Source organism: Delphinus delphis, chromosome 12 (assembly GCF_949987515.2).
Source record: "Delphinus delphis chromosome 12, mDelDel1.2, whole genome shotgun sequence".
NCBI classification, from domain to species: domain Eukaryota; kingdom Metazoa; phylum Chordata; class Mammalia; order Artiodactyla; family Delphinidae; genus Delphinus; species Delphinus delphis.
The window spans coordinates 6,122,303-6,410,660 of NC_082694.2; the positions used below are offsets into that span (position 1 = coordinate 6,122,303).

The 288,358-nt window shown below is 43.7% G+C and overlaps 2 protein-coding genes, 1 non-coding gene and 2 pseudogenes across 8 annotated transcripts; 2 read left to right on the forward strand and 3 right to left on the reverse strand.

Annotated features, from left to right (window-relative positions):
• The first annotated feature begins 65,290 nt into the window (after nt 1-65,290).
• LOC132435557 (elongation factor 1-alpha 1 pseudogene) lies at nt 65,291-66,475 on the forward strand (annotated as a pseudogene).
• A 13,080-nt stretch (nt 66,476-79,555) lies between these two features.
• On the reverse strand, nt 79,556-234,190 carry IL1R1 (interleukin 1 receptor type 1). Of its 6 annotated transcripts, XM_060027232.1 has the most exons (13): nt 166,287-167,381; nt 150,619-150,742; nt 112,980-113,130; nt 106,972-107,038; nt 99,685-99,919; nt 99,398-99,587; nt 98,499-98,667; nt 96,547-96,612; nt 92,449-92,566; nt 91,582-91,733; nt 83,152-83,295; nt 82,246-82,413; nt 79,556-81,733 (listed from the first exon to the last, which is right to left on the reverse strand). In XM_060027232.1, exons 4-13 carry the CDS (start codon nt 107,030-107,032, stop codon nt 81,315-81,317), a joined length of 1,722 nt encoding a protein of 573 aa, XP_059883215.1. In that variant the 5' UTR covers nt 107,033-107,038; nt 112,980-113,130; nt 150,619-150,742; nt 166,287-167,381; the 3' UTR covers nt 79,556-81,314. The 6 variants fall into 6 exon arrangements, with proteins under 6 accessions (XP_059883215.1, XP_059883211.1, XP_059883213.1 ...); XM_060027228.1 differs by lacking the exons at nt 106,972-107,038; nt 166,287-167,381 and adding an exon at nt 233,872-234,190 and having other exon boundaries at nt 150,526-150,742; XM_060027230.1 differs by lacking the exons at nt 106,972-107,038; nt 166,287-167,381 and adding an exon at nt 167,408-167,425 and having other exon boundaries at nt 150,526-150,742.
• On the reverse strand, nt 132,113-137,504 carry LOC132435178 (protein LSM14 homolog B pseudogene; annotated as a pseudogene).
• Nucleotides 162,473-162,558, forward strand: LOC132435656 (small nucleolar RNA SNORD86). The gene has a single exon (XR_009521599.1). It is a non-coding gene; the product is annotated as a small nucleolar RNA SNORD86 (small nucleolar RNA).
• Nucleotides 234,191-245,161: 10,971 nt separating the features above from the next.
• IL1R2 (interleukin 1 receptor type 2) lies at nt 245,162-280,806 on the reverse strand. Its single transcript, XM_060027663.1, has 9 exons — nt 280,666-280,806; nt 264,604-264,731; nt 263,837-264,095; nt 257,821-258,001; nt 254,283-254,454; nt 252,111-252,173; nt 249,785-249,920; nt 248,233-248,375; nt 245,162-245,405 (listed from the first exon to the last, which is right to left on the reverse strand). The coding sequence occupies exons 1-9, from the start codon at nt 280,677-280,679 to the stop codon at nt 245,236-245,238; spliced, it is 1,266 nt and encodes a 421-aa protein (XP_059883646.1). The 5' UTR covers nt 280,680-280,806; the 3' UTR covers nt 245,162-245,235.
• Nucleotides 280,807-288,358: the final 7,552 nt, after the last annotated feature.

Here is a 288,358-nt window from a genome sequence, read left to right on the forward strand (position 1 = left end):
AGGAAACCCTGATTTTCTCCACATTTGATATTTTTTGGAGGGTAAGTATGTCATTGCTTCATGTTCTTGCCAATATTTGGTATGTCAGACTTTTATATTTTGCCAGCTTTTGCCAGTCCAATGATGGGAAAGCTATTTTGTGCATTTATTTTACAATTCTCTAATTACTAAGAAGGTGGAACACCTTTGCCTATGTTCATCCTGTGTCCTCTGTGTGGAATAACTACTCATGTTCTTCCCATTTTACCCACCTGGTTGTTTGTCTTCCTCTCATCGATTTGTAGAGAACTCATTAACTTCTACCTCTGATGTTTCATGTGGTTACCTTCAAAGTGAAGCACAGGTGTACCTCACTGTTCTCCCCCTGACAGGGAGCTCAAACCCAGCAGCACCCTTTATCTATACAATAGCGATGATTAGACCCACTTTTCAGAGGTGACATTTGTAAATCCTCTTTTGCAGAGTGCCTGACAATGATAGAAACTTGATGAGCACAGAGTTTGTTACCATCATGTTATGACTAATTCTTCCTTGCCACAGTATTTAATATTGCAGATAGCTTTGCAGTGAGAATATCCTTAGATATTCATGCCATTAGTCACAAGCCATAGGTAATGGACTCTTTCAATTTTTTTTTTTTTCATGAGCTGAAACAATTCCTCTACCAATTCGTTACCTCATCCTGAGAGCAGGTGTGAAGCAATGCTCTGAGTGCAACGGATGCATTGCTGAGCTCGAACTAGTTGAATTTTACCCTCAATTGATTTGATCTTCAGACGAGGATGTGATATACATTCAGAAGAGTAGCAGGGCAATACATTTTATTAAAGATTTCATATACGAATGTATATATAATATAATGCATAGTAATATTATTTGTTCTAACTAACTAGCTGGTCATTTCCCATTGAACATAACCTGCAGTTAGTTTCCCAGTAAGAATGAGGTGATGTGGCAGGTGTAGGCCGATGTCAGTGGACATGCACGTATGGAGACCCATTTGGGATGCATTAGAGGGTCTCTCTGTTCCTTCTTCACATCAGTCTATCTTAAATCAAATTCGGAGAATCACGACATCACAGGGTTGGAATAGGACCTAAGGTCTGGCTATCACTTGAGCAGAGTAATGAGCACCCTCCTACACATGGGGCAATAATTAACACTTTTCAGGCCTCACAGCTTACGTGTGTGTGCACGCACACACACACACACACACACACACACACGCACACACACACACACACACAAAACGGCCATAATCGCAACCCCCAACCCAGCCAGCACCGGTCTACTTGGCTCTGGACAGCATCTCTCTAGAGACATCCCACCCACAAGTCACCCATCTTAATCTCACACCCAGTGTTCAGATATCTTCATATTCTTGCCAAGAGTTTATTCAGATCAGGCTTGACGGAACTCATTCCCTCCAAGGCAACCTATTCCAGATTGTAGGCCTGCCAGCCAATCCCTCCTTCCTAACAGGAAGAGGAAACCTCAGCCATGTAGGGATTCTTGTTCCATCCTTCGGATCCATAGAAAGGAGAACGCAGTCTTCCACATTGCCACACAGGCAATGTCGCCAGAACTCCTGCAACCACTGATCTCTCCAGACCTAGTGCCTGAAATCAGGGCCTCCAGCAGCCTGCAAGTCAACTAAGCTGCTGACCCCTCAAACATGGAGGATATGGGACCTTCATCCCTGACATTCTAAGTGTTAGGCCTGTGTTAGCAACACAAATTAGAAGGGATGGTGGTCTGGTTGGGCTTGTACATGTTTGTTTTGCTTTGGTTTTGCTCATTCATTCATTCTGGGGTTACTGCACACCAACATCCTAAATGTTTTTTTTTCACTTTTGTAGCCACTAAGCATATTTTTTCCACCAGGGTTTAGGCATGTTCCTTATTGCAAGTGAAGGGTCTTACATTTATCCTTAGTCAATGTCAGCTGGTAAAAGATGGTTGGTTAAAGAGGTCATTTATCTGGGAGGCAAAACATCTGGGCTCCCTTCTCAGCCCTCTTGCTAACTAGCTGAGAATTGTAACAAATTTGGGGGCAAGGGCTGCCCCCCACAGGTACAGTGAATGTTGACTGAACCTTTCAACCATATTTATTACAGTGATACCCTTTGTGTCTATCAAGTTCACAAAGATTTTTAAATGACTATTTTCAGTGTCACACGCTTCCTATGGGAAAGCAAAGCAAATGTCTCTACAGAACACAATTAGTGAAGAACTTAAAGGTCCATTGCCCTCTGGCCCATTGATCCTAAGAATCTATGCTAAGCTAATCATCAGGGAAGTGGACAGAGATATTTGGGTAAAGATGACTACTTCATTTTGACCCCTGATAGCTACAAACTGGAAATAATCTAGATGTACAACCAAAGCAGGAAAGCTAAAGTATAGAGCATCCACTCGATAAAACGAATGCTCCTTTATAGATCATATTTTAAATAATAATAATGTGGGCAAATATTTTTACTAAGTTTAAAAAGTTAAGGTGTTAAACTGCATATATTATATGATCTCAATTATATCCATAAAACTACAATAAAATGTCAATAATTATCTCTAGTTGTTAGTTTTTTCTTCCTTATACGTTTCAGAAATTTCTGTGTTCTCTCAAACCTACATTGCTTCTATCATACAAAAAAGTATTTTCAATTTATTTAAGAAAAATGTTCCTAATACAATCAACTCACAGAGGGATTTCTGTCCCAACGTTCTAAGACCTCTCTGACACTTGACTCCCTTCTAATTTGCCTTCATAAAAATACCCACCCCTCCATCAAGACTTTATACCTTAGTGTTCTCCCATTTAAAAATCTCCAAGAGCACGCATATACCAACTCCAGATAATAAAGTCCAAATGTTTCAGTCAGGGATTTAAGACCATCTATTGTATGAGTTCGTTTCCTGAGCTGCTTTCTCTCCACACTACACTCTATGACTAGATTGTTTTGAACTTGGAAATTTTCTCAGTGCCTATTATGTTAGGCACATAGATAGCACTTTTAAAACAATCCAAAAGTCAACTCGGGAGCAAAAATATTCCCCTATTTTAGAATTTGAGGAAAGGCTGAGATCCACTTGGGGGAAACATAAGACTTCAGAAGCAATTAAGTGTAGTGTGGAAGGAAGGATTATGGAATATCATGTAACAATAAAGTACTTAAACGGCTACTGTCCACAACTAGAAGGCACATGGGAAGCAGGAATCTGTCTCAGACTAAGAGGGATAAGCGATGTGAGATGGCTGAGGAGGGAAAAGTTGGGTAGCCAGGCACGATTCACCACGCGAGCAAAGGCAGAAATGGGTTCACACCATGGACGTTAAACATGCAATACACTCTCACTGAAGACATCCGAGAAATCTCATTCCAGTATGTGTTTAATGAAAGGAAAATCAGCGAACACTGCAGACTGGTATCGGTGCAGCGCATGCCAGACCCACAAACAGGAACACGTGGGATCACTTTCAGGTCAAAGGTTCTGAGAAAAACAAGCTTCCTTGATTTTCACTCTGCCTAAATTAATCTCCCCACTGGCTGAGCCCTGAGCAAGTCAACAGGATCCTGTGAGTCTTGATGACTCAGGTGGTCCAGACTCAACTGGTCTGACAGCTGAAATTTTTAGTGATTGCTGCCTTTGTGTTTGGGCAGCAGATTTAAGGTGAACGTACAGGATGTACGAACTTTAAACAGCCAATCCTTCCCTAGAAGGCATCTGAGCCATGCATGTTAAGAGGAGCATGTTTTCAGTTTAAAAGATTAATACTCACTTTAAATATTGTCATCTATTTCCTATAGCTCTCCTCCCTAAAACCAGCACACACACACACACACACACACACACACACGCGTACTTTAGTTGCAAAATAAATGTTAGTACACCAAAAATAGTCCCTCCCAGCTATCTCCCCATGTACATTTTTTCAGGGGTGGTCTATTTTTTCCCTCTTTTTTGAATTCTTACTACGGTCATGATTCACTTGGGCGTTTTATTTTAGTAAGAAAGGACTTCCCCCTTCTACCCCCAGATCATTCTCTTCCCCACCTGCTACCCTCTCTGGCCTCCACATTAAGCCAAAGTCACCACACTCACAGATTCTTGCCTCAAAGGGGAAAAGGTTTTCTTCTGACAAACTCGCTTATGGGAATCTCTGATTTTCTAACTGTATGCTATTTATACTTAGCCCTTCAATGAATGTTTGGGAAACCAGCTGTATCGTAAACACCAAGCCAGATCCTGACTTGCTAAACTTGGATTAAATGGAAGCTATTATCATTTTTAGAAGCTGACACCAGGACGATCTGCCCTCCTCTCCCTCCACTCCCCAATCCCCAGAATTTGAAAAACACTCATTTCTGGATTAAACGAATTTACTCTTACTTGTACTGATCAAGAGGTAAAATTAAGAAAATATCTTTTGAGATTCTATCTCAGATATTGGACATAGACTTTCTGTCATAGGGAAAAACCTTTGTATTCTATTACAGGTTAATTACTAAATAGGTGTTGCCTGTAAGCGTTAATTATACATCATGGCCCATCTCTGGGAACACTGCCTCCCAGGTAATGATCATTAAGCTAATGATCCCAGGTAATGATCATTAAGCTAAAAATATCTCTGTTCAGCTCTCAGGAGACATCCTGACCAGGACCACCTGTGAACGCCTGCAGGACAGGAGAGGTGAACGCCTCCCCCCTGGAGCTCACCTGACCCAGGAAGTGTTTGACTTTACTCCCGCCCTTTGAGTATAAAAGAAGCGTGAATTCTAACTCAGGCAAGGTGGGTCTTTGCGAGGTGGGAGTCTGTCGTCTTCTCGGTGTGCTGGCTTTCCGAATAAAGTCCCTAGTTCTTGCCCCAACAGCTCGACTTTCGATTTATTGGCCTGTCACGTGGTGAGTAGTAAGGTTTGGACTTGGCAACAGATTTTTCCTTTTTTTTTTTCTGCGGTACGCGGGCCTCTCACTGCTGTGGCCTCTCCCGTTGCAGAGCCCAGGCTGCGGACGCGCAGGCTCAGCGGCCATGGCTGACGGGCCCAGCCGCTCCGCGCGGCATGTGGGGTCTTACCGGACCGGAGTACGAACCCGTGTCCCCTGCATCGGCAGGCGGACTCTCAACCACCGCGCCACCAGGGAAGCCCCGGCAACTGATTTTGATGAGCCTCGCTGCTCCTGGCTAGCTGATCCCAGCCTGGGAATTTCGGGGTAAGGTCTTGGCCGCTGCCGGGACCGCTTGTCCGAGGATCTTCCCTTCAACATTCTGGCCGCCCCAGCGCTTGGCAATTGGAGCAAGGAATCAATATTTGGAAGCCGAAGGACTGCACGCAGTAGGGTAAGTTGCTCTGGTGTGTACAGCCAGAAACCTCTCCGTGTGGGGCTTTTATTCCGCGGAATTAGCCAGTTGTTTTTGCATTTGAGTGGGGCAGCCTGTTGGAGAGAGGAAAGAGTTGCTGGGCTTTTACCCAATTTGTGAACCAGTTCATTTGCTTCTTTGGTTTTTTTTAAATGTGTTTTATTGAAGTATCGTGGATTTACAATGTTGTGTTAATTTCTACTGTACAGCAAAGTGTTTCAGTTATACATATATGTGTGTGTACATATATATATGTTCTTTTTCATAATCCATTCCGTTATGGCTTATTACAGGATATTGAATTTAGTCCCCTGTGCTCTACAGTAGGACCTTGTCGTTTATCCAACCCATATATAATAGTTTCCACCTGCTACTCCCAAACTCCCAATCCATCCCTCCCCCACCTCCCTATCCCTTGGCAACCACACGTCTGTTCCCTACAGCTGTGAGTTCTCCTGTTTCATAGATAGGCTCATTTGAGTCATATTTTGGATTCTACAAATAAGTGATATCACACGTTGTCTTTCTCTATCTGACTTACTTCCCTTAATATGATCTCTAGTTCTATCCATGTTGCTGCAAATGGCATTTCATTCATTTTTATGGCTGAGTAATATTCCAGTATATATATGTACCACGTCTTCTTTATCCATTCATTTGTTGATGGACATTTAGATTGTGTCCATATCTTGGCTATTGTGAATACTGCTGCTGTGAACATTGGGGTGCGTGTATCTGTCCGAATTAGAGTGTTGTCCGGGTAATATGCCCAGGAGTGGGATTGCTGGATCATACGGCAACTCTATTTTTAGTATTTTGAGGAACCTCCATACTGTTCTCCATATTGGCTACACCAATTTATGTTCCCACCAACAGTGTAGGAGGGTTCCATTTTCTCTACAACCTCTCCAGCATTTGTTATTTGTAGATGTTTTAATGACGGCCATTCTGAACAGATTGAGGTGGTACATCATTGCAGTTTTGGTTTGTGTCTCTCTGAAAGTAAGCGATGTTGAGTACCTTTTCATGTGCCTATTGGCCATCTGTATGTATGTATTCTTTAAAGAAAGGTCTTTTAGGTCATCTGCCCATTTTATGATTGGGTTTTTCTTTTGATATTGAGTTGTATGAGCTGTTTGTGTATTTTGGAATTTAATCTCTTCTCGGTTACATCATTTGCAAATGTTTTTTCCCATTCCTTAAGTTCTTTCCATTATGTTTATGGTTTCCTTCGCTGTGCAAAAGTTTACAAGTTTAATTAGTTCCCATTTGTTTATTTTTGCTTTTATTTCTATTGCCTTGGGAGACTGACCTAAGAAAACACTGGTACAATTTATGTTCGACAGTGTTTACCTATGTTCTCTTGTAGGAGTTTTATGGTGTCATGTCTCATTTAGATAGTTAAGCCATTTTGAGTTGATTCTTGTGTATGGTGTGAGGGTGTGTTCTAACTTTTCATTTTGTCTGTACTGTTTCCACGTTTATTGCTGAATCGATTTTATGATATTTAAAACTTTTACAGATGTCAAATAGAGAAAAGGAATAGAAGTAAAAAAGACCTGGCTGTAGGACATTCCCAGGGAGAAGAGAAAGGTTCCACTTGGTTCCTAAAATCACCAAAAGCCCCAGTCCAGAAATCAGCCAGGTTGATTGATGCCCAGGCAAAAAGACATCCTTTTAATGGTCAGAGATGATCAATTGCTATTTATGGTTTTCTGGTGGCTATTCTGTGAAGAAGCGGGGAAGAATGATGAAATTCTTTACGTACAAGCATTTCTGCTATTACATCAGGGAAAATAAGAAAAGGAAGGTAATGAGTGATATATTGCTTCAAACCTTAACTCCTCCAGCTGAGCTAGCTGTCCCTGCCACTCCAGCCATCATTCCACTCTACCCACCCCCTCCACTGCCTTCCATGTCTCTCCGGCTCCTGACACGGGGGCTCACAACTGTCCGTCCTTATAGGGAACAATTAGAAAATCCTGTGTTAGTTCCTGGAGCACAGGGATTTGGTCTGGTATCGTTTTCTAAGACTCAACAGGGCACCCAGTTTGAGCCAAGAGTCACTCCCGGGGCAGGATAGTGTACTTTATGCTGTCATCTCATAGGGGGCCTAAATGTGAATGACCAGCTGGCTAGGTTTCTCAGGCTTGTTTAATTGGGAAGATCGAAACCCTCCTTACAGGGAGGATCCTCTACACCTGAAGCCCACTTAGCAGCGCCCACAGGTAAACCGAGTTGGGACCCCAATAAAGGACGAATGCCCTTATTAGAGTACTCCCAGAAGTGCATGGTGGCAGGTTTTTGGAAAGGGAAACCAAGGCAAAAGAATTTGAACAAAAGTCAAGAAATTAAAAAAACAGACGTTTTCGAATTTTTGGAAAATCTTTATCAGGCCTACAGACATTATACTAATGCAGATCTTGAGGCCCCTGAAAATATTAGAATGGTAAATTTGACCTTTTCTGTGGAAGGGGTGCAAAGTGCCTCAGATACTGGGAGAAAAGTTGCAAAATTTAGTGCATTTGGAATGAACCTAATGCACTTTCTCAATTGGTAAATGTTCCTTTTAAGTGTTCAACAGAGAAGAGACACAGAAGAAAAATAACAAAACAAAAACTTCCCTCTTTGGCAGTGACATTGGATTCCCGGAAGGCAAGTAACCTGAAGAGAGGTAAGCCACTGTTGGGGAAGAAACAATGCGCTCACGGTCGGGAGAAATAACATTGGAAATCAGGTTGCCCTAGGCTAAAACATAAGAGGAAACACAACAAAAGATGAGAGCTTCTCGCCTGGTAGAAAGAGACTAACCCTCTGCTGAATGAACAGGGAGTCCAGGGGCTCCCTTGGACGTGAGGTGCCTAATTCCCCAAAGGAGCCCTGGGAAAAAATGCCAGTGGGGAATGAGCTGATTAACTTTTCTCTTTATGTTTTAAGATTTTTTTTTTTAATGTGGGCCATTTTTAAAGACTTTATTGAATTTGTCACAATATTTCTTCTGTTCTATATTTTGGTTTTTTGGCCACGAGGCATGTGGGATCTTAGCTCCCCAACCAGGGATTGAACCTGCACCCCTTGCATTGGAAGGTGAGGTTTTAACCACTGGGCCGCCAGGGAAGTCCCTGATTAACTTTTTTTTTTTTTTTGCCGTACGCGGGCCTCTCACTATTGTGGCCTCTCCCGTCGTGGAGCACAGGCTCCGGACGCGCGGGCTCAGCGGCCATGGCTCACGGGCCCAGCCGCTCCACGGTATGTGGGATCCTCCCGGACCAGGGCACGAACCAGTGTCCCCTGCAACGGAAGGCAGACTCTCAACCACTGCGCCACCAGGGAAGCCCCCTGATTAACTTTTTGATAGACCTCACCTTAAAGTTGTGTGTTTTTTTAAAACCCCACATTTGTTTATTTATTTATTTTTGGCTGTGTTGGGTCTTCGTTTCTGTACAAGGGCTTTCTCTAGTTGCGGCGAGCAGGGGCCACTCTTCATCGCGGTGCACGGGCCTCTCACTGTCCCGGCCTCTCTTGCTCGGAGCACAGGCTCCAGGCGCGCAGGCTCAGTAGCTGTGGCTCATGGGCCCAGTTGCTCCGCGGCCTGTGGGATCCTCCCGGACCGGGGCTCGAACCCATGTCCCCTGCATTAGCAGGCAGATTCTCAACCACTGCGCCACCAGGGAAGCCCCCACCTTAAAGTTTTTCCACCAGAACAGCTTGACATTGGGGTCCCACCAGAACATGCTTTAAGCCCACAGATGGTGCTCATGAAAACCTTTGCAAAGGAGTCATAGCTCTATCCCCCTGAGGTCTACGAAAAGCACAGACTGTGTGTAGGGTTGCGTACAGTCTTGTCGACATCCGGTGATTTTTCTTTAGATACTTTCTTTTTCACAGTTTGTTCATGAGATTACTGAAGGGAGAGCTAGGGAAGAGATCTGGTCATCTGTTAATTACTTTTCTACGTTGATCTACAGAAAGAACCAATAGATTAGGCAAGATATTGTGTGATCAAATATTTGAAAGATGTGCTAGGGCTGGAGACTAGTAGAGCGTGGGGGCACTTGGTTTAAGGATAGTAACAAGGCAGTAGGGTGCCTCCTGCAGAGAGAGCTTTCCTGCCGAAAGCTGCTTGCAAATCCCCTTTGTCAGAACCTCATTCCATCTCTATGAGATTATGGATGAAGGTCCATCTTTAACTTCTTCCTGCTGACGTAGGGCGCCGTATTCTTAGACTGGAAGATGTCGATGTGGGTTTGTAGCATCTCTTTGCTGACAGTTGTAGTTGCCCACTTACATGTATGGGCAGAACAAGCTGCAATTACTCAGACGCCCACAAATATATATATTATGAGCAATAGCGTTAATCCCATTGTCTGAAGGCCGGTTCCTGGAATTGTGCTCAATAGACTCAGTGTTGCTCAAGGTGGAGCAGCTTGTGTCACGGCTGCAGTCTGGTCATCATGCAGTTGGCTTCTCCCTCTGGTGGCAGTTACAGTATCTATAAAACAACTCGGGAACATGTATCAGACACTGAGTCTGTGACCCCGTTTTCCTAATCATTAGTGGTTTCAGCCTGCTCTTTTGAGACTCAGCTTTTCTATAAACAAGAAGCAGGCGACATGGAGGGGCCTTTGTACTGCGGGGAGAGGGTGGCCTGCAGGGTTCCGATTGGTTCCATCCCCCCTTTTCTTGATACTCCTTAATCCTGAGTAGGGACAGATGCAGAACAACAACAACAGAAAGGAGTAATGTTTTGGATAGAGAGGTTAATCATAAACTTGACTGAGGAACCCACAGGGTCCTGTTCAGTTTCACCAGCAGACACTCTTTTCAGAATGGCTGGTGGTATCTGAGTCCGACACAACTCAGGGAATTCAAGTTCTTGGCAATACAGAATTGTATATGAAATGACATCCACAGTGGCCACCCGGTTTTACCTTGGATGTCTGAACCATTTTGACTGTACAATACATTTCTCTCCTTAATGGACAAAGCAGGTGTCACCATTAATGATTTTAGTGCTTTTCTAGATATGAAGAGATGCAAGAATTTGGGCTCATGAAAGCTTCTCCTGAGAATATCTCACTGTCTGAAGGCCTGTCCTGCCAGTTCTTCTCAGAACACGGAGTGCCTCATTGCTGATCTCCACCCTGAACTCCCTTCGGGATGTGTTGAAGGTCAGCAAGTGCAGTGGCTTGTGACTCAATCCTTGCAGAGGCAGATACCTAGTGCCAAGTTTTGGTCGCAGGGCCCCCTCATGGTCATAAGTTCGACCATGGTTTGGAAGGCATTTCATGACCATTTCGTCCCATGGTGCTAGGAATGTTCATTCCTAGGTCAGGCGAGGATTTTGTTAATAGGCCGCTCAATGTGCTATTACTGGACTAGGCCTTATTAACAGTAGCCAAAAGTCTCTGGACCACCTGTCATGCTAGTCTGTTATGGCCCAGGAAAGAATTCCCTCTTGTTGCTTCTTCTCATATCTAGAGTTACACTATTACAATCATTGACCTTACATAGAACTATATATCTGATCAACTGTTTCAAGTCACCTAGTTGTCATTATTTTTATCGAGGTCTCAGCCACACACTTGGTAATGCAAGAAACAACAATTTTGTATAACAAATTTTAAAAATCTACAAATAATATATCTGGTAAGTTCATAAGTAACAATTTAAGAACTTCCATCCGGTGCAGCTCAGTATATCCCCAGGTCATCTGACTTAGTCTGCTCTATACCAGTGCTTACCTTTAAGGGCAGTTCTATCTTGGCATTGTCCATAGGGCACCCAGCCCAATTTCCTAATGTTACTAGACTGTTCATCCTTAGTGTGGTTTAATTGTTCCCAACATAAGGGAGCCTTTAAACTTTAATGACCATAGCCTGATGTTAGCCACATAAATCCATCCCGTAATTGTGGGAGGTTATATATATATATTTTTTCACTTAACATTGAAAGCCATGTGCTAGGCACCAGGGACACAAAGCTAAGACATGTGCTCATCTTCAAGCTTACTCTATTAGAAGAACAAACGTGAAATTACTAGGTAAGGAATAATGTACAATGATAACAGCAATGGATTGAAGCATATTAAAAAATGTTTAAATATAGGCATTCATAATGACACCAAAAACAAAGCAAAACAAAAAACCCTAACCGGTCACCACTGACGAATGCTAGTGAACCAGTTCACTATTCTGAAAATGGATGACTCAGAAGAAAGAATCAAGCATTCATCCTGACTTTCTTATATGAACTATACCACTGGGTAATCACATAGTAGATAAGGGAGAGTTTCTCTTTATAGGAGAATTCCATCTAATAAATAAAGAAAAACAGATTAGAACATCACTATTTTGCAGCTCTTTATGATTTAATGGATCTAAGCAAAGATCATTAATAGCTACTGACATCACAAAAAGAGAGTCAGTACCTCCTGATAGAAGAAGTGTGAGCAAACTTCTAAACTTAAGTACCAATTTAAAGGAAATGCAGAAGGGAAAGGAACATGCTAAAAGGCACCACAGAGATGTGATCAGCAAAGTTCAGACTCAAGGAAACTCGACAGGACAAATGACTCAGTTTTTACAAGAAATTGCGAAAGAAAAAAAGAGAAAGAGATGGGCAGTCTTAAAAGATAAAGCAACCAACTGTACTGTACAAATTTATTTGCATCCCAATTCAAACACACTAGAAAATAATATATGTATGTATGACACAATTGGGGAAATGCAAACACTCACTGGGTTTTGATGCTATTAAAGCATTATTGTTAAATTTTTAAGTGTAAGAATGGAATTATGGTTATTCAAAGCCCTTATCTTTTAGAGATGTATATGGATGTGTTTGTAGATATAAAATGTCTAGAATTTGCATCCAATAATCTAGGGAGGAGGCTGGAGTAGGGGTAGTACTAGGTGGGTGATGGGGTACATGTTTGACATTGTCTACTATAAAAAACATTCAAAAGAAACAGTACAGATCAAAGTAACACGAGAAAGAGAGGCTGACTGTACGTAAAGCACTTAGGCTGTACATCACAAGTACTACTAATAATTACAAAGCGTAAGGATTGGATCAGATGACCTCTCAGGTACTTTTTAATTCTGAAAAGTCTAAAATGTTACGACTAGATTATTTTTAAAGGTCATTTTTATCTCTCAAATTCTTTGGTTCTTCCCCAGGGATACGGCTCAACTTTCTTCTCCCACTGCTTGACAATGGCACACAAAAACACTGAACAACTACTACTTTGAAAAAGCACATGAACTGGAACTGACTCCCAGTTCAGTGCTTGGAGGTTTTGGCCATCCCACCCACCTCAGTTCTGGAGTCTGACTGTTAACACTGCTTAAATACTAGGTTAAACAGCCAGTACTGGTTAAACACATGGAAAGTTTTGCTTTATCCAATGGTGATAACTCCTTTGCTTCTTTTATCCTACACGTAAACAGTTTGGGAAGAGTGGTCCAGAACCCCATGGAGATAGGCACCTTCAGGAGGTGCCTGAGATCAAAAGTATTGTGGTAATACTAAGACGATATTTTCCTTTTTTTACTCTCACCTCGTAAGTGTACAGCAGGGTTTTCCAGAGGATACATGATGTGTGGAAATACACCAGATCAAATGCAAAAGCAGATGTAAAATTCAAGCTGATTTTTGTTTGTTTTTTTATACAGCAGGTTCTTATTAGTCATCAATTTTATACACATCAGTGTACACATGTCAATCCCAATCGCCCAATTCAGCACACCACCATCCCCACCTCCCCGCAGTTTTCCCCCCCTTGGTGTCCATACGTTTGTTCTCTACATCTGTGTCTCAACTTCTGCCCTGCAAACTGGTTCATATGTACCATTTTTCTAGGTTCCACATACATGCGTTAATATACGATATTTGTTTTTCTCTTTCTGACTTACTTCACTCTGTATGACAGTCTCTAGATATGTCCATGGCTCCACAAATCACTCAATTTCGTTCCTTTTAATGGCTGAGTAATATTCCATGGTATATATGTACCACAACTTCTTTATCCATTCATCTGTTGATGGGCATTTAGGTTGCTTCCATGACCTGGCTATTGTAAATAGTGCTGCAGTGAACATTGGGGTGCATGTGTCTTTTGGAATTATGGTTTTCTCAGGGTATATGCCCAGTAGTGGGATTGCTGGATCATATGGTAGTTCTATTTTTAGTTTTTTAAGGAACCTCCATACTGTTCTCCATAGTGGCTGTATCAATTTACATTCCCACCAACAGTGCAAGAGGGTTCCCTTTTCTCTGCACCCTCTCCAGCATTTGTTGTTTGTAGATTATCTGATGATGCCCATTCTGACTGGTGTGAAGTGATACCTCACTGCAGTTTTGATTTGCATTTCTCTAATAATTAGTGATGTTGAGCAGCTTTTCATGTGCTTCTTGGCCATCTGTATGTCTTCTTTGGGGAACTGTCTATTTAGGTCTTCTGCCCATTTTCTGATTGGGTTGTTTCTTTTTTTTTTTTTTTTTTTTTGCGGTACGCGGGCCTCTCACTGTTGTGGCCTCTCCCGTTGTGGAGCACAGGCTCCGGACGTGCAGGCACGTCCACAATATTGTGTGCATATTGAAAAATCCTTAAACTCCTGGGATAAATCCCACTTGATCGTGGTGTATGATTCTCTTAATATATTGTTGAATTTGGTTTGCTAGGATTTTGTGAAGAATTTTTTGCATCTATGTTCATCAGGGATATTGGACTGTAGTTTCTTGTGGTATTTTTGTCTGGTTTTGGTATCATGGTGATGGTGGCCTCGTAGGACGAGTTTGGAAGTGTTCTTCCTCTGCAACTTTTTGGAATAGTTTCAGAAGGATAGGTGTTATCTTTTCACTAAAAGTTTGGTTGAATTCACCTGTAAAGGCATCTGATCCTGGACTTTTATTTGTTGAGATTGTTTTCAGCAGATTCAATCTCAGTACTCGTTATTGGCCTGTTTGTATTTTCTCTTTCATCCTGGTTCAGTATTGAGAGATTGTACCTTTCTGAGAATTTGTCCATTTCTTCTAGGTTTTCCATTTTATTGACATAATGGCTTGTAGTCTACTATGGTCCTTTGTATTTCTGTGGTGTCCATTGTAGCTTCTCCTTTTTCATTTCTGATTTTATTGATTTGAGTCTCTCCCTTTCTTGATGAGTCTGGTTAAAGGTTTATCAATTTTGCTTATCTTTTTAAAGAACCAGCTTTTAGTTTCATTGATCTTTTGTATTGTTTTCTTCATCTCTATTTCATTTAAAATTTCTGCTCTGAGCTTTCTGATTTCTTCTGCTAAGTTCAGGTTTTGTTTTTCCTTCTTTCTCTACTTGTTTTAGGTGTAAAGACAGGTTGTTGGAGATTTTTCTTGTTTCCTGAGGTAAGCTTGTACTGCTCTAAACTTACCTCTTAGAACTGCTTTTCCTGCATCCCGTAGATTTAGGTCATTCTGTTTTCATTTTCATTTGTCTCTGGGTATTTTTTTGATTTCCTCTTTGACTTCTTCAGTGATCCATTGGTTGTTTAGTAGCATATTGTTTAGCCTCCACGTGTTTGTGTTTTTTGCAGTTTTTTCTTGTGGTTGATATCTAATCTCATAGTGGTGTGGTCAGAAAAGATGCTTGATACCTTTAAATTTTCTTGAATTTACCAAGGCTTGCTTGTGGCCCATCATGTGATCTATCCTGGAGAATGTTCCATGTGCACTTGAAAAGAATGTGTATTCCGCTGCCTTTGAAGGAATGCTATATAAATATCAATGATTCCTTCTGGACTAATGTGTCATTTAAGGCTTGTGTTTCCTTATTGATTTTCTGTCTGGATGATCTCTCCACTCGTGTAAGTAAGATGTTAAAGTCCCCAACTATTATTGTGTTACTGTCAATTTATCTTTTATGGCTGTTAACATTTACCTTATATATTGAGGTGTTCATATGTTGGGTGCGTCTCTGTTTACAACTATTATATCTTCTTCTTGGATTGATCCCTTAATCATTATGAAGTGTCCTTCTTTGTCTCTTGTAACAGTCTTTATTTTAAAGTCTATTTTGTCTGATGTGAGTATTGCTACTCCAGGTTTCTTTTGATTTCCATTTGCTTAGGATTGCTTTATCCATCATCTCACTTTCAGTCTGTATGTGTCTCTAGATCTGAGGTGGATCTCCTGCAGACAGCATATATACGGGTCTCATTTTTGTATCCATTAACACAGTCTGTGTCTTTTGGTTGGAGTCTTTAATCTGTTTACATTCAAGGTAATTATCAATATGTATGCTCTTAATGCCATTTTGTTAACTGTTTTCAACCTGTTTTTGCAGGTCTTATTTCTTCCTTTCCTCTTTTGTTCTCTTGTGATTTGACTTTCTTTAGTTTTGTGTTTGGATACCTTTTCCTTTTGTGTGTGTATCTATTATAGATTTTCTGTTTGCAGTTATCATGAGGTTTTGATATAGCAGTCTCTCTCTCTATATATACATTACTGTATTAAGTTGCTGATCTCTTAATTTCAAACGCATTTCATATCCTGCATTTTCACTCTCCTATCATGAGCACTGGTTTATATGTCATATTTATTTGTAGATAATTTCTTACTTTTACTTTATGTGTGACTTTACTGATGAGCATTCCCATTTTTAAATTTTCTTGTCTCTAGTTTTGGCCTTTTCTGCCTAGTGAAGTTCCTTTAGCATTTGTTGCACAGCTGGTTTGGTGGTGCTGAGTTCTTTTAGCTTTTGTTTCTCTGTAAAGCTTTTTATTTCTCCATCAAATCTGAATCCTGAATCTTGCTGGTTAGAGTATTCTTGGATGTAGGTTTTTCCCTTTCATCACTTTAAATATATTGTACCACTCCCTTCTGGCCTGCACTTTTTGCCGAAAATATCAGCTCATAGTCTTATGTGGATTCTCTTCTTTGTTATTTGTTGCTTTTCCCTTGTTGCTTTTAGTCTTTTCTCTTAACTTTAATTTTTGTCAATTTGATTACTATGTGTCTTGGTGTATTCCTCCTTGGGTTTGTCCTGCTTGGGACTCTCTGTACTTCCTGGATTTGGGTGACTCTTTCCTTTCCCACATTAGGAAATTTTCAGCTATTATCTGTTGAAATATTTTATCTGAGCCTTTCCCTCTCTCTTTTCCTTCTGGGACCCCTATAATGCAAATGTTGGTGTGTTTGTTGTCCCAGAGATCTCTTAATCTGTCCTCATTTCCTTGTATTCTTTCTCCTTTATTTTGTTCCACATAAGTGATTTCCACCACTCTTGTCTTTCAGTTCACTTATCTGATCTTCTGCCTAATTTTTCTGCTGTTGATTCCTGCTAGTGTATTTTTCGTTTCAGTAACTGTAGTCTTCAACTCTCTTTGTTTGTATTTTATATTTTCTAAGTCTTTGTTAAAAACTTCTTATAACTTCTCTTGCTATACCTCCATTCTTTTCCAGAGTTCTTGGATCATCTTTACAATCATTACTCTGAACCCTTTCTCAGGTATATTGCTTTCTCCATTTCGCTTAGTTGTTCTTCTGAGGTTTTATTTTGTTCCACTTTCTGAAACATATTCCTTTGCTGTCTCATTTTGTCTAAATTTCTATTTGTATTTTTATGTATATGGAAGGTTAGTTATGTTTCTTGTCCTTGGAGAAGTGGCCCTCTTGTAGGGGATGTCCTATGTGTCCCAGCAGTTCACTCCCCTCTCGTCATCCAAGGGCCAGGTTCCAGCTGGTCCCAGGTAGGTTCTCACCTGTGTTTGCAGACTCATTTCTGCAGGCTGTGGGATCATAATTTTCTTGCTTCTGGTGTCTGCCCCCCTGGTGTGTGAGGCTGGTCTAGAGGCTTGTTCAGGCGTCCTGGTGTGAGGGTGCTGGTGCCTGCCCAGTGGTGGCTGGAGCTAGGTCTTGACCCTCTTGTGGACCGGGTCCTGTTAAGTGGTGCTTCTAGAGGTGGCTGTGGGCTCATAAGTCTTCAGGCAGCCTGTCTGCTGATGGGTGGGACTGTTCTCTCCCTGTTGATTGTTTGGCCTGAAGCATCTCAGCACTGGAGCCTTCAGGCTGTTGGGTGGGGTCAGGTCCTTGTGCAAAATGTAGGCCTCCGGGAGAGCTCATGCTGATAAATATTCCCTGATAACTCTGCAAGCAGTGTCCTTTCCCCATTGTGAGCCACAGCTACCCCCTGCCGCCTCAGGAGACCCTGCAAGACCAGCAGGTAGGTCTGGCCTATGTCCCTATGAAGTCACTGCTTTTTCCCTGGGGACTGGTACATGCTAGAACTTGTGTGTACCCTGCAAGAGTGGAGTGTCTGTTTCCCCCAGTCCCGTGGAGCACCTGCAACCAAGTCTTGCTGGCCTTCAAAGCCAGATGCTCTGAAGGCTTCTCCTCCCAATGCCAGAACCCCAAGTTGGGGATCCTGACGTGGGACTCAGAACTCAGTCCTGTGGGAGAACTTCTATGATATAATTATTCTCCAGTTTTGGGTCACTGACCCATGTGTTATGAGATTTGATTATATTGGCATTGTACCCCTCCTACCGTCTCATTGTGGTTTCTTCATCATCTTTGGGTATAGAGTATCTTGTTTGTTAGGTTCCTAGTCTTTTTTAACGATGGTTGTAGAGCAGTTGTGGTTTTGTTATGCTCATGAGGGGAGGTGAGCTCAAGGTTCTTCTACTCTGTCATCTTCTCGAGAATTCTAGTGTGGGTTTTTGAGAGCTTGTCTGATGAGTGAAAATGCAGGAACACTGGGTAGATGGACCTTTGACTGTATTAGGGGATCCCTAGCTTTCTCTACATTAGTATCCTTTAGAGGATAAGCGTTTCATTTTTTCATGTTCTTGCCAATATTTGGTAATGTCAGACTTTCACACTGTGCCAGCTTTTGCCAGTCCAATGATGGGAAAGCTATTGTGTGCGTTTATTTTACAATTCCCTGATTACTAGGAAGATGGAACACCTTTGCCTATGTTCACCTTTGTCCTCTGAAATTCCTTATGTTTTTCCCTTTCACCCACCTAGTTGTTTGTCTTCCTCTCATCAATTTGTAGAGAACTTGTTATATTCGACCTCTGATAGTTTATGTGGTTACCTTCAAAGGGAGGCACAGTTGTAGCTCACTGTTCTCTCCCTGAAAGGGAGTTCAAACCCAGCAGTACCACTTATCTATAACATAGCAATGATAGACCCACTTTTCAGGGGTGGTAATTGTAAAAACTCCTTAGAAGAGTGCTTGACAATAATAGATACTTGATGAGTACTGAGTTCTTTACCATCATCCTACAACCAACACTTCCATGCCACAGTATTTAATATTGCAGATATTTTTGCAATGAGAATATTCTTAGAACTTCATACCATTAGTCACAAGCCATAGATAATGGACTCTTTCAGTTTTTTTAATCACCTGAAACAATTCCTCTACTAATTCATTACCTCATCCTGAGAGCAGGTGTGAAGCAATGGTCTGTATGTGATGGAGGCATTGATGACTTTGGATTGGTTGAATTTTACATTCAATTCATTTGATATTCAGACAAGGATGTGATGCATATTCAGAAGAGTAGCAAGGCAACATATTTCAAAGCTTTCATATACAAATGTATATTTAATATAATGTATATTAACTTTTTTTCTAACTAAATTACTGATTTCCCATTAAACATAATGTTCAACTAGTTTCCCAGTGAGAATGAAGCAGAAATGTGTCCACAGGGCATAGCCAAATGTTCCAAAACTCAGTGTGGGGGAGTGGGGTCCTACCAAGATCTTTATACCTTCAAGCGTGTTACCTTTTTTTTTTTCCCTCTCTCTGGGAGGCTTGAGAATACACAGCAGCAATTCTGCAGTTGACTTTTGTTGCTGGAATAAAATGAACTTCTAGAGATGGAAGAAGCAACAGGGGTGACAGGAGGGTGATGCTAACACATTTAGTTTCCTGGGGTCCTCAGCTCCAGTCCTCAGTTCATTCACTCACTCGTCAAATATTTATCCAGTCTCCTCCTTTGTGTCAGATGACACTCCAAGTGTTGGAAACAGCTGGACAGAAGACAGACAATCTCAGAGCTTACAGTATAGTGGCTAGTGTGGGGGGGGGGGGAGGTGAGAGATGTGGGGAAAAAGCACTGAATAAGAGCACTTAGATGATTTCAGGTTGGTGAGAGCCATGAGGATATGAAATACGATGAAGAGGTAGAGAGGGTGATGGGGGAGGCTTCACTGCAGAAGTGATCGTGGCCTGAGTAATGACAAGGAGATCCCCAGGTAGACATCTGAGGGAGACTTCTCTTCATAGAAGGAGCACTGTGACAAGATATCTGAAGGAAGAAAGAGTGTGGAAATTTCTAAATAACAGAAATGAAGTCAGTGACCAGAATACAGTGAATATGTGCAAGCGTTGGGTAAATAAAGTCAGAGAGTAGCCAGGGCTGTACCGTACAGGGGCCTGTAGGCAATAGGAAGAAGGTTGGATTTTATTCTAGGCAAAATTGAAAGCTGTTAGAAGATTTAGATCAGAACAGAGAGATAATGTTATCTACAGTTTTAAAATGTCACTCTGACCGTTAAAAATCCACCAAAATGGCTATGATTACAGGCTGACAATACTAAGTGTTGATGGGGATATGGAAAAACTGCAGCTGTCATATGCTGCCAGTGGCGGTACAGATTGGCATGACCACTCAGGAACTCTGTTTGGTGATTTCTACTAAAGCTAAGTCAGCAAGTCCATTTTTGACAGATACACCAAATAGAAATGCATAGATACGTTCACCAAAAGAGACATTTGCTAGAATGTTCATAGGAATAGTACTCATAAGAGTCAAAAAGTAAAAATTACCCAAATGCCTATCAACAATACAATGGATGAAACAGGTGTGGTAGATTCTCACAGTGGAATACTACAGCACCATGAGAAACAACTACATACAAACACAAGCAACAGTATGATTGCATTTCATGGATGAATCTCACAGATAAAATGTCCAACAAAAGAAAACAGAAAAAAGATCATACTACTTGGTTGCATTTACATAAATTTCGAAAACAGGAAAAATTATGCTGTTGAAAGTCAGAACAGTGGTTTCCCTTGGGGCAGGGGTAATAAGTAACTTGTGGGAACATGACAGTGATGTTTCCGTGCTGATCATCTCCCTTTCTTGATTTCGATGCCGGTGGCATGGGAGTGTCTGTGAAGCTTCAAGGAGCTATTCACTTATGAGCTCTCTTCTAAAATGTAGGTTATAAAAATTCAAAGAAAGTTCACTCTGGATGCTGTATGAAGAGCTGGTCATGAGGGGTGAGATGGCAAGAGGAGAAACGTGGCCCCAGTTAGGAGGCTACTGAAGTAGACCAAGGAAGAGGTGATGTGGCAGGTGTAGCCTGATGACAGTGGACATGCACATATGGAGACACATTTGGGGTACATTAGAGGGATTACATTTGGGATACATTTGGGATACATTAGAGTTCTTCATATCAATCTATCTTAAATCAAATTCACAACATCAGAGTTCTGAATAGAACCGAAGGTTTGGCTATGACTTGTGTAGAGTAGTGAGCACCCTCCTACACACGGGGCAGTAACCAACATTTTTCAACCCTTACAACTTAACGACTTGTGTTTCACACAGCCATCACAGCAACCCCATCCACCTACCAGCACCAGTTGACTTGGCTCAGGACGGCTCCCCTCTAGAGACGTCCTGCCCACAAATCACCTAGTTAAATCTCACATCCAGTGTTCAGATCTCTTCAGAGTCCTGCAGGAGTTGACTCAGCTTAGGCTTGAGGGAACTCATTCCCTCCAAGGCAGCCCATTACAAGCTGAAGCAAGTCACTGCTTCCTAACAGGAAGGGGAGATCTCAGCCACGTAGGGATTCTTGTTCCACCCTTTGGGTCCATAGAAAGAAGAACCCAGTCTTCCACATTGCGACGCATCCAGTGTTGTCAAAGATCCTGCAACATTCCTTCTCTCCAGACCTAGTACCTGCAGCCAGAGGATTCAGCAGGCCTCACAGCCACTCCGTTGCTGGCCTCTCAGACATGGAGGACACGGGAACTTCATCCCTGACATTCTAAATGTTAGGCTTGTGTTAAAATCACCTGTGGTCTCATTGGGCTTGTGAGTGTTTTGATTTGCTTTTCCACATTCATTCATTCTGACATTACTGTGCACTAAGACACTAATCTTTTTTTTTTCCACATTTCTAGCCTCTAAGCCGTATTTTCTGCACTTGTGCTTAGGCATGTTCCTTATTGTAAGTGAAGGGTCTTACGTTTATCCTTAGTCAATGTCATCTCATAACAATGGTTGGTGAAAGAGGTCATTTATCTGGGAGGCAAAACATCTGGGCTCCCTTCTCTAGCCCTCTTGCTAATTAGCTGAGAGTTATGGCAAATTGGGGGCAAGGGCTGCCCCCCAGGAACTGTCAGTGTTGAGTGAAACTTTGAGCTGAATTATTTAATTTGAAAAAAGTATGTATCATAGCGATACCCTATCAAGTTGGCAAAGACTTCACAGTGACTATTTTCAGTGTCACGCTTCCTGTGGGAAGGCAAAGCAAATGTCTCCATGGACACAATTAGTGAAGAACTTAAAGGTCCATTGCCCTCTGGCCCATGGATCCTAAGAATCTATGCTAAGCTAATCATCAGGGAAGTGGACAGAGATATTTGGGTAAAGATGACTACTTCATTTTGACCCCTGATAGCTACAAACTGGAAATAATCTAGATGTACAACCAAAGCAGGAAAGCTAAAGTATAGAGCATCCACTCGATAAAGTGATCATTCATAGATCATATTTCAGATAATGTGGGCGAATATTGTTACTAAGTTAAAAAAAGTTAGGGATTAAAATGCATGTATTATATGGTCTCAATTATATCCATAGAAAGACAATGAAATGTTAATAATTATCTTTAACTTGTGAGGTTATGGGTGAATTTTTCTCCCTCACAATATTCAGGAATTTCTATGTTCTCTCAAGCCAGTATTGCTTCTACAATATAAAAAGGGTTTTTAAAATTTAAGAAAAATGTTTTTAATACAGTCAGCTCACAGAAGGATTACTATACCAGCTTCCTCAAGACCTCTCTTTCTGACCCTTTACTCCCTTCTAATTTGCCTGCATAATAATGCCTGCCCCTCTGTTAACACTTTCTTTATGCCTTAGTGTTTTTCCATTCAAAAATATCCAAGAGCTTCTATATACCAACTCCAAATAATAAAGTCTCAGTATTTCAGTCGGGGAGTTAAGACCCTCTATCATAATGAGTTGGTTTCCTGAACTACCTTCTGTCGACACTACTCTCTATGACTAGAGAGATTAAGGGTTTTGCAACTTTGTAATTTTCTCAGTGTCTAATATGTTAGGCACATACTTAGCACTTTTAAAACAATCAAAATTCAACTGGAAAGCAAATATATTCCCCTGTTTTGGAATTTGAGGGAGGAATTTGGGGTCCAGTTTTAGGCAACTAAGAATTCAGAAGCAATTAAGTGTAGTGTGGAAGGTAGGATTATGGGATAGCATGCACCAATAAAGTCTTTCAACAGATGGCCACTGTCCACAGCTACAGAGGCAAATGAGAAGGAGTGTGTCTCAGGCTAAGCGGGATAAGCGATGTGAGATGGCTGAGGAGGGAAAAATGTGGGTAGCCAGACAGGATTCACCACGCGAGCAAAGGCAGAAATGGGTTCACACGAGGGCCATTAAACATGTGATACACTCTCCCTGAAGACGTCCGAGGAATCTCATTCCAGGATGTGTTAAATGAAAGGAAAACCAGTGAACACCACAGACTGGTATCAGTGCAGCTCATCCCAGACCCAGAAGCAGGAACTAAGTGACACTTGGAATGACTTCTGGTCAAGGCCTCCGAGAAAAATGAGTTTCCTTGACGTTCACTCTGAGTAAATTCATCTCCCCACTGGTTGAGCCCAGAGCAAGTCAACAGGATCCTGTGAGTCTCCATGATTCAGGTGCTCCAAGCTCAACTGGTCTGACAGTTGCAGTTTTTAGTGACTGCTGCCATGTGTTCGGGCTGCAGATTTAAGGTGAACATTACAGGATCTATGAACTTTAAACAGCCAGACCTTCCTTAGAAGAAATCTGAGCCGTGCATGTTAAGATGAGCATGTTTTCAGTTTAAAAGATTAATACTCACTTTAAATATTGTCATCTATTTCCTGTAGCTCTCCTCCCTAAAACCAGCACACACACACACACACACACACACACACACTCTCTTTGGCTGTTAAAGTAAATGTTAGTACACCAAAAATAGTCCCTCCCAGCTATCTCCCCATGTACATTTTTTCAGGGGTGGTCTATTTTTTCCCTCTTTTTTGAATTCTTACTACGGTCATGATTCACTTGGGCGTTTTATTTTAGTAAGAAAGGACTTCCCCCTTCTACCCCCAGATCATTCTCTTCCCCACCTGCTACCCTCTCTGTGGCCTCCACATTAAGCCAAAGTCACCACACTCACAGATTCTTGCCTCAAAGGGGAAAAGGTTTTCTCTGACAAACTCGCTTATGGGAATCTCTGATTTTCTAACTGTATGCTATTTATACTTAGCCCTTCAATGAATGTTTGGGAAACCAGCTGTATCGTAAACACCAAGCCAGATCCTGACTTGCTAAACTTGGATTAAATGGAAGCTATTATCATTTTTAGAAGCTGACACCAGGACGATCTGCCCTCCTCTCCCTCCACTCCCCAATCCCCAGAATTTGAAAAAGATTCATTTCTGGATTAAACGAATTTACTCTTACTTGTACTGATCAAGAGGTAAAATTAAGAAAATATCTTTCGAGATTCTATCTCAGATATTGGACACAGACTTTCTGTCATAGGGAAAATCCTTTGTATTCTAAATTAATCACTAAATAGGTGTTGCCTGTAAGCGTTAATTATACATCATGGTCCATTTCTGGGAACCCTGCCTCCCAGGTAATGATCATTAAGCTAAAAATATCTTTGGTCAGCTCACAGGAGACATCCTGACCAGGCCCACCTGTGAATGCCTACAGGACAGGAGAAGTTAACACATCCCCTCTGGAGGCTGAACTGGAATTGTTTGACTTTACTCCCTCTCCTTTTTGTATAAAAGCAGCGTGAATTCTAACTCAGGCAAGGTGGTTCTTTGGGGTACCAGTCTGCACCATCTTCTCAGTCAGCTGGTTTCCAGATAAAGTCCCTGTTTCTTGCCCAAACAACACACAGCTTGATTTATTGGCCTGTCTACAGTACTACAAGTTTGGACTCGGTTAAAAAAAAAAAAATGTTTAAGGAACCTCCATTCCATTTTCCATAGTGGCTGTAATTTACGTTCTCACCAACAGTGTAAGAGGGTTCCTTTTTATCCACACCTTCTCCAGCATATATTATTTGTCTAAATTTTAATTATGGAAATTCTTAACGTTGTGAGGTGATACCTCATTGTAGTTTTGATTTGCATTTCTCATAATTATCAATGGTGAGCATCTTTTCATGTGCATTGTGGCCATGTGTATGTCTTCTTTGGAGAAATAACTATTAGATCTTCTCATTTTTTGATTCGGTTGTTTTTCCATTTCAGAAGAATGAGCTGGAGATTAGTGCCTCGTCTGTCGCATCGTTTGCAAATATTTTCTGCCATTCTGTGGATTCTCTTTTCATTTTAACTATGATTTCCTTTGCCATGCAAAAGTTCATGAGTTGACTAGGTCACATTTGTTTATTTTTGCTTTTATTTTTATTGCCTTGGGAGACTGACCTAAGAAAACAGTGCTAAGATTTCTGTCAGAATATTTTGTCTATGTTTTCCTCTGGGAGTTTTATGGTGTGATGTTTCCAATTTAAGTACTTAAACAATTGTGAGTTCCCTTTTTCGTATGGTGTGTGGAGGGGTGAGGAGGTTGTCCTAATTTCAGTGATTTACATGTAGCTGACCAACTTTCCCAACACCACTGGCTGAAGAGACCGGCTTTTCCCCATTGTATGCTCTTGCTTCCTTTGTTGGAAATTAATTGACCATAGGTGTGTGGGTTTATTGCTGGCCTCTCTGTTCTGTTCCATTGATCCATAGGTCTATTTTTTATGCCAGTGCAACGTTATTTTAATTACTGTAGCTTTGCAGTGTTGTCTGAAGTCTGAGCAGGTTATGCCTCCTGCTTTGTTCTTTGTCCTCAGGATTGCTTTGGCAATTCTAACTCATTTATGGTTCTGTATAAATTTTAGTCTTACTGGTTCTAGTTATGTGAAAAATGTCATGGGTAATTTGATAGAGAGTACATTAAATCTGTAGATTTCCTGGCCATTTTAACAATATTAATGCTTCCAATAAAAGAGCAGGTGATATTCTTCCATTTCTTTGAATCTTTTTCAGATTCCTTTATTAATGTTTCATAGTTCTCAGCATATAAGTCTTTCACTTCCTTGGTCACGTTGAATTCTAAGTACTTTATTTTGATATGATTTTTTAAAATTTCATTTCAATTTTTTTCAAAATTTATTGTGGTACAATATGCATAACATAACATTTATCATCTTAATCATTTTTTAAGATTTTTATTTTATATTAGAATAGTGTTTATTTACAATGTTGTGTTCCACATGTAGAGCCAAGTGATTTACATATATATATAAAAATATATATATATATTCTTTTTCAGATTTTTTTTCCATATAAGACACACAGAGTACTGAGAACAGTTCCCTGGTATACAGTAGCTCTTTGTTGATTATCTATTTTGTATATCGTAGTGTGTATATGTTATACCCAAACTCCTAATTCAACCCTACCCATCTCCTTTCCCTTTGGTAACCATAAGTCTCTTTACTCAGTCTGTGAGTCTGTTTCTGTTTTGTAAATAAGTTCATTTAATTTTTAAGGACCCTCCTTACTGTTCTCCTTGATGGGTATGCCAATTTACATTGCCACCAACCGTATAGGAGGGTTCCTTTTTCTCCACACCCTGTCCAACATTTCTTATTTGTAGATATTTTAATTATGGAAATTCTGATCATTGTGAGGTGATTCCTTATTGTAGGTTTGATTTGCATTTTTCTAATTATTGATTTTGAGAATCTTTTCATGTGCTTTTGGGCCATCTGTATGTCTTCTTTGGAAAAATGTCTATTAAGATCTTCTGCCCATTTTTTCATTGGGTAGTTAGTGTTTTTGCTATTGATGTGAATGAGGTATTTGTATATTTTGGGTTAGTGCCTTGTCAGTTGCATCATTAGCAAATATTTTCTGCCATTTGGTGGTTTGTCTTTCCATTTTGTTTGTGGTTTCCTTTGTTGTGCAAGGATGCAGAAGTTTGATTATGTCCTCTTTTTTTTTCTTTTGCTTTTCTATTTCCTCTGGAGAATGACCTAAGAAAACCACAGTATAATTTCTGTAAGGGAATGTTTTGCCTATGTTTTTCTCTAGGAGTTTTTTGGTGTGAGGTCTCCTATTTAAGACCTTATGCCAATTTGAGTTGCCTTTTGTGTATGGGGGAGAGGTGTGTCATAATTTCAATGATTTATATGCAGCTGTCAAACTTTCCCAACACCATTTGCTGAAGATACTTTTCCCCATTGTATATTCTTGCTTTCTTTGTCAAAGATTAATTGACCGTAGCTGTGTGGATTTGTTACTGGACTGTCTATTCTGTTCCATTCATCCATAGTTCTATTTTTGTGCCAGTACCTCATTGGTTTGAATACTGTTGCTTTGTAGTACTGTCTGAAGTCTGGGAGAGTTATGCCTCCCACTTTGTTCTTTGTCCTCAGGATTGCTTGGGCGATTCTGGGTCATTCATGGTTGCATATAAATTTTAGGCTTATTGGTTCTAGTTCTGTGAAAAATGTCATGGGTAATTCGACAGGGATTGCATTAAACCTGTAGATTGCTTTGGGTAGTATGACTATTTTGAAAATATGAATGCTTTTATTCCAGAAGCATGGGATATCTTTGCATCATCTTCAATTTCCTTTATTAATGTTTTATGGTTCTCAGCATATAAGTTTTTGACCTCCTTTGTGAGGTTGGTTCCTAAGTATTTTATTCATTTTGATGCAATATTTTTGTATTTTATTTTACTTTTTGCAGATTTCTTTATTGTGGTATTACAGTATGCATAATATAACATTTATGATCTTAATTTTTAAAATTTTTTATTGGAGTAGTTGATTTACAGTATTGTGTTGGATTCGGTTGTACAGCAAAGTGACTTACTTACAATTATGTCTCTTCGTTTTCAGATTCTTTTCCCATATAGGTTATACAGAGTATTACGTTGAGTTCCCTATGCCATATATTAGGTACTTGTTGAATATGCCTTATGTATACAGTAGCGTGTATATGTTAATTGCAAACTCCTAACTTACCCATCCCCACCACCTTTCCTCTTTGGTAACCATAAATTTGTTTTCTCAGTCTCTGAGTCTGTTTCTGTTTTGTAAATAAGTTCATTTAATTTTTAAGGACCCTCCTTACTGTTCTCCATAGTGGCTGTACCACTGTGCATTCCCATTAACATCATAGGAGGGTTCCTTTTTCTCCACACCCTGTCCAGCATTTCTTATTTGTAGACATTTGAATTATGGAAATTCTGATCCTTGTGGTGGTACCTCATTAGTTTGCGTTTTGTTAATTATTGATGTTGAGCATCTTTTCATGTGCTTTTTGGCCATCTGTCTTATTTGGAGAAACATATTATGTGGATCTTCTGCCCATTTTTTAATTGGGTTGTTAGTGTTTTCGATATTGATGTGAATGAGCTGTTTGTATATTTTGGAGATTAGTGCCTTGTCAATCATATCGTTTGCAAATATTTTCTGCCATTCTGTGGGTTGTCTTTTCATTTTGTTAATGGTTTCCTTTGCTGTTCCAAAGGTCCTAAGTTTGATTAGGTCCCATTTGTTTATTTTTGATTCTCTTTCTATTGCCTTGGGAGACTGAACTCAGAAAACAATGGTACCATTTCTGTCAGAATGTTTTGCCTACATTTTTCTCTAGGAGTTTTATTGTGTGATGTCTCCTATTTAAGTCCTTAAGCCATTTTGAGTTCCTTTTTCTGTATGGTGTGTGGGTGGTTTCTAATTTCAGTGATTTACATGCAGCTCTCCAACTTTCCCAACACCACTTGCTGAAGAGGCTATCTTTTCCCCGTTGTATGTTTGTGCTTTTTTGTTGGAAGATTAATTGACTATAGCTGTGTGCTTTTGTTACTGGGCTCTCTATTCTGCTCCGTTAATCCATAGGTCTGTTTTTGTGCCAGTACCTCACTGTTTTGAATACTGTTGCTTTATATAGTGTTATCTGAAGTCTGGGAGGGTTATGCCTCCTGCTTTGTTCTTTGTCCTCAGGATTGCTTGGGCGATTCTAGGTCATTCATGGTTGCATATAAATTTTAGGCTTAATGGTTCTAGTTCTGTGAAAAATGTCATGGGTAATTTGATATGGACTGCAATAAATCTTTAGATTGCTTTTAGTTGTATGGCCATTTTAACCGTATTAAAGCTTCCAGTCATAGAGCATGAAATATCTTTGCATTTCTTTGAATTATCTTCAATTTCCTTTATTAATGTTTCATAGTTCTCAGTATATAAGTCTTTCACCTATGTGTTCATGTTTATTTTGAAGTATTTATTTTTATGTGTTTTTATCAAATTTCTGGATTGTGGTAAAATATGCATAACATAACATTTTCCAATCATTTTTTAATTTTTATTTTTATTTTATATTGGAGTAGAGTTGATTTACAATGTTTTGTTTTCAGTTGTACAGCAGAGTGATTTACTCATACATAAGCATATGTCTATTCTTTTTCTGGGTCTTTATCCATATAGGTTAGTACAGTATATTAAGTTGAATCCCTGTTGTATACAGTAGGTCCTTGTTGATTTTCCATCTTGTATATAGTAGTGTGTGTATGTTAATCCTAAACTCCTTATTTATCCCTACCCACCACCTTTCTCCATTTTTTAACCATAAGTTTGTTTTCTTAGTTTTTGAGTTTGTGATTCTATTTGGTTTTCATAAATAAAGTTCTTGTAATTTTTAAGGAACATCCATACTCTTCTCCACATTAGCTGTACCAAGTACATTCCAAGTGACAGTGTTGAAGGGTTCCTTTTTCCCCACACCCTCTCCAGCATTTATTTGCAGACATTTTAATTATGGAAATTCTGATCATTGTGAGGTGATTCCGCATTGTAGTTGTGATTTGCATTTCTCTAATAACTGTCAATGTTGAGCATCTTTTCATGTGCTCCTTGGCCATTATTATATCTTCTTTGGTATAATGTCTTTAGATCTTCTGCCCATTTTTTGATTGCATTGTTAGTGTTTTGATATTGAAGTGAATGATCTGTTCGTATATTTTTCAAATTAATCCCTTTTCAGGCTCATCATTTGCAAATATTTTCTCTCAATCTGTAGCTTGTCTTTTCATTTTGTTTATGGTTTCCTTTGCTGTACAAAATTTGATAAGTTCCATTAGGTCTTATTTATTTTCGCTTTTATTTCTATTGCCTGGGAGACTGAACTAAGAAAACAATGGTATGATTTATGTTAGAGAATATTCTGCCTATGTTTTCCTCTAGGAGTTTTATAGTATCTCGTCTTACATAGGTTTTCAATACATTTTGAGGTGTTTTTTTTTAAGAACATTAGAGAATGTTCTAATTTCATATTTCTGCATGTAGCTGTCCAAGGTTCCCAGCACTACTTATTGAAGGAAGAGACTGTGTTTTCTCCATTGTATATTTTTGCCTCATTTGCATAGAGTATTGACCATAGATGTGTGTGTTAATTTCTGGGCTTCCTATCCTGTTCCAGTGATCTATAATTTTGTTTTTGTGCCAGTACCATACTCTTTCGATTACTTTGACTTCGTAGTATAGTCTGAAGTCATGGAGCCTGATTCCTCCAGCTCTGTTCTTCTTAAGATTCCTTTGGCTATTTGGGGTTTTTGGGGTCTCCATACAAATCTTAAAGTGTTTTGTCCTTGATCTGCAAAAAATGCCATGGAAATTTGGTAGGGACTGCACTGAGTCATTTGATTGTTTTGGCTAGTATAGACGTTTTGACAATATTTATTCTTCCAATCCAGAAACATTGTATACCTTTCCATCTATTTGTGTCATCTTTGATTTCTTTTATCTGCATCTTATGATATTTGGAGTACCTGTGTTTTGCCTCCTTAGGTACATTTATTCGTAGATATTTTATTCTTTTTGATGTGATGGTAAATGAGATTGGCTCCTTAATTTCTCTTTCTGATCTTTTGTTGTTAGTGTATAGAAATGCAACAGATTTCTGTGTATTAATTTTGTCTCCTGCAACTATAACAAATTCATTAATGAGCTCTAGTAGTTTTCTGATAGCATCGTTACAATTTTCTATGTATATATCATGTCATATGCAAACAGTGACGTTTTTATTCTTTTCCAATTTGGATTCCTTTTATTTCTTTTACTTTTCTGATTGCCATGGCTAGGGCTTCCAAATTATGTTGAATAAAAACGGCAAGAGTGGACATCCTTGTCTTTTTCCTGATCTTAGAGGAAATGCTCTCAGCTTTTCACCATTGAGTATGATGTTAGCTGTGGGTGTCATATATGGCCTTTATTATGTTGAGGTAAGTTCCCTCTATGCCCACTTTCTGGGGAGTTTTTATCATAAATGGGCATCAAATTTTGTCAAAAGCTTTTTCTACATCAATTGAGATGATCATATGGTTTTTATTCAATTTGTTAATGTGGTATATCAGACTGGTTGATTTGCAGATATTGAAAAATCCTTGCATCCCTGTGATAAATGCCACTTAATCATGATGTATGATCCTTTTAACGTATCGTTGGATTCATTTTGCTAGTATTTCATTGAGGATTTTTGCATCTGTGTTCATCAGTGATATTGGCCTGTAATTTTCTGTCTTTTCTTTCTTTCTCTCTTTCTCTCTCTTTCTCTCTCTTTCTCTCTCTTTCTCTCTCTCTTTCTCTTTCTCTTTCTCTCTCCCTCCCTCTCTCCCTCCCTCTCTCCCTCCCTCTCTCCCTCCCTCCCTCTCTCCCTCCCTCTCTCCTTCCCTCTCTCCCTCCCTCTCTCCCTCCCTCTCTCTCTCCCTCCCTCTCTCCCTCCCTCTCTCTCTCCCTCCCTCTCTCCCTCCCTCTCTCTCTCCCTCCCTCTCTCTCTCCCTCCCTCTCTCCCTCCCTCCCTCCCTCCCTCCCTCCCTCCCTCCCTCCCTCCCTCCCTCTCTCCCTCTCTCCCTCTCTCCCTCTCTCCCTCTCTCCCTCTCTCCCTCTCCCTCTCTCCCCCTCTCCCTCGCGCTCTCTCCCTCATTCTCTCTCGCTCACGCTCTCGCGCTCTCTCGCTCTCCCTCTCTCTCCCTCTCTCTCTCTCTCCCCCTCCCTCCCTCTCCTCACTCCCTCCCTCCCTTCCTTCCTCACTCCCTCCCTCCCTTCCTTCCTCACTCCCTTCCTCCCTTCCTCCCTCCCTCCCTTTCTCCCTTCCTTGTATCTTTGTCTGGTTTTGGTATCAGGCTGCTGGTGGCCACATAGAATGAGTTTGGAAGTATTCCTCTCTCTACAATTTTTGGAATAGTTTCAGAAGGACAGGTGTTAACTCTTCTCTAAATGTTTGGTAAAATTTACCTGTGAAGCCATCTGGTCCTGAACTTTTGTTTGTTGGGAGTATTAAATCACAGATTCAATTTCAGTACTTGTGATTGGTTGGTTCATATTTTCTATTTCTTCCCAGTTGAGTTTGGGAGATTGTACCTTTCTATGAATTTGTCCATTACTTCTAGTTTGTCCATTTTATTGGCATATAGTTGCTTGTAGTAGTCTTATGATCCTTCAAATTTCTGTGGTGTCAGTTGTAACTTCTCCTTTTTCATTTCTAATTTTACTGATTTGAGCCCTCTTGCTTTTGTTCTTAATGAGTCTGGCTAAAGGTTTATCAATTTTGTTTATATTTTCAAAGAACCAGCTTTTAGTTTCATTGATCTTTTCTGTTGTTTTCTTAGTCTCTATTTCATTTATTTCTGATCTGATCTTTATGATTTCTTTCCTTCTACTAATTTTGGGTTTTGTTTTCTTTGTCTAGTTGCTTTTGGTGTAAGGTTAGTTTTGAGAGTTTACTTGTTTCCAGAGGTAAGCTTGTATTGCTATGAACTTCCTTCTTAGAACTGCTTTTGCTGTGTCCCATAGATTTTGGATTGATGTGTTTTCATTTTCACTAGTCTCTAGGTATTTTTATTCCCTCTTTGATTTCTTCAGTGATCCATTGGTTGTTTAGTATCGTATTGTTTAGGCCCCGTGTGTTTGTGTTTTTTTGCAGTTTATTTCTTATATTTGATTTCTAACCTATAGTGTTGTGGTCAGAAATGATGCTTGATGATTTCAGTTTTTTAAAAATTTACATAGGCTTGCTTTGTGGCCCAGCATGTGATCTACTCTGGAGAATTGTCCACATGCATTTGAAAAGAATATGAATTCTGCTTTCAGATAGGATGCTCTATAAATAACAATTAAGTGCGTCTGGTCTAATGTGTCATTTAAGACCTGTTTCCTTATTGATCTGTCCTGTCTGGATGATCTGTCCTGTCTGGATGATCTGTCCTTTGATGTAAGTGGGGTGTTAAAGTCCCCCACTGTTATTGTGTTACTGTCAATTTTTTCTTTTGTGTCTGTTAGCATTTGTTTTATATATTGAGGTATTCCTATGTTGGGTGCATATATATTTACAACGGTTAAATCTTCTTGGATTGATCCCTTGATCATTATATAGTGTCCTTCTTTGTCTCTTGTAACAGTCTTTATTTTAAAGTCTATTCTGTCTGATAGGAGTATTGTTTCTCTACCTTTCTTTGATTTCCATTTGCATGGAACAGATTTTCCCATCCACAAACTTTCATTCTGTATGTGTCCCTAGATCGGAAGTGGGACTCTTGTAGACAGCATACATATGGGTCTTGTTTTTGTATCTATTCAGCCAGTCTGTATCTTTTGGTTGGAGCATTTAATCCATTTATATTTAAGGTAATTACCAGTATATACGTTCTTATTGCTATTTTGTTAGTTGTTTTGGATTTTTCTGTAGGACTTTTTTCTTCCCTTCCTCTTTAGTTATCTTCTCTTGTGATTTGATGACTGTCTTTTGTGTTGTTTGGACTCCTTTTTCTTTTTGGTGTATGTATCTATTGTAGATTCTTGGTTTGTGGTTAACATGTGGTTTGGAAATAGCAGTTGATATATATACAAGATTTTTAAAGTTGCTGTCCTCTTAATTTCAAATTCATTTCCAATATCCTGCATTTGTACTCTCCTCTCCTCAGGGTTGCTAGTTTTGAGATCATATTTGCATGTGGATCATTTTCTACCTTTACTGTATATTTGTCTTTACCTGTGAGCTTTCCCCTTTCATAATTGATGTTTCTAGTTGTGCCTTTTCTGTTCCTCCTAGAGAAGTTCCTTTATCATTTGTTGTAAAGCTGGTTTGGTGGTTCTGAATTCTTTTAGTTTTTGCTTGTCTGTAAAGCTTTTGATTTCTCCATCAAATCAGAAGGAGAGCCTCACTGGGTTGGGTATTCTTGGTTGTAGGCTTTTCTCTTTTATCACTTCATATATGTCGTGCCACTCCCTTCTTGCCTGCAGAATTTCTGCTGAAACATCAGTTGATGACCTTATGTGGATTCCGTTGTGTGTTATTTGTTGCTTTACCATTGTTGCTCTTAATATTTTCTCTTTGTCTTTAATTTCTGTCAATTTGATTACTATGTGTCTCAGCGTGTTCCTCCTTAGGTTCATCCTATATGAACTCTTTGTGCTTCTTGGACTTGGGTGTCTGTTTCCTTTCTCATGTTAGGGAAGTTTTCAGCTATCCTCTCCATATATTTTCTCAAGGCTTTCTATCTCTGCTCCTTTTGGGACCTATGTAATGCAAATGCTGGTGCATTTAATGTTGTCCTAGAAGTTTCTTAAATGGTTGTCATTTATTTTCATTCTTTTTACTTTATTCTGTTCTGTGGCAGTGATTTCCACCATTCTGTCTTCCCGCTGACTTACCTGTTCTTCTGCCTCATTTATTCTGCTACTGATTCCTTCTAGTGTATTTTTCCATTTCGGTTATTGTATTCTCCATCTGTTCTTTATATGCTATAGCTTTTCATTAAATATTTCTTGTATCTTCTTGGTCTGTGCCTTCATTCTTTTTCTGAGATCTTGGATTATCTTTACTATCATTACTCTGAATTCTTTTTCAGATAGATTGCCTATCTCCACTTTACTTAGTTGTTCTGGGGTTTTATCTTTTTTCTTCATCTGGAGTATATTCCTCTGCCATCTCATTTTGTCTAACTTCCTGTGTTTGTGGTCACACAGGCTGCAGGATTGTAGTTCCTCTTGCTTCTCATGTTGCACCCTGGTGGGTGAGGCCAGTCTAAGAGGCTTGTGCAGGCTTCCTGTTGGGAGGGACTGGTGCTGCCCACTGGTGGGTGGAGCTGGGTCTTGTCCTTCTGGTTGGCAAGACCATGTTAAGAGGTGTGTTTAGAGGTGGCTGGGGACTCAGGAAGACTTTAAACGTCCTGTTTGCTGATGGGTGGGGCTGTGTTCTTGCTCTGTTGGTTGTTTGGCCTCAGGTGTCCTGGCACTGGAGCCTATGGGCTCTTGGGTTGGGTCAAGTCTTGGCATCAAAATGGCAGCCTCCAGGACAGCTCACACCAATGAGTACTCCCCTGTACCTCTGCCACCACTGTCTTTGTGTACACAGTGAGCCCTATGCCTCCCCAGGAGACCCGCCAAGTCCAGAAGGTAGGTCTGGTCCAGTCTTCTATGAAGTCACTACTTTTTCCTCTGGGTTCTGATATGCACTGTACCTTGAGTGTGCCCCCCTGAAGTGGAGTCTCTGTTTCCCCAAGTCCTGTGGAGCTCCTGTGATGAAGCCCTGCGGGCCTTCAAAGACAGATGCTCTGTGTCTCCTCTTGATGCTAGACCCTTAGAATGGGGAGCTTGATGTGGGGCTCAGAATTCTCACTCCTATGGGAGAACCTCTGTGATATAATTATTTTCCAGTTTGTGGGTCACCAACCTGGCAGGTATGGGATTTGATTGTATTACAGATTCGGTCCTCCAACTGTCTCATTGTGGCTTCCTTTTCTTTGGAAGTAGAATAATTTTTTGGTAGGTTCCAGTCTTTTTGTCGATGGTTGTTCAGCAGTTAGTCGTGATTTTGGTGTTTTCAAGAGAGGTGAACTCAGGTCCTTCTACTCTGCCAATTTGTCCTTGGACATCCTTCTTAATGTGATTTTAAAAGGGATCCAATTTCGTCATGGTGTATGATCTTTTTTACATGCTGTTGGATTTGACTTGCTAATATTTTGCTGAAAATTTTTGCATCTATATTCATCAAAGATAGTGGCCTGTATTTTTCTTTTTTAGGTGTTTGTCTGGTTTTGGTATCAGGGTGATAGTGGTTTCATAGAATATCTTTGACAGCATTTCCTCTTCTTTGGGAAGAGTTTAAGAAGGATTGGTAAAAGTTCTTCTTTTTATGTTTGGTAGAATTGCCCAGTGAAGCCATCTGGTCATGGACTTTTGATTGCAGGGAGTTTTTTTTTTATTACACATTATGTTTCACTTCTAGTGATCAGTATGTTCAAATTGTCTATTTCTTCCTGATTCAGTTTTGGTGGGCTGTGTGTTTCTAAAAACTTGTCCATACATTTCTTCTAGACTGTCCAGTTTATTGGCATATAATTGATCATAGTATTATTTTTTTTTTAATTTTCTGTGGTTGGTATCATTTGTAATTTTGCCTCTTTCATTTCTTATTTTGCTTATTTGGGTCCTCTCTCTTTTCTTCTTGGTGAGCCTGGCCAGAGGTTTTTCAATTTTGTTTACCCTTTCAAAGAACCAGCTCTTGGTTTTATTGATTTTTTTTCTATTCTTTTAATCTCTATTTTATATCCTCTCTGATTTTATTATTGCCTTTCTTCTGCTGACTTAAGGTTTTGTTTGTTCTTTTTCTAATTCTTTTAGGTGGTAGGTTAGGTTGTCTTATTTGAGATTTCTCTTGTTTCCTGAGGAAGGCCTGTATCAAGATGAACTTCCCTCTAAGAACTCTTGCATCCCATTGACTTTATATGGTTGTGTTTCATTGTTATTTGTCTCAAGATATTTTTAAATTTCCTCTTTGATTTCATCATTGACCCATTGGTTTTTTAGTAACATGTTGTTTAGTCTCTATGTAATCATTTATTTTTCTTGATTCTTTTTCTGTGGTTGATTTCTAGTTTCATGCTGTTGTGGTCAGAAAAGATGCTTGAAATAACTTCCATTCTCTTACATTTGTTGAGGCTTTTTTGTGCCCTCATATGTGGTCAGTCCTAGAGAATGTTCCATGTGCACTTGAAAAGAATATGTATTCTGGGTTTTTTAAAAATGTAATGTCCTAAAAATTTCAATTAAGTCTTATTGTTGTATCATTTAGGCTCTCTGTTGCCTTATTTATTTTCTGTCTAGAAGATCTGTCCATTGATGTGAGTGGGGTGTTAATATCTCCTACAATTTTTGCATTCCTGTCAATTTCTCCCTTTATTTCTGTTAGTATTTGTTTTATGTATTTAGGTGCTCTTACATTGGGTGCATATATGTTGATGGGTATAATATCCTCTTGTATTGATCCTTTTATCATTATACAGTGTCCTTCTTGTCTTTCTTTATAGCCTTTGTATGAAAGTCTGTTTTCTGATATGAGTACTGTGACCCCTGCTTTCTTGTCATTTCCGTTTGCATGAAATATCTTTTTCCATCCCTTCAGCTTCCATCTATGTGTGTCCTTTGCCCTAAAATGAGTCTCCTGCAGCATATGTTAGGTTCTTGGGTTTTTTTAATCCAATCTGCCACTCTGTCTTTTGACTGGAGAACTTAGTCCATTAACATTTAAGGTAATTATTGATAGATATGTACTTGTTGCCATTTTAAACCTTGTCTTCCCATTGATTTTGAGTTTCTTCTACCTTTCTTTTTCCTTTTGTGGTTTGATGATTTTCTTTCGTACTATGCTTGTGTTCTCTTTTTGGGTTTTGTAAATCTGTTGTATGGTTTTGATTTGTGGTTACCCTGTTTTTCAAGTTTGTTAACCCCTTCTTATGTCTACTATTTTTTTTTTAAAGAAGATGTTGGGGGTAGGAATTTATTAATTAATTAATTTTTGCTGTGTTGGGTCTTCGTTTCTGTGCGAGGGCTTTCTCTGGTTGTGGCAAGCAGGGGCCACTCTTCATTGTGGTGTGCGGGCCTCTCACTATCGCGGCCTCTCTTGCTGCGGAGCACAGGCTCCAGACGCACAGGCTCAGTAGTTGTGGCTCACAGGCCCAGTTGCTCCACAGCATGTGGGATCCTCCCAGACCAGGGCTCGAGCCCGTGTCCCCTGCATTAGCAGGCAGATGCTCAACCACTGTGCCACCAGGGAAGCCCTGTCTACTTGTTTTGACTGATAGTCATATAGGCTCAAACATATTCCGGAAAAAAAAAAATCTACATTTTCTTACTCTCTTCCCCCACATTTTTTAATTTTGATGTCCTCTTTTACATCTTCATGTTTATCCTTTTGCTGTTATTGTGGTTATCATCACTTTCACAGAACTTAAAAAACATTTTTTTAAATCTGTTTACTGGCTCATTTAAGTGATTTACTTTCCAATTGTGATTTTTCTCTTTCCGATAGATTCTTGCCTCTTTTCTATTTAAAGAAGACCTTTCAATATTTCTCTTAGGGTATGTTTAGTATTGCTGTATTCTTTTAGTTTTTGTTTGTCTGAAAAATTCTTTATCTCTCCTATTTTAAATGATCTTGCTGGTACAGTATCCTAGGGTGCAGATTTTTCCCTTTCAGGACTTTGAATATATCTTGCCACTCCTGTCGTACAACGTTTCTGTAGAGAAATCAGCAGATTTCTGTAGAGAAACCCCCTTATGTGGGTTCCCTTGTAATGAGCTCTGTTTTTCTCTTGCTGCCTTTAGAATCCTCTCTTTATTCTTAACTTTTGCAATTTTAATTGTAATGTCTTGGTGTAGGTCTGTTTGGATTCATCTTGTTTGGGTCCATCTGTTCTTCCTGTACCTGAATATCTGTTTCCTTCTTTATGTTTGGGAAGTTTTCAGCCATAATTTCTTCAAATACATTTTGATCCCCTTTTTTCTTTCTTCTCCTTCTGAGATCCCTATTATGCATAGATTGGCATGCTTTATATTATCCCATAGGCCTCTTATATTGCTTTCATTTTTTTTTCATTTGGCTTTCTGTCTGATGTTCTGATTCGGTGATTTCCATTATTCTATGTTCTAGATCACTTATTCTTCTGCATTATTCAATCTGCTATTTATTGCCTTTAGCAGCACAGCTTTTGTCTCAGCAAAAGAGTTTTCTAATTTCTCTTGGTTACTCTTTATAGTTTCTATGCTCTTTTTTACAGTAATTTGTATTTCTGTCAAAAGCTCTTCCTAAATCCTTCAGTATTTTCATTATCTCCTTCTTGAACTCGATATCTATTATACTGAAGAGGTCTGTTTCATTGTTATTTCAGGAGAATTCTCCTGATTTTTTCATTGGGAGTGTTTCATCTGCTTCATTTTACTTATTTCTCTTACTCCGAGTTTAGAAGAAACAATTATCTACTCTGGTCTTGGAGGGCTATTTTTATGTGAGAGCATCCCTGTATAGCCTTTGTGGGTTTACTGTTTTGTCACAAGGGTTGTTTTTAGTACGGACACCTGCTGCATCTTCCCTGTGTGCTAGCCATTACCTCCATTACATCAGGTTGTGTGACTGGTGTTGTAGTGACCAGAGCTCTCACTGGATATTGAGTGGGACCTCCTCTTGGCTCTGCAGTTATCACTGCCCTGTCAGTTTCAGGGTGTGCTCCCTAGATATTGGAGTAGGAGCCCCCAGATCTGTTTCTAAGCTGCAATGTGAGGTAGGCAGGATTGTAGCACTCCTACTGGGTGAGGAGCCACTGAGTATTCCTCCACAGGAGCTGTCCACAGGGGAGTGTGCTCTGTGGTGTCACCTGTAGCCTGTTATGTGGGCTCGCAAAGTCCCTTGATGTTGGTACTGCCCTCAGCCCTGCCTCCACTGTGGGAATTCAGGAAATCAGCCCTGGTGTCCCTCAGGTGCTGTGTTCAGAAGCCACCAGCATAGATCTGTGGGCACCAATCAACTGAAGTCAGGTATCAGGACCGTAGTAGTCGCACATCTGGACCCACCTAGGGAGCTATGGAAGCAGCCCAGACTACAGCCTTGCCACCGTGAACATGCACCCAAAAAGCCCACGAATGCTAAGGCTGGACCCATCCCAGGCCCGGGAGCACACTTTGTCCACTCAGATGTCCCACAGGAGCGGAGTTTACAAAGCCTGTGGCAGTGGCATAAGTCCTCGGATCATACAGCTGAGAAATAGGACTCAGATTTCAGCCCTGCTTCCTAAGTCATGCAGCCCCTGGGGCTCAACTCTGATTTCAGGCCCACCTCTGTGCTTGGGCAAACCACTGGCACGTGTGCACTCCCAGAGCTCATAGAGGTGGCACCCAGACACAGGCTGCTAAAGCAAACCCCACCCCTCCCTTCATGCTCCCCTTAACAACGGCGCTTCACTTCTATGGCAGGCCCCGGCTTCTTCCACACACACACACCCAGTCAGGGCACACACCACACTCCAGCCCCTTCAGGCTAGCTCTGAGCAGGCAACCCTAGTCCTCTCCCCAGGTCTGTTCTCTGAAACCCAGGTTTTAGCACCTAGCCCTAGCACATACCGAAAGGTGCGCATCTAGGCCCGGAGACTGCAGTGAGCTAGCAAGTATCCTCTGGGCCAGTCTGTCTCTGTTCTGCCTGCCACACACTGGCTGCTGCACCCTCTTCCTAGTTCTGAAACTCCATTCCTGTCCCGGCTGATCTCCTTGCCAGTGAAAGGGCTTCCCAAGATATGGAAACCTTTCCTCTTTTGCAGCTCCCTCCCAGGGGCTCAGGTCCTATCCCACTTCCTCCTTTTTTGTTGTTGCTGTTTCTTTCATCCTTCCCAGTTACGGGGAGATCTTTCCTACACTTCTGGGTGCCTGAGATCTTCTTTCAGTGTTCAGTAGGTATCCTGTAAGAAGTGTTCCACGTGTAGATGTATTTTTGATGTATTTGTGGGAGGGGGTGAGCTCCATGTCCTTCTGTTCTGCCATCTTGATTGGAGCCTTTAGTTTGCTTCTTTGTATGCTAGCATTTGTGTTTCTCTTGAATTTCTGTCTTTAAAGGTAGGTGAAACATTCCCCATCTCTAAAGGAAGTACTCTGATGTGCATTTTGGATAAGTGATCTGATTATAACCATGAACCCATGAGTTAGAAGATGATATTTTATTGTAATAATGTGTGGCCACAGTTAGGATCTCCACAGGAGGCTTAGGGGGTTATCTTGGGACCCTGTGCACCATTTACTGCTACCCTTGCTGTGTTCATTACATTGTTATGGTCTCCTGTGTCATTGGTATCTGGAAAACCCCAAGACCAAACTTGAGGGTTTATTTAGTATTTTCTGTTTGTCTTTTTGTTTCTTCATTTCATTTTGTTTGGTACTGTTTCTCCATTTATAGCCAAATCAATTTTGTGATGTTTAAAACTTTTACTGATGTCAAATGGAGGAAAGGAATAGAAAAGGAAAAAAGACCTGGCTGTGGGACATTCCTGAGGAGAAGAGAAAGGTTCCACTTGGTTCCTAAAATCTCCAAAAGTCCCAGCCCAGAATTCAACCCAGTTGGTCGATGCCTAGGCAAAAAGGCATCCTTTTAATGGTTAGAAATTATCAATTGCTGTTTATGGTTTTATGGTTGCTATTCTGTAATGAAGTGGGAAAGAATGATGAAATTCCTTATGTACAAGCATTTCTGCTATCATATTACATCAGGGAAAATAAGAAAGGGAAGGTAGTGAGAGTGAGGGTATATTGCTTCAAACCTTAACTCCTCCAGCTGAGCTAGCTGTCCCTGCCACTCCAGATGTTATTCCAATATATCCAACCCTTCCACTACCTTCCATGTCTATCCAGCCCCAATTCCTGACCCTGGCAATCAGGACTATCCCTCCTTCTAGGGATCAGTTAGAAAATCCTGTGTTAGTTCCTGGAGCACAGGGATATGGTGTCTGGTATTACCATCTAAGATCCAACAGGGCGCCCAGTTTTGGCCAGGAGACACTCCTGGGGCAGAATAATGTCCCTTATGCCATCATCTCATAGGGACCTAAATGCAAATGACCAGCTGGCTGGGTTTCTCAGACTCGTTTAGTTGGAAAGATGGCAACCCTCCTTATAGGGAGGATCCTCTACACCTGAAGCCAACTTGACAGCTGAACCAAATTGAGACGCCAATGAAGGAAGAATGCCTTTGTTGGAGAACTACTTATTAGTGCAGGGCTTTGAAAAAGGGGAACCAAAGCAAAAGCCGTTGGAAAAATTCAAGAAACTCAGCCCAAAAAGGAGACCCCTCTGAATTTTTGGAAGAGCTTTATCAAGACTACAGACATTATACTAACTCAGATCCCGAAGCCCCTGGAAATATTAGAATGGTACATTTGACCTTCTTTGGCGGGGGGGGGGACGTAAAGTGCCTCAGATATCAGGAGAAAAGTTGCAAAAATTAGATGGTACATTTGGTGTGAACCCTTCTCAATTGGTAGACGTTGCTTTTAAAGTGTTCAATAGGGAATAACAACGGAAGAAAGAAGATGCAAAACAAAATGCACTTTTTTGGCAGCAACACCGGATTCCCAGAGGGTGAGTAACCCGAAGAGAGGTAGCCACTGTTGGGGAAGGAGCAATGCACTTCCTGTTCCCTTACTGCATGAACGCTGGAAATCAGATTACCCTAGGCTAAATCATAAGATGAAAAACAATAAAAGATGAGAGCCTCTCATAGGGTAGGAAGAGAGGAACACTCTGATGAATTCAGAGGTCCAGGGGCTCCCTTGGACTTGAGGCACCTGATTCCCTGTAGGAGTCCAGGGTAAAACTGCCCGTAGAGAACGAGGTGATTAGCTTTCTGATAGACCTCACCCTGAAGTTTTTCACCAGAGCAGCTTGACATCAGAGTCCCACCCAAACACGCTTTAAGCCTACAGATGGTGCTCATGAAAACCCCAGGAAAAGAGAGAGAACACTTTCCTCCGAGGTCTGTGAAAAGGTAAGAACAGATGTGTGTGCTAACAACGCCCAAGGGAAGGCCAAAAACACATGGCCAGTACGAAACCCATTAAATAAATAGGGACACTGGGACACCTAATCAAAAACAATATGCTCTGAGGCAAGGGGATCACTTCTCCCACAGATTGACTTGTCAAAATACCAGCCAGTGGAGTCAGAAAAGGACAAAGAGTGGGGTTTCCCTTGGCTCCCACCTCACCTGGCTGAAAATGTAGTGTACGATTGTTCTGATTCCTGAGGCACTCTTGGACACTGTGCTGTACCTATTTTGGGAGAGATGCCACCTTAATGGATTCAAAAATAGATAATGGGGCCTAACCTACAACAGGCCAGCCAGCCAGTCACTCAGAATTGTATGATTTGTGCTAAAAAGAACCCAAAGAGTGCTCTTAAGCTTCCTCAGAGGAACCTGCACCACCAAGGACTGGACTCGAATGCCTTGAGCTGCAGGAAATTTCAGATTCCTGCTGGTGTTCGTGACCATTTCTTCAGGATAGGTAGAGGTATATCCCACCTGGACAGAAAAGGTCTGAATAGTGCTGTTACCGAATCTGATCTGACTGCTTGCCATTCGAAAATCAATCAATGAGAGAGAGAGATTGATAGGAAAGTTGCTTTTCATCAGAACGCCAGCAATCTGGGTAGACGGTGAACTCAGTGTCCCCCCAAAACCACCTCTGAAAATTCTGCTCAGCCATGGAAGTTTTTAAAAGGAACAAGGGAAGTGATCTCAGTTAATCATGGAGATAGGGTGTCAGAGTTGTCGCCATCTCCCACGGTGTGCAGGCTTGTTGACCTCTTGTGATTTTTCTTATATACTATCTTGTTCACACAGTGTGTTCACACGATTACTAAAAGTGAAGCTAGGGAAGAGATCTGGTCATCTGTTAATTACTTATTCTTCATTTCTACTTTGATCTCTACAGAAAGAACCAACAGATTAGGTAAGATATTGTGTGATCAAAAGATTTGAAAGGTGTGCTAGGACTGGAGATGAGTAGAGCATGGGGGCGCCTGGTTTGAGGTTAGTGACAAGACGAAGGGACCTCCTGCAAAGAGAGCTTTCCTGCCAAAAGCTGCTCACAAATCCCCCTTGTCAGAACATTATTCCATTTCTATGGGATTGTGGGTGAAAGTCCATCTTCTGTAACTTCTTCCTGCCGATTTAGGGCGCGGTATTCTTAGCATGGAAGATGTCGACGTGGGTCTGTGGCATCTCTTTGCTCACAGTTGTAATTGCCCGTTTACATATACTGGAAGAACAAACTACGATTATTTTGATGCCCACAAAGGTATAGATTATTATGAGCAATAGTGTTAATCCCATTTTCTTAAGGCTGTTCTTGGAATTGTGCTAGCCCTAGACTCAGTACTGCTCAAGATAGAGCAGTTTATGTCATGGCTGCAGTCTGGTCATCATGCAGTTGGCTTTTTCCCTCTGTTGGCAGTTACAGTATCTGTAAAACAACTCAGGAATGTGCGTCAGATGCTGTGACTCAATCTTCCTAATCATTAGCTGCTTCAACCTGCTGTTTTGTGACTCAGTGAGGCCTGGGAGACTTCGGCTTTTCTATAAACAAGAGTCAGGAGACAAGGTGAGGTCTCCATACTGGATGGGGGGCCCGCAGGGTTCTATTCAGTTCTAATCCCCCCTTTTCTCTGATACTCCTCAATGCTGAGGAGGGACAGGCGCAGACCGAAAAAAAGGAGTAACGTTTTGGATAGAGAGGTTAATCATAAACTTGACCGAGGAACCCACAGGGTCCTGTTCAGTTTCACCAGCAGATACTGCTTTCAGAATGGCTGGTGGTATCTGAGTCCGACACAACTCAGGGAATTCAAGTTCTTGGCAATACAGAATTGTATATGAAATGACATCCACAATGGCCACCCAGTTTTACCTTGGATGTCTGAACCACAGCTACTCCATTTTGACTGTACAATACATTTCTCTCCTTAATGGACAAAGCAGGTGTCACCATTAATGATTTTAGTGCTTTTCTAGATATGAGGAGATGCAAGAATTTGGGCTCATGAAAGCTTCTCCTGAGAATATCTCACTGTCTGAAGGCCTGTCCTGCCAGTTCTTCTCAGAACACGGAGTGCCTCGTTGCTGATCTCCACCCTGAACTCCCTTCGGGGTGTGCTGAAGGGCAGCAAATGCAGTGGCTTGTGACTCAATCCTTGCAGAGGCAGATACCTAGTGCCAAGTTTTGGTCGCAGGGCCCCCTCATGGTCATAAGTTCGACCATGGTTTGGAAGGCATTTCATGACCATTTCGTCCCATGGTGCTAGGAATGTTCATTCCTAGGTCAGGCGAGGATTTTGTTAATAGGCCGCTCAATGTGCTATTACTGGACTAGGCCTTACTAACAGTAGCCAAAAGTCTCTGGACCACCTGTCATGCTAGTCTGTTATGGTCCGGGAAAGAATTCCCTCTTGTTGCTTCTTCCCATATCTAGAGTTACACTATTACAATCATTGATCTTACATAGAACTATATATCTGATCAACTGTTTCAAGTTGCCTAGTCATCATTATTTTTATCAATCTGTCATACATTTGGTAATACAAGAAGCAACAATTTTGTAAAATAGGAAATATAGAAAACAATATAGCTAGCAGTATTAGTAAGGTCATAAGTAAGAATTTAAGTTAAGAACTTCCATTAGGTGCAGCCCAATATATCCCCAGGTCATCTGACTTAGTCTATTCTGTACCAAACCTTATCTTTAAGGGAAATTATATCTTGGCATTGTCCATAGGGCACCCAGCCCAATTTCCTAATGTTACTAGGCTGGATATCCTTAGTGTGGTTTAATTGTTCCCAACATAAGGGAGCCTTTAAACTTCAATGACCATAGCCTGGTGTTAACCACATAAATCCATCCCATAATTGTGGGAGGTTCTATTCTTTGGCTGAAATTTTGCTTGTTGCTGTGATTGAGCTTGAGTAACTTTAGAAGAAAATTTACATTTATGACCAGGATCAAAGCAGGTATTATTTATTGGCCAATAATGTCAACAGTGGCCTGAACAGAACTATAATTTCTTTCTCCTAGAATAAATTCCCTAAGGGCTAGCCAGTAAGAGCCATGGAGTGGAAAAATCCACCAAGGTAACCAAGAAGTACTGGGTATAGTTAATTGACTATAAACCTCCCAATCGGGTCAAATTTAGCTCTGCATAAGATTGTGAAATACAGTTGGTTCATAAGCAAATGTGTGAGCAATTATCAAAGTAATTGATATATAAGCCTGGTCCAGTATCTTGGGTCAGCTCTCCACTTCAGAGGTCATCTTCTTCCTATCCTGGTCTGATAGTTTCTCCTCTCTCTGAGCATTGTTTTAAGGTGATATTAACGTCAACAATCCTCTCTATAGGCCAGTCCAGTGCAGAGGCCCTTTCTGAGTGGAAATATTAATCAAAGACTCAATTCCTTTCAGTTTTGCTGTGCATGAGCTAGTTAAGAGTATCTGATAAAAGTCCTTCCATCTAGGTTGGAGATAGTCCTTTAAATTATGCATAATCATCTGGTTGCAGGTCATGGGGCATCTCATCTCCATCCAAAGACAGATTACTGAGATAAGCTTCAGAAACAAACTTAGAGTGTCCTCTTACTAATTCCATTAAACTTTGCAACAATATAACCTAACAGCAAGGAACTATCTGGGATGTGAATCTTAGTAAATACAGACCACAATTAACAAAACTAGACTTTAATATCTACTGAAACATAATCTTCTCTCTAAAATTATCCTCATTTCTACCAAATACAGCCAAACTAAAATTGTTTGCAAAATGAGTGATTAATTGATCACATAGGCTCTTTTTAAACTGATTGTGCTGAAACTTTCCATAAGGAGTCTTCAGATTGAACCTTCGAAAAGGCCTTTAGGAAAACCACACCAAGGGCTAGTCACAGGTTTTATCTTACAAATTTGGGTGAATTCCTTCCTTTTTGAGGTCCCCCAAATACCTTGAGATTTCTGAACCTGTTAGGAGGTGGCCTTCCTAATTTATCTGATAAAGCTGCTGGAACTAAGAGTTTCCAATTTCTGGAGGGATCAGGTAGAGAGAAAACTGCTTCAGTTTTCCTTACAAAGGTATAATTTACCAAATTCCCGTAAGTCATAATTACCTTAAGGAGAAAGTTTTCTTTTTACCTGGAAAAACACAGATTAAAAGCCAGTAATATTTTAGACAAAACCAAAAATATAACCACATTCATCACTTTACTCCTATGTAATCTCTTTTTTTTTTTTGGTTTGTTTGTTCTTTGTTTTTCTGATAATAAAATTTTAATCATTACCCTTTCCTCAGACTGTTTTTTCTTTGTTTTCTGTGGTTCGCGGGCCTCGCACTGTTGTGGCCTCTCCCGTTGCCGGAGCACAGGCTCCGGACGCGCAGGCTCAGCGGCCATGGCTCACGGGCCCAGCCACTCCGCGGCATGGGGGATCTTCCCGGACCGGGGCACGAACCCGTGTCCCCTGCATTGGCAGGCGGACTCTCAACCACTGCGCCATCAGGGAAGCCCCTCAGACCTGTTTATCTCTTTTTTTTTTTCACACACACACTGTATTTTATTTTTACAAAAAATAAATAAACTGACACCAAGCATTGTAAATGTATGATCACAACAAAAGCAACAATGATTGCAGTTACCAAACATGAAACACACTCATACTATGTCATAATATTGACATTCAGCCCAGTAATCCTCCACTGTAACAGCTCCTTTACTTTGCAGTGAAAATTGATTTGTATATTTTTTGCCTCTGAGTCCTTGTGGGATTTTTTTTTTTCCAAACAGAAAGTCATAAAAATTATAATCATCCTCATCAGTTCACTCAGTCCCATGTAATTTTTTTTCATCTTGATCTTTTGTTAGCACTTTTATGAAGTCATCAGTTTTCCATTAGAGTTCTGAAAATGCCTATCCATTCAGTTCAGCAGTACAGTCAGTTACCAGAAACCTGTACTTGTCAGTCTTTTCCATGAATTCCTTGAAGATGAAACCCTTTTATAGGAACATACTTGCAACAGCATCAGAGTACACCCAGAACTCTCTGTAAATGACAAAAGACTTAAAAATGACCACGGTTAAAGATTTGATGAAAGGTCATAATAATGCAATTGACAAGGAAATTTAGTTATTTTTGAGATATACATTTTAAAGTAATAACTAGAATTATGACATAACATTATACCAGAACATATAAGATTTTTAGAAATTTCATGTAATGTCTGAAACATTTATATTAACATATTTCCATACAAATAACCCACAGAAAGTTTAGTATCAGTTGTTTTCTTTGTTTTTTATACTGCAGGTTCTTATTAGTCATCAATTTTATACACATCAGTGTATACGTGTCAATCCCACTTGCCCAATTCAGCACACCACCATCACGACCCCACCGCGGTTTCCCCACTTTGCTGTCCTTACGTTTGTTCTCTACATCTGTGTCAACTTCTGCCCTGCAAACTGGTTCATCTGTACCATTATTCTAGGTTCCACATACATGCGTTAATATATGAGATTTCTTTTAACATCTATATTGGAGTATAATTGCTTTACAATGGTGTGTTAGTTTCTGCTTTACAACAAATTGAATCAGTTATACATATACATATGTTCCCATATCTCTTCCCTCTTGCGTCTCCCTCCCTCCCCCACTCCCTATCCCACCCCTCTAGGTGGTCACAAACCACCTACCTAATCTCCCTGTGCCATGCGGCTGCTTCCCAGTAGCTATCCACCCTACGTTTGATAGTGTATATATGTCCATCCCACTCTCTCACTTTGTCACAGCTTATCCTTCACCCTCCCCATATCCTCAAGTCCATGCTTTAGTAGGTCTGTGTCTTTATTCCCATCCTACCCCTAGGCTCTTCATGACATTTACTTTTTCCTTAGATTCCATATGTATGTGTTAGCATACGGTATTTATATTTCTACTTCTGACTTACTTCACTCTGTATGACACACTCCAGGTCCATCCACCTCACTGCAAATAACTCCATTTCTTTTTATGGCTGAGTAATATTCCATTGTATATATGTGCCGCATTTTCTTTATCCATTTATCTGCTGATGGACACTTAGGTTGCTTCCATGTCCTGGCTATTGTAAATAGAGCTGCAGTGAACATTGTAGTACATGACTATTTTTGAATTATGATTTTCTCAGGGTATATGCCCAGTAGTGGGATTGCTGGGTCATATGGTAGTTCTATTTGTAGTTTTTTAAGGAACCTCCATACTCTTCTCCATACTGGCTGTACCAATTCACATTCCACCAGCACTGCAAGAGTGTTCTCTTTTCTCCACACCCTCTCCAGCATTTATTGTTTCTAGATTTTTTGATGATAACCATTCTGACTGGTGTGAGATGATATCTCATTGTAGTTTTGATTTGCATTTCTCTAATGATTAATGATGTTGAGCATCCTTTCATGTGTTTGTTGGCAATCTGTATATCTTCTTTGGACAAATGTCTATTTAGGTCTTCTGCCCATTTTTGGATTGGGTTGTTAGTTTTTTTCTTATTGAGCTGCATGAGCTGCTTGTAAATTTTGGAGATTAATCCTTTGTCAATTGCTTCATTTGCAAATATTTTCTCCCATTCTGAGGGTTGTCTTTTGGTCTTGTTTATGGGTTCCTTTGCTGTGCAAAAGCTTTGGAGTTTCATTAGGTCCCATTTGTTTATTTTTGTTTTTATTTCCATTTCTCTAGGAGGTGGGTCAAAAAGGATCTTGCTGTGATTTATGTCATAGAGCATTCTGCCTAAGTTTTCCTCTAAGAGTTTGATAGTGTCTGGCCTTACATTTAGGTCTTTAATCCATTTTGAGTTTATTTTTGTGTATGGTGTTAGGGAGTGTTCTAATTTCATAGTTTTACCTGTACCTGTCCAGTTTTCCCAGCACAACTTATTGAAGAGGCTGTCTTTTCTCCTCTGTATATTCTTGCCTCCTTTATCAAAGGTAAGGTGACCATATGTGCATAGGTTTATCTCTGGGCTTTCTATCCTGTTCCATTGATCTATATTTCTGTTTTTGTGCCAGTACCATACTGTCTTGATTACTGTAGTTTTGTAGTATAGTCTGAAGTCAGTGAGCCTGATTCCTCCAGCTCCGTTTTTCTTTCTCAAGATTGCTTTGGCTATTCAAAGTCTTTTGTGTTTCCATACAAATTGTGAAAATTTTTGTTCTAGTTCTGTGAAAAATGCCAATGGTAGTTTGATAGGGATTGCATTGAATCTGTAGATTGCTTTGGGTAGTAGAGTCGTTTTCACAATGTTGATGCTTCCAATCCAAGAACATGGTATATCTCTCCATCTAGTTGTATCATCTTTAATTTCTTTCATCAGTGTCTTATAATTTTCTGCATACAGGTCTTTTGTCTTCTCAGGTAGGTTTATTCCTAGATATTTTATTCTTTTTGTTGCAGTGGTAAATGGGTGTGTTTTCTTGATTTCACTTTCAGATTTTTTATCATTAGTGTATAAGAATGCTAGAGATTTCTGTGCATTAATTTTGTATCCTGCTACTTTACCAAATTCGTTGATTAGCTCTAGTAGTTTTCTGGTAGCATCTTTAGGGTTCTCTATGTATAGTATCATGTCATCTGCAAACAGTGACAGCTTTACTTCTTCTTTTCCGATTTGGATTCCTTTTATTTCCTTTTCTTCTCTGATTGCTGTGGCTAAAACTTCCAAAACTATGTTGAATAAGAGTGGTCACAGTGGGCAACCTTGTCTTGTTCCTGATCTTACTGGAAATGCTTTCAGTTTTTCACCATTGAGGACGATGTTGGCTGTGGGTTTGTCATATATGGCCTTTATTATGTTGAGGAAAGTTCCCTCTATGCCTACTTTCTGCAGGGTTTTTATCATAAATGGGTGTTGAATTTTGTCGAAAGCTTTCTCTGCATCTATTGAGATGATCATACGGTTTTTCTCCTTCAATTTGTTAATATGGTGTATCATGTTGATTGATTTGCATATATTGAAGAATCCTTGCATTCCTGGAATAAACCCCACTTGATCATGGTGTATGATCCTTTTAATGTGCTGTTGGATTCTGTTTGCTAGTATTTTGTTGAGGATTTTTGCATCTGTGTTCATCAGTGATATTGGCCTGTAGTTTTCTTTCTTTGTGACATCTTTGTCTGGTTTTGGTATCAGGGTGATGGTGGCCTCATAGAATGAACTTGGGAGTGTTCCTCCGTCTGCTATATTTTGGAAGAGTTTGAGAAGGATAGCTGTTAGCTCTTCTCTGAATGTTTGATAGAATTCCCCTGTGAAGCCATCTGGCCCTGGGCTTTTGTTTGTTGGAAGATTGTTAATCACAGTTTCAATTTCAGTGCTTGTGATCGGTCTGTTCATATTTTCTATTTCTTCCTGATTCAGTCTTGGCAGGTTGTGCCTTTCTAAGAATTTGTCTGTTTCTTCCAGATTGTCCATTTTATTGGCATAGAGTTGCTTGTAGTAATCTCTCATGATCTTTTGTATTTCTGCATTGTCAGTTGTTACTTCTCCTTTTTCATTTCTAATTCTATTGATTTGAGTCTTCTCCCTTTTTTTCTTGATGAGTCTGGCTAATGGTTGATCAATTTTGTTTATTTTCTCAAAGAACCAGCTTTTAGTTTTATTGATCTTTGCTATCATTTCCTTCATTTCTTATTCATTTATTTCTGCTCTGATCTTTATCATTTCTTTCCTTCTGCTAAATTTGCGGTTTTTCTGTTCTTCTCTAATTGCTTTAGGTGCAAGGTTAGGTTGTTTATTTGAAATGTTTCCTGTTTCTTGAGGTAGGATTGTAGTGCTATAAACTTCCCTTTTGGACTGCTTTTGCTGCATCCCATAGGTTTTCAGTCATCGTGTTTTCATTCTCATTTTTTTCTAGGTATTTTTTGATTTCCTCTTTGATTTCTTCAGTGATCTCTTAGTTATTTAGTAGTGTATTGTTTAGCCTCCATGTGTTTGTATTTTTTACAGATCTTTTCCTGTAATTGATATCTAGTCTCATAGCGTTGTGGTCAGAAAAGATACTTGATATGATTTCAGTTTTCTTAAATTTTAATTTTCTTAAATTTACCAAGGCTTGATTTCTGACCCAAGATATGATCTATCCTGGAGAATGTTCCATGAGCACTTGAGAAAAATGTGTATTCTGTTGTTTTTGGATGGAAGGTCCTATAAATATCAATTAAGTCCATCTTGTTTAATGTATCATTTAAAGCTTGTGTTTCCTTATTTATTTTCATTTTGGATCATCTGTCCGTTGGTGAAAGTGGGGTGTTAATGTCCCGTACTATGATTGTGTCATTGTCGATTTCCCCTTTTATGGCTGTTAGTATTTGCTTTATGTATTGAGGTGCTCCTATGTTGGGTGCATAAATATTTACAATTTTTATATCTTCTTCTTGGATTGATCCCTTGATCATTATGTAGTGTCCTTCTTTGTCTCTTCTAATAGTCTTTATTTTAATGTCTATTTTGTCTGATATGAGAATTGCTACTCCAGCTTTCTTTTGGTTTCCATTTGAATAAAATATCTTTTTCCATCCCCTCGCTTTCAGTCTGTATGTGTCTCTAGGTCTGAAGTGGGTCTCTTGTAGACAGCATATATATGGGTCTTGTTTTTGTATCCATTCAGCCATTCTGTGTCTTTTGGTGGGAGCATTTAGTCCATTTACATTTAAGGTAATTATCAATATGTATGTTCCTGTTCCCATTTTCTTAATTGTTTTGGATTTGTTATTGTAGGCCCTTTCCTTCTCTTGTGTTTCTTGCCTAGAGAAGTTCCTTTAGCATTTGTTGTAAAGCTGGTTTGGTGGTGCTGAACTCTCAGCTTTTGCTTGTCTGTAAAGGTTTTAATTTCTCCATCAAACCTGAATGAGATCCTTGCTGGGTAGAGTAATCTTGGTTGCAGGTGTTTCTCCTTCATCACTTTAAATATGTCCTGCCAGTCCCTTCTGGCTTGCAGAGTTTCTGCTGAAAGATCAGCTGTTAACCTTATGGGGATTCCCTTGTGTGTTATTTGTTGTTTTTCCCTTGCTGCTTTTAATATGTTTTCTTTGTATTTAATTTTTGACAGTTTGATTAATATGTGTCTTGGCGTATTTCTCCTTGGATTTATCCTGCATGGGACTCTCTGTGCTTCCTGGACTTGATTAACTATTTCCTTTCCTATATTAGGGAAGTTTTCAACTATAATCTCTTCAAATATTTTCTCAGTCCCTTAGTTTTTCTCTTCTTAGTCTGGGACCCCTGTAATTCGAATGGTGGTGCATTTAATGTTGTCCCAGAGGTCTCTGAGACTGTCCTCAGTTCTTTTCATTCTTTTTTCTTTATTCTGCTCTGCAGTAGTTATTTCCACTATTTTATCTTCCAGGTCACTTATGCGTTCTTCTGCCTCAGTTATTCTGCTATTGATCCCTTCTAGAGTATTTTTAATTTCATGTATTGTGTTGTTCATCATTGCTTGTTCCCTCTTTATTTCTTCTAGGTCCTTGTTAAATGTTTCTTGCATTTTCTCTATTCTGTTTCCAAGATTTTGGATCATCTTTACTATCATTATTCTGAATTATTTTTCAGGTGGACTGCCTATTTCCTCCTCATTTGTTAGCTCTGGTGGGTTTTTATCTTGCTCCTTCATCTGCTATGTGTTTTTCTGTCTTTTCATTTTGCATATCTTATTGTTTTGCTGTCTCCTTTTCGCAGGCTGCAGGTTTGTAGTTTCCTTTGTTTTTGGTGTCTGTCCCCAGTGGCTAAGGTTGGTTCAGTGGGTTGTGTAGGCTTCCTGGTGGAGGGGACTAGTGCCTGTGTTCTGGCAGATGAGGCTGGATCTTGTCTTTCTGGTGGGCATGTCCACGTCTGGTGGTGTGTTTTGGGGTGTCTGTGGACTTATTATGATTTTAGGCAGCCTCTCTGCTAATGGGTGGGGCTGTGTTCCTGTCTTGCTTGTTGTTTGGCATAGGGTGTCCAGCACTGTAGCTTGCTGGTCGTTGAGTGAAGCTGGGTGCTGGTGTTGAGATGGAGATCTCTGGGAGATTTTCACCGTTTGATATTACGTGGAGCTGGGAGGTCTCTTGTGGTCCAGTGTCCTGAAGTTGGCTCTTCCACCTCAGAGGCACAGCACTGACTCTTGGCTGGAGCACCAAAAGCCTTTCAACCACACACTCAGAATAAAAGGGAGAAAAAATAGAAAGAAAGAGGATAAAATAAAGTAGGATAAAATAAAATAGAGTTATTAAAATAATTATTAAGAAAAAAACATTTTTTAAGAAAAAAAACCGGACGGTCAGAACCTTAGGACAATTGGTGAAAACGAAGCTATACAGACAAAATCTCACACAGAAGCCTGCACATACACACTCACAAAAAGATGAAAAGGGGAAAAAATAATAAATCTTGCTCTCAAAGTCCACCTCCTCAATTTCGGATGATTCATTGTCTATTCAGGTATTCCACAGATGGAGGGTACATCAAGTTGATTGTGGAGCTTTAATCCGCTGCTCCTGAGGCTGCTGGGAGAAATTTCCCTTTTCTCTTCTTTGTTCGCACAGCTCCTGGGGTTCAGCTTTGGATTTCCCCCTGCCTCTGCGTGTAGGTCACCTGAGGACGTCTATTCTTCACTCAGACAGGATGGGGTTAAAGGATCAGTTGCGCCGGGGTCTCTGGCTCACTCAGGCCAGGGGGAGGGAGAGGTACAGTTATGGGGCGAGCCTGCGACAGCAGAGGCCGGCATGACATTGCACCAGCCTGAGGCGCACCGTGCATTCTCCCGGGGAAGTTGACCCTGGATCACGGAACCGTGGCAGTGGCGGGCTGCACAGGCTCCCAGGAGGGGAGGTGGGGATAGTGACCTGTGCTCGCACACAGACTTCTTGTTGGCTGCAGCAGCAGCCTTAGCATCTCATACCCGTCTCTGGGGTCCACGCTGTTAGCCGCGGCTCGCGCCCGTCTCTGGAGCTCCTTTAAGTGGCACTCTTAATCCCCTCTCCTCGCGCACCAGGAAACAAAGAGGAAAGAAAGGGGTTCCCTGGTGGTGTAGTGGTTGAGAGTCTGCCTGCCGATGCAGGGGACACGGGTTCGTGCCCCGGTCCGGGAAGATCCCACGTGCCGCGGAGCGGCTGGGCCCGTGAGCCATGACTGCTGAACCTGCGAGTCCGGAGCCTGCGAGTCCGGGAGAGGCCACAACAGTGAGAGGCCCACGTACCGCAAAAAAAAAAAAAAAGTAGGGAAGAAAAAGTCTCTTGCCTCTTTGGCAGCTCCAGACTTTTTCCCGGACTCCCTTCTGGCTATCCGTGGTGCACTAGCCCCTTCAGTCTGTGTTCATGCCGCCAACCCCAGTCTTCTCCCTGCGATCCGACCTCCAAATCCCGAGCCTCAGCTCCCAGCCCCCGCCCGCCCCAGTGGGTGAGCAGACAAGCCTCTCGGGCTGGTGAGTGCTGGTCGGCACCGATCCTCTGTGCGGGAATCTCTCCGCTTTGCCCTCCTCACCCCTGTTGTTGTGCTCTCCTCCATGGCTCCGAAGCTCCCCCTTCCACCGCCCCGCAGTCTCCGCCCGTGAAGGGGCTTCCTTGTGTGTGGAAACATTTCCTCCTTCACAGCTCCCTCCCACTGGTGCAGGTCCTGTCCCTATTCTTTTATCTGTGTTTTTTCATTTTTCTTTTGCCCTACCCAGGTACGTGGGGAGTTTCTTGCCTTTTGGGAGGTCTGAGGTCTTCTGCCAGCATTCAGTGGGTGTTCTATAGGAGCAGTTCCACGTGTAGATGTATTTCTGGTGTATCTGTGGGGAGGAAGGTGATCTCCGTGTCTTACTCTTCCGCCATCTTCTTCAGAATCCGATATTTGTTTTTCTCTTTCTGACTTACTTCACTCTGTATGACAGTCTCTAGATCCATCCATGGTTCTACAAGTGACTCAATTTCATTCCTTTTTATGGCTGAGTAATATTCCATTGTATATATGTACCAGATCTTCTTTACCCATTCATCTGTTGATGGGCACTTAGGTTGCTTCCATGACCTGGCTATTGTAAATAGTACTGCAATGAACATTGGGATGCATGTGTCTTTTTGAATTATGGTTTTCTCTGGGTATATACTCAGTAGTGGGATTGCTGGATCATATGGTAATTTTATTTTTAGTTTTTTAAGGAACCTCCATACTGTTCTCCATAGTGGCTGTATCAATTTACATTCCCACCAACAGTGCAAGAGGGTTCCCTTTTCTCCACACCCTCTCCAGCATTTGTAGTTTGTAGATTATCTGATGATGCCCATTCTAACTGGTGTGAGGTGATACCTCATTGTAGTTTTGATTTGCATTTCTCTAATAATTAGTGATGTTGAGCAGCTTTTCATGTGCTTCTTGGCCATCTGTATGTCTTCCTTGGAGAACTGTCTATTTAGGTCTTCTGCCCATTTTTGGATTGGAATTTTTGTTTCTTTAATATTGAGATGCATGAGCTGTTTATATATTTTGGAGATTAATCCTTTGTCTGTTGATTCGTTTGCAAATATTTTCTCCCATTCTGAATGTTGTCTTTCATCTTGTTTATGGTTTCCTTTTCTATGCAAAAGCTTTAAAGGTTTGAAGTTTCATTAGGTCCCATTTGTTTATTTTTGTTTTTATTTCCATTACTCTAGGAAGTGGATCAAAAAAGATCTTGCTGTGATTTATGTCAAAGAGTGTTCTTCCTATGTTTTCCTCTAAGAGGTTTATGCTGTCCGGTCTTACATTTAGGTCTCGAATCCATTTTGAGTTTATTTTTGTGTATGGTGCTGGGAATGTTCTAATTTCATTCTTCTACATGTAGCTGTCCAGTTTTCCCAGCACCACTTCCTGAAGGGACTGTCTTTTCTCCATTATATATCTTTGCCTCCTTTGTCATAGATTAGTTGACCATAGGTGCATGGATTTATATCTGGGCTTTCTATCTTGTTCCATTTATCTATGTTTCTGTTTCTGTGCCAGTACCATATTGTCTTGATTACTGTAGCTTTGTAGTATTGTCTGAAGTCGGGGAGTCTGATTCCTCCAGCTCCATTTTTTTCCCTCAAGACTGCTTTGGCTATTCAGGGTCTTTTGTGTCTCCATACAAATTTTTAGATATTTTGTTCTACTTCCGTAAAAAATGCCATTGGTAATTAGATAGGGATTGCATTGAATCTGTAGATTGCTTTGGGTTGTATACTCTTTTTTACAGTATTGATTCTTCCAATCCAAGAACATGGTATATCTCTCCATCTGTTGTTATCTCTAATTTCTTTCATCAGTGTCTTATAGTTTTCTGCATACAGGTCTTTTGTCTCCCTAGGTAGGTTTATTTCTAGGTATTTTATTCTTTTTGTTGCAATGGTAAATGGGAGTGTTTCCATGATTTCTCTTTCAGATTTTTCATCATTAGTGTATAGGAATGCAAGAGATTTCTGTGGATTAATTTTGTATCCTGCAACTTTACCAAATTCATTGATTAGCTCTAGTAGTTTTCTGGTGGCATTTTTAGGATTCTCTATGTATAGTATCATGTCATCTGCAAACAGTGACAGTTTTACTTCTTCTTTTCCGATTTGTATTCCTTTTATTTTTTTCTTGCCTGATTGCTGTGGCTAGGACTTCCAAAACTATGTTGAATAACAGTGGTGAGAGTGGACATCCTTGTCTCATTCCTGATCTTAGATGAAATACTTTCCATTTTTCACCATTGATAAAGATGTTTGCTGTGGGTTTGTCATATATGGCCTTTATTATGTTGAAGTAGGTTCCCTTTATGCCCACCTTCTGGAGAGTTTTTATCATAAATGGGTGTTGAATTTTGTCAAAAGCTTTTTCTGCATCTATTGAGGTGATCATCTGGTTTTTATTCTTCAATTTTTTAATATGGTGTATCACATTGATTTTGCATATATTGAAGAATCCTTGCATCCCTGGGATAAATCCCACTTGATCATGGTGTATGATCCTTTTAATTTGTTCTTGCATTCTGTTTGCTAGTATTTTGTTGAGGATTTCTGCATCTATATTCATCAATGATATTGGTCTGTAATTTTCTTTTTTGTAGTATCTTTGTCTGGTTTTGGTATCAGGGTGATGGTGGCCTCATAGAATGAGTTTGGGAGTGTTGCTTCCTCTGAAATTTTTTGGAAGAGGTTGAGAAGAATGGGTGTTAGCTCTTCTCTAAATGTTTGATAGAATTCACCTGTGAAGCCATCTGGTCCTGGACTTTTGTTTGTTGGAAGATTTTTAATCACAGTTTCAATTTCATTACTTGTGATTGGTTTGTTCATAATTTCTGTTTCTTCCTGGTTCAGTCTTGGAAGGTTATACCTTCCTAAGAATTTGTCCATTTCTTCCAGGTTGTCCATTTATTGGCATACAGTTGCTTGTAGTAGTCTCTTAGGATGCTTTGTAGTTCTGCAGTGTCTGTTGTAACTTCTCCTTTTTCACTTCTAATTTTATTGATTTGAGTCCTCTCCCTCTTTTTCTTGATGAGTCTGGCTAATGGTTTATCAATTTTGTTTATCTTCTCAAAGAACCAGCTTTTAGTTTTATTGATCTTTGCTATTGTTTTCTTTGTTTCTATTTCATTTATTTGCTCTGATCTTTATGATTTCTTTCCTTATGCTAACTTTGGGTTTTGTTTGTTCTTTTTCTAGTTCTTTTAGGTGTAAGGTTAGAATGTTTTGAGATTTTTCTTGTTTCTTGAGGTAGGCTTGTATAACTATAATCTTCTCTCTTAGAACTGCTTCTGCTGCATCCCATAGGTTTTGTATCATCATGTTTTCATTGTCATTTGTCTCTAGGTATTTTTTGATTTCCTCTTTGATTTCTTCAGTGATGTCTTGGTTATTTAGTAACGTATTGTTTAGCCTCCATGTGTTTGTGTTTTGTACGTTTTTTTCCCTGTAATTCATTTCTAACCTCATAGTGCTGTGGTCAGAAAAGATGCTTGATATGATGTCAGTTTTCTTAAATTTACCAAGGCTTGATTTGTGACCCAAGGTGTGATCTATCCTGGAGAATGTTGCATGCGCACTTGAGAAGAACATGTAATCTGCTGTTTTTAGATGGAATGTCCTATAAATATCAATTAAATCTATCTGGCCTATCATGTCATTTAAAGCTTCTGTTTCCTTATTTATTTTCATTTTGGATGATCTGCCCATTGGTATAAGTGAGGTGTTAAAATCCCCCACTATTATTGTGTTACTGTCGATTTGCTATTTTATAGCTGTTAGCAGTTACCTTATGTATTGAGGTGCTCCTATGTTGGGTGCATAAATATTTATAATTGTTATATCTTCTTCTTGGGTTGATCCCTTGATCATTATGTAGTGTCCTTCTTTGTCTCTTGTAACAGTCTTTATTTTAAAGTCTCTTTTATCTGATATGAGTATAGCTACTCCAGGTTTCTTTTGATTTCCATTTGCATGGAATATCTTTTTCCATCCCCTCACTTTCAGTCTGTATGTGTCCCTAGGTCTGAAGTGAGTCTCTTGTAGAGACTTGTCTTGTTTTTGGGTCTTGTTTCTGTATCCATTCAGCAAGCCTATTTTTTTTGGTTGGAGCATTTAATCCATTCACGTTTATGGTAATTATCGATATGTATGTTCCAATGACCATTTTCTTAATTGTTTTGGGTTTGTTTTTGTAGGTCCTTTTCTTCTCTTGTGTTTCCCACTTAGAGAAGTTCCTTTAGCATTTGTTGTAGAGCTGGTTTGGTGGTGCTGAATTCTCTTAGCTTTTGCTTGTCTGTAAAGCTTTTGATTTCTCCATCGAATCTGAATGAGATCCTTGCCGGGTAGAGTAATCTTGGTTGTAGGTTCTCCCCTTTCATACCTTTAAATATATCATGCCACTCCCTTCTGACTTGTGAAGTTTCTGCTGAGAAATCAGCTGTTAACCTTATGGGCATTCCCTTGTATGTTATTTGTCATTTTTCCCTTGCTGCTTTCAATAATTTTTCTTTGTCTTTAATTTTTGCCAGTTTGATTACTATGTGTCTTGGTGTGTTTCTCCTTGAGTTTATCCTATATGGGACTTGCTGTGCTTCTGGACTTGGGTGGCTATTTCCTTTCCCATGTTAGGGAAGTTTTCAACTATAATCTCTTCAAATATTTTCTCTCATCCTTTCTCTCTCTCTTTTCCTTCTGGGACCCCTATAATGCGAATGTTGTGTCATTTAATGTTGTCCCAGAGGTCTCTTAAGCTGTCTTCATTTCTTTTCATTCTTTTTTCGTTAGTCTGTTCAGCAGCAGTGAATTCCACCATTCTGTCTTCCAGATCACTTATCCATTCTTCTGCCTCAGTTATTCTGCTATTGATTCCTTCTAGTGTAGTCTTCATTTCAGTTATTGTATTGTTCATCTGTTTGTTCTTTAGTTCTTCTACGTTTTGTTAAACATATCTTGCATCTTCTCGATCTTTGCCTCTATTCTTTTTCCGAGGTCCTGGATCATCTTCACTATCATTATTCTGAATTCTTTTTCTTGAAGTTTGCCTATCTCCACTTCATTTAGTTGTTTTTCTGGGGTTTTATCTTGTTCCTTCATCTGAGACATAGCTCTGTGCCTTTTCATCTTGTCTGTCTTTCTGTGAATGTGGTTTTTGTTCCACAGGCTGCAGGATTGTAGTTCTTCTTGCTTCTGCTGTCTACCCTCTGGTGGATGAGGCTATCTAAGAGGCTTGATGGGAGGGACTGGTGGTGGGTAGAGCTGACTGTTGCTCTTGTGGGAAGAGCTCAGTAAAACTTTAATCCACTTGACTGTTGATGGATGGGGCTGGGTTCCCTCCCTGTTGGTTGTTTGGTGTGAGGCAACCCAACACTGCAGCATACCTGGTGTCTTTGGTGGGGCTAATGACAGACTCTGGGAGGGCTCACGCCAAGCAGTACTTCCCAGAACTTCTGCTGCCAGTGTCCTTGTCCCCACGGTGAAACAGAGCCACCCCCCGCCTCTGCAGGAGACCCTCCAACACTAGCAGGTAGGTCTGGTTCAGTCTCCGCCGGGGTTACTGCTCCTTCCCCTGGGTCCCGATGCGCACATTACTTTGTGTGTGCCCTCCAAGAGTGGAGTCTCCCCCAGTCTTGTCAAAGTCCTGCAGTCAATTCCCACTAGGCTTCAAAGTCTGATTCTCTAGGAATTCCTCTTCCTGTTGCCAGACCCCCAGGTTGGGATGCCTGACATGGGGCTCAGAACCTTCACTCCAGTGGGTGGACTTCTGTGGTATAAATGTTCACCAGTATGTGAGTCACCCACCCACCAGTTACGGGATTTTATCTTACTGTGATTGCGCCCCTCCTACCATCTCATCGTGGCTTCTCCTTTGCCTTTGGATGTGGGGTATCTTTTTTGGTGAGTTCCAGTGTCTTCCTGTCGATGATTGTCCAGCAGCTAGTTGTGATTCTGGTGTTTTCGCAAGAGGAAATGAGAGCACATCCTTCTACTCCGCCATCATGGTTCCTCTCTATGTAATCTTTTTTGCTTAGTTTTGTGAAATCAGTTTCCCTTAGACTCTTTAAAATTTCTTACCCATTTTAGCTGTATGCTTTAAAGTTTTCAGTTACCTGTACTTGTCAAAGTCATTTTCCATGAATCTTCCTGAAGATGAAGAAGCTGATGCTTTGCAAAACATAACTGTCTATGAATGGCAACTGGCTTAAAAACGCAAGGTTAGAGATATAATTACAAAGTTTTTTACAAAGGAGCTTAACCAAGATGTTGTGACATGCAACATTTTAAGATAACACCTAGAATTATGACAACATATCAGGGCATAGCAGATTTTAGGAATTTCATATAAATTTTGGAATATCTATATTAATGACATTTACTTATATAACCTAAAGTTCATCTCCAATCAGTTGAGAATGTTTCTCAAGTAATTTTAACATACCAAATAAGCCTAATTAGTTTTACATTCCTCTCTGATATGTCTCAGGGTTCCTTTGAAGCAAGCACATCTCAGAGTTAGCTGGAGGTTAAAAGAAGTTTAGTTAGAATTTGATATTTGGGAAGTTTGTTAAATATATCAGAAAGGTTTTAAAACACATGAGGTCACTCTGAAATATTACTTATTCACTTAACTAAAGGCTTTAAGAAAGTTTTCAAAAAAATTACTTAAAGGCACAGAAACTCACACAATCTGTTATCAAGAGCAACACTCCAAGAAAACCTTCTTCCCTTAACAGAGAGAAAATTAAACTCCAGTCTTGTACCAGCTTACTTTTTTTTTTTTTTTTTTTGCGGTATGCAGGCCCCTCTCACTGTTGTGGCCTCTCCCGTTGCGGAGCACATGCTCCGTTCGCACAGGCTCAGCGGCCATGGCTCACAGGCCCAGCCGCTCCGCGGCATGTGGGATCCTCCCAGACCAGGGCACGAACCCGTGTCCCCTGCATTAGCAGGTGGACTCTCAACCACTGCGCCACCAGGGAAGCCCCCAGCTTACTTTTAACAACAAAATCTGCTTACTAAATTGAATTAAATCTAAATTTGGTCAATTCTATCCATGCACAAACCGTTTTTCTTAGGATTCCTTTTCCACAAAACTTCCATCACTTTCTGTATCCAAATAGTTTGTCCCTTATTTTTCCCATCTAGAGACAACCAGCTCTAAGACAAAATTACTTTTTCCTTAATGAAATGTAATTCCATCCTTTATACCTCCTTTTTTAAAACACACATCTTACTTTCCTACTGTATACTGAAATGTATTTCTTTATTATTTCCAGTAGCCTTAGCTACATGATTAAGATAGAATCCTCAACTCTTAAAATCTTAGTTTCCAGTGAAAACTAAGAAATAAGCAATTATGAACTGTGTTCTACATTAGCATTCAATAGATTGGCAAACATAAATACCAATAATAATTTCTAAATATAGGTGCTTTCTTATAGAGAATATCTAAGGGTGGGACCAAACATATTCATCGATAGTTCTGAACACTTTTAGTTTTTCCAAAAAGGGAAGCCAATGTCAGGTAATATTTCAATATTTCTTTTTTGGGAGGGAATGACCTAGTTATTAAACTTCCATCATTTAACTCAATTTGGCATAACTCTAAGATTTCAATTTACCAAATATCTGGAGTTATTATGTTTAAGTACACATGTCTAAAACATCATTTCTAAACAATTCACCCAAAAACTCTTGCCTCATTTGCATTCAATTTACTTATAAGAATTTTATCACAATAATTTAATTTTCTTGCTGACAAATTTGCAACAGATATAACAAGGTCTTGTTTGTTATTTCTATTAAATCCAAGTATAATAAAAGTATTATACTTAATGTTCATGACTCTAAAGACATTTCTACATTAGATCAGCAAACTTAAACTAACCTTAATACCAGATATCAACTTAATATTGAATAATTCCCAGTTCACATGAACCTGAAAGCCATTTTGTCTAGCTACTTTTATATTTAATTTGTAAGTGCTTGCTTACTTTTAAGTCAGTTAAGTAGAGCTCTTTATAGATTCAATTTTGATAATATTTTCCAGAGGTAGATATATTTCATATGTATAATGTGTTCAGACATATAAACAGACAACACTAGAGCTCTCATGGTTCACTTGAAAAAACTCAGTTATGGGACTTCCCTTGTGGTGCACTGATTAAGAATCCACCTGCCTATGCAGGGGACATGGGTTCGAGCCCTGGTCCAGGAAGATCCCACATGCTTCAGGGCACCTAAGCCCATGCACCACAACTACTGAGCCTGTGCTCTAGAGCCCACGAGCCACAACTACTGAAGCCCGCACACCTAGAACCCGTGCTCTGCAACAAGAGAAGCCACCACAATGAGAAGCCCGCGCACCGCAATGAAGAGTAGTCCCCACTTGTTGCAACTAGAGAAAGCCAGCGTGCAGCAATGAAGACCCAACACAGCCAAAAATAAATACATTTAAAAAATAAAAATTTAAAAATAAATTTAAAAACTCAGTTATGAATCAGGTATTACAATATAAACTTACTAGTTTACAAAGGAATAAACGTTGCTTGCTCAGATGATAAAGGCTTTACTATTTGTTCTTGATAAACCCTTAGAAGGCTTATGAACTAAACTTTGGCTGATGAAGCCTTCAGTCCAAGGATCACACGTTGATTATATAAGCTCCTAAGAGCCCAGGTAGATCATCTACATCTCAAAGGCACAGGAAGGGTAAAAACAACTTCTCCCAGAAAGGCCCTTCTCTAAGGATCAGAATTTAAAGAGATATTTTTCCAAGCTAGATTTTTCTAATTGCATATATAAGGAAAGGAATCTGTTTTGGAGTTTCAAAAGAGTTTCATCTTGGGTTTCCCTGGTGACGCAGTGGTTGAGAGTCCGCCTGCTGATGCAGGGGACACGGGTTCGTGCCCTGGTCTGGGAAGATCCCACATGCCATGGAGCAGCTGGGCCCGTGAGCCATGGCTGCTTAGCCTGTGTGTCCGGAGCCTGTGCTCTGCAACGGGAGAGGCCACAGCAGTGAGAGGCCCGCGTACCGCAAAAAAAAAAAAAAAAAAAGAGTTTCATCTTAACCAGTTTTTCTCTAGCGTCTAAAGAGTATTGTGGCCACACAATGTTACAATAAAATACCATCTTTCTCTTAGTCATCGTTTCATAACAAAAATCTTTCCCATTTCAAAAGACAAAAGATAGACACGAAACACAAATTCACAAACCAGACTGGTCACAAACCCAAATCCTCCTCAAGACTGTGGAGAGACCAATTTGGAATCTCACCTTTTTTGCTCCCTTAAAGAATTGACACTCTAGGGCAGGGAAGACTGACACTCATCAAGGTCAAAGGGCAGCGAGCTGCCACAGAACAGGTAAGAGAGATTGGCTGGTGCTAGCCCCAGCAGATTTACCCAGATCTAGAGCCCATCAGCTCTTAAAGTTGCAAGTTTCATTTCTATCAACCTGAAGTAAAAAGGCAGCTGGTGTCAGGCAGGAAAGAGACCAGGAGAGTTTAAAAAATTGGCTTAGTCAGCGGCCGAGACCTCCCCAGAAATTTCCCCACGAAGGCCAGCTAGCCACAAGCAGCTGACTCATCACTACTGTCCTGGTGCATGGCTGTGGCTGGTGGCCTTACTCCAGGAAGCCCAGAGGACCCAAATATCATGAGAGTTCAGCTCCACATTGGGTGCCAAAACATCTGTTACCGAATCAGATCCAGCTGCTCGCCACTCGAAAATCAATACACGAGAGAGAGATGTTGGTAGAAAGGAAAGCCGCTTTTCATCAGAATGCCAGCTATCTGGGTAGATGGTGGACTCAGTGTCCCCCAAAACCCACCTCCAAAGATTCTGCTTGACCATGAAAGTTTTTAAAGGGTAAAAGGGTGTAATCTCAGTTAATCACTGAGATAGGGGATCAGAATGGTCACCATGCCCCTCTGTATGCAGGCTCTTCTGCAGGCTTATAGACTTCTTGTGATTTTTCTTTAGATGCTATCTTGTTCATGCAGCTTTTTCACAAGATTACTGAAGGGAAAGCCAGGGAAGAGATTTCATCATCTGTTAATTACTTATTCTTCATTTCTACTTCTTTGATCTATGGAAAGAGCTAACAGATTAGGAAGGTATTATGTGATCCAAAGATTTGAAAGGTGTGCTAGGGCTGGAGATGCGTAGAATCTGGAGGTGCTTTGTTTAAGGTTAGGGACAGGACAAGAGGTGTCTCCTGCAGAGAGCTCTTTCCTGCCTAAAGCTGCTTACGGTATGCCTGGGTCTTGGACAGACTGAAAGCTGAACATGAGCATGTTATCACCATTGACATCTCCCTGTGGGAATTCGAGAACAGCAAGTACTATGTGACCATCATTGATGCCCCAGGACACAGAGACTTTATCAAAAACATGATTACAGGCACATCCCAGGCCGACTGCGCTGTCCTGATTGTTGCTGAAGCAGGTATCTCCAAGAATATGCCCTTCTGGCTAACACTCTGGGCATGAAAGAACTAATTGCCGGAGTTAACAAAATGGATTCCACTGGTCACCTTACAGCCAGAAGAGATACAAGAAAATTATTAAGGAATTTAGCACCTACATTAAGAAAATTGGCTACAACTGTGACACAGTAGAATTTGTGCCAATTTCTGGCTGGAATGGTGGAACCATGCTGGAGCCAAGTGCTAGCGTGCCCATGGTTCAAGGGATGGAAAATCATCTGTAAAGTTGTCAATACCAGTGGAACCACACTGCTTGAAGCTCTGGATTGCATCTTGCCACCAACTTGTCCAACTGACAAGTCCTTGCATCTGCCCCTCCAGGATGTCTACAAAATTGGTGTTACTGGTACTGTCCCTTTGGGTCGAGTGGAGACTTGCGTTCTCAAACCTGGCATGGTGGTCACCTTTGCTCCAGTCATTGTTAGAACTGAAGTAAAGTCTGTTGAAATGCACCATTAAGTTTTGAGTAAAGCCCTTCCGGGGGACAATGTGGGCTTCAATGTCAAGAGCATGTCTGTCAACTATGTTTGTCATGGCAATGTGGCTTGTGACAGCAAAAATGACCCACTGGTGGAAACATCTGGCTTCACAGCTCAAGCGATTATCTTGAACCATCCAGGACAAATCAGCATTGGATATTCACCTGTGCTGGACTGTCACACAGCTCACATTGCTTACAGGTTTGCTGAGCTGAAAGAGAAGATTGATCATCAGTCTGGAAAAACAAGCTGGAAGATGTCCCCAAATTCTTGAAATCTGGTGATGTTGCCATTGTTGATATGCTTCTTGGCAAGCCCATGTGTGTTGTGAACCTCTATGACTATACTTCTTGTTCATTTGCTGTTCATGACATGAGATAAACAGTAACTGTGGATGTCGTCAAAGCAGCAGACGAGAAGGCAGCTGGAGTTGACAAGGCACCAGGTCTGCCCAGAAGGTTCAGAAAGCTAAATGAATATTATCCCCAATACCCTCTTTCTTTTAAATTAAAATATAGTTGAACTACAACTTTGCATTAGTTTCAGGTATACAGTCAGTTGATTCAGATAAATATATACGCCATACAGTAGTCCTTGTTGGTTATCTACTTTATATATAGTGCTGTGTATATCTTAATCCCCCAATCGTAATTTATACCTGTCCCCCCACATCCCCTTTAGTAACCCTAAATTTTTCTGTGTCTGTGGGTCTATTTTTGTTTTGTATCTTTTTTTTAAAGATTTTTAAAATATAAGTGATATTATATGATATTTGTCTCTGTCTGGCTTACTTCACTTAGTATGATAAGCACTAGATCCATCCGTGTTGCTGAAAATGGCATTATTTCATTCTTTTTTTTTGACCAAGTAATATTTCATTGTATGTATATACACCACATCTTCTTTGTTCATTTATCTATTGATGGACATTTAGGTTGATTCCATGTCTTGGCTATTGTAAATAGTGCTGCTATGAACATTGGGGTGCATGTATCTTTTTCAATTATGGTTTTCTCCAAATAGATGACCAGGACTGCAGGATCACGTAGTAGTTCTATTTATAGTTTTAAAGAATCTCCATATTGTTCTCCATAGTGGCTGCACCAATTTACACACCCACCAACAGTGTAGGAGGGTTCCTTTCTCTCCACCCCCTCTCTAGCATTTGTTATTTGCAGACATTTTAATAATGGAAATTCTGACTGGTGTGAGGTGATACCTCATTGTAGTTTTGATTTGCATTTCTCTAATAATCAGCCATGCTAAGAATCTTTTCATGTGCCTTTTGGAATCTGTATGTTTTCTTTGGAGAGATACCTTCATAGATCTTTTGCCCATTTTTGATGAGGCTGTTTGCCTTTTGATACTGAGTTGTATGAGCTGTTTGTATATTTTGGAGATGAATCCCTTGTCAGTCACATCAACTGTAAATATTTTCTGCCATTCTGTATGTTGTCTTTTCATTTGTTTACAGTTTCTGTTGCTGTGTAAAAGCTTTTAAGTTTAATTAGTCCCCATTTCTTTATTTTTGTTTTCTTTCATTACTCTAGGAGAAAGATCCAAGAAGATACTCCAGCAATTTTTGTCAAAGGGTGTTCTGCCTTTGTTTTCCTCTAGGAGTTTTACAGTAACTGGTTAACTGGTTTTATATTTAGGTCTTTAATCCATTTTGAGTCTATTTTTATATATGGTGTTAGAGGATGTTCTAATTTCATTCTTTTACATCTAGCAGTTCTGTTTTCCTAGTACCACTTATTGAAGAGAATATCTTTTCTCCATTGTATATGCTTCCCTTTTTTGTTGTATATTAATTGACCATAGGTGCATGGGTTTATTTCTGGGCCTTCCTCTTCCATGGATCTATATGTCTGTTTTTGTGCCAGTACCATACTGTTTTGATTACTGTAGCTTTGTAGTATAGTCTGAAATCAGGGCACCTGATTCCTCCAGCTCGTTTTTTCTTTCTCAAGATTGCTTTGGCTATTTGGAGTCTTTTGTGTCTCCATACAAATTTTTTCTTCTAGTTCTGTGTAAAATGCCATTGGTAGTTTGATAGGGATTGCAATGAATATGTAGATTGCTTTGGGTAGTATAGTCATTTTGACAATATTGATTCCTCCAGTTCAATAGCATGCTATATTTCCATCTGTTTGTGTTGTATTCAATTTTTTATCAGCATCTTACAGTTTTTGGAGTACAGGTCTTTTGCCTCCTTAGGTGTGATTATTCCTAGGTATTTTATTGGTTTTGATGAGACGGTAAATGGGATCGTTTCCTTAATTTCTCTTTCTGATCTTTCATTGTTACTGTATAGAAATGCAACAGATTTCTGTGTATTAATTTTTCTATCCTGAAACTTTACCAAATTCATTGATGAGCTTTGGTAGTTTTCTGGTAGCATCTTTAGGATTTTCTATGTATAGTATCATGTCATCTGCATACAGTGACAGTTTTACTTCTTCCTTTCCAATTTGGGTTCCTTTTATTTTTCTTCTCTGATTGCTGTGGCTAGACATTACAAAACTGTTGAATAAAGGTGGCAACAGCTGGCATCCTTGTCTTGTTACTGATCTTAGACGAAATGCTTTCAGCTTTTCACCACTGAGTATGATGTTAACTGTGGGTTTGTCATATATGGCCTTTATTATGTTAAGGAAGCTTCCCTCTATGCCCGCTTTCTGGAGAGTTTTTATCATAAATATGTGTTAACTTTTGTCAAAAGCTTTTTCTGCATCTACTGAGATGATTAAATGGTTTTTATTATTCAATTTGTTAATGTGGTATATTACACTGATTGATTTGCAGATACTGAAAAATCCTTGCATCACTGGGATAAATCCCTCTCAATCATGGTGTATGATTCTTTTAATGTATTGCTGGATTTGTTTTGCTAGTATTGTTTGAGGATGTTTGCATTTATATTCATCAGGGATATTGGCCTGTAGTTTTCTTTTTTTGTAGTATCTTTGTCCAGTTTTAGTATCAGGGTGATGGTGGCCTTGTAGAATGAGTTTGGAAGTGTTCCTTCCTCTGCAATTCTTTGGAATAGTTTCAGAAGGATAGGCATAACCTTTTCTCTAAATATTTGGTAGAATTTGCCTGTGAAGCCATCTGGTCCTGAACTTTTGTTTGTTGGGACTTTTAAAATCACAGATTCAATTTCAGTACTTGTAATTGGTCTGTTCATATTATCTATTTCATCCTGTTTCAGTCTTGGGAGACTGTACCTTTCTAAGAATGTATCCATTTCTTCTAGGTTGTCCATTTTATTGGCATATAGTTAGTTGTTGTAGTCTCTTATGATCCTTTGTATTTCTGTGTTGTCAGTTGTAATTTCTCCTTTTTCATTTCTAATTTTATTCATTTGAATCCTCTCCCTTTTCTTGTTGATGAGTCTGGCTAAAGATTAATCCATTTTGTTTCTCTTTTCAAAGAACCAGCTTTTCGTTTCATTGATTTTTGCTTTTCTTTTTGTTTCTATTTCATTTATTTCTGCTTGATCTTTATGATTTCCTCCTACTAACTTTGGGTTTTGTTTGTTCCTCTTCGTTTTATTTATTTATTTACATCTTTATTGGAGTATAATTGCTTTACAATGGTGTGTTAGTTTCTGCTTTATAACAAAGTGAATCAGTTATACATATGTTCCCATATCTCTTCCCTCTTGCGTCTCCCTCCCTCCCACCCTCCCTATCCCACCCTCCAGGCAGTCACAAAGCACCGAGCTGATCTCCCTGTGCTATGCGGCTGCTTCCCACTAGCTATCTACCTTACGTTTGGTAGTGTATATATGTCCATGACTCTCTCTCACTTTGTCACAGCTTAACCTTTCCCCCTCCCCATATCCTCAAGTCCATTCTCTAGTAGGTCTGTGTCTTTATTCCTGTCTTACCCCTAGGTGCTTCATGACATTTTTTTCCTTAAATTCCATATATATGTGTTAGGATACAGTATTTGTCTTTCTCTTTCTGACCTACTTCACTCTGTATGACAGACTCTAGGTCTATCCACCTCATTACAAATAGCTCAATGTCGTTTCTTTTTATGGCTGAGTAATATTCCATTGTATATATGTGCCACATCTTCTTTATCCATTCATCCAATGATGGACACTTAGGTTGTTTCCATCTCTGGGCTATTGTAAATAGAGCTGCAGTGAACATTGTGGTACATGACTATTTTTGAATTATGGTTTTCTCAGGGTATATGCCCAGTAGTGGGATTGCTGGGTCATATGGTAGTTCTATTTATAGTTTTTTAAGGAACCTCCATACTGTTCTCCACAGTGGCTGTATCAATTTACATTCCCACCTACAGTGCAAGAGGGTTCCCTTTTCTCCACACCCTCTCTAGCATTTATTGTTTCTAGATTTTTTGATGATGGCCATTCTGACTAGTGAGAGATGATATCTCATCGTAGTTTTTATATGGATTTCTCTAATGATTAATGATGTTGAGCATCCTTTCATGTATTTGTTGGCAGTCTGTATATCTTCTTTGGAGAAATGTTAAAAACAAAAATGTTTTTTTGTTATTGAACTGCATGTGCTGCTTATAAATTTTGGAGATTAATCCTTTGTCAATTGCTTCATTTGCAAATATTTTCTCCCATTCTGAGGGTTGTCTTTCGGTCTTGTTTATGGTTTCCTTTGCTGTGCAAAAGCTTTGAAATTTCATTAGGTCCCATTTGTTTATTTTTGGTTTTATTTCCATTTCTCTAGGAGGTGGGTCAAAAAGGATCTTGCTGTGATTTATGTCATAGAGTGTTCTGCCTATGTTTTCCTCTAAGAGTTTGATAGTTTCTGGCCTTACGTTTAGGTCTTTAATCCATTTTGAGCTTATTTTTGTGTATGGTGTTAGGGAGTGATCTAATCTCATACTTTTACATGTACCTGTCCAGTTTTCCCAGCACCACTTATTGAAGAGGCTGTCCTTTCTCCCCTGTACATTCCTGCCTCCTTTATCAAAGATAAGGTGACCATATGTGTGTGGGTTTATCTCTGGGCTTTCTGTCCTGTTCCATTGATCTATATTTCTGTTTTTGTGCCAGTACCATACTGTCTTGATTACTGTAGTTTTGTAGTATAGTCTGAAGTCAGTGAGCCTGATTCCTCCAGCTCCGTTTTTCTTTCTCAAGATTGCTTTGGCTATTCAGAGTCTTTTGTGTTTCCATACAAATTGTGAAATTTTTTGTTCTAGTTCTGTGAAAAATGCCAGTGGTAGTTTGATAGGGATAGTTTGATCAGTGTCTTATAATTTTCTGCATACAGGTCTTTTGTCTCCTTAGGTAGGTTTATTCCTAGGTGTTTTATTCTTTTTGTTTCAATGGTAAATAGGAGTGTTTTCTTGATTTCACTTTCAGATTTTTCATCATTAGTGCATAGGAATGCCAGAGATTTCTGTGCATTAATTTTGTATCCTGCTACTTTACCAAATTCGTTGATTAGCTCTAGTAGTTTTCTGGTAGCATCTTTAGGATTCTCTATGTATAGTATCATGTCATCTGCAAACAGTGACAGCTTTACTTCTTCTTTTCTGATTTGGATTCCTTTTATTTCCTTTTCTTCTCTGATTGCTGTGGCTAAAACTTCCAAAACTATGTTGAATAAGAGTGGTGAGAGTGGGCAACCTTGTCTTGTTCCTGATCTTAGTGGAAATGCTTTCAGTTTTTCACCATTGAGGACGATGTTGGCTGTGGGTTTGTCATATATGGCCTTTATTATGTTAAGGAAAGTTCCCTCTATGCCTACTTTCTGCAGGGTTTTTAATCATAAATGGGCATTGAATTTTGTGAAAAGCTTTCTCTGCATCTATTGAGACGATCATACGGTTTTTCTCCTTCACTTTGTTAATGTGTATCACGTTGATTGATTTGTGTATATTGAAGAAACCTTGCATTCCTGGAATAAACCCTACTTGATCATGGTGTATGATCCTTTTAATGTGCTGTTGGATTCTGTTTGCTAGTATTTTGTTGAGGATTTTTGCATCTATGTTCATCAGTGATATTGACCTGTAGTTTTCTTTCTTTGTGACATCCTTGTCTGGTTTTGGTATCAGGGTGATGGTGGCCTCATAGAATGAACTTGGGAGTGTTCCTCCATCTGCTATATTTTGGAAGAGTTTGTGAAGGATAGGTGTTAGCTCTTCTCTAAATGTTTGATAGAATCCACCTGTGAAGCCGTCTGGCCCTGGGCTTTTGTTTGTTGGAAGATTTTTAATCACAGTTTCAGTTTCAGTGCTTGTGATTGGTCTGTTCATATATTCTATTTCTTCCTGATTCAGTCTTGCCAGGTTGTGCCTTTCTAAGAATTTGTCCATTTCTTCCAGGTTGTCCATTTTATTGGCATAGAGTTGCTTGTAGTAATCTGTCATGATCTTTTGTATTTCTGCATTGTCAGTTGTTACTTCTCCTTTTTCATTTCTAATTCTATTGATTTGAGTCTTCTCCCTTTTTTTCTTGATGAGTCTGGCTAATGGTTTATCAATTTTGTTTATCTTCTCAAAGAACCAGGTTTTAGTTTTATTGATCTTTGCTATCATTATTTCATTTATTTCTGATCTGATTTTTATGATTTCTTTCCTTCTGCTAACTTTGGCGTTTTTTTTGTTCTTTCTCTAATTGCTCCAGATGCAAGGTTAGGTTGTTTATTCGAGATGTTTCCTGTTTCTTAAGATGGATTGTATTGCTATAAACTTCCCTCTTAGAACTGCTTTTGCTGCATCCCATAGATTTTGGGTCGTCGTGTCTCCATTGTCATTTGTTTCTAGACAGTTTTTAATTTTGTCTTTGATTTCTTCAGTGATCACTTCATTATTAAGTAGTGTATTGTTTAGCCTCCATGTGTTTGTATTTTTTATGGATCTTTTCCTGTAATTGATATCTAGTCTCACAGTGTTGTTGTCGGAAAAGATACTGGATACAATTTCAATTTTCTTAAATTTACCGAGGCTTGATTTCTGACCCAAGATATGATCTATCCTGGAGAATGTTCCATGAGCACTTGAGAAAAATGTGTATTCTGTTGTTTTTGGATGGAAGGTCCTATAAATATCAATTAAGTCTGTCTTGTTTAATGTTTCATTAAAAGCTTGTGTTTCCTTATTTTCATTTTGGGTGATCTGTCCATTGGTGAAAGTGGGGTGTTAAAGTCCCCTACTATGAATATGTTACTGTCGATTTCCCCTTTTATGGCTGTTAGCACTTGCCTTATGTATTGAGGTGCTCCTATGTTGGGTGCATAAATATTTACAGTTGTTATATCTTCTTCTTGGATTGATCCCTTCATCATTATGTAGTGTCCTTCTTTGTCTCTTCTGTCTGATATGAGAATTGCTACTCCAGGTTTCTTTTGGTTTCCATTTGCATGAAATATCTTTTTCCATCCCCTCACTTTCAGTCTGTATGTGTCTCTAGGTCTGAAGTGGGTCTCTTTTAGACAGCATATATATGGGTCGTGTTTTTGTATCCATTCAGCCAGTCTGTGTCTTTTGGTGCGAGCATTTAGTCCATTTACATTTAAGGTAATTATCGATATGTATGTTCCTGTTCCCATTTTCTTAATTGTCTTGGGTTCGTTATTGTAGGTCTTTTCCTTCTCTTGTGTTTCTTGTCTAGAGAAGTTCCTTTAGCATTTGTTGTAAAGCTGGTTTGGTGGTGCTGAACTCTCTCAGCTTTTGCTTGTCTGTAAAGGATTTAATTTCTCCGTCAAATCTAAATGAGATCCTTGCTGGGTAGAGTAATCTTGGTTGCAGGTGTTTCTCCTTCATCACTTTAAATATGTCCTGCCAGTCCCTTCTGGCTTGCAGAGTTTCTGCTGAAAGATCAGCTGTTAACCTTATGGGGATTCCCTTGTGTGTTATTTGTTGTTTTTTCCTTGCTGCTTTTAATATGTTTTCTTTGTATTTAATTTTTGACAGTTTGATTAATGTGTGTCTTGGTGTATTTCTCCTTGGATTTATCCTGTATGGGACTCTCTGTGCTTCCTGGATTTGATTAACTATTTCCTTTCCCGTATTAGTGAAGTCTTCCACTATAATCTCTCCAAATATTTTCTCATTCCCTTTCTTTTTCTCTTCTTCTTCTGTAACCCCTATAATTTGAATGTTAGTGCATTTAATGTTGTCCCAGAGGTCTCTGAGACTGTCCTCAGTTCTTTTCATTCTTTTTTCTTTAGTTTGCTCTGCAGTAGTTATTTCCACTATTTTATCTTCCAGGTCACTTATCTGTTCTTCTGCCTCAGTTATTTGCTATTGATCCCATCTAGAGTATTTTTAATTTCATTTACTGTGCTGTTCATCATTGTTTGTTTCATCTTTAGTTCTTGTAGGTCCTTGTTAAATGTTTCTTGCATTTTGTCTATTCTATTTCCAAGACTTTGGATCATCTTTACTATCATTATTCTGAATTTTTTTCAGGTAGACTGCCTATTTCCTCTTCATTTGTTAGGTCTGGTGGGTTTTTATCTTGCTCCTTCATCTGCTGTGTGTTTTTCTGTCTTTTCATTTTGCTTATCTTACTGTGTTTGGGGTCTCCTTTTTGCAGGCTGCAGGTTTGTAGTTCCCATTGTTTTTGGTGTCTGTCCCCAGTGGCTAAGGTTGGTTCAGTGAGTTGTGTAGGCTTCCTGGTGGAGGTGGCTAGTGCCTGTGTTCTGGTGGATGAGGCTGGATCTTGTCTTTCTAGTGGGCAGGTCCATGTCTGGTGGTGTGTTTTGGGGTGTCTGTGGACTTATTATGATTTCAGGCAGCCTCTCTGCTAATGGGTGGGTTTGTGTTCCTGTCTTGCTAGTTGTTTGGCATAGGATGTCCAGCACTATAGCTTGCTGGTTGTTGAGTGAAGCTGGGTGCTGGTGTTGAGATGGAGATCTCTGGGAGATTTTCGCCATTTGATATGTGGAGCTGGGAGATCTCTTGTGGACCAGTGTCTTGAAGTTGGCTCTCCCACTTCAGAGGCACAACACTGACTCCTGGCTGCAGCACCAAGAGCCTTTCATCCACACGGCTCAGAATACAAGGGAGAAAAAGTAGAAAGAAAGAATTAGAAGAAAGAAAGAAAGAAGGGAGAGAGGGAGGGGGAGGGAGGGAAGGAAAAAAGAAAGAAAAAAGATAAAGTAAAATAAAATAAAGTAAGATAAAATATAAGAAAGTTATTAAAATAAAAAACAATTAAGAAAAGATAATTAAAAACCAAAGCAAAACAAAACAAAAATATGGACGGGTAGAACCCTAGGACAAATGGTGGAAGCAAAGCTATACAGACAAAATCTCACACAGAAGCATACACATACGCACTCACAAAAAGAGGAAAAGGGGAAAAAAATCATAAATCTTGCTCTCAAAGTCCACCTCCTTAATTTGGGATGATTCGTTGTCTGTTCATGTATTCCACAGATGCAGGGTACATCAAGTTGATTGTGGAGCTTTAATCTGCTGCTTTTGAGGCTGCTGGGAGTTATTTCCCTTTCTCTTCTTTGTTCTCACAGCTCCCAGGGGCTCAGCTTTTGATTTGGCCCCGCCTGTGCATGTAGGTTGCCAGAGGGCATCTATTCTTCGTTCAGACAGGATGGGGTTAAAAGAGCCGCTGATTCGGGGGCTCTGGCTCACTCAGGCCGGGGGGAGGGAGGGGCACGGAGTGCGGGGCGAGCCTGCTGTGGCAGAGGCTGGCGTGACATTGCACCAGCCTGAGGCATGACGTGCGTTCTCCTGGGGTAGTTGTCCCTGGATCCCGGGACCCTGGCAGTGGTGGGCTGCACAGGCTCCCCGGAAGTGGGGTGTGGATAGTGACCTGTGCTCGCACACAGGCTTCTTGGTGGCAGCAGCAGCAGCCTTAGCGTCTCATGCCCGTCTCTGGGGTCCGCGCTGTTAGCCGCGGCTCGCGCCCGTCTCTGGAGCTCCTTTAAGCAGCGCTCTTAACACCCTCTCCTCGCGCACCAGGAAACAAAGAGGGAAGAGAAAGTCTCTTGCCTCTTCGGTAGGTCCAGACTTTTCCCGGACTCCCTCCCGGCTAGCTGTGGCGCACTAACCCCCTGTAGGCTCTGTTCATCCTGCCAACCCCAGTCCTCTCCCGGCGCTCCGACCGAAGCCCAACCCTCAACTCCCAGCTGTGCCCGCCCCGGTGGGTGAGCAGACAGGCCTCTCCGGCTGGTGAGTGCTGGTCGGCCCTGATCCTCTGTGCGGGAATCTCTCCACTTTGCCCTCCTCACCCCTGTGGCTGCGCTCTCCTCTGCGGCTCCAAAGCTTCCCCCTCCGCCACCCACAGTCTCCGCCCACGAAGGGGCTTCCTAGTGTGTGGAAACCTTTCCTCCTTCACAGCTCCCTCCCACTGGTGCAGGTCCCATCCCTATCCTTTTGTCTCTGTTTATTCTTTTTTCTTTTGCCCTACCCTGGTACGTCTGGGCTTTCTTGCCTTTTGGGAGGTCTGAGGTCTTCTGCCAGCATTCAGTAGGTGTTCTGTAGGAGTTGTTCCACGTGTAGATGTATTTCTGGTGTATCTGTGGGGAGGAAGGTGATCTCCGCCTGTTCCTCTTTGTATAGTCACTTTATGTGTAAGGTTAGGTTGTTGGAGACTTTTCTTGTTTCCTGAGGTAAGATTGTATTGCTATAAACTTCCCTCTTAGAACCGCTTTTGCTGCCTCCCAAAGATTTTGGATCAACACGTTTTTGTTTTTATTTGTTTCTAGCTTTTTCTGAGTTTTCTCTTTGATTTCTTCAGTGGTCCACTGGTTCTTCAGTAGAATATTATTTAGCCTCCACATGTTTGTGATTTTTGCAGTTTTTTTTTTCTTGTAGTTGATTTCTAACCTCATAGTGTTGTGGTCAGAAATGATGCTTGATATGATTTCAGTTTTCTTAAATTTACCAAGGCTTGCTTTGTGGCCCAACGTGTGATCTATCCTGGACAAGTTCCATGTGCACTTGAAAAGAATGTTTATTCTGCTGCTTTCAGATGGAATGCTCAATAATTATCAGTTTAGTCCATCTGGTCTACTGTGTCATTTAAGGCCTGAGTTTCCTTATTGATATTGAGTCTGGATGTTCCATCCATTGATGTAAGTGGGATGTTAAAGTCCCCCACTATTAGTGCCCTACGGTCAATTTCTCCTTTTATGTCTGGTAACATTTCCCTTATATATTAAGGTGCTCCTATGTTGGGTGCATATATATTTACAATTGTTAAATCCTTTTCTTGGATTGATCCCTTGATCATTATGTAGTGTCCTTCTTTGTCTCTTGGAACAGTCTTTATTTTAAAGTCTATTTTGTCTGATATAAGTATTGCTACTCCAGCTTTCTTTTGATTCCCATTTGCTTGGAATATCTTTTTCTATCCCCTCACCTTCAGTCTGTATACATCTCTAGATCTTAAGTGGGTCTCTTGTAGGCAGTATAAATACAGGTCTTGTTTTTGTATCCAGTCAGCCAGTCTGTCTTTTGGTTGGAGCATTTAATCTGTTTACATTTAAGGTCATTATCAATATGTATTTTTTATTGCCATTTTTTTAACTGTTTTGGATTTGTTTTTGTAAGTCTTATTTTTCCTTTCCTCTTTTGCTCTCTTGTGATTTGTTGATAATCTTTAGTGTTGTGTTTGGATTCCTTTTTCTTTTTTTGTGTGTATATCTATTATAGATTTTGGGTTTGTGGTTACCATGAGATTTCGGTATAGCAATCTCTGTATATACATGATTGTTTTAAGTTACTCACTTCTTAATTTTAAATGCATTTTATTTTCTTTAATTTTTATTGGAGTATAGTTGATTTACAATGTTGTGTTAGTTTCTGCTATACAGCAAAGTGAATCAGTTATACATATACATATATCCACTCTTTTAGATTCTTTTCCCATATAGGTCATTACAGAGTACTGAGTAGAATTCCCTGTGCTATACAGTAGGTCCTCAATTGTTATCTATTTTATACATAGTAGTGTGTATCAAATGTATTTTAACTATCCAGCATTTGTACTCTCCTCTCACAATTACTGTTTTTCATATCATATTTGTGTGTGGATGACTCCCTACCTTTACTGTTTGTTTGCCTTTACCAGGCAACTTTCCCATTTCATTAATTGTCTCATTTCTAGTTGTGGCCTTTTCTGCTTACAAAAGTTCCTTTAGCATTTTGTTGTAAAGCTGCTTTGGTGATGCTAAACTCTTTTAGCTTTTGCTTGTTTGTAAATCTTTTGATTTCTCTGTCAAATCTGAATGAGAACCTTGCTGGGTAGAGTATTTTTGTTGTAGGTTTTTCCCTTCCATCACTTTCAGTATATCATGCTGTTCCTTTCTGGCATAGAATTTCTGCTGAAAAATTAGCTGAAGCCCTATGGGGATTCCTTTATATCCTACTTTGTTGCTGTTAATATTTTTCCTTTATCAATTTTTGTTCAATTGATTACTGTGTGTCTTGGAATGTTCCTCCTTTGGTTAAACCTGTATGGGACTCTCTGTGCTTCCTGGACTTGGGTGACTGTTTCCTTTCCCAGGTTCGGAAGGTTTTTAGCTATTATCTCTTCAAATATTTTCTCAGGCCCTTTCTCTCTCTCCTCTTCTGGGACCTCTATAATGCAAATGTTGGTGCATTTAACCTTGTTCCAGAAGTCTCTTAGACTGTCCTCATTTCTTTTCATTTTTCTGTTCTGTGGCAGTGATTTCCACCCCTCTGTCTTCCAGCTCACTTACTGTTTTTCTGCCTCATTTATTCTGCTATAGATTTCTTCTACTGCATTTTTCATTTCAGTTTTTGTATTCTTCAGCTCTGGTTGTCTCTATACATTCTAACTCTTTGTTAAAAACTTCATGTAGCTTCTCACTCTGTGCATCTGTTCTTCTCCCGTGTTCTTGGATCATCTTTATGATCAGTACTCTGAACTACTTCTCATATCTCCACTTCACTTAGTTGTTCTTCTGGGGTTTTATCTTGTTCCTTCATCTGGAATATATTTCTCTGCCTTCTCATTTCATCTAAATTTGTTTGCATTTTTATGTATGTGGAAGGTTAGTTATGTTTCTCAAACTTGGAGAAGTGGACCTCTGTAGGGAATGTCCTATGTGTCCCATCAGTGCACTCCCTTTCTTCACCCAACGGCCAGGGATCAGCTGGTCCCAGGGTAGGTTCTGACCTGTGCTTGGGGAACTCATATCCACAGGCTGCAGGACTGTAGTTTTCTTGCATCTGGTGTCTGCCCCCTGGTGGGTGAGGCTCGTCTAGAGGCTTGTTCATGCTTCTGGGTGGGAGGGGCCAGTGTCTGCCCACTGGTGGGCAGAGCTGGGTCTTGGCCTTCTGGTGAAAATGTAAAAGTCTATACAATGGTTGCCCTGACCAGTTTTTGGACTGGTAAAGGGTTAATAAGACTCACATTTTAATCCATTTTAGGAGCAAGCAAACAGATGGAGTACAGCTGGGGCTACAAAGGGGAATCAGCCCTCATTGGTTAGCTAATGGTCTCTGACCTCCCCAGGCAGAGTGTCCTCACCCTCTATGGGACCTGGGAGTGTGCAAGTAAACTCAGGAGAGGGCCGGCAAAGGAACAGATTTGAAGGAGAACGGTCAATACCAGGTTTTGACAATTTTATTGGAAAATAAATACAGTCCATTGATCAATGATATGTGCTGTCCATGAATCTGGCATCTTACTATATAAAAATATTTGGTATCTGCTACAGAATTATACAAACAAGTTTTTTAAAAACGCTTCATCATTAACCAGTACAAATATAATTTACAAAAAATATCATTGAAAAAATGGCTCAATACCCTTTCTTTCATTGCAAATAAAATAGAGGCAGAAGGGGGAAAATAAAAATTCTGCTAAGCCAGTTTTAACAACTGGAAATGAAACACTTCATTGCATTTGCAAACTTAAACAGTTAGGCTGACCAGAACAAACAAAAAATTTACCATCAGATAGTGCAGTAAAATCTAATTAATGGGGAAGGCCTGAAAGGAAAGAGGTTAGAGGAAACCTTAAAAGAGATTTTCAAAAATTAAATAAGATAATCTGCGGACATTTTTAAACAATAAAGCATTACACAAATCTGTTATATGTGCAAATTACTTCTGAAGGCACCTCTGACAAAGAGACACACCCACACCTCTCCTGCAGAGAGCAGGGCTCCTTAGCTGGAGACAGAACAAACTTCCCATAAAGTGACAGCCAACAATAAGTACAATCAGACTGAGAAAAAGAGAGCAAGTGCCTTAGGGCAGTTTCTTGGGGAAATCTCTTGGAGGAAGTGACTTGGAGTAAATTTTGAGTTTCAGTAAAATTCTGGTCAGCTGGAGAAAACGTGAGGAGACAGGAAGGAGAGGCAGAGATGGAGGGGCACTGGGGGCAGGTATGAAGGTGTACAACTTGGATTCGCAGAGCAGGACCAAGAGGGGTCCAGCTGTGTTGGGGTGGTGAGATGCTAAGTGGGAGAACATGGGCTTTAGCTCCTGAACCAGGAGGAGCCGGTGGAAGTATTCTAGTAAGGACAGGATGAGATCACAGCAGCATTGTGGGAAAGATGGTTCATCTGGGGCCGTGTGTGTATGACAGAGTATAAGGAGGAGGTGACTTGGAAGTTGTCCTTCCAAAGAAGGTACGAGTCAAGTAAAATGCAGAAGAATAAGGTGGAACCGAATGGTCATTCCAGGGGGAAGGCATTAAGAGGTGGATCAATTCTTTGCAACTCTTGCTCTTGAAATTCTCTCTCTCCTGCAGAAAGCTAAGGTTATTGCAAACCCTTCTAATACTGGAGAATTCCTTTGTTCATTGAAATGACAGTTTTAAAGGTCTGTGAAGTAAAATTCCATCTTTGGAAAGTGACTGCCAGCCGTCAAGGGGTATGGGAAGTGCAAGGCAAATGGAAAGTTCTCCAAGAATGCGTCTAATTTCCCTGGGAAGTACGGGTCTCACTGTGCCTGCAGCAATGTCCAAGAGAACCGCTCGAGGACCAGTGACCCTGCTGTCCCCAGACTGGGCCACAGCCCTGCCCTCAGACTGTGGGTGACTTCCTAAAGCTGTCTATAGAAGGGATTTCCTGCACGTTCATTCCTCTTGTTTGCCGCCTCAGTGCCTTTTCTCAGCAGTTCAAACATTCAGACAGGGCATCTGCTGCCTTGTTAAAGGACTTCCCAAGCCCTCTGCTCTGAGTTGCCCTGGCCACAGGGCAACTGTCACCACTTACTGCTCCCTTAACAATCCAATTCTAGGTGACCTCAGGGATAAGGGACTACACAGGTGTGTGGTATGACTGTACAAGTCAGTGAGGCCCAGCCCCGCCTGCAATGCCTGAAGACAGGAATCACCAAGGAACTCTTGACCAAGCTTCTCTGCTACCCGAGGGGCACGTGGACCTCCAGTGGCCGTTTCTCCTTAGAGTCCCGCTGAGTGGCCGGGGACAGCAGCTTGTGCTTGGCTGAAGGCGGCTGCCGCTGGACCGGCATGTGGTACCTGACCTTCTTCCAGAACCTCGAGTTCGTAGTCTGCGACCCTTCTCTAATGTCCCCTGACCAGCGTATGGCCCCCTGTTTCTGCTTAATGAATTTAATGGATTCTGGCATTTTCTCATAGTCTGGGATTTTCTCTAGCTCCAGCAGGACAACTTTAATTCCTTCCTGAATGAGAGCGTTGTACATGGCTATCTGCTCTTCAGATGAATTCCCCAGCCAGCAGAATCCTGATATTTCTCGGGCCAAAATGATAATCAGTCTTCTGCTTTTCTTTATGGTTTCATTAGCAACCTCCACAATGCCTGAAAAACACGGAGCACAGCAAGTAAACTTTCAACTTACAATCATTCCCTCCAGAACCAAAACCCCTCAAGGTTCTTCCCACCCCATGGCCTATGTCTCCTAATGCTCTTTTTTTCTTGCCTTACCTAAGATTGAAGGAGTTTCTCATTTTATAGAATAGATCAAAAACTGACCCACAAAAGGTGAGCAGGGGTCAGAGTACTTTAAGTAGAAATTTATAAACTTTCTTGTTAAACCACTGGATCTATATCACTCCTATTTTACCATCAGCTGTAAAGTAACTACTGGATCTAACTAGTTACGTTTTCCAAAATGAAATAAAACTTAGTTAATTGTTGCCCCAAAAGAATATGAGAAAAGTAAACACTTTGCATTTAATATGAAAGTCGTCATCATGCACCACTTAAGAGGCTCTTAAAATTGTCAGATATGTACACCCAGAAAGAGGGAACCCAAGTTTAGTAATTAAATTAGTTTTACAAGACTATTACTTTTTCCACTGCATACATACTTTCCCCAACATAGTCATCTCGGCCACTGATGAAGAGCTTATATCCACACTGTTTTTCCAAGACCTCAGGTAAGACTTTAAACACAAAAATATCTGAGTTAGAGGTGGACCCTTCCCCAGGGGTCTTTGGACATAGTATGTACGCATCATACGTCTTTCCATCTGAAGCTAAAGAGAAAATGCAATATATTTAGAACCAAAAGAAAAAAAAATGAGATTTGGTAAAGTCAGTATCGCAAACATGCATTTCATAGTGAATTATTAATTTTGTGTGCAATGGTATGAAGCAACAACACCAAAAGTATAATGCCTTTTTAAAGTGTTCATCTTCTTACAAGTTTACATTTATTCTGCTTTACTACAAAGTTCTTCTTATATTATTCGATGGTCCCCTCATATGCAAACATTCTTTACCCCTCAGTATGGAACTACCCTCTACCCTTATCTCACTGTTCTCATCTTCCCCAAACGTCTAAGCCCTGAATGCTATCCATTCTTCCTTCTATATATTAGTGTAGTATTAGTTTTCTGTGAGGTTTAAACAAAAGAGAGAGTGCTTCCCTGATGCCTGAAAATTACATCATTTCTTCCATTTGATGGCAAATCATGGGGTGATCTGTGTTCTACCCAGCACAGAGCAAGTCCTCAACCACAGCTTCTGAATAACTGGATTTATCAGCAGATGCTCTAAATGCCTGTTTATCCCACCATGATGAACACCAGAGCAGTAACTTAGAAAATAATACTATTCAGTCTATTTGGTTAAGAAACTATATTTATGTATAATTATGTTATTTTGTATATGCCACATTTCATTTTAAAATTTAAATAAAACCCCTCTTAGTTAGCTTTTACATCTCTTAACTATCCCAACAAGAAAATACTGCATAGAATACAAAATTGTACCTTTTTTGGGGAGAAAATCATAGAAAGAATCTCTGTACCAAAGCACAATGTCAACCTTGAAGACTTTATAGATGAAAACAGAGCATGTAATTACCAATGTTAACATGACAAATATACCAATTGTGGGCGTCTGGAAGTCAGGGACTACAGCAGAAAAGAGGGGAAAAAATATTAGAACCCAAAGAATTTAAAAATTGAGCATAGCAAATTAAACATTATCATCCCAGAGAAACCATATTTGGGATTGGCCTGTAATCCCAAATCCCAGACAGTATTAACCCATTCATTATCATCTTTTATTAATGAATACTAATGTACAAAGGCATTGAGAATGGATACTGTATAAAACTAAGGTGCGTTGTATTAAATCTTCACATAAGTCGTATGTAATAACATAGAAAAAATACCAAAGACCATAGGATAGAGCACTCCATAGGACTATGAGTAAAGTCAGAGTCACTCAAGAACCTACAAAAGTTCTACAAAAGTAGGAGAGTCAGGTGGAGCAAGCTGAAGACAGGAGGAAAGGAGAAAAGGGTTTAGGGATGCCAGACAGTGTTTCACACTTCCACATCCTCCCAGCTTCACAGGCTAGTTATTCATCTGATGACTGCAGAGGAGTTCATGCGGAGAGGTAAGGGGGAGGAGAGGAGAGAAGGAAGGAGCCTTCAAAATGTCAAGGGCCAAGGAGGCATCCAGAAAGCTCTGTTATTTTGCTTTTCCAATTTCAGTCATTGATCCTTCTGCAGTTGAACTGGCTATGAAGTGGAACTCAAGATAGATCAATATCCGATTGGCCCAACTGATAGTTCACATTTACAGTCTTAATTACTGTAGCTTTGTACAAGATCATGATATCTGAAGTGTAAATCTTCGCGATTTGTTGTTTTTATTCAAGACCACCTTGACTAGTCTTGGCCCTTTACATTTCCAATATGACCTTTAGGATAAACGTGCCCACAACAACATGCCACACAAATGCCCACCCACACCTGTACAAATATTGCTGAGATTTTGATTGGAACTGTTTTGGATCTGTAGATTAATTTGAAGGGAACTAACATATTTATAATACTGAGTATTTCAGTCTTTCAATCCGTGGATATCGTATATCCCTCCATCTATTAGGTCTTTAATTTATCTCGATAATGTATTTTTAGTTTGTATCACAGATTTTGAACAGCTGTTGCTGGATTTATTCCTATATACTGAATATTTGATAATTTTAGATGCTACTGTAAATGTTATTTTTTAAACTTAATTTCTATTTGTTGTTGGTATTTGCAGAAATACATAGAAATACTATATATAAACATATACACTAGTGATCGTGCTAAATTCATTTAGCTATTAATTCTAATAGTTTGTCCATAGGTTCTTTTAGATTTTCTTCCATGTACACGTTCATAAATACCGTATTTTAATTCAACTACAAATTACCTTAAAATATTTCACAAACACTTTAAGATTTTTTTATTGGAGTATAGCTGACTTATAATGTCATGTTAGTTTCAGGTGTACAGCAAAGTGATTCAGTTATATATACAAATAAAATATATAATTCAGTTAGATGTGTATATATATATATATATATATATATATATATATATATGTTCTTTTTCAGATTTTTTCCCCTTATAGGTTATTACAAAATATTGACTATAGTTCCTTGTGCTATACAGTATGTTCTTGTTGGTTATCTATTTTATATATATTAGTATATATATGTTAATCCCCAACTCCTAATTTATCCCCCCCTCCCCTTCCAACTTTGGGAACCATAAGTTTGTTTGCTATGTCTGTGTGTCTATTTCTGTTTTGTAAACAAGTTCATTTGTATCTTTTTTTTTTTTTAGATTCCACATATAAGCGATAACATATATTTGTCTTTCTCTGTTTGGTCTACTTCACTTAGTATGATAATCTCTAGGTCTATCCATGTTGATACAAATGGAATTATTCTATTTATGGCAGAGTAACATTTTATCGCAAATATATACCACATCTTCTTTATCCATTCATCTGTTGATAGACATTTAGGTTGCTTCCATTGTTAAATAGTGCTGTTAGGAACATTGGGGTGCATGTATCTTTTTGAATCATAGTTTTCTCTGGATATATGCCCAGAAGTGGGATTGCAGGATCATATGGTAACTCTATTTTTAGTTTTCTAAGGAACCACCATACTGTTCTCTATAGTGGCTGTACCAATTTTCAATCTTACCAACAGCATATGAGGGTTCCCTTTTCTCCATTCCCTCTCCAGCATTTATTATTTGTAGATGTTTTGATGATGGCCATTTTGACAAGAATGAGGTGACACCTCATTGTAGTTTTGATTTCTCTAATAATTAGTGATGTTGAGCATTTTTTCATGTGCCTGTTGGCTATCTGTACGTCTTCTTTGGGAAAATGTCTATTTAGGTCTTCTGCACATTTTTTGATTGGGTTTTTTTGTTATTATTGAGTTGTATGACTATTTGTGTATTTTGGAGATTAATCCCTTGTCAGAGGCATCATTTGCAAATAACTTCTCCAGTTCTATAGGTCATCTTCTCACTTTGTTTATGGTTTCATTTGCTGTGCAAAAGCTTTTAAAGTTTACTTAGGTCTCATTTGGTTTTGCTTTTATTGGCATCTAGAAGATGGATCGGGAAAAATATTGCTGTGATTTATGTCAAAGAATGTTCTGCCTATATTTTCCTCTAGGAGTTTTATAGTATCTGGCCTTACATTTAGGTTTTTAATCCATTTTGAGTTTATTTTTGTATAGGGTGTTAAAGAATGTTCTTTTACATGTAGCTGTCCAGTTTTCCCAGCACCACTTATTGATGAGATTGTCTTTTCTCCACTGTATATTATTGCTTCCTTTGTTTAATTGACCACAGGTGTGTGGGTTTATTTCTGGGCTTTCTATCCTGTTCCATTGATCTATATTTCTGTTTTTGTGACAGTACCATACTGTTTTGATGATTGTAGCTTTTCAGTATAGTCTGAAGCCAGAGAGCCTGATTCCTCCAGCTGTTTTTCTTTCTCAAGATTGCTCTGGCTATTCAGGGTCTTTTCTGTTTCCATAGAGATTTAAAAATTTTTTGTTCTAGTTCTGTGAAAAATGCCATTGGTAGTTTGATAGGGATTTCATTGAATCTGTAGATTACCTGGAGTAGTACAGTCAGTTTGAAAATATTGATTCTTCCAATCTAAGAACATGGTATATCTTTCCCTCTGTTTGTGTCATTTTCAAATTCTTTCATCAGTGTCTGATAGTTTTCGGGGTACAGTTCTTTTGCCTCCTTAGGTACGTTTATTCCTAGGTGTTTTATTCTTTTTGATGTGATGATAAATGGCATTGTTTCCTTAATTTGTTCCTGATCTATTGTTAGTGTATAGAAATGCAAGAGATTTCTGTGTATTTTCTATCCTGCAACTTTACCAAATTCACTGATGAGCTCTAGTAGTTTTCTGGTAGCATCTTTAGCATTTTCTATGTACAGTATCATGTCATCTGCAAACAGTGACAGTTTTACCTCTTTTCCAATTTGGTTTCCTTTTATTTCTTTTTCTTCTCTGATTGCTCTGGCTAGGAATCCTAAAATTAAGTTGAATAAAAGTGGCAAGAGCGGGCATCCTTGTACTGTTCCTGAGGAAATCTTAGAGGAAATGCTTTCAGCTTTTCAGTGTTGATTATAATGTTAGCTGTGGGTTTGTCATATATGACTTTTATTATGTTCCCTCTATGCCCACTTTCTGGAGAGTTTTTATCATAAATGGGTGTTGAATTTTGTCAAAAGCTTCTTCTGCATCTATTGAGATGATCATATGGTTTTTATTCTTCAATTTGTTAATGTGGTGTATCACACTGATTGATTTGTGGATACTGAAAAACCCTTGCATCCCTGGGATAAATCCCATTTGATCATGGTGTATGATCCTTTTAATGTATTGTTGGATTTGGTTTGCTAGTATTTTTTGAGGATGTTTGCATTTATATTCATTACTGATATTGGCCTGTAGTGTTCTTTTTTTGTGGCATCTTTGTCTGGTTTTGGTATCAGTGTGATGGGGGCCTCATAGAATGCATTTGGAAGTGTTCCTTCCTCTAGGTTGTCCATCTTATTGGCATATAGCTAGTTGTTGTAGTCTCTTATGATCCTCTTATGACACTGTATTTCTGCAGTGTCAGTTGTAACTTCTTTTTTGTTTCTAATTTTATTACTTTGGGCCATCTCCCTTTTTTCTTGATGAGTCTGGCTAAAGGTTTATCAATTTTCTTTACTTCTGTTCTGATCTTTATGATTTCTTTCCTTCTACTAACTTTGGGTTTTGTTTGTTCTTCTTCCTGTAGTTACTTTAGGTATTAGATTAGGTTATTTGAGATTTTTCTTGTTTCCTAAGATTGTATCACTATAAACTCCCCTTTTAGAACTGCCTTTGCTGCATCCCAGAGGTTTTGGATGGACATGTTTTTTTCATTTGTCTCTAGGGTTTTTTTTTCTTATTTCCTCTTTGATTTCTTCAGGTGATCCATTGGTTCTTTAGTAGCATATTACATAGCCTCCACATATTTGTGGTTTTTGCAGTTTTTTTCTTGTAGTTGATTTCTAATCTCAGTGTTGTGGTTGGAAATGATGCTTGATATGATTTCCATTTTCTTAAATTTACCAAGGCTTGCTTTGTGGCCCAACATGTGATCTATCCTGGAGAATGTTCCATATGCACTTGAAAAGAATGTGTATTCCCTGCTTTCAGACGGAATGCTCTTATAATTAAGTCCATCTGGTCTACTGTGCCATGTAAGGCCTGAGTTTCCTGATTGATGCTCAGTCTGGATGATCTGTCCATTGATGTAAGTAGGGTGTTAAAGTCCCCCACTATTATTGCCTTACTGTCAATTTCTCCTTTTATAGCTGATAACATTCTCCTTAGATATAGAGGTGCTCCTTCTATGCTAGGTGCATATATAGTTACAATTGTTAAATCTTCTTCTTGGATTGATCCCTTGATCATTATGTAGTGTCCTTCTTTGTCTCTTGTAACAGTCTTTAAAGTCTATTTTGTCTGATATGAGAATTGCTACACCAGCTTTCTTTTGATTTCCACTTGCATGGTATATCTTTTTCCATTCCCTCAGTTTCAGTCTGTATATATCTCTAGATCTGAAGTGGGTCTCTGGTAGATGATATATGTATAGATGGGTCTTGTTTTTGTATCCATTCAGCCAGTCTGTATGTTCTTATTGCCATTTTGTTCATTGTTCTGGATTTGTTTTGGTAGGACTTTTTTTTTTCTTTTCCTCTTTTGTTCATGACTACCTCTAGTGTTAGTTTCCTTTTTTATGTGTATATCTATTGTAGATTTTTGGTTTGTGGTTAACATGAGGTCTTGGTATAGCAGGCTATATATATACATTGTTGTATTAAGTTGCTGATCTCTTAATTTCAAATGCATTTTAAATATCCTGCATTTGTACTCTCCTCATGATTACTGGTTTTCATATCTTTGTGTGTCTATGATTTCCTGCCTTTACTGTATGTTTTCCTTTACTGGTAAGCTTTCCCGTTACATAATTTTCTTGTTTCTAGTTGTGGCCTTTCCTTTTCTGCTTATAGAAGTTCCTTTAGCATGTTTTGTAAAGCTGGCTTGGTGGTACTGAATTCTTTTAGCTTTTACTTATCTGTAAAGCTTTTGATTTCTCCATCAAATCTGAAGAATAAACTTGCTGTGTAGATTATTCTTGGTGGTAGGTTTTTCCATTACATCATTGTAAAAATACAGTGCCACTCCCTTCTGGCCTACAGAGTTTCTGATGAAAAACCAACTGATAAGCTTATGTGGTTTCCCTTGTATGTTATTTTCTGCTTTTCCCTTGTTGCTTTTAATATTTTATCATTAATTTTTGTCAGTTTGATTACCATGTGTCTCAGCATGTTCCTCCTTGATTTTAATCCTGTATGGGACTCTCTGTGCTTCCTGGAATTGGGTGACTGTTTACTTTCCCATGTTAGGGAAAATTTCAGCTATTATCTCTTCAATTATTTTCTCAGGTCCTTTCTCTCTCTCTTCTGGGACCCCTATAATTGGTGCATTTGACATTGTCCCCAAGGTCTTGTAAACTGTCCTCATATTTCTCATTCTTTTTTCTGTTCTTTAGCAGTGGCTTCCACCACTGGGTCTTCCTAATCTAACTTTGCAGCCCCATGTAGGTTGATAAGTCTGAACTTTTAAAAGCAACCTATATGATTCTGAAAATAAGTGGTCTCAAGACCAATTTTACAGACTATTAATGGGGCAAATAAGGAACTCTAATGGTGAAATTGTGAGGAAAATAATTTTAGTGCAATGAAAAAGAAAAGGAGACAGCAAAGGAAATAAGGGTACAATGAAGTAAGAGAAAGTACAAGAAGCAAAGAGCAGAATTTTAAGGAGAGTTGGCAAATGCTGCAGAGTATCAGTGAAATGAGGAGGGGGAGAAAGCTGAATAACACTTGAAGGAGTCTGTAAGAGGCTTGAAATATCCAGTAGGCCATGAGGAATCACTGAAGCCTTTGATGGCAGAGTAGAAGGACCTTGAGTTCCCCTCCTCTCACGAGCACACCAAAATCACAACTAACTGCTGAACCACCATCTATAAAAGAGTGGAACCTACCAAAAATGACATTCTACATCCAAGGAATTAAAGAAGAAATCATGATGAGATGGTATGAGGGGCACACTCGCAATATAATCAAATCCCATACCACCCGGGTGGGCAACCCACAAACTGGAGAATAATTATATTGCAGAAGTTCTCCCACAGGCATGAGAACTCTGAGCCCCACATCAGGCTCCCTGACCTAGGAGTCTGGCATCAGGAGGAAGAGCCCCCAGAGCATTTGGCTTTGAAGGCCCATGGGGCTTCACTGCAGGAGCTCCGCAGGACTGGGGGAAAGAGATTCCACTCTTGGAGGGCACACAAGGTCTTGTGCACACCAAAACCCAGGGCAAAAGCAGTGACTCCATAGGAGTCATTACCTGCTGGTTTGGAGGGTCTGCTGGGCAGGCGGCAGCTGTGGCTCTCTCTGGGATCATAAAAGCTGGTGGCAGACATATCTGGGAGTGTTCATCTGCGTGAACTCTTGATAGAGGCAGATATCTTGCTTGGGTCTTTGGCACCGAGACCTGGCCTCCTGCAACAGCCTGTAGGCTCCAGTGCTGGGCTGCATCAGGCCAAACGACCACCCAGGGCAGGAGCACAGCCCCACCCATCAGCAGACAGGCTGCCTAAAGACTTCCTGAGCCCACAGCCAGCTCTAGATGTTCCCCTTGACACGGCCCTGCCCCCCAGAGGGCCAAGCCCCAGCGGCACCCACCAGTGGTCAGGCACTGGCCCCTCCTACCAGGAAGCCTGCATAAGCCCCTAAACCAGCCTCACCCCCCAGAAGCAAGAAAACTATCATCCCACAGCCTGTGGAACTGAGTACACAAACAGGTCAGAAGCTACCCTGGGACCAGCTGGTCCCAGGCCACTGGGTAGCAAGAGGGGAGTGTACTGACACACAGGACATCCCCTACAGAGGGCCACTTCTCCAAGACCAAGAAACATAACTAATCTTCCATATACATAAAAATACAAATAGAAAGTTAACAAAATGAGACAGCAAAGGAATACATTCCAGACGAAGGAACAAGATAAAACCCCAGCAAAACAACTAAATGAAGTGGAGACAGGCAATCTACCCAAGAAAGAGTTCAATATAATGATCGTAAAGATGATCCAAGAACTTGGGGAAAGAATGGATGCACAGAGCAAAAAGCTATAAGACGTTCTGAACACAAAGTTAGAAAATATAGAGGCAACCAGAGTTGAATACCATAACTTTAAATGAAAAATACAGTAGAAGGGATCAATGGCAGAATAAGTGAGGCAGAAAAATGAATCAGTGAGCAGAAACACAAATACTGCCAATATTGTGTTTGATTACAGAATTCATGAAAACCAGTAACTTCTGACATCCTGTCTGGAAAGTGGATATTTAGGCTTCCCCTGTGCATTCATCATGTAGTGCTTTACCTAAAACTATTGATTAGGTACCGAGGATGACCAGACTTAAGTTGCTATTAGCTCTATTAGCTCTGGAAATAGAACGATTAGTAATTATCTGCAACATCACAGAATTTATATTCAAGTAAAGAAAACGAAGATAGATATGGACATGCATAGCAGAGGCTCTACGGGGCAGAGAGAGGGGTTAAGAGTAGGCAGCAGGACAGCACAACCTCCTAGAAGAAGATATAGTTCAGCTGGGAAGTGAAAAAGGAACGGCAGTCCCCAGGTTAAGAGGAATCTAAGAGCATTCTGGGCAGAGGAAATAGCATTGTAAACCTCAAGGTCATGAAATCTTACTGCAGGAAAACAAAATTGCATTTCAAATAAACAGCTGTGTTGTTTACCTGGATGTACTAATTGGATATATGCTGTACTCCTTCCTTCTGTATTCTTGGCTAAACAGATAAATGGATGTAGAAAAAATTTACTTTCCACTGCTGTAATATTAAGCCGTGCGATGACCGCACTCTTTCTTTTGTTTAAAGGATTCTGCACGCTGTTCAAAAGAGTAACAAAATTGTATAAATGGCATCAATTATAGATACGATAAGCATCCCTGGTTTATCATTACAGCAGAAATAATCACCAGCCCTAAGCACAGGTATAAGAATCAGGCTTTTAGCAAGACTGATCTGATGTTTCATAGCCCTAAGACCACTGTTAGTAAAAGACTCAGTAGCACAGAGAAATAAAATTAAAATTACCAGCTTCCAAGAAGGAAAATGGGGACCTAGGCATTCTGGTCTCCATGGGGCACGAAGAATATATGAAACAAGGGTAGATTGGGACAGATGGGAAAGGGTTTGCAGGTGATGCTAAGAAGTAATAGGACGCCATCAGAGACCTGAGCAGGGGAGTGCCTGATTCTTGGCCACAATTAATGGGTCTTTTCTAAACTACTTTAAAAATGGAATGACATGAAGGATAATTCAGGACAATTGCTTCATGGGAATGCTGCAACATTTTTAACTGAATTTAAGAGAAAGCCTTCCAAGGGGTCTGGAATTTGTACCGTAATGACATGTATCGTCACCTTCATTGGACAAGATCTTATGAATCCTGCTGAGCTTAGCAAAACTCAATATGGGCAGCAAAGGGTTAAGGACCAATCAATGACCAACTCGATCACGGCCACTAGATTCAATCATAACGGTTATATAACGTATGACATGGAATTTAATACCAAAATGTCTGGCTCTTGGCATACTTACTATGTAAACTCTTCCATCATCATAGGCTCATATTCCTTAATTCCTGACCCATTCCACCTCCAGTAGACAAAGTTACTTAACTGGCCGGTAACATTGCAGATGAGTTGGAGCCAGGATCCTGCAAAGGAATGGATTTTGAATCATAACATTAATGGACTTTCACCTGATCTATCTAGATTAATAAATGACTGTTGAACAAAAATTTTAAATTACAGGAAAGCAAAAAGAAGAAATTGCCCTTATATCCACCACCGAGAGATAAGCACTATTAGTAACTTTACGTAGCTCATTCCTTACCTTTCTGTGTACGTATGCAGTTTTTAAAATGGGGTGTCGTTGTCTACTATTTGTAATTATTGTACATTGAGAATTTCGGCTCACGTGATTAGCCTTCCAAAATAGGCTATTTCATGACAGTTTACTATTCCATCATACAGACATACTACGATGAATTCCTTTCCTATTGCTAAACATAATGTTTCTTATTTTCCATTATTATGATTAACATTCCAATGAATGTTCCTGTGCGTCAACATTGTACATATCCTGAAGTATTACTCTGAATAAAAATCTGGAAGAATTGAGTTAAAAGAGAGACACACTTTTAAAAGCCAAACGCCCTGTCCCAAGGGAGACTACACCAGTCTGCACTCTGTCCAGCAGTGTATGCAAGAGTCATTTATCCCCGAAAGCCCCAGATACCAAGTGTTTTTGGTTAGTCATTGCCAATTGAGAGAAGAAAAAAATTCCATTTAAATTTTCATCTGCATTTCTTGAGCTCATGGTGAATTAGTGTTCATTTGCCCTTCTTTTAAGAATTGCTTGTTATGGGCTTCCCTGGTGGCACAGTAGTTAAGAATCCACCTGCCAATGCAGGATCCGGGAAGATCCCACATGCCGCGGAGTAACTAAGCCTGTGCGCCACAACTACTGAGCCTGTGCTCTAGAGCCCATGTGCCACAACTACTGAAGCCCGTGTGCCTAGAGCTGGTGCTGCACAACAAGAGAAGCCACCGCAGTGAGAGGCCTGTGCACCGCAAGGAAGAGTAGCCCCTGCTCTCTGCAACTAGAGAAAAGCCCACGCAAAGCAACGAAGACCCAACGCAGCCAAAAATAAATAGAACAAATAAATTTTTAAGAGAAGAATTGCTTATTATTCCTAATGGCCATTACTAAGCTGCATTCTCATATTATTAACCTTATGATGCATGGAAGCTCTTTAATTATCAAGGATAGTAACTCTTTATCATACATGAAAACTACCGCAAATATCTTTCAGAGCTTGTTTTCATTTTGTTGCTGTTTATGGAAATTCTTTAGTGTATATATTTTTATTATTTGGCCAAATTTACAATTGTTTTATACTACGTCCTCAGTATTTTTTTTTGTTGTTGAAAAGCTCTCTACCATCAAATCAGGAAAATATTCCATGTACTTTTTTCTTTCAGGTATATATGATGTTTGCATTGCTGTAGTTTGAGTGTTTTAGTTCTTTAATCTGTCTAGAATATAACTTGGGTATGGTATGAGAGAAAGCTTTAACTTAATGTTTTTATCCAAATAGTTGACTGATAATTCCAGAATCTCTTACTGAATAATAAATCTCTTCCTCAGTTACGTAAGAATTATAAAATAATTATTTGGGACTTTCTAGGTTGATCTGAATGTGTATACTGGCGCCAGGGGTACCACACTCTTAATTATTGCAGTTTTAGGGTAAATATTCATATCATTTAGCTTTTCTTCCCAGTATTATCTTAGTAATCTCAGCATTTTATTCTCCCAGGTGAATTTCAATATCACTTGACAATTTTTAAGCCCATTCATATTTTTATTGGAATTCCATTAAAACTGTAACTTACTGTTGAGAGTCCATATCTTTACAATTTCCAGTTTTTCATATAGGAAAAACACACATCCTTACTACAGTTTTTCTTAAATTTGTGTTTCTTGAGAGATTGTTTTTATTGCTCCCTTTGGAGCTTTTTTGGATTTTTTTTATCCCAGTTGCCTAACTCTCCGTGAATTTTTAATACCACAGATATACACTATATCTATTGATTTAGATTTTTTTCACCTCCTAAGAACCAATTTTCTCCCCATTGCCGACAACATCTCCCCATCCCTTTAAGAATGTATGCTTTAAATCTCCCAGTTTTTTGAGATTTATAGGTCAGAATTTGTGGGGGTTTTGTTTGGTTGGTTTTTTCTTCCTTATAAATCCAATATAATTTTTAAAGGTTTTGCTAAGCTATCTTATAGACATGTCTATGGCATTTACTGTTGCAAATAGGATCTCTTTTCCCATTTTCTTGGTTTTTGCTAAATAAGTCTAATATTTTAGAATATTAATTTTATATCTGGTCAATACAATAATATTTGTAGATACATCATTATATGATCTGAAAATAATACAGTTCTTTTCTCCCCTACAGTCAGCATGCCTTGGTTCTTTTATCTTTGCATTAGTGGGCACTTCTGGAACACGTCAAGGCCTAGACCTGTAGAAGGTTTAACACTATATAGTGTTTCACCATTAAAAATGTTGGTGACGATTGGTTTGAATTGATGTTATTAAGTGCAGAAAGTATCCCTCAATTCCTATTTTTCTAAGTCATTTTATTGGTAATTAATATGAAATCTTATCAAATAAATGTCTGATTATAGGATACTCATATGCCACGGTGATCAGGCCTCTGATCAATGTGATATATGAAAATTATTATTTCCTAATGTGAACTTCTTAGACTTGTAGATCCAATCTAGGCTTTAGAGCTCTACGTGTACATTCCTCGAGCATGCTTTCTCAACAGGGCGAAATGTGTGTCTTGGCGAGGAGAGCAAGAGAAGCTTAGCTATTGCAGTGGTGTGTGGCCTTTCAAAGTGCCACAGTGCACATCTGGGTATTAAATACCTGAGCAACTAACGAGTATGAGGGAAAAAATGGCTTGTTAGGCGCTACAGGGGAGCAATGATGGGGAAAAAAGGGTTGAAACACTGCTCTGGATTCTACGGGACAATATTTAAAATTTTCACATCTTTGTTTACATCTACGAATGTCTTTATATTACTTTCCACCACGAAGAACAACTTGGCCAAGTACAGAATTCAGAGGTCACACATTTTACCTTCTAATCTCTGTACAATTGCTCTTTGTCTTCATGCAGTTACTATTACAGACTTCTATATGCCAGCCTCATTTTTGATCCTCTGATACAAAAATCTGTTTTTATGTTTGGACCGGTGGTTTCCAACAGAACTTTCAGCGTTGGCAAAAATGTTCTGTAGTTGTGCTGTCCCATACGTAGTCACTAATCACATGTCACTCTTCAGCCCTTGACTGAGGGACTAATTTTTAATTAAACTAAATAAATTTCCTTAAATTTACACGTATGTAGCCACACATGCCTAGTGGCTATCATATTGCATAGCTTAGATCTGAATGCTTATCGTGTTACATCTTCATTCTTAAAATGAACATTATCACTAACTTGGAAAAATAATTTTCTAGAATAACTGTCTTTTTGGCCTGTAGTCCTCTTCTTCTACCTAAAAGCTTAACTCTGATCATAAGAACTCCATCCTGCGCCAAGTAAGTTACATTTCCTATTCCTAGGCGTACTGAACTTGGTCTTTTTTTTTTTTTTTAAGATTTTTTTGATGTGGACTGCTTTTAAAGTCTTTATTGAAGTTGCTTCTGTTTTATGTTTTGGTCTCCTGGCCGCGAGGCATGTAGGATCTTAGTTCCCCAACCCGGGATCGAACCCGCACCCCCTACATTAGAAGGCGAAGTCTTAACCACTGGACGGCCAGGGAAGTCCCTGAACTTGGTCTTTGGCTGATGGCTTCACCAGTAATAAGCGTCCATAGGAAAGTAAGGGTGGGCCAATCAGACATGGCTAGATGTTTGCCGTAAGAGGCAAGAAATCCAAAGAAACATTTAAGACATAATCTGTGCCACTTTCCCTCTAACTTTAGATATATATCCACTAAACAGCTTAGGTTGTGTGCTTAGGTTGTGTGCAGTAAAGGTAGTTTATCTTAATCTCGAGTGCAACAACTACTGATTTCAGCATATCCTGATTGTAGCCCACTTACCCAAGACCACTTCTATCGTCTCATTAGCTGGACTCACAATCTCAGGTCTCTTGTTCCTGGATTTCACTGAAAGAAAAACATCCATAAGGTCTCTCATAGACCAGAATCTCAAGTGATGACCACACTTGGCAAAATCTACCAAAAATATACTACAAGGCATCTGCCCGATATTCCCTCTACTGGCCAAAGCATATATAGCAGGAAACAGAAGGCCAGAGGTGAAGGTAGGAGGCTGACACAGAGACCACAGCAGAACCCACAGAGTTGGCCCTTCTGAACCCAGAGTTTGGTGCTGCAAAAAACACCCCGCACGTCACCAGGCCCTGGGGCTCCAGACAAGTGCCCCTCTTCATGCAAATCAGGAAAAACGAGTCGTTGTGGAAAGGGACTTATTAACCAGAAGGCCATCTATTGGTAGACGTGCTTGTACTTAGTAATTTTCACAATGACCCAAGAGTGAAAGCCACCATTATTGAAGAATGCCAAACATTTTGGCATAATTTATTAAAATAAGCATAAAAATACTAAGGAGCTCCAGAAATTAATCTGACCTATCTGGGGCCAAGCCTGAGAAACTATGAATTTGAATGCCCAGTATTTATTCTGCCACAGTCAAAAGAAAAAAAAATGTTAGCTCCATCAGGGCAGGATACTGTCTCCTTTGTTCCCTAATGTATACCTAGAACAGTGCCTGAAACATAGTAGATGCCCAATAAATATTTCTAAATCCACCTTTAGAAGAAAACAAAATACAACCTCACATCTGATTAAGTATATTATTTCTATGGGATTCTAAGGGATCAGAAAGGATGGCAGAAAGTATTTAAAACCCATTTGGCCTATTTTTAAAACTCTGTAGTGCCTGTTTTCCCTAAAATTTGGTCTGCTGGTCTGGTTGCAGTACCCCAAGGAAAACAAATCAGAGCTCCACAATGACCAGAGAGGGGCTGCTCAGGAACTCAGGATGGTTGTGATTCAAGGACTCCTGAAATTTACGAGTCATTGATGCTTGTAGGATGTAGGGAAGGAATTGATTCTGAGACAATAAAGTTAACCTTTGAAGAAAAAATGAATTATTGTAGAATTGAGAAAACATAGCTCTCTGAAAAGTGATCATAATCTGGGTTTACCTGGGATAGGCCCTGTTTATCCCTGTTGCCCCAGAGTAATTACTGATAGAGACTGCTTTGACTTTCAAAGTCCTGGTTAAACGAACTCTGTTCTTATCTTACTGAAAGCTTAGAAAACCCTGGTATTTACAGAAAGGTTGAGCATTCTGCCCATCCCTGGGTAACTTGTAGGAGTGCCTTGGTTTTATTTTGTTGTAGTTTTTAATATGAAATATGGTTAATAGAAGCCTCAGGAAAACTAACAAGAATAATCGTCATGCACCTACTCATTTCTCATCTGTTTGGCCCCAGGCACAGGACCGCAAGCTGAGCACACTTGATCTCTCGCTTTTGCAGCAAGCTTGGAAGCTTGAATTTTCTTACAGAGGAGCAAACAGCCTCAGAGAAGTTAAGCGACTGGACTAACAGAGATCTAACAAGAGTGTAACTTGTGCCAAAGTTCATTAGCATCCATCCATCACGCCAGTGATGGCTAGACACTCAGACTGCCCAAGTGAGGGATCTCAGAACTGTCGTTCCTCCAGTGCCTCTCCAGAGAACCCTCTGGAGAAGCAGCTCTAGCCAGGCCAAAGAACGTGCTCCGAGTTCAGCTGGAACACATAGCTCATCCTTGTCTGTTTGATCAGCACTGCCTCTGAAGTAGAAATGAGAAACACATACATAGCACGTAACAACAAAAACTAAACTAAAGCCAGGTGACCTCTGGCAAGTCATCAAGCTTCTCTTGGATTTAGTCCCTCCATAGACAGTGAAGGTGATATTAGAGTTATGGTCTCTGGGCCTTCCTGGATTTAAAATCCTAGGATTGGAGCTCTGACCCACCTAGAGTAATGAGTTTTATCGCCCGGGTGACATGATACTGCTTTCCCAAGTGTGCGTAGGATGCATGACACGTATAGTGCCCATTATGCGCCGTAGTCACGTTCGTGATGATGAGTTTATTTGTTATTCCAACAAAGTTTATGTTGTCAAGAAGTAGAGGTTTGCAGTCCTAAACAGAGGGAGAGGAAGGAAGTATTGAAAACCACTAATTCATATTTATATTCGTACGTATACGAATAGAAAGGTTCCTTGCATACAAGTTTTAATACTGCATTTTTTTGCAAAGTCATAATTACATTCCCAGGATTTACATTTTTATGCCTATGAGGCTTGCACTTTGAAGACAAGTGAAGACAAACTTGAGGAAAGAATGCTAACACCATAGCTGCTTAGTAATGCTATACTTCCATTCTTCACTGATATTATTTTGTATTTTTTAACCTCTACAAGATGACTCTCCATGTAAGCTCCAACAAGCCAGGTAGATCAAAGATACCAGAATATGATGTATTCCATGGAGTGCTGGCCAGTTGCCTTTCAGACAGTTAGAGGAACCACTAGGTTATCCAAGGACCACTTAATGTTTGTAATAAAACACAAAATAGTATCTTTGTAACAAATAGTTATTTCTTAAAAACCCTAAATTTATAATCATCCTTATCTTTAAACATCTTTTACTATACTTTTCTCAGCTCTACCTTATTAAACAAAAATGACGTCTTTTTAGTTAAGCTGCAAATTAAATGTGAAACCTTTTAAAAACATCCTATTAAATTTCACCACTCAGGCAAAATAACATGCCAAAGGAAAAAGCGCTTTGCAGATTCATCCTATTGTCTGTGATAGAAAACTATTTTATTTGCTAGATGAGTAGAATGCCATATGTAATATAAAATTACCTTATACCACTGTATTTGGGGTAACTCATTGTTTTCATCTCTGAAAAAATCCAAATAAGGACATACAAGTTGTCCATCTCCTGGAATCAGTAGTCTCTGTGTAAAGACGGCTTGTGAATTGTAACACAAGTTAGGCTCATGCTGTACAAACTCTGCAGCTATTTTAGTTTTGAGGCAGTAAGTTGAATTGCTAAAATAAATCAAAATAGGTTTATTAGAAGATTTTTGTCCTTAACTATTGCAGGTACATACAACGCACGTTTGTAACATATTAATTCCTTTCTTACCTCACTGCACAGTAGTAATATCCTGAATCCTCTACTTCCGCAGGAACAAACCAAAGTTTATCTTTGTGCTGATGAATCCTGGAGTCTCTTTCGGTAGATACAGGTGTCTTGCTGTCATTTTTATACCAAATTATAGGGCCTTTGTGTTCACTTAGGATAAGAGGACATGAACGAGCATCAATTTCATGTGCAGACGAAACTAAAATAACTTCCTCTTCACGTTCCACACATTTATCTTTAAAAGGGAGAAAGGGAAAGTCATTTCTGTAAGAAATTAGTCAGTTTCTTAATGTAATATCTAAATATAAACACACCAACTATTAAATACATTAATTTGTGTTATACGTGAGAGTGTCAGTAGCCTTATGATTGAGAGAATCATCTTGGAAGTCTAAAAGATTTCTAGTCAAATCCAGGATGTCACTTACTACTTGTGTCCTTGAGCAAGTTATTTAACCTCTCTCCTCCCCTCTTTACTCAGCTAAAACTTGGGGATAAGGTAGCAGGACACTGGCTGCTGGCTGCTTCAGTAAAAAGATGGAATAACCGTTATTTACCCTCCCACCTGAACAACTAAAAAATGCACAAAGTGTATGAAATAACAATGTTCAAGACATCGAACGTCAGGGAATGAAGGACACAAAGGAGGCGAGCCCTAGGGTTTTCCCAAATTACTGTGTAGAGAGCAATTCTAGGCCCTGACATTGCTGGGAGGAAATGCAGGCAAAACCCAGTGTTCTCTCTTGAGTTGAGGAGATGGAGCAGGGAATCCAGGTCAACCAAGAGAGTGGAGGGCAGAGTACCAGCGAGATTACAGCTGCACACAGAGAGTAAGCAAGCTTTGGAGGTCTACAGGATCTCCCTCAAGTTTTCAGCTGAGTATCAATTAGCAGAAGCATGAAAGAAAGCTCCCCAAGGCCAGAGTGAAAATTGCCACAAGAATTAGAGTGGATGATGCCCGGAGCGCACACGTGCCGGGAATGGTGGCTGTTCTCAACAGCCAGAATGGACAATCTTATCAGTCATGGGGCACCAGGTAGAGAACCCAGAAGGGTTTTGTCTCAGTAGATGGAGCAAGTTAGGCCTAGAATAAACCTTGTTCTGCTCCTGACTTACAAAGCTTAAAAGCAAGACCTAAAAGGATCAACTATTTCCAAGTAACAACCCTGTAAAAGAACATAGCTCAAGAACGTTTTTAGTAATAAAAAAAATATCCAATGCCCAGCATGGTAAAATCTACAATATCTAGCATCCAATCAAAGATTACTAGGCATGCAAAGAGGCAGCATAATAAAGAGAAAAAAAATCAGTCATATCAAAACTGACCCATAAATGACACAGAGAATAGATGGAAAAAATTAAAATAGTTATTATCACTGTTTTCCCCTTGTTCAAGGGGCCAGATCAAGCATGTTGAGTAGAGAAATGAAAGAGATTATTTTAAAAATCCTAAATCAAACCCCTAGAGATGAAAACTACAATGCTGGCTTTAAAAAAAAAAAGGATGTGATTAATGGCAGGTTTGACACTGCAGGAAGAAAAGCTTAGTGAATTACAAGATATAGCATTAGAAACTCTTCAAAACTAAACAGAGAGAGAAAAATAACAGAATGAAATAAACAGGATTCTAGTTAGCTGCAGGACAACTTCAATACATGTAGTAAGAATCCCTGAAGAACAGGAGAGGTGGGTTGAACAGGAAAAATAGTTGAAGAAATACAAGTTGAAATTTTTCACGATTTTATGAAAATGATGTAGCCACAGACCCCCAAATCACAATAAAACCCAAGCATAAGAAGCATGAAGAAAAGCACACCAAACAAAGACAAAAATGATGCAGTCTTCTCACCAGAAACAATACAAGCCAGAAGAGGGCAGAATAAAGATAAGTACTAAAAGGAAAAACATCATCTACCTAGAATTCTATATCCAGAGAAAGTACCTTTCAGAAATAGAGGCAAAATAAAGACTTTTTCATATTTATAAAAGCTACAAAAATTATCACCCATACACCTGTACTGCCAAAACATGTAAGGAACTCCTATAGAAAGAAAGAAAATAGCATCGGATGAAAAATGAATCTACATAAACGAATAAATAGCACCAGAAATGTTTACTACCTGGGTGATCATAAAATAATTTTTCTTATTATTTAAATCTCTTTAAAAACAACGGAATATTTAAAGCAAACATAATGTCTTTTGAGATTTATAACATATAAAGAAGTAAAATGTATGGAAACAATAAGGCAAAGTTCAGGAAGGGAGAAGCAGATATATACTGTTTTAAGTTTTTTATACTATTTGTGAATTGGTATAGTATCACCTGAAGGTAAACAGTGATAAGTCATAGATGGATACCATAGGCACTAGAGTAGTTATTTTTTAAGTTAATATAAGCCAACCCAGAAGACAAAATAAATCATGAAAATTCTCAATCCAAAAGGCAGCAAAAAAGAGAAAACACATAACAAAGAATTAATGGTACAAGGTGAAAATAAAACAAGATCCTAAAATAAAACCCGAACATATTATCATATTTTTTTCATGGTCTAAACAACCCAGTTGAAAGGCAGAGATAGTCAGACTGGATAAAGAAAGAAGGATCCAACTATATGCTAACATACACACGAACTCACTCATAAACACACTTTAAGTGTAAAGACACAAATATGTTAAAAGTAAAAACGGGGAGGGGAGAGAAATATCATGTTAACACTAATCAAAAGAAAGTTTGAATGTTTATTATTATCAGTCAAAGTAGATTTTACAGTGAAAAATATTAACAGGGATTAAAAAGAGTCATGAAATTATGATAAAGGAGTAATTTGTCAGGAGGTACACAGTAATCCTAGACATTTACTCACCTACTGACAGTGCTTCAAAATACATGAAGCAAAAACTGATAGAATTGCAAAAAGAAATAGAGAAACCCACAATTATAGTCTGAGATTTCAACAGTCTCCTCGTAATAATTGGTAGAACAAGTACAACAATTAGACAGAAAATCAGTAATGATATAGAAGATTTGAACAACACTATCAACCAATTTGGCATAATCAATATTTACAAAAACTCCTACCCAACAACAGCAGAATACACATTCTTTTTAACTGCACACAAAAGAACTTACCAAGATGTACTATATTCCTGCTTATAACCCAACAGTCAACAAATTTAAAAGAATTCAAAGTATGTTCTCTCTTGACAATGAAATTAAATTAGAAATCAGTAACAGAAAAATATCTAGTAATTCACCCATGTATTTAAAAGCTGAAAAAAACCCAACCAACAAACAAAAAAATCACCCATGCATCAAAGAAGAAATAAAGGGGACTTCCCTGGTGGCACAGTGGTTAAGAATCCACCTGCCAATGCAGGGGACACGGGTTCGAGCCCTGGTCCGGGAAGATACCACATGCCTCGAGACAGCTAAGCCCATGCACCACAACTACTGAACCTGTGCTCTAGAGCCTGTGAGCCACAACTATGGAGCCCACGTGCCACAACTACTGAAGCCCGCATGCCTAAATCCTGTGCTCCGCACCAAGAGAAGCCGCCGCAATGAGAAGCCCGTGCACCACAGTGACGAGTAGTCCCTGCTCGCCACAACTAGAGAAAGCCCAAGCACAGCAACAAAGACCCAACGCAGCCAAAAATAAATAAATCAACTTTAAAAAAAAGAAGAAATAAAGGAGGAGATTAGGAGATGAGTCTTTTGACCTGAATGATAAAGAAAACACAACATATCAAAACATACGGCATGAAAAGGAAACAATACTTAGAGGAAAATTGATAGCACTAAATGTCTGTATAAGAAAAAAAAAGATCTCAAATTATGACTTCGGATTCCATTTAAGAAATTTTTAAAAAAATTACACCCTAAGTAAGCAGAGGATAGTAATAGATCCAGGAGAAAAACCAATGAAATGGAGAACAAAAACAATAGAGAAAAAAATCAAAGATACCAAAAGCTAGTTCTTTCAGAAAAATCAATAAAATGGATAAATCTCCTGCCATACTGATCAGGAAAAAAAAAGAGGTGACATCTCTCATTCAAATGATTTTAAAAGAGTAATGAGGAAATATTATGAACAGCCTAATGCCAATAAATTCAACAACTTAAATGAAAGGGGCAAATTCCTTTAAAGTACAGACTATAAAATCTGCCTGAAGAAGAAACAGATAACCTGAATAGCCCTACAGGTATTAAAGAAACGGAAAGTGTAGTTAAAAACCTCCCAACAACAAAAAAAATTTCAGGCCTAGATGGCTTCACTGGCATATTCATAGAAGGACCAACACCAGTTTTACACACACTCTTCTAGAAAACTGAAGAGTCAGTAACACTTCCCAGTTCACTCTAGAGGTCAGTATTATTCTAATTCCAAAACCAAACAAAGACATTCCAAGAAAAGAAAACCACAAAACAGTCTTCATCGTGAACATAGATGCAAAATTTCTTTAAAATATCTTAGCAAATTGAATGCTACAATATATCAAAAAAGGACAGTGCATTGATGTACACAACATCCCCCCCCCAAAAAACCACAATAAAACAAAACTAGGAATAGAAGGGAACTTCCTAAAACTAATAAAGGACAGCTATAAAAACCTTACAGCTATCATATACAAGATTAGAAACAAGGTAAGAATGTCCACTCTAACCACTTCTATTCAACATTGTATTGGCAGATCTAATTAGTGCATTAGGCAAGAAAAAGAAATGGCATACGGATTGAAGAGAAAAGTAAAATGTCTCTATTTGCAGACAACATGATTCTCTATACAGAATATGCTAGGAAATCTACCGAAGACCTACAGGGTTTGTAAGTTGTAGGATACAATATGAATATGCAAATTTGAATGTGTGTGTCTATATTACCTAAGAACAATTAGAAACTGGATTTTTTTAAATGCCTTTTACAATAGCATCAAGATATGAATAAATTAGGATAAATGTGACAAAGGATGCATCAGACTGATCCAATGAAAATTACAAAATAAGTTTATTTAAATAAATTTTAAGAGATCTAAAAAAATGAAGACGTCTATACTTTGTTCATGGATCAGAAGACTTGATATTGTTGAGCTGCCCCGTTCTCTCCAAACCAATTAATACTCAATTCAATATTATCTTGTGATGATGGTTTCAGGGGTGGATATGTATGTCAACACATCAAATTGTATACCTTAAACGTGTGGTTTATTGTATGTCTATTATAACCTCAATAAAGCTATTTAAAAACAGAAATGGAAATAAAAGTGGCTAGGCACTCAGCAAGGTACCTGCACTGATGGAGGACTGGTAAGTATTTAGCTCCGAGGAGTAACAGTAGCAATAATAACAGTGATAAAAGAGTAAACCTTAAGGTCTCAGCTCAACACACTCTCCTATTTATCTGGGGTTTGCTCCACCACTCCATCAAAACTGCTCTGATCAAAGTCACCTATGACTTTTAAGTTGCTAAATCAAATCGACAACTCTCGGGCGTCAGCTTACTTAGCACATCTGCACTGGACACGTGTTATTCTCATCCCTGAAACACGTTCTTCACTTGGCTTTCAGGACATTTGTCTGGTTCTCCTCCTACCTTTCAGGCCAGTCTTTCACTGGTTCTTGGATGAATGGAAGCCTGACCGCCCATCCCTGGAGGGCTGCAGGGTTCACTCCTTGAAGTTCTTTTCTAACCACACTCACTCCCCAGGTAGACCCATCTAGTCTCAGGGTTCTAATAGCAGCTGCTTGCCAAGGTCTCCAATTTTATACTTCCAACCCCTGGCTCCAGACTGCTTAGTCAACATCTCTACTTAGACATCTAATGGACAGCTAACTTTAACATGTTCAGTCTGAACACGTGACCTTCCCCCCTCCCATCAACGGCAACTCCACTTTACATGCGCTTGGGCTGAAACCCTTAGTCATCCTTGATTCTTCTCTGTTTCTCACACCCACATCCAATCTCTGCAAATCCTGCTGGCTCTGTCCTCAAAGTATATCCAGACTCTGACGACTCACTTCTCCTTGTCACCCTTGAATAAGTTACCATCATAGCTTGCCTGGATCACCGTAATGGCCTCCTAACTGGCCTCTCTGTTTCTCCCTTTGCCTCCCTAGGATCTGTTCACAGTAATAAGAACCAGAATGAGCCTTTAAAATATGGAAACTCCCTGGCGGTCCAGTGGTTAGGACTGCACACTTTCACTGCCGAGGGCCCGGGTTCGATCCTTGGTCGGGGAACTAAGATCCCACAAGCCGCACGGCATGGCCAAAAAAAACAGAAAGGAAAGTTAGATCACCTCTCTGGTTTTAAACAGGGAACCTACACAGTCTTCCCACCTCAGAGTACAAGCCAAGATCCTTAGAGAGGTCTACAAGGTTCTCTCTACACAGTCAAACCTCCACCGCCCCCCATTACCTGAATGACCTCACCCTGTATCACATCCCTCACCACTCCCTCTGCTCCAGCCACAGCAGATTTCAGCCCCTGGAACATGCCAGTACTCCCGGCCTCAGGGCCTTGGCACGTGCTGCCTAGAATGTTTCCCCACCCCCAACCTGATCTCTATATAGCTCCCTCCTCCCGCTCCATCAGGTTCAACTCAAAAGTCAACTTCTCAGTGAGGCCTTTTCTGGCCACACTATCAAAAAATCCCCAAAGTGAATACTTTACTTTTCTGCTTCTTTTCCTCTCCACACTTATCGCCATATGACACAATATATCTTTACTTATGTAATGTACTGTCTCTCTCCCCCACTGGAATGTAAACCCCAGGCAGATATTTCTGTCTGGATTATTCACCACTGTAGCCCCAGCAGCTAGTGCCTGGCGCACGGCAGGAGCTAAATACGTTCGCAGCGGGAGAGGGAGAGGGGAAGAGAAAGAATGAATGAATGGAGAAAACACAGAACTGCCAGCTGTGGTTCATAAAGACTGCTTTTAACACCTCTTCTGAATGAAAGCCAGGATCTCCCATATTACACTCTTCAAGCAGCAACCAAGTGGGAAGAGGCCTGGACTAGACACTGGTGACGTGGACTATAGCTTTTGCTCTGAAACTAGCTGCATGACCTTGGGCTCTTAACCTCACTGGGCTTCAGTTTCCCGATGTATAAATGAGAGAATGAAAAGTAAAGATCTTGAAAGGACATCCAGCAATACAGTTCTGTGACTTGGGCATCCACAGACACACGTAAGAAAAATGACTCTGTTCAGCAAGGTACTTCATGTATTCTAAATAACAGATTTTCTTAGCAGACAGGAACACAAGGAAATGCTTAACTCACCAGCCTCCAGAGAAGAAGTCAGTAGAGCTATGAAACAAACAAGCCTGAATAATACTTTCATATTCTCCTGGAGAAACAGAGGAATGAAAGAAAAATTTTAAATGTTACTATTCCCCCAAACATCTCTAAAACTACACACACGGACTCCCCCCCTGGTCCCACCCTTACCCGCAAGTCACACTGATGGGTTAGTCTCCCTACATCACTTAATGTGATCATGCTTCTGGACGCAAACTGGGGGAAAGGGGAATGAAGATTTTTAACAGAACTGGGGACGAACTCACACAACTTAAGATTAACAAAACTTCCATCAACTGTCCCAACGTTCATTTCCATTTAAATTTCCCCCAAATCTAATCTATGCTACACCCAAAATAGACTACCCACTAGACCCTAAACCATCTTGCCTCTACTTACATGGATGTGTTCCCCACCTGGAATGTACCCACTGCCAGGACCCACTTGCAAAGTCTCCCCATACTTCTAGATCCTGCGAAAGCTCACACCTTCGCTTTATAAGGTAAGACACTAAACCGTTTGTACGAAATGGTAGAGCTGCATGGAAATGCACCAGAAAGACTAAAAGAAATAATAACAGTATATCAAAATTGGGTTGCTTCTCGTGGTTGGTTGGTTTGCCCCTTCTCTGGGGCTTTTTATCTAAAATTTCTATAATAAGCATGTATTCATCTTATCACAAAGAAAACCAAAAATATAAACAAAACCTCCACAGCTCCTCCGAGTGGTTTAGAAGCCACACTAACATAGGAGCAGCTACAACAGGTATTGATCAGCCATAGGGCTACATAGTAAACTGAGGTCCTGGTAACCTAGCATTTCAATTCCCTAACACTCTGTCCATGTACTTGGCAGGGGGCGTAATCAGATGAGGCATTTGGCTGGTGCTGGAAGGAAAGCACGCCTGTGGCTTTATCCATAAAATATCCCTAAGATCATATCAATTGAAAAAGGAAAAAAGCACTCCATTTTGCCTACCTTTCTAAACTTCTCAGGCCCAAATTAAGTTAATGTTCAGTAAGGCCCCCTTTACCTTTTTGAACGTTCCTGTTCAGTGCTCCTGAAGGGGGACCTTACAACTACGTGCAATAAATTCCACTCTCGTGCTTCCAGTGAACTTATGCACAAGTCTATTCAACAACCTATGAATTCCTAGTATTCCACAGGCCTCAAACCAAACTCATTCTCTGCACCAGCCATGCTCCCCACCTTAGTGACGGGGACAGCACTGCCACACTCCCACCCACCCAACGAGCGACCCAGGCTCAGTGACCCTGACACCCGCCATCCCCAGAGCTGTTCTCACCAGCCCTGAACAGTCCGGCTCCGGAGATCACCAGACCAGCCCGGTTCACTCATACCCACTGCTGATGCCTCTTTAGCTCAACAATCACCGGCTCCTTCCTGGATTAATTATGCCAACTAGCTCCTTATCAGTCTCTCTGCCTATGGACTTACTGCTTCTATTCAATCCAGGGATCTTACAAACTCATAGTTACCAAGTGATCGGTTCAAAGCGCCTTCACCGGCTCCCCAGTGCACCCCAAACAGTCCGCACCCCTCAGCAAAGCACACGGGTCCTCTGTGCTGAGGCTCTGACTGCTCAACCCTCCACCTTCCTCTCCCCATGCCCAGTTCATACGTCAGCCTTCACCTTGCCCAGTTCTCCAACCTCAGAGCCCTTGCCTTTGCTATTCCCTCCACCCTTCACCTGGTGGTGAAGGTACCTCCCCACCCAGCAGGTCTCAGCCAGGGTCACCCTCCTCCCACCAGCTCCAGGGAGCCCCCAGAACCCTTGCCTGGCCAGACCGTCTCTCTCTGGGCCCCTGCAGCAACCTGTGTTAATGCCTTCGCACTTTTCACTGCAGTTACCCTAGGACAGGGAGCCTCATGTGGGCAGGAACCATGACCCGCCTATCACTGCACTCACAGCTTCCAGAACTGTGCTGGGAACTCAGAAGCCCTTGATAAGTGCTCACAGAATGAGTGAAAAAATGAACTAAAGAAACAGCTATCCCCTCGACCCGACCTCAGGGGCAATGTCCAGGGCAGACCGCATAATTTCATGCTTCAAAAAAACGCTGTCCTTTTCATTTTACAGAAGATGAAATTTGCCTATATTCTTTTCTGTAGCCGTAAGTTAATTGCAAACAAAATATTTTAACTAAGACATCACAAACCCAGATATTAGTAACATGCAATCATTTGAATATTAGCTGGAAAATGTTCTACTTAAGAAGTGGTATTAAAAGGTATAAAAAAAAAGGGACAGTGTGTTTTTTAAATACAGGCATACCTCGTTTTATTGCGCTTCGCTTCACTGCACTTTGCAAATACTGTGTTTTTTAACAAATGGAAGACTTGTGGCACCCCTGCATTGAGCAGGTCCATCAGCACCATTTTTCCAACAGCGCCCACTCGCTTCATGTCTCTGTGTCACATTTTGGTAATTCTCAAAATATTTCAAACTTTTTCGTTACTCTCATGTTTACGTTATTCTGTGATGAGGGATCTTTGATGTTACGGCTGTAATGTGTTTTGGGGGCACCACGAACCACATCCATATGAGACAGCAAACTTAACTGATAAATAGTGTGTGTGTTCTGACTGCTCCACCATCTGGCTGTACCCCCAGCTCTCTCCTTGGGCCTCCCTAGTCCCTGAGACACAACACTATTGAAATCAGGCCAACTAACAACCCTACAATGGTCTCTAAGTGTCCAGGCAAAAGGAAGAGTCAATCAGTGTGGCAAATTTCAGTGTCGTCTTACTTTGAGATTGCCGTGGCCACCTCAACCTTCAACAACCACCACCCTGAGCAGTCAGCAGCCACCGACATCCAGGCCAGACCCTCCACCAGCACAAAGATGATGACCCGCTGAAGGCTCAGGTGACCGTGAGCATTTTTTAGCAATGAAGTATTTTTTAGTGAAGGTATGTACATTGCTTTCTTGGACATAATGTTATTGCTCATTTAACACACCGCAGTATAGTGTAAACATAACTTTTATATGCACTGGGAAACAAAAATTACGTGTGACTCACTTTATTGCAATATAAGCTTTACTGTGGTGGTCTAGAACCAAACCCACAGTATCTCTGAGGTCTGCCTGCAAATGCAGGGAAAAAGAAGACAATCTAAGCGTGAGAGACACCCCCATCCGCATTCTCCTCAGTTTACCCCCAGCATGAGTGCAGTGATCCCTATACCTGATTCAAGCCTTGAAACCTACCTCAGAGCCATGAGACCACATTCCTTAAGTATCCTGTAATTCTGACGTTTTACTCACATAAATTAGCCTTCTCCCAAATTAGTCTAGATTAAGAGTATTATTATCATATTTACCTTGAACCTGTATTCAGATTATTAAATAAGATGGGAGGCTTTGACGTCTTGCAGTCTGGCTTATTAACTATTTCTGTAACCCTGAGGAGGTGTATTTTAAATTTCTATGATAGAAGGAAGTAAATAAAGGGTTAAAACATTTCCCAATTACCTGTTCCAGGCCAATCCATTACTCACATTAGTTTATTAAAGACACCACAAAATCAACTGAACTCTGCCAGGTGTTTGTTCATTTAGTCACAAGCTCTGGCTTGTTCGATGAGTGGGCGGGGGAGAAGACAAGGAAGGTGCCAGGCTGAATTCATACAGAGTGTGTCTGGAGATGTAATTCCAAATTAATTGTGGGCAAACAACGTTTAAGAATTGCAAGTCCAAGGACGGTGCGACCTTGGACACAATTCCTCCTGAGCTTCGGTTTCCTCGTCTGCACAGTTGGCAATGAGCTGGGTGACTATAGACCCCTTCCTATCTAATAGTCCATAGAATGCAGGAGCCCGGCCCCAGGGGTCCAGGTTTTACTTCGCCTGCCCTGGAACTGCTCTGGGAAAAAAGCAGGGGGGTGAGAGAAGCCCCTTCCCCTCAGCAGGGGACCTTCTGAATCCCTGTCAGTCTCCAGGATCCTAGGGCAAGGGGTTTGGCTCCAGGCCATGGGATGGGGGTTAAGAGTCCCATGAGTGCGGACAGTGTAGAGGAAGCAGGTAAAGACGTACCATCCAAGGCCAAACTAAACAAAAAAATGAACAAAACCCCCTGTAGGTCCCAAAATGATACAAAATTCCAAGGGTGAAGCCAAACCTGACTAGCCTTCACCCTGCTAGTCCTTGAAAGGCTGGGCAAATCAGAAAATCCCTCAGCGACATTTGTGTTCTGCTGTATACCAGGCTGTATATGCTAGTGCCAGGGACAAAAATAATTTTTAAAATTCAAAATAAATAAAGTGAAATATAAAACAAGAGCCCGCTCTTCAAGATGGTCACAATTCAGCCGTCAGCCACATGTGATCACGCAATACATCCCACATAGCCATCAGTGGCACACTGGATAAAAGTTCAGCCTCTGTGTCGCAGTTCCCCCTTTGGACAAAACGGGGATGATGATAACAGTATTTGTCCTTGAAGGCTGTGATTAAGTGAGTTGTCACACGTGAAGGGTTTAGAACATTGGCAAATGGTCACACTCTGAATTAGTTATCGTTAAGTCACCCTGTGCTCTGATGAGAGATGTAAGTTTTGGTAAAATGTTCTCAGGTATCCATTCATTTCTTTATTCATTTGCTGCCAAACCACAACTGTATGTTGAAGATCTACTACATGCCTGTGTGTACACTCGGTCCTGGGAACAAAACTAGGAATAATGACCCAGGGGCTCGAGGAGCTCCCCAGCCAGCAGGGAGAGTGGACATGTCTGCAGAGTTACACCACAATGCGGGACTGACTGTCCATGGGGAGAGAGACGCCCCGGGTAGGAGGGAAGACAGGGCCTAATGCGCCCTGCAGGAGGGCTTCTGGACCGGGTGAGCCTCACGGTGGGGAGAGCATGGGGGAGATTCATCATGTTCCGAAGCATAAGTCAAAGGTGAGGCGCCGGGAATTCCCTGGCGGTCCAGTGGTTGAGACTCTGCGCTTCCACTGCAGGGAGCGCAGGTTCGATCCCTGGTCGGGGAACCAAGATCTCACGTGCTGGGTGCGGCCAAAAAAAAAAGTGAGGTGCCAAGAGGCAAAGCTGGAGAGATGGAAAGTGCCCAGGACACGAAGAGCCTTGCTGAGCAGCTGGGACTGCCGTTTGTAGGTGGCAAGACAATCGCGTAATGGTTTTAAGCCACAGAGTGGTACGCGATCAGATTTTCATCTTTTAAGGAAATGTTGGCACTCGTGGAATATAAACGGGAGAGGTGTCTGGGGAAGGGCTGTAGACGAGCAGGGATGCAGGCATGAGTGGCCAGCAGTGACAGACAGACGGAAGGGGGCATATCTGAGTCCCACTCAGAGGCAAGCCAGAGAAGGGGTCTGGGACCCACCGGCCCTGATTCCCTCAGGTGGGACCAGCAAGGGCAGGGAAGGTGAGGAGGGAAGGTTCCGGCACCCACACAGCCGAGGAGATGCCTGGGGGTGTCGCTTACGGCACCACCGGCCTGGGTCTCCTGAGACCATGTAACAGAAATCAAGAATTCGATTGTGAGGTGGAAATTCAGTGACGTGGGCATGGAACCCGGGACGATCTGGAATTGAGGCAGCTCAGACCTGCACTGGGAGCCACCGTCACATGGTCACAGCTGAAGCTGAGGGGGAGGCAACCCTGAGAAACCGGGTGAGCAGTGCTTTTTTTTTTTTTTTTTTTTTGGTACGCGGGCCTCTCACTGTTACGGCCTCTCCCATTGCGAAGCACCGGCTCCGGACGCGCAGGCGCAGCGGCCCTGGCTCACGGGCCCAGCCGCTCCGCGGCATGTGGGATCTTCCCAGACTAGGGCACGAACCCGCGTCCCCTGCATCGGCAGGCGGACTCTCAACCACTGCGCCACCAGAGAAGCCCAGCAGTGCTTCTTAATGGCTTCACAGACCCCTTCAGAAGTCAGAGATGTCCCAAAGAAAAATGTACCGCCAAAACCAAAATATTTTGTATACAATGGGAAATAGTCCAGAACTACCTGAAACAGAGTGGAGGACTTCAGCTGTTGACGAGAAAAGGCCGGCGGGCCCCTGGGGTGAATCAGCCCAGTAACTGTGGAGGAGGCCTTGTCTCGTAGGAAGTGACCTGCTCCCTAGGAAGGAGTCACCATCTTCAGGGGGCGCATCTACCTGGGGAAGGAAATGCACACACAGGCATGAGCTGGAACAAGGAACGTCAAGTCCCCGACCACCACACGGATCTCACGGGGTCCAACGAAACAAAACAGGCTTACAAAGGTGAGTCACCTGTTTAAAGAGCACGTGTTCCACAGTCCTTTGAGAAAATCAAGTCAGGGGTGAAGAATACGGAGGCTGACAACCCCTAGTTTTGTTTTGTTTTAAATTTTTATTGGCGTAAAGTTGCTTTACAATGTTGTGTTAGTTTCTGCTGTACAGCAAAGTACATCAGCTCTACGTAAACATATATCGCCTCTTTTGCATTTCCTTTCCATGTAGGTCAGCATAGAGCACTGAGTAGAGCTCCCTGTGCTATCCAGTAGGCTCTCATTAGTTATCTATTTTATACGTAGTATCTATAGCATCTATATGACAACCTCTAGTTCGTTTTGATTAAACGCACACACCTGGCACTTTGCTGCACACAGGGATGAGTCAAACCACCTCTTAACGCACCTGGCCACTTAACGCACCTGGAGAATAATGCTCAGGGAAACACACCAGATGCCAGGAAAACCTTCCAGGCCCTGTTTAGTAACAGTCATCCCCTCAGAATCTTCACTCTTCCTTTGCACCAAGCATATTAACACACTGGCATTCCAAATTACGTAACTTAAGATAACTTCTAAAAAGCTGAGCTGGGAATGCCCTACTGTGACATCCTCTAGAAGTTTCACCATTCATTCCCTGGTTTTGCAGCTTCCTTTTAGTGTTTTGGAGTGTCATATTTTTTTCTCAGGTCTGAATCATTTCCTTAGGCCTCTGAGAAGCTTATAAGGCCTTTTAATGCCCAGTGGATAAAACAGCCTAATTCAACGCCAAACATTCTTCTTAGACTAAATGTGCTAATTGCCACCCTTGTTATTCACTTTGGACTTAAGAGAAAGTACAGGGCGTCCCATCAGGGTGTCAGAGCTCGCCATCATGAATCATAACAGGACACAAGATCAAAGACAAGCCTCCCAGATATTCCCGTCTGCAGGCCCAGCAAAGGGCCCTCCCCACCTCCAGCCGTGTGGCCCAGAATGACCGCAGCTGATGGCAGTCCCGTGGACGACGTCTGGGAGAAATTAACAGACTGGGGGAGGGGTGGATGGGCAAGCGGACCAGATTTGTTTGGAAGGTCCAGGAAACCTTCTGCAGGGAAGGACACCCCACAGCCCTCTAACCACTTTCCTGCCTCGATGCAGCGATGCCTATGCCACGTATGAAGTTTCCCAGACTTGCTAACATCCTCTCCACAGCAGCTTCCAGCTGATGCGCAGGGGTGCAGCAGTGCACTGAGGTACCCCGCTGCCCGACCCAGGGCCGTCGTGGGGGGCCTAGGTCAACAGGCCTCGGCTACTCACCCCACCTCCAGCAGCCTGGCCCGCTCACGACAGTGCACCGTGGAGTGGAAACACGAGGCGCGACTTTCTACGACGCTCGCTGCAAAAGTGAGCCCTTGTGAGCGCCCCAAGCCCAGCTCCCATTGCCTTTTGGTGATACCGTTTGGAAACTAGTACATCACAGCATGCCTATGTGGTACATGGAACATACATAGAAAGCTAGTGGCTTATTAAAGACAAAGCGAAAGTACAAATGTGAGGCACAGAGCCATTTCCTCCTAGACCCAGAATGAGAAACTTCAACGTGAGCTCATTTATAAGAACAGAGATTAAGCATCAGAATTTACAGTGAGTGTATTGGCCCCAACCAAAGCCCCCCTTCCGGGAAGGACTGACTTTATCCATAGCGCCTTCCTGTCACTGCAAGAAGTTCCACACCCAGTGCAGACAAAGGAAAAGAGACATGGGGGTGCGGTGCTGTCCTAAGAACCCGAGGGATTTCCACAAGTCCCAGAGCCCCCGTGAAGGGCGGGGCAGGGCATTTGCTCCTAGTTCGTGGCCACAGAGCATCTAGTAAGGCCTTCCTATTCTTGAGGAATTTCCTTCTTGTTTCTAAGGAATTTCCTTCGTGTTTCTGAGGAATTCCCCCTCTGTGACTCTTGCCTTCCAGGACAGAAGCCACGCAGAGGACTGAGGTGGCGCACAGCAGATGCACCCCACATGCATGAAGACACACTGCTGCGTGGGCCCAGGGTCCGGGCTGCACCGTCCCACACAGGGTCTACAGGGGGCAGTGCCCAGTGGGGCTTGAGCAGTTCTATCTACAGTAACCTCCAAGCCTGACTCCCCGGCCTGCCCCCAGCTCCATCCCGTACTGTGAGGGCCCTGAGTGTGCATACAGGCAGACATCCTCCCGGCTGGCCCTGGCCACTCTGCAGACCAGGGAGGCCCTCAGGCGGTGGAGTCCCCAGTGGACAACCCAGGAAAGAGGGTTGCACACGCCCTGGAATCCAAGTCCAGGTTATCTGGGCAGGGAATTCCAGGGCTCTTGGGCCCCTGGACCATCCTCTTGGCCCTACAGACTCCTAGCCATGCCGAGGCCAGCAGCCGGCTCTGAGAAACAGAACAGAACCCTCCAAAGTACAGGGCCTGGGTGGGACCTCTCCTGCCAGGTCTAAGGGAAGTTTCTGGAGAAACCCAAGGAGAGACATGACAACACTAGGGGCCCCATCCTCTTCCAGGGACCTTAAGTAGCAGAGCCCCGCCTCCTAAATACAAAAGGAAATCCTAACGGTACTTTCCACGTTTCCACCTCACGCCTACTCACTCTCCACACTGAGCGCCGCGTAAAGACACGGACGGCATTATTTCCTACAACTTCTCATCCCAAACATTAATCAACGTGGCCTCCATGTATATCGGACATCATGGGAAAATATTCAGAGAATGACGTTCCAACTGATTCACCTATAACTAAGAAGGCACAGTGGATGAGCCCATGGGGAAAGCAAGGGCTGTAAGGCAGGTTCTTCAGCTCGTGAAATGGCACCACCCACGTGTTCTATTGAAAATCAGTGGAGACGTGCACAGGGAATGGATGACGGTATTAAAATGAAGTTCATGATTATGATGTTCACCTGTTACAGCATTCAACCAGCTATAAAACAGTCGATATTATTCAGACCAAAAATGTCAGTTTTCGGAACTCATAAAGCCAGGGAACTACACGATGGTGGGAAATACTTTAGAATTCTGTGCTTACACAAGTCCTTGTGTTTTTAAACTAGAGCCATGAATACCTGCCCAGAGAAGCTGCAGACGGCCAGGGATCCCAGAGCCCGTCTTCCAGGGGTAAGGATTCTCCCTGAAGCTTTTCTAGGGGGAGCTATCATTTTTATATTAGAGGATGCAGGGCTATGTCATGAAGAGGAAAGAAAGGTCTCCAAGAGATAAAACATGAGGCAAAGAACTCTCTCTTAAGGTGATACTGTGGAGTGCTGGGTTGAGCGTCTACTCTTCGCTTCCCAAGAGGAGCATTTTGGAGGTAAACTCGGCGAGGCACTATCTTACGGAAGCACCACGGTCATCTCCATTCCGTCCCAACCACGAGAAACAGAAGCACTGGGGTCCCACAGACTCACACCCACCAGCCCAGACACACAGAGCAGCCCAGCCCCGAGGATGGACGGGGCCCCAGGACGGCTCCATACGGGGAAGGAGAACGTGACGTGACCACCTGGTGGTCGCCACGGTGTGCCCCCCGACATGACATGATGACTGTTCCCATTCTGCAGAGATGAAAAACACACAGACATCCTAAACCCTGACTATGTGGTCGGCATGGCTGTCACGGATCTTCCCCCGAGAAAAAGCTTTCCACGACTCTGAGCATACAAAACCACTCCCACCACAGAGGGAAAAGGAACACTTATCCTCTCAGAAAATCCAAAAAACCCTGAAATGTTGGTGATTTTCCTCTCGGGGGACAGATCCAAAAGCCTAGCTCACAGAACTATTTGACTTATTTACCCAAACGGGGCAAGGAAAGTTGCTTTTTTTTTTTTTTTCATCATAAGGGTATCACGTACAGGACATGAAGATAAAGTAAAAATAGCCACAGAGGTTTCTGGTGTTGCTAGGAAATCTAAGTTATTCAGCTCTTACACGGCTCAAAGCCACCAGATTGGTGGTGTCACGTGGGTTTTAAGGGCAAAGGGGAAAATGAGGCAGAGAGGGAGTGATTACCATCACAAGAGGGCTACAGACAGGAGTGGGCTTGACCCCTAGGCTGGAGTTTGACAAGGTCTCCACTTTGCCTTCCTTGGGCTCCTGGACAAGAGAAACCAGACCCGGTGATGGGAGTGACTCTGGTCTCCATCCCTGGTGACCTTTTAAGCGCACTGCCTTGCCCCTTCCAGAATCTCATCCTGAAGCACGGCCCCAGTGCAGACACTTGCCAAAGGCTCTGAACTGAGTCCGGCCACACAGGACTTGCAAAAAGTCAACTGTGAGCGACAGAATGCCCCGAGCACTGCCTTCTCGTCGGCTGAGAAGTCCCACTTCTCAGAGTGGCGACTACAGGTGAGTCTCAGAGGACCAGACAGTCTCTACAAGAATCTCCCAGTGTTTTCACTCTTGTGGGGTTTTCTTAATTGAAGTAAAGCATGCATATGATGAAACACACAAATCTTAAGTGTACAGTTCCAGAACCTGTGCCAACTGTATATACCAGGAGCACCTCCACTGGGATATAGACTGTTTCCATCCCTCCTAAAGTTCCCGGGTACCTCTGAGCACTCACCCCACCCCCCCACCCTGCTGCATGCGGCCCTCACCGGTCTGATTTCTGTCACCTCCTCCGCGACCCTCTGACGGTTCACGCGCATGCCCCCACTGGCCAGCTCACACCTGCTACTGCGAGTGCCCTGCTATCTCAGGGTGCACACCTGCATTGGCGTTTTCGTCGCTTACCACCTAGTGATGCAGTGAAAGCAGTGGTTCTCCATGGGGCCAGCATTTCCCCTGAGGGAGCACATTTTGCAAATGTGGGGAAGGGGACCCTTTGGGTAGCCATTTAGTGGCGGAGACAATGGACGCTACACATCGGGAACGGCCCTACCCAGCGAAGACCTGTCCCTCATCCTCCTTGGCTTCCAGGGTCCTGCAGACATTCATGGCGACAGGAGCAACGTTTACCGCTTTGGGAGCCTAGCACCCCACTCCACGCTCCACTTAGATAATATATATTTTGTTGGCACAGTCGCATCCCCCTGAATTTTCCGGGGGATGCAACCGCTGTGATAACAGAGGAAGGACTGGCCTTTGACCTCCACTGAGACCTTGATCAGGAGTCAGACCTCGTCATGGGCAGCGCCGCATGTCCTCACGCTCGGTCTGCATAAAGCACCACTGACCCCACAAGTCCTGGTGGGGCTCTGCCCAAGCATTCGCACACCAGAACACACCATTTTAACCCAAATTACTTTACTTATTCTTTACATCTACTGTTATATTGATTATTTGGAAAGTATGTTGTAGGTAAGTTTGACTGTATCATTTTGGAATTGTAAAAAGGGTGTTTACCATGTTCGCATTCAGAGGGGGTGCTGGGTTTCGAATGAGGTGACAAGCACTGGTCTAAAGTGACAGCATCCAGTATTTGTTTCTCTTTCTGACTTACTTCACTCTGTACAACAGACTCTAGGTCCATCCCCTACAAATAACTCAGTTTCGTTCCTTTTTATGGCTGAGTAATATTCCATCGTATATATGTGCCACATCTCCTTTATCCATTCGTCTGTCGATGGACACTTAGGTATGCTAGCACATATATATGGAATCTAAGAAAAAAAAAAGGTCATGAAGAACCTAGGGGTAAGACGGGAATAAAGACGCAGACATAGGGAATGGACTTGAAGATATGGGGAGGGAGAAGGGGAAGCTGAGATGAAGTGAGAGAGTGGCATGGACATATATACACTACCAAACATAAAATAGCTAGCTAGTGGGAAGCAGCCGCATAGCACAGGGAGATCAGCTTGGTGGTTTGTGACCACCTGGAGGGGTGGGAGGGAGGGAGATGCAAGAGGGAAGAGGTATGGGGACATATGTATAACTGATTCACTTTGTTATAAAGCAGAAACTAACACACCATTGTAAAGCAACTTACTCCAATAACGATGTTAAAAATATATATATAAAAAAATAAAGCGACAGCAGCTAACTCTGAATTTGACTCTTGGTCAGGAGCCATCGGCTGCATTTTCAGGGATCCATGCGTTCTCTGGTTCGGGAAGCCAGAGGCGCAGAGCCCGGCGTGCCAAGATGCTCCTCCACCCCCATAGACGGCACCCTGAGTCCCGCTGAAATGCACCAAACTGCACTTTCAGCGGGGGTCGCTCAAGAGATGCCCTGAAACTCGCTCTTTGTACCTCTTAAATGGGGACCTTCAGGAGAGAGTTCCCTCTTCTACCAGGAATGCTTTTGCATCCCCTGAGGACTTCCTTTTCATCTCGAAGACACGTGCAGCTGTTCTCTGCCAGGTGTCCCCACTCCCACTGCCTGCAGGAAAGTGTGTTGTTGCTGTTGGCCTTGGCTACTCGCTAGAATCACCCTGGGGGCTTTAGAAACACCAGGGCCCGGGCGCACCCCGAGATGCTCGTTAGTTTGCTCTGCCGTCGGTCCGGCAGCAGTGGGAGGGCCCTGGGGGGTGCAGAGGAGCCAGCAGGGACAGGCACTGTGCTTTCCTCTGCCCCTGCAGCCCCGCTTGGGTCACCTTACAAGATATACAACTACTACGTATAAAACAGTTAAACAACAAGGAGAGGGAACAATATTCAATATCTTGTAATAACCCATAATGGGAAATAATATGAAAAAGAATATCTATATATATGAATAACGGAATCACTTTGCTATACACCTGAATTATTGTAAGTCAACTCTACTTCAATAAAAACAAGCACATAGGTCATCCAGCTTTACCTTTTATACATTTCTAGACTCCTCTTTGTCTCCATTCTTGTTTTACTTTCTTCCCACTGTTAACTCATAGCATCTTACAAATCCTTTCCAGAACAGGTAGGAATGAAAAACTTGTCTCTGTTACTCTGCCGCATGCATAAAAGAGAGGCCAGCGCCGAATCCAAAGGTACACCGGCGACCCGCAGCCTCGAGGAACCCAGCCCCTTCCCACACTTAGGGAGATCACTCTGCAAGCTCCCGCGCGCCACGGCCAGGAGGCTGCAGCAGCGCTGCCTGGGGCCCCGGCAGGCAATGGGGCGGGTGGGTGCAGAGAGGGAGCAAAGCTGCTGACAGTGCAGATCCTGTCGGCCCACCTAACCTCCAAGGGAGGAAGACGCAAGCAAGTTTGACAGCAGCAAATGGGGAGCATCATGGGGCAGAGCCCCTGATGACTTCTGTCCTTCAAAGCGGCAAGTGCACACTGAGTCCATCACGTACCACAGTAATAATAACCTCTGCTTTCCCCTACCCGCTATGCTATGGTAGCTTCACTGCAATTGTCCAGCTTCGCCACTTGGATCAATGACATGTTCTCTCCACAACCTCTCTACCTACGTCCAGGTGGACACACCTCCCACCGATGCATCCCAGTCACAGGCTCTCCATCTGTCCTGGTCCAAGGCCATGGCTGAGCCAGAGTATATCAACCGACGTCCTGCCTGAGGGCAGTCCGTTTCCCCACACTTTGTCCAAGGGGGCAAAGTTCCAAGAACCTCATTATGCAGAGAGACCTCCAAGGTCCTGTGACTTCACCCAGAGGACTCCCATCCATTAGAGGACAGGAATTTGCATCTATCTGGTTCACTGCTCTATCCTCAGTACATGGAACGGTCCCCGGCACACAGTAGACCTCCGATAAACATTTGTTAAGTGAATCTAAAATTGAATAGTGTTTCACCAACAGTGAAGGAATTACTCAAGATGCTGCGTGTTTCAGAGCCATAAAAGAAAGCCCACAAAGGGCCCCTCAGAGCCTATTAGGGAGGGTTTTTCCGGCCTCTGCCAAGTTCACGTGAGAATTCAGGTCAATCCTTCCTGGAACCGCAGGGAGGCCCCCTGAGGACATTCAGGTGCGCGAGATGCTCCACACACAGCACAATGGCACCCAGCCAAACAAGACACAATAAATCAGGGCTCCCACACAACGGCCACACCCCTTCTCCATCAAATCCCATCCCAAAGGCCCCACGTTTCTGTCTAGCACAAAACTTAAGGTAGGATACGAATACAGAACATTAAATGAAATACTAACTAGGATATACTAGATAAGAAACTGAAAGGAGTCCAGAGAGAAAAAGATGCCTGTAGCTGCAGAGCAGACTGGGTGGGGAAATGGCAGCCGCCTTCCCCAGCACCACCCGTAGTGCTCCTCGTTTTCTTAACGGTCCCAGAGTCCCATTTTGCACATCCACCTTCCAGACGCCCTGGAAGGTAGGACCACTGGGAACGATCATGCCATAAAGTAGAAGCCATAGGGTGTGGAGTCCAGAGGCCTCTGTCTCCTTCCGGATGCCAGCCCTCCAACAAGTTAACCACCCTGTTTAAGCTTCTGCTTCCTCCGCCGGAGCATGAGGGTGATAACTGCATGTCTCTCACAAGACTGCTGGGAGGACAGAAGAGCAGAAAGTGTAAAGGGGCTTCGAGGAGGCTCCCAAACCCGGAGGCTCCTAGCAGAGAGCGGAACTGCAGGCCGCAGATGTGCTGGTTTCTGCTTCAGGCAGAGCAGCCAAGCCCCCTGGGGGCTGCAGCCGGGCGTCCCCCCAGTTCTATCCTCCGGGTCAGGCGAGGCCACACTGGATTCCCAGCCACTGGCTAGATGTGAGCTCAGAAATGGGATCTCCCTATTCACCAGTTAGACCCCAGTTCTATCTATTTCCACATCTGTCTTTTAAGTAAATCTAAAAGAACCGTACAGTGCGTGACCACACTGAGCGGATGTGACCCCCCAGGCGTGCAAGAAGAAAGCGGTGCGGTTTAGAAGCTTCTGGAGTCCCGCAGGTCTCGACTGGAATCGTCATTCTGTGGCGCTATATTCGCTCCAAGCCCCGGGTTCTTCCTATTTAAAAAGTGGAGCGTTGACACCTAGAATTCAGGTTTGTGTCAGGAACTTTATACACGTGTATATACATATAATAGTTCCAGACACATGCAGATGTGCAAATGTACCTAAACACATACAAAGACATCTAGTGTAACTACTTTTTCATTAAATAAATGTGAACTATTAAAACAAATAATTACTAACCTAATTTTAAACCTTCTATTTGGGGCACCTTATAAATAATATATATGGATAAAATGGACAACGTGCTAAACTAGGAAGTGTCAAATAACTACTCCATGCCATGCTACTTTCAGGATTGGTCCATATCTTTTTAAAGCTCCCTTCCTATGTAATAATGTACCTTTTCAAACTTGTCTTTACATTAGAAACTTACTTAGGGTGTTGGTAACACAAATCAAATACAAAATACTTTCAAATAAAAAGATCTGAAGTCAAAAAAAAGTGTAAAGAGCCTTATAAACTGTAAAGGGCCGGACGTGCCTGTTGTGAAGGAGTGTCTTCCTGGTGTCCGTAGCTACACCACCCAGCATCATCCTTCATCTGAAGGGGCCACAAGGTACCCTTCCCCACTGTGTTTAGGGAATTCATACCTTATCTTCTTGAGAAGACAACACTTTTGACCCTAAACCCCAAAGAGGGCCACTCCCAAATCAGTTGAATTTGGCCGGATTAAAACGCCTGGATGCAATTTACAGACACACCCTAGAACAACCCTCCAGAAAGATTGCCAAGTTCCCCAAAGACAGATTTGAACAACTTTTACTCCCGCTTCACACAGGAATAAAAACAAACCCCCCCCCAAAAATAAAAATAAACCCACAAATCAAACTACCATCACCTTCTTACACAACAAACTGACAACCAAGAGTAACAAAAAGGACGCTTTCTGCGCGCTGCACAGGGAAAGGGGACTCCGCGAAGGTGCCACGGCCACAGTCGCTCCCCCCGCCCCCCCGCAAACCCTACCCGCCTGAATTCCGGCCCCGCGCCCCAGCGTCCTCCTACCTGGGCGCCCCGCGGGCGGCGAGCGGGGAGGCCGGCCGGGCGGGGGCACCCTGGGAGCCGGGCGAGAATCACATCCCCGCGCTCCGGGCCGGGCTGTGCGCCCCAACCGGCTCCGCCCTCGCGCCCGGGAAGCGCGGGCGCGGCTCTGGCTCCGGCTCGGGCTCCGCGGGGGCGGACGGCTCCCACCCCGCCCCACTCGGGAGACGGGAAGACCGCCAGCCCCTTCCGGTGCCCCTGGCGTCCCCGCGAGGGGCCCCGGACGGCTGTTGCGCGCTCCCCCCGGACTGAGATGGAGCGACTCACCGAGACCTCGCCAGTCGGTTGCCCCCCTCCACGGCGGGGTCCCTGGGCACGACTTCTAACGGAGCTGCCGACCCGCCGGGCTCCCAGGCTCCAGCGACACTCACACTTCTGTCCCCGAGCCTGACCGGCGGCCAGCCTCCGGAGCTTTGTGAACTTGGTCGAGTCGGAACTTCTGCGAACCTCCGTTTCCTCTTCTGCGAAAGGGATTTTAACAGCACGCACCTCGTGCAGCGGTTGGGGCTATTAAAGGATTTAATGCTGTAAACCTGGGCCAGGCGCGGAGTTGATACTACACGAATCACCTGCTACTTTTATTGTTACAGTTAAGCGCCTGAATGGGCAAGCAGCAGTGCAAGTGGTACAGTCTTGATACCAGACTTATTGGCCAGACCTCGTGTGCTTTTAAGCTTAAAACCTACTTACCCCACCGGTTCGTTTTGAACTCAGAGGAATGCAGTGAATGGGTCACACCTAGACCTCGGGGGGGGGGGGGGGTGGAGGATGCTGGGGTCCTGGCAGCGCGCGCTTGGCTCCAAGCGGCCCTTCCCCTTCCAGTCCGTACCTCCAGCAAGTGACTGGACCCCAGCTTGTTTTGAGAACCACCTAGGCCATCCTTCCAGGAGACACTGAGTAAATGATGATTGTTTCCTTTCTAATAGAACACACCACCCCTTCCTGTATCCCTTCCAGGCTGGGCAGGCACTCCTTTCCCTAACCCATCCCTTGATATCCAAGAAACTCAAGAATTGAGATAACCTGGGCCTCAGCTGCCCCAGATAATTCTGCGATGGAAAAAAGCATAAACGATACAGCAGCAACAGCGCCTCTGCCCTAATGCTGCCTTGCGACCTCTCGAATGATGACATTTTCTCACTTTTTATTTTAGCTGGTCCTAGAACATGTATGGTTCCTTTTTCTCAGAGGAACTGGTTCACATCTGGGGCTGGTGACATAGTATTATGAGAACTCATCACATGTCCCATCTCTTAGTTTATTCCTGTTTAGGTGGCCGTTCTCTAAACCTGGCCCACATGTTAGAATCACCGAGGGCATCTGGACCTCCCAACGCTCAGATCAGTCCCTTCAGAAACTCTGCAGCCGAGGCCCAAACCTCAGGGTTTTTAAACCTCCCAGATGATTCCAACGCGCACGCAGGATTGTGAACAAGTGTGCGTCCAAGCTCCTACAGTGATGCCCTCCCTCTGTATCCTCCACCTGAAAATACTTCAGTGAGTGTGTCCGAGTGGCAATGAATGAAACTAACACAGTTCGACACCGCAGAACTATCTCACAAGCGATAAACTGTCTTACTCTTTACATAATGAAGATTTCTGAATAGTTCACAAGTAGAAAGAAAAATTGATTTGTGCAATAATGTAGAAGTAAAAAATTATACTTTCCTTTTATTTTTCTTTTATGTTCTCGATGCTTCCCACCTACCCCTACCCCAGCTGTTCCACTAGACACTGGGGCCCCTAAACCCAGGTGGGACCCTCAAACACCCCCCCGTTATAGGGATGGGATCTGAAGACCTGACCTTCCCACCTATAGCCACTGCTCTACTGGGACCATGAATTCATCTCCTCCCTCACAAAGCGATGATGACCACCTTCCCTGGATTCTCCTCCCTCTGTTTCCTCTCCTAGGTAACAGGTGTGTCCACCTGCCTCACTCCACCCTGGGTTGGAGGGTCTTCACGGGGTGGAGACTGTCACCCTACATCACTCTCTGCTCTGGTCTCAGCACCGCACAAGTGCTCTGGGTGCGGGCGTGTGCTTCAGTTCAGAGACCACTTCATGAACATGAGGACAGGTGTGTTCGACAAAACCGTACGAGGAACAGAAATAACACCCAGAGCCTCGGGACCCCTCCTGGAGTGTGTGTCCCTCACTACCCTCCCACCTCTGAAACTTATCCTTTGGGAGACCTGACCGTCTGCCACCCCGGGCCACCTTCCTTAAGAGAGACCATATCCCTGAGGATTTTCAGCCTCTCCCCGACCTGTCAAGCTGCTCAGATCACATGACCCTCCTTGGAGGAATAGCTAATATGCACACGAAATAGCACCCCACTGACCAGTACAGCATGCTCTGGTGATCTGAAACACAAGGCATTCCCCACGGCCTATGAGGCATGACGCTTTGAAGGACTGTCCATTATAAACATTCCCACTAGCTTTGGCAGCTTTAAAGAGGGAGCATTTGTGTGATTGTTTCCTTGAATCCCCAAAGCCAAAGTGCTGGAGAACTCTGAGCCTTGAGTTTATATCATAAACCATCGAGTTCAGAAGGATGTACGCTCATGTCAAGAATGAAAGGTATTTTTCCCACCCAAAGAAGCAGAGTTAACCAGCAGGTGAGAAGGAAAGCAGAGGGGAGACCCCTGGTGTTTACTGACCCTGGAAGGTCGCTGAGAGGGGGTCCAGCACCCCCATTCTCCACCACCGCCAAACAAGAGACACCCTAGCCTCCTCCCAAGAGAAGAGACTGAGGGGACCCTGGAAGAGAGAGGCATCCCTGGGCTCCCCTTGGCGTAGCCCTGGACACCGCCCATGTCATGGCAAAGTCCGGGGTCCAGCATGGCCTGTTCCGAGGGGCAGCCCGACAGCGGAACTGCCCGAACCTGGGGCCAGGCTGCCTCACTAAGTCCAGTGTATCCTCGAATGTTCAGAGTCCCAGACCCTCCAAGGGGGCTTCAGACGGACTGAGATGAGCCGTTGCAGTTGGGGACCAGTAGGGCAAGCAGGATCTCAGCTGAGGGCTGTAAGTCCAGAGGACTGGCCAGCAGGCAGAAGCCGTATCCAGATGCCAGGACAAGCCTCAAGCAGTCCATACCTCCATCTCCACCACCCCTGAAGAGCCCCAGTTACTGTCCAGAGAAAAAAAAGCCACTTGAAGAGGGAAAATTCTGAATAGATTGTGCTGTTTCCCCAAAGAGACGGAGCCTTGACCCAGCAGAGACTAAACAACTCTGCATTGGCAAGATTTTCTTCTGGCCTCAGATGCAAATGAGGATTCATGAGCTAAGTTGACTTCAGTTGTGGGAAATTTTTTTTTCAATTACATTTGCGCCCCTGTGACTCTGGCTACGCCTATCTTTTTGTTATTTATGGAACTGCCAGTAACTGCTCACAGAACCACAGCGTTCCCTGAGATAGATTTAAAAACCACTGTCCTAGATGGACTTCCTTCTATGGCCTAGTTTTTTGCTCTTTCACACATTTTCCATCCACTGAGCTCCAAATAATCACTTTTTAAACCTATGTCTCTTTCCATGTAATACTTCGCAGTTTTAATCGTTCTCTATGCAGTCTTGTGTGGGCTTCTGTGATCATCTTTCTGCCCAAGTTCCTCTGATTTTGTAAGACCTCTACCAATCAGACAGCCACGTGTGAACTAGAGAGGAGAGCTGGGGAGAAAGTATAAACTATCATAAGACTTCCACGGACAATAAACTATTTCTTAACCTCTTTTATGAAGAAGAAAAGATAGACATTGCCCTGCCAAGCCTTAGTTCCAACTACAGCTTTCATCTTGTTCAATGAAGGCAAATGACCACAGAGGCTCCTTGTACCCGGTTTTTCCTATGTTAACACAGAAAGTGCACAGCAAGTTCCAGAGGCCGGTAGACTTAGTAACTTCCAAGAACTGTTAGTAACCTAACAGAACCAGACTGGCAGGCCTTTTCTTTTCTACCAGCTGTCTTTGATTTGATGATTGCTTCAAAACAGAACACTGAAGGCACCAATGACCAAATCATCCATCCCCATCCAAAAGGCAGCCATTACCAGCTTCCCACGTCATCCAAGCAGGGCCAATTGAAACCTTTGTGCTTAGTCAGGTGCAAGCTATGTAACAAAAGTACTGCTTTCCTTAAACACAGTTTTAAATCTAACAGTCTTTCCTGGTAATTCTACGTGGTCCCACCACCATTGGTGCTCTGCAAATTTCTATAATTCATCCCTAAATTTTGTCACTTTCCCTCTTCCCCAAGCACCTTCCAAAATCCAGATTTTCATGTTGCAGCCTCTCAACTCTTTGATACTTCCTGAATATAACTGCCAATTTCATTTCTCTAAGTGGTTTCCTTTTAATAGGATCGCTATCGTACATTAAAGATGGCTGCAAATTCTTCACTCCTCTAATTAAGGGGTGAAGTCAGAGTCCCTCCCCTTGACTCTGGCCCCCCCGAACCAGTGACTTAACCAATGCCAACCAATAGGATAAGGTGGAATTGAAATTTCTGAGGCAAGATCATCAAACACCTTTCAGCTTCTCTCTGGGACTCTTGGAGCACTCACTCCTGGTGCCCAAAGCTACCTGGTAAGAAGTATGACTCTCCTGAGACGGCCACACTATTAGAAACACCAAGCCTCATAAAGGCCACATGGACGCACCCCAGTCCACAGCCCCGGCTGACAGCCAGAACCCACCCCAGCCATGGGAGCGCCATCTTGGATGTTAAGCCAGTAACCCTAGTCAGCTGCTCTCTGACTGCATCCACAGGAAAGGCCCCAAAGGAGAACCACCCAGCTGAGTCCCATCAACCCACAGAACCGTGAGAGATAATAACAAGCTGTTGTTTAAGTCACTGAGTTTGTAGCACAATAACAGACAGGCAAAGCAATGACCACACTCAGGAATGTGTTATGAGTCTCCATGGCCCATCCTGCACCATGTAGAGTCAGCCCAGCATGCAAAGTCTCCATGAATTAAAATGATGCCTATCTCCCTTCTCCAGCATCACCTCTGAACACTACCCAGTTACAGGGTTCCTTAAGATGATGACTGTCTCACCAGCAAATAAAGGAAAAATGAGAGTTACGAGATAGTCAAATAGGTTTAGCTTTATATACACCATCTTGGGTAAAAGAGGTAACCATGTACTTTGCAAATGCTAACTACAAGAATGATTTAGTTTCTAGTGTTGTCCTTTAATGGTTTTCCAAGAAATAGTGTGACCCGTGGGAAGTAAGCCTCTGCCAGCAAAGGTACTTGCAAGAGTGAGAGCAGGCCACGACTTCTGACAGTAGAAGCAGAAAGAAAATCTGGGCAGACTCAGGAGCGCCAGAGCTGTTGAACCATTTCTCTAATGTCCAAAGATTGTATTAACACTCACCTATTCATTGCTCTTGTCTTTCCTCAGAACAAACAATTTGGCAATAACCCGGCAGCTGGTGGGCTACTCCAATAATCACTGTTCCCCTGAGGCAGGAGGAGAGCTGTGTCCAAGGGGTGGGAGAAGAGGCCCTGGTACCACTGATTCCTTCTTTGCCTCTTGCATCCTTACTAGTAAGTCACTGAATTGAGAGCCTTGATGGTGGATGCTGAGCTATCCCAACTCTGGGATGGTTAGACCCGCTGATGAGCTCAGCCTATGGTCAAGAACATAGCTGGTACTGTCCTCGGAGGAGGCCAATGTCACTGAGCCTTGAGTCTTTCTGAGAGTGACAGTGGTAGAAGCCTACGATCCCAATCTCCCAATAACGGCATAAAAGATGCAGGATCCAGACTTGGTACCAGTCCTGGGCAGGAGACACAGAAGATCCCTTGAGTGTGACTTCTGCATGGGCTCTCAGGACTAAAGATTCCCTCTCGTATTCCTCTAGATCTGTGCTATCCAATACGTGTAGCCTCTAGAAACATGAAGCTGTTTTAATAGTTAAAAATTGAATAACATTAAAAATCCAGTTGCCCAGATGTACTAGCCACATTTCAGGAGCTCAGTAGCCTCACATCATTAGTGGCTGCCATATTGAACAGCACAGTCATAGAACGTTCCCATCTCTGCAAAATATTCCATTGGACATTGCTGCTCTAAAGCCTAGACAATTCAAGGCCTCTGGAATAGGGGCTCCTTCTCTGGCCCGCTGGTTTTCATCCAAAATAGACAATCTGCTCATTTTAAATCTATACCTGAGCAAGAAACCTCTTCATACGTCCGTCTTTCCTCTCAATCAGCCAGGTCATCATTTAGACTGCCTTTCATGGCTCAGCTCAACCCTACCTCTTCACACCTTCCCTCTATATTTCATGTTCTCAGTTTGTATACTGTTATAACTACATGACATTCACCAATATAATGCTTTGCCCATAATCATTTCCAATCTATATTTTTTTATTTCTCTAGTAAATATAAGTATTTTTTAATTTCTCTAGTAAATATAAGATTTTATATTTACTAGAGAAATAAAAAATACAAAACCATGTATTTTGTGGGGGAGGAAGGGAATCCCTCCACCCCCTGTCCCAAAACACTCACATCAACCATAGCAATACCCTGAATGTCAGAAGTAGTCAACAGACCAGCTAAGGAGGAGGGTGGAGAGTTTTTATAGCAAGTATCACTCCATACTTCTACTGCCCCGCAATGAATTCTAGCAGAGGCAACACTGTAGTCCCTACTCACAGGATCATAAAATCAGCAGAACATTTATTACCTTTCAATTTAAAATAAAAAGGCCAAAGATTTTAAATGCAAGTATGCTAGTAAACGAAATTGAAAAGTCTTACCACACTCTATATTTTTGTCATTCCTTTCTGTTATTCTCTAAGAAATAATAATCACTTACAGTGCTTTCCTGTTGCTTTGACATATTAACCATGTGTTTATCAAGTAACTTGGTGTTGCCCAACTCAACCTGGCCATGGGAATAATGACACAGAGAAACAGTCTGAGAGAAGGTGCCCACCTAGAACCCAGGCTTTCCTAAGAGCAGGAAGAAGGGGTCCCAGGGCATCCTGTTTTGAATGCAGAGGAAAGCCCTAAGTTTCCTGGGATGAGAGTTTTCTTTCCCCATGCTGTTTCATGAAAAGGAAAGCATCTCGGGAATGAACTGGTGATGGCTGGAAAAGGATCAAGTGCTTTTTCTGCTTTCCCTGCTCCATGTATAGAAGAAGTGAGCTACGTACCTGAAAGACCCGGGAAAAGCCAGTGATTTGGGAAAGATCTTGAAAAAGTCTCTGCAGAGAGAGCGGCATAAGCCAGGGAGGGCAGGGAGCAGGGACAGAAGACAAGAGCAGTGCCTCGCCCACCATGGGCTCAAGGGAAGGACAGCCTCCCACGGCTACCACCTCACATGCTGGTCTTGTAAGTCTTCTATTTTATCTCAAAGTTTTCATACTGTTGATCCTACTGTAGAGGGTATTGCTTTTAAATGCCAATCCTGGATCTTCAACGCTAGTGTATGGAAATACAACTGATATTTGTACATCGATCTTGTGGCCCACAGAACTCGCTTATTAGTTCTAGTAGATTTTAAAATAGATTCCATAGGCTTTTCTATATAGACCACCATGGTATCTGCAAATATAGTTTTACTTCTTCTTTTCCAGTCTGGATGCCTTTTGTTTCTTTTACTTGACCTTTTACATCCTTTAGTACAATGTTGAATAGAAATGAGGGAAGTGGATATTCTTGCTTTGTTCCTGATCTTAGGGGAAAGCTTTCAGTATTCTACCATCAGGTATGATGTTAACTACAGATCTTCCATAGATGCCCTTCATCAGGCTGAGGAAGTATACTTGTATTCCTCATTTTTGGATAATTTTTATCAGGAATAGACATTGGGTTTTGTTAAATGATTTCTATGCATCTGTTGAGATGATATATGGTTTTTCTATTTTAGTTTTATTAATATGGTGAATTACATTTCTTGATCTTCCAATACTAAGCCAACCTTGCATTCCTGGGATAAAGCCTGCTTGGCCATGGTGTATTAGCCTTTTTATACATTGTTGGATTAGATTTTATTTTGTTTAAAACTTTTATATCTGTGTTCATGAGGAATATTGATCTATAGCTCTCTTTTCTTGTGCTGGTATATTTTTTAAGGTGTTTTTATTTTTTAACATCTTTATTGGAGTATAATTGCTTTACAATGTTGTGTTAGTTTCTGCTGTATAACAAAGTGAATCAGATATACATATACATATATCTGCATATCCCCTCCCTCTTGCGTCTCCCTCCCACCCCTCTAGGTGGGCACAAAGCACCGAGCTGATCTCCCTGTGCGATGCGGCTGCTTCCCACTAGCTATCTATTTTACATTTGGTAGTGTATATATGTCCAAGTCACTCTCTCACTTCGGTTTTGATTCCAAAGTAATACTAGCTTCTTAGAGTTGGGACGAACTTGTGAGTTGGGAAATATTTACTCCCCTTCAATTTTTTGGAAGAGTTTATGCAGAACTGATATTATTTCTTCCTAACGTGTTTGGTAGAATTTACCAGGGAAATTATTTAAACCTCAAGTTTTCTACGTGGAAAGATTTCTAACTGCAAATTCAATTTCTTTAATAGATAGAGGGCTATTCAAGTTATCTCCTGCTTCTTGAGTGAGGTTGGTAGTTTGTGTCATTCAAAGAATTTGTCCATTTCATCTAAGTGTCAATATTTTTTGCATAATTTTGTTCCTAATATTTTATTATCATTTTAATATTTTTACTGTAGTGCAGTGATATCACCTAATTTCTGCTATTGATATTTCTGTCTTCTATCTTTTATTCTTAATCATTCTGGCTAGAGCTTTATCAGTTTTACTGATCTCAAAGTATTAGCTTTAGTATCATTGATTTTCTCTACTGTATTTCTGTTTTCTACTTAATTGCTTTCTGCTTTGTTCTTTATTATTTCTTATCTTCTGCTCGCTTTGGGTGTAATGTTTCTTCTTCTAGTTCCTGAAAGTGGAAGCTGAAGTTATGATTTGACACTTCTCTGTTTTTTTTTTTTTTTTTTTTTTTTTTTTTTGCTGTACACGGCCTCACTGCTGTGGCCTCTCCCGTTATGGAGCACAGGCTCCGGACATGCAGGCTGAGCGGCCACGGCTCATGGGCCCAGCCACTCCGCGGCATGTGGGATCTTCCCGGACCGGGGCACAAACCTGCGTCCCCTGCGTCGGCAGGCGGACTCCCAACCACTGCGTCACCAAGGAAGCCCCCTCTTCTTTTTTAAATAGACATTTTGTGATGAAAATTTCTCTCTACGATACTACATTTCCATTTCTCCCTGCCTGGCCTTTGTGCTATTTTTGTCACTCATTTTGCTTTTACATATGTTATAAACCTTGCACTGTACTATTATTATTTTGTTTAAACAGTCCATTTTCTTCTAAAGAAGTTTAAGTAATAATTCCATTGCCATTTCCCATGGTCTTTATTCCTCTGAATAGATCCATATCTCTATCTATCATCATTTTCTTTCTGCCTAAAGGATTTCCTTTAATGTTTCTGTAGTTCAGATCTTCTGGTGATGAATTCAGCCTTTTATGTTCGAAACAGTTTAACTTTGTTTTTGAAAGATAGTTTCAGTGTGTATAGAATTCTACGTTGACAGGGTTTTTGTTTTTTTTTTCCTTTCAGTACTTTATAAATAAGGCTCCAAAGTCTGCTAGTCTGCATGGTTTCTGTAAGAAATCTGCCATTTTGTCGTCCTCATTCCTCTGCAAGTGTGTTTATTCTCTGGCTTTTATTAAGATTTTAATAAAATTTAATTAATTTTAATTTAATCTTTAATCTTTTATTAAGATTTTATTCTTTATCACTGGCTTTAAGCAATTTGGTTACCATGAAACGCTATTTTTCTTTGTGTTTGTTGGGGTTCTTGGATCTATGGGTTTATCATTTTCATCTAATTTGGAAACATTCTGGTCACTAATTTCAAATATTTCGTCTGTTACTCCCTTCCTTTGGGGGACTTCAGTTACATGTGTATTTGGCTCCTTGAAACTGTTCCAAGTTCACTGATGCTCTGTTCTTTTGTTTGTTTGTTTCCCCTCTGTTTCACTTTGATAGTTTCTATTGCTGTGTCTTTAAATGTATTCATCTATTCTCTTCAGTGTCTAACCTGCAGTTAATCTCATCCAGTATATTTTCGTCTCAGACATGGTAGCTTTCATCTCTAGAAGTTAGAGGTGGGTCTTTCTTTCTCATATCTTCCAATCCACTACTTACTTCTTCAAACATATGGAATACAGTTATAAAAAGCGGCTTTAAGGTCCTCGTCTGCTAATTCTAACACCTGTGTTAGTTCTTAGCTGGTTTTGATTGACTGATCTCTCTCCTCATTATTTTCCTACTTCTTTGTATACCTGGTGAATTTTTTTTATTGGATGCCAAACATTCTGGATTTTGACTTGCTGGACGCTGGGTATTTTTGTGTTCTGGGATGCATTTGAGTTCTTGGAAATGTTTGATGATTTTGGGGTGCTGCTTTGTGCCTTGTTAGGCAGGGGCACAGCAGCATTGGGTCTAGGGTTCATTTTGCCCCACTGCTGAAGCATGATCCTTCTTAGTCCTCTACCAAATGCCTGCAAATTAGGTTTTCCAGCCTGGGTGGTAGGAATAGAAATTATTCCTGGCCTTCTGCACCATCTAATCCTTTCAGAGCGGTACTTTTTCTGGCCTCAGGTAATTTCCTCGCATACATGTGCAGATTGGTACTCTGCTGATTCTTTTTTTTTTTTTTTAACAGAGTCAACAAGATTATTTATTTTCAGAGCAGAGAAGAAGAGAGTTTTAAAGGTTTGCATGTTTGTTTATAATTACAAGTTTACATTGCTCCAACAGAGCAGCCGCGTTGCTATGTTCTAACTCTTAGCCATTAATTCCTACAAAAATAAACCTAAGCTTTTACAGTAACTTAATCGACACAGAACTAAAACCGTTCCGCCTACTTAAAGGGATTTAGTTACCAAGGCACTTATGCTCACCACAATGCCCTGTCAGAGGGACGCACGCTTCTACTGAAGGTCTGATCCCTTTGCTCATGCCACAAATTTATATTCCCCACCCACCAGTAAAACAAAAACACAGAACTATTTACAATGGAGAGGAAATATGTTCTCGGTCAACCGACCTTGCAAAAAAAAACAAAAACGACTGGCTCATTTCCAAGTGGATGAGACACCGAACAGTGTTCGGCCAGAGTCCAACGCTGACTGGCCTGGGTCAGGGACTGGCAGGGAGAGGGCAGGAGGGAGAGGGACGCCGCAGAGGAGCTCGTCCTGGGCGCTCACCCCCAGCCTGGATTCCTACGGAAGCCACACTCCAAGTGACAGCTCCCAGCTCCCTCCCGTTCAGGGCCCCATCCTACACCTCCAGCACCCCCGACCCCGCCCTCTACCTTGAGGTCAGGGTCGTCTGGTTTGCTTCTACAACATGATCGTGGGACACCCCACTTTCCATGCCCCCATGCCGGCCATGCCTGGCTCCTAGGCCCCGCCTGTGGCAGTGGGTACCAGGCCAGCAGCACCAGAGGCCGCTTGGATTACAGAGATGCGATTGGCTGCCACATTTGCCAAATGGGACTTGGTTCCACGTTAAAAAACCAAAGCTGTCCAAAAAAGGTCACAAAGTGAGGATCACGCTTTCGCTCTAGAAACCTTTCTGCAAAGTACCAAAACCTGAGAGTCGGGCTGTGCACAAATAAAAAGGAAAAATAGGCCAAGACACCTCAAAGAGGTTTCCCATATACGCGTCCCCCCAAAAAAGTGGTTGTAACTCAGACCACGTCCAAGTTCAGTTCAGTCCAAAACATAAGCAGTAGCATGGGAATTTTCCAAACTCAGTAAACAAAGTGACCCACGACTCCCGCAGTAAGTGCAGCGTTTTCCAGCATCCTCGTAGACACAGTCTGGCGTCTGTGCCGCTTCAGCAAGAGCCTTCAGCTGCCTCCTTACACCCGGCCAGTCCCAGCTCTTTGGAAGTCGGGTTACGACGGGTTGCACCGTTGCCCCTGCCCCCTCGAAATTCACCCCGGAAACTACGGCCACAAAGAAACCTTCCCGACACCCTGAAGGTCTCATTGTTGAGCCTCCTCTCTTCAGCCCACGTCGTCCGCCTGGAACTGGTCTTGAACTCGGAGGAAATGTTGTCAAAGAAGGACTTGGATTTGTCATCGTAGCAGTTGGGCCCCAGGTGGTCCTCCTCAGGCAGGCGCCTCGTCACTCTGGGTCACCACCGCCAGGTCCTTCTCCTCCCCTTTCTCAGCTTTGTCGTCTTTAAAATTCAGTTTCTTCTTAAATTCTTTGTCCAGCTCCTCTCGGTTGAACTGGGCATTTGCACTCTCAAAGTCAAAGTCGCCTTCAAACTTGATTGTGTTTTCCTTGACGGTAGTTGGACGGCTTTGCCCTCTGGACCCATTCCTTGTTCGTCTGTCCCCCGACCGCCTCCTCTGAGGTCTTCTGTTCTCATCATTCACCTGCCCTTGAGTCTGCCCAGCTGCCGGCTGAGCTACATCGCTGGCAGCCTTGCTGCTTGGGGGGGCTGGGCACCCGTTGAGCTGCATCCCCGCGGTGCCCTTGCCAGGTAACAGCTTTTCGGTGTTCAGGTTATCAAGAGAACCAGTCTGGACAGCCTCTGCTCCACCATGGGGCTCTTGCTGACTGAGACAGCCGGAAAGCCAGCTCCTAAACCCAAGGAAGCGGTAGGCTGCTGGCTGAGCAGGGAGCTGGCGGCCAGCTGGCTGTAGGGCGGCATCCCTCGGAAGGGGCTGGAAGGCACATGTGGCTGGAAGGAGGAGGCCGGGCCCAGGGAAGACTGAACAATAGCAGGGAGCGCGTGCTGAGCTTTCGGAGGTTCGCACACAGTAATGTCTTTTTTTTTTTTGGTACGCGGGCCTCTCACTGTTGTGGCCTCTCCCGTTGAGGAGCACAGGCTCAGCGGCCATGGCTCATGGGCCCAGCCGCTCCGCAGCATGTGGGATCTTCCCGGACCGGGGCACGAACCCACGTCCCCTGCATCGGCAGGCGGACTCTCAACCACTGCGCCACCAGGGAAGCCCCACAGTAATGTCTTTGATGTCACTTCCCCAGAAGATGATGTACTCATAAACTTCCTCTCTAGGGGGGTGCAGGCCTATCTGTGGGACGGTCTTCAGTACCAAAGGACCTCACTTGGGCGACGGCACGCAGCCCTCTGCTGATTCTTAAAGGGGGCCTTCCGCAGATCTGACGTTCTCTCTTGCTCCAGCTCCCTCTCCTCTGGCATCCTTTCTGTGAACTGTAGCCACCTTGGTCTCCCTTGGCTCTCAGCTCCATCACACCCATTCAGGAAGTTGGCGAACTCTCCCTGGATCCCCCTTCCCCAGGGAACTGGCTGGACACCCTCCCATGGCCTGAAAATTCTCTCAGTTGGTGACCAAGAGCATTCATAAGGTCCACCTCATTTGTTTTCCTCTCAGGGACCACTGTCCTTCACTGGCTGATGTCCAGTATTTTAAAACCTCTGGTTTCATGTATTTTATGGAGTGCTTTTCCTTGTTGTCTCTGGTGAGAAAGAAAATCCAGGCCCAGTGACTCAGTCTTGGCTGGCAGCAGAATTCTGCCGCATAGTTTCTGAAGTTCGCAGATATTACCCTCTGCCATGAACATGCCACAAATTCTTTACACATCTCAAAAAAATTTGGGGTTGGAAACATTTTTGAAATATTTATAAAACAAAAGCCAGAATTAATAAATGTCAGACAAGACCAAGAATTTTGAGGAAGGAAGTAGACTGTGAATGATGTCAAGCAAAACACAACCTGGCAACTGCCAGGTTCTAGACGCACAGAGACCAGTCGGGAGGCACCAGAAAAACTCCCCAGGTTGTGAAGCAAGGAAGGAGGATAGGAAGGGAAGAGAAGAGGAAAGGAGAGAGGGAAGGAGGGAGAGAAGGAGGGAGACCTCTGAATCCACTATCTCCAGTCTTGCCAAAGCCAAGAATGCTGAAGGAAGAATTATTATCCATCATGATCACTTGAATACAGGCATCAGGAGGGAGGCGTTGAGAAGAAATTGTAAGAATGTTGAAAAAAGATGTTTAAAGAGAAAAAGATATTCTACATTAGTGGTCCTCAAAGGTCCCTGAGACCCTTCCAAGGGGTCCATAAGGTCAAAACTACTTTGATACTAATTCAAAGATGATCTGTGCCTTTTCCACACAAATTCTCTCGCAAAAAGCTACATGATGTATAATACCTCAAAGACTGAATGCAGATGCAGACATGAGAATTCATCTGTCTCCTGTTGAGCCAGATATAAAGAGATTTCCAGAACAATGTAAACAATGTAAAATAATACCAGAAAAAAGTCTATTTTTTCTATTTGTTTTAAAAATCTAATCTTTTTTTTTTTTTTTTTTTTGCGGTACGCGGGCCTCTCACTGCTGTGGCCTCTCCCGTTGCGGAGCACAGGCTCCAGACGCGCAGGCTCAGTGGCCATGGCTCACGGGCCCAGCCGCTCAGCGGCATGTGGGATCTTCCCGGACCAGGGCACGAACCCATGTCCCCTGCGTCGGCAGGCGGACTCCCAACCACTGCGCCACCAGGGAAGCCCAAAAATCTAATTATTTTATAAAAGAGATGTTACTTATGTTAACAGGTAATAAGTTATTATTTTTGAATGATCAATAAAAATTCATTTTAAAATTTGTGTTCACTTCTAACACTGTCAATATCAATAGTTAACCCACGTAAATAAATCTCTGTAGAGTTCTCAATAATTTTGAAGAGTGAAAGGGGTCCTTAAATCAAAAGTTGAGAACTTCTGTTCTACCTAAAGCTTGGGCAGCCCTATGGAGACCACCATGTAGTTCAGGGAAGCATCTTCCCAGGAGCAAGGACCAAGGGCAGATCAAGAGGTCAGAAGGGAGAATCACCCCCGCACCAGCTGCTTCACCTGTTACCCAGACTTTGAAATGATATTTCACTGAAGAGCAGCCCCTCTAAGCCTCACCCATGAGGAACCGTGCCCTCGCTCACCACCGCGACCTGAGTTGCTCTCTTAGGTTACACAAGTCCCACCCTGAGTTTCTCAAAGGCTATGCAAAACAGCCAGCGCCATTTACAGTTTACTTCACTACCGTGTCCCTAACTGTTCCTCTGACCCAAGCCTAGTGACGATCCTTCATGTAGGAAGGAAATGTACAAGCAGTAAGCACCTATTACACGTCCGACAGTAAGTTAGATGCTTTAATAGGACACCCATCGAATGCTCACCATGCTGTGAGCGGCATCACTATCCCCTTATTTCATAGACAGAATCAGACATTCTAGGGAGCTTAAGGAACTCACCCAACTGCAAAATAACCAAATGAACTGGAGCTCAGGTCACTCTCCAAAACTGTTGGTCTTTCCCATCCACACTGCTGCCCTTTACTGCTCCAACATTTGTCACCGTTGTGGTGATGTTGTGTGTGAAGTTAAAAACTCCCTAAAATAGGTAGCAGCTGGGAGATCTGCTTTCCAGAACAAAAGGAGTATAGCCTGGTGGTTCGGAGTGTAGACATTGGTGGTTCTGAGCTCCACCATATCCAAGCTGTGTGTGGCTGAGCCAGTCATAGCTTCTCTGTGTCTGTTTCCTTGATGGTAAAATGATGTTATAAACAGTCTCCACTTTACTGAGCTGTGTGTGAGGACTGAATGAGTTAATATGTAAAAAGCATTTAAACACTGTCTGACACATACATAGTCAACAGTACAGAGGATCATTATTTGTCATACACACTTGGGTAACTCGCTCAGCCTCCTTGAATCTGTGGAAAGGGTATAACATTCCTGCCCTGATAACCACAGAGTTACTGAGAGACTTACAGGTAATGAATATGCCTGAGAGTGTTTTTAACCGAATATTATACAAATAAGCAAATATTACTGAAGCATTATTATCCATAAACTCCTAATGTGATATTTTGGGATAGGGATATTTCTGGTAAAGGGTGGGTCAATATTTCTGGCAAAAAGACTATATACACTAGTATATACACCACAGCTGATAAGGCCCTCATTCCAAAGACACCAATCAAAACCACATCTAAGAAGCAGGGTTTTTCTGCACAAATACTCCAGTCTAAAGTAATCAGGTGTGAGATGTACAAACAGCTTGGTCTCCGTGGGATAGGACAGTGAATTTAGTCCATATCACGAAGAACTCTAAGGAACTGAAATCTAAACAGTACTCCAAGACTGCGAAGGGCTTCAGGGAAACAAAACGTTGGTTTGCAACCAGAAGTTTCTCAACATCCCTTACGCAAACCCAGAAATGTAATTATTGCCATGCTAAAGTGGTTCTGTTTCTCTTCATTTCTCATTGTTAAAAAACTTTACCCAAACTTGAATCATTTCCTGTCTTAACAACTGCAATCTCTCTTTCCCGTTCTTCCTACACAACTAAACTCCCAATCACCACTGTCAAAGAAATTCCCCTCCTCATTGCCAAATAGATATCCCAAGCCATAAGATGTCACGTGCACACATGTGCGCACACACACACACACAGGCACACACATGCACGCACGTTCCTACCCTACTGAAGTCCCTACTGGTGCTCCACAGCATGTCACCATCTAACTTACTGTACATATTCCGTCATGATCTTGTTTATTAACCATCTACTTGTACTTCTACTTGTACTTCTACTAGTATGTGGTCTGTTTTATTCACTGTCATACTATCATTATCTAGAAGAAAGCCTGATATGTAGTAGATGCATTTTGCATTATGTAAGATGAATAAATGAACCAATCATTTAACTCTGCACTTTGAAAACTCTTGTGCTTGATTTCAGTATTTTTCATCCCTTCCGCTTAACAACACTTTGTCTTCCTTGTCCAGCTCTTTTCCACAGCCCTGATAGGACTCTTCAGCTGTCTTTGTTTTGTCTCACCAGGCACTGTCCATGAATGTACAGGTCTTGAGTTTTAGGACAACTTTTCTGTATTGGATCCTTCTAAAGGTAGCCGGGGAGCTGACTCAGCCAATGGGACTTCAAAGGATGGAGACCTGGAGCAAAGTGTTTCTCACCCTTGATTCAGTGGGGGAATGAGCAGAGCAGAGAAAGCTGAAGTCTGAATCACCATCTCCAGGGCTGCTGCAGGCAAAGGCCCAGAGGAGGAATGTGTGCATCAGACCAGCTGCTCCAATCCTGGCTTGCCTCCTGGGCTGACAAGTGGGCTGGGAAGAGAAGTGGCTCTCTTGATGCTATTTACTGAAGCATGGCACCTTCAAGCCCAGGTTGGGCAGCCACTGACCCCAGATATGGGAAGGGGACCCCGTGAATAAGAGCGAGGGATACCTGGGTCAGGAGGTGCCAAACCTGGCTGTGCACCAGAGTCTCCTGGACATTCTAGAGTCCTGCCTCCTGAGTGGAATCTCTACAGGTGGTGCCTGGATATCTGTATGTCTTAAGAGCTACCAACTGCTCCCCAGACCAACCCTTGGTAACCAACAAGCCGAGAAGACCACTAAGGACCCTTCCAAGCCATGACTACGAGACTCTGAGACCTCCAGAGAGGTAGGACATGGCCCAGGGGAGTTTTAAGTGGAGGTGGAGGTACTTCGGTTGGCCTGTGCTGGGGAGGGTGCCTTGTTTAGTGGACAGAAGCTGGGGCTTCTAGAGGTTCTGCAACACCCAGGACATCACTGCACAACAAACTGCCCCCCATCCTACCAACTTTTCAAACATCCCACACAACCTGAATGTAGGTAGAATCCGAGCCTGGAACCTAACTCTGTTTTTCATAGAAACAGGAAGTATTTTTGTGCAGTTTTACTACCTATTGAATTTTGCAGAAATGCAGTTGCCATGAAAATTGAGGGGAAGTAGAACTTTTCTTCCTGAAATTAAAAAAAATATTTTTCATCATGGGAAAAGTCACTGATGGCCCCGCCACGCATGAGATCTGAAGCTCCAGAGAGGGACAGACTATCTCCATCTGGCTTTGCGGCTACCACCTTACAGACTTGTCTGTGCGTATCTGCACACCTGACGGCTTCTGTCTCCCTGTTCAGTGGTGCCCACAAATGTCCATGTTGAACTGAACATGGAATAGCTTTCATTTCTCCTTCACATTATGCTTAGTGTAATATAGTTACGTGTTTAATGTCATGTATAGATAGAATACGTTATCAGTGAATTTCATTATAAGTTTGTAAAGAGAATGTTATAAAATACGCATTAAGGAAAGGAGCATTAAGTCTGTTGAAGCCAAGAACCACTGATCCAAACCTCTTAACTCATCCCTCAAAACAAACCACCAGTCAGCCATAAAAAACGAATGAAATAATGCCATGTTCAGCAATACGGACGGACCTAGAGATTACCGTACTAAGTAGGCCAAAGACAAAAATCACGTGATATCATTTATATGTGGAATCTAAAAAACTTGATACAAATAAACTTATTTACCAAACAGAAATAGACTCAGACATAGAAAACAAACTCATGGTTTCCAAAGGGGATAGTGGGAAGGGGTGGGGGGATAAATTAGGAGGTTGGGATTCACACATACACACTTCTATATACAAAATAAATAAACAACAAGGTCCTACTGTAAAGTCCAGGGAACTATATTCAGTACCTTCTAATAACACATAATGGAAAATAATCTGGCAAAGAAGAGATAATATATGTATAAATGAATCACTTTGCTGTATACCTGAAACTAACACAACACTGTAAATTAATGATACTTCAATTTTAAAAAATGGTTATAAACCTCTTAACTCATCCCTCGGAACAAAGCTACTAGTTGGAGGAGAAACACTATTTTCTTTGGCTCGTCCTTGTTGTTGGCCTCTTTACCATTGACTTGATCCCCTTCGTCATCCAGGTGTGTGACCTATCCAGTAATGTCTCCCAGTAGAACCAGTTCAAATTCCAACCAGTCTTCCAGTACAAACCAGGTGCTTGTAGTGTCTCAAGCATCACAAAAGAGGTCTATTTTCATGGACGGGTCCCCAAGGAGACCCTCTCAGCTTCGCTCAGCTTTCCTTCTGAAGCACAGATAGTGCGAGCTTTCTTTTTAGAACTTGGTTTTATTCATGGCAACTCTGCTTTGACAGTTTACAGTCAAGACCACAAGGAGGGCTTGACATAACCACACCGGCTGACCCTGCTGGGCAATAAGTGCCACAGTGGGGCTAGAAGCTCTTAGCGTTTAGCGCGTCTCCTTTCTAAGCATCTCCCTTCCTCCTACCCCTCACCTGTGTGCCACAGTGTACACTCTGGCTGCTAAATGTGACCGCTGTCCATGCACCCCAGAAACTCTTCCCTTCAATGCCTGGGGAAGCCCTCGGTCCAAGAAACAATAAGAAGGTTACCAGGACCTGTGACCAAGGGGGAAAGGAGATATTGTTTGTACCAGACTAGATCCCAGCTGAGAATTATTCTTCATGCAGAGGTAATGAGGGAAGTTGCAAGAGAAAATCCTCTAGTGTGGTTTTCCTACCAAGTTGTTCTGCAGAGGAAAGATGGCACCTGCTAAACGATCGGTGGGTTCTAGATGGCTGGGGAGTAGCCGAGGAGGAGCCTCCAGGATACCCTCCCAGTCATCATCCTCCAAAGCTATAAGGGTGGCCATTCCGCCATCCTCCTCTCCATCCTCAGCTAAACTTCTCCTGCCTCAGCCGTGGGCGTTGCCATCTGAGTGCTTTACTTAGATGGACTTTCCTCTCCCCCTTCCTCTTTCCATCCTTTGCCCCCTCTTCCTCTCCTTCTTATTCTTCATCTCCCTCTACAATCTCTTCCAAGTCTCATTCCTTGCTCTCCATGCACCAAGAAAGACCCATATGAGATACTACCTGTATTTTTATATTTTCTTGGAATTGTATCAACGTACCTTATTTTAAACTGTAACGTTTTATCATTGTGTATACGTAAAGTATTGATATACTTCATAAGAATTCCCCCCAGCCTTTTCATTTGCCATTAACATTTATGGTATCTTCTGCTCTGATTTACTCAAATTTGTTTTAAGCCTAGCATTCTGGGAATACGTCATTATGAAAAAGCTAAATGCATTTATGAGAAAACTCAGCTTGCTTCTCAAAGTGGGGCTGATGATGCTTTTCCCAATAAGATATAAATACAATTTTACATATAATAAGAATAGCACGGCATTGGAATGTCTGAGGTTAAATATCTTTGACTGATGAAATTTGGCGTTTTACTAGGTTATCTTCTGAATCAACACACCTTGGATTGGAATGCAGTGTCACCTTAAGGAAACAGACTGAATGTACTCGAATACTTAACTCAAGGCCGCATTCAGCCTTGCTCCATTTATATAATGTCTTTGGGTTGGTGTCTAGTCAGTGTACACCTATTTCTCAGGAAAGGGAACCAACTTCCCTGTTCCGCCACTTCCCGTCTATAGATGTGGCCCTAGGGATGAAGGGATGATACCCTGGGCCATGGCTGGCTGGGCCAAGAGCATTTGCTAGGCCCAAAGCTAGAGCATTCACTTTCTCTCTCCCCAGAACTTTGCATCCAACCTGAAACACACATCCTATGAGTCTCGGTTGGAGTCAACACAAAGAAGGTGCTATTCTGCTTAGAAATTCATCTGGGACACGCGGGGCAGCTATGTTTTCCTCTATATGAACCAGAGATGCAAAGAAAGGCAGTTTTCATAGAAAGAGAGAAGCAAGAAGTGGAGATAAGAAGAGAGAAAGACCCCTCAGGCTCTGCCGGGCAACCTCCCAGGCTGTTGCGGAAGCTAGGTGGCACCCCTGAAGGTTGGCTACAATTTCTCTTTTTTTTTTGCTTGAGCAAAGGCAGCTCATTTCAACAAGCTCATGGTTCTTGCCATTGCCAAGTCCTATCGCTTGTTATCACCAACATCTACCTGAGTGCATCTCACTCTTCACAGTGAATTTTTTCTCAGATTTGGTTGTTATTACACAGTTTGGTCCCTCTCTACTTCATGTCCACTCGTTCATTATTGTGTGTATGTGTGTGTCTGCGTGTGTGAGACAGAGACAGAGAGAGAACTGACATAGAAAGCTCTGACCTAAGTATAGAAGTTTGCCAAGAAAGGCACTGTTTGAGGTTAACCTGTTCCTAAAGAGGACGTCCAGCTAACCCCAAAGTGTCCTGAAAGACGGCCTTCACCTCTGGATCCACTGGGCCCTCGGGCCTGGCTCTCATTGTACAGACTCAGGAATTCAGGTTTTGTGGTGTTTCACACGCATACTGTTCTTGTGAGGCAGATGTGTCAGTCCAGAAAGGAACTCTGACTATTTAGCTTAAAATAAAACCTATAACTTCCAAAGGGACAAGCTATTATTATTTACTGACAGCACGTTTTCTTCTTCCAGGAAGGACACATTGGGAAACCACAATCGCATCAGAAGTGTTCTTAATGACCAAGGAATCAGACAGTAGGCTGGGTCCAGTGTTTAATGGCGTCCGTCTTGGGGACCTTCATCCCCACTCTGCATCAGCACTTCTCAGCGGCTGTGACTGGTGCACAGCACTGTCGCATTTATCCAGGGGTCCGTGCGTCTTACTCCACGGCAGCCCCAGGCTCTTTTTTCTCTTTAGCTGTATTCCAGGATACAGCATGGAAGCCAGCCTATCGCATGAAGGTGGTCTAATGCCATTTATACCGATTAAAAGGGTGATCTTTCGTACTGGGAATTATATTTCTTGAAAGTATTAAACAATGTATATTCTTCTGGGTCACCCTTTAATTGTTTCTGGTTGCCTGATAGCTTCCTACCTTTGCAGGAGAGGTATCCATTACCTTGGGGAGAAGAAGACGGAGGCTAGAACGAAGAAGGTACTGCTTGTCTTAAAACTCCAGAGTAGAGTTTAAGGCCATGGCCAGACAATTGCCTATGCCAAGTGTCCTTAATTGTCATAGGTGCAGTAGGAAAGGAAGAAAGAAAATGCTGACAAGTAACTATGACCTATCATCTATTGCAAGATGTATCTTAAAATGTGGTGGAAAATGTGCCAGGCTTTGCCGAGAGACAAGAGGGATTTAATTGGAGCTCCTCAAACTGGGCTTTACTTCTCAAGAGTCAGAGGGGAAGAGTGGACCCATACACCAGAGAGTGAGCTTGGCTGGACTAGAACAGGGAGGGCTTCCACCCAGCCCAGGAGGGCACGGCCTGTGGCCGATGGGAAGAGCCGCAGAAAGAGAAAACGGACGAAGCAAGAGCTGGGCTCTGACGGTCAAGACTGGAAGCGGGGGTAGAAACCTACGGTCACTGGGCTCGTGGCTTCCTCCCCCGGGGGAGCCCGGGAGGTGGCAACTGCCCCAGAAAGGTGGGCACAGAGTGAGACCCGGCTTCCAGCCAGGCACAGAAGGATCCCAGAGCCCGGGGGCACCAGCAGAGTGGGAGAAGTGACCAAGAGCTCCTGGGACCAGGAAGCTGGAGTCCAGGAGCCTCACATCTGGTGCAATGGCAAGGCCCACGGCTGTTGGCACCGAGCAGCTTCATGGCCCACACCCAGTGAGACCTGTCACACCACAGCTGACACAGGAGGCCACAGGGACCCAAGGACGGGGGCTACCACCTGACCCGGCAGGATGAGGCAACTCCCCTTGAGGGGGGCAGGCTGGGACCTCTCCACAACCCCTGCAGATGCCACACCAACATAAGGGAGAGGGCCAGTGGCAGCCGGAGGGGTTGCCCTGAAAGGCCAGGTCCTAAGAGTTACTGAGATTTAAAATAAACTCAGTGACGGACATAGTCATGCCTGCCCTGGGCTAAAAACCTTGACCTGGACCGAGTATGCTGGAACTCATTAATCCTGGCATGTATTCATTCAGTAAATATTTACGGAGCACACACTACCTGCCGGGCAATGTTCTAGCTACTTGGGACGGATACGAGAACGAATCACACAGAAGCCCTACCGTGGAGCCTACATTCCGCAGGGGGTAAACCAATAGTACACTGTGACCGTAATAAAGAAGGGACTTCCACGGGATGTGAGACGCGAACCTGGAAAATAAGTGTCTGCCTCAAGGAGTCTGGGCCTGCGAGCAAAACCATGTCCAGGTACACAATATCCATCCCCACCGGCGCCCCTACACTTGTGTATGCCAGCGTCGCCTCCCTCTGAAGGACCCTGAGGACAGAAGGAGGAACACGAGGTAGGCCGTGTCCTCGAGGACCTGACAGCCCAGCCTGTGAGTTTGCACCATGGGCTTCGCGGGGCAGGAACTGTGTCCTTTCCTTCATTTAATAAATGTTTACCGAGCACCCAGTGAAATGCATGCCTGGCGCTGGGCACTCACACAACACACAAGACATTCACAAAGCACACACGGCCTACACAGCACACACAGAAAATACACACATACAGCAGACAATACACCCTCACACAACACACACAGAAAAGTCACACAACATACCACATACGCAAAACCACGCACTCACACAACATACACACGGCAAACACAGTACCTGCCACGCACAACACACGTGCTGACCCAACACACGCATCCAAGTCTCCGTGCTGAAATGTTTTCACGTTTCACATTAAAGCCCCAGGACAGAGATGCAGGCTGATGGGGCCAAGCAACCAGGCAAAATACGCCCACATGGAGGTGGTGAACGGAACGAAAGCCTCAAGACCTGGGTGGGGTGGGGGTGGGGGGTCCCGGGTAAGACACTTCAGGACAACACTTGGGGGTCCCAAGTTCCCGCAGGCGCCCCCCGCAGGCTCTGAGGAGGGATTTATGACCATGAGAGCTGTTTACAATCAAGAGCTCGGGGTCTGCTCTCATGATGTAATTTCTTTAAGATGCTCTAGACTCTGTTCCTGCAGGGCCGAGAGGGCCACCTGGCACCAGGTGTACCTGCGTGTCTCTCAACACCTGGTGCTTCAGTAAAGGTTACAGTCACATTGTGCAACTGTGTCATCCGGGTTTCTGTCCAGAACTTAGTCTTATGCAGTGAAGTTTAAAACAATAACCTGCCGACAGCATGAAATTTATTTTCTAACTTTCAGCGGATCAAAGGAAGTGCAATTTGGCTTCCATAGTGAATATCCCCGTTTTGCGTGACAGCACAAAGTGTTTTGAGAGGAAAAACCCTCTGTGGTCAAAGGCGTATCTTTGAAGTGCAGTAAGGAGCTTATGTTTTAACTAGATATTCTTGAATGATTGAAAGAAAGTTCCAATCTCACTGTGGCACGAAGTTACAGCTTTTACCATTACCCTCTGATAAACGTTTCTTTGGTCGCAGCTGAGCTGTATACTTATTCTGAGCAATTTTAAAAGAATGTGTGTGTGTGTGTGTGTGTGTGTGTGTGTGTGTGTGTGTGTGTGTATACACATATATACAGTATATATTGTATAGCTTTAAAGGAATATATATATATATATATATGTTCTTTTTCTTGATACTTTCCAAACATATTTTTTACCACGATTGTAATGAAAAACTTCCAGGAGGTAGCAGTGTTAGCACTTTCTCAAGGTCGAATAAATGAGATTAACTCTTGAAGCTCAAGTGCTCAGAGTAAATGTTTTCTGCCCAGCAGTGTCCCCCGCACACAAGCGTTATTTCACACATCCCCAAGGGGCCATACAGACTTGGACAAACATTTAAACAAGCTGCCTCAAGTCCTTTTTGGAACAAGGTGAGATTCACCTAAACAAAGAAAGAAGCAGGGAACATGCCAGGTGAAAGTTAGGATGGAGAATCAAAGGTGGCTCTGTGAGTGCAGAAGTGACAAGTGAAACGTTGACAGCTGTTCAGAGATCTGAGAGTCGGAGGTAACTAACAGTAACATATGCAGGTACTTTACTTTGCTATGTCAACAGGAGAGCTAAGCCACAAATGTGTGTGCCGGGGATGCCGCGAGCAACAGTAACCCATAGACAGGAGAGGCTCAGGGTGCCTCCAGCTCTACCCATCCCAATGGTGCTTCGTCAGCCTCAGTTCCCCATCCGTCACATGGGGAAACCAGAGCCCGCCTGACCAGGACGGTGAACATACAGGTAAAGTGCTTATTGCTGTAGCTGGCACATAGTAGGTGCTTTCTGCTGCTAATTTTGGTCCCCCAAGATAGGTAGGGGACATGTTACAGTTTCAAGCCTGGAGTAAGGATGCCTTCCCAGTCCAAAACTGGACCTGCGGTTTGATGAGAAAAGGTGCAGCTATGAGACAACACTGCCCAACGTTGAAAACTAAGACCTTTCAGTATTTTACCTCCCGACTGTGTCACACATCTAAGATTCGCACATAAACAAGCCTTACCTTTAAGAAGTGACTTTTTCCTTCCTCCTTTATGACCAGATTCTTTCAAACTAGGTCAAACACTTATTGCAATGGGGTTATGAATTAATGTGAGAACAGTAAGAAGTAGAACCGAGAAACTACAGACATGCAAAGTTTATCTAGAAAAATGTTAGCCCTGTCATACAGAAAACACTAGGACCCAGCACAGAAAGTCTGCTAACGTGATTTCACCCTTTTCTGCCAATGGGAGAAAAAGTGAACCCGAGAGTTTTCAGGACCATAAACATCCTCCTTCTGTGTGTGTGTGTGTGTGCTGGAGGGGAGGGGAGGAATCCTCTAATGTGTCCAACACAATGCAAATAAATGCTTCTTAAACTGAACTATGATTGACGTGTTAGTTTCGGGTGTACAACATAATGATTGGATATTTGTATATACTTTGAAATGATCACAATAAGTTTAGTGAACCACCATCACCACCCACAGTTACTATGGTTATCGTGCTGTATATTACATCCTAGGACTTATTTATTTTATAACTGGAACTTTGCACATTTTGACCCCTTCACCCATTTCACCCCTCCCCGCCCCCTGCCTCTGGTAACCACCAATCTGTTCTACCTCTGAGATAATTCAAAATCAGACTTAGACAAAGTGATCTCAATTATAGGGAAATCGCTCCCCCTCCTCTCCCCTTTTAGACAGAACCACTAACAGCACTTTCTCATAAATAAAATTCTCAAAATGCATTGAAGAACATTTAGAAGCAATAAAATTAATCCAGAAACATCTCTGGCAGAAGCATGTTGGCCATCTGAGCCAAAACCTGGCTGACCTTTCAATGTTATTATTGTATTGTGAAAAGAATTTTTAAACAAGCAGTTACCATATTTACTTAAGAGTCAACGTGGCCAAGAATGAAGTAAATACCGTGCGAACCATCAGGCCTCTTAATGACCAGAGAATCTTTTTATACTCAGAGTTTCACTGTCACTACTAGAGGCAACAAGATTATATGTGTGGGAGGCTCTTCAATTTCCCCCTCAGAAGGAGGACTGGGGAAGAAGAAAGGAAGTAGTGCTCAAAGCTAGAGAAAAGGAGAGATGAATAAGGCAGCAATCAGGAAAAGTCTGAACTACCCTAATGCAATAACCCACCACCCTGTGGACACAAAACTGACGTGTGGAGCCTACGTGGGTGTTTTTCCCACTTTGTCAAATGAGATGGTTAGACCAACACAGACTTTTCTTCCAAAGCACCCACATTAGCTGGATAAATAGTGCTAGGCCAGCCCCTACTTGCCCTTTGCTTGGGCTCTGGCAGTCAGAACCCAGCCCCGCCGGGCTCCCACTCCCCTGGATGAAGCCCAGACCACTGGCTCTCATTCCAGACCCTCCTGGCCTCCCTGACTCCATCTTTCTGACAAGTTCCCCTCCTTGCCTCGATGCTTCTTGGCCGAGGTCAAATCGCAAAGCAGCCTCCTTGCCAGTTTCTCCATTGTTCCCTCATTCCCTCTGCCCAGACTGTTATCCTTCTTCCTCCTTCGTCCTCCAGGCCCAGCCTCAATACTGTATGCTCCTTTCAGAGGGCGTCCTAGGGTTTTCCCACCCCTCCAACCAGGGGAAACGGGTGACTATCTCCACCTCCTCTGAGCCCTTGGCTTCACCTCCCCGTCCCTGGTGGGACCAGCACCCCGGACTCCGTAGGGCTGAGTCCTTCTCTCCCTGATACTCGTCACATGCTGAAAGGTAAGCTCTTTCCCTTACTGGCCGTAGCTTGAGCAGAGCAGATGTTTAAATCTTAGCCGAATAAATGACAGCGGCTCCGTTTACACTACTCACACCCACTGTCCCTTAGAAAATTCAAACCACACGGACGGGACAGAGAACCTGTGACCATGTTCAGGAACAAAGTATTCTGGGAAATGGACCTAAATTCCCCCAGCAGAGGGATGTGGCAATCACTCAGGACAGCCTTGTTCTAGCCAGCTTCTCGTTGACTTGGGTAAATTATGGAAATTACGGCTGTCTATTTCCCGGGTCGGTGATTCTCAGGCCACATTATAACACCTGCCCCCGGAGAGCTTTTAAAAAATCCCTCTGCCCAGGTCTGCTGCATCTCAGACCTATGCCATCAGAACGTCTGGGGGCTGGGGCCCGGGTACCTGGTAGTTCTTAAGGCTCCCCAGGTGATTCCAACGTGCGGTCAAGATTGACAAGGGCTGGCCTAGATCACAGAGGCTGACCATAGTAGGTACCTGTACGTAGCTGAGTGGGTCCCCTAACGCAGCAACACCATTTTCTACACCGACTGGGCCGACAGGGGCCAGGCAGAGGAAGAGAGTCCAACTTCAGGGGTTTACTCACACACAGCAGGTTTCCCTGGAACAATAATTCATGATCCGGACATCAGTTCCAGACTAAAGGAAGTGTCTGTCTCCACCACCCCTCCTCCGCCACCCTCCCAGCATTTTTCACTTTCCTATGAACCTAGTTTTTATATATTATGTCACGTTACCTAAATTTCTTAAACATTTCAACTGGGAAAGAAAATCTAGAACTCTGATCTTGCAGTTAAATAAATCTCAGAATTCGAGGTTGATGAGAAATATTCAAGTGTGCTGAGTGATGTGGGGTGTAATTTCCCACATGATTACAATTGCAAAAATGTAACCTCTCCTTCTCCCTATGAGTCAGCTCAGCAAACCACTGCGATATTCTAGAGAAGTGCTTAAACCTTGAGGGAAATTTGTTCAAAAGAGGTTGTCATGGCAAGTATCACATGAGATTTTTTAAATCAACAAGTCAAAGAACCCATTCTATCACCCCTGGCTAGAATCATATATTTTCTCCCCAGGAAAGAAATGCTGTGACTTTTTGCATATTGTTTAACAGGTTATTATTTTGTTTGTTTGTTTCCCAGCCTAATTGAAATATAATTGACATATAACATTGTGTAAGTTTAAGGTGTACAACGTGTTGATTTGATATATTTTTATACTGTCAGATATGACCACCATAGTGTTAGCTAACACCTCCATCCCATCACATAATTACCACTTCTTTTTTTTGTGGTGAGAACATTTAAGATCTACTCTCTTAGTGACTTTCAAGTATGTAATACAATATATTAGCTACAGTCATCATTCGGAACATTAGATCCCCAAACTTGTTATTCTTATAACCGGAAGTTTGTACCTTGACCAACATCTCCCCATTTCCCTCACTCCCCAGCCCCTGCAAACGCCACTCTACTCTCTGTTTCTCTGAGTTCAGCTTTTTTTGATTCCACATATAAGTGATATCGTACAGTATTTGTCTTCCTCTGTCTGGCTTATCTCCCTTAGCTTAATACCCTGAAGTTTCTTCCATGTTCTTGTAAAAGGCAGGGTTTCCTTTCTCATGGCTGAATAGTATTCTATTGTATGTCCAGTATGTACCACATCTTTATCCATTCATCTGTTGACAAACACTTAGATTATTTCCATATCTTGGCTATTATGAATAATGCTGCAATGAACATGGAAGTGTAGGTATCTCTTTAAGATACTGATTTCATTTCCTTCGGATATATACCCAGAAGTGGCATTGCTGGATCATATGGTAGCTCTATTTTTTAATTTTTTGAGGAACCTCCACACTGTTTTCCAAAGTGGCTACACCAATTTACTTTCCCACCAACAGTGCAAAAAGGTTCCCTTTTCTCCACATACTCATTAACATGTGTTATCTGTTCTTTTATTGATGTACAGATCATTCATTAACAGATAGATGATACAATCTGTGAAACCAGGTTTCTCCCACCTATTTCAGGCAGGGTATGTTTAATCCTTCCAGAGAAATATCTGTTGAGTTCCTATTATAGTTGAATTTTTACTTTATAATATGTATTGTATTGGTTGTAGCTTAAATATTATCTACAGACCATTTCAGAGGCTGGAAAATAACCCTTGTACAGAACGCCTTCTTTAAAAACTAGCTTACAGGTACCAGGTGCCAGCTTGGATGATAAATTCCCATAAGAAATGGTAGAAGGGAGCCTTAATCATGTTCCTCCCGTGAACGAACTCTGAAAGCTTCGACACTCATAGAAATATGAGTTCAAATACATCTCAAAAAGAATTATTCATCGACTAGCACTTCCCTTCTTTGGGTCCCGTTATCATATCAGCACAGTGAAACGCGAAGAGGTTTGGGAGCCCAACTGACCCAGGTTCAAATCCTGACTCTGTCATTCATCTGCCACCATCTGGAGATGGTACCTGCCTAAATCTGCTAGCTCTGCCCCCCATCTTCCTTTGGGACAAATTGAAAACAGCAAAACCTCTGTACAGAGCACAGGTAATGTCTGTAAAGCACCTAGACGCCGCCAGGAGGAGCCAGATGACAGCTGACCCTGGTTCATTCAGGACAGCGGCAGATCTGCCCAGAGCGATGTGGTCAAAGAACCAGCAATTGAAATCCAGGTAATAAATGATCTGAGAAAAGTTGTCCCATGATTTCCAGTCAAGTTCTGCCCTCTCACTGAGTCCAGGAATTGAATGAGGGAAACCACATCAACCTCTGGGGTCATACTCATGGCTGTGGAATGTGTTGGGTTTGCAGCCATGTTGGAATATATCGTTGGCGTAAGTGGCTGAGTGGATACAGTCAAACAAACCAACACTGCTTACCTCAGCCAGGAAGTTCAGCATCTTCAGAAAAAAGAGGATAATGTATAAGTGTGTCCACTTCCAATAATTTCCCCTCAAGTGACAAAAAAGGCAAACCTCCACAAAAGACACAATCACGCTATCGCCTAGTTCTATAGCAACATCATCATTCATTTGTTCATTGATTCGGAGAATGTCTGAAGCCTTCAGACGTCAAACTTGCTAATATTCTCACTGAAATTTTAGTCATTGTCATGAACAGATTGAACACAGATATCGGAAAACCAAGAGCCTAAAAATCTATGAATCCTGAAATGTTTATTTTAATTACAATTAGCACAGATGCCGTTCAAGTTTTGTCTTTGTTTTGTTTTGCGGTACGCGGGCCTCTCACTGCTGTGGCCTCTCCCGCTGCGGAGCACGGGCTCAGGACGTGCAGGCTCAGTGGCCATGGCTCACGGGCCCAGCCGCTCCGTGGCATGTGGGAACTTCCCGGACCGGGGCACGAACCCGTGTCCCCCGCATCGGCAGGCGGACTCTCAACCACTGCGCCACCAGGGAAGCCCCGTTCAAGTTTTCTAAATATGTTTTCTGGGCTTTTCCTTTGTAAGTATCCCTTTGGCTGTGCCTCTTTTACCTCCTTATCATTACCACTAGACAAGTCCCAACCCCACCCCATGTTGTGTTGGATTGGGCCACTCTGTCTGAGTTGAGCATCTGGAACTCATCTGTGGAATCCCTTCTCCTCCAGAGCAAACCCTGCCTGCCCTCTTCTCCCTGGACCAGGAAGCAAAGCTAGCTGAGGTGTTAACTGATCTCACAGCTGTCCCACTTCCTGCCCAGGTGGTCCTATCTCCATGGAAACCTACAACCCTGAACACATCTTCTGGGCCAGCAGGTCCTGAAGCCTTCATTCAGACACACCACCTACGCACACACACGCACGCACACGCGCTAATCCCCACTCTAATCACCAGTTGTGCCCTAGATAGGGGCCTGAGAGCCCGACCAACAATACTTGACCTCGGTCCCCTATGTTCCTTCCCAAGATAGAAACAACTCTGGGCTTACAGCCTGAACCATCAGGCACGTGAGGGTGTGGCCCAGCCCTTCTGCAGGGCTCTGCCAGTGCTACAGGCTCGGAAGCCAAGCTGCCCCATGATACTGGAACCAGAGGGGCCAAAGTGAAAGAGGATGCGGGGCAGAGAGAGCGCCTCTCCTCCAGGCGTTCCCCAGCGATGAGGCTGAGGAATTTTGCTCCATTTGGGGATGCCTGGAGAGCATCCTCAGGGAGCTCAGAATCAGGGGCTAGTCCCAGCTCCACCCTTGGCCCACCCCGTGGCCTTGAGGAAAGCTCTTGATTCTTCACCTCTAAACATAGAAGGAACACCCTACCTGCACCTACAGAGAAGGACATGAGAAGCTCCAGCCCCATGGACTCCCCAGCACCAAACAGGCCCCCGCAGTGGTCTGCAAGGCTGGGGTTCTCATCTGGAACCAGAGGCGCCTGGGCCTCTCCGCTGCCCCCTCCGCCTGCCTTTTGATCATTAATGTTAATTCTGTCTCGAAACTGTAAGTAAGAAAGTAAGAAGCCGCTGCTCACTTTCTTCCTCTGTGTTTTCCCATCCTCCGACTCCTCTCGGCACCGGAAGCACCGAGCACGGGGCTCGGTCCGGACTGGACGCTCATGAATCATTTCTCAGAACCCTCAGTTAATTTAGCAAAGCGTGAGGGGATGAGCAAGAATGCCCTTTGTACACCTCGTTTCATTCCTGGGAGAGGCAGAGTGCGTGCCTGTGGAATGTCTCCACGGCCACGTTCAGGCAAAGCACCTGTCGCTTGTCACACACCCAGGAATCCAGGGCTGGGCGAGACAGCACAGTGTCCTGCGTGCCAGGACATGTCCGCCCTGCCACCATCTCTCATGGTAAATACAACGACGGCCCCCAGTGCTCGGGCACAGGGATTGGGCTTCCCTAATATCACACAGGTGAGCACTTGTGGTCTGGGAGGTAAGACTGTACACACTCTGGCACCATCTCCCCAGCCTGTGACTGGGAAGTTCAGAATGAAACCCAAGCTCCTTACCATGGCCCCATCTCTGTCTACACCACCGTGATCTGGCCCCATCTCTGTCTACGCCACTGTGATCTGGCCCCATCTCTGTCTACGCCACCGTGATCTGGCCCCATTCTCCTGCCCCCCCACCCCGGGCTCAAGTGCCGCTGTTCCCTCTGCCTCAGACCTCACGCCTCCTCACAAGGACCCCCCATCACCAGGTAACGTAGACCCAGCCCCTTAGCCACTGTCTCAGCAGCCATCTGTGTCTTTCACGACGCTCATCACACACTCGACTTGGGCTACTGCCCGGCCCCTCTGTGTGCCCTGCCCTACTGCAGCATCCCATGGCTGGACACCCACGAGACTCAGAAAGCAATCGTCATGATCACAGCCGGTTTTAAAACAATCTGCATGCCACTACACACCTATTAGAATGGCCAAAACCCACAACACTGACGGCAGATGCTGTCAAAGATGTGTAGCACCAGGGACCCTCATTCACTGCTGGAGGGGCTGCAAAACAGTGCAGCCGCTTTGGAAGACAGTCTGACAGTTTCTCACCAAACTAAACATACTCTTGCAGTACGATCCTGCAATCACTCTCCTTGGTATTTACCCAAAGGAGTCGAAAACTTATATCCACACAAAAACCTGCACATGGATGTTTATAGAAGCTTTATTAATAACTGTCCAAACTTGGAAGCAACCGAGATACCATTCAGCAGGGGAATGGATGAATCACCAGTGGTCCATCCAGACAATGGAATATTATTCAGTGCTAAAGAGAAATGAGCTATCAAGCCATGACGAGACATGATGAAACCTTCAATGAATAATACTAAGGGAAAGAAGCCAATCTGAAAAGGCTGCATAATGTATGATTCCAATTATATGACATTCTGAACAGGTGAAATTATAGAGACAATAAAAAGATCGGCAGTTGCCAGGGGGCGGGGGGGAGAAGGGATGAACAGGCAGAGCACAGAGGACCTTTAGGGCAGTGAAAATACTCTGTATGATACCATAATGATGCATACACGTCATTCTATATTTGTCTAAACACATAGAATGTACCACACCAAGAGTGAACTCTAAGGTAAGCTACGGACTTTGGGTGATAATGACGTGTCCGTGTAGGTTCAACAGTTGTACCGAATGTATCCCTCTGGGGAGTGGGGCATACTGCTAATGGAGCAGGTTATACACGTGTGGAGCAGGGGGTATATGGGAAATATCCGTACCTTCCTCTCAATTTTTCTGTAAACTTAAAACTGCTCTTAAAAGATAAAGTCTAAATAGAACTACCATATGACCCAGCAATCCCACTCCTGGGCATATACCAGGAGAAAACCATAATTCAAAAAGATACACGCACCTCAGTGTTCATTGCAACTCTATTTACAATAGCCAGGACATGGAAGCAACCTAAATGTCCATCAACAGAGGAATGGATAAAGAAGATGTGGTACATGTATACAATGGAATATTACTCAGCCATAAAAAAGAATGGAATATTGCCATTTGCAGCAACATGGATGGACCTAGAGATTGTCATACTGAGTGAAGTAAGTCAGACACAGAAAGACAAACATATGATATCGTTTATATGTGGAATCTTAAAGAAAGGGTAAAAATGAACTTATTTACAGGACAGAAGTAGTGTCATGGATGTAGAAAACAAACTTATGGTTACCAGGAGATAAGGGGGAGTGGATAAATTAGGAGATTGGGCTTGACATATACATATTACTATACATAAAATAGATAACTAATAAGGACCTACTCTATAGCACAGGGAACTCTTCTCAATACTCTGCAATGACCTATATGGGCAAAGAATCTAAAAAAGAGTGGATACATGTATGTGTATAACTGATTCACTTTGCTGTATGCCTGAAACTAATACAACATTGTAAATCAACTACATTCCAATAAAAATTTTAAAAAATAAAAAAATAGTCTAAAAAAACCCCTCAGCAATGATATGAGATATGAAAAATTCGAAAACACACAGAGTTAACCTCTTCCCCCTATAAGATCACCAAAGCTAAAAAATAAAAACAAAAAACAACAACAACAAAAAACAAAACACAGTTTGGTAGCACACTGTGTCGACATACGTGTAGAGAAACATTTTCTCAAACATTCCTGGCAGAGTTGTTAACTGTTATAACCTGATGGGAGGTGGGTGGGCAAATCACAAACGCACACAAGCCTCTGAGCCAGCAGTGCCACTTCTAGGAATTTAGCCAACAAATACGCTGGCTAGCACTTCTGCAAAACGACACAGGCATGGCTGTTTGTTATTCATTGCAACATTGGTTGTAATGGCAGAAGTCTGCAAACAACTTATTAGTCAGCAAAAGGTTAAAAAGCAGCTCGTTAGATGCAGATTTGGAACCAGGTACAGATGAGTGTACATCACTGGCATGTGTGATGATTAATTTTATGTGTCAACCGAACTGGACCATGGGATGCCCAGATAGCTGGTGTGTCTGTGAGGGTGTGTCTGGAAGAGATTAGCACGTGAATTGGTGAACTGAGTAAAGCAAATGGCCCTCCCCAGTGTGGATGGGCTCCATCCAATCCTTTGGGGGCCTAAATAGAGCAAAAAGGCAGAGGAAGGTTGAATGAACTCTGCCTGACAACTTGAGTGAGGATGTCGGTCTTCTCCTGCCCTTGGCACTCCTGGTTCTTAGGCCTTCAGACGAGACAGGTGTCTACACCACTGCTCTCTAACTCTCAACCTTCTAACTACACCATCTGCTTTCCTTGGTCTACAGCTTGTAGATGGCAGATCCTGGGACTTCTCAAGCCTCCATGATGGCATAAGCCAATCCACACCTTATAATAAGTCTATTCCTAGACAGATACATATAGACAGATAGACACACATATAACCAAGAGGAGATTGATATAGCTATATCGATACCTACATATCTACATATATATCAATCTCCTATTGGTTCTCCAGAGAGAGAACCCTGACTAACACAGTGTCGAAGAGGTGGAAGAAACTATTAACTATCAACCTATTGGTGAGAAAGAGGGAAAGACTTCGCTGAATAACCTTTTTAAAGCCTTTTAAACTGTGTGTCATCTATTCAAAAGCACGCAAGCTATGTGTTCTTATTCTCGCTAGAGACCGTGTCATGAAGCCCAGTCGTGCACTAAGTACTGATGTGACTTTAGGCAAATCATGTCCCTGCACTTACATTTCTTAGTCGCAAAGTAAGATAATAATAAAGACTACCTCGTACACAGGGCACTTAGAACCAGGTCTCACATGTAGAAAGTGCTCTGTTGGTTATTTGCCATCATCATTACTTATTCAATACCAGGTTCAAACGATTGCGAAATGTTCATTTGATCCCAATATTAACAACCGACCACTGAGCTGAGGGTCAGAGTGAAACTCTGTACCTCCTGCAAAGCTTCCCATACATGCCAAGTCCATGGGACTCGCACTAACAAAAGCTGCGATCTCCGTTTTCCTGAGTCTACCCTGGGTTTGTATTCATTTGCTTAACATCCATTAAGAGCTTTAAAGTCTTACTCAGTAGAAAGAGAAACCAACCCACACTAAACTAAACCAAGAAAACAATCAATATGTCCCAGATAAAGCTCCATTTTTAAATCCTCTGTAATTCCTTTTGGGGATGTTCATTTCCCTGCAGAGTTGGGTAAAAACGTTCCTAGCTCCCTTCCACTGACTCATGCGAGAAACGTTCGTCAAGCCCTCACAGGGTGTCAGACCCCAAACCAGGCCCAGGAGAGAGAGAAACACATCAAACCAGCCCCTACCTTTCAGAGGCTCTCACTGGGGATCAGAGTGAAGCAAGTGGATGGTGAAAATGCAATATGAGAAGAATGGCATATTATCCCATGTGCAGGTGAGATAAAGAAGCAACAAAATAAAACCTGCTTTTAATCTAAAGTATGTCCACGTGCTACTGAATCTAGGAACCAAGAAACATGTTGTAACACGCACAACCTTCCAAGTTTAGAATTAGAAGACATTGTCAAAATGTCAGCACGCAGCTCTCCCAAAACTAGATGCTCTATAAGGTAAGGCTATAATATAAGCAAACTTCATATTAACACTAGTAATAGTACCATTTGGTATTTTTACTTTGTTTCTATTTAAAGAACATTCCTCTAGCTTTTCTCTTTATCTTCCCAGTAGGATCATGTGGTGGAGTGGAAAGTCAGTCCTTTTACCTCTAAATTGTAGAGATAAAAGGAGATCAAATCATAAAGACCGAGGTTTGCGCTCAGTTGTTCAAACGGTAAATAAAAAGTCAGAGCAAAAGCATTTGACTCCCACACACTCTGGGCGGACTTGCTGAGAGACATCAAATGAGGTCAAAGGCCTCAGAAATTAGGTTGGCAAAAGTTACTGTGAGAGAGGATTGGTTTGATAATGTAACCAAAAAAAGACAAGAAGCTGAACCTAAAGGGGCAGAATGGGAAGCCAGAAGGTTTCACAAAAAGTGGCCTTGAAGCAAATTAAGACAACAAAATACTCTTGGCCAGTTACCAGATTAGTACACTTTAGAAAAAAAAAAGGTGAAAAACCCAATGCTGGTGAAAGTGTGAGAAAAGGGTGTCCATACAGTGCTGGAGGGAGTATACACGACTAGTGCTTTCCTAGAAAAATTTAGTAAGAGAAGCAAGACCTTCAAATATGCTCGTGCCCTTTGACCTCTGGGAATTTATTCCAAGGAAATAATCAGGAAGAGAGGCATAGGTTTCCCTATAGGAATGTTAGTTTGGGGAATGTTAAAAATAGAAAAGAAAAACATCAAATATACCAACATGATTTAACACATCATCTGTGTAATGTGATTAAAAAGCTTTTGTAGGAAGAAATACATTAGCATGGTAAAACGCTCACAGCATATTGCTGAAAGGGAAAAGCAGGTGATAAAACATCATGTACAGTGCAAGCATGTTTTGTCAAAAATGTAAACGTGTTCAGAGAAAACCATACCCACCAAAACACTAACAGTATTTATCTCACAATGTTAGGTTTTTATGTTTCACCTTTTTCATTTATCTCTATGTATTCTTTTTTTTTTTTGCGGTACGCGGGCCTCTCACTGTTGTGGCCTCCCCCGTTGCGGAGCACAGGCTCCGGACGCGCAGGCTCAGCGGCCATGGCTCACGGCCCCAGCCACTCCGCGGCATGTGGGATCTTCCCGGACCGGGGCACGAACCCGTGTCCCCTGCATCGGCAGGCGGACTCTCAACCACTGCGCCACCAGGGAGGCCCTCTATGTATTCTTTTTTAATTTTATTTTTGACCATGAGCATGTTCTGTCTGTGTATGTTTTTAAAGGCTATATTTCAGAAGTGGATCCTAGCCACTCCGTGACCTCGCCTGCGGAGTTTCTCTCCTCAGCAAGTTAACAGAGCCCCAAAGGGTTTGTAGGTTAAAGATTAAAAACTGAATGAGGGGACTTCCCTCGTGGTGCAGTGGTTGGGAGTCTGCCTGACAATGCAGGGGACACGGGTTCGAGCCCTGGTCCGGGAGGATCCCACAGGCCGCGGAGCAACTAAGCCCACGTGCCACAACTACTGCGCCTGCTCTCTAGAGCCCTTGAACCACAACTACTGAAGCCCACGCGCCACAACTACTGAAGTCCACATGCCTAGAGCCCATGCTCCACAACAAGAGAAGCCACCGCAATGAGAAACCCGCTCAGCACACCAAGGAGTAGCCCCCACTCGCTGCAACTAGAGAAAGCCCGTGCACAGCAACGAAGACCCAATGCAGCCAAAAATAATAAATAAATTAAATAAATTAAAAAAAACACAACTGAATGTTGAGTAGAGACAGGCCGTAAGCATCTTTCAGAATTCATCACTACTCATCGACAGATGAAAGGATAAAGAAGATGTGGTATATTTATACAATGGAACATTATGTAGCCATAAGAAAAGAATGAAATAATGCCATTTGCAGCAACATGGATGGACCTAGAGATTATCATACTGTGTAAAGTCAGACAGAGAAAGACAAATATTATATGGTATCACTTATATGTGGAATCTCAAAAAAAATGATACAAATGAACTTATTTACAAAACAGAAACAGACTTACATAGAAAAAAAACCTTATGGTTACCAAAGGGGAAAGGTGGTGGGGGAGGAGAGATAAACTGGGAATTTGGGATTAACAGATACACACTACTATATATAAAATAGATAATCAACAAGGCCCTACTGTACAGCACAGAGAACTATACTGGATATCTTGTAATAACCAATAATGGAAAAGAAACTTAAAAAGAATAGATATATGTGTATAACTGAACCACTCTGCTGTACACCTGAAACATTCTAAATCAACACTTCAATAAAAAATACATTTTTATCATATGATATCACTTATATGTGTAATCTAAAAAAAGGTAACAAATGAACTTATTTACAAAGCAGAAATAGAGCCACAGATGTAGAAAACAAACTTATGGTTACTGGGGGGAAGGAGGGGTGAGGGATAAGCTGGGAGATTGGGACTGACATATACACACTACTATATATAAAACAGATAATAAGAACCTACTGTATAGCACAGGGAACTCTACTCAACACTCTGTAATGACCTATATAGGAAAAGAATCTAAAAAAGAGTGGATATATGTATAACTGATTCACTCTGCTGTACACCTGAAACTAACACAACATGAAATCAACTATACTCCAATAAAAATTTTTTAAAAAATAAAATGCACTAATTTATAAGTTAACTTTTAAATTTAAATAACTGTGAAAAACTATTAGAAGTATAATAATATAAAGCAAATTGGAATAAATGTTGAAGAAACTCTAAAAAATACATTTTTAAATAAAAATAAAATAAAATTCATCACTATTAAGAAGATCAAATTCATCTTGAGAAGTGTCCCTACTCCTTCCAGATGGTATGTCTCCTCCCTTTCCCCAACTATCCACACGTTTTCAGTGAGCACAGAGTTCCCCCCGGCCCCCAGCACACACATGGTGGCCTCCAGTTGCCTGTGGGTGGACATGGTGATTCACCAAACCAGCTAGTCACTCACTGCACCTTTTGAAATGTCCTTCCCACCATCCAGCCCTTCACACCCTCACACGCACAGTGTAAAGTCACATTTGGCATAAGAAGAAGAGGAAGTTTTAAGTTGAATTGAATTGAATGCTTAACCTCATTTTTGTTCTCTTCCTTCCTTTCTTTAATATCTCAGATTCTGTCCCATTTTCTTATTCTTTCACACAACAACATTATTATAGGACACAGAGAGGTCAAGGGTGTCCAATAAGAAATACAAGGCAATGTTGACCAAACCCTGAGAACCTAGAATCTTCCTTGCAATTCCAGATGTAACATTTTCAAAACCTCTGAAGAAGCATGCTCAAAACAGTGAAGGCTAACCAGGGCTCCCTGAGCTATACAGTCCTCTGCTCTGGGGGTGATGGCCAGTCCTAGTGTCTGAGTGATTCCCTAGGCCCAGCAAAGGGAATAAGTTTCCAGAGCCTAATAAAAATAAAAACAAACAGCAACAACAGCAACCATGCTCAAGCATTTAAGAGTCCATTGCATCTACTGAGATGATCATATGGTTTTTCTCCTTCAGTTTGTTAATATGGTGTATGACATTGACTGATTTGCTTATATTGAAGAATCCTTGCATTCCTGGGATAAACCTCACTTGATCATGGTGTATGATCCTTTTATTGTGCTGTTGGATTCTGTTTGCTAGTATTCTGTTGAGGATTTTTACATCTATGTTCATCAGTGATATTGGCCTGTAGTTTTCTTTCTTTGTGACATCTTTGTCTGGTTTTGGTATCAGGGTGATGGTGGCCTCGTAGAATGAGTTTGGGAGTGTTCCTCCCTCTGCTATATTTTGGAAGAGTTTGAGAAGGATAGGTGTTAGCTCTTCTCCAAATGTTTGATAGAATTCACCTCTGAAGCTATCTGGTCGTGGGCTTTTGTTTGTTGGAAGATTTTTAATCACAGTCTCAATTTCAGTGCTTGTGATTGGTCTGTTTATATTTTCTATTTCTTCCTGGTTCAGTCTCAAAAGGTTGTGCTTTTCTAAGAATTTGTTCATTTCTTCCAGGTTGTCCATTTTACTGGCATAGAGTTGCTTGTAGTAATCTCTCATGATCCTTTGTATTTCTGCAGTGTCAGTTGTTACTTCCCCTTTTTCATTTCTAATTCTATTGATTTGAGTCTACTCCCTTTTTTTCTTGATGAGTCTGGCTAATGGTTTAAGCTTTCGAAAAAATTCAACACCCATTTATGATAAAAACCCTCCAGAAAGTAAGTGTACAGGGAACTTACCTCAACATAATAAAGGCCATATATGACAAACCCACAGCCAACATCGTTCTCAGTGGTGAAAAACTGAAACCATTCCCTCTAAGATCAGGAACAAGACAAGGTTGTCCACTCTCACCACAATTATTCAACATAATTTTGGAAGTTTTAGCCACAGCAATCAGAGAGGAAAAAGAAATAAAAGGAATCCAAATCGGAAAAGAAGAATTAAAGCTGTCACTGTTTGCAGATGACATGGTACTATACATAGAGAATCCTAAAGATGCTACCAGAAAACTACTAGAGCTAATCAATAAACTTGGCAAAGTAGCAGGATACAAAATTAATGCACAGAAATCTCTGGCATTCCTATGCACTAATGATGAAAAATCTGAAAGAGAAATTAGGAAACACTCCCATTTATCATTGCAACAAAAAGAATAAAATACCTGGGAATAAACCTACCCAAAGAGACAAAAGACCTGTATGCAGAAAACTATAAGACACTGATGAAAGAAATTAAAGATGATACAAACAGATGGAGAGATATAACATGTTCTTGGATTGGAAGAATCAACATTGTCAAAATGAATATACTACCCAAAGCAATCTACAGATTCAATGCAATCCCCATCAAACTACCAATGGCATTTTTCACAGAGCTGGAACAAAAAATTTACAATTTGTATGGAAATACAAAAGACCCCGAATAGCCAAAGCAATCTTGAGGAAGAAAAATGGAGCTGGAAGAATCAGGCTCCCTGACTTCAGACTATACTACAAAGCTACAGTAATCAAGACAGTATGGTACTGGCACAAAAACAGAAATATAGATCAATGGAACAGGATACAAAACCCAGAGATAAACTCATGTACATATAGTCACCTTATTTTCTATAAAGAAGGCAAGAATATACAATGGAGAAAAGACAGCCTCTTCAGTAAGTGGTGCTGGGAAAACTGGACCGCTACATGTAAAAGAATGAAATTAGAACACTCCCTAACACCATACACAAAAATAAACTCAAAATGGATTAAAGACCTAAATGTAAGGCCAGGTACTATAAAACTCTTAGAGGAAAACATAGGCAGAACACTCTATGACATAAATCACAGCAAGATCCTTTTTGACCCACCTCCTAGAGAAATGGAAATAAAAACAAAAATAAATGGGACCTAAAGAAACTTAAAAGCTTTTGCACAGCAAAGGAAAACACAAGCAAGACAAAAAGACAACCCTCAGAATGGGAGAAAATATTTGCAAATGAAGCAATTGACAAAGGATTAATCTCCAAAATATACAAGCAGCTAATGCGGCTTCAATATCAAAAAAACAAACAACCCAATCCAAAAATGGGCAGAAGACCTAAATAGACATTTCTCCAAAGAAGATATACAGATTGCCAACAAACACATGAAAGAATGCTCAACATCATTAATCGTTAGAGAAATGCAAATCAAAAATACAATGAGGTAACACCTCACACCAGTAAGAATGGCCATCATCAAAAAATCTAGAAACAATAAATGCTGGAGAGGGTGTGGAGAAAAGGGAACCCTCTTGCACTGTTGGTGGGAATGTAAATTGATACAGCCACTATGGAGAACAGTATGGAGGTTCCTTAGAAAACTACAAATAGAACTACCATATGACCTAGCAATCCCACTACTGGACATATACCCTGAGAAAACCATAATTCAGAAAGAGTCATGTACCACAATGTTCACTGCAGCTCTATTTACAATAGCCAGGACATGGAAGCAACCTAAGTGCCCATCAACAGATGAATGGATAAAGAAGATGTGGCACATATATACAATGGAATATTACTCAGCCATAAAAAGAAAGGAAATTGAGTTATTTGTAGTGAGGTGGATGGACCTAGAGTCTGTCATACAGAGTGAAGTAAGTCAGAAAGAGAAAAACAAATACCGTATGCTAACACATATATATGGAATCTAAAAAAAAAAAAATGTTCTGAAGAACCTAGGGCCAAGACAGGAATAAAGATACAGACATAGGGAACGGACTTGAGGACACGGGGAGAGGGAAGGGTAAGCTGGGATGAAGTGAGAGTGGCATGGACATATATACACTACCAAATGTAAAACAGATAGCTAGTGGGAAGCAGCCTCATAGCACAGGGAGATCAGCTCGGTGCTTTGTGACCAACTAGAGGGGTGGGATTAGGAGGGAGGGAGGGAGGGGATATGGGGGTATATGTTATATGTATAGCTAATTTACTTTGTTATAAAGCAGAAACTAACACATCACTGTAAAGCAATTATACTCCAATAAAGACGTTAAAAAAAAAGATTCCATTGTAAGCTCTTATGGGAGGAAGCATGCACAAATCTTGCTAAAACAATATATTATAATTTTAAATGCAATCGGTGATATCTGTTTATAGCAATGCAATGCCGTCAGCCAAACACAGGCCCAGGTTATGCCCCTCTAGAACTGTAGAAGCATGAAGGAAAGTCATAAAATGTCTTAATTCTAACATCTACTACAGCATTTTAAAAGAACTTTACAACATCCTTTGGTTAAACCTCGTGATTTACCAAAAGACACATAACTATTGATGCCTTATAGGTAGTATATAGTCATAAAATATATCTCCCACATATTTCATAGTTAATCTTCCATGGAATAAAACATATGTAATCATAGGTGATCTTTTAATAGGGCTCACAGACACACTTAGGGTTAAATATGGCCACAGGGCCACATAACTCCAAGAAATCCTTCACATCTTGTCTAAACAAACAGCATGACATTGTCAGTTTTATCAGATTCCATTGGCCCGTCTTAAATAATTCATCAGTGTATAAGTAAACAAAGGGAAAAGGAGGGGAAAAAAATACAGAAACGAAAACCAAAGTGCAAATCAATCATCTTACCGTCGTCCCCTTTCCTTATGGTTGGAGGCTTTGGGAACGGCTGGCCCCAAGGGAGGTGGTAAGTCAGGGTCAGCCCGCAGGGTTTCTGTCCCTGGTTGGAGCCCGCTGACTTGACGGTGGTTATTAAAAACAAAAGTGCATTTAGAAGTCAGTCCTGGATGGAGTTGCTAATTGCACTTTTCTTTCCCAAAGAGCTTTGGGTCTGGTCTGTACGTAGGAGAGGGACGCCTCACAGCTTGTGAGGAGACCCAGCTGTGCAGAGGCTGAGAGAAAGGAGAAAGTGGGCTCCGGTGATGCCTCTTAGGGCTTTAATCCTCAGCTGTGACACATGTGGGGAACTAGAAACAGGAAACTCTGAGCCCGGCAGGCAGCCAGAAACATTCAGAAAACGTGCCAAGCCCTTTCGAAATACCACGCTCTCCACTGAGCATTCACTCCTAACAGTTCACAGGCTGTGTCTCTCTTCTCAAATGACTGAGCCATAAACCTGGGCAAGGCTGGCCCACAGACAGCTCGTCTGTCACAGTTCCTGTTATCAGAATCTGGACCAGTCCAGGCCAGGCCTGGGGTCTCCTATGCCCTCGCTCTTCTGCCAACCTCCCAAGCCTCTTGTAATGACACCCACGGATGGGAGCTCCCGGCGATGCTGCAGGACCTTTCATTCAGGTCTTTGCATGTTTCAGACGCAGGGTCTCTTCCTACTGTGCCCACCGCCCCTGCCATGTGCCCTGGGGACACTGCAGGGATCTCTTCTCAGCATCCTGGAGGCGAGGAGACCCAAGAGTCACCCCTGGGCTCAAAATCCATCCGGGCAGGGAGGATTCGGGGAAATGTAGCCAGAGCTTCTGGCTTCCACTCGCGGCGGCCTGATCCATCCCCGAGGGACTGTGCTGCCGCATCCCTCTTCTGTTTCTCTCTCATGGCCCCTCCCGCGCCCAGCATCCAGATTCATGTTCTCAACAGAGCACGGGCACCGCCTATCAGAGCTGTACTCAAAGTCTGCAGCGCAAGGACCAAAATGGCCAAAGCTCCTCTCCTGGCACCCAAGGCCCTCCTGCAGCTACCTCTGCATGCCTTTCCACCTTGTCCCACTGCCCTTTAAAAGAACCCCCCGCGCCAACCTGGATGGGCCACCACTCTCTCCAGAAGACAACGTTCAAATCTGTAGCAGAGGCCGCTGGAGCCTAACCCACACCCAGCTCCAGGGGCAGCCTTGCTGATCTGAGCTGTTCGATCCTTAGAAACACACTAGCACCGCCCACGTTGCTGGCCAGGTGCTACTCACGCTGGAAGGTGAATGATATTTCACTGAAGAGATGTTTCTGGCTTCCACTGAAGGCAAGACCCTCTCAATGCTCTTTGGAAGAACAACAACAAAAGATCAGGAAGACCCAGCTTTTGTCCCCAAGAAACTTCCTACCCACTTGATAGGGAGGCCATGGACAAGACACCAGCAGGCTTAACCCACCCTAGGTATTTGCCCCAAAACAGGAGTTTGTTTTCCCAAGTTTTCCCTAATCAGTTTATCCTTACTGAACATTTAGTGGAGAGGAAAGATTTTGTTTCCAGGATTTTTCTGACCCTCTTTTCCACTCCAGATGTCTCCCTTCCTCTTTCCCACTTCTCAACAAGGAGACACACATGCACACACATGCACACACACACTCCTGCCTGGGTTTTGTCAGTTGCTTAGTCCCCCCCCCCCGACAGAGTTCAGGGAAAACAAATTGTCAGAGTTGGCAATAAAAATTCAGTACCAGAAGTTCATGGAAAATCTCCAAACTCCAAGGTCCTTTACAAAGTCTGGAGCACAGCACTCACTGAGCCAAGCCCACAGCTTCTACCATGGAAACTCTCAGAAGACGTCATTATGACGCGATTTTATCAGCGACATGGTCTTTGCAGAACTCCGAAACATCTGTATTTATATTTAATAGGTCAGAAATAGCTCACATATTTTCCCGTAAGATTTTTATGGAAAAGTTTACACATTCAGAATGGATCTGCATTTAAGAATATCTTTAATGTGACTGTAACCCATTTCTCCATGTGTTTCCTTAATCCATGTGTTTCCTACACATCATAATCAACGAGAAAGGAGAATGCAAAGCACATACAATGTGTGTGTGTGTGTGTGCATGCATGTGCATATGTGTGCGTGCGTGTGTGCCTTCAGGCAAGCATGTCCATGCCTGGAATCTGACCTTGCCTGTCCTGTCACATACTACGGGTCCTTAAGAAAGGCTGGTAAACCCTGCTTTACTAGGTCCAGCAATTTGGTAATTAATTTTGTAATTAGACACTGACCTGGGCCCCAGGAGACCTGGATGAAACAGGCTGCTCTAACTTCATGGATGTGGCTTTGGGGAAACCACTTCGCCTCTCTGCACTTCAGTTTCTACATCTGGAAAAACATACAGTATAATCTAAATCCTTGCTACGCAAAGTGTGGCCACAGTCCAGAGACATCATCAAGGAATGCACTAGAAATGCAGACTCTCAGGCCCCACCCCAGAACGACTGAATCAGAATCAGCATTTTTTTTTTTTTTTTGCGGTACGCGGGCCTCTCACTGCTGTGGCCTCCCCCGCCGCGGAGCACAGGCTCCGGACGCGCAGGCTCAGCGGCCATGGCTCACGGGCCCAGCCGCTCCACGGCATGTGGGATCCTCCCGGACCGGGGCACGAACCCGTGTCCCCTGCACCGGCAGGCGGACTCTCAACCACTGCGCCAGCAGGGAAGCCCCAGAATCAGCATTTTAATAAGATTCCCCACGTGACCCGTGTGAGCGGTAAAGCTTGAGGAGCACTGATCTAAATGTTCTCTGAAGTGCCTTGCAGGGGCACATTTTGTTAGTTTAACCCTTATCCCTTTCAGCTGAAGAGTTAACATGCTATACACAATGGCTGCCTGTGACCTTTGTGGTTATGCCCCGGGGGGATCTGGCTGATTCCACCCCTGTTCCAGGCAATGACACATAAACAGACCAGATCATCTCCATGACTCTCCCAGACCACTAAGTCACACTCTGTCTTCCAGCTTCCTTCCAAGCCTCTTAGGAGAATACTTAATACTTAACCCTTAATACTGCCTACCTCCAGACAGCTCCCACATCCATCACTGGGTCTGAGGGGTTGTGCAAGCACAGATTAGTGAACAGGAAAGATTCTAGATGAATTATTACAGTGATTGTCTTTAGCACTTAATGAAGCCATGATCACTAAGAGAAAGCGTGAAGTGACTAAGAATGAACCAAGTCTGGTGAAGCTCATTTCATCTTGTATTTGATGGGGTTAGAGAGGTGGAGATTAGGCAGAATACTGCGAATTTAATGAATCAGGATTTCACGAAAGCATTTCAAACCTCTTTCTTGTGAGCAAGATGACGAATACACTTAGTAGAGTTGGACACCTTCCTAAACGCCCATACTCCATGACAAATGGGTTAATGTGAAGAGTGGTCACCAGTGGACAACCTCGGGCGCCATACTTGTTCCCTCCCAGGAAAGTGGCAGCTAGGATGGATGTGGACAAGTTCACGGTCACCCTCCAGCTACAGCAAGTCAAGAGTAGAGGAGGTAAGGGTGGTTGGAAGGGATATATTCACCCCCCGCCAAAAAAAGCAAATTCAGGATTAAAAAGCAAAACAGAAATCTGAAGCCAAAAAAAATTACCAAGTGAGCATGGGCAAAAAATCCCCAGAGAGTGTGGAAGTGGTAATATTTCCAGGGGTCATGAGTGCAGGACAACAGAGGGCCACGAACCCAAGCCAGAGATTGGGAAGGGAATTGGGAGCTGCAGAGTGAGTTCTACAACATGCGGGCACAGCTCACCACATGATGGGAGACCAGCACTTAAAATGGACTTTGAATTCACGGAGTGAGCAAATCAGGATCCCAAAAGATTCCATGAGGATGGAGCCATGGCCAAATCTAACAATAGGAAATGTAACAGAGGCAAATCTAAAGTCCTGTTCTTACTTCCCAAACCTCATTTTGTAAGTACAGGACAAGGCACACAAAAAGCAAAAGCATGGGTGGAGGACACAACCAAACAAATGTTAGGGTCTCAATTGACTAAGATGTCCTCTGTGAACCCTAAGTGTGATGGGAGACTGCGAATTCAGCTGCCCTGGTAGAAGCATAACTTCTCATACAAGGAGGGCGGTCACTCTCGAGATTGTCCTCCAGAGAAATGTTTTCCAAATGTTCTCTCACCATGGCACTCAGAGAAAATGAGAACAAGGGCTGCTCTTGGCCAGAGAAGACCAACCAAGCCCTCCACCCTGCCCATAGGTCGAGGGGATTGATATCTGTACACCTGGAAGCCATCAGGCCAAGGGACCCTACCATAGACCCTACCGCAGAGATGTTGAAACAGGAAACCAGGGCCAGTAGGGACAAATCCAAAACTAGAATTCAGGTCTGCAAACTTCAACACCTTTCTTGGTTACTCTGTTCACAGTGCCTCACTGTATATATCTGTGAACTTTGGGTGAGGTTTTCAGCTCTTTCAGTGAATGAGGAAGTCATTGTTTTTTAATAAGGTAAGATGATATATTTACTATGTGTCAAGTTCTAAATATGAATAACAGTCCAATAAATGTGCCCAACTTACTGTGCCATTAAATTTTACATGAAAACACTGTCTTTGGTTGTTCTTTGACACAAGTTAACTAGTGTCACTAAGTTTGTAGGAAGGTTCGAAACATTCCAATTAGTACAGATTTTTAAAATATTTTGTCATGAAAAATATAACCATGATACAGAAGATAAGAAGGAAAAAAGAAAAGACAAACATTCTTCATGATCTTGCAGCCAAATTCCCATCACTGTTGGCATTTTGGAATATTTCCATCTACTCTCTTCTTTTTTGGCACGTATGTCTTTGTAATCTCTTCTGATTTAACATTACATCACAAGTGGTTTTTTATGCTATTACATGGCTTTTATCACTATCGTTTTTAGAGCCAGGTACTGCATATCACCTCCTATTCTGACACATTACCCCTTTTTCACAGTCTTGACTCTATTGCTTTCATTTTACATTTAAAAAGAAAAAAGACTGTATCCACACACTACATTTGAAAAGTCTGGATGAGAGGAAATGGGGGGAGGGATAAATTATGAGTTTGGGATTAACATATACACGCTACTATATATAAAATAGATAACCAAAAAGGACCTACTGTATAGCACAGGGAACTCTACTCAATGTTTTATAATAAACTATAATGGAAAAGAATCTGAAAAATAATATATATGTGTGTGTGTATATATATATATATATATATACACACACATATATATACACACACACATGTATAACTGAATCACTTGGCTGTACATTTGAAACTAACACATTGTAAATTAACTATACTTAAAGAAAAAATAAAGAAAAAATTTAAAAATAAAAGTCTGGATGGACAACACATCCATGGCACCCACAGCGGTTGTTTGGAAAGGAAGGAGCTGTTGATAATACAGGGTTGATTTCTTTGTTATATTTTTCTGCATGCTATAGATATTTTACCAAAGGTATGCATTCTTTCTAATAGAAACTCTAAAAATCTATAGGATACATTACAGACTCAGTAACTACTAATGGAACACGCAGATGCGCTTGCCCCTTCTGTAGCTGACGCTCAAATGGCCCACAAACACCGCTGCATCCAGTGCAAGGAAATCAACAGAGCATGCCGATTCACTTAAATTTAACAGCCTTTACCATCAAATGCGTTGGGAGGTGTGCGTGTGCGTGTGTGTGTGTGTGTGTGTGTAGCCAGAAAGCATCATTTCCCATGTTTATTAGACCTATATCCTCCTAGATGAAGATTTCATGAGCAAAAAACATTAACTTTCCAGCTTACTGCAAATATTGTTTCAATTATAGAAATCATAAAAATAAAAAGCTCTAAACATAGTTATGGGTTAACAAAGGGAAGATCCCACGTGCCGCGGAGCGGCTAAGCCCGTGCGCCACAACTACTGAGCCTGCGCGTCTGGAGCCTGTGCTCCGCAATGGGAGAGGCCATGGCAGTGAGAGGTTCGTGCACCGCGATGAAGAGGGACCCCCGCTCGCCGCAACTGGAGAAAGCCCTTGCACAGAAACGAAGACCCAACACTGCCCAAAATAAATAAATTTATAAAACAAAAAAAACCAATGTGCTGCATAAATACAACTAAAACAAAATTTGCTTTTGGGAACATTTGACTCAGTGAACAATCTCCTTCTACCCTGGTTTTATGTCTCCCTCTCTGAACATTTCTTCCGTGTTCTGAATCCTCATCTTCCTCCTAACTTCTAGCTACCACGACTCCTCAGGAATCACACCTGCCAAGTCAACTGAGGCTCTTCTCCCACCTCTTTGCCTCAACCCTCCCCCTCCGGGAAGATGGGTGCTATTGCATCTCCAGCCCGGGCTCCTGTCCCAGCTCAGGACAAGTTTACCTGTCCCCCGGGCACTCCACCCTCTGGTTGTTCAACATTCCTCTATTGCAAACTGTTGTCAAGTACTGCACTGGCCTGAGGATACAGCTCTGAAAACCCTGCTTTCTGGAACCCTGCAGTCAAAGACAGCAGGATGTGGGCCAGAATCCTGTCCTGAGGACGTGGGCGATGTATGTCCAATGTTAGCAGGGTACGGGGGACCAGCACAAAATCAACTCGGCTACCTGAGCACCCCTTCCAGCTCCCCCCACAGACTCACTCCACACTCACATGTCCCCCTAAGTCTCATCACCCGGCACAATTATTAACTTCCCCTCACCCTGTCCATACAGGCATCATAACTCTTTTACTTTCATTGTTTCTTCACATTTGGTTCTTTAAATAGCCAATGAATATTGGCTTGATTTTGCCTTAAAAATCTTTCTTCTAAAGAGGTGGAAAGAAAAGAAACTATTTGTTCAGTCATCATTAACATTTTATATGCTAGAAGGTTGAAATTATATATATAATCATATATAATATAAATTATATGCCTATATGCAAATACTGATGTATTTAGTGGCTTATATCAAAAGCTAGTGACCAGGGATTTCCACCAAATGGACTCAGGAACCTCTCTGCTAATAGACTGAGGAAAAAAATTTAAACCACATGGAATGAAGAGTAAGATTAAAAGCATCTCACACTTAAAGACAGAACACAGAAAGGATAAAAACATTCTAGAAGTATGAACTCATAAAAGACAACCCCAGAGACAAAGAGCAGAGAAAACTGGTTGTCTCAGTCTTGTCTCTAAGTGAAGGTTGACAAAGAATTATCATCTCCCATGAAAATACATGCCTCCTGCCACACCTTTGTGAGGGGTTAGAGCCTGACTGTACACACTTTTATATGTTCTGAAAAGCCATAAGGCAATTTAAAGTAGTCCTAAGTCTCCTGGCTGAGGGAAATGTAAATACTCCCTGGAGGAAGACACTAGAAATGGACCTCAAAAAATTTCCACTGATTGATGTCAAACAAACATGATTTCACAATCAAAAATTTTAAAACATACAAGTATATAAGCTATTAAGCATTCACAGAAAAAAAACCCAAAAAAACAAGAGAACCAGGCTGACAAAAGAAAACCTTCAAATACTGAATGATCAAATATAGACTATAAAGCAAATATATACATGTTTTAAACAATTGAAAGGAAATCAAAACATAGTAAGGGGTAAAAGAATGTTAAAAATATTCAGGCTGACTAAAAGAAAGACACATGCACTATTTATTAAAATTGACTCTGAAATTAGACCACAAGTTTAGAACAAATTTCAAATTATTGGTATCAGACACAGACCCTATTCTCTTACTACAGTGCAATTAAATTAGAGAGAATAACAAAGACACTCACATATTCGGAAAGGTAAACATACACTTCTAAATTAAATTATATTTATATAATTAAATTATATTATACTTTAAAATTAAATTATACTTTTTAAAAACCACATATCAAAACTAACAGTATACAAAAAAACTAACAGTATATAAGGGAGCACTTTTAGCTTTAAGATCATATATTAGAAAAAGGGTTAAAATTAATGAGCTCAGCACCCTACTTAAGAAATTAGGAAAAGAACACAGAAAAATTTAAAGAAATGAAAAGAAGAAAATATTAAATATGAGAACAGACATTAATGACATGGAAAGCAGAATAAAGTACAGCAGATCAGCAAGGCTCTCACACAGGCCAAAAAAAAAAAAAGACTAATAAAATTGACAGGCCTGTAGCAATCCTGATGAAAGAAAAGAAACTTCATAATCTATTAGGAATGAAGGAATGAACAGGGATACATATATGTGGCAAGAACTAAAAATAAGAGAATACCAAGAACCACTTCAAGCCAATAAACCTGAAAATTTAGATGAAAGGAATAAATTCCAAGAAAAATATGATTTATCAAAACCGACTAGAGAAAAAAATAGAAAATCTGAATAGTTCCATGCAATATTAATCCACGTAATAAACTGTTTCTACAAAGAAAACACTTTGCCTAAATGATATTCTGGGTGACTTCTCCAATTTTTCAAGCAATAAATAAGATTACTCTCTTGGTTATAAGACTACTATCCAAAAATGAGTTATATTTCTGTACATGTAAAATCTTTATTAGCAACAAAAATTATAAGGACCTAGGAATAAATCTGGCAAAAATACAAGCAATACCTTTGTAGAAAAATATCATATAACTTTAATGGAAAACCTTAAAGAAAACTGAAGTAAACTGATAGAGAAACAGTAATCGCAAAGATTTCAATCTTCTCCAAACTGATTAATAGAATTAATGATTTAATCCTACAGGAGTTTTAATGGAAATTTATAGGCTCATTTTAAATAAATTGAAGAGATAGGACCAAAACTAGCTTTTCTTAAATACTGGGAAAGGAAATCAGATCAGGGCACTTGCATAAAGCAACTATCAAAACTTATTATAAAGCTATAGCAATTAAAGAATTGGTGTGAGGATATACAAGCAGACCAGGAACAGAATAAAGGGCCCAGAAAGAGGCCCACACTGAGATGACAAGGCAGAGGCAATGCACGCTTATTAAATGTGTACATGCCCCCCAAATTTCACCACTTCCCTTGTGGTATGCTTGGGGCCAACTAGTTCTGGACAAGTGGCTGTGAGCAGAATTGACCTGTTAAGGGTGCAGATTTTTTAGCTTAACTCCTTTATATGTTACTTCTATTCCATTAAAAATTTCAAATATTTCCTAATTTAAAAATGAAAACATAATCATTGCTTCTCTCTTGTCTTCTTGATTTTAAAGAAAAAAGAAAACTCTGTTGTAGTGAAATGTCATCAGATAAAACAGAATTTATTGGGTTAGGGTTAGCAATACAAACAAGTGGAATTTTTCTCCCTAGTGGAGAAGTCAGCTTCCTTTCCTGCATTCTTTGTCATCACTGCAAACTCTTTCTACCGCAACAGAAGTCGGGTTGGGCGTTTTTCCCCCATTATTACTATAAAAAATGGCATCATCACTACTACTGTGCAAGAACTGTACATATGTGACTTTCAGAGGAAATACCTGGTTCATGAGGTAGCAATAAGAAAGGACGCTGTGGTGGAGGGAGAGGATAAAGTTCAAAGGTTAAACTCTTGGGAAACAGCTGTGAAGTGGAAAACTCGATAAGTTTTGACATATGTGTAAGCGTGTGAGATCATCACCACAATCAAAAGAATGAATATACCCATCACCACTAAAATTTTCTCACACCATTTTGCAACTCATCCCTTCTGCCCCTCCCGGACCACCACTGATCTGCCTTTCTGTTAGCATTGATTAGTCTGCATTTTCTAGAATTGTATATGAATGGACTCATACAATGTATGCTCATTTTGTCTGTCTTTTTTCACTCTGCATAATTATTTTAAGATTCATCTATACTGTAGTATGTATGGATACTTGGTTCCTTTTTAGTGCTGAGTGGTATTTCATTGTATGGATGTACCACTCACTGTTCACACATTCACTTGTTGCTGGACATTTGGAGAGTTTCCATTTTAGGTCTATTACAAGTAAAACTGTTCTGGACATTTGTATACAATCTTTGTGGGCTTCCATTTCTCTTGGGTAAACACTTTGGAGTAAAATGTCTGTATCAGATAATATTTTGAACTTTGGGGGAAACTACCAAATTGTTTCCCGAAGTGTTTGTACCATTTCACATGCCCACCAGCACTATTTGAGAGTTCCTTGTCCGCCACATTCTCACCAACACTTGGTATGGTTAGTCTTTTTCATTTTGGCCATTATAACAGATTTTTCCCTGAGCACTAATGATGTTAAGCATCTTGTCATGTGCTTATTTTCCGTTCATACATCTTCCTGGATGAAGCATCTGTTTAAATCATTTGCCCATTTTTAAATTAGATAGTTTGTTTTCTTACTGTATATCCTGAGGGTTCTCTGTATATTCCAGTCCTTTACCAGGTATAAGATTGGTAAATGTTTCCTGTGGCTTGTCTTTTCATTCTCTTGAGTGTCTTCAGAAGAGCAGGAGATTTTTTTTAATTTAATTTTTTATCAACGTTTTTTTTATGGATTGTGCTTTAGTCACATATATCTTTTCTTTTAACATCTTTATTGGAGTATAATTGCTTTACAATGGTGTGTTAGTTTCTGCTTTATAACAAAGTGAATCAGCTATACATATACATATATCTCCAGAAGTCTTCCCTCTTGCATCTCCCTCCCTCCCACCTGCCCTATCTCACCCCTCTAGGTGGTCACAAAGCACTGAGCTGATCTCCCTGTGCTATGCGGCTGCTTCCCACTAGCTATCTATTTTACGTTTGGTAGTGTATATATGTCCATGCCACTCTCTCACTTTGTCACAGCTTACCCTTCCCCCTCCCCATATCCTCAAGTCCATGCTCTAGTAGGTCTGTGTCTTTATTCCCGTCTTACCCCTAGGTACTTCATGACCTTTTTTTTTCTTAGATTCCATATATATGTGTTAGCATACGGTATTTGTTTTTCTCTTTCTGACTTACTTCACTCTGTATGACAGACTCTAGGTCCATCCACCTCACTACAAATAACTCAATTTCCTTTCTTTTTATGGCTGAGTAATATTCCATTGTATATATGTGCCACATCTTCTTTATCCATTCATCTGTTGATGGGCACTTAGGTTGCTTCCATGTCCTGGCTATTGTAAATAGAGCTGCAGTGAACACTGTGGTACATGACTCTTTTTGAATTATGGTTTTCTCAGGGTATATGCCCAGTAGTGGGATTGCTGGGTCGTATGGCAGTTCTATTTGTGGTTTTTTAAGGAACCTCCATACTGTTCTCCATAGTGGCTGTCTCAATTTACATTCCCACCAATAGTTCAAGAGTGTTCCCTTTTCTCCACACCCTCTCCAGCATTTATTGTTTCTAGATTTTTTGATGATGGCCATTCTGACCAGTGTTAGCTGATATCTCATTGTATTTTTGATTTGCATTTCTCTAATAATTAATGATGTTGAGCATTCTTTCATGTGTTTGTTGGCAATCTGTATATCTTCTTTGGAGAAATGTCTTTTTAGGTCTTCTGCCCATTTTTGGATTGGCTTGTTTGTTTTTTTGTTATTGAGCTGCATGAGCTGCTTGTAAATTTTGGAGATTAATCCTTTGTCGGTTGCTTCATTTGCAAATATTTTCTCCCATTCTGAGGGTTGTCTTTTGGTCTTGTTTACGGTTTCCTTTGCTGTGCAAAAGCTTTTAAGTTGCTACCAGAAAACTACTAGAGCTAATCAATGAATTTGGTAAAGTAGCAGGATACAAAATCAATGCACAGAAATCTCTGGCATTCTTATACACTAATGATGAAAAATCTGAAAGTGAAATCAAGAAAACACTCCCATTTACCATTGCAACAAAAAGAATAAAATATCTAGGAATAAACCTACCTAAGGAGACAAAGGACCTGTATGCAGAAAACTATAAGACACTGATGAAAGAAATTAAAGACGATACAAATAGTTGGAGAGATATACCATGTTCTTAGATTGGAAGAATCAACATTGTGAAAATGACTCTACTACCCAAAGTAATCTACAGATTCAATGCAATCCTTATCAAACTACCAATGGCATTTTTCACAGAACTAGAACAAAAACTTTCACAATTTGTATGGAAACACAAAAGACCCCAAATAGCCAAATCAATCTTGAGAACGAAAAATGGAGCTGGAGGAATCAGGCTCCCTGACCTCAGACTATGCTACAAAGCTACAGTAATCAAGACAGTATGGTACTGGCACAAAAACAGAAATATAGATCAATGGAACAGGATACAAAGTCCAGAGATAAACCCACACACATATGGTCACCTTATCTTTGATAAAGGAGGCAAAAATATACAGTGGAGAAAAGACAGCCTCTTCAGTAAGTGGTGCTGGGAAAACTGGACAGGTACATGTAAAAGTATGAAATTAGAACACTCCCTAACACCATACACAAAATAAACTCAAAATGGATTAAAGACCTAAATGTAAGGCCAGACATTATCAAACTCTTAGAGGAAAACATAGGCAGAACGCTCTATGACATAAATCACAGCAAGGTCCTTTTTGACCCACCTCCTAGAGAAATGGAAATAAAAACAAAAATAAACAAATGGGACCCAGTGAAACTCCAAAGTTTTTGCACATATATCTTTGCCTAACCCAAGATCATCAACGTTTTCTCTTACATTTTCTTCTAACAGTTTTATCATTTTAGGTTTTACATTTAGTTCTATTATCCATTTTGAGACATTTTTTGTGGATGGAGTGAAATATGGATCAAAAGATTTTTGGGGGGTGTGCTTTTATTTTGCATATGGATGTGGAATTGTTTCAGCATGATTTGTTGAAAAAACTATCCTGTCTCCATTGCCTTTTTAAACTTTGTCAGATATCAGTTTTCCATATGTGTGTACCTCTGTTTTTGACTCTCTATTCTATTCCATTGATCTATTTGTATCTCTGTGTTAGTGTGTGCGTATCAGAGAACTGTCTGCTATCACTTCGCGAAATAAAGTATTTATCCTAGGAAATATGCTTCTATATAGCTCCACTGCTGGGCTTGTAGATTGATTTCTTTGGAAATCAATCAAGTGTAAAAATTGTGTCACCTTAATCATTTTAGTATAAATGTAGCGTCTCCTCACACACAGACACAGTGATCCACATTTATGGGGCCAACTCATATATTCTTATCTCTGATGTAGTTATGCATACTGTCATTTCCTAAATTCAATATCCAGCAACACAGAACTTTCTTTCTTTTACTTTTACAAAAATTATTTTTTTGAAATATTGAAAAACGTCTTTTTGAAATCAACTAAAGGATAGTTGATTTACAATGTTGTGTTGGTTTCAAGTGTACAGCAAAGTTACTCACTTATATATATATAATATATATATTTTTTTCAGATTCTTTTCTATTATAGGTTATTACAAAATATTGAGAACAGTTTTCTGTGCCATACGGTAGATCCTTGTTGGTCATCAGAACTTTCTAAAATTTTGGAAGTGATCACTTAATACCTTTTTCTAGGTAACCGGGTGGCAAAACTGGAGTTGATCAACTGCCCTACGTAGAGCGTGCATTACCTTGCGCAAGGCTTTATGTGTGTTGTTTGTTCATTTTGTTGTGTTGCACGAGGGTTTTACAGGGTGTGCTCACTTCATCAATAAGATAAGTTAGACTGGTGCTGTTTTCTTTTCTGTCTTGTAAAATGATGGCTCTTTTTTCTTTTTCACTTGACCTTCCGCTCACTGCCCGCCACCACCACCTTTAACCACCACCCACGCTGGGCAGTTTGAACCACAGGACCCTACATCCAGACAAAGTTTCTACCTCAAGTTACTTGAATCACAAATAAGTCCATCACACCAAATATTATTTTCTCATCAATCTCTTAGTAAACAAAAGGTGGAAACCAATTAATACTCAGTCTCTCGTTTCAAAACTGCTCTCATTCCAAAATGCGCTCATTCTAGGCAACATCTCTATGGAGCTTTGCTTTAAGTATAAGGTTATCTCCCTTTCTGGGCTCAGTTTCCTTTTCTAAGTGCATCTTAGCAAAATTTCACTTGATCGTGAATAAATACGAGCCTATTGACAAGATACTCTTTGCCGGCAAAAAAATCATAGTCCTGGAACTGGGGATGATTGAGTGGAAAACCATCTTGCCTTGGACCCCAACTCTCTCCACCCTATACTCCCGCAGGCCTTCACTTGGACTTTAGCCTCCCATTCTTCCCTCTCAACCACCCTGATGTGCAGTTAAGCTCCACATCTAATGAACAAGAGCTCCACTTCTAGAGGAACTAGTAATGCAAACATGCTTCCTCATGCTCTGTTATCTGACTTCGTATGTGGTGTGCAACGTAGAATTTTCAGTGTTATTTTTAGCACAGGCCAGATTGTTATTTATCTCATTAATGAAGAAATGAATAAGGAAGACCAAAAAAAAAAAAAAAAACTTGGTTTAAGGAACCCTGAGAAACATGGGTTCATATAACCAGTTGGGAAATGAATATCAAGATTAGATTGTCAAGAACTTCTACTTCTGGGGAAGATATACTAGATAAAAGGTACACTAGATCTTGCTGTAATCACTGGATAAATATGAATAAATTTAAGAAGCTGTATTTTTAAAAGGATCAGAGAGCTGTGAAAGCAATAAGGAGTAGGAAAAAGACTTTCGGAGAACAGAGAACAATTACAATATAAACTCATAATTGCCAGCCATTTTTTCTCTGACATCTACCAATTCTGAATGCAAGCTGAGAACTGAGCTGGGCTCAGACAGAGGATGCTGCTGGGGAAAGAGAAACCAGCAAAGCTTTTCATTGTTACATATGACAACTGCCAGGTTAGAAATTTGAGGACTCTCACACACATGACAGTTTGCCAAATAAAACATCTCCTGAGGCCTGGGTAGGGTAGGTAGCTGGGAAAGAAGGCTGAAAACTTTTCAAATGCAGAGAGAAATCCCCTGAAGTCTTGAAGTAATTACAAGGCAAAACCTCCCAGACAGACAAGGCCTGTCTCATGCTCATAACCCATTTTCCCCTCAAGACATCTGTCAGAGTTTTCATCTCTGGGGACTGAACACTGGCAAGTAGGGCTGTGAGTCTCTGGGGAACATATGTGGATGTCTCACAATTTTTCAGGACTAGGGAAACAGAGACTCCTAAGGCTCTCTACAAAAAGCCCAGAAAAGCCTCAACCGTGACACAGGGTTAGACCAGGGTCCAACCTGTCTCTGAAGCTGCGAATCTGACTGGATTGAGCTTACACATTTCACCTGCCTAACAGAAAAAAAGAGGGAACACTCTTGATAAATAATAACATTATCTGAGCCTCTTATGCACAACTGTCTGGCAAAAATAAAAACTTACTAAAGAGGCAAGAGGACCAAGAGTCAAGAAAAAAAACAGACAGTAGAATCAACTCACGGATGGTCAAGAAGTTATGGTTAGCAGATGAGGACTATAAAACAACTATGATTAATATCAAAAGATGGAGAAAAATATGGGCTAAGTAGGTAAAAGGATAAAGTATAGCAACAAAGAACGGGAATCTATAAAAGGCAATCCAAAAGACAGTCTAAAACGAAAAACTATAATAGTTGAAATAAAAAATTTAATTGATGAGTTAACAACTGATTAAACACAGCAGAGCAGAGGGTTAGTGAAATGGCAGACAATTTTAACGGGAAATATCTAAACTAATGCATAAATTAAAAAAAGAGCATATGAAACCTGTGAGACATACTCAAAAATGTACACGAGGGCTTCCCTGGTGGCGCAGTGGTTGGGAGCCCGCCTGCCGATGCAGGGGACACAGGTTCGTGTCCTGGTCCGGGAAGATCCCACATGCCGCGGAGCGGCTGGGCCCATGAGCCATGGCCGCTGAGCCTGCGCGTCCGGAGCCTGTGCTCCGCAACGGGAGAGGCCACAGCAGTGAGAGGCCCGCGTACCGCAAAAATAAATAAATAAATCTACACATAATCGATCAACAGATAAGTAGTAAATGAAATTTTTTAATGACATCATGGATAATCTCATTAAAAATAGGAATCACCTAAAAGCAAATCTAATAAATATGTAAGTTCTCTACAGTGAAAAATATCACCAAAATTGCCAAGAGAAATTAAAGAATATATTCTTCATCTTCAAAACTTGATAAACTCAGGATAGGCATACCTCAGAGATATCGCTGGTTTGGTTCCAGACCATTGCAGTAAAACAAATATTACAAGAAAGCAAGTCACACGAATTTTTTTGTTTCCCAGTGTGTATTAAAGTTATGTTTACACTATACTTTAGTCTATTAAGTGTGATTATGCAATAGCATTATGTCTAAAAATCAATATATATACCTTAACTTTATTGCTAAAAAATGCTAACCGCCATCTGAGCCTTCAACGAGCGGTAATCTTTTTGCTGGTGGAGGGTCTGGCCTGGATGTCGGTGGCTACTGACTGCTCAGGGGGGTTGTTGCTGAAGGTTGAGGTGGCCACGGCAATCTCTCAAAATAAGACGACACTGAAGCTTGACTTCCTTTCACAAATGATTTCTCCGTAGCCTACAGTGCTGTGTGATAGCATTTTACCCACTGTAGAACTTCTTTTAAAATTAAAGTTAATCCTCTCAAACCCTGCCTACTTATTAACTAAGTTTATTCTCATCCTTTTTTGTCATGCCAACAATCTTCACCACATCTTCACCAGGAGTAAATTCCATCTCAAGAAGCCACCTCCTTTGTTCATCCGTAAAAAGCCACTCTTCATCCAATTCAAGTTTTATCCTGAGATGGCAGCAATTCAGTCCCATCTTCAGGCTCAGCTACTAATTCTAGCTCTCTTGCTATTCCCACCACATCTGCAGTTACTTCCGGCATGAAGTCTTGAACCCCTCAAAGTCATCTATGAGGGTTGGAATCAACTTCTTCCAAACTCCTGTGAATGTTGATATTTTGACCTCTTCCCATGAATCAGGAATGTTTTGAGTGGCATCTAGAATGGTGAATCCTTTCCAGAAAGTTTTCATTTGACTTTGCCCACATCCATCAGGGAAATCGCTATCTGTGGCAGCTATAGCCTTATGAAATGTATTTCTTCAATAGTAAGATTTAAAGTCAAAATTACTTCTTGATCCATGGGCTAGAGAATGGATTTTGCATTAACAGGCATGAAAATAACATTCATCTCTTTGTACATCTCCATCAGAGCTCTTAGGGGACCAGGTACATTATCAACGAGCAGTAATATTTTGAAAGAAATCTTTTCTCCTGAGCCGTAGGCTTCAACAGTGGGCTTAAAATATTCAGTAAGCCTTGTTGTAAACAGATGCGCTGTCATCCAGGTTTAGTCGTTTCATATACAGAGCACAGGCAGAATAAATTTAACATAATTCTTAAGGGTCCTAGGATTTTCAGAATGGCAAATGACCACTGGCCTCAATTTACATTTACCAGCTCTATTAGCCCCTAACAAGAGAGACAGCCTGTCCTCTGAAGCTTTGAAGTCAGCTTTCTCTCTAGCTAAGAAAGTTCTAGATGGCATCTTCTTCCAAAATAGAGCTGTTGTATCTACACTGAAAATCTGCTGTTTAATGCAGCCGCCTTCACTAATTATCTTACTGGATCTTCTCGATAACTTGCTGTTTCACTTCGCACTTTGATGTTGTGACTACAGCTTCTTTCCTTAAATCTCACAAATTCATACCTGCTAGCTTCAGACTTTTCTTCTGCAGCTTTCTCGTCTCTCTCAGCCTTCACAGAATCAAAGAGAGGTAGGACTTTGCTCTGGATTAGGCTTTGGCAAAAGGCAACGTTGTGGCTGGCTTCTATCCGGACCACTAAAACTTTCTCCGTATCAGCAATAAGGCTGTGTCACTTTCTTATCATTTGTGTGTTCACTGAAGTAGCACTTTTATTTTCCTTCAAGAACTTTTCCTTTGCGTTCACAGCTTGGCTGTCTGGCGCAAGAAGCCGAGATTTCAGACATGCCTTCCTTGTTAAGCTTAATCATGTTTAGCTTATGGTTTAAAGTGAGAAATGTGCGAGTCTTCCTTTCATTTGAACACTTAGAGGCCAGTACAGGGTTATTAATTGGTCTAATTTCAATACTGCTGTGTCTCAGGGAACAGGGAGGCCTGAGTAGAGGGAGAGAGATGGGGGAATAACCAATCGGTGAAGCAATCAGAACACACACATTTATCAATTAAGCTCACTGGCTTAACTGGTCACGGTTACTGGCACCCGAAAACAATTACAATAGTAACATCAAAGATCGCTGATCACAAGTCAGCAGGACAAATATAATAATAAGGAAAAATTTGGAAATGTGATAATTACCAAAATGTGACCCAGAGACGCAAAGTGAGCAAACGCTGTTAGAAAAATGGTGCCAATAGACTAGCTCATTGCAGAATTGCCACAAACCATCAATTTGTAAAAAACAAACAAACAAACAAAAAAAACCCACAGAATCTGTGAAGCATGATAAAGCAAAGTACAATAAAATGAGATATGCCAGTAATGTAAAATATGTCAGTTCTTCCCAAATGTATTTATAAAGTCAATGCAATCCTAGTCAAACTGTCTGTAGGGTTTTTGTAAGAATTGACAGGTTATTCTAAAATTCATATGAAAATATAAAGTACAAAGGGTAGCCATGACAATCTTAAAGAAGAATAAATCTGGAGGATTTACCCTACCAGGTATCATCTTATTTTAACGCTAGAGCAATTAGGACGGTATTGTATCAGTGCAAGGATAGATAAGCTGACCAATGCAACAGAACGAGCAGTCCAGAAAGAGACTCCTTCACACACAGTTACTAGATTATGCCAAACAGGACACTGAAGTCAAGTGGGAAAAAGGCGTTCTTTTCTACAAATGAATCGTTTCAACAAATCAAATGGAAAAATTAAAATCAGACCTCAAACCACCACCTAACACCGTAGCAAAGATCGTTTATAGACAGACTGCTGATCTAAATGTGAAAGGTAAAACAAGAAAGCCTTTTAAGGAAAACATAGAAGAAAATCTTCATGACTTGGGAGTAGACAAAGATTCATTAAACAAGACAGAAAATACTTGAACCAAGAAAGAAACAATATTGATAAATGATATTCATAAGTCAAGATCAGTTCATCCATTCCATTAGGAGAGTGAAAAGCCAGTCCACAGAGCTGGAGAACGGATTTGCAATCGACATATCTGACAAAGCATTCTTATCTGGAACGTATCAAAAACCTCTGCAAGTCAATAAGAAAAATACAAATGACAATAGAAATACAAACAAACGATTGAACAGGTACTCCACAAAAGAGAATATTTAAATGGCAATAAATACGTTTTTTAAATGTTCGACTTCATTAGCCATCAGGGAAATGCAGTTTAAGCCAGAATGAGATACAAGGACACACCTACCGGAATAGTGGAAAAGAGAGAAAATACCAAATATTATAAAGATCTCGAGCAAATGGAGCTCTCCAACATTCCTGCTGGGAGTACAGAGGAGTAAAACCACTTTGAGAAACAGTGAGGCAGTATCTACTACTAGCTACCACCCAGAAACATATGCACATCCTCCGACCCAGGAATTTCACTCCCGGGCTTATGACCGATGGAAGAGTGTAGTAATGTTCACTACAAGACAAGACATGCATAGCAGCTCTACACATAGTAGCCCCAAACCAGAAATTACCTGTGTCCATCAGCAGTACGCTGGACGAATAAATCTCAGCATACTCCCCAAACCTGATTTTGTGAAAACTCACTGAGTTGTCTGCAATAAGTTCACTTTTCTGTAACTGTCCCTTTTCTGTAACATCAATAGACTGTGTTTAATTTAATTGGGCTTCATTTAAATGGGCTTTTCAGCTCAGGTTTCTCATTTGAGCCTCACGTTACAGCTACTAAATCTTAGTTTTGCCAACAAGGAAACTGGGATTTAGGGTCTCAAGGAGACCTGGGCCAAGGCCACAGAGCTAAGTAGTAAGGTCAAAACAAAATATTCATATATATATACATATATATATATAATTTATACAATTATATATAACATTATATATATAATTATATGTAATTAACATTATATTAATTTAATATATTCATATTTGGCTAAAGTACATATTCATATTTCCATTTCTACAAAGCACTAGCCTATATTGCAGATTTTTTAGATAACTGGTAACTATAGTTTTAGGTGCTTGAGGAAAGGCCTTAAATGAATCATCAACCGTGCTCAGATCTTTTGAACTGTTCTGATACTTGCATCAGACACTGAACCAGAGCAGCCTGGGATGGAAGAGTCCATACCTACTGGTGTCAAGATTCACTCAGGGGTTACCCTTGACCACTCAGACCTTCTAGCTGTTTTATAAAAAAGGAACTAGTAGGATTATACACAAGGTGATGTCACTCCATCCAGGTATGCATACACCCAGTACTTTGGGGAACAAAGCATCCATTTGAGGAGAAGGTGACTCCCCAAAAGAAAAGAACAGATTCTATTCTAGGTACTGTCAGTCCAAGTCAGCAGCTGACGGCTAGGAAACTTACATCTATTTGCATTTTCTTTCCAAACACCCACTCAAAGAAAGTGTTCTCAAAAGTGTGGAAATGAGTCAGTGTATGAAGCTTACTCTCCTGATGCAGTAGCCAGAAATCGTGGAGTCCAGAGCAGGACGAGATGTCCTCAGACACAGTCAGCAATTGCTACCCTGAGCCGACATGTGCTGGCCCTTGCAGAAGCTCATGGTCCCAGGGGAGGAGCCCCCCAGGGCTCCTGCACCCTGACATCATTCCTGTGCTCTCACAAAACTGGCACAGGTCCAAACCCCAACCTCAACTGCAGTTCCTGGGAGGAAGTGGCTCTTCACGAGCAGAGCCCCACTTTCAACACGTGGTGAGTTGTTAGAAAACACTGACAAACTCTAACCATCTCTGAAGGTACCCAGTCGATCGTACAGCCCGGACTCTTAGCTCTCACTTGCACTGACCAGGCAGCTATAAGCAACATCTCCCAGCACTAAATCTTTCTCTGAAGTAGGCCCCATTGATGGTATGCTCACTTGAAGCATTTAAAGAGAAAGAAAGAGAAAAACCATGCCACAACTTTACAAGGAAGTCTAGGACTCTGTCCCCAGAGGCTCTATTTTTTTTTTTTTTAGAGAAACAGCAATATTTAATCTCTTTAGATGCTACTTGACTCCATTATCTGTATTATAACAAAGCACAAGTGTTTATAGATTTCAACAATTAATATTGTCAGATAATTATTTTTCTCCTAAACATCTCTATAGTGTACTAGAGATACACATGTAGAATCTAAAGTGTTGATTTCGTAAAAAGCTGAAGTTTTAAAAGTTCTTGAGATAAAAATTTCTAAGTTGGGTGGGAAAAGCCAAATTACTTTTGAATGTTTTTTAAGTGGATCTTAACATATATGTACGTTTACTAATTTAGTGTATGAAAAGTTTGTTTAAAAAAAGATATATCGGGGGTGATGATTGAATTTATCAAAAGATTTTTCTCAGGATTCGCATAGTACAGGTATTATTAGCAAGCTCTATTTCATTCAGGCCAAAGGGTTACTGCAATAGGGCCCTTAGCCCTCATGTTTCCTATCGTAATATACATCTTTTTAAAAAAAAACTTTTTATTTTATACTGGAGTATAGCCGACTAACAATGTTGTGATAGTTTCAGGTGCACAGCAAAGCGACTCAGCCGTGTATACGCGTGTATCCATTCTCCCCCAAACTCCCAGAGGTTCTTTTTGTCCTAGCAGTCTGAACAGGAAAAAGCAGGAAAACCAACACCCTTGTTATCACTTAACTTTAGCTGAGTGTGCGGAATAATCGTGGCATCATTTCCAAGAAACTGCTTTTACTTTACTCTGATTCCAAAGTTTTTATATCAGGTAAATAAACGATGTCTGGGAAAAGAACATCCTTTGGTCCCGAGCACCCCGAGATGCACTATGTGTCCTTGGCTTCAGGACAAAAAAGACGATCATTTTTGAGAAGATACGATTAATATTTTCCTCTCTTGTGCGCAAAATGGGCCACATAAAAAGACATTTTCCAGAAGTAACATTTAAATGAAAGGATTAGATATAAAAGGTCGCGAAGGCAACGTGCATGATGGGGAAACGGAGACAAAGATCAGTTATAAAGCCAAAAAGAAATGGAAGGAAATTTAAAGAAGAAAAAGGAGGAAGGGAAAGAAAAAGGTGTGTGCGTGGCTGGCAAAGTGGTAAGGTGTCTGTCCCACATCTACTAATTCAGAAACCCCGGAGGTGGGCCCTAGCATTCTGTGCCTGCCAGAGACTCTGAGGCAGGCTCGAGTGTGAGAATCACTGATTGGAGCAATCTGTGACCCACATCTCAGCTTCCTTAAAGATGGTGATCCAGTGGTTAAGACTCTGTGCGCTCCATGCAGGGGGCTTAGGTTCCATCCCTGGTCAGGGAAATAAGATCCCGCATGCTGCAAAGCATGGCCAAAAAAAAAAAAGAAAAGAAAGAAAGAAAAAAGACGGTACTACACTTTCTCTGTATTGAAGACTCCCAATGTCGCAGGCAAATGGGCCATTAATAATGATGAGTGACTGGCAGGGAAGTTGTGTTACAGCCACTGAGATAACCAAGAGAGGAACCCCTGGGCCACCCGGCCAGTGAGCCCAATTCCACGACCACCTGAGGCCATTGCAACATCGGGGTAGCAGTCCCCTGCATGTTCACCGTGATTTTCCCACAAGCACCAAGTTGCCACCCATGTCTAATTAGCCCTGAGCTTCTAATCAGGGGTGGCAGGATCTCTGGCTTCTTCCTTGGCAGGAAGCTGGGTTACACACTGGGAGCTGAGGTGCTTCCCAAACCCCTGACCCGAGAATGGGCAGGAGTTGTTATTTCCTGTCCTTGGGTACAATTAGTCTAACTCAATCCTCATCCTTATTCTATTATGAACACTTGATCATCTCTAGGGAAATGGCTGAAACCATTGTGGAGCCAGATGGATAGATGCTCTGGTGTGTTGCAGGGTTGAAGACTTCATCTTTGGTTCTTGGGAGATTGCCAGGTAGGCCACTGGGTGTGGTTCCAACTCCCCCAACCTCAACCAGTTTCAGCTAATTCAGCATATTTCTATAGGAGTTTTTTAAGCCTCTGCATTCAGAAACAGGTACTCTCATACAGTCCTATTTTTAAGAAAACTTTAGTGAGAGATAATTCATGCACCATGAAATTCTTCCTTTTAAAAGTGTACAATTCAGTGAGTTTTAGTATATGCATAGAGGTGGGCGTCCATCACTGCTGTCCAGTTTCAGATCATTTTCATCACCCCAAAAAGAAACCTCATGTGCATTAACCGTCACGCTCCATCCCCCTTTTCCCCAGCCCTTGGCAACCACTAAACTACTTTGTTTCTGTGGATTTTTTTTTGTAGACATTCCATATAAACTCCATGCAATACACAGCCTTTTGTGGCCAACTTCTTTTACTTAGCATAATGATTTCAAAGGTCATCCATGCTGTAATATGTGTTGATAGTACTTCATTTCTTTTAGTGGCCCAGTAGTATTCCACTGTGTGGATATACCATATTTTGTTTGTCCATTCATCAGTTCACGGACATTTGGGTTGTTTCCACTTCTTAGCTACCATGAATGACATTGCTATGAATACTGGTGTACAGGCTTTTGTGTTGTTAATTTTGTTCAGTATGTACCTGGGAGTAGAGCTGCTGAGTCATATGGTAACCGTATGTGGAACATTTTGGAGAGCTGCCAAACTATTTTGCAAAGTGGCCGCACCGTTTTATATTTCTGCCAACAATGAACGCATGTTCCAATTTCTCCATCTCCTCATTAACATTTGTTATTTTACCTGTCTTTTTTATTTTATTTATCCCAGAGGATGTGAGGTGGTATCTTATTATATTTTGGTTTACATTCCCTAATGACTAATAATGTTGAGCACCTTTTCCTGTGCTTATTGGCCATTCGTATATCTTTCTTTGGAGAAATGGCGGTTCAAATCCTGTGCCCATTGTTTAACTGGGTTATAATGCTAACTTATAAGAAGTTAAAAATATATTATGCTACAAGTTTCTTATCAGACATATAATTTGCAAATATTTTATCCCATTCCATGCGTTCTATTTTCACTTTATTAAGAGTGTGCATCGGGGAGTGGTGTGGTGGTGGTGGGATGAATTGGGAGATTGGGATTGACATAGATACACTAATATGTACAAAATAGATAACTAATAAGAACCTACTATATAAAAAATAAATTAAAATTTTTTTAGAAGTCCACAGGCACTGGAAAAAAAAAAAAGAGTGTGCCTCAGAACAACTGATGAAGTGCAATTTTCCTCTTTTTGCTTGTGCTTTAGGTGTCATATCTAAGAAACTATTGCCCAATCCAAGACCACAAATATTTACACCTATGCTTTGCTCCAGGAGTTTGATAGTCCTAGCCCATACATTTAGGTCTACGATCCCTTTTGAGTTGATTTTTGGATACGGTGTGAGGTAGATGTGCACATTTTTTCTTTGCTTGTGGATATCCATATGTCCCAGCACCATTTGTTGAGAAGACTATCCTTTTCCTGTTGGATTGTCTTGGCACTCTTGTAGAAATTGATTGACCATGAATTTAAGTGCTTATTTCTGGACTCAATTCTATTTCATTGATTTTTATGTTTAGACCTATGATACCACCACACTGTCTCAACTACTGTAGCTTTGTACTAGCTTTTGAAATTGGGAAGTGTAAGTCATTAAACTTTGTATTTTTGTTCCAAGATTGTTTCGGATACTCTGGATACCTTGCATTTCCATGTGGATTTTATGATCAACTTCTCAATTTCTGCACCAAAGGCAACTCGGATTTTCATAGGGACTGTGATAAATCTGTAGATCGCTTTGGTAAGTATTGCCTTCTTAAAAATATTAACTCTTCTGATCCATGAATATGAAATGTCTTTCAATTTATTGAGGTTTTCATACATTTCTTTTAGTCATGTTTTATATTTTAGTGTACAATCTTGCACTTCTTTTAAATGTTACTAAGTATTGTATTCTTTTTTGATACTATTGTAAATGGAATTGTTTCTTAATTTCATCTTCAGATTTTTCATGGCTAATGTATAAAAATACAATTAATTGTGTATAATGATCCTGTTTCTTACAACCTTGATGAACTTGCTTATTAGTTTTAATATTGTTGTGGATTCTCTAAAAATTTTTATATACAAAAACATGTTATCTGTTAATAGATAGTTTTACTTTTCCTTTCCAATACGAATGGCTTTTATTTCTTTGTCTGATCTTATTGCTCTGGCTAGCACCTCCAATACAATGTTGAACAGAAGTGGTAATAACAGATATCCTTCTCTTGTTCCTTATCTTAGGGGAAAACTATTCATTGTTTACCATCAAGTATAACATTAGCTGTGATTCTTTTCATGGATGCACATGTTCATGTTAAAGATATTCCCTTCTATTCCTAGTCTGTTGATTTTCATTTTATCACGAAAGGGTGTTGGATTTTGTCAAATGCTTTGTCTGCATCTATAGAGATGACCATGTGGTTTTGTCCTTTATTCCATTAATATGTTATGTTATATTGACTGATTTTTGGATGTTGACACAACCTTGCGTTCTTAGGATAAATCCCATTTGGTCATGGCATATAATCCTTTTATATGGTGCTCTATTGGTTTTCTGGTATTTTGCTGAGGATTTTTGTAACTATACATATAAGGGATATTGATTTTTATTTTACTTTTCTTATCATGCCTTTGTCTAGTTTTAGTATCAGGGTAATAGTGGCTTCATAGAATGAATTGTCAAGTGTTCCTTCCTTTTCTATTTTTTGGGAAAGTTTTTTTAAATATTGATATTAACTACTTTTTAACTGTTTGCTAGAAGTGAATATTTGCTGGAAGTCGAATGCCATCTGGGCCTGGGCTTTGCTTCATAGGAAGGTTCTTTTATTACTAATTCAATTTCTATATTTGTTGTAGGCCTATTCATTGTCTATTTCTTTTTGAGTCAGTTTTGGTAATGTCTTTCTAGGAATTTGCCCATTTCATCAAATGGCAATTGTATACCATTGTTGGCATAGAATTGTTCATAATATTATCTTGTAATACTTTTTACGTCTATGGGGTCACTAGTAAAGTTCCCTTTTTCATTCCTGATTTTAACAAAGTAAGTCTTCTCTCTTTCTTGGTCAACCTAACTAAAGTTTTACCTATTTTGTTTATCTTTTCAGGAAACTAAATTTTGGTTTTGTTGATTTTTTCCTATTTTCTATTTCATCTATTTCCATGCTAATCTTTATTATGTACTTCCTTCTGCTTGCCATAGGTCTAGTTTTCTCTTCTTTGCTAGTCTCTTATTCATTTGGGATATTTTAAAATATAGTCATTTACATCTCTAAATTTCCTTCCATGTACTGCTTTCATTGCATCCCTTAAGTTTGATATATTGTGTCTTCATTTTATCTTAAAGTATTTTCTAATTTATCCTTTAATTTCTTCTTTGATCCATTTGTTATTTAGGAGTGTGTTGTTTAATTCTACACATTTGTGAATTTCCTAAATTTCTTTCTCTTATTGATTTTTAATTTTAACATGCTTTGTATGTATTCAATCCTTTTAAATATATTGACCTAACATATGGTCTATCCTGGAGAATGTTCCATGTGCTGTTGAGAAGAATGTATATTTTGCTGTAGTTTGGTTGAGTATTCCATATATGTCTATTAGGTCTAACCACCAATGTAAAATTCACAATATCTATCATCCAATCAAAAACTACCAAGCATGTAAAGAAGCAGGAGAATATAACCCATAATAAGAAAAAACCCAATCAATCAAAACTGACCTAGAAATAACACAGATTATAGAATTAATAAACAGGACATTAAAAATTATTATGACTACATTGCATAAATATCAAACATCTTGAGACATAAAAAAAGATCTTTTTAAAGATCCAAATCACATTTAATGAGATTAAAAACTACTATATCTGAGATTTATTTTTTTTTAATGGATGGCATTAATGGCAGATTCAACACGGCAAAAAAAAAACAAAAAAGATTGGTAAACTTTAAGACATAACAATAGAAACTATCCAAAATGAAACAGGGAGAAAAAGATGGATTAAAATGAACAGAGCATTGATGAATTGTGGAACAACCTAAAGCATCCAGATACACATGTAATTGTAGTCCCCGAAGCGGGAGGGCAGGGGTGGAAGTGTGGGTAATAGAAAAAATATTTGAAGAAATAATGGCCCCAAATTTCCCAAATATAATGGAAACTGTAGACCCACAGATCCAAGAAATGCAACAAACCCCTAGCACAAGAAACATGAAGAAGACCACACCAACGCACATCATAATAAAATTATTTAAAATCCATGATAAAGAGGAAACTTTAAAAGCTATTCAGAGAACAGAGGAACAAAGATAAGCATGTCAGCAGATTTCTTATTAGAAATGATGCAGGGTAGAAGACCTTGGATCAGTATGTTTTAAGCACTAAAAGAAATAACTGTCAACCTAAAATTCTTTATTCAGCAAAAATATCTTTCCAAAAGGAAATGGAAATGAAGTTTTCAGACACATGGAAGCTAAAAGAATTCATCACCAGCTGACCTACAGAACATGAAGTGTTCAAGGAAGTGCTCCAGGCAAAAGGAAAATGATACCAAATAAAATCTTGAAACTACTCAAAGGAATGAAAAGCAGCAGAAATGGCTACTCCATGTACATAAATATTTTTATTATTTAAATCTCTTTAAAAGATAATTGTTTGAAGCCAAAATAATAGCAATGTATTGTGAGGCCTATAACATGTAGAAAAAAAAAAGTGTGATGCTAATAGTATAAAGGTCAGAATGGTAGAAATGAAAGTGGTATAAGGTTCCTATACTATACATAAAGTAGTATAACATCACTTGAAATTACATTTGGCCCTTGAATAGCATGGGTTTGAACTGGTCGGGTCCACATACACATGGATTTTTTTTTAATAAGCATAGTTGTCCCTCAGTATATGTGGGGGATTGGTTCCAGGACCCAGACATGGACCACAGATACTCAAGTCCCATAGTCGGCCCTCCATATCCAGGGCTCAGCATGAATGGATTCAACCAACTGCAGACCATGTAGTGTTGTATTTATTGGAAAAAATCCATGTGTTAAGTGGACTGGCGCAGTGCAAACTCATGTTGTTCGAGGGCCGACTGTACATACAGTACTACACAATCTGCGCCTGGCTGGATCCACAGGTGAGCAACTGCAGGGCCGACCAATGGACCTGGGCGTCCTCGAATTTTGGTATCCACGGCGGGTCCTGGAACCAATCCCCCATGGATATGAGAGACGACTGCAGATTACACTAAATTTCAGACGTGCTTGATAAATCCCTTCATGGCGCAGATCGTGGCTGACATGGTTGGGAACCTCTGTCATACACTGTCCATAGTGCCCGTAGATTGGTCTTCTGAAAGCCAGTGGTACCACCCTTTGCTGCTTGAAAGGTAGATGGCTCCTGTAGCCTTCCCCAATAAAATCTGAAGTCTTTAACCTGCCTTTCCATTCTTATCTGTCAAGATACCCTCTACATACCTTGTGAAAACATGAACCTCTGGCATCTGGACCTCTTTAAGACACTTCTGGGGACTGCAGTAAACAATCAGGGATGTTCAGGGTGGTTTTGCACCAGAAATGTGCAGCTGGTGAGTGGGTAGGCATGTAGTGAGTCTCCAACCATCATGTGAGAGGAGATCCAGGAGGGCGTAAACCTTTTTGTGAATGGCAAAGAGCTCCTCATGTCTGGCAGAATCCTCACATTACCCTGGAATTAATACGTACAGTTGAACATCTCCTCAGGTTAGCTGAGGACTTGGGAACTGTATTTGGAGTCATCTGTGTTAGTTCCTGCTTTATAGAATTTTCTCCTTTAACTTGCGTATCCTTTTCTATTAAAGGAACGTTACGGTCTCGGAGTCTGTTGGCATCTTTTCTATAGTTATGACAACCACACGTACTGAGTCCTAAGAGGGATTCAGTCAAAAGCCCCGGGCCCTACTGGCTACGTTCATTTGGGAAAGGCAGAGGAAAACTGCAGGTAAAGGGGGTTTATGCCCAAATGTCTGGATGACAGCTGAGCCCGCCTTGGTATAGAAACACAAAGGTTTGTAACAGGGAAAGAATTGCTTCACTAGAGAATGCAGTTGGGCACACTGCTTGGAAAAGAAGCTACAAACCCAAATAGCGAAATGACAGTTCCCTGGCTGTTCCTACAGGCTGTAGCCAAAGCAGAAGAAAGACCTAAGGCTTCCCACAACCTGAACAGAAGTCCAGCCAAAAAAGGGAAGCTGAGGATGAGACTGGAATCGAATGCCTGGAAGGAACACACTGAGGGTACAAGGTTGGTGACAGTGACCGGCCAAAGCACCGCCAGAGCCTCCCGTCACACTGGCCGTCAGCAGCGTCCAGGCAGGCGCCGGGGGACTACAAGGTTCGGGGTGCCTGTGAGTCCGGAGGCACAGTGGGGCAGCAGGTGCTCAACTCACGCGGAGCTACCGACCTCACAGAGCGAGTGGCGTCACAGCCTCAAGGCAAGGGGAAAAACAGAGGAGATATGAAAGTGGGAGAGGTGACAGAAGCAAGTTTAAAAACAATGACAACAAACTTCCTTCTCCTTCCTAGCGACCTCTTCAGGGAATACGCTGTCAGTGCGTTCCCTGAGAACGTTGCTAAGAAGGAAAGGGATCCAAGTTAAACTGTTCAACACTGAGTAGTCCTCTGCTAATGTACGTATTAAATCTTTCTTTCTATAGACAGCTCTGACCCTAGAGTTCTGTGATTTCCGCAAACCAGTTGCATGTAATATTTGAGTGTTTCTATTCGTGCTTTAGTGGTGTCCTGAAATCAAGGACTCGGAAATCATACGTATATAATACACACACACACATACACACACATAAATATATTAGATGGCAAGCTCCCTACAGGTAGAAATCTAGTCCCGTTGACAGACTTGTGGTTGTCAAGGGGGAGGGGAGGTGGGAGAGGGAGGGAGTGGGAATTTGGGACTAGCAGATGCAAACTATTATATATAGAATGGATAAACAACAAGGTCCTACTGTAGAGCACAGGGAACAATATTCAATATCCTGTGATAAACCATCATGGAAAAGAATATGAACAAGAATGTATATATATGTATAAATGAATCACTTTGCTGTGCAGCAGAAATTAACACATTGTAAATCAACTCTACATCAATAAAACACAATTTCTAAATTTTATTCAAGTAGAGTTGATTTACAATGTTGTGTTTCAATAAAATAAATTCAAAAACAAAGAAATCTAGTCTCCTTGGAATGAGGTAAAATGTGTCTTTTCTCTTCAAGCAGACGGTGCTCACCTCTGGTTTTTCTGCAGCATTTGAATCTGCATCTCCCTTTATTGGTGTGCTTTTCAAAATCTGTTACAATTTTGTTCGTCACTGCATCTCCCTTACCAACTCACAGGCTCCTAAGTGTAGGATCCCTGTACCAAGACCCTCTCAGCGCCAACCATGTCTAGGACAAAGCCAGTGTCATGACATGCTCATCATACCTCTTTCTTGAATGAACACATATTTGCTTGTGTAACTGATTAACAGAGAAGATTTAGTAAAGAAGTTTTTGCCTGGATTGGATGAGGTCAAAGAGTTGAAGCTATGTCAGCTGGAAGGGTCGTTAGAGGTCATCTAGTCCAACTCCCACTGTCACCGCCATGTTTTATTTGCAAGTCCTGGGGAGGCTGGGGGCTTGGGCAAGGTCACGTGACATGGTTAAGGACAGTGCAAGGTAATCCACGTTGACTACCGACTTTGCCAAGGTCCAAATCAGAAAAGGAGTAAAAGAAATGTAAGAAGGATATGCACATCGTGACATATATTCATAGATACATACATACAGTGGCAAATGGCATTTTTTTCTGATTATAAAAATGATGCATTGAAAAACTTCATGAGATGTAGAAATGTTTAGAAAGAAGAAAATAAAAAACATCAAAACTTCCACCATCTGGAGCAGGCCATGTCTTCCATGATAAATCCCTTCCTTTGTGGCTTTACTTGATCGAGAGCCATGGTGAAAACCAGTCCCACCTTTTCACTTGGCAGAATGGCTAGGAAAAAATGGTCCCTCCTTGTTAGATATTGCCATGGATTAAACAAGGCTGCAAATTCTCTGTCACTGTCCCCTTCGAGAAGGGTGGTCTGTTTTCCTTCCCCTTGCATCTGGATGAGTGCTTTACTCCTAGGAGGCAGGAAGTGATGCCGTGCCAGCTCTGGGCCGGTGCCTCACAAACACCTAGCAGCTTCCACGCCTGTACTTTGGAGAGTTCTACGTTACCGTGTAAGAAACAGGCCACCCTGCTGGAGAGAATGTGCGAGAACGACCCCATGGAGAGACTCTGAGATGACGGTGACAGAGGGAGACTCTGTCATCACAGCGTGCCACGTGAGCCCTCCCTCGCCGAGATGCCAGCCATGGGAGGGGACCGTATTGAACCCGGCCGGCCCAGTGAAGCCCTCACGTGACCACGGCTCCAGCTGATGTCACGTGGAGCAAAAGGAATGCCCACCTGATCCCAGCCAACCCACAAAATCACGACAGAAGAGAACACGGTTGTTGTTTTATGGATTTCAGGGCAAGGGGCGAGTGGGTAGGTGTGATGACAAAGCAGTAGATAACTAAGACAGCTAGCAAAAATCTTCAGATGTGAACTTCTTTGCGTCAAAACTAAATCCAAGAATGAAATCTGAAGTTAAGTCGCAAAGCTGCAGACCACATGCTGGTCATCACTGATGAAGCGAAAAGAATGTGGGTTTGAAGTGGTACAACCAGGTACAAGAACTGACTGAGCTACTTAGGAGCTGTTTAACCTCAAGAATAAGTCACTCGACCTATTTGTTCCTCCATCCTCTCATCGTAAAATAGGGGCATCGCTGATGTCAATTTCCGGGGCTTCTGAGAAAGGGTAGATGAAACCCTGTACGGGAAGATGCTTTTTACTGGTAAGTAGGGTTGCTTTTTGCCTCTTTTCTTTGAGCTTAGAGATTTGCTGATCACAAACAGTGGCTTTTAAAAGAGAACACTGTTGTCTCCTATCTTGGAAAGACAAGAGGATGCCAGACCTTGGTTATTGAAGAGGTAATATTTTATCCATCTGACATCCAAGAAAGGGCCCCAAAGGTTGTTCTCATGTGCACAGTATTTTAAGCCATTTCCCCAAGGTTCTGTGGAAGAGGATAGGGGGCTCTGTGAGGCCTCTTTCATATGAGCACTAATCCTATTCATGAAGTCTGCACCTCATGACCTAATTGTTTCCCTACGTCCCCACCTACTAGTACCAGCATCTCTGGGAGTTAGGATTTCAGCATGTGAATTGGTGGGATGGGGTGGCGGGTGGGTGCAGGGAACCACAGCACTGAATAAATGCAGAGTCTCTACACTTTGGCCGCAGACCCACTGCACCAGGAATGGGGCCTTGGGAATCTGCGTCTTACTAAGTTTTCCAAGTGCTTGATTTTCATGCACTCTTAAGATTGAGACCCATCAGAGCTTGCCTGGATCAAACACGAACATTTAGAAAAAACAACAAGAGGGAAAAGGTATCATGACATTCCAGACCCAAGGAGAAAGGGAGTTTTAGACCCACCGTCCCAGGAGCTGTTTCCAAACAGACCAATCAGCCCCTTTGGCTCAAGCTGAGGTCTGGCCAGGAAGGGAGCTGCCCAGTCCCTGGGCTGGGAAAACAGCCTCCCAGCAGCTCTTTGACACAAGCCCTGGTCTTGTCCTGACATGTGAAGCCCTGGGGTGAGAGGGGGAGAGAGGGAGAGGGAGAGGGAGAGGGAGAGGGAGAGGGAGAGGGAGAGGGAGAGGGAGAGGGAGAGGGAGAGGGAGAGGGAGAGGGAGAGGGAGAGGGAGAGGGAGAGGGAGAGGGAGAGGGAGAGGGAGAGGGAGACGGAGAGGGAGACGGAGAGGGAGACGGAGAGGGAGACGGAGAGGGAGACGGAGAGGGAGAGGGAGTGTGTGTGTGTGTGTGTGTCCGTGTCCCTGGCGTTATACTCCTGTGTGAAGGCCAGGTCTGCAAAGGCGGGAAACAGGGGAACCGTATGTCTGAGGAGCCAGGACAGGGAGGACAGTGTGGCTGGAGAGTCATGCAGGCCAGGATGCAAACCCAACTTCTAAGCTCACCCTTACCAACAAATGCATTTTAGATAAATCAGAGATTGAAATGAAAGAAAAAAAAAAAAAAGAGAAGATCTAGAAGGACATTTTCATAACCCTCAAAGGAAGAACTTCTCGGCGTGATATAAAACTCAGAGGCTGTAAAGGAAAACAACTTAAAACGTCAGCTACATGAAAGTGAAAACCTGGGGACGCAGGGAAAAAAATAAAGTTTAACAAACAGATGAAAACTTAGGGAAAAGGTTTGCAACATATACTACCAACAGAGGGTTAATGCTCATACTAAATTAACAAGTATCCACAAGTCCAAGCCCAAACTGGGCAAAGGATATGAATAAACAGTTCACAGAAGAAGAAGAAAGACGGCCAATGAACATGAAAAATATGTTCAAGATTACTAATAACCAAAGAAATATAACTCAGCATAATACAAAAAGAATGTGTTTTGGCAGAGACTAAAAGATTCCTAATATCCAAGTAAGTGAGGTAGAAGGAATCAGGCATAGCTCTTATAAGAGTAAATTGCTGACATCTTTTTTAGAGGACAAAGTGTCAGCAGCAAGCAAAATTTAAACCTTGCCCTCCATTTGCCCAGCAATTTTATAGCTCGGAGTTTATCCTAAACTGGTCATTGCACAAATAAACAGCTCTGTGTGTACAGTACAAGGCTGGTTTTTTAAACAGCATCTGCAATTTTGAAGGATTTGGACTGAGTCTAGGGGTCCATTGTGGAGGATGTATGGCCCAGACTCTTCCATGGAAGATGACACTTGACCGGTCATTGGTCAAGAAGGGGACATGGGAGGGCTTCCCTGGTGGCTCAGTGGTTGAGAGACCGCCTGCCGATGCATGGGACACGGGTTCGTGCCCCGGTCCGGGAGGATCCCACATGCCACGGAGCGGCCGGGGCCATGAGCCATGGCCGCTGAGCCTGCGCGTCCGGAGCCTCTGCTCCGCAACGGGAGAGGCCACAACAGTGAGAGGCCCGCGTACCGCAAAAAAAAAAAAAAAAAGAAGGGGACATGGGAGACTTCTCTGGTTGTGCAGTGGATAAGACTCCACGCTCCCAATGCAGGAGGCCCGGGTGTGATCCCTGGTCAGGGAACTAGATCCCACATGCATGCTGCAACTAAGATATCGCATGCCACAACTTGCCCACATGCCACAACAAAGGAGCTGGCGAGCCGCAACTAAGGAGCCTGCCTGCCGCAACTAAGGAGCCCACAAGCTGCAACTAAGGAGCGCCTGCCTGCCACAACTAAGACCCGGTGCAACCAAATAAATAAATAAATATTTAAAAAAATAAAAACTAAAAAAAAAAAAAGGACACGTGCACCAAGGGGTCCGACCAGGGTGAATTGCACAATTCTTGCTCACCACGTGAGGGGCAGCGTTTTCCTCTCCTCCTCTGTAACCCTGATATGAAACTGTAAAGCCTGGTGTTGCTGTAATAACTATTTTGCCACCAACAAGGGAAGAACCTTCTACAAAAAAAGCCAACATGCAGAGGAGGGCACATCAGAGGGAAAAGCCAACGATAAAATAGCAACCAATGGAGCTAGAACCACTGGATTAAGCTCACCCTGAAGCCGCCATTTCTATGACTTCAGTTACAAAGGCCAACACTTTATTTTTTACTCTTTCTTTTCTTTTCTTTTTTTTTTAAGTTTTTGTCTGCACCACGCAGCATGTGGGATCCAATTTCCCAGACCAGGGATCAAACCCATGTCCCCTGCATTGGAAGCACAGAGTCTTCACCACTGGACCACCAGGGAAGTCCCACAAAGGCCAATACTTTTCTTTACGAAGCCCAACTGAGTCACTTTCGGATACTTGCAGCCAAATGTCTCCTGATATAGCCATCAGTAGAGAACTGGTTCAATAAATTATGACACAGCCATATAGTAAAATACTGTGCACGTGATACAAAGTCAAAGTTGCTGCATACGCACTGTCAGGCACAGATCTCCATCAGGTATTATTAATCAGGAAAATGGCGGGGACTCATATACGCGGTATCAACCGTTCAGTGAAAAAAGTAAATTGAGCTCTAGATAGAGATAGAAATTAGAATCATAGAGGAACAGGAAGCTTTTCTTTCTACCTGTGTACACTTCTGAGTTTTTAAGGGTTTAGCAATAAGTATGTGTTACTTTTAATATATATATATATGCATAAATATATATTTCAGTTTGGGAACTCTGAAGTGCTCTAGGTAACATCATTTTTCAATTACAATACTAAAAACAGATCTTTAAACAGAGATTTTAAAAGCAGATTTTAATGCCATAGTCTCCAGATATCTCAGTTTTCTACGTAAGATCAATTTGCATAACCTGATGCTTACTTAGCCTTTGATCACTTCCTCCAGTTTCTTGTCTGTCTTGAAATAGAATGTGTGTCTTGATCGCTAAAAGTGATAAAAATAAAAACCATCTCACAGGGTCTGGCACGAAATGACCGATCAATGGTAGTTCTTACTGTTATTTAATTTTCTCGGAGGGAAGGGAGCCCTTCCTGAAATCTGTTTTTGCTTAGAGGTCAGTGAACCCTCTTCTGACATTACATTTCTTCAAACGCCCTGGAAGCAACAGCCGTTCCCTGAGTCCAGCTCAGGGGCCATGCTGGGCCTCCTATCCTGGAAATGACACGGCCGTGAACGCCCCAAGGAAACCAGGAAGGCCCTGTAAGGGCCTCATTACCCAGCCAGCTGATAAGAAGCTTTGGAAAAACAAGCTGGCTGCCCTACTCATTTTTCAGATGATTAATGAAGACAAATCTCTTGGAATTTTCCTTAAACTGGACGTCACCCCCCCATTTTCAACATGAAAAAATGCAAGTGAGGAGCTGCCAGCGAGTGAGGTCTTGGGCCACATTCCCCAGGAGGCTCTGGGCTAAGTTCCCTTCTTTGGAGGGGAGAGAGAAACAGGGCCAGCCGGGGCTGCAGTCCCCCCCATGCCTGCAGCTCAGAGCTCTGAGCCCTGCTTTGGGGCCTCCTGCCATCGCAGCCCACAGCTCTGAAATGAGGAATATTACACACACACACACACACACACACACACACCACACCACACACTATGATGTTTTTTAAGAGCCTTCAATAAAGTTTTAAATTGTTGTCAATTATTGTTGTCAGTTATCAGGCTAGCAATTCTTGTAACTAAAATGTTGAACAGGGCTGGGCTTTGAAGCTACCCCGCCCAGGTGTATGTGCATCTGTGTACGTACCTGTAATCTGAGAAAGATTCTTGTGCGTATTGTGTGTGCAACAGAGACTTAGGAAGGATATCAAAGTTCCTTGCAGATTTTCACCGAAGGAGGCCATGTCCTATGGTGTTATTTGAAAATGTCATGAAGTACAAGAGAGACAGGGATTCAAGGACCTCCCATGTGACCCACAGGGGGTGCTCAACAAGTATTTGTGGGATGGTCGAAGGCTTTGCTTTGGGACCTGACACTAGTGGCTTGCCTTTGTTGGGCCTGGCTTTCCTCTCTGCGAATGGAGATAATCACCCCTACTCCACGGCTGGGATGGAGGCGGTGCCTCCCTTGGCATCCATCTGGGCCTCTCAGAAACCAACGGGTGACCTGAGGCAAACGTTCCAGGGAACTGCACAAGCACCCTCTGCTCGCATCTCCCCGGGAACCCACATCCTCCCCTTCGATCAGGCTGCCTTATCAGCGTTTCCACGCCCCAGGCTCAGCCAGCTCTGCACTTGGGTTGACGCCAGACCCCTCTGGAACAAGTGTCCAGGCCCTCCACCCGTCACCCCCTCTGTAGAGCGGGTAGGCTCTAGGCTCATCTCTCCAAGAAGCCTTCAAACCACCCTCCAGAGCTGCCTCTCTTCTCCTGTCACCCCCCCCACCAAGTCCACCGTCCTCCCTCTAAGGCAGCAGGCAACTCCCACCAGATGTCCCCTAACAGAGAGGGCAGGTGAGGGATTGAATCAAGAAGCCAGCTGATTTTCAAAAGGCTCTTCTTAAAAGGCTTGATTTTTAAGTCTGGCCCTTGAGCCGGAAGAAGGTTTTGTTTTTATGTTTGCTTTCCTTTGGTGGAATTCAAGAAATACATCCTTATATACCAAGAGCCCAAAGCTTAGGAACCTGGGGCACAGAGTTTATGCCATAAACCAGAGAGCAACTGCTCAAGAAAAGTACCTATTCCAGCCAGCACATAATACAAGAAGTACTGAGGGAACATGACTGGGTTCGGGACTGAGGTGGAGGTGGAGGTGGGAGGCAGCCATGTCCAGGGGGCATCAGTGTCTCGATTTCCAGGCAAACCTTATATCGAAGCCCCACCTCCAACGTGGCACCTGTAAATGGGCAGCAAGGAAACTGGGGTGAACGGGAGGGAAGCCTCAGAGGTCCAGTAGCCCCAGCGCGCTACAGAATGGCCCTGGAAAGTTCCTGGGCTACCTCCGCCAAGAACATGAGACCAAGGGCAAGGCAGGCCACTCGCAAATCAGCAGCCCAGTGACCAGGTCAACAGGCATCCCCGGGCAGCTCCCAGCAGGGGCAGAGAAGAGGGGAGGAGGGGCAGATGGAGAATCTTGAACTAGTTCAAACCCTTGAGTAGACATACGTCATACTGAAAGGACCTGAGTTACCTTGAACTGGAAGGACCGATGTTTCCCACCATCGGCAGAAGTAAGGATTCATGAACGAAGTTGAGATCAGTTACACAGAGTCTGAAGAGCCCTGGTACCAAGGAGGGCAGCATGATAAAACGGGAACAGCGCCAGAGTCAGTACGTGTAGATTCTAACCCTGGTTTTGACAGTGATTAGCCGCGTGACCCAGGACAAGATACAGCCTTTGGGGGCCTAACCTTCTCCTTCCTTCCTGGTCACCCGAGCGTCCTGGTAACGAGAAGCGCACTGGGCAGCAGAGGGAGGTTGCTGCTCTTCCTGGCTTGGGTCCCAGTGTCCCAATGGAGCTACAGGAAAAGGGAAAACACGGAGAGCAAACATAGCTCTCCGCTAAATGTAAGAATAACTCCTAGTTTCTAATATCCTATGCTCTAGTTCTTAGCAAATGTTGCTGATAAAACAAACACTTTGCAGAAAAAAAGATCAGTTATACAGAGAGAAAGTTCCATTTGGGTGTAATTGTGACTAAATGTCACACCTGCCATCTGTCAGCTACCCACATCCCCTGGGTGACCAACCATCCCCGTTTGCCCAGGACTGTCCTAGGTGTAACTCCTAAAGTCCTTTGGCCCAAGAACTTCCTCAGTCCTGGGCAAACTGGGACAGTTGGTGGCCCTACCTGGTACTAAGCAGCATCTTCCCAGGATGTGCCAGTTTGACTTAAAGTGAGTGAGGGCAGGAACTCTGATTCTATTCAGACTGTGTTCACTCAACCAGCAAAGGTGAATAGAGCTGTCTTTGCACTGAAGTCTGATGGGGGAGACCTACTCTTAAAGGAATAATTAAAATACTAAGTGAAGTAAGTCAGACAGAGAAAAAGACAAATATCATATGATATCACTCATATGTGAAATCTGATTTTTTTAATGATATAAATGAACTTATTTACAAAACAGAAAGACACAGATTTCAAAAACAGACTTAGGGTTACCAAAGGGGAAACGTTGGGGGAAGTGATAAATTAGGAGCTTGGGATCAACATACAAACACTACAATATATAAAACAGATAACCAACAGTGACCTACTGTATAGCACAGGGAACTCAACTCAACATTCTGCAATAAACTATATGGGAAAAGAATCTGAGAAAGAATGACTATATGTATTCATATATGTATAATTGAATCACTTTGCTGTATACCTGAAACTAACACAACATTGTAAATCAACTATACTCCAATAAAATTTTTTAAAAATACAGTGTGATATGGGGAAAGGTAAATTAATGCAACAGGACAGCAATGCACATCTACCAGAATGGCTAAAATCTAAAAGATTGAAAATAACAATGTTGACAATTGGAGCTACTGAAACTCTCAGACACAGCTGGGGGGAATGTGAAATGGTGCACTCACATTGGGGGAGATGCTGATACTTGCTGATGAAACTAAATAAAAACCTACCCTTTGACCCAGCAATTCCAATTCTAAATATTTTCTCAAGAGAAATAAAAACATATGTCCACTAAAGACCTGTACTTCATAGCAGCCTTAGTCATAACAGCCAAAAATTGGGAAAAGCCCAGATGCAGGAAAACTGGTAAATAAATCATGGCGTATGTATACAAGGGAACAGCGCTCACTGGAAAGAGGAACGACCTTGTGCGCACACGTGGATGAATCCCCGAAACCTTATGCTGCGTGAGAGAAGCTGGACACAAAAGCACATATTCTGTGCACCGTTTATATGCAACACCGGGAAAGACAAAGCTGATCTATTACGATAGAAATCAGATCAGGGGTTTCACAGGCCAGGGTGAGGGGGTGGCCAGGCAGGGGCACACGGGACCTTTTGGAGATGTAGGAAATATCCTGTGTCTTGCCTGTGGTGGTTGTTTGGTTGTTGCATGGTTTGATGTATTTGTCAAAACTCATCAAACTGCACACTTAAAATGGGTGTATTTTTTCATTTTTAAAATTACACCCAAAGAAGTTGATTTTTAAAAATCAGAACAAGAAAATATAAGCACCATAACAAATTTGCACACAAAGGGCCGAGGGGATAAGGGAGCCCTTACTGCTGGGTTAGGGCTGAAAAGTCAGAAGGAGCTGCACCCGATGGAAGAAAGGAGACCACCGTGTCAAGATGCGCAGGAAGCGACGGAGGGTGGGCTGCAACCAGGGCACGAGAAGAGGGGTGGGTGGAGGCCACCCTAAGAAAAGTGAGAATTGAAAGTTAGTTCTGAAGAATGAACTTATTTATGAAACAGAAACAGACTCACAGACATTGAAAACAAACGTATGGTTACCAAGGGGAAAGGGGGTGAGGGAGGGATAAATTAGTAGTTTGGGATTAGCAGATGCAAACTACCATATAAAAAATAGATTAACAACAAGGTCCTACTGTAGAGCACAGGGAACTATATTCAATGTCTTGTAATAAACCATAATGGAAAAGAATCTGAGAAAGAATGACTATATGTATTCATATATGTAGAACTGAATCACTTTGCTGTATACCTGAAACTAACACAACATTGTAAATCAACTAGACTTTAATTTAAAAAAAGAAGAAGAAGGAAAGAAAGCAGACACACACACACACACAAAAGAAAGGTAGGTCTGGAGAGTTCGGGAACGGCCTCCTGTTCCCTGCAAAGGACGCTGACCCCTACCTCTGGGCTCCATCTTACTGTGGGTACAGCTAGGCAGCGTGGCACAAGTAATATGTTACTAATTAGGACTCGATCAAGGTGACCTCTGCCATGACCCTGTCCCTCATGTGCAGGCTGTTGTGTTTTCTGAAGTGAGGGAGGAGAGAGAGGAGAAGGAGGGGTCCAGGGCCAAGGAGCACCCACGGGAGGGTGCTCCCCCTGACTGGGACCCTCCCCAGGCTGCAGAGTAACAGATGGTCAAGGACCACTGCTGGTGGTGACGGTTGGAAAGAGACGTGTGCTATACAAGGAGTCAGGGGAGGATTGGCTGGAATGGGGCTAAACTAGAAGCAGGGAGACCAGTTAGTAGGTGGGGCAATGGTCCCCCCAAAATGAGAGGGACCTGGGTTAAGGCAGGGGCGACACAGGGAAGAGTACAAGTTGAAGGTACATTTTAGGAGCAGATGCGCCAGCACTTTGTAAGACTGAGAGCACCAGGAAGCTGGATAAACCACAAAACCTGGACTTGGTGAGTGGCCAGAACATGACTCTGGACAAGACAGAGAAGAGGGGGGCTGGGGTCAGGGAGCCGGTGTTTTTGCATGTGGTGACACTAGCAACAGTAGCCCGTGTTCACGATCTTGTCTCTTCTCTGCCAGCATCACAACAAATCTTTCCTTGGGGCTCTGCAGGGCACATCTGCGATATTCCAGCCTTCCTGGACACATAACCTCTTCCCAAGGGCACCCCACTACCTACTCGAGACCAGAAATGATGCATCAGACCAGGTGACAGAGGTGCCCCCGGGCAAGACAGCCTCTCACCAGCCTCCAGTCGCATCACCTACGACACGGTCGGCCCTAAATTACTTGATCGACACACCCTGCTGCATAGACCCGGCCTACGCCTCTTAAGACATCCAATTAAAAGTCCCCGCTCAGTGACAGGCAACGGGTCCTAAGAGAAGGAAGCAATTCTGTAGGGTACTTAACCGTGTGGCTCTCGCTTCAGGGTTTGTATAAATGAAACCTGGCAGGCTGGGGATTTCTGTAACCAGATCCTCCCAGCGCAGAGTTTCCTGGAAGCCAGGTCAGAGTCCAGCAGTTGTATAGCTGTTTCTCCATCATTACACCCAGCCTTCCTCTTGGAGATGTTAAGAACTGATACGAAATTCTGGGACATGGATCCTGTATGATTTTAAGGGTACACGGACAATAAAATTAAGCTCTGAGATGAGCACATTGCTTTCATCTGGGGAATGGACAAGCAACCCCTGCACGTGGCAAATGATTCTCGAAGAAGGGCTGGGATTGGGGTTAAGGAGCTGCTCGTGGGGCTGTCACCCTGAGCCCCGGACACAGCCCTGGTGCAGTGTGTCAGCTGGGGTCAGCGTGGGCAGTGACTCAGAGTCTACCCTGGCTTCTCAGGAAACATGTAGATCTTTCCCTCCCGACTCAGGATTCCCCACTGCTGAGCAGCCCTCCCGTGTGCACCCAGCCCGCCACCGTCTTCAGACACCCTCCTCCCCGGCTGGCAGGGAGGCCCCTACCCGCCCCCCCCCCCACCCACCGGGAACCTGTCCACAGCTTGTTGGGGCCGCAGCCCGGCCAGATTCCCGCCGGGCGGGAGGGTGGCCACCCCTCTCTGGAGGCCTAACTCTGCCCCTGGGGTATTTCTGTTTCCTTCCATCTTACCCTGCGGCCAAATAAGAAGCAGCCGGAGACAGCGAGGATGGGCTCAGACCCCCAGGGAGTGACGTCTCCACTGCGGGGGGTCAGGACAGCGGCAGGACTGGGAATGGGGCTGAGAATTAAGAGGGGAAGCTTCAAACTTTCTGAGCCAGCAGTTTTATCTGTTGAAAAATAATCACTGGGCTTAGTCCGTCAGGAAGAGGAGAGGAAATAACATTTCTTAAGGGCTCGAGGCTTATTTACTCATCCCACAAATCTTTTTGAAAGAGTGATTAGTGGTTTCCGGGACCGAACAGCCCATGTGGAGCCAGAGATTCTCCAGGCAGTGGGCGTGATGGAGTCAGGAGGCTGCAAGTGACCAGCTCTCAGACCCAGGCTGGAGCAGCTGCTTCCTGGGGACCTTGGGCAAACGGTTTAGCCCGTCTGTGCCTCAGTTTCCTCATCTGTAAAGAGGAAGGTGAAGAATGATGGAACCTGAGGTTTGGGTTTCCTGTGGGGGCTGTTCGCTCATGCAGCCGTGAGCACCTCCTGGGAGGCATGAAACAGACGCAGATTCCAGGTCTTATGGAGAATGAAGGAAAAAATATAGAGAAGGTGCACCTCAGGCTGCCTTTCTGCCCCAGCACAGACGATAACCAATGTTTTTAATGGGTTTACTAAGTTATCAGGGTTAGGTGTGGGCAATGAGGTCTGCTTAAGAACACGAGGCACAGTGTAATTTATTTTAGAAAGATTCACATGCAAAATAGTTACACGTTTCCAAAGCCGGGTGTTCAGAGCCGTGAGCTCTGATTCCCGGAAAATCCACTGAACAGCACATTTCTGAATGAGGCCCAGTGAGATGTGTCTGCTCCATAAGGATGAGTCAGGGGCGAGCAAGAGGCAGGGGGCTTGGTGACTCTGACGCACCAGAAATTGAGCCGGGCAGCCTTAAAAACAGTGGTCTCCTCCCTGAATCACAAGTGAAGTTTAAGAGGAAACCAAGTTTCCGGAGGGGAATTAGCCAGTCACAAAGGAACCACTAAATCAGGGAGGCCACACAGGAACGAAAAGGCCGGAAAGATAGAAATTTCTAGCCACAGTGTCCTGACGCGGGACCACGGTCATTAAAAATAAGCACTGGCAGCCGCCCCAGGGCCGGTGCATGAGGAGGGATGGGACACCGTCCCTGCAGCAGCTCTGGAGCAAGCGTGGTCCCCAGAGAAGCTGAAGTGAGAGTCACACGCCATCAGCCTGTCAGGGTACCAAGTCCATTTTCCATTCCCTTCTCCTGCCAAACGGTCACTGCAAAATCCCACTCTGCCATTTGCAGCTGTGTGACCTTAGGCAAATTACTTAACCTTTCTTAGCCTCAATAAATGGTAGCTAATACTACTGTTTATTGTTATTCAAAGTGGCTGAGTATTTACAGGATTCTGTAATGTACTGCCTGTTATCATAGAGCCCCAGGGTGGGCAAACTTTTCCTGTAACATACCAGATAGTAAATATTTTAGACATCGTGGGCCAAGAAGCAGACACAAATTTGCCCTGTGTGGTGGGCACACCTTGGGCCCAGCTGCATTGGCTGGAGATCGTCTCAAGAAAAGCAGCCTGCTGGGGGATGGGGCCTGGAGGGCCAGATCAGCAGGGTCGGGGAGGTGACAGGGACTGCTTCAGGGTTTGTCAATGTCTCTTCGCCAACGACACCCAGACCTGCTCCTCCTGGAGAGGCCAGCTGGCTCCCCGTGGGCAACTGACTGGAAGTGAGGTTACGGCATCTCCAGCTCCCAGTCTGGGAGCCCGACGCGCAGGGTCAAGCAGGTGCTGGGAGCAGCGTGGGGAGCAGGGGTGGAGAGGACACCCCAGTTTGGGTCCACAGTGTTCACAGTGGCTCACTACCAGCATTTTTTTAAAAAAATGAAACAGAGAATGGAATAAATGCAGGTTTGCAGCTGTGTCCATATGCGTATGAACCTGTGCTCTGGGTACAATGTCAAAGGTCTCTCTGAGCACTGGGCTCCAGGCATGCTTTTTGGCTTCTGCAAACCTCAAAAGAAGTGTTCTCATCTAACCATCAAGTACTCACAGAGCAGTTACCGTGACGGTTTAGGGAGAAGTTCTTTGAGGAAAAGACTCAAGTCGTAACCCTCTGTTTACCCCGAAACCTACCATCTTCGGTAGGAAATGGAGGGAAAAGTGAATCCGCTGGCCTGTGGCCAATGGATGTTCCCTGGAGGACCCTGGGGAGGGGCGGGTCTTCGCTAGCACACCTCCTCACCCCCATGTTTCACACACTTGCACAACCAGAACATCTTATAGGGCCTCCAATCCAGTGGTTCTCAGACTGGGTGGGCTCTGAGGAACCCTAGGGTTCCTTGGCGTGCCCAGGGGGTGCCTGGGGGGAGAGGCTCTCGCCTTCCCCCCACCCTGACTTCAGCCACAATAGCTTTGCATTTTCTTTTCTATATTTTGAGATGACCAAAGGACTCCAATTCTAAAATAGCAAACAACAGAAAGGCATGAGGGCCATCTATTCTGTCCAACACATTTTATAGCTGGGGAAACCTGCAGTAGCCAGAGAAGAGGCAGCAGCGCAGAAGGAAGACTGGCCTTCAGGCTTCAGCTCCCACCCTGTTCAGTGGTCTTTCTACCCATCAGGATGCAGCCCAAGGAGAGTCCCAACCTTCTCTGGGGGCGACTCCCAGTGGCCACATCACAGCCCAAACAGACGATGTTGTAACACTGAGCTCAAGGTCAAGGTGAAGCCAAGAAGACGCGCATCATTTCAAGTACTCATTGAGGGGTGCCACTGTTTGTCCCCCGCTACTATTTATCACAGGTCAGGCACCCACTGGCTTTGGGGTCTTCGACAAGTCAATTCCCTTCTCTGGACTTTGGTTCTTAAGTCCTCTCACTGTTCTGAGTCCTCACTGGAGAGAAAGAGGTTCTCGGGCTAATCCCCCAGGTGACCATGATGGCCATCCCCCCTTATCTGCAAGGGATACATTCCAGGACCCCCAGGGGATGCCTGAAACTGGGGATACTACTGAACCCTATGCTTTTTCCTATACAGAAATACCTGTGATAAAGTTTAATGTATAAATCAGGCACTGTAAGAGGTTAACAACAACTAATAATAAAATAGAACAGCTGTAACAACATCTTGTGATGAAAGCTGTGTGAATGTGGTCTTTCTCAAAGTATCTCATTGCACAAATTTAATGCTTTTTCCTTCTTAACTAAGCACTTATCAGGCACCGTGGCTATAACTTCTGCAGTTTGCGGTGCAATAGTAAAACTCGCATGAATTTCTTTTTTCATACTTCATAATTTCACAGATAGAAGCCTCATTCGCATTCGATCTTAGCGCCCTCAGCGTACGATTTTTTTTTTTTCTGTCCTTACTGAGTCGCGAGCTTTCCTGCTTTCACTTAGAGGAAGCACTTTACGGCATTTCTTCGGCGCACGCGAATCGCATCACTCCTCCGCGCTTGGGGGTCGTTATTAAGTGAAATAAGGGTCACTGAACACAGGCACTGAGATAGCGTGACAGGTAATCTGATAACCCAGTGGCTACTAAGTGACCAAGGGACTGGACACACAGGACAAAGGGATGATTCCCGTCTGGGCGGCACGAGATTTCATCACACTATTCAGAACGGCGAATGATTTAAAACGGATGAATTGTTTATTTCTGGAATTTTCCATTTAATGTTTTCAGACCATGGTGGACCCAGGGTAACTGAAACCACGGAAAGTGGAGTCTTGGATAAGGGGCAGGACGGTATTAACGCCACTGCTATGACACATCCTGGGGGGGGGGTGACTGCCACCTACAGTCAGTCTGGCAGCAGGACAAAGCCTCTTTGAGAAGCCATGGAGATGGTGACCGTGACTCAGACCCTCTGCTCCTAACGCAGTTCAGCCATGCGGAGAACTCAGGGAAACCGCACTTTGGGGCTGAGAGCATCGATTTAGTCGTCCTGACTGCTAAAGCGACTCTACTATTTCTCGTGTACAGTTGAGGAGACCCAGCGATGCCAAATGATTGTCCAAGGGGTGTAGAATTGGGATGGGGGGGAGAGAGACGGAAAGACCGGGGGAGGGAAAGGGAAGACAGGGAGGAGCTTGGGGGTTGAGGCTGGGAAATGTCAGTTATCATCTGTTGACTGTCTTCTGTGAAAGGATTTGACATACTTAATCTCACTGAATCCTCACGAGAACCATGCAAAAGTAGATATAATAAACCCATTTTACAAAAGAGAAAGGTGAAACTCAAAGAGTGACAGCTCTGGTCCTCTAACTGGTTTGTCTGATTCCCAAATCTTTGCTCTCCCCACTCTCTCACGATGCCTCAGGGCCAAACTAAACACGCCCAGAGTATTCCCCACTCGGTGTTACACAAGGCCAGGCCAGCGGAGAAGGTGAAGGTCATCTTCACCACTTCAAGTGACACCTGCTACAAGAAGAACCAAGTTCTATCCCAGCTAGAACATCACTTCCTGGAGCACCTCTAGTCTGCTTCCCCAGCATCTTGTCTCAGATGCACCCAAATCTTGACAAGTCTGGTGTCCCCATCAGGAAACCAAGGAGACGAGGCTATCATTCTGTCCCTACCTCTTTGCCCCAATTGGCTTAAAGGTACGAATAGCCCTTTATGTCTTCACAAACTCTTTGACACTTTGAATAGTTTCCTGCAGAACTGGAACATTTCATGAAAAAGCCTACTTATTAACGGTGCCACCACAGTGGGAAAAGGGCAGGTTTGGAAATAAGTCCCTTTATCCCTCTCGACCTTTGATTCTTCCTTGGCAAAAATGGGATAACCACCGTAACGTCCACACGGGGTCACCGTGAGGAACAAACGAAGGGATGTATCTGGATCTTAGAAGTCCCCGTAAGACAGTGAGTTGGTTTTACGCCGGCAGGCAGCACGCCATCCAGCCTTGCCTCACGGAGGGGCTAGAGGTGAGGACGACGGTCCTCTAAAGTTCTATGGGCTTCTCTCATTCGATCCTCTCACCCTTTGGTAAGAACGACACACTATTCCCATTTTACGGATGGGAAGGTTAATGAAGTCCATTAAATGCAGGGCAGGCTCCAGATCCCAACGTTACAGATAGAACAGCACACTCTGTCACCACCTCAACAGGCCCTGGAAGAGGTCCCCGTTGTCCCACCCGGGTCAGTGAGGTGCCCTGGGTGTCCGGAGCCAACACTTGACCAGCATTACTCCGATATGAAATAAAAAATTTTTTTTAAAAGTACACTTACTCTTCAACAATAAAGACAAATAACCCAATTTAAAAATGGGCGGAAGATGTGCATAGACGTTTCTCCAAAGAAGGTATACAAATGGCCAATAAGCACGTGATAAGGTGCTCAACATCGTGAGTCACTAGGGGAATACACATCAAAACCACAGTGAGACCCTATTTCTCACTCACTAGCACGGTTATAATCAAAAAGACAGTAACAAGTGCTGGTGAAAACAGTGGAGAAATTAGAACTCTCGTACATTGCCAGCGGGGTGGGAAAATGGTACCATCAATTTGTAAAACACCCTGGAAGTTCCTCAAAGGATTAAGCATAAAGTTACCGTATGTCCCAGCAGTTCCACTCCTAGGTATATACCCAAAGAACTGAACACCCAGGTCCATACAAACCTTGTACAGAATGTTCATGGCAGCATTATTCACAAGGACCCAAAGGCGGGAACAACCCGGCTGTCAAGTGATGAAAGAATTACAAATCATGGAATCTCCACACGGATACATGTTCCTCATGCATGAACCTGGAAACACTATGCTAAGTGGAAGAAGCCATTTGCAAAACACACATTTCATGATTCCGTTTATATGAAATGAAGAGAACAGGCAAACATACAGAGATAGACAGTAGATTAGCGGTTGCCTAGAGCTGGGGATGATGGGAAAAGGGAATGACCGCTCACGAGCACAGGTTTGTTTTATTTTGTGGTGATAAAAGCTTTTTCAAATGGATTATAGTGATCGGTGCACAGCAGTGGCTGCACAGGAGAACCACTAAATTATATACTTTAAATGAGTGAATTGTACGATATGTGGCGTATATCTCAATAAAGCTGTTTAAAAAAATGAAAAGAAAAAAATCCAAGGAGAGAGAAACCCCTGGGGTGGAGGGAGGCAGTCAAGAAAGAAGGGGCTCGATTTTTTGTAGGAAAACATCCTAGACTCGGAATTTTGATGTGTGGCTGTGATTGTCTCCTGGGGAGCCTCATATGGGAAGCAATGAGGAAACTCCCTCCAGCGAAAAGCCAGGGAGCCTCACTCTGCAGGCCTTGGCCCACCTGCTCACAGGTACACATCCTTGTATGCACAGAGATGCCCAGAGAACCACCGCCCACCAACCTTCCCGGAATTGCTCTGTGGCCACAGGGGAGGGAAGGCCTTGCACTCACGTAAACAAACTTCAAAGGCCTGCTGGAAAGGGAAAACTGATCAGGTACATTTGAAAAGAGGTCAAAGGACATTTGATTACAGGGGGAAGGACTATTTGTTCAGAAGTACAGAGGTGAGTATGACATACAAGGTCCGTCCAGGGGTCATGAAGTCTATTCAAGGGAATAAAACTGAAGGTCTTTGGGCTTAGAGGAGTTTTTTTTTAATTTTAGGATATGTGGTATGAAGTTCTGTTGATTATGGAAGGCCTGTTTCCTAAGGAGAATGCGGAAATAAATTACCCCAATTCACCCCTGAAGCTGCGTGCAAATGTGTCTGAGGCTATGAGCAGCCAGAGGAGGAGTCAGGGTTCCAGGTGGGCCCCAACTAACGTGCGACATTGGCCTGGTGGCTCAGGTGACACCTCAGCTTCTCCACTACAGACAGAGCCCGTCTGCCTCTCCAAGTGAGAAGACACATATGGGATCATTTCCAGCCTTTCAGGAGTTATCGTGTTATTCATTTCTCCGCACCCTCCCCCCAGTCACTTGTTTCCACATCTTCAGGGAAAATCTCACGAAAAGGAGAATTTCGATTAACACCAAAGCACTGAGCTCCCAGCGTTGCCCCGAGAAAGTGATGACTCATCCCAGTTTTCGGGGGCTTTCCTATTGAGGGAGGCAACCCTGGACCCAACCCAGAAGCAGAAAGTCCTTCATAAATTGAGAAGAAGGGAAGAGAGACCACATCCCCCTCCCTCCGGGAATCCCGTGGAAGGATGACCCGCCTGAGTCTCTGACCAGCCAGCAGCCTGTTTACCCTGCAGGCGCCTGCACCCATATTTGATTGAAATGCAACACCGTTGTCCAAGAAAATCAAGCACATTATGGAAAGCAATCATCAAACAATTTACCTGCATGACAGCCTTAAGAAATAAGCCAGAAGAATATTCTTCTGTTTTTAGAAATGAGGAAACAGTAATACAGCCGCACACTATCCGAGCTGTACAATGGATGAGGACATGCCACCCAGGCCTGATCAATCAGATTATTACCATCCTTATGGCCACGGTGACTAGTGCAGGGGGGGGCACAAGACACAAGCTGGACGGGTCAGACTCTTCTCTGAGCTCTTTCAGCCAGAGATATAGGGAAGATGATCTTTTCTCATGTGGGTTGCTATTCAAATATAAGGTACCTCTCGACCTACCAGAGGCTAATATGCCCACCACATGAAGAGAACCTACTCAAGAGACACAAAGAAAAGGCACCTTATTGGCCCCCTGGATCCAGCCATACCTGAAGCTGTCATGTTCCTGGATTTTGCTTAACTTTACTGTATTAAGAGCCAATAGATTCCTTCTCTCTCTCTCTCTCACATGCTACTTTGAGAATGGCTGTCACTTGCAAATAAAAAAAAAAGTTTACTAATACAAGTTCTCAATTATAAGAAGTGGGATTATGTATAAAAAGTTTTATAGGGCTTCCCTGGTGGCGCAGTGGTTGAGAGTCCGCCTGCCGATGCGGGGGACACGGGTTCGAGCCCCGGTCCGGGAGGATCCCACATGCCGCGGAGCGGCTGGGCTCGTGAGCCGTGGCCGCTGGGCCTGCGCGTCCGGAGCCTGTGCTCCGCGGCGGGAGAGGCTGCGGCAGTGAGAGGCCCGCGTACCGCAAAAAAAAAAAAAAAAAGTTTTATATTTTTATTCATCTGTATATTTTGATCATGATTCAGGGGGTAAAAAAAGTGGCCTAAATGAAAAGTATATAAACTAGAAATCATGAAATATTACCTTTATAAGTATGTTGAGGACAGAAATTGCTTGCTCGTTCCACCTAAACTTGAAGTTAGTCCTTGGTCAAATGCAGTCAAAACAGGGGCTTTCCAAATGTTGATCTATAATAGGATTGTGTTGTTTTGAACGCTATCCAAAGGAAATACTTCCAAAAGAGAGAATGCTCAGTGGACCCACTCAGCCCTTTAATTCAAGATGAGGAAAATGTTTATTGCTGTGAAGCTATAAAAACACTTCCAAGAAACTGAAGTCACATGTTTTCTGGAAAATCTAATTGCTGCTTTGCACTCACCAAGATGTTTTATTAATAAGAGGTTGTTAAATCATGGCTGTTAAGTTATAGTCTGCTGTTACTTGTGGACCAGGATTCTCAAGGCATCCCCCGGTCACTATGCAGTATGTTAGACATTATCATGATCACAGGCTTCTGGTTACTGAACGACAGTCTGAGCAGATGCTGCCACAGACACAGCCTGAACTATGACCTTGTAAGGCACCTATTCTGATAGAGAAACCCCAGGAGGGTAAATGTGACAGACAGCTCTGTGTCCAAGATCACAGAGCTCTTCAATGGAGGAGCTGGAATTAGGGACCCAGTGGTGATTTCCCAGCCCAGTTTACTCTGGGTCTCATTTGGAAATGGTAAGAAAATCCAGGAGGCAAGTGTAGTAGCCCCAAATGCCTGCCATTCTCACCTCTGCACGTCAGAATAGAGTCAAGACCATGTGATCATCCTCCGTGGTGACGTGAGATTTGGGCCATCAGGATGACACTCGTCCTGTAACCACAGTTCTCAGATTCTAGCCCCGTGATTATAAGTCACGGAATACTGTCTCTGCGAGGAACTCGAGGGTCCCTCAGAGACACTTATTTTCCAGAAGGGAAAACTGAGGCCCAGCAGGGGAAGTGATGTGTCCAGGGTTACCCAGGCACTGCCCGGTGACAGAGCCCAGATCGTGTTCACCTGTGGAAGCAGTTTGCCTCATAAGCATCTCTATCCGCCCATAAGCTTGTCTTCAGCTTGGACCTGGACCAGCTGCACACGCTTACCCTGCAGGGCAACAGGTGGGCAGACGGGATGCGAGCCGACAGGCTGGGGCTTTGCCTGATCCTGACTCCCTGAGACTCTGGAGACATTCCTTGCACTTGTTTTTTGTTTTCTGGGGGGTTTTTGGCCACACCTTGCAGCTTGTGAGATCTTAGTTCCCCAACCAGGGATCGAACCCGGGTCCTTGGCAGTGAAAGTGCGGAGTCCTAACCACTGGACCTCCAGGGAAGTCCCTCCTTGCACTTGTAAAATAGGATTTCTTTCATTTTCCTTTTGTTTTAAAAGTTGGTTTTAATGTTTTGATAAGTCTAAAAACATCACTTTGAAAGCAGGGCTTGAATTACGTGGTTTTGATTCATTTGTGTATGTGTGTATAAATAGATAGATAGATAATAGCTAGATAGATAGATGATAGATAGATAATAGACAGGAACATACACACATACATATATATACATATACATACACATAAATACACATAGAAAGGAAAGGAAAAGTCACAGCAGATCACATCCCATAAAACAGTAGTTAAACTCTGGTCCTCTCCCCTCCCCAGCCTCTTAAGCTTTGCTCACATCCCCCTCTGTGTCTCACAATGAAGAAGTCGTGCCCTTTGCTCCTTGTGGCCGCCCTAAAATCACCTTCAGAGCAGGGAGCAGGGCTGCTCCCAGCTGGTAAGCCCAAGCCAGCCAAGCAGATAGAATTCCTTTCGGGTTTTCTGCCCATTAGCTGAACTCTTTCACACGACTACAAGCTTAGAACAATTGAGAGGGCAAATAAGAAGGGAAAGCAGGGCTCAGTTTGGGTGCAAAATTAGAGAGGTTGGGATTGCAGGAGCCAACTGGCAAAAGGGAAGGAATTCATTGCCATAAGAATAGGGGGAAAGTGCCCTGTAAAATGGCTCAGAATGAACAAAGATCTTCGCTTTCTGGAGGGTCAGGGGACTTGTTTCTATACAGTGAAGTAGGATGAGGGGGAAGGAAGGACCCTGAAGGGCTGTAGGGCTGTGTGTGAGTTTCGCGTGCTCACGGTACAGGAATCTCTCCAAGGCGCAGCAGAAGATGCCCATGGGCCTCTGAGTCAAGCTGGCTGCTTGTCCGTAAAAACAGGAGTATTGACACGACTGTGACAGCAGCTCAGAGGACTTGTCCCAGTGAAGGGGGTTTGCACGGTGCCTGGATCGAGGAATCCAGACAGAAATGCAAAGTTTCCTTGTCCGCGTCACCAAGTCCACACGAGTGCCTGGTAACCAAGTGCCTTTTAGGTTCACACAACGGTCTCTGATCTGAAAGCCAGGCAGCATGCTGTCAAAAAGTACACACTGCTGTATTTAATGTGGATAAGCAGCAAGGACCTACTGTAGAGCACAGGGAACTCTGCTCAATATTCTGTAACAACCTCAATGGGAAAAGAATTTGAAAAAGAATAGAGACATGTATATGTATAACTGAACCACTTTGCTGTACACCTGAAACCGTCACAACATTGTTCATCAACTATACTCCAATATAAAATAAAAACTTAAAAAAAAATTAAAAAACTAGCACATGGGAGCCTGCAGCTGTCCGTGAAACCTCATGGTTTGTACTCATAATGTTATTACTTCCCTTCGGGCCCATGGCAAACATGGAATTAAATATGTTAATTAAAGAGTGTATTTGTTTTCCCCTTAAAAGAGCTCTCTTCGGGTAATTAGAACTTCTAAAAAATTGTTCTGGTGCTTGACGTAAAAGTGGCCTTGTGCTCTGGGTGGGGAAAGCCTAGATAACTCTCCCTCCCTTGGCAGGGTAGGAAAGTTCTGCTTAGAGGTTCTTGTATCTTCGTAAGGTTCAAACTGGGTAGAAAGCTAATTATTCTGGGCATCCAGGTCACTGCCACCCTGACACACACAACCACCCTCACCAAAGCATCCCCGGCCAGGGGAAGATTACTCAAGTGACATGTCAGTTCCTTGGTGACTTCCTAGAACCCACATCAAAGCAGACCCTACTGGAGAGCACAGGGAACTCTATTCAATATCTCGTAATAACCTATAATGGAAAAGAATCTGAAAAAGGATAGATACATGTATAACTGAATCACTTTGCTCTACAACTGAAACTAACACGACATTGCAAATCAACTATACTTCAATTTTTAAAAAGGAGAAAAAAAGGAAAATAATTAAAAGAAAACTATACTAATACGATTTGAGGAAAAAATAAAAGAATATTTCCAAACATAAGACATTTATAAACATGTAAAAATTGTTTAAAAAAAGAAAATGTGTAACTAGTTACCAGTGGGAGGGAAGGGGCAATAGAGGGGTAGGGGATTGGGACGTACAAACTATTGAGTGTAAGACAGGCTCCAAGGATTTATTTTTATTGTACAGCACGGGGAATATAGCCAATATTTTGTAATAACTGTAAATGCAGTGTCACCTTTAAAAATTGTATAAGAATAATTTTTTAAAAAGCCAGTTGAGAGCTTCCCTGGTGGCGCAGTGGTTGAGAGTCCGCCTGCCGACGCAGGGGACATGGGTTCGTGCCCCGGTCCGGGAAGATCCCACATGCCGCGGAGCAGCTGGGCCTGTGAGCCATGGCCACTGAGCCTGCGCGTCTGGAGCCTGTGCTCCGCAACGGGAGAGGCCACAACAGTGAGAGGCCCGCGTACCGCAAAAAAAAAAAAGAAAAAACAGAAATAATAAATGTGTGAGCTAACGCTACTGCAGAAATCATACTGCAGGCTCTAAATTATCAAACCAACACATTGTATACCTTAAACTTACACAATGTTATATCTCAATAAAAAAAAAGAAAAAGAGCCGCATCTAATGAAGGAAATCCCAGCCTGAGCCCTGCGGCATTTGACACAGCGTCCAACAGCCAATGGAGAGCAAAGGGCTCCACCCACAGCCCCGGACACAGTCATACATGGTCACAGCTGAATGAATGAAAGAGGGAAGGAGGGAAGAGGAGAAGGGGGAGGGGACGGGGGAGGGGGAAGGGAGGGAACAAGTGAGAACACAGTCTCCAGAGCACTAGAAATACAGGTAATGGAGCAGATGGGATTCTGCAGAAGAGGCCAGCCCTTTAATGATGTCCTTTGAGCAACACAGAGAAAGGCAGAACCTTTTGACCACTGTGTCTGCTGGAGATGGACTGGATTGTGTGGGTGCGGAAGCAACCCAGGGCAACCAAAGGAGAGGATCGGGGCAGGACAGACACACGGCCACACTCCCAAGGGCAGCAGATGTCACCGGTTCTCCAGGCAGTTTCCATACACGTGTGTACACACATGTGCCTTACTCCTAATTGGACGCACACATTTCACAGGCTTTTGACCCTCTGCATTTGGTTTTTAGGCTCGTAAAGCCCCGAGTCCAAGGCCTTCCTGAGGTATTCATGAGGAGATGGGGCTGAACCAGATGGCAGCAACATGTCAGCCCAGGGCACACACAGGGCAGTGCAAGAAAGCAGTGTCATCAGAGATGGGAGCTGAACAGAGCCAATTCCGCTGTGCCGGTCCTGCACCTCATGCAGGGATGTGACAAAAGCCAGAACGGGCAGCTTCCAAAGTGACCCTCCTCTGCTAGAGATTCACGCCCCTTTGTCTCAACTGTTAAGTCAGGACAGGCCTGCAGGAATGATGGTAGGGGACTCCTAAGACCAGGTCAGAAAAGGCACCGCAACTTGCGCCATGGCCTTTGGGCTCACCAACACCTGCGGCCCACTGAATAGCTGAGAGAAGCAAATGAAGGGCCGTGCACCCACTACCCTAACTCTCCTCCTATGTAGAAAATACAGGAGACAATTCTGGCAAAAAAACCCAAACACCTAAACAATACCTATGTGTGTGTGCACCCGTGTACATGCATGCACATATATACATATACACAACACACACACACACACACACACACACACACCCAGACACTATAACATTAACGAACTTTGGGAATTTGGGATCCACTTGGCCCTATGGAAAATGGGTAAAATTTGAGGCATGAAAGGTCACTTTTAAGGGAAAGGACTGTACCCTGGCCGAGACAGCTCTGACTAAAGTCAAAGGGATGTTAATTACGCACCTAGAAGGGACGTGCTCAGAAGATGAAAGCAAGTGGTCCAGGAACACAAGTCAACCACGAGCTCAGCCAGCCTCACTCCTGGCGTTTCTGAAGCTGAAAACGAGGCTGCAAACGGGCCCTCATACCACGTGTCCAGATATTTCTGAGTTATTTAATATACACCCAGGAATGTGAGGTCCGAATTTCCACTTATGTGTGTCCGGGGCCTGCAGCCAGCAACCAGGGGATTCCCTGACCCTAAAACTAAAGATTCCCCTGCAATCCCACACCTCACTTTTCTGACTCAGATTTCTAGACAGTTCCCAAACCACAGCTTCCCAGAGAGGGGGCAGGAGGAAGTATAATTGTTCAGGGAGCCTGGCTCTGCCCAGACCCCCGCTCTGGGCGACTTGGAGCAGTCAACTTTGAACGAAAGGCAGCAACTTTGAATGCTGAGAGCAGGCCTGTGATGTCTCCTCTCCCCACGCAAACTCAGGGCTCTCCGCCCAGCATCCTCTGGCTCGGAGGGGTCCAGTTTGGTTCAAGCAACTTTCTCCGATTCCTTTTGGCTCAATTTTTGGCCAAACTTGCAAAAAACATTATGAGACTGAAAAGACATTTAGAAAGAAGTCTTTGGGTTTTGCTTATTCCTCTGGTCTAAGGACAGCTCTGATTCCAGCATCCCTGGAAGATGCTCTTGGTCAAGGCTGGCTATGAATTCACCACCTTTCTTGGATATGATGCAGTTGAGGGAAGAGAAGTCTCTGACAGTTGACCACTAATATGCCCTCTAATGAGATTCCACCCTCCACGATCCTTTAATATCCCTCCCTGGCAGCCAGGCCTTGGTTTGGAATTCTGTCCCTCCCTCCTAGGCAAACGAGCAGAGTGGATTCTTTCCACCCATGTGAACACTGGGCTGCCCAGGGTTGGGGAAAATGCACCAACATGAGGGCCAAGGGAATCAAATTTTGTCACCTTCGCAATACGGGAATGAGTGCTTCAGCCTATCTGCCCACACCCTCCTCCCAAAGGGTAGGGTGGTCCTTGTATTAAGGAGAAATATTAAACCTTCCTCTTCTTAGCCCCTCGGTCCTATTCAGTAATACCACCTGGCGTTCCACTACCACAGCGATCCTGTAGATGAAGGGTCAATAAACCACAGTTCAAGGATAGAGTCCCGCCCAGCACCTGTTTTTACAAATAAATTTTTCCTGGAACACAACCCTGTCCACTTGTTTAAATATTATCTACGGTTGCTTTTGTGCTGTAACAGCAGAATCGAGTAGTTGCGATACAGACGGTGTACGCAGCAAAGGCTGAAATTATCACTATCTGATTCTTTACAGAAAAAGCTTGCCGCCCTCTGCTCTGGAAGGCGATGATGGCAGATCATCGTAGTGGGTACCATGCACCTGACGTTGTTCATGCTTAACGTGGAGTCTCTCATTTAACCCTCACACCAAACCTGATGAAATTATATCAATTCCATAGATAAGGAAGAGAGACAGAGAAAGAAAGTTCTAAGGTTCCCTCTTAGAACAGCTTTTGCTGTGTCCCAAACCCTATGGGATGCAGCAAAAGCAGTTCTAAGAAGGAAATTTGTAGTGATACAAGCTTACCTCAGGAAACAAGAAAAATCTCAAATAAGCACCCTAACCTTACACCTAAAGCAACTAGAGAAAGAAGAACAAACAGAACCCAAAGTTAGCAGAAGAAAAGGAATCATAAGAGCAGAAATAAATAAAATAGAGACGAAGAAAACAATAGAAAAGATCAATGAAACTAAAAGCTTGTTCTTGGAAAAGATAAACAAAATTGATAAACCTTTAGCCAGACTCATCAAGAAAAAAAAAGGGAGAGGCCCCAAATCAATAAAATTAGAAATGAAAAAGAAGTTACAACTGACACCAGAGAAATGAAAAGGACCATAAGAGACAATTACAAGCAACTGTATGTCAATGTCACCGGCGTAACATGGTCTGGGACCCAGTCCCAGGAAGTCTGGGGCAGGGACCGTGCTCTTCATTGGCTACTTCTCTGCCTCAACATTCCATCAGGCCTCCAATTCCCACGGGAATTGGTTTCATGTTCCCCAAGCCGCCTTCAGGATCCCAAATTCAACCCCCCAGTCACCTCCATAAGTCACTGGGAAGGGACACGCCTACTCTAATTAACAAATGGATGTTCTGGAATTCATCAGCCTCTTGAATTTGGTTAGAAGGAGCCTACCCCTGGGAGCCTGAACATCTCTGGACACCAGCAAAAGGGAGTTTCTAGTCTCAGTGTGAGCCTCCCTGAAGACTCCCGTGGCCTCAACCACACAAGGGCAATGGCCCTACGTCTTTCCTGAGCCTCCAACCAGGCCCTCTAGCCTGCACTGATCGGTCAGGCTGGGGCTCTTGAAAGCCCAGTCCTGGGAAAACCAAGCTTTGCCTTCACGAACACGCCAGCAGCCCTTCCCATAATCGCCCCTGTTGTTTCAGTTTGCCTCAAATGAGTGTTAAAGATAACCTCCTGTTAACTTCCACTGAGGGAAGAAATGACTATTTAAGCTTCTTGGCTTCGGTAGAGCACAATTATTTTCATTTCACAAGTCTGTTTTGAACAATGAAAGCCAGCCACGGCTCAACAGTCGCCTTCAAAGCACTGTTTGGTATCAATGGCCCGCAGGAGGACAGCTTCTGAAAACAATGCCATTTGATGGGAGATCCCAGAAGACTTCATGCATCTTGATCAAAGAAGCTACTAGCTTCCTTCAGCTGTTGGCCTGAAGCCCAATTTTTGGCTTGACTTAAAAGGATTTAAACAGTCCCACCTATCCCCCCACACAGGAGGATCTGTAGCATTTATTGGATCTCCTGGAAGCGATACAGACCCTTGATCTGCCCCTGTAATTCATCACCCTACTCAGAAGTGAGTAAGCGGTCTTGTGATCTGAGGACCCGGGGAAATTCTCCCAAATCTCTCTCTCATGCCCATGCCATGTTGTCTAAAACTCTACCAGCACCATCACTAAAGACACCTGCTTAAAGGTAAATGCTCTCTCCAATGGCAATCCATAGCTTTATCAGCTAGTAAAACGTCAGCACACCTCAAGATGGAACTTACAGTAAAATGAGAAGAAATGGCCAGAGTTGAGGATCTGAGTCCCCTGAGCTACTTAAACCTCAGTTACACGGGAGCAGTTAAGGGTCACCTGCCATTCTCACAGGTTGTGGCAAGGATGAACTGAGCTCAGTATAAACTATATAAAAGTATGAGCTCACTGTTTTCTTGCCTACAGCCAGACTATAGGAAAGAAGAGAAGGGAAGACCAAGAACTGCGGGGGCTTACCAGCTGGACCAAGGTTCCAAAAGGAAGGAGATGCTCGGAGACAAGGTGAGATACCCAGGAACGGACTCGTCTGCGGCGGCTTCAGGACACAACTGTGAGACACCGTGCTGAATGTTCTCCCAGAGGGCAACCCGAAGGTTCAAGATGTTCCCAATAACTGCTAAGCACACGCTGCTGTGATGCTCTCTCCCTGACTTCTAGATCGTTAGCAAACTCCCCTCTTCCATTTGTACCATGTGTGGAGACAAGCTATTCTATGAGCTTGCTCCCTGCTCTGTGGGGACATACATCCTTTTAAAATCTTTCACGTGCCATAAGGTGGTGTGCTGCTTCTCCTGCTTCAGAAACAGGTGGGCAAAGTCCATCTGCACTTTAAAAATATCTTTTATAGTAGTTTTACAGATTTGTATTCTCCAGGCCATCGAGTTCTAACCACTGACCTGCTCTCATTACACCCTCTCTGATCTGCTCATCACATAAACCCACCACTGGTTTGCAACGAGTAACTGAGGTTATTGAAGCAGGGCTTGGGTCTGGGTAGCACACATCAACATCTGCTGAGGGTACCATGCCTGGAAGGGGGGCTTCAGGCTAGGCAGGATATTGGGGGAGACAAGAGAAATGATAATTCCCCAGAAGTCTGGGAAATCAACCAGTAAACCAAGAGATCATTGTAATCTGAAAATTCCCACAACCTAGGCTCATAGAGACACACAGTTGGAAATCGTCATCTAAGGAGCATTATTCTGGAGATACTCGCCACAGAGTACCTCATTTAATTTAATCTCCAAAGTAACCTTATGAAATAGGCATTATTCTGCCAGTTTACGGAAATTTTAAGGAACCACTGTCGCAAAGAGAGGTAACGGTTGAGCTGGGATTTGAACCCAGGCTAGCCTGGTACTTCAACAGCCACCACAGGATGCCACCATCTCCCTGGTCTGGTGCATTTGGGAGAAAGCCAGGAAGGAAGTGGGATGGCTGGAGGTGAAGGACACTTTTGAGGCTAAAATTGTTGCCAGATTTTTTTTAATATAAAATGAATTAAGGCAGCGGGAGGAGGCAGAGAGAACAGATCCCAGAGCAAAAGGTGTTGTGGAAAGTAAATAAAATCTCAGCCTTAGTTTCCCTAACACTCCTTCTCAGACATGCTCTGGTCAACCACTCTTGGTCAATGTTTCATATAGAAATTGCTACCAAGAAGAAATTAATATTTTAAATATATTAAATATAAATTACTATTTTACATTACCATTTTAATTCATTACTATTTTAATTAAAATCAATAATCTGCCCTCAAGTTCTTCCAGAATTTGAAGGAGATCCCTGTTCAGGTGCAAATGCATTGCTCTGCTGCCTCTTTGCTGCTGAGAACCTACAAAGTTGACTCAGGAGTGATCTGTCTTCCCAAACCCTGACTGCCCTGGGCAGGTAAGGTTCACAGGCCCCCGGAGCAGCGTTCCCTCGGAGCCTGTCCCAAGGTCCCCATCGGCCGAGTGGATCCTTCTAAACCCAGAGGCTGAGGGTTCCCTGAGGCCTGGCAACACCAAACGGCATCATAGCCACAGCCGCTCGATAGCTGGTTTCAAACACTGGACACATTCCATCTATGCCCATCTGTGTTTGCTGTGAGAAAGCGAACACCAGAAACTGGGAGGAAATAAGGATGTTATCCACTTCTCTGCTCAGGATGTGCATGTTGAAAAGCACTTATTGAGTGAATTCCACTTCCTGGGCTTTGTGGCTCGTTGACCTTGAATTTCCCTAGAAGAAGAGTGTCTTCTTAGCAACGTCAAGAGTAGGGAGAACCGGGCACCTGCATCTCTGCTGGCGGAAATGTAAACACGTAGGACCTTTCTGAAGGTATTTTATTTAAAGCCCTTGAAATGCACATCCGGGGGCTCAGCAGCTTCATTTCTGGGAATTTTCCATAAGGAAACAATTAGATAGGTGTCGGAAGGGGCAAGAATGTTTATCGTGGCATTGTTCATAATAATTAAAAATGAGAGACAACTTGACACCCTACGATAGGGATTGGTTAAATAGTTTTCAGTAGAGTGACACAAAGGGGTATCCTTCACACCATTAAAAATGATCTTGACAGACTATGGGAACCCAGGACTCGGGCTTACTCTGAAATGTTTTATCCCCACAGGAAAGTCTGGTTTATTTAAGACTGTAGTATGCCACGATTTTACAGTATACATACATCTCAAACTATTAAAAATTAATTTACCCCACTGAAAAATAGTACCTTGTAGATATGTACTTACTGATGTGGAAAGATTAACTCAGACCCGACTTGAAACTTTGGTATTTTAGTAGGTGCCACCTCTTCCTGAATGACTCCCAGACATTTCCTTAATGATATTTAAATACCCATTTCATTGTCTTTGTTCCTGTGAAACATCAGGTGACACCCCCAGTACGTTCTAAGTACGTTGAGTAAATCTGATTTAAATCACCTTCTCTATGCTTATCGTGCCCATTCTTAACTTGCCTGAGTGGAAATCCCAGCTTTTGATAAACTGCTTGGTCTGGGAGTCATCCTCCTCCCTGGATTCTGGTCCTACTTCAGACCTGCCCCAGATCTAACCTGATGATTTCAAAATACAGTCAGTAGAAGAGCCAACATTTAGCGAGTCTAGACAGGAAACCTGGGGGCCAAAACCAACTTTCAGGATAAATGAATATGTCTACGTGGTCTAAAATGAGGGAGTTCACGGAGGAATCCCCAGCCTAGCAGATGACTCTCAACTCTTCCAGGTCATCAAACGGCAAGTCGGTAAACTCCAAGAAGGTCCACCGAAGTAGTGAGCCGTAGGGCAAGAACTTACAGCTGTAGTTCTCTGGGAGCATTTTATGATGACACTTTTCCCTAAAATGACTTAGAAAAGTCACCTATACTATTTTTATAAGATAGACATGCCCAACTGATTCATTATAACCACAAGAAGAGATGTGACTGTGACCACTTCTTGGTGACACCCACGCACTGTCCCACCGAGGCAGCGGACAACAAAGCCACTGTGTCAAAAGGAGCTGTCATCCTGTGTTAGCACAAAACCGGATTTCAGCCGCATTTGGGAATTGTGTGAACCTCGGGTTAGCACATCTTGAAAAAGACGGGATGAGACTCAAGGAAGTTCTCAGAAGCACAAATGATTGACTGTGGACATGGGTATGTGGTACGGCAAATAAACGCTAGACCAGAGGGCAGAGGACTGGGGGGAAGCCCCAGCACGGACGCTGGCTGGGGGTGTGGCCTGGGCAGTCTTTCCCCTTCTCAGCCTCTGTTCCCTCCACGGTCGAGGGGATTTGATTAGGGAACGTACAGGAAAGGGCTGGAACTTCAAGCATTCAACAGTCAGGATGGCTGGAACTTACTAAGGGCTCAGGAAGACACTTATTCTCCTTCTAGTGGGAGGCAGGCTACGGGAAGGTGGTCCAGAGTGATGAGCAGAAAAGATCAAGGTGTTGGGGATATTAACATGATCAGAAAAACCGGTGGGGCGGGGGGAGATGTAGAATGAGACCACCCTCCCCAGGACCCTTGAGAAACCAACCAGCGCCCTCTGTCTCCCACTTCCAGATGGCTAGCACTTGGTGGAAAGCACCCGAAAGGACCCCAGGCCAGTTCAGGGCAAGATGGGAAAGCGGCGACAGCCAGTAGAAAAAGGACAGCAGCCTGGCCAGAGGCAGCCACCCTTGCACCCCTCGAGGGCTCTGCTGTCCCTCCTATCAGCCCCAACCAGCCCAGAGGGGTGAGTTCAAGGGAGACAAACCAGCCCGGTGTGAGATGACAGACTCAGCCCTATACGCAAGCACACGACACACACGCACACAACACATACACACACCACACACATACACAACACGCACTCATACACATACAAATACACACATATACGACACAAACTCTTCACAACACACACTCATACACATACATACCAATACTTACCCATACACACACAGACTCGCAAGAGTGGATAAAAGGTAGAAATATATCATGAGATTAAAATATTTACATGAACAAGACAAAGTCTTAGAAATCAGAACCTGACTCTCCCAGTAACCCAGCGTTATTGGAAAGTTATGGAATGGCTGCAGAGTCTTTAGGGAGATTCCCCACCCAGTGGGAAAGGAGCTGCTCAGGACATAGCTGGCTGTGGTCACTGAAAAAATAGATAAGACCATGTCATGCCTTGGCCCCCAAAGAGGTGGGACACCTCACTAAATTACTCGCACAGTTAGTGAAAGAAGATGTCTTTCTTCCAAAAATAGATACGTAGCTGAGGTCACGAGGAGCTGTGAGGATGGTGTCTGCACCCCAGTCTCCCAGATTTCCCTGTGGCACAGGACACCAGTGCTTTCTGCTGGCATCCTCCTCTGGCGTGACACGAACTCTGCAAACCAACTCTCAGCTAGGTCTCCTCTGACTCCTGGTGTCTTAAACATGGGCATCTCCCCAAGTTTTATTTTCTACTTTCTGCATTACAGTAAGTCCCCTACATACGAACCTTCGAGTTGCAAACTTTCAAAGAGGCAAACATGGCGTTCACACGTCCAATCACGTAAGTTAGTTCACGTGTCTGGTGTACATTGTCACGTGCGTGCCTCCTCTACAAGTGCTTGTGCTTTTGTGTGCTTTACTGTACAGTACTGTATAGAGTACAGTATCTTTATTTCAAGCCCAGGGTGTCCGGAAGCAAGAGGATAGATAGACTTGAATCCAGCAGGGAAGCAGAACCTGTGCCGTCAGCGTCAGGCGTGAGTGAAATGGCAGCTTGCCCTCCGTCTCCTATTGCTGAGGATCCTTCAGCTCTACCATCTCCCACCTCCTCTCCCTCCTCCAGTCAGTAGCTCTTCTTGCCTGTTCGCTCGATGCCAGCCCCTGGATGCCAGCTGCTGTACTGGACTGCTGTACTTTTCAAGATATTGTACTGTGAGATTCAACATGTTTGATTTTTTGTTTGTTTTCTATGTATTATTTGTGGAAAAGTATTAGAAATCTATCGCAGTACAGTACTATATAGCCGATTGTGTTGGTTGGGTACTGAAGCCAACTTTGCTGGACTTACGAACAAATTAGACTTACGAATGAGCTCTTGGAATGGAACTCATGCGTGTGTAGGGGACTTCCTCTACTTCCTCTCAGAAGGCACATCCGTCATCATTGCTTTACTTACATGTGTTCAGGGAGGGCTCCCCACGCTGTGTGGAGTTTCTACTGCTTTGCATGCTTGTGTTTACATATTGGCTCCCAAGGCTCATGTCTGCCACTTACCATTCAGAGCTGAGAATGGAAAGTGCTTTCACCCCCTTGGGGCATGTTCACAGATGCTTGATCCAAAATCCCACACATGAATCACAGAAAGAAAGAGAGAGAGAGACACAGAGATACCCAAATTCCCCATTGACTTCTACAGGTGTGTAGATTAGAGCTTAGTCCAAAGAGCTGAATTTCAACCTGCCATTTAAAGATGCTACATATCCTTCTAAGAAGAGTAAGACTGCAGTGACTACAGGAAATGGAAAGCAGAGGTCGTGTTCCAGTTATCTGGCTGAGCAACGAAACCTCAAAATACCAAGTATGTTATTTGATCTCAGTTTTGTGGGTCAGAGTATGGGCATCCCATGTGGCGTCAGTAGAGCTGACTTGGTGGTACCAGCGGAAGGTTGCCTGGTCTGGTGGGTCTCTACCGTGTCTGGCACCTTGGCAGAGACACTGGACAGCTGGACTTGGCTGAAACTCTCACCTGGAGCCTGTCCATCTCGCCAGAACCGCTCACCTGGGGCCTCTCCAGCCAAGCAGCCTCAGAGTAGTTAGACAGCTCCCATGGCAGCTCAGGGCTCCGAGAGCAAGCGTCCCATCCAAGCAGCCCACCTGCGAGTGGCAGGGACCCCCTTGCAAGCCTTGGGGCTCCCAGAAAGTTACTTCTGCCTCATTCTACTGGTCAAGCCAGTCACTAAGGCCAGACCAGGTGGAGGGGAGGAGAGTTCAATGCCTCCTCTCGTTGGGAGAAGCAGCAAAGAATTTGCGACCATCTTTAACCTCCCAGAGATCCTACTGCCACCCCTTTCACTATTTTATGCTTGGGTTAAATCCTCACTGGGCAGTTAGTTCGCTCTGTCGATTATGTGACGTCATCCCTCACTACCACCCAGGGTGGCGATACCTCTTCTGCTGGTACCGTAGCAGCACCACAGATTCAGCATCCCTGCTAGGCCTGGAGAGATTAACGGCGCTTAGAAAAATATCACAGCCACAGAGAACTATACTCACTATCCTATGATAAACCATAATGGAGAAGAATATTTTGAAAAAGAACGTGTACATATATATATTTGTATGCACGTATAATTGAATCACTTTGCTGGACAACAGAAATGAACACAACATTGTGAAGCAACTATACTTCAATTTAAAAAATAATGAAAAAGGAAAATAGCACATCAACACTGACCTTAACATCCATTTTAATTCACTGCATGCTTGATAATTATGTTTTAATGTACAGTGAAGAGGACAGTGGCAAAATCTAAGTTTTGCAGTCACAGCCCACCTTGTTCAAACCCCTGCCCTGTCGTTTATTTGCAGCGAACATTTGGGCTGCATATAACACCTGGAGCAGATGTCTCAGGGGCCCTCACTCCATCTGTGTCATTCTTTCAAGGAAAAAGTTGTGCGAGACCTTCTATGCACCTCTCAGGAGGCCCTGGTGGACACGAGCCACACTGTCCACAGCAGGTGAGCTCCATGAACTACCCTTTGCACGGCTGTTTCTTAACTCCTCTCTCGCTCTCTGGGATCCTCACACCTGCTCCCTGGAATCTCCTCCCCTGTAAACTACCAGCAACCAACACTCTGTCTCAGAATTTACTTTCAGGGGAACCAAAACTAAGGGAATTCTCACCTTGCAGGACTGTTCTAAGCAAAAACTCAAGTTCAGAACGTCTGGCAAAGAGCCTGGTGTCCACTGCCCCAATCCCCGCTCACTGGCCAGCCTGTTCCTCTGATGGGATGCCTCCCCCTCCCCCAGCCTTGCCAAAACCTCACTCACCCTTGAACAGCCTTCTCTGACCTCCCTGACTGGGTGACACCCTCGATTATAGCCCCTCATCTCGCTCCTTCCTTACACTTCCCACAAGGTCACGTCTTAGCCGACTCACCACGCGATCTTTGTTTGTCTTCATGAGGCTTAAACGCCTGCAGGGCAGGGGACATGTCTGGCTAAGGAAGGGAAAGCTAATACCTGTTGAATGAATGAATAAATAAACGAAGGAACTAAATAGTCTTTCTTCTGTGACGCACACCCTGTTCTCATCCTACTAGCCTCGCACCAAGCAACACACACCACCGCTCTGGAGGTCATTCCTCCCCTCTGTGTTCCCAAAGCCTGCTGTCCTAATGTGTGGCTACTATGCTCTCCTCTGTAGTACAATTTAGTTGTTTTTGCTTCGATTCCCTTTCTTTCTTTTTTTTCTTTCTTTCTTTCTTTCTCTCTCTCTCTTTCTTTCTTCCTTCTTTCCTTCCTTCCTTCCTTTCTCTTTCTTTCCTTCCTTCCTTCCTTCCATCCTTCCAGCCTTCCTTCCTTTCTTCTCCCTCCCTCCCTCCCTCCCTTCCTTCCTGAGAGTCGCAGCATCAAGGCCTAAACTGTGCACTCACTGCTCACCAGAATGTCAGGCATGTCTACATTAGTCCAGCCCGGGAGCTGCCTGCATGAGCTCCCTGGATTACCACACCGCAAGGAGAGGCTAACGTCCACCCCAGATCCACACCTTCCCAAGTCAGGGATGACTAGCTGCCCCTCCAAAATAATGTTGCCACTGGGGAAAGGAGTTTCCCTGAAGAAAGGAAGGTTGGACACAGGATCCAGGTCTGGGGATACCTGCGGAGGGCTGAGAGTAGAGGGATACCACCCCCTCTTTGGTTTTGCCACGCCAGCATTCTGCTTCCAGCCCACAGAAACACTGTACCAGCTTCTTACGAAACTGGGCTGTAATCAGTGTTGGCACTATGTCTGGCACTCCAGCAGTCATTTTGTGACCATGGGGAAAGGTCAAAACTTCAAGAGTCACTGACCCTGACATCATTGAGCTGCCAAACCTCTATGCTTCCAGCAATGTGGGGGGAAAATAAACACCATTTTTGTTTAAATCACTCTCTATTGAGTTTTCTGTTACTTGCAAAGCAAAGGCATCCCTAACGGACACAGATCTAGAGCTACAGAAGACTTTTAGCTGCCATTCATCTGTCCCCGTGTGCCAGTGGCACTGGGGCTTGTGTGGCCTGCAGGAGCAGGTATAAACTACGAAAGTGTCACGCCCACACTTGTTCCACAAGCTCCCAGTGGGCGAGGAAATGCTGTTTCACCACTGATGTACCTCCCCCCAAACCCTCGCCTGGGACAGCATCTCACTCATGGTGGGCGTTTAATAGACTTTTAAAAAATAAATTCCTTCTAAGCAGGAAGAAATAGAGAGTCTGCTTTGGGCTACTGGAGAAACACTGTAGCTTAGGGAACACTGGAGTCAGTGTTGACAGTGAGCACGGGCAGGTCGAGGGGCTCATGGCCCACTGTCACCCGACGCCGTGTGTGCAGGGGAGGGTGGGAAAAAGAAAAGGAAGTTGAGGGCAACATCTCGATAAGTGTTCTCCCCGAAAGATTGTCATTTCAAGTGTGTTACGGGAAATTTGTATTTAAAGAGAGGAGAAAGAACGTACAGAAACCAAAAGCACTCACCCTGAGATATCTCGTCAGGATCCCTTCTCTCCAGGAGGCTTCTGAAATCAACCCCAGCTTTTGACTCTGAAGATAAGTCTCCTGAAATTCCTCAGGATGTGCCCCGCTGAGCGAAAGCTACTCAGAAAGACCTGGCAGTTCCGAGTGTTTACCAAGAACTGTGTGCTCAGCACTCGACATAGTTCCCAAAGGACTTCATTCTAAAAATATTTTTATTCGACTCTGAAATAATTTAATCATAGGCTTCTATTAGTCAGAGTCCAGCAAGTACCCTGTGTCCGACAACGATATTCTCTTGAACTTTAAAACAGGAACCTCTAAGTCCACAGAACAGAAAACATTCAGAACCCTGCCAGGGACTCAGAAAGTAGTCACCCTCCCCACTCACACAGAAGATATGTTAAACCTAAAACAAAAGGGGGAATTTGACGGTTCTTTTCACAGTGGGCTCGGGCTGAAGGGACAGAGCCTGGCAGTGTTAGCTCTTCCAGAAAGAGCATCTCTGACCTCCGAGTTCAGGAGGGAGTGATTCCTGGAATCAGATTCCAATCTTCTCTTTGGATCAGAGAAAAACCTCCTTGTTAGCACTCAGAATAAACCATCTCCCGTGAATAGCAATCAGCCAGCATAGTCCGTTCATTCATTCATTTGATGCCTTTGACATGAGGAAATCTGCAGACCTCTGCTTTCTAAGTAACATTTATGACGATGGATTCATTTGAAGCATGCAGGTACACTCAGGGACAGCTAGATAAATGGGCCCGTGGGGAAGAGCTGATTTCTGGACACTCCAGGAATCGGTGGTGAGCTTCCAGGATGGACATGACGGGGGGTGGCAATGGGGGCTTTGCTTTCCTCGTCTTCATGTGCCCGGACCCCTCACACTGTCCTTTGCTCATTCACACACTCATTCATTCACCAAGTATCTAGTGGATGCTTAACGTGTGCTAAGCATAAGTCGTCGGGACAAAGCCAAGGTGTACAAGGTAAAGACCCTAACTCCGGGGACTTCCCTAGTGGTCCAGAGGTTAGGACTTCGTCTTCCAATGCAGGGGGTGCAGGTTCAATCCCTGGTGGGGGAGCTAAGATCCACATGCCTCACGGCCAAAAAAACAAAACATAAAACAGAAGCAATACTGTAACAAATTCCACAAAGACTTGAAAAATGGTCCACATCCAAAAAAAGAAAAAATCTTTGAAAAAGAAAAAATAAGGACCCCACCCTCAAGGAGCTTAGGACCAGGATCCATGAGAAAACACAGACAAGGACACAGACAACTTCAGTGCCCTGAGAAGAGCGAGTCCGGGGCTCGGGATGCAGCATCTGAGCTAGACGACAGGGCTGGAATCCGCCTCTGCCCTCTCCTGCCTCTGTAACCCAAGTGACCCGGCAAGGGACCCGAGCTGACCAAGCGTCAGTGTCCCCGTGTGTAAATGAGGGGCGTCAGTAATACCTGGCGCGTACGTTCAGGAGAAGGAATGAGATCACATCTGAAAACTTACTTAGGAAGAGGCTGGCCTGTCATCGATAAATGACAACCACGACGGCTGCTGGTGCCCATCGGGGCACATGGGGGAGGTGTCCTTGCCAGGTTCCGGGCTGTCAAGAGGAGTCAGCCAACTGAACAGGATGGGAAGGGGTTTTCCAGACCCAGGAAGCAGCTCATGCCAAGGCCCTGACCCAAGAAAGAACAGTGGCCTGAATGGAAATGTGGGCATTTTAGTTTGGCCGGCGTGGGGCCTGGCCGGCGGGGGTGGGTGGGTGGGTGGAGAGGATGGCGGCAGATGAAGCAGAGGACTCAGCACCCGTCCGTCCACTCCAGAGACACTTGCCGGGCACCTGCTGTGTGCCCAGCTCTCTTCTAGAAGCAGCAAACAAAACAGATGCAAAGCCCTGCCCTTACAGAGCCTACCTTACGGTGAAAGACAGAAGTAGACAAAACCAACGAGATCAAGAAGCAGGCTGGGAAGGGCCTCTTAGTTTGGGCTCTAGCCAGTGGGCAACAGCTGCCATTCGAATGTGTAAAGCAGGGCGGTGCCGTGGCTCTGTTAAGGATGGGCTGGAAGGGGGCCAGCCTGGAGGCAGCGACGCCGTGAAGGACCGCATCCCGGGCTAGGAGACTGTCAAGGTGGACATGAACTTGGGAGGTAACTGAGGCCTAAGAAAGCAGTCAGACTGTGGCACATGTGACAGTAGTAAAGGAAGGAACCGCATACACGTGGCACAGAAAATGGGGCCATGAGGACAGCGTACTGAGTCTGGCCTTTGGTAGGTGTCAGACAGAGAGCATGCGGTGGGGTGTTCCAGTCAGAGAGAGAAGGCGGGCAGGGGGCGTCCTACAAGCCCAAACTGACCGATGTTATAGCTCTCTCTGCAGAAGACCCAAATGAGTCCAGGATCTAGAGGAGTTTGCTCGGATGATGAATGAATGAGTGAGTGAATAAATGAATGAAAGCCAGGCCTGGAAAGCAAAAGAAAGCTAAATGAAGGAAGGCTTTCAGGGCCTTTCCATTTTCTATGTTTGGTTGGTCTAGAAAAAGCACTTTGTCTAGAAAAAAAAAAGTCACTAGAAAACAAAAGAACTTAAACCAGGGCTCCAGCTGGGCCCCCGTTAGAATCACCGGCAGAGCCTCGGAGGTCCCGGAAGCCCTGACCGCTGGCAATGGGACCTGCGCGGTGAGGTCAAAGGGCAGCAGCATTGCCTCCATCTCTCCAGATGGTCGCTGTGAGCCACCAAGCCTGGTCCACAGGCTCGAAGCAGATCCCTCCACGTCAGAACCACATGTACGAGGGAGAAATGCTGCACGGGGTCCTGACCATTCAAACACCGAGGAAACACCCAGCACGTGGTCAGAGGGCCATCCTCACAGGGCCCAGGGGCCCAGCAAGGTCCACGGTCTGCTGAGGGTGATCCTGCAGCTGAAGTGGGGCTGGGAGAGAGCCCTTCCCTTGGGCAAGGTACAGAAGCCTAGAAAGTTCTGCACAGGAGGCCATGGTCCTCGGCACTCTGGCCCAGGACTGTCTGTCCCTGCTGACCACACACCAGGGACAGCTTGTCACCAGACAGGGCTCACAACACACAACTCGCGAAAAGACCCGGTAAGAAGTTACGAACATGCTGGCTGGGAAAGAAAGTCACCAAAAACGGCCCGGAGCCTGGGAGGCTGGGGGCTACCCCTGGAGATGACTGCGTTACTCAGGAAAGCATCAGGACCCAGATGCTGAGCTAAGATGCCCAGGTGGGATTTCCCAGGTATGGTCACCGTGGTGCTGTCACTCACGCCCGTTGGAATAATTGGCCCAACCGGATTTACATTCCCGGGCTGTGGAGTCTACACAGACCACAGTGGGGCTCAGATCTCGAGCAAATACCAGAACCACCTGGAAGGCTTGTGAACCAGGGGCCCTGGACCCAGCCTGTCTCCCATCAGCAGCTCTGTCATTCCTGGTGAATTCCCAGGGGTGCTGATGCTGGGGTCCAAGCTCTGTGCCGGCACCCCTCTTCCCTTTCTCCCCCAGGCAACCCTGAGGCTCTGCTGACACTCAGTACCTGGTTCTGGGAGCAGCATTTGCCTGGGAAACCTGCCCCAGAGGCCAGGGAATTCCATACAGGTGGGGTCAGGGCTGTGATAATCTTGTACTAACAAGATTTAAGGGGCGTGTGAGAAGCCAATTGGTGTTCAAGGCCCAAGGAGCCACACCCTTCCCTGCAGAAGACAAGACAGCCTGGACTACAGTCCCCCCGCCCTGGACAGAGCAGTCTCCTTGCTGGGACTGAGCAGGAAGGAATTGATGAGGAGGAAACTCACACTTTAATTTCAACTTTTTTTTTTTTTTTTTTTTTGCGGTACGCGGGCCTCTCACTGCTGTGGCCTCTCCCATTGCGGAGCACACGCTCCGGACGCGCAGGCTCAGTGGCCATGGCTCACGGGCCCAGCCGCTCCACGGCCTGTGGGATCTTCCCGGACCGGGGCACGAACACGCGCCCCCTGCATCGGCAGGCGGACTCTCAACCACTGCGCCACCAGGGAAACAATTTCAACATTTTTGAAGTTTGGTTTCTTTGTACTTGAACTTACAAGGGCAAAATAATTTAATCTTTGAACTTTAATGTCTCCTTAGGAGCTTGACAATGGGAAAGGGCTGAAAATCAAATTTGGGAATAATATTTTACTTTTTGGGGGGAGGGGGGGTACTGCCAAGACCACAGACACAAGCCTCCATTTCTCTGCAGCACTAACTTTCCCACTAATGTTCGCCGGGTTTATGGCGAGTGCTTTACTGCCTTGACTGTTCTTAATAAAGGATATTTGAACCATCTGATCCAGCAATCCCACTCCTGGGCATATATCCAGACAAAACCATAATTCAAAAAGATACACGCACCCCTATGTTCATAGCAGCACTATTCACAACAGCCACAGCATGGAAACCACCTAAATGTCCATCAACAGAGGAGTGGATAAAGAAGACGTTGTGTATATACAAAATGGAATACTACTCAGACATAAGAAAACGAAATAATGCCATGTGCAGCAACATGGGATGCAACTAGAGATTATCATATTAAGTGAAGTGAGAGAGACAAATACCATATGATATCACCTATATGTAGAATCTCAAATACGAGGCAAATGAACTTATTCAGGTTCACAGACATAGAGAACAGGCTTGCAGTTGCCAAGGGGGAGGGGTGTGGGGAAGGCATGGAGCGGGAGGTCGGGGTTAGCAGGTGTAGGATTTTATATATGGGATGGATAAGCAGCAAGGCCCTACTGTATGGCACAGATGATATTCATTTTTTTGTTTGTTTGTTTTTTTGCGGTACGCGGGCCTCCCACTGCTGTGGCCTCTCCCGCCGCGGAGCACAGGCTCCAGACGCACAGGCCCAGCAGCCATGGCTCACGGGCCCAGCCGCTCCGCGGCATGTGGGATCCTCCCAGACCGGGGCACGAATCCGCGCCCCCTGCATCGGCAGGCGGACCCTCAACCACTGCACCACCAGGGAAGCCCACACAGACTATATTCAATATCCTATGATAAACCATAATGGAAAAGAATATTTTAAAAAGAGAATGTATATATATGTATAAGAGCATCACTCTGTTGTACAGCAGAAATTAACACAACATTGTAAATCAACTCTACGTAAATTAAAAAAATTAAAACTGAAAAAATAAATAAAGGATATTTGATGATCTCCTTGAAAAAAATATAAAACTGGGAGCCTATGTTGTTGGCTCTTTACTTCTGGCCATTTGATTTCGTGCCCGATCGTATGATGAGCTACGCCAGATAAGCTGGGCATAACTGTAGGAACCACTTGTCTCTGAGGCTTTGACAGGCCTTGCTGGCCCTGTAGGAAATTTCCCTCCCCAGGCTAGCCAATTCCCAGAACACGCTTTTCAAATGCAAACAAATCTGTCCACACCCCAACCACTTCCTCTATCAGCTCCCACATGCTGGGCCACTGTCCACCTGCCCTGAGCCAAGTCACCAGACAACCAGGGACAGGCCCCGCGCCCCCCGAGCCCACTGAAATGATTCAGACGAGCCAATGCTAAGCCCACTTCCCCTGCCTCTCCCATTCCTTCCACAGAAACCACGATAAAGGCTGTGCTTTCCCCTCACTCCTGACCCGCCCCGGTGCTTGCCTGTGTGGCCCTACATGACATAGCACGCCCCTCCTCTTGGGATCTGTAACACACCATCTTTCCAGTAACAGTCATCTCCTGATCTGTTGGCCTCACCACACCTGAATAATAATAAAACCTACATTTTAAAATGGTGCTTTGGGACAGGACATATACCAGGTGAACTTCCAGCCTTGAGTAGAGCATAGTTTTGCAGCTAATTTAATTCACATACTGTTCTTAATCATTTCTGAGCCTTCTGGAGGCTAAATCTATCTTGCCCGACAGCAGGCTCAGAAAGTTCCAGAAAGTGCACCTGTATTTCCTGGGTGAGCATCCCCAGAAAGGTTGAGTGGGACTGTACTGGTGGAATGCTCACTCCCATCCTAGTGGGACCAGCAGTGTCCTGGCTGGAGTCTCACAGGCCAAGACTGGAAGCTGTAGGCTGTGTCATTTCTAAAGAACCAGTGGGCAGCGCCTCTGGGAGTTTCTCCGTAGGAGGGTTTGTTTTGCTTTGCTCGGTCTGCAGAGGAATGAGGAAGTGGTTTCCACAAGCGTGCCAGGGAGGAGGAGGGCAGCTCCGTGGCTGGGCCCGAGGGAGAGAGGCCTCTGGTCCACCACCATCACCACCGTGATGCCTGGCTGACCACGTGAGCCACAGAAGGGGCGTTCCTGTGAGCGTACAAGGCAGCTCCTGCCCAGGGTGGCAGCTGGGCTGCTTGTCCCCCAGACACCCTGGGACACGGTGTAGGGTGACAGCAGCTGTATCGAGGAGCCCTGAGGAGATGGCATGGGTGGCAGATGCCAATGGGGATGGTGGGATGACAAGAACAGGAAAGCAACCACAAAAGCACGAGGCCCGTGTCATGTCCGAGTGAGCTCCTGGCTGGAGTCATGGAAATGACCAGTGAAGAGTCTGGGAGGAGGGGCAGGAAAGGGAAACTTGAAAGGTCCCACTAACGGCGTCCCGTTTGTTCACACAGGCTGGCGAGTCCCCCCACACCCAGGTAACACACAATTTACCCATCACCTCAGCAGGCGCTTCCTAGGTACCTATAGGCGCTGGGGACGCGTCATGAGCAAGAATGCTCCTGCCCTGAAAGGTCTCACGGTAGATGGACAAGCCCACCTTCTCCGAGAAGCACCCATCTGTTCCTATCGCGTATGAAATACTTGAGACATCAAATTTAGTTTTTCATGCATAAATTATTGTTGGTACCTGTTCCTGGTGTCCACTGTCATCCTCAGTCAGTTCTTGGGCAGGTGGTATATGATGACATCGGGATTGTTTTCCCTATGGGCAACAAAGATGCTATTTACTGCCCATCCCCACCCCTCAATTTTGTAGGAGGAGGTGAAAAAATTCACCTTCAGAGAATTAAACCAACAGAATCAACATAAAATGCCTGAGATCAGCCACATTAAGGAAAGGAACCCAACATGAGATCCAGAGCCTGAGGAAACTTACATCTTCCTCAATCTTCTCAACCCTGGTCCCACCTGTCACCTGATGAATTCACTGAAACTTCGGTTTCTCATTCTCCTGCTTCCTTAAAATAGAAGTGCTTTTAAACCCTTAACATCACATGTGTCCTCTAATTACAGATACATGCATCCACATTCAGTTAAAATATGGTTTTATCACGTATGTGTTCTTAAATATGCACATGTTAATGCATGTACATGTGTGTGTTTAGAGAGTTTTAGTTCTTTTAGTTTTAGTTGTCTTTCACTTTATATAAAAGAGCATCATACGATAAATCACTGTTTCTGGGACTTGTTACTTACTCAATAATATATTTCTAGGATTCATCCACATTCCTTTATGTAGCTGTAGTTTATTCATTTTCACTGTTGCAGAAGCTTCCACTGTGCTAGGACATTTATGTACCCATTGTCTTGTCTAGTGGGTATTTGGGCTGTTTGTGTGTGTTGGTTTTTACCTTATATCATGGAAGTTTTTAAGCGTACTCAAAAATAGAGAGACTGGTGTAAGGAAAGCCCCACACGCCATGACCGGTGTTAGCAACAATGATCTACACGGCCGACCTTATTTCACCCACATTCCCCCCAGCACTGGATTATTGTGAAGCAAATCTCAACTCTGTCCATCAGTATCTCTATATGTCTCTTAGAAAGATAAAGACTCTTCCTTCAAAATGTAACCATCCCAGTATCACACTTATTCTGCGACAGTATCACAAATCAGTGCCCCAGATTCCCCGATTGTCTCCTACCTTTTCTGACGGTGGGACCCATGCTCCAAATCTCTGGGAGGAAATCCGTAAGCCAGCAGCCAGGTGGGGTCTGGAGGCAGGGGCTGCTCTTCTGGCCGCAGTCAACTTCTTTTCTGGGTCACGGATGAAGCCGCCCAAATCTGAAGGAGGGACGAAGAGCCCTGGAGGGGGGGGTCCCGGGAAAGAAGCGCGGTGAACACGCCGCGCGGTGAACACGCCGCGCGGTGAACACGCCGCGCGGTGAACACGCCGCGCGGTGAACACGCCGCGCGGTGAACACGCCGCGCGGTGAACACGCCGCGTGACACCCAAGCCTGAAGCCCCAGCAAGGGAGAAGCACCTGGAGCGGCTCTTTACAAAGCCCCCAGCTGTCCTCCATCTCCAACATTGCTTTCCATTCCTTCCCATTAAAGTTCCTGATTGATGCTAAAAGGCCTCTGTCTGCCCCTTCTTACTGCCTTCTCTCCTCGTCTGCTTGGAAAACAGGCAAAAAGAGGAGAGAAGATAATAACAGGGAATACAGACATTAAGGGTCAAAACTGCCCATAATTTCCTTGTCTAGACCAGCTGTCAGCACCTTTTCTGTAAAGGGCCAGGTTAATACTCCAGCCATGGCCCCACTACTCAGCTCTGCCTGCCGAGAGCCAGAGCAGCCGTGGACGGTGTGTGAACAGACAGGCCTGGCTGTGTCCTGATAAAACTCAATTTATAGAAACAGAGGCCAGGCTGGATTTTGCCAGAAAACTAGTTTGTTGACCTTTGGTCTAAACAATACCACTATATTTATTTCTGTCTATTCCTCCTATTTTTTTCTTGGGTGGGGCGCCGTGCAGCTTGTAAGATCTTAGTTCCCCAACCAGGGATTGAACACGGGCCCACGGCAGGGAGAGCACGGAGTCCTAACCACCGGACCGCCAGGGAATTCCCACTCCTATGGTTTTTGATTATTAAAGAGCTGGCACTCCAGGATCAGTCCTGTTATTACCCCCATTTTTCAGATGAGAAGACTGACCTTCTACAAGATGAAAGGACATGTCCAGGATCACAGAGGCACCACCCGGCACTGCCTCCACCGCTGCTCACGTAGCCCCTGCCTCACCTACACCCGACTGACACCAACAAGCTTGCCCTCTGCTCCAGCTAGCGATGGTTCTAATCCTTAGGCCAGAATGGTTCCACCTGCTAGTTTATTAAAGGGAAACAACTTTAACCTGAGGGGCTGGAGGGCCATGCCCCCGCGGCTGGTTTCCCTGGTAACCGATGAGCCTCCCTAACGTCAATTCTCTCTATAACTCGTAGCCTCCTTTCTCCCCGGAGCAAGGAAGACGGTTGCTGTGTCCTGTGTGCCATCTGCCATCTGTGGTGGGTGTCGCTCCAGGACCCTTTGCTTCTGAGGTGTAAGATCCCCCGTCCAACAAACCACTGACGTCTCTGTCGCTGTCTCCGGGCTTTCTTGGGTCTCGAGGCTGGGCAATTACAGGGCTTGTAGGCCTGTGGGGTGCAGCCCAACAATTGTATAAAACAATTGTTGTTTTGTATATAAAAAGCTTTCCTTAACATTACATATATCCTGGTCTCACAGCCTTGATCATTATCATTTACAGCTGATCATAATTTCTCATCACCAGGGGGATGAGTTTCACTGAACTCTTTCACGTGTCTAATCATCATCTTTTATTGAATCAGGTCCTAAATCCCCAGGAGTAGCAGTGCTGGGCGTCGCTATGACCCTTGTAGTGGGGTACCGCAAAGGGGAGACTTGGGCATTTGCCGATTTCGGTGGTGTAAATACTCCCACAACAGCTGACTTTAAGCTGCAGCGTGACATCACTCAACAGAGTCGGGAAGAGATGCCACACTCGGCTCTTTAAGAAGGTGCCCGCTGGTCCCAGCACCCCACCAGCTTCACATATATGCCTGTCACCTCCCAGTGTGTGTACACGTGGGATCATAGGGAGTGAGGGTGACTGTTTTGTAATGACCTTGGTATCACCTTTTAACACTGGATAGTACGTGTGTGCTTAGGTATCTCAATGTTGTTTAATTGATATCTCTGATTATTACTGAAACCACGGTCCCTTGGTGTTTCTTCTCCCAATTCCCTACCCATGTTCTTTCATCTGTTTGGTTCTGATGCCTTTCTTAAAACCTTGAATAGGGCTTCCCTGGTGGCGCAGTGGTGGAGAGTCCGCCTGCCCATGGAGGGGACGCGGGTTCATGCCGCGGTCCGGGAAGATCGGCCCGTGAGCCATGGCCGCTGAGCCTGCGCGTCCGGAGCCTGTGCTCCGTAACAGGAGAGGCCACAACAGTGAGAGGCCCGCGTACCGCAAAAAAAAAAAAAACCTTGAATAACTTTGTTATAGTTATTAATGCCTTGACCTTGCTTGACACAATTTCTTTGATGTGTTGCTTTTATTATTTTATTTTTCTATGCAGAAATTGTAACATAATGAACCCTGTCCATCTTTACTCTGGTGATACTTTTATTGCTAGTGAACACAAGAGAATTCATCCTGTTTTCGTCTATTCTACAAATAATTATTAAGTGCCCAGTGGATGACAGGCTTGACTTGAGGTACTGGGGATATGGCCGTGACCAAAATAACATCTCTGCCCTCAAGGAGCTCCCATTCTGGTGGGGAAAACAGAAAATGAACAAGCAAATATATAATGGAAGGTCTGGTGGTGATAAGAGCTATAATGACACAAAGCAGAGTTGGGGGGAACAGAGAGGGTTGGAAAGGGACTCATAAGGGCCTCTGGGAAGGTCACATGTGAACAAAGACTTGAATAGGTGAAGGAGTGAGTCATGCCAATTTTCCTGCCATTTGATTTTTTTAATTTAACTCATTAATTTAGCTGGAATTTCGTTTTGGCATATTACATAAAAGAGGCTCTGATTACTTTTTTCTCAATGTGTATGCAGTTATCTCAATACTCTTCCATTCTCTTTATTTTCAGAAGTTTCGTTATGAAGGCGAATCCGTTTCTCAGTCTGCTAGTATGTTCTGACGTATTTTTCTGACCACCTATTTGAACTACTATTTTTTGGATCGTCCTTTTAAAAAGCATTTACCAATTCTTGCTGACTCTTCTTTAGTATTTCTAAACCATCCTTTCCAGTTTCAACATGAAATTCCACCTTCCCGAAAGGAAAACCATGTCTTTATCTTTGTATCTATAACACCTGCCATAGAGCATAGCTAAAGGAGACTTTTAACACGTTTTTGTGAAATGGATGAATGAATTCCAAAACTCCTTTAGGTGTTTTCACCTCTTATTCAAAGAGCACCTCAAGCCCACCCATGTGCACATTGGCCCCTGTGATTCAGTTTCAGAATAAACTTTACATGTCCACTTCAGTCTTTTACTACAAACCCACTATAAATACAGCAGCTCTGTTAAACAACGGAGGAAAAGAACAGCGTCCCTCAAAAACCAGGGCTGCTAGCGGAAGAAAGGACATCGTTTGACTTGAAGTATTTTATTTCCTTTATTTTACTCGGATAGGATTGAGAATCTGATGGCTGGTCTTTAACTCCATCATCAAATCATAGGCTTTTCCAGTTCTGCGTTTACACCGTCTGTGCATCCATATTCCCCCCAAAACCAAGAAGATGAGGGAAAGGGGGGCCAGTGTAATCTCCCAGGAGAACGTGGCAGCTGTAGGAAGAACAGACATGTGAGGGGTGAACACGCTCCTACCACCAAATAGGACATTGCCGCGCACTTTACAGAGAAGGAAGTGGTGTTTGTCACTTCTAATAAACAGGTACTGATTTTCAGAAAGTATGTCTTACACTGAGATCAAGGATACTTGAGGGTGACATCTGTGGCGTTAGGCAAACGAGCAAGGTAGAACAAATATCCATTGGAGAGAAGCAACGCAGAGCTGGGGGGGTGGGCAGGTGTCGATGGTCTAATTTTGTTCTACCCGTTGGGCTGTGTGCAATGAGATGCCGGTCTAGGTCTCTGCTAGCTGACTGTGACGTAGCCAGCACATAATCTGCCCTTTTCCGTGAGCATGGGTGTCATGAGGAGTCAGTAAAGTAACAAAGGAAAAGAAAAACTTTGAAGAAAGGGGCTTTAGGTGTCAAGATTATCGCTTGGATCCAGTTATTTTATATTCTACTCCTTGGTATCTCTGTGTTATGAAAATATAAGAAGCAATCCCTGGTGGCGCAGTGGTTAAGAATCCGCCTGCCAGTGCAGGGGACATGGGTTCGATCCCTGGTCCGGGAAGATCCCACATGCTGTGGAGCAACTAAACCCATGCACCACAACTACTGAGCCTGAGCACTAGAGCCCGTGAGCCACAACTACTGAGCCCGCACGCCACAACTACAGAAGCCCATGTGCCTAGAGCCCGTGCTCCGCAACAAGAGAAGCCACTGCAATGAGAAGCCCGTGCACCGCAAAGGAGACTAGCCCCCGCTCACTGCAACTAGAGAAAGCCTGCACGCAGCAACGAAGAGCCCTAACCCAGCCAAAAGTAAGATAAATTAAAAAATTAATTTATTTTAGAAAATATAGGAAGTATGGATAAAAAGTTAACAAGTGTTGAGGAGGAGGGATAAGTTAGGAGTTTGGGACTGACATATACACACTACTATATATAAAACAGGTAACCAACAAGGACCTACTGTATAGCACGGGGAAGTCTGCTCAATATTCTGTAATAACCTATATGGGAAAAGAATCTGAAAAAGAACGTATCTATGTATATGTATAACTGATTCACTTTGCTGTACACCTGAAACTAACAGAACATTGTAAATAAACTATAATATACAATAAAAACTAAATTAAAAAAGTTAACAAGCGCACGGATGATGAGGCTAGAAGTCTACATTTTTAAGCTACTGTTTATCTTAGTCTGTGCAGGCGTTCGGGAATCGACACAGTCTCAGACAATTTCTCCAGATGATTCTTCCACCTTAAAATCCCTCAAGGTTTAGAAACGAGTGAAGTTTTAATTTTCGGAGCAGCCATTTGGGGGCGCCTCTCAGCCCTGGTGAAAGGCTTTGACCTGTGCCCTCTGTGATCAGTCATGGCCGACCCAGCGAAGGACAGGCAGGGTCAGGGCTCACGTCTTAGAAATGTTTGCAGGTTCCCAGCATCAGGAGCAGACAAACCATGGTTTCCTTTGGGTCACGATTCTGAAGCCCAGCAGCGGATCCCACTTTCTGTGGAATCCTCCACTTCCAAGTTTGTACCACCACCAACCCGCTCATGGAAATGATCTGGGACGTCAGCCTTCACGTGTGTCCTAGGGCAACGGTTCTCAAACTTTAACATGAAAGGAGCTTGCTAAATTGCAGTCTTTGGCCTCACCCCAGAGAATCTGACCGGGTAGATCTGGGGGTGAGCCTAGGAATCTGCATTTTCAACTAGTGGCTCAAGTCAGGGATGCTGGTATACATGGACCACAGTTGGAGAGAAGTTATACTGTGCTGTCGTTCCTGCCCTGAGGCTTACACACATTCTCAGCTTTCCAATTAGAAGCTCGTCTGCAGCTGCCTCCCCTGCAAACATGGAATACGTGGGGCAGTTTGTGTTTATTGATTGTGCAGACTGCCCAGGAGGCAGGGTAAGGCTCCCGGTAGGGATCGCTTTGTCTCTTCCCTTCTTATCCTTCGGGCTGTCGACAGACCACATCACCCACGTCTCCCTTTCCTGCTCAGCGCTCAAACACTGAGAAGAAATCGATTTGTCAAAATGGTAAGTCAGGTTTTTCTTTTTTTTGTAAATGTCCTTCCGTGAGCACTGCGCTGGTTTGGCTACAGCCTTATCCTTTATCTCCTGATGACCGATGGCTTTAACCCTGAAGCTGCCTGAGCCCTGCGTACCTTCCAGTTCCCAGCTCTTGGAGGATGAAATCTCTCAACCTCGGGATAAAAAGCATCCCACCCTCCTTGAGGGGTCATGAAAGCAGAGCTGGTCCTGCCGATCCAGGCAGAACCACTAGAGGACACAGGTTTTTTTTAAATCTATCGCAGAACCATTTTATCTTTTTTCCAAAAAAATCAGCTTCCTCTTTGTTTTTTTTGTGTTTTTTTGCGGTACGCGGGCCTCTCACTGTTGTGGCCTCTCCCGTTGCGGAGCGCGGGCTCCGGACGCGCAGGCTCAGCGCCCATGGCTCACGGGCCCAGCCGCTCCACGGCATGTGGGATCTTCCCAGACCGGGACACGAACCCACGTCTCCTGCATCGGCAGGCAGACTCTCACTGCGCCACTAGGGAAGCCCTCAGCTTCCTCTTTAAATTTTTCTTTGAGTACAATCTCCGAGCCTGCGCTCTGGAGCCCGTGAGGTGGCAGCCTCCACCCTACCAAAAAAGTCATAAAAAATGAGAGATCTGCTTTCTGTGCTCCGCTAACGGGAGACTCACGGGCCCTCCTAAGTTATCACCCAGAGCGTCAGGAGCTTTATTTAGCGTCCACAGAACATCCAACACATAGCTTTTCCCTTTAATGTCCCCCAAATCCATACCTTCTTTGACTGTGGTGCGAAGCATCTGGAAACTCATTGTATTACGGACAACACATTTAAAGTCCGTGTGCAAATCCTCTCTTACGACTGGATCGAAAATCAGGGGCACTTCAATGTAATTCTCGTTATTTTCCGAGTATTCCCTAGGTGAGAAGACACTTAGTTAAACATCAAGTCTTTTCAACATAGACACCTACACATTCTCAAGGCCCCACTGTGCTTGAGTGGATGTCTCGATTTACCAAGTTAGAGGCACTTGCCATTATATTTGTTACGTATTTGGGAGAATTTCTAAGCCTGTTCCTGAAGGTGAGAGGGACCCTGAAGATGCTGGTCACTGGGATAGGTTACTTGTAACAAGGAGCTTGCAGAAGCCAGTTGAGTTTGGATAATGGGGGAGAAATCACTTTTTAAGGCCCTTGATGAACAAAGAACCAGTCGTAGGAATAGAAATGTCTAGTTTTGGGAAATTGGACCGTATCACCAAGAAATCATTTGCATATTGGAGGGCAGGGAGTTTCCTAGAATCCCGTCCTCCACGGTGTCTACTCTCAGCCCCGCTCACTGCCAACCCTCACTCTAGAAACTCAAGTGCAGACCCAAGGGCTGCAGATGGGCCACAGCGGAGGGGTCTCTAATCAACAGCACTGCCATGTGCAATGTTGCAGGAATCTGAAGATGCTTCACTATGATCTGTTAGTATGAATAAAAATATCATGGGTGTGGAGCCACTAGGACTATTTTTTTTTTAATCTATGGGGGGAAAATAGGCTCCTTTAAGCAAACAGGTAGTACGAGTAAGCTGACATGCGGCATGTGGGTTCTGCCCAAGCTTTTCACAACGAGAATTTTCAAGCAAACAGTCGCACTAACTACACGTAATTTCTATCCACTAAATTGCATCCAGAAAGACCTTTTTGGATAGGCCTTTCCAAAAAGACAAAAATTGGGCCAGCAAAAGTTCAGGCAACTTCAGAGTGCCGAAACTGTGATTTTAAAAACACTTTATAATTTGGAACACTGAAGGGTCTGCCTCCTCACATGCAAATGGTTTCCATCTACAAGGCCTGATTGTTCTACTTTCAGACTGAGAAAATATTTCCCGGAGATGAAGGCTTATGAGGACAGAATCCTCGCTTTCTTTCAGAGTAACCTTCCTTAGAGACTGGAAGGAAGCAGAGGCGGCTCTCGGATCCCGTGGCTAAGTTTCAGAGTCGTTTTAAGGGCTGTGGATGTTTGACTCTGCAATGCTCAAGGAAGAAAGATCTAATTAAACAGCTAGAAGAGGCAACACCAATGTCAAGTAGTAGGCTGCAGCTCATAGATTTAGAGAGAAGGCTTGATTCTCAAGAACAGGTGGTGATACTTAGCAAAAGCCAATGTTTAAGATTCTAAAAATCCAACGGAGTAGAAGAAAAAATATACATTTGTAATGTGGTGTGTGTGTCATATTGATGGGTTGGCTAGGACATTGTCTCTACAAGGAAGTGGAGTCTGCAGGGGGTTCACAACAGCTCTGCCCAGGGGACGAGGAAGATCTTCCCCCACTTACTGGCGCTGCCCCTCGGTCACGCGGCCCCCCTTGTAGGCATCCTCTACGTGCGTGTTGTTGGCAGTCCACCACAGCAAGGTGGTCGCCTGTATGCCAGCTCCCAGAAACACCTTACACGGGATTGTCAGTCTCGACCCTGTGACGGCAAGACGCAGCACATCAAATGTCAGAACCAGCCAGGGGACGGGGTCACATCAGCAGATCTGAGCGGTGGATCCTCCCCCCTCTTTTCAGACACCCTCAGCAATTCTCTTCTTAGAAGGAAACTTAGTTCCCTCAAGCGATTCCATTCACCTAGAGCATCAGAATTTACCAAGGGTCTCCAGCTCTTTCCACTGGTCCTCAGGGCAGATGGAAACCCGGAGGCAAATGGCTCCCCCAAGGAGCCAGGAGCCAGAATCCAGAGGATTCTGTCTCTTTGCCCACTGCTGGCCTCTGCTCTCCTGCTTCCCCTAGGAGCTCTCCATCCCCGGTCATGTTCATTTAGGATTAATCCTTTCAAAAGCCACTGTGGTTTCCATGAATGGTGCCTTCTACAGTTGTGCGATATGATGGTCTGAGGTCCCCTGCCTCAATCGCTATGTTGGGTTTTTTTTAGTCACCAAAGGGGAGGAGGGGGAATAAATTCCTCGCGGGTAATGTGCCTCCCCGGGGTGTGTGCTTTAATGCACCTGGCCACGTCAGGCTCAGAAAGCCCACTTTTCTTCCTCCTTCACATCCCTTATGACCTTAAAGATTTCTCAGCCAAAAACAGCCCACTCGTTCTGGCCTCATATGACTCTGCCAGGCACATCAGTGCATATGCAAAGCAACGGGGCTGGAGACTCAGCTCCACTGGGCTGGGGAGCACAGAGGAGCAGGGGCGCTGGGGCGCTAGTCAGCGCTAACCCGGGTCCCCACTTCCCCAAGCTTCCGGGAGGCTCTTCTGAGAGCCAAGACAGCTGTTGGGAGCTGCAACTCAGGTGTCAGGCAGCAATCCCGGCGTCTGTGCAAAAGCCCTCCTTCTCCATGACCACCAATTAAAGTTAAAAATGTAAGCCCAAACACCAGACAAAAGAGGGAGGGAGGGAGGGAGGGAGATAACAGATAGATAATAGATAGATAGATGGATAGATGGGTCGTTAGATAGATAATAGATAGACGATAGATAGATAGATAGATGACAGATAGATAATAGATGATAGATGGATAGATGGGTGGTTAGATAGATAATAGATAGACGATGGATAGATAGATGACAGATAGATAATAGATGATAGATGGATAGATGGGTGGTTAGATAGATAATAGATAGATGATAGATAGATAGATAGATGATATGTAGATAGACAGGACTCTGCAGCCAGGGTTTAATAAATGAGCATAAGACCTACAAAACCACTATATAAAAACAGACACACAGAAAAGGTACAGGCCTCACAGACACACAGGCCTGCGTCTGAATCCCAGCCAGACCCGACTATGGCTTTTTGACAGATACTGAGCCAGTGACCCCCTGGACAGCTTTTCCTTCTGGAAATTCGGAGAAATAAGACCTCCCCACAGGGTTGATGTTGGCATTGAATGGCATCTTTTTTTTTTTTTTTTTTTTTGTGATACGCGGGCCTCTCACTGTTGTGCCCTCTCCCGTTGCGGAGCACAGGGTCCGGACGCGCAGGCTCAGGGGCCATGGCTCACGGGCCCAGCCACTCCGCGGCATGTGGGATCTTCCCGGACCGGGGCACGAACCTGTGTCCCCTGCATCGGCAGGCGGACTCTCAACCACTGCGCCACCAGGGAAGCCCTGAATGGCATCTTATCAGACTTAGCTGTGCTCAGTAAGAAAGTGCGTGCTGGCCAGGATGGTGAAAAATGGTGAAAACCTCTGTCATGCATTTTCCTTAACTCCCTTGACCTGCTGACCAGCTATGTTGGCGATAAGAAACTGTCTCTGGGGGAACCAGCAGGGGCAGAGTCGGAGTCTTGGGGAAACACTGAGCGTCGGCCAAGTATTGGTAAAGTGAATTATTTTAAATACACTACAGGTGCTGACTTTCTGGGGCATCATGCCTTAATCCTTTCATGCAGTTAACAACAGCTACTAGAACGTTCTGAGTTTTGCACTGAGATTTTTGTAGGCAGGGTTTTCAAGAAGCAAAGTGTACATGTTTTCAGATAATGCCATTACTGATGGTATTTGGTAAAGGGAAACGTTCCCTCTCATTTGCTATTTCCCTCTGGGGTAGCGGGACCTGCAAACCCCACAGCAGGCACAGTCGGTGACACAGGGGTCCTGGGGCCCCAGCTTTGGGACTGCAGCCATCCAGGTGGGTTACACGGTCCTTACCCAGCGAAGCTGAGATGGTCTGGTGGGGGGAGATGATCACGGGAATCGTCTCCTCTTCTCTTTCTGAGAAAGATATGAGGAAAAGAGATTCAGTTAGGAAAGCCTTCATTGCAAGCTGAGGGTCAGGGTCTATTGTTTACCTAATTAACTGAATTATCTTTTACAGCAGGGCCAGCCATTGTGAGACTTGGCTTTTTCTGGCAAAGGAAACCGGCTCTCCACGAAATTGAGCCTCTTTGGCCAATGCCTTTCCCAGAAGAGAGATGACTGGAAGAAGCCACAGTTAAACACACATTCCACGAACAGATGTTCTCTGCTCTGTGGTAACAATTAACCATTCCGCTCCCCAGCTTCCTGAATGAATCCTTAACAGGAGCATTCACCATGTCCACAGGATAGGTCTTACTCCAGAGGCTCTTCGCCCCAAAGTGTCTCTCCCCACTCCCTCGCTACCATCCCATGCGCCTGCCACAGAACCCTGGAGTCGCTTCCAAAGAAATAAAAAAGGCACAGGGGCCCCAGAACCACCTGTTCGTGATGCTAACCCCATACTGAGTGATAAACTCAGTAACCCAGCTTGGTCACCAGGGCTTTTTAGTTGAGGTGATTGACCCTTTGGGGGGGGGGGTGGGAATTGGAACCCAGCTCCCTGAGAGGCAGGTCCCCCAGCAGCTGGAAGAAACTGGGCATCTGAACTGGAGCAGAAAGGACAGTTGATGGGGGTGGACAGAGAGCTCTGCTCCATCCCCACCTCTTCCACTAAAGAGCATTTGAAACCCTAACAGGAATAAGCATTATGCAGCATCCCAGGAGAGCCCGGGGAGCAGCTGCTTCTCCACCAAGACCGGGAGCTTTTCCCTCCCCTCACGGTCACAGGGCTGCTGCACAGAGGCTGGGAGCAGAGAGGGGAGAAGAACGCCCCAAGGACGAGACGTTAATGCATCCGTGGGTCCCAATTCCAGGCTGCATCAGCATCACCGACACAAGGGTGGTGGGAGTGTTAAACACAGGCTGCTAATCGCTTCTGATTCAGTAGGTCTGGGTTGGGGCCTGAGATCTTCCAGGTCTGATGAGTACCCAGGTGATGCCACTGCCGCTGGCCGAGGACCACCCTTTGAGAACGGCTGAGACACAGTGTGGTCCGGACACAGGATTATATGTAGGTTGGCGCCCCCTAGTGTTCCTGTGCAGTATCACATGAACAGGATAATTCGGGCCCCCTTCAAAGTCACGGGATTCTCAGGGGTCCCCGCTGTGCGGGAGTAAGGGGTTGATGTGACTGAATCTTCACAAGACGTTAAAAGAACATAATCTAGAGATTTCCATTCATGGGAGACACGATTTTCCCTGTAGTAAAACTGAATCTCTGATTCTCTGGGAGAAAGAAGTCTTTCCTCTCACAGACCAATTATGTAACCTTAATACAGTTCCAATGCTCTCTGAAACGTCCTTAAAAGACTCCAGTTGTGTAGTTACTCAGTGTATAAAACAAAGAAAAGCACCATAGTTTCCAGGGCAGGGGCTGGAACTGCCTCACTTGTGTGCCCTTTGCACCAAGCTTGATGTCCCACATGTAGGAGGCATGGAGGAAACAGTGGATAAACTTGACATGCTAATTGGTACTGTTCACAACATTATTTTCAGGTAGAACTCATTTAAACCAATGAGATCCCTCACTATTTAAAATCCTGGTTTCAAGGGTAACTAGACCTGCTTGGGAAAGACCAGAAAAGGGCAATTTTCACCACATATGCCAACGCATAGCCTTCTCACTGAAAAATCCAATAAAATCCTAGTAACCTAGAATTATACACAAAGTTACGGCAACCGTGTCCTGATAGGTGGCCCTGGAGGTGCAGGCCTTCCAAGGGGACCTTGCAAAGAGACCTTCCAAGAGAACCACTGTTTGGCTCCCTCTAGTGGTACATGTTTTAGCCTCAGACTCGGAACCCCGTCAACTACCCAGGGATTCACCATTCCTCATAAAAACACCCTGCTTCCTCTCTTTCCAAGTGTCCTACACATCTTAGAAGCCTGATGCTTAGAGAGTTGCCATATCTGTTTTCCTTTCATACCAAAGACACTCAAAGAATTCTACAGGAACCCTAATTTTTTCCTTGCATGCTTGTTGCTGAACCAGGGTGCAGAGGTACCTTGATAGCAAGTACTCACTCTTAACACGGAGTTTGATATTCCTGGTGATGTTGTATTTCCTGCCTCTGTGGGCAAACGTCATGGCACACTGATAATAGCCCGCGTCCTCCAGAGACACATTGTTTACCAGTAAGCGAGTTCCCCTCACACTTAGAAATTTCTCGTTGTCTTGATCCAAAGGGACAGAATCCTTAAGAGAAAATGTTTTTCAAAGTTACGCTATATCTTAATTAACATCTCAAAAACTATGAACAGCATTGGTATTATCCGTCACTCTTGAATCTGCAATCCAAGAACCACTCTGATATTTACTTTGCAAATATTGTCCTTTGGGACATGCTTTTAACTGTATTTTTAGGAGGGGGAGTCTGTTAGCATATAACACGGGATGGCTGGGTTTGTTTAACCAGAATGTTTAAAGCACATTTGCTTTGGCACAATGGGAAAAAAAGAAACTATCTTCTTTGACAAAGTAGGCGATTAAAATAGAAATATATTTACGGCATAACAGCTGCCTATAGAAACATCCAGAAAGGAGTGCTTGGGAAGCATCCAGAAAGGAGTGCTATGGGAAACATCCAGAAAGGGGTGCTTGGGAAACATCCAGAAAAGAGTGCTTGGGAAACATCCAGAAAGGGGTGTTATGACGTAGTCATGGCAACTTGGAGAACAAGGCTCAGAAGAGTTGATATTGCAGTAATCACTTTAAACATCATCTCAATTTTAGGAGTCAGTAGAGACAGAGAAAAATTTGTAAGACAAAAATAAATGTGGGGCTTCCCTGGTGGCAGAGTGGTTAGGAATCCGCCTGCCAGTGCATGGGACACAGGTTTGAGTCCTGGTCTGGGAAGATCGCACATGCCGTGGAGCAACTAAGCCTGTGCGCCACAACTACTGAGCCTGTGCTCTAGAGCCCATGAGCCACAACTACTGAGCCCACGTGCCCCAACTACTGAAGCCCACGTGCCTAGAGCCCACGCTCCGCAACAAGAGAAGCCACCACAATGAGAAGCCCACACACCGCAACGAAGAGTAGCCCCTGCTCGCCGCAACTAGAGAAAGCCTGAGCACAGCAACAAAGAACCAATGTAGCCAAAAACAAATAAATTTATTTTTAAAAATAATAATAAAAAATAAATGTGAGACATGAGGCCATACTTCCTGTATGGACAAAAGGTACTGTGCGTTCTACAGAGCAGACCCTCAAGAGGGAAGTCTCCAGTAACAGAGAACACACCCTCATGAGCACAAAATGTTCTCAGGAACATCTCTTTCAAAACCATGATGATTGCGAGGCTTCCTTAATGGTGCAGTGATTGCGAGTCCGCCTGCCAATGCAGGGCACACAGGTTCAATCCCTGGTCCGGGAAGATCCCACATGCCACGGAGCAGCTGGGCCTGTGTGCCACAACTACTGAAGCCCACACACCTAGCTCCCATGCTCCGCAACAAGAGAAGCCACCACAATGAGAAGCCCGCGCACTGCAATGAAGAGTAGCCCCTGCTCGCCGCAACTAGAGAAAGCCCGTGCACAGCAATGAGGACCCAACACAGCCAAAAATGAATAAATAAATTAATTTTTTAAAAAAGAAATGCCTTTAAAAAAATGATGATTGCAATAGTCATATATAACCTTGAGTCATTGCAGAGACTTTTTCTGAATGAGAACCCAGGCATAACTGGAATAGTTTGTCAACCACATAGCTCATGAAGTCTAACTGTACAATGTATTTAATTAAAGAAAGAGATTTCATTGTTCCCAACATGAGTGATCAATATGAAAAAAGCCAAACAGGGCCCGGCAGCACAGTTATTCCAGGGCCTACGAGCCCCCAGGTCTCCCCCGTGTGGCAGGGATGTGTGGGTTCTGGCCTCTGGGGTCAGAGGTTTGGCTTCACCCTCTACCAGCTGCATGACCTTCAGCACATTCCTTACATTTCCGGTCTCTGTTTCCTAATCTGTAAAATGGAGATATTAACAGCCCCTATTGCACTGGGTTCATGTCAGGGAGTTTAGAACAGACTTGTACACAGAACGTGCTCAGTAATGATTAGCATTCTTAGGACGGGAACAAATATTATTATTAAGCGCCACCATGATACCCTTGTCCACCCGAATTTATCGAGGACCATTTACAAATCAAGCACTGCACGAGGTGCTTCCCACACTGTGCTCCATGTAATCTCAAAACAACCTCAGGCAGTGGGAATGACGAACTGCCGTCTTGCAGAGGGAACAGGTTTAAGAGGTAAAATAACTGACCAAGGCTATGCAAAAGGTCAGTGAAGAAGCAGGGTTTCCAATCCAGACTGCTCAACCCCAGAACCTGTGCTCTTTCCTCTACGGTAAAACCCCTCACTTGACCTTTTTATGCTCTTACAAAACCAAGAGCTCCATAATTGGGCAGGTGAACTCCTAGGAGCTGGCTGTTCACTTTCTCATTTAAAAGTTCCCAATATTAAATTGACATCCTAGAACTATCTTGTAGTTAGAATACCAGTCAACTGGTCAACCTATTTTTTGATTAAAAGGTTAGTTTCTATCCATTTTTAAACAAATAACTGTACTTTTCAGTATCAATCTATGGTGTATATCAGGAGTCGGCAACTTTTTCTGTAAAGGGCCAGAGAGTAAATATTTTAGGCCTACGGTCCACGTGGCCTCTGTTCAACTATTCAACTCTGCCGTTGCCCCACGAAAACACAGAAATAAATGAGCGTGTCCCAGCAAAACATTACTTATAGACACGGAGATTTGGGTTTTATATCATTTTCACGGGTCATGAAATATTATTTTTTTTTTAACCATTTAAACAAGTGAAAGCTAAGCTGGTGAACATACAAAAATGGGTGGCAGCTCAATTTTTGCCCACACCTGGTCTAAACAAGGGAGCCAATGATAGTAGATATTTATTCAACCAGTCAGGACACGAAATTGTGTTTATATTTTACTCCTTTAACTCAAAGGCTGATTTTTATGTGCTTTCAGAAAACTCTATCAGGGCTTCCCTGGTGGCGCAGTGGTTGAGAGACCGCCTGCCGATGCAGGGGACCCGGGTTCCTGTCCCGGTCCGGGAAGATCCCACGTGCCGCGGAGCGGCTGGGCCCGCGAGCCATGGCCGCTGAGCCTGCGCGTCCGGAGCCTGTGCTCCGCAACGGGAGAGGCCACGGCAGTGAGAGGCCCGCGTACCGCAAAAAAAACAAAACAAAACAAAAACAACAACAACAAAAAAAACTCTATCAATATGTGTATCAAGTTGTTAAATAGTTCTTTCTAAAAATTTCTATAGACAAGCAACAGAGTGAAAAGCTCTTGTCTTCAGCTGTTATTTATTCTGCATTCATTTCCACTCTGTCTTTCCTAATCACCCTCTGAGGACACTTACCTAAGCCCTATCAAGGCTAACAGAGCATATTAATCATGGCCCTTTTTAAAATCGCTGGTTTAAAAAAACAGAAATATAAAAGTGAATATGTTGTCTTCAAATGAATATTTTATATCTTTCCTATGGCTCATCAAACACCTTTTCATTAAACGGCAATTCTTAAAGATGTACCTTGTACCATCGAATCTTCACATCAGTTTTGTTCCCGATGAATTCACTCAGATCAGGACAAACTAATAACCCAGAGGCTGACAAGGTTATAATTTGCGGGTAGAAGATGAGAAGCAGGGAAGCTTCTGTCTTCTCAAAAACCCTGAGCTCAACGGACATTTCGTCACAGTAAGAGGCATTCCTGATTTAAAAGGGAAAAAAAGGAATAATAAATGGCAAGGCAAAATGAAAATAAAACTAAATGAAATTAAGAATAATTCCCCAATCTCTAAATTCTGCATTCTGTATTTTCTGTATTGCAATACTTTTGTCCCTTGTCCTTTTGAATCTTTGGAGCACAAAAAAAAAAAAAACATAATTGTCATATAGAAATGGTGATATATTCTGCATGTTTCCACAAAGGACCCTCCACAAGCCTGATTTCAAGACCATTGAGGGCCAGTAAAAAACCCTCAAGTCCTCTTCAAAGGGGCCTAAACCCTTCCAGGTTCCGGGGGAGGTTCTTGATCACAGCCCCAGTATGCTCCAAATTCCTGGTCCAGGCAACCTTATCTAGATGGAGATATTGTTTCCTAAGAGCCACTGTTTCCACAGAAAGAAAATCGTCTTCACTTCCCTTGGAAATCATTATCAACTGAAGTCAAATTTCAGAAAACTGCTGAGCACTTTGTATAAGATCTAGAAATGAGTTTTGCAATACTGCACAGGGGAAATTAACTTGGTAAATTTGTTTGTTTGGTTTTTATTTATTTTTTTGGTGGGTCTAACTATAATCGCAATAGCATCATTCTATCAAGACCCTAGAACTGGGGAAAGGACAGAGGCAAAACATTGACAGAAACACAGACAATGTGGAGGGAAGGACAGAGGATATTAATTCAAACAATTTTTTGAAGTAGAAAAACATAAAGATATAATTGGCTCAGCTAAGCTGCTGGTGACCTACCTAAGAAACACTGGACATCAACACAGACAATGAACATGTGTGTTTTATGGGGTTGGGAGGGAGGGGTACAGCAAAATGTAAAAAAATTCTATACCCAAAGAAGGAGCAAAATGTGAAAATTATATGTGAAGGTAGTAAGGGATAAATGCTTACTACCTGAAAGCAAAAAGAAATTAATTCAAATTTCTACTTCATATCTGGTTGAAGAAAGGAAAAAGACGAAAAACATTTTATGCATGAAGAAATGCAGACAGCTATCACCTTGAAGAATGCATAATCTCACTGCAAATCGAAGAAATGCTAATGAGGGCAAGTCTGAAGAACAGAGCACACCTGAAAATAGTCCTCCCAGCAGCTCCTGGGGAGGAGAGCATGCCAGGCTCTGTGCTCTGCAATACATCATTTCATTTACTCTCCAACCCTGTGACACTACTGTATCACTTTTAGATGAGGAAAATTAGGTGTGCAGAAAGTAAGTAAATTCCTAAGGCTATAGAGCCTCTAAGAGGTCAAACCAAGGTTAGAAGCCAGTAGGGCTGTGGGAAAACCTGTAAGTCAGGGCATTACATCCAGACACCAAGCTTACGAGACATATTGAGAGTTACAAACCTGTTCGCATTACTGATCTGGTCATCCCCCTTGGGCAACAGACCCCCCGTGGAAATAACTCAAAAGAAAGATGGGTGGGGAAATCATTTGATCGATCACCACTCATATTCCCCATGTAGTGTGGCAGCCCCACAGCAAAGAGGTGGTTGTCATTTGTGCCATCCACCAGATATGTCCTGTCCCCCATCCAGAGCAGACGGTGGGGTTACAGGTCCTGGCACTGAGACTTGGGGGCTGCGTAGCCCAGCAGCATCACCTTGTCTACCCTGATGGACAGAACAACTATGTGGGTTCCAGGTCACAAAATTATAAACAGCACAGGAGCAGGGCCATTTTATGCCCTGTGACTGTAAATGCCAAAGGGCATTATAGCAGCTGCTGGTCATTCTTGCTCTATTAGACCCCAATCCTGAAGCTGGAAGAGAGTTTTAGAGGTCAGCCAGGGGAACTCTCCCACGAGCTGCAAAAGATTAACCCACATCGGGTTTCCCTGGCCTCTCAATCTCTGACCTCTTTTTTCTACAAGAATACAAAACAAAATAAGGTATTAAGCACAAATTTTTTAATCATGTATAAAAACAAACTTTAAGGCAAATATGACTCAGCTCACATCTCCCTCATTTTTGCATGTTATCACTTCAGTAGTAAATAAGTCTTACATTTGGGGAAAGAAAGGCCATTTCCATGTGCATATTGACACCTACAATGGTGCTCCCCATACTCTATGCTTCATATGCTGTGATTTCACAGAACCCTCCCAACAAACCTCTTTACAAAGGAGAAAACTGAGGCCCATGAATATCAAATAATAAGACCAAGGTCCTACCAGGTAGCAAATGAGGGCTAAGATTCACATCCTTATCATTCTGACTCCAAATTCCATCCTATTTCTACCATGCTATTAAGTTTTCCTCATAGTGTTCCTTAGAAAAACGTTAGAATTTTTGACACTAAAAAGAAAGAAAAATGATGCATTTATAGCTATTGTAAAATCAGACATCCAGGGACTTCCCTGGTGACACAGTGGTTAAAAGTCCGCCTGCCAATGCAGGGGACACAGGTTCAAGCCCTGGTCTGGGAAGATCCCACGTGTGGTGGAGCAACTAAGCCTATGCGCCACAACTATGGAGCCTGCGCTCTAGAGCTCACGAGCCGCAACTACTGAGCCCACGTGCCACAACTACTGAAGCCCGTGTGCCTAGAGCTTGGGCTCTGCAACAAGAGAAGCCACTGCAATGAGAAGCCCGTGCACCACAACGAAGAGTAGCCCCTGCTCACTGCACAGCAACAAAGGCCCAACACAGCCAAAACTAAAAATAAATATATTGATTAATTGTTTTAATAATAAAAAATAATAAGTGAAAAATACAGATGAAATCAAATTTAATAAAATATATTTTTTTAAAAAATCAGATATCCACATTTCTCTGATATGAAAATATGAGATTGTCTGCCTGCTTCCATTGACAGGACTGAAAACACACACACACACACACACACACACACACACACACACATACACACACACACACACACACACACACACACACACACACCATCTAGGACTGGGGTTGATATTGTCTGAAATTCTCCCATTCACCAGTAATTTCTTTGTGCTGAGAATGTCCTTTCTTTGGCTGTCTTTCTAAATGTAAATACTCATGGGCACAGTTTCTCCTTAAGTCAAATGAATTTATGAAATCTGGGGAGACTCTGAAGCTGGCTGGTGAGGATAATTAGAGCCTTGGGGTAGAAGAGAGGCAGCAGCTGAAGAAACAAGGCCAAGAAGAGTATTTCCCAGTCACGCCAATGGTCTGCCCTAATCCTTTCAGAAGAACTAATTCGGGCTTCCCTGGTGGAGCAGTGGTTGAGAGTCCACCTGCCAAGGCAGGGGACACGGGTTCGTGCCCCGGTCCGGGAAGATCCCACATGCCGCGGAGCGGCTGGGCCCGTGAGCCACGGCCACTGAGCCTGCACGTCTGGAGCCTGTGCTCCTCAACGGGAGAGGCCACAGCAGTGAGAGGCCCGCATACCACAAAAAAAAAAAAAAAAAAGAACTAACTTAGGAAATGTTTAAGGCTGCCAACACTAGGCCTGCAACTTTCTCCTTCAAGAAGCAGCAAGGTATGCCTAGACCATTCAATGGGGAAAGGACAGTCTTTTCAATAAAAGATCTTAGGAAAACTGGTTAGCCACATGCAAAAGAATGAAGTTGGCCCATGAACTTACCCATATACAAAATTTAACTCAAAATGGATCAAAGACCAAAACATAAGAGCCAAAACTATAAAAATGTTTAGAAGAAAACACAGAGGGAAAGCTTCATGGCATTAGACATGATTTCTTGGCTATGACATGAAAAGCACAGGCAACCAAAGAAAAATTAGATAAATTGAACTTCATCAAAATTTAAATCTTTTGTCCATCAAAGGACATTATCAGCAGAGTGAAAAGGCAACCCATGGAATGCAAGAAAATATTTGCACGTCATATACCTGGTAAGGCATTGATATCCAGAATACATAAGGAATTCCTACAACTCAAAAACAAATAAACAAGCAACTTGATTTTAAAGTGGGCAAACGACTTGAATACACATTTCTCCAAAGAAGATACACAGATGGCCAGTAAAGCACATGGAAAGATGCTCAAGGTCACTAATCATTAGGGAAATGCAAATCAAAATCACAGGGATACTACCAAATATAAAATAGGGAAGCAGCTGCATAGCACAGGGAGATCAGCTCGGTGCTTTGCGACCACCTAGAGGGAGGGGATGTGGGGATATATGTATACATATAGCTGATTCACTTTGTTGGACAGCAGAAGCTAACACAACATTGTAAAGCAATTATACTCCAATAAAGATGTTAAAAAAAATCACGGTGATATACCACTTCACCCCCATCAGAATGGCTATCAAAGAACAGAAAATAATAAGTGTTGGTAAGGATGCTGAGAAATTGGAACCCTGTACCTTGCTGGAGGGAATGGAAAATGGTCTGGCCACTGTGGAAAACAATACAAGTTCCTCAAAATTAAATATAGAACTACCATACGATCCACCAATTCCATTTCTGGGTAGATACTCAAAAGAATTGAAATCGGGGACTCATTTTTGTACAGCCATGTACAAACAGCATTATTCACAACAACCGAAAGGCAGAAGCAGCCTAAGTGTCCCTTGATGGATAGATGGATAAACAAAATATGGTATGTACAGTTGACCCTTGAACAACACAGGTGTGAACTGTGTGGGTCCCCTTGCACACACATTTCTTTCAATAGCAAATACTACAGCATCACACAGTTCATGTTGGGTGGATCCACGGACACAAAACTGAGGGTCCTGAGGAGCTGTGGACACTGAAGGCTGTGACTGTAAGTTATACGCAGACTGTTGACTTTAGGGGTCGGGGCCCCTCACCCCCGTGTTGTTCAAGGGTCAACTGTACATATAACGGAATATTCTTCAGTCTTAAAAAGGAAGGACATTTTGACACCTGCTACAACATGGATGAACCTTGAAGACATTGTGCTGAGTGAAATAAGCCAGTTACAAAAGGACAAAGACTGTGGTGCTTGGAATATGAGGTACTTGGAATAGTCAAATTCATCGAGACAGAATAAAGGTAGAATGGGGGTTGCCAGGAGCTGATGGGGAGGGGAAACTGAAGAGCTGTTCAGTGGGGACAGAGTTTCAGCTTGGGAAGATGAAAAGAGTTCTGGAGCAAACCATGTGGATGTACTTCACACAACTGAATGGTACACTTAAAAAGGGTTAAAATGGTAAATTTAATGTTATGCTTATGTTACCACAATTAAAGGGGAAAAAAAGCAACAGGGCAATGAGGAAGGGGGCTACGCCCCAGGTCAGGAGCTGTGGGTTCCAGCCTCACCTCCACACCCACCACCTGGGTTCTGGGAGAACTTTGTAAGCGAGCTTGGTCCCCCCAGGTATGCAATAACCAGTTGGATTAACTTCTTCCTAAAGTCTCACCTGGGTCCCCTGTTCTACTCAGCGTTCTACATCTATTTCTTGGGTCCTTGTGGATTCAGCAGTGAACAAAACAAACCAAGTTCCTGTCCTCTGGAGTTTACGTTCTAACAGGGTAGACAAACCTTAAGTACACAAAACACATATGTGTGTGACAGATGAGGGAACATAAGCACAGGGTAAGGGGAGAGTGACAGGAGTCCTGCTTTAGATAAAGTGGCCAGGGACGTCCTCTCCATAGAGGGGACACCTGAGCAGAGACTGCAAGTGAAGGGAGAGAGGGCGCCATGAGGACATCTGTGGACAGGCTCTCAGGTAGGAGGTATTTCAGTGACAGTGAAGCGGACGTAAGGTGGGTTCCCACCTGTGCGCCGGGTTTTGAAATCCAGGTGGTCACGGAAACGCCATGCAAGCATCCATTCCGCAAGGGCCCCCCTTCCCACCCTCATCCCAGAGGGGCTGACCTGACAGTGCAGATGTAGGTGCCAGAGTCCCCCCGCGAGGCTGGTACAATCCACAGGCTGCCGTCCTGGACCCACACTCGCAGCTCTTCCTCCCCCGGGACCATCGTGGCGGAGTTGTTTCTACGCCATGTCACACTGACGTGGGTGGTAGCAGAGTCCCAGTATGGCCCCTGGGGGCACCTCATGGCCACAGGCTCCCCTTCTACCTTGAACCTGGTTTTGGGATGCCTGCCATGAAACTGGCAGCTTCCTGCAGCCACTGAATGACAAAGAACCCACAGTCAGGCTTTGGGTCCATCCGAGGAAGCCACGTGCCCCGGACAACGTGGGGGCCCCATGAACCCCTCCTCTCACAGAGATCTCAAAACCCCCAAATAACAAGGTTAGGGCTACTATCAAGTCCCATCGACATTTTGTTGGAAAAGTTAAGTCAGGTTCACACGATGACAAAAAAAAGTTTGGCCTTATTTTTGCCTTGTCATTCAAAGTCGATCTTGATTGAGTTCAGCTTCCTTGCAGCAGGTCGTACGGTTAAAATCCAAAGGCACCTTTTGTCAAGGGCAAAAGCAGGGTCTCTTCGGTTTGCTCCTTTGGCAGGAATGACCGATGCCCAGGGCAAGCTCGTGAACCAGAGGAGACGGGCAAGAGGAAGACTCCGTCACCTACCAACACCTTGCTTTTTGAGGACAACAGAACCTCCCTAGAGAAGCAACTCCTTTCCCCAGAGAAGCTGCAGGCACGTCCCCTCCAGCTGAGTCACTTCTTACCCATGTGTTCCTCAGGCCGGATGGTGAAGACAGAGACACACAGCAACCACATGGACCAGGTGAACATCACTCCCGGGAACTTCTGGAGGACACAGGAAGTGGAGACCGCAGGCCCAGCACCCCGCAGCCTAGAGGAGGACACAGAGGAGGGGTCACCAAGAACCACTGATGCCCAAACAGAGAACCCCTTGAGGATGGTCCCTGGGATGGGTTCCGGAGGTTTCCCCTGGTGACCAAAACCCTTTTGCCTGGATTTTTTAACAAGAAAACTCAAATATTTGAATTTATTCCTCTACAGCAACTTTCACTGGAATAGGAGTCTGTCTCTTAAGTGTTTCTCTCTCCTGAAGCGTGCCTTAGCACTCCCTGCCCCTTGGCCTGATAGGCTCTTTCGTCACCTAAGGCCACTGCTAGGGTCTGGGCTCAGGCATCACCCTTGGTGAGGTCTTCCCTGACCTTCCCGTAAAGTGGCACCACCTTCTGCCCCAGTGCTCTATTTCCTTTCCTGCTCTGTTGCTGCCGATGGCGTTTATCCTTAACTATGTCTCTTCTCTCCAGCATGTAAGCTCCATGTGCTCGGGACCCTACTTTATTTTATTCACCGCTGTCTCCTAACACCTACTCGTTGAGTGAAGGGATGAGTGAATGCATCACCAGAAGTCGAAAGTTCCTTACACTTTACCGGTCAGAGAACTCTTCCTAGAGTCTTTATGGGATAACTTATTTCACATACAATTCGGACACGCGCTGAGGGATTCAGCAGCCCCTCTGAGCTAGAGCATCCCCGAGGGAAAAGCAAAATGAGGGCCAAAAAGTGAATAATTTATACAAGCTCACGAAGCATTCCTCCCTACCAACCTCCCCAAGGCTGGAGTACCAGATGCCTCTGCATCTCCCCGTGGTCCCTCGGCATCTCCCCGTGGTCCCTCGGCATCTCCCCGTGGTCCCTCGGCATCTCCCCGTGGTCCCCCTGCATCTCCCCGTGGTCCCTCGGCATCTCCCCGTGGTCCCTCGGCATCTCCCGTGGTCCCTCGGCATCTCCCCGTGGTCCCTCGGCATCTCCCCGTGGTCCCTCCCACGCTTTATCGCAGTCGCCTGTTGTACGCTAGCTGCTGCCCCAACAATACTGCTAACGAGCCAGCCGCGAACTGAATGCCATGCGACACCAGCCGTTTGTTGTTGCTCGCAGGTCTGTGTGTCAGAGGGAGCTTGGCTGACCTAGATTACGCTGGGTTAGTCTCGGCTCCAAGCTTCAGGTGGGACCCACGTCAGCTCCATGGGTGTCTCGCCCTCCTTGGACCAGTGACTTCCTGGGAGATGATCTTCTCATGTGATGGCAAAACTCAAACGATGTGGGCGAAAGCACTCGCTCAGAACTAGCTCACTCTTTCTGGCCCACATTCCGTTGGCCAAAGCAAGACACGTGGCCAAACTGCCATTTGTGGGACCAGGAAATACCCCCACCTGGAGTGGGAGGAGCTGCAAAGTTACACCAGGAGGGGGATGAAGTGGGAGCCATCAGGCCATCCAGCACACCTGTGGCTTGTCTGGATCCCACGGGTGGGGACGGCCTTGAGGACAGAGGCTGGGTCTTATTCACAGCCTTTGTGGACTACACAGTGCCCAGTTCCAGAAGTTACCAGGGAATGTGTATGATTGAAAGTCTACCAGGGAGTTGGGAGTGATGAGTGAATCCAGAAAAAACATCCTTACCTGTACCTCCTCCCCATATCCTTGAAGGAGTCTGACATTTTCCCTGTTCCCGGCACAGATGCAGTTCTGAATGTCTCCTAGTAAAACCACATGGCTCTTAACTGGCCAGGGCAGGGTTGGCAGACAGAGGAAGTAACCCTTGCACTCTAGAAACCCCCCTCCCCATCAATGGGGAACCATCAGAAGACAGGAGCTCAGAGCTGCGTCCTGGACCCCCGCCCACAAGTCTCACCTGGACCCCCAGCCCCACTTGGGCTTCCCAACACCCCGGTCTGGACCCACAAGCCCCACCTGGACCCCCAGCCCTGCCTGGGCTTCCCAACCCCCTGGCCTGGACCCCCAAGTCCCACCTGGACCCCCAGCCCCGCCTGGACCCCCAGCCCCGCCTGGGCTTCCCAACCCCCCCCCCCCACCTGGACCCACAAGTCCCTCCTGGGCTTCCCAACCCCCCGGCCTGGACCCACAAGCCCCACCTGGACCCCCAGCCCCGCCTGGACCCCCAGCCCCGCCTGGGCTTCCCAACACCCCCACCTGGACCCCCAAGCCCCGCCTGGGCTTCCCAAACCCCAGCCCTGGACCCCCAAGTCCCACCTGGACCCCCAGCCCCACCTGGACCCCCAAGCCCCGCCCGGGCTTCCCAACAACCCCCCCCCCGCCCCGCGCCAGATCCCAGGCCGAGGCGGTTTTCTCGGTTCTTCTCTGTGAACCTTGGCACAGTAGCCGCTTTACTGCAACCTCTCCAGGAAGTGGCTTCAGAGGATTAAACCACAAGCACATAGCAGTGATCGTTTTCAACAACTGAAACCTCAGCAGCGGGCTGTACCCAGAACTGCCATAGTGAGGGAGACGGTCGGTCTTTGCAGGCCCAGAGGGAAAAGTTCGTTTTGCAGAAGTTTGCAAGCAAAATGCTATTTTCCTGCCCTATTTTCTTTAAACGTGTCTTTAAATGACAGGCAATTTGACATTTCTGCTTGAATCTGAGGTGACCTTCTTACTGGAAGAAAGAAGTTTTAAAGGTAGCTCGTTCCAAGCATTTGAGTTACAATTCTGGCTTTATGTTTTCCTTTGTCAGATAACCGTGTTTCCCAGTACTCAGTGTAAATGCACAGAAGAATAGGAGGCGAAGCAGGGCCAGGCATAAGAAAATGACCCGAAAAATGTGTGAAGAATTGAAGAAAAATAATGCAGTAAGGTGGAAACTGCTGATGGCCCAGCCTGAGCCAGGGGCGCCAGTGGCAGGGGGAGGGGGGAGGGGGAGGGGAGGGGGAGGGGGAGGGGAGGGGAGGGGGAGGGGAGGGGAGGGGAGGGGAGGGGGAGGGGGAGGGGAGGGGAGGGGGAGGGGAGGGGAGGGGGAGGGGAGGGGAGGGGGAGGGGAGGGGAGGGGAGGGGAGGGGAGGGGAGGGGAGGGGAGGGGAGGGGAGGGGGAGGGGAGGGGAGGGGAGGGGAGGGGGAGGGGAGGGGAGGGGAGGGGAGGGGGAGGGGAGGGGAGGGGAGGGGGAGGGGAGGGGGAGGGGGAGGGGAGGGGAGGGGAGGGGAGGGGGAGGGGAGGGGAGGGGAGGGGGAGAGCACCTGAGCAGCATCCCCCTTGGCCCTTGCTAAGGCCCAGGTGACAGTACCTGCCTGTGACCCTGGGTCTGCCTCCTGCTCAAGGGTGGCACATGGAGCCTAAGGGTGTGTAGGTGTTTACTTCACCTTTTAGTTTAATTCTGAACAATTCCAACAGACTAAAAGATTGCAGAAATAGTATAATAACACGAGTATGAGTCTTACCTCGGTTCACCAATTTTTAACATTTTGCTTTATTCTCATTTTCTCTCTCTGTTTCTTTCTTTCTGTCTGTCTGTTTCTCTCTCTCTCTCTGGGCCCCGGACACCCTTGTTGTCCCCCATCCCTGTGCTTCCCAGAAACTTTGTTCCAAATGCTTTTTACTTTGCTTCACCTTTGAATTAAAAAAAAATTTCCAAGCTTAAGTTTGATGTAAATAGTAACTTCCCCCTAAGTTCAAGAAGTGGGGCTTGGGCCTCCCAACCACCTGCCTGGATCCCAGCCCCACCTGGGCCACACACACACACACACACACACACACACATTTTCCCCTGAACACCTGAAAGTTTACTGAGAGTAAATAAGTAAGTAAACGATAGCTCCAGAAATAAATCTTCAGGCATTTAAAAGGAGTAAAAATTTGATTCTCTAGTATATTTGAGTCTCTCTCTTCATTCACCCAGAAGATGAAACTTTTCTTTATTTCTATCTTCACCTTGTTCCCAGAAGGTTTCAGGCAACTGTCCATCTCTGAGTCAGGCAGTCATCCAAAACACAAAAGCAAGGTGACAGATCTCGACTATTAAGGAAGACAAATAACTCTCCAGGCTTATACCAACTGCTGAGTCACATTCAGTTTGCAAAATAGATTCCTAAAAAACTGAACATGTTGTTTCAGGCGTGTGGTATAAAACCTTCTGGAACCTATGGCGAAATAAATATTTACATCAAAATTAAGCTTGGATATTTTTTTTAATTCAAAGCTGAAGCAAAATAAAAAGTATTTGGAACTAAGTCTCTGGGAAGCACAGGAAGTTAGGCATTTGAGGGGTAGGGAAGATCCTCTAGCTTCAGATACAGGGAAATACATGACCAGGTTTGAGGCAGATTTTGTTGAAAAATGTACTGGCTCAAAGCAAAAGCAGAATGCTTGAGAGAAGTCCACAAACTAATTTTGTTCTACAGAAAAGAGAGAAGCTAGCGCTTTCCCCCCAGAATTAAAGGAATTAGGGGCAGCACGGTGGGACTGTTTCTGGTCTGCATGGCTGTGTCATAAGGACAGCACCTGCATGTCCTTGACCCTGATGGGGCCGGGGGGTTGGCGGGGGGGGGGTGGGAACAGAGTCGCTTACCGGAACCCATGGCACAGGAAGATCCATCTTTAGCAGAACCAGGCACTGGGCCACTTGGGCTGAATGTCTGACCAGGGAGAACCTGGTAAGGTTCAGACTTGGGTCCACCAAGGGCTATGCACTCTCTTTCTATTTTACTTTCTGCCAACAAGTATCTTTCTCTTTAAAATCACCCTTTCCAAATCTACAAACAACAAATGCTGGAGAGGGTGTGGAGAAAAGGGAACCCTTCTGCACTGTTGGTGGGAATGTAAATTGATACAGCCACTATGGAGAACAGTATGGAGGTTCCTTAAAAAACTAAAAATAGAATTATCTTGTGACCCAGCAATTCCACTACTGGGCATATACCCTGAGAAAACCATAATTCAAAAAGTGTCATGTACCACAATGTTCATTGCAGCTCTATTTACAACAGCCAGGACATGGAAGCAACCTAAGTGTCCATCGATAGATGAATGGGTAAAGAAGGTGTGGCACATATATACAATGGAATATTACTCAGCCATAAAAAGGAATGAAACTGAGTTATTTGTGGTGAGGTGGATGGACCTAGAGACTGTCATACAGAGTAAAGTAAGTCAGAAAGAGAGAAACAAATACCGTATGCTAACACATATATATGGAATCTAAAAAAAAAAAAAAGGTCATGAAGAACCTAGGGGCAGGACAGGAATAAAGACACAGACGTAGAGAATGGACTTGAGGACACAGGGAGGGGGAAGGGGAAGTTGGGATGAGGTGAGAAAGTGGCATGGACATATATACACTACCAAATGTAAAATAGGTAGCTAGTGGGAAGCAGCCGCATAGCACAGGGAGGTCAGCTCGGTGCTTTGTGACCACCTAGAGGGGTGGGATAGGGAGGGTGGGAGGGAGACGCAAGAGGGAAGAGATATGGGGATATATGTATATGTATAACTGATTCACTTTGTTATACAGCAGAAACTAACACACCACTGTAAAGCAATTTTACTCCAATAAGGATGTTAAAAAAAAAATCACCCTTTCCCAATGAACTTATCTATAAAACAGAAATAGAGTCACAGATGTAGAAAACAAACTTATGGTTATCAGGAGACGGGAGGGATAAATTGGGAGATTGGGATTGACACACACTACTATATACAAAATAGATAACTAATAAGGACCTGCTGTACAGCGCAGGGAGCTCTGCTCAGTACTCTGTAATGACCTCTCAGGGAACAAAATCTAAAAAAGAGGGGATACATGTATATGTATAACTGATTCACTTTGCTGTACACCTGAAACTAAATCAACATTGTAAATCAACTCTACATCAATAATAATTTTTTTAAATAAAAAATAAATAAAATCACCCTTTCGCTGTCAAACCTTTTGAACTTGACCAGCTTCTGCCCCAGGAACCCTTAACCAAGAGATTCAGCAAATCAGCCCAGCTCATGCTCTGTCTCCGTCAGATCCTCCAGTCACACCTTGCATTCCCAGCGAGCCCAAGTCATTCAGAGCCCCCGGCGGGCTGGACCATCAAGCAAAGACCCTTCCGTCACCTTCCTCCTGCATCAGCCCCTCCCGCAGGCCAACCCCCAACAAGACCACTCCTCTAGCTCAGAACAGTCGCCGTCCTTCCCCAACAGGACAGACAGGGAAGCTCGATGCGCGAGACCCTCGGCAGCCACGGTACGAATTCACCAAGCTTCAAATCCTCCCAGCCTGATGTTTGTGTGACAGGGATTCCTCGCTCTGAACAACTCCAGAGGGCAAAGGCCGTGGGTCTGGTAGAGCGTGTCAACCCCATCATAAACATGAAGCAACGGAAACCAACTCAGACACATTCAGTAGGTCACCCAAGGTCGCAGAGCTAATGGAATCGTCAAGTAGGATGTAAGCCTGAGTTTACGCAGTCCACATTCTCGGTACTGGTCCTCAGCCCTGCAGGAGCATCAGTACCTAGACCTAGAGGGGACTCCAGGAGCCATTAAGTTTAGCAGCCCACCCAAACCAGCATCCTCCATAGACGGCCACGCTTGCCCCTTGTAGTCTTGGAAACCACTCATGATCAGAAACTTCTGTCATTTTAGGATGCAGCTTCTCCTCCCCCTAAGTTCCACTCACTGGCCAGATTCCCCCCTGGGGACAGCTCAGAAGAAGTCCTTCTGCATCTTCCAAGGGTCCTGAGGGTTAGGGAGTCTACACAGGAGAGCGCCGAGGGAACAACATGGCCCTCAGAGTCTGGCAGAGCGAGTGTCAATCCTCCCTTCCTTCTGGGCTAGGCGGAGGGTTCAGTGCCTCCGTGAGGCTCGGTCTGCTAGTCTGTAAAGTGGCTGCAGCGTGACGTGCATCACAGGAGGGCATCTGCTATATAAAGAGGGCAGCACAGTGCTGACGCGGAGAAAGCCCTCGACAACAGGTCGCTCTCTTCAGCATCTTCCAGAAGTAGACCCAGAATCTTGGGGAGGCAAGTAACTTGCTCAGGCGCACACATCTGGCAGACCTGAGTGAGAAGTCAGAGCTTCCACAGTCTGCATTCTGCCTCACTGCAGCTAAAGGTCCATCACACAGCCAGAGAATGTTCTGGTGTCCTAGTCAACAGCACAGCTAATAGCTCACCAGGTGCTATTCTAGAGAGGTGTGCAACTTCACCTAAAGGAATCAATGAGCCCGTGTGCATACGCCCATATTATAGAAGTGTGCTTAAATTGCAAACACACAGTCATAAACACACACACACATTCGAGGCCTATTATGGGATGCTAATGCTTTCATTCAGACATCTTAGCACAAGAGTTGTTAAGCACACACAGAACGGGAGATTGAAGCTGGATTCCTGTCCTCACTTGACCATCAGCTATTGCTATGTGATCGTAGGCAAACCACTGAGCCACTTACCCAACCTGGGTCACAGTTTCTTCATCTCCAAAATAACGCTTTGGGCTGCCAGAAACTCCCAGGTCCCTCCCAGGTGTAAAATCCTAGGGTCAAGGTCAGTCTGAACTTGAGTTTAGGCTTCATTCCTGGGCACACCTTTAATTTCTAAAGCGCCAAGTCAGGGGCTCAGTCAGATAACCCCTGAATTGGATCAACCCACCAGCTTAAGGTCCCATAGCTAGCAACTGGCCAAACCAGGACTCAAGACTCCCGAGTTGTCCTGGGTACTGGAGTTTCAGCTCTGTGGGGCTGCTCACCGGGGAATGTTAACTAGTATCTGGACGCCCCGTGCTGGCGTAGGACAGGAGACTGGTTATGAGCAGATGCACACCCTTTGAAATGAATGTTGCTTTCAACCCTTGTAATCTGAGAGTAATAAATGTCGCAGACATTGAAATGATCAGTTATCCAGAAAACATGACCATCTAAAATATAACACAGATAAAAGAAACCAGGACAAAAAAATCCTGAACGGCTGAAAGATAGTCAATTTGATCCCGGCACCAAGTCATGCCTATTTGACTCACAGAAGAAATGTGAAGCTCTCTTGCAGAACCTGTCTCTTTATTCACATCAATGTGACTATTGCTTCTCAGAGGGGCAGATCGTATTTTGTAAAGATGGCCACAACAATATCTCCCTACTGTTTTCTGTTATGTGACCAGGCTACTCTGCCATCAAAAGTGGAGTCCAGGGACTTCCCTGGTGGTGCAGTAGTTAAGAATCTGCCTTCCAATGCAGGGGACACGGGTTCAATCCCTGGTCAGGGAACTGGATCCCGCATACCGTGGGGCAACTAAGCCCGCGCGCTCTGGCGCCCACGTGCCACAGCTAGAGAGCCCACGCACTGCAAGCACTGAACCGGCGTGCCACAACTAGAGAGAAGCCCGTGCGCTGCAAGGAAGAGCCTGTGCACCGCAATGAAAGATCCCACGTGCCACAAGTAAGACCTGACGCAGCCAAAATAAATAAATAAATATTTTTTTAAAAGGTGGAGTCCAACTTGTCAAGGGGTCCCTTGAATGTGGGCCAACTGTGACTTAAGTCTAACCAACAGAATGGTGCTGAGCGAACACTGAAGCTAAGTCAGAAAAGGCCACGCAGCTTCCACCTGGCTTCCTTGGGACGCTGGCTCTGGGAGACGCCAGTCACCGTGTGAATTGTCCAACTGCCCTGAGACCTGCTGGGAGGGAGGCTACATGTAGGGGGTCAGGCCGACCGTCCCAGCCCAGCCCCAGCCATATGAGTGAAGCATCTTAGGCTCCCCAGACGAGTCCACTCACCAGCTGAATACCACTGATTGATCTCAAGTGAAACACATGGAGCAAAAGAACTGCCTAGCTAAGCCCCTCTCAAATTCATGACCTGTGGAGTATGTGAGTTACAATAAAATGTTTGTCGTAAGCCACTCAATTCCGGGGCAGTTTGTTACGCAGTGATAGGTGACCAGAATGTTCTATCAGAAGCAGAGAAGAGGTAGCAAATCAGAAAGAGGGAGAGAGCTGATGTGGGAAAACACACCCACAAAGATGTGGCAGCCAATTACCCAATAACAGAGAAGAAAAACTACGAGACAGATGCAAGAACCAAAGAGCACAGCCATCAGAGGCCTTTAAGAGCAGACACAAACGGTCCCCTCCACCTCTCTGTGTCCTACTGAGGGTATCCAGGTGTTCCAGCACAAAACAGGTGATGTCCGTAATGATCTCCCTGAATCGTGAAGAACAGTTGAAATTTTGCACAGGATCTTCTTTCTCGAGGATGCGACAGTGCGTAATGTATGTGATGAGGCTAACATGCTAATTACCTTCCAGTGTATTTCCCTGCTCATTGCCTCTGAGTCTTCAGCCACTATGGCCCCAAGAAAGGGGAAGAGCAAAGGCCTCCTTGGAAAGGAGAGAAGGAAGTGGATGTGACATAGGGGACGTCTAAGTAGGGAAAACGCGTTCTGCCCCCACTTCTGGGCTCAAAACCTGAGTGCAAAGAGACAGAGGGTAGAGAGAGGGGGAAGCTGAAAGCTGAGGGGCTTTTCCTCTGCTTTCAAATTAGGTCCCTAGAGGAATCCCACCAGGGTAAAGTAAGGAGCCATTGCCCAGATGGGGGCTCTGGGGAAGGATGGAGATAATGGCATGGCCTATTCAGGTAGAGGGATGCTAGGGTTAGCTCCCTGCTGGCCTCAGTTCTTTGCTGATTGAGAGGAGATTCAGATCTCCCCTGTGCTTCCAGTGGAGAAGGGGGGGCTAAACTGAGATCTGAGCTGATATGGGGCTGCCATGATGGACAGGTGACCTAGAGGATGCAGGACATCCAGTCCCTAAGGAGCAGTGTGGCCAACTGTGGAAACATGTCTTTACCAGTTGGCAAATAACCACCCACTTAAGCCCTGAACTCTCCACCCTCTACCTTTCCAGGGGCTCCCCTGAGATCCTCATGGTCTAGCAACGTAGGGTAGCACCTGTTCTGACTGGTTGGTACTCCTGCCGTGCGGGTTGGTAAATATTTGGGCTACCACCTGCACACGTGGCCAGTCTAAGCCAGGGGAGAAGTGAGGCCGTGGCCAAGGGATGCAGAGGACCGTGGAGCCAGCAAGGGGCACAGTGGGGCCACATCAGCCATTGCACCGGCTCTGCCTCCCCTGAAAGACCAGACCCCGGCTTTCCCAGCCAGGAACCGCAGCAGCCGATGTAGCAGGACACTGCGTGACCAGCCAGGTCCAGGGACACCTCCATGGAAACCCGTGAAGACCCCCCCAGGCCAGCGAGTGTGGGCCAGCCGCCCCCCCCACCATGCCCTGGGGACATGGCTTCCCCAGGTCTCAGACTCCTTGCTAGAAGTAGGTGGCAAAGTCAGAAACTCTAAGAGACTGAGCATCTACACGAAAGAGACCAAATAAATCCAAGAGAGGCAGAGCTGGACCAGCCTAGACTGGAACGACATGGGCCGGCAGCTTAAATCCCCCTTTCCTCCTGGAAGGAGGCCTCAGGAGCCAAACGAGATTCTTACTAGAGAAGTTATTAAAGGCACATTTTTGTGACATCGAGTTGCAGTGACTACAAATTTGCACCACGATACATATATTTTAGAAATAGTTCTTCCCAAAATTAAGTTGTCAGAACAGATGAGATTTTCTTTTTATGCTTTGAAAGATCATCTTTCACTCCCTGGAAAATATGTCCACCTGGAATGGCTCGTCCTCTGAGGGTCACAGAAGGCACAATTTTCCCCAGCCCTGGGCCCAACATGGCCACAAGAGCAGATAAAAAACCAAGAAAGCCAACCACGATAGGAAGCCCAAGCGATTTTGAGTCATAGGATGTGGGGAAATCCCTGGGCACAGGAAACCCCAGTCATTAGCCTGAAGACATCCCAGACTGACTGGGTTTTCCACAGACCCAGAAAGTCCCATTAAGAAACGCTTTGCTCTTCCACAGATTTTCCACACCAGCACTTGTGTCAAAACAATCTGAGGCAGACAGGTAGTCTACAAAATTCTCTTTTGAAAATGGCCTCAGGTAGCTGTGAGGGGCCGTCACGGTCTGACACAGCTGCCCCGAGACAGTGATGTGACGTGAGCGAGGTGATGGATTAAGCTACTGAGATGTTGTAGGTTATCGTTGCAGTGGAACCCGGAGCATACATGCACAGCAATCAAAGAGAAGAATAAGGACACTGTGTTCGTTTTCTGTTGCCCTGGAGCAAAGGACCACAAACCCAGTGACTTGAAACCAAGCCCCGTTATTAGCTCCCATCACTGTGGGCCCAAGGTCGGCCTCTGCTTGGATGGACTCTGCTCCGGGTCCCACAGGTGGACATCAAAGCTTGGGGTCCTGTCCCACGTCCCTGGGGCCATGGTAGAATTCATCTCTTAGGTATTATACAACTGAGGTGCCCACTTTCTTGCTGGCTGTCAGCCAAGGCCACTCTCAGCAACTAGAGGCCACCACTGTTTCCTGCCCCGGGGCCCCCTCCATAAAACGGGACAGTTTGTTTCCTCAGGGCCAATCGACCACCTACTTCACATCTCTCTGACCTCCTGACTCTGACCCCTGGACCCTCTTTTAAAGAGCCCAGCTGGTTGTGCCGGGAACACCCAGGATGGTCTTCCTTTTGATTAACTTCACATCAACTGACCGGGGACCTAAAATACATCTGCAAAATTCCCTCGCCTTTGCTGTATAAGGTAACCTAATCATGGGAATGCCATCCCATCCTGTTTATATTACCCACCCTCATTCAAGGGGAGGGGCTGCACAAGGCATGCTCAGTGGGGGCACCTTAGAATTCTGCCAACCACAGACAGTTAAGAAAACATGCTGATGAATACTAGCTCTAGAAAATTCAGGACACATCCAAAGCCATACATTGACTTCCTTGCTCCCAAGTAAGAAAACCTCGTCTCGAATATTCTAAAGCCTTCCTACTCAAAGTGTGGTCCCTGGACCAGAACCATGGACATCACTTGCGAGAAATGCAAAATCTCAGGCCCCACCCCAGAACTAGGGAATCAGAACCATCTGCTTTTTAACAAGACCCCCAGGTGATTTGAGAAGCATTGATCGTAAGGACTGGCTCATTCTTAAATAAAGTAGGCAGATACCCACGGGGACTAAAAGCGGGGACGCTATTAAATCCCTGTACCCGGATCACCCCAGCCCTCTCAGGGTGGTTCCTGAAATTTTGAGGTCAGAACCTCATAATCTGATGATGATGGTGATGGTGATGGTGATGGTGATGATGATGGTGATGATGGTGATGGTGATGATGATGGTGATGACGGTGATGATGTGGTGGTGATGGTGATGATGATGACGGTGATGATGGTGGTGGTGATGATGATGGGGATGATGGTGAGGATGGTGAGGATGGTGAGGATGGTGAGGATAACTAACACTTATTGAACATCCACCATGTGCCAGGCACTGGGCAAAGTCTTGACATGCATGATTTCTTTTAATTTTCCCAATACTTTACAAACTAGATATTATTATTTTTGTTTTAGAGATAAAGACACTGAGCTCACAGAAGTTAAATAACTCCTCCAAGGAAATACAAATAGAAGTGATGGGGCCAGGACTCGGCCCTCATCCCTTTAACTTAGGGGTGATGTGATCAGATTGTCACAAAGAGTCAAAGCTAATCTGGGAATCACAAACTGGGGGTCACAGCCCTGTTCAACTTGTGGATATGCATTTTTTCAGCTTGGGTGGTGGTGTTATTTTTCACTGAATGTCTTTTCCGAGGGACAAACTCATTCCAGCGGGTCATAGGCCCTGTCACTCACAGCCTCACACATTTGACTTACTGCCTGGCCCCTGAATACACTCAGGTTAGCAATCCCCAGTTAAGTCCAAGCATTCTTAAATTTCCTCTTGACATTTCATGAAAAATTTGAGGGCTTCCCTGGTGGCACAGTGGTTGAGAGTCCGCCTGCCAATGCAGGGGACACGGGTTCGTGCCCCGGTCCGGGAAGATCCCACATGCTGCGGAGTGGCTGGGCCCGTGAGCCACAACTACTGAGCCTGTGCGTCTGGAGCCTGTGCTCCGAAACAAGAGAGGCCATGATAGTGAGAGGCCCGCGCCCCGCGATGAAGAGCGGCCCCCACTCGCCACAACTAGAGAAAGCCCTCGCACAGAAACGAAGACCCAACACAGCCAAAAATAAATATAAAAAATAAATAAATAAATAAATAAATAAAATTTGAGTGGAATACTTCCCAGAAATTCTTTAAAATAGCAAAGAACCCCTGTTCTCTAATCCATCCATTTCATCAGATGAATGAAACTAACGTCCAGAAACAAACTTCTATGTCCAAGTCACATAGCAAGACAATATCCTGGTTTTAAACTGGCCTCCTTTGGCCCACAATCAAGTGCCACAACTTACCTCGTGTGCTTAGGGAATTATTTGTGCTCAAAATGCAACAGAGGTTCTTAACTAACGTATGCTCCAGAAACGTTCAGATGGCGTTTCACACAGACTCTCATGATACTGATCAAATGCCCATTTATCTAACGAGAAGCATCAGATACATGACAGGTTTAGAACACAGGCTCTGCAGGGAGAAAGAAGTCCCTAAATAGTTTATAGAAGTGGAACAGGGAGGAGTATAAGAGGTAGAATAGAGCAGTGGATCCCAGCCCTAGCTGCACATCAGAATTGCCTGGGAAGCTTTAAAAACGACTGCTGCCTGGGCCCCAAACTCCCAAGTTCCTGACGTAATTGGTCCCAGGTAAGATTTTTTTTAAAGCTTTCCAGGTGATTTTAATGCTCAACCAGGTTAGGAACACTGGAGCAGGGACTCGAAGATTCTGGAAGACCAACATCGCCCCCATCACTATTTTTCCTGTGACCCCACCGGGTCTGGCTCATCAGCTGGTCACAGAAGCTTCCACGTCCCTTTCATCTTTTTGCTGCCTTCTCCCTTCCTTCTTTAAGCAGCAGTCCTTCATGGGTAGAGAACAAAATTGGTGGGAAGCTGAGGTCTACTTTCAGACTCTGAGGTACTCATTTATTCCTGCTGATTTGCTTCTGGACATGAAACCTCCTCTCATCTCCTAAGGGAGTGTTTCTCCCAGACCAGTAGCCTCAGCATCACCTGGGAACCCATTCGAAGGGCAGGTCCTCAGCCCCTCCTGCCCTACATCTACTGAATCCAAAATTCCGAGTGGGCTCAGCCATCCATTTTAGTAAATCCTTCAGGTGATGCTGACGCAGGCTGACGTCTGAGAACCACTGATTGGAGACAGTCACGATCAAGTGTTCCCATACAGAGAGCAGGTGATGGTGACATAAAAAGACCACCCGACACTATACACTCGCACTGCTCCAGCTGTGCTGTCACTAGACTCTGCCATCCTAGGGTCTGTGCGTCCTGATCACTCAGGTGTCGACTGTCAAACAATTGGGCTTTGAGGGTGCGGTAGGAGTGGGGATATTGAGGGGAAGGGCTGTGGCAGGTGTGGAAAGGTGGGGCGGCGTCCCGGGCCGGCTGGCAACAGATGGTGCGGGGACCATCCTCACAGTCCCACGACCCCGACCAAGCTCCCTTTCTTGCCTGTTACGATAACCACACAGGCTAGAAAGTGGAACATACAATTAAAATATGGGCAAACTGTCATGAGGTTTGAGGGGAAGTGCCCCTTCTACCATGCATGTAGGAGGAGCCCCCCTTTTCGAGCTGGTGAAGAGGGACCCCCTCTCTCTTGGGGAGGGGGAGCTCAGGGAAGGGTGAGCGGGGTGGGGGTGGGGGTGCAGGATGGGCTGCCGGGAGGGATGCCCCAGCATCCCACCGCTGACATCGAGCTGCCGGAGGGACTCAGAAGGTCAAGTCACTCAACCGCCTCCGTTTACAGGAGAGGAAATCAGAAGGATGACAAGCCCCGAATAGCATCACACGGCATTAGGGAAGAATGGGACCAGGGGCTCCCGAGGGAGCTGGGCGCCAGGAAGAGGCACGGCCTCCAAAGGGGAGTGGGAGTCGAGAGGGAGGGCATCTAATACAGAGAGCAAGCTTTTTTTTTTCTCGGTCGTGCCGTGCGGCATGTGGGATCTTAGTTCCCCGAGCAGGGATCGAACCCACACCCCCTGCGTTGGAAGCGCAGAGTCTTAACCGCTGGACCATTTAGGTAGCAACCCCGTGAGCCCAGCATTGCGCTAAAGCTCCGTGTGATTCGGATTCGTACGCCCTTCCCTCCACCTGTGAGCCTCGCCATCAGCACCACGGGTTACAGACGGGGAGACCGGGGCGCCGGGAGGGTGAAGATAAACTGCGTGGGTTACTTAATTATAATCGCGGGTGAAAATGATTTCTTTAAAGAATCGCACCCAGTTGTATTATTACTTCACAGGAATGAAGCAAGGGATAAAGATAAGCTTAACACTTCCTGGTGGTTGATTACTGGTGGACCATCTCTAGTCAGTGATACTTTTTCACTGGAGAGCAGGATTTTTAAAAGACAGTTACTATAGGAACAGGTGCGTGACATCACACAGCCAGTAACAGGCACAGCTGGACTGGAACCCGGACGCTTTAGCCTCTGGGACTCACACTTAGCCACGCTCTGCCTGCTGCTCCTCCAAGACGGCTGTGAGGGTTGGTGACCAGCCAGCACGGGGAGCTCAGGCATTGGAAGTGTTTCTCGTACTTTAGAGAGCGTCCCACGATCCTTCCAAAGAGGAAAGCTTCTAAACTCAGTGGAAGTCTCAGAGGCACAGCCTCCCCTGAGCTGGACACAGACCCTCTCAGCAATTCCTTTCCTCTCACTGATTCCACAGCAGTTGTGCCGGTCACTTCCAATCAGAGAAGGTCCCTAGAAATCCTCCAATCCAGCCCCTTTTTTGACAGAGAAACTGAAGCCCCCAAAGGTCAAGGTCACTTTCACACAGGTGAAGAAGGTCACAGAGATGAGGAAAGTCACACGGAGGAGGCGCCGGGGGTCTGGAGCCATCAGGAAAGCCTCCTGAGGTGCCCTCCAGAAGTGATGGAGCCCAGGTGTCCTGACTCCCAGGTCAACCGCCCCCCCTGCCCTTGTCCCCTCTTACCTGCAGCTCTGCATCGTTTGCCTGGTGCTGTCTCCTGGGATGGCTGCCAGGCCTTTCACCTTCAGTGGGAGCTCAGCGGTCTGGCAGGAATTTATACGTCCAGGGATTTCCCAATCGGGCTTGTGTCACTCCTCCAACCGGGTGGCTGTGAACACACCTTTCCCCTCCTCACTGGGAGCGCCGTCTCAGCTGTAGCGCCGGCTGCGTGATCACTCAGATGGGGAAGTGACCAGAGAAACCCTGTGTAAGTTTCCCTATTTTTTGTGACTCGCTAGAAGTTACATACTTCCAGCTGTGAGGTGGTTTTAAAGTGATGTGTATTTTGCCCAACCACGGCCCCATTAAAGAGAAAAGGAGGACTCTGGGGCTTTAACCAGCGAGGTAGGTGCCGTTTCCCCCCCCTCCCATGAAGTCCTTCTAGGGTTAGGAGACCCCCACTGCCAGTCTTACGTGATGTTTTAGTTGTTAGCTAAAGGAAGGGGGTGATTCTCTAAGTATTTATTATAGCGTGTGGGATTTGGCTAACTGAATAGTTTAGGGATGGAAATTCATGTCTGTACAAAACCAGTGTCTCCTAACCACCCAGCAGCCCCAAAGGTGACACTGAATGTGCCTCTCCCCCTCAGGGAGCTCCCCGTGGAGCTAGAGAGGACAGAGCCCCAGGGGGTGAGCCTGGACCCCTGCTGTTGGATGGAGAGGAAGGACTTTTCCAAATGTCCTTAAAAATCCCTGTTACCAACCTTAATGACATCTTCTGTCTGATTTATTCAGATACTGAGGCTCTTACAGGTGAAAAGGCAGATACAGAAACTCTTTTAGAGAAATCTTAGGAATTTCATACCCAGAGCAAATGGCTCACAGTCAGAAGGGCCCGCCGGCATCAGTTTTATCCTTTTGCTAACAAGGAAGGTAACTTTCAAGGGTCACAACTCAGATGGATAAATAATATCTGAGAGAAACAATGCTGAAGCAAGATGGAAACCTAGAGATGGTCAAATCCATTCTCCAGTTTCAAGGAGATGAAACTGAGGTCCAGGCACATAGGGGGACCACAGGTGAGTTCACTGGATTAACTGAGTGTGTGTATAACTTCATGATGGGGTTCTTATGGAAGCTGGAAATACCCCCAAAAGGAGTTTATTGGGCAAAGAGTCAATGTTACCTTGTATCTGTGTTTATTCTTTTTCCAAGGACCAGTTGAAGGGGGAATATTTGTTTCTGTTCCATAATTTTGACATGGTAAGACTGAAGAGTGAGCTATACATCTGGGGTCAAGCCAAGGAAGTTTCAAGGGTGTGAATTCACCCGAGCAGGTAAATCTCACCAAATACCATCGTCATCCCAGGATGAAGGGCATGTCAATAACTGAGTCCTCTCCACACGGTCTCTGTAGTCCACCAAACACATTAATCCAGCTGACCTGCCTTGGTTGAGATCCTCGTCACTAAATAGCACAGGACAGCCCACATTAATAGAGCCAAAGAAAGGAAGTGAAATCGTGCCATGTGCCTTTGGCCCTGCTGAAGGGTAACTGCTGATCTTGTGATCCATGAAGAGGAATTTACATAACCTCAGCTTTTTCTGTGGGAAACCTTGATCCTCAAGCCGCGAGAATTGTTCGAATCTTTGCATCGTCCTTTCAATAACTAACGCCTCAGACTCACAGCCACCCAAGAACGAGTCCCCCGGCCTGCAGCAGTGCAGGCTGACCTCGGTTTACTGGGCTTCGCTTTATTGCCATTTGCAGATACTGCATTTATTACACATTGAAGGTTTGTGGCAACCGAGCTCTTTGCAAGCCTACTGGCATCATTTTTCCATTAGCGTTTGCTCACTTCTTGTCTGTTTCACATTTTGGTAATTCTCCAAATACTTCAACCATTTTCATTATTACTGTATTTGTGATGATGATCTGTGACCTTCGACATGATTGCAAAAAGGTTATGACACACTGAAGGCTCAGGTGATGGTTAGCATTTTTTAGCAATAAAGTATTTTTTAACTAAGGTATGTACTTTTTTACACATAATGCTATTGCATGCTCGATAGGTTACAGTAGAGTGTAAACATTACTTTTATATACATGGGGAAACCAAAAACTCCATGTGACTCACTTTATTGCGATATTCACATTATTGTGGTGGCCTGGAACCGATCCTGCAATATCTCCAGGGCTACATTTTCTGCACCCTCCTTCCCCTCCAGGGCCTACACTGACCTGTTCCCACTGTCACCAGTGCATTGGTTCAATTTCTCCACCAACTGATGGGAAATAAACAAAGCACAGAATGTTCCGTAGTATCTCGAAATCCTCTGAGGTTTGAGGTGAAGGTCGCCCAGGATGTCTATTGCAAGGGTTGAAGCAATGAGTCTTCGTTTTTTAGACTCAGGAGGACTTTTCAAAGTCTGTCCTGGTTCAGAAATCAGCAGCAGCATCCTCTGAAAACCCCGTGTCAAGATTTCCACCCCCTTTCCTTCCTTGTGCTGTGGAGGCAGAGGGTGTGGGAGGTGAGACGGGAGCTGGCGGCCAGGACGGCGTGGGTTGGCCACTACGCCATGTATTACAGCGCGGGCTATTTGTCCCTGGTTTTATGGAATAACCTCTGTCTTATTATCCCCACAAGCCCACTCATACTTATCAGATCAGAGTTCTTTCATTTTGATTCAAGAAAATATGGTCATCGAACCTACAGAATCAATACAGCAATCAGACCCCATAAAACTGAGAATTCTAAGGCCTGCTCTCGTCAACAGGACAATTACAGAAAAAAACTTGGTCTTATTCACGGAGGCAGGAGAAAAATCATTCCCTTCTCATAAACGACTTACCAATTAGCAAACTAAAAAGGAAAATATCTACCACAAATGGGCTTCAGTCTCCTCAGCTGTAAAAAGAGAGGGCTGAGGTCAATGAGTTCTGTATTAGTTTCCTTTTGCTGCTGTAACAAATTACCACCAACAATGGCTTAAAACAATACCACCGGATCCTCTTACAGTTCTGGAGGTCAGAGGTCCGACATGGTCTCAAGGGGCTACAGTCAAGGTGTTGGCAGTGCTGAGGTCCTTCTGAAGGCTCCAGGGGACAATCCTTCTCTTACCTTTTCCACGTCCTAGAGTTTGTCCTCAATGCCCTGACTGCGGCCCCCAGCACATTGCCCTTTTTTCCCCCGGGCTTCCATCAGCACGTGGCCTTTTTTCTTTGACCTTCTTGCCTCCCTCCTAGGAGGACTCTCGTGACTCTATGTGGGGCCCCCCCGAATAATCCAGGATAGTCTTCCCACCTGAAAATCCACCACTTAATCACGCCTGTAAAACCCCTTTTGCCGTATAAGATACCCAAACCACAGGTTCCAGGGGGGAGCCTGGTGTGCTTAGGGGACTGTTACATTCAGCCTTGACGAGCTCGAAGATTCCTTTCCCGTTCTCAGAGCCTGTGCCTGACGATGCTACAGAGTGTCGGGAATGGGTCTGCATAAGTGTGGACTGGAAGAGCGCAGTGCCCGCCACACCTCAAGGTCAAGGCTGTCTAGACGGCGTGGTGTAGAGAGCGTGCACAGAGATTCCAGAGCTGCAGGAGAGACTCTGTTTAGTATTCAGTTCTTTCCAGCTCCTCCTTGGCTTTCCTCCTCCTAACCCTGGTTCCAGTGAGAGACACCCGAAGGGATGAGAACTCTAACGGCCACTGCCCACTCTCCCCCATCCTGCCCACAGGGCCCGGGGCGTGGACAGAGGCCAGCTGGACGCTGGGCCCGTGTCGTGCCTACACCCCGTCCCCAGGGCACCCAGCCCCACCGAAGGCCGCAGAGCTCCCCATTCCCCCCACACACACGCACCGTTGCATCCTGCATCCACAAACCAAGCCCTCCCTCTGCCGTGGGCTCCGGAGACTCCAGAAGGCTGCTCTGATTCGAGGTCCACTGTCCCTCTCTGTGCCCCTGCTTCCCTCTGCCTCATCCTCCACCTCTGGGCCGGGGACATGGGGCCGGTGCTGGGGACGTGGCCCATCCAGAAGAACAAACCTAGAAGCCAACCTCCCAGGGCACTGCCAGGCCACGCGTGGAGATGGGACCATGCCATCCATGGGTGGGAGGGGTGTAGAGACATTCCATTCCTTTAGAACGAGAAACAGCAACATTTCCTTGTCCTAGAGATTTGACTTCTATGAGAAGCAACGCAAGGATTATTCATGCTGATATCACTCTGCTGCAGAGAACCAGCCGCGTGTCCCATCACCGAGGGTGGCCAGGAAGACGTGCCTGCCAACGGTCCCCGCGGCTTCCCGTCTATCCAGACGGGAAGCGAGTTTCCGGATCTGGCCGCCCTCCCCACACCTCCCACCTCCTCCGGCCCTGATACCCCTCCAGCTTCTATAGAGCCCCTGCCCCCAGCTTCCACTAAGTCATGGGATGGTTCTCTGCTTTCTAATAATCTCAGTGACACACAGAACATTTGCTCAGCTGACACCCAAGCGCCATGCTTCTGGGAAGCAGTGATGGTTCCGGAATCACCCCGCCAGGCCCCAGATGCACCCACGGCCTTCTCATCCATGTGTCATGTCATGTAAAAAACCGCACCTGGGCATGGGCGCCTGCCAACCCTCCCGACAGGCATGCAGACTTCAGGCTGAGCCAACTCCGATGTGTCATCTTCAGAACACTCCAGGCCCCCAGGGCAGGACGTCAAGGGCAGGCTCCACAGCATTTGGCTGCTGGGCTGAGGACCTCGGGTGAAGCGAATCACAAAGAGGAAGCGGGTTCCTCAATGTCCCGTCAGGGTCTGGCACTCCAGCTTTCACAGGAGGCACCATTCCGTGCGGTTCCCGGTCACCCCACCTCACCCAGCGCTCCCGGAGCTATTACACTTGCCCCAGGGAGCCTGTGTGGGATCAGTGACCTCACACGGCTGTAGCTGGCCTCAGTTCATGAACCGTGAGCAAGGGACAGCCCACCGGAGAGGAAAAGGAAGGGGACGGTCGCCCCTAACATGGCATGGGAGAGACCGGCTGAATCTGGAGGACAAGGGGCAGTGACACACCAATCCATAGTTTATGGACTGGACAGTGCTCTTAGGAAAGACACTTTAAAACGGATCTGAAGTTCAGAGCCAAGACCTCCCCTTTACTCCGCAAACCGCCCTGGATTAACCAAGTCTTTTATTAAGCACGTCTGTGTTCTAGCTTTGACGTCTGGGGCCTCGCTGACCCCTCCAAGGACTAGCCCCTTCCTAGAGATACCAAACGACTCACCCGTAAGTGTGCCTCTCAAACACAAACCAACCAGCCCGGAGCCCACGCCCCAGCCTCCCTCAACTGCGTCCACTTCCATGCATACAGTTCCCCATCTGGGGAGTCCGTTTCCCCCCCACTTAGAACGCCTTTAGAAGCATTCCCATCTCCTTTGGCTTGACAGAAGTGGATAAAAACAATTTTTTCTACATCCTGTCGGGGCGAACCCAGAGCTCAGCAAAGGGCAGACCAGTAAAGAAGGCAAAGCAAGAGCCCCCCAGCTGGAGAAAGGGGGGAGGCGGGGCAGCAGGGGCAGGAAGCAGAAAGCCCTGGGTCAGCGAGAATCAGGGTGGCTGTGACGGAGCCCTGGGGCAGCAGTTCTCAAAGTGCGGCCCGGACAAAAGCAGCGCTTCCTGGCAGCTCGTTAGAAATGCAGATTCTGGGACTTCCCTGGCGGTCCAGTGGTTAGGACTCCGAGCTTCCAGCGCAGGGGGCACGGGTTCGATCCCTGGTCGGGGAACTAAGATCCCGCAAGCCACATGGCACATCTGCCCCCCAAAAGAAGAAACAGAGATTCTAAGCTCCCACCTCAGAGCGCTGAGTCAGAAACTAGAGGAGGAAGCAAACAACTCGGGTCTGACGAGCCCCCCACCCCCAGATGATTCTGATGTGGACAAAATGTGGGAAGGGCTATTCCAGTGGCTCTCACCTCTGAGTGCCCACGAGAGACGTCTGACAAATACCCACGCCAGGCCACTCTCTCACCAATGAGACCCGGGGAGTGCAGGTGGGAGCCATGGGGCTGGCTCAGGCGATACTCTCAAGTTCCCCTGTGGTCTCTGGGCCGGCTGCCAGCACTGAGAGCTGCTGCCTGAGGCCTCGGGCCGCTCATCTCCTCCAGGGCCCTGACTTTGGCTGCCGCAGGGAGAAAACACAAACAAGTAAGAAAATTCCAAGGCTCACTCACAGAGGACAGGCCCTAAGGAAGACACAGGTGAGGCCTGGGTTTGCCAGGCTTCATCAAAGGGGCCTCGCAGACAACTGACCTTCCAGATCTAATGGCCAGCATCTACTCAGGTCAACCAGGGGAAGCTGACTTCAGTTCACAGCAACCAAGCTCAGAAAAGACCAAGGTCTGGGTCGGCAGCCCATTCATTCATATTCATGTCTCTAATATATTTTTGAAAACCTGCCCCAAGAACTCACATTCTAGTGGAGGAAAATGACAAAAATGAAGGAGTAAACAAAGGAGTGTCAATTTACAACAAGCGAGATGCTGAGGAACCAGTAACCGATGCTAAGGTCCTCCGCACAGGGGAATTCCCTCCACGAGGTAGGGTCAAAGGTCAATTCTTGCTGGATTCAGTCCCCGCCCACAGTCTGCGGCACCTCACCTTGCGATGTCTCGGGCTTGATCCAGCTACATTAAGGCAGTAAAAGTAGGGGCGTCAGTAGTGCTGGCAACTGAAACAGGACTAGGGTGACGTTTGTTCTGATCCCATCTGTATCCAAAAGGCTTGCTAAGTAAAAAACAAACAAAATTACAGCAAATACATGTTACTAACTTAGGAAAACTAGTCATGTACCATAAAGTGATGATGCATTGATAACAAGTCGTAATTATTTCTCTATTCAGAACACTCTGTTAGCCTGGGTCCACTTCCGGAGTGGACTTGACAGACTTGCCACGGCGTTAAATACCTGCCTTCTCCCACAACTTCAAGCTCATGTCTTTCTCAAAACAATGACTGAGAATCAAATAGGGCAGTAAATGGTCTCCTACCTGAATCACGGGTTCATGCCTTTCTTTCCAGCGTCTGAATGGAGAAGCAAGACCCCCTTCCCAAATACTCCAAGGAAGCACCCCTCACCCCACCAACGGCTCAAGAGGAAGATGACCCACAGGCGTCCTGACCACTCTCCCAGTGACTAAGAAGACAGTGTTAGGGTCACACACGGGCAGACATGCCCCCCTGACCTACCCTCCTGGGCCTATACCCAGAGGAGTCAGCCCAGGAAGGGGTGCAGAGGAATTCCACCTCCAGACTTTATGACAGCCCCGGGTGAGGGGGGAGAGGAATCCGCCGGGTGCTGTAGGATTCAATCAATCCGCTATTCATCCTCTGGGAATCTTAGAATCCCAGGGGCTCCACAGTCCCAAGTTCTGTCTCCTCCAGATCCTGAAAGACAGGAGGCAGCTGGACCATTCTAACAAGGCCCGAGGAGCCGCCCAAGCTTTGGGGCCATCTTGGGCCAAATTCTAGTAGAACCAAGCAAACTATGCATTGGGGCTTGTTTGGTCAGAACACCATGGGTTTTGCCCTTGTTCTTGGGTATCCATGGACCCACAGGTTGTTGGAGTGGGAAGACGCTTGGGGTCCCCCAGGGCACCCCCTCCCTTTGTAGATGAGGAAGCCCTGGTGGTGGGATTTCACCCGGTTAAAGACTAAGGGCTGAAGTCCTCCCCTG

Bases quoted from the DNA above. Each gene is read 5' to 3' on its own strand.
- IL1R1 (XM_060027228.1), bottom strand. From the start codon at position 150,609: ATGGTCAGCCTCTGTGATCTAGGCCAGCCCTTGTCAATCTTGACCGCA. The intron at 96,613-98,498 runs GTGGGTCAGAGC...TTTTTCTTTCAG, and splicing joins GATAAAACTCATTACTCTAG to TGAAATCCAGGAACAAGAGA. The intron at 83,296-91,581 runs GTAAACAACACA...TTTCTGCTGTAG, and splicing joins TATCCAATTAGTACATCCAG to TCCCTGACTTCCAGACGCCC.
- IL1R2 (XM_060027663.1), bottom strand. The intron at 254,455-257,820 runs GTACATCTTTAA...TTTTCTCTTAAG, and splicing joins TGAAGATTCGATGGTACAAG to GATTCTGTCCCTTTGGATCA. The intron at 252,174-254,282 runs GTGAGTACTTGC...TATCTTTCTCAG, and splicing joins TATCAAACTCCGTGTTAAGA to AAAGAGAAGAGGAGACGATT.